We start from the raw sequence: 279,755 nt of genomic DNA, 5'->3' as shown, positions 1-279,755 counted from the left end.
AGCGGCACTGAATCAGGACATGGGAGGAGGGGGTGCGCCCAGGCTCCCAGAAGGCCCCAGGGTGGCAGGAATCCGGCCACTGGTGCCTGGCTGCTCCCTGGGGTGGGAAAGACCCAGGCCCGGTGCTGGGACACCCTCTCCCCAGTTTCTCAGTTGTGGGGGGCTGAGCTTCCCACACTCCCAGCTACGGAGGATCAAAAGCAACCTCGGATTGGAATGTCCTCTGGCAGAACCGCCAGGACTTTCGAAATCAGGGCAGGGTCTGGGTACAGAAGGGCTGGGCTGGAGACGGGGCCTCCCCCAAGTGGCTTCCAAATTCTGAGCTCGGAGTGGGGGGCCTGTCTCAGTGGGTTCCGGTGGGGCCAGGGCGGGAGGGCTCCTGCCAGGCCGGTCACAGAGCCTGTGGCGTCTCAGGCCCCCCGAGCAGCCCAGGGCAAAGGATGCGGGGATGAGACAGGGACCCTCCTCACCTCGGCGTCCAGGGGGCTCAGTGGAGGCGGGTGGCAGCCGCGGGACAGACCCTGCTCCGGGCGAGTAACTCGCTTAACCCTCCCCGTGCACGGGCGCCGGGTGGGCCTTGAGCAGAGCATCACGAGACCTGAGAAGCTGGCAGAGACCCTGCTCTCTTGGGTGCCGTTGTCCTTCCCTGGGCCTGGGGGCAGCTGCCCGCGTGTCCCCTGGTACGTGGGATGGAGAGACTGGGGCCCTCGTGTAAAATCGCTCCAGGACTCCCGTGAGCTGTGTGCTTGGGGGCCTCAGTGTCCTGTCTGAGAAATGGGCCTGAGGCTGGTGGACTCTCAGGAGCCAGACCAGGGCCTTGGGGCCAGTCGGGGGTCAGTCCCCCTCGAGACTGCGCATTCGCAGACCCACACACCCCGGCACGCGCCAGACAGGCCCGTCCCAGCCACCCCACCATCCTCTGATGGCCGCACCCTGCAGGCAGCTCCCCGCTGCCGGGGGCCCTGTGTGCTCCTGCGGGGTGTGGCCCTGGGGCCCGTGCACCCCAGAAGCGGCTTCTCATCCCTTGTGGTCCGCAGGCCCTGAGGACCTAGGGGTCCCCGCAGTCCTTCATTCCAACCACATCCCGCCCACCCCGGGGAGCGAGGCTACCCTCATCCCTGTTTCCCAGCCGTGTAAACCGAGGCACGGGGCACACACGCCCGGTGTGCACGGCTCATAGGAGGTAGAGTTGGGGTTCTCAGGCAGGATGCGGGTTCCAGAGTTGTGCTTAGACCACGGTCATGGTTCTCATGTTTTTGAAACGCCCAGGACAGCGTGAAGCCAGAAGGTGGCCAGGCCGTCCCCACCTGCGGTCCCCAGCAGGGGCCGGGAGCCCTGGTCGGGACCTCTGAGGCCGCCCTCCCCCCGCAGGACAGGGAGCCCCCACGCTGCCGCGGTTTCCGGTGGGCCCGACTGGGATTCCTCGGGGAAGGCGAGGCCGGGGGAGGCGTTCGGCGGTGCTGCACTACAGATGCAAGATCGTAACTTTGTAACTTTATTGTACCAAAGCAACGGGCGCCAGGCGGCCTCAGCAGTCTCTGCACCCTCCCCCCGCACCCTCCCCCCAGTGCCAGACCCGACTCCACTGTGCCTGGTGCTTTCTTCTAGAACGTTCTGTGATAAGCCCGAGTTCCTCCACACGGCCCGCCCCCTTCGCACACGGGCCCTGGCGGGCGTCCCGTGTTGCAGTCTCCCCGCGGCCGGGACAGACAGCGACGTGCACAGAAAGGAGGTTGAATGAGCAAAAGAAAAGTAACACAGGTTCCTTGTGAGACAATTTTTGAAACATTGTTTAACTTGTAAGATCAAGTCCGAGACAGCGGTTGCCGAGCGTAACCCAAGGAAGGCTGAGCCCACCTGTTACTCTGCGCGCTTTTTAACCGTGTTAAAGTCAGTCCTGTCCGAGCGACGCCCGAGACCCGAGACCCGCGGGAGCCGCCAAGCGTGGACTCTCCCGGCACCGCTGGCCGGGCTGGATGTGGCTTCAGGACAGTCCCTCATGTCTAGAACATCTCACGTCCCGCTTAAGGGGAGGAGGGGAGGACGTGTCTTTGCGTTAGACTCTAAGAACGTGCCCTGGACGTCTCTTGACACTATTTCTCCAGCTGTGGCACGATGATCGCTCGGCGAGGGCAGGACGCCCTGGGCTGCAGTGAGAATCAAGACAGCCCTTGTTCTCCGGGAAAACGGGTTGTTGCCGGGGGCTGCTTTGGTTTTCATTCACTCATCCCACAAATCCTTCCCACCCAGTGAGGACACAGCAGGGCGGGACAGGGCCCCTGCTCTCAGCCGGGATGGAAGGCAGTGAGCAGAAAATTCCAGAACAGGGAGTAAGTACCAGGGCCTGAGCCCTCACCTGCCTCCAGGAAATCTTCCCGGGGGAGGTGACAGGTTAGCTGAAGCCCCCGAAGGGCAGGTAGGACAAAGCAGTGTAGACAAGGCTGACAGGCAGAGGTGTGGGTGCGGAGCCAGGGGCGGCGGGGGGGGGGGGGGGGGGCGCTGGCAGGGCTAGATCTCGTCCAGAGGACGATTCAAAGACAGGAGCCTCAGTTTCCCACCTGCGAACGGCGGGTCTGACAACAGCTCTCACACCTGCTGGAATTCATGGGTAACCCAGCCGTCCCCTTCCCCGCACACCCCGCACCTCTGCTTCCAGACCCGACTTGTCTCCCAGCTGCGCACCCCGCCAGGGGCCCCCACCGTGCCCGGCCCGTCCACTCACCCTGGCCCCTGCGACGCAGCCAGTCCCTGGCCGGGAGTGCCCCTCACCCACTCACAGCTGTGCCGGCCCCTCCCCGACACCTGCCTCTCCTCCCAGGCCTCTCCCCAGGAAGGTGAAAATGCTCCGTTTCCGCTACCAGCGCAGGCCTGGGCTGAGTGTGGGGGAGGGGAGGATGGTGGAGGGTGGGGTCGGGTCAGAGAGAAAGGGTGACGGGTGGAAGAGAGGAGGAGGGAGCTTTGTTCCAGAAGTTTCTTCTCTCCTCTCAGCCCAGACTCCAGTCTCCTCCCCAGACTAGAAAGTTCTTTTACTGGCTTCCTCGTCTCCTGTGGGGGCCGGCCATGGCGAGCGGTGTGGACATGCTCCCCCTCCTGGGGTGGGGCCGGGGGCTGCCCCGTGGTCCAGCTCTGCGAGGTCAGGCCTTAGAGACTGCCACACGGCAGCGCACGCCAGCCTTCCTCCGCCTTCGTGTCGTACGCTTTCATTGTGAACTGTAACACGTACGCCAACAGGTACGCACGACACATGCGTGCTGTTCCTCCACACAGCAACTGCACACGCGTGCACAGCAGCGGTGCCTATCACAGCCAGGGCGGACACAGCCGGCCACCCAACAGGCGGACGGGGAATGAGGCTCTGCGTCCACACAGTGGAGTCTCACTCGGCCACGCAAGGGCGGGAAGCGCCGACACACGCTGCACGATGGGCCTTGAAAACATTTTGGGAAACATTTTCCACCTTGTGTCTCTGCTGTTCACACGGAGCATGCCACACGGTGCGGCTCCGCCGTCTCACCCTGCCGTGCAGCCCAGCCACCGCAACAGCATCACATCTGTCCCTGGGTGGGGGGTCAGGCCCACGGTCAGCCACGGGCACTGCGGGACGGCATGGCAGCTCCGGAGCAGCCCCGTCCGAGCGGCCGCGTCAGGGCACTTTTCCTGGGCCCGGCAGTTTCCTTGGTGCCTGCGTAGTCCACTTGGTCACAGCTCTGCCGAGTGCCAGGCTGGCACCTGTTCTGTGAACCGATGGGAGCCTGTGTTTCCCGAAGTGCCACAGGTCTGTCCCCTCCGGTCCCTCAGGCACCGTCCTGCCCCCCCCAACACACACTGCTCAGCGGCTGAGCCAGGCCACCAAACAGAGGCACCAGGACTCACTCTCACGTCCCCCTGAACGGCATTTGGGGTACGTCTGAGCACCTGCTACCCTAACTAAAGCCTGCTCCCCAAGAGAATGCTTGTGTCTGGCACACCTGCGGGGAGGCTCTATCTTTGGCGCTGGCTGGAACAGACAGTAAATTCTTCCGGCAGCCTGGAGATTTCTTAGGCAGGCAGTTTAGTGGGGCCGAGGTTGTCCCGGGGACGTGGCCTTGAGCTGTGAGATTAATGTTTGTTCAAGTCTTGACAGGTGGGGACAGGGTCGGACTGGCCCAGAGAAGCCTCTGGCTAGAGTTTGGTCAAAGAGAGAATGTTCATTAGTCCCTTTCTGAATACCAGGCAATTGTGCATTCTATCACCTTTTGTTTATTTATTTTATTCATTTATTTATTTGTGAGGCAGTGTCTCACTCTACTACCCCGGCTAGAGTGCCCTGGCATCGTCACAGCTCGCTGCAGCCTCCGACTCCTGGGCTCAAGCGATCCTCCTGCCTCAGCCTCCTGAGCAGCTGGGACTAGAGACACGACCACCACACCCAGCTCATTTTTCTGTTTTTTGTAGAGACAGGGTTTTGCCATGTTGCTCAGGCTGGCCTTGAACTCCTGGCCTCAAACGACCCTCCTGCCTCAGCCTCCCAGAGTGCCAGGATTACAGGTGTGAGCCACCGCACCTGGCCCACCTTTTGTTTTATTTTTATTTTACTTTATTTTTTATCCAAAACTCTTGTGTTTTATCCAAAACACCTTTTGTTTATTAAGGATCAGTGGAACCGTCTGTTGAGATGTGGTAGCAGGGAGTTTTTGCAGGATGGTGTGTGTAATCGGGCCTCTCTTTGGAAACAAAAGGAAAAACATGATGGTTGGAGCAGGTTCTAAGCCCAGCTTCTGGGCCGGGCGCGGTGGCTCACGCCTGTCATCCCAGCTCCTGGGAGCATCGCTGGAGCTCGGGGTTTCCACTCCAGCCTGAGCACAGTGAGACCCTGTCTGTACAAAAGAGAAAAACAAAAAATAAAAAAGATGCACAAAACAACAGAACCCAGTCGGGCGTGGTGGCAAAGCCTGTAGTCCCAGCTACCCGGGAGGCTGAGGCAGGAGGATCGCTGGAGCCCAGGAGTGGGAGCTTGCGGTGAGCTACAGTCATGTCGCTGCACTTTACCGGGGGACATCGAGGGACACTCTGTCTCAACAACAACAACAACAACAACAACAACAAAAAAAACCAAGGAAAAAACATAAAAAATGAAAAAGCAAAACCCAGCTTCTGAGTCCAAAGGGCAGCTGGTTGGGATGATTTCTGGACTTTGAGCTCCGAGTATTTCTAGGTGGTAGGCTGAGCCTACGGTGCGCCCTGGTGAACTTGCCCGTGTGTAGCTGAGAGGAAGCTCATCATGAGGAAGCGGCTCCCTTGATTACAGAGGCTGAGAAGTCCCACACTCAGCTGTCTGCACGCTGGAGACCAGAAACAGCCAGTGGAGTAATTCCAGATCAAGTCTAAAGGTCTGGGGACCTGAGGAGCCGCCGGTGTGTCCAAGTTCAAGGGCAGAAGACGGGCGATGTCCCAGCTCCGGCAGGCAGGAAGCAAAACGGGCAAACTTCCCCCGGCTCCACCTGTTTGTTCTGTCCGGGCCCCCATGGCTGGATGAAGTCCACCCTCCGCCCCCCAATTCGGACGCCAGGCTCCTCGGGAAACCCTCGAGGACACACCCAGAAGCCAGGTGTGACCTGGGCACAACCCTGATGGAGGCAAGTGGCTGGTGGCATTAACCCCACAGTGTCCCCAGAATTAACAGGATTTGTGGTGAATTCTTCCGAGTTCTTATCCCCTTGTCTGGCTTCAGTGTGAAGGGTCTTCCAGACGAGGGTGCAGGGGCAGCCAGGAGACAATCGAGTCCCCGAAAGGACCCTCCAGGTAGGCGTCTGTTTCCAGTGATGCCAAGTCAGGACAGGAGAAGAATTCAGAATGTCAGTTTGGAAGTTGGAGCTGGATACTGCAGGAAATTAGACCAACTGAGGAATTTGGTGAGGGCTGACAAAATGGGTAAGATGTCAGGATCCAGTTCAGTTTACAAGTAGATAATAAAACTGCAAAGACAATGAACAGGATTAGAATCTGATAACTCACAAGGCTGTGTTATAATAAAATTTCTCTGCAGTTTACCCCCTTTTTAAACCAAAATAGTCAAAGTAAGAATTTTTAAAAATTTTTTCATTGTGGTAAGAACACAATATAAGATCCACCAGCCTTAGAAAGAGCGAGACCCCATCTCTACTAAAAAAAATAGAAAGAAATTAGCTGGACAACCAAAAAATATATATATAGAAAAAAATTAGCCAGGCGTGGTAGCACATGCCTGTAGTCCCAGCTACTCGGGAGGCTGAGGCAGGAGGATTGCTTGAGCCCAGGAGTCTGAGGTTGCTGTGAGCGAGGCTGACGCCACTGCACTCTAGCCCGGGCCACAGAGCGAGACTCTGTCTCAATAAATACATAAATATTAAAAAAGAAAAAAAGCAAAGAAACTCCCACCCCCTCCCCCAGCCCCTGGCAACCACCATTCCGTTCTTTGATCCTGTGAATTTGACCACATGCATCTTGGATAAGATAACTCATATAAGTGGAATCATTCAATAAATTTGCCTTATTTCTGTCTTGTTTCACTGAGCATAATGTCCTCAAGCTTCTTCCATATTGTGGGATATTGCGGCATTTCCAGCTTGTAAAAGTCTGGATAGCATTCCACTGAGTGTCTGTCTGTTTACATACAGATATTTACACACTATTACTTTTTTGTCACCTATCCGTTGATGCACAGACTTCAGTGAATCTCTACCCTCCTGAAGTCCCCAAAATATTATCAAGTTACCTGGGCCTGGCAGGAGGTGATCTCAAGCCCTGTGGGCCAGGTGCAGAGCCAGTTTTTCTAGAGGGCTTTGTAAGCACTGGGGGGATAAAGTCAACCTTGTTTCCTTAAATCTGTGTGGTCGTGTCTGATTTTATGAATCATTTTAACACCGCATTTTAGTCAAAGCCAAGGAGGACAGATCCTTATTCTATGTAAAGAACGATGTTGCCGTGAAAATAAGAATACTCAATAATAATTTTCAAGTTTTAAAGATACCAGACAGGAAGAAAAAGATAAATGTCTCAAGTTTGTTGACAAAGGTATAATTTCCTAGAGTTTTAGGGATCATAGATAGCTTAAGAAAAAAGGGAAAGAGGTTTTCTTATATCCAGAAAACAGAACATTAAAGGGCCAGCAATATTTTGAAAAAAAGACCTAAAAGCAGAGTCATCCTGTTAGTTCTCTCTGTTCCATGTCATTAATTTTGTTACACTTGATCTTGGGTTAGAGGTTCTGCAAACGTGTCAACACTTTTCCTTAGAGTTTTGGAGACCTTGAGTCAGTCTGCAAGTTATTTAAGCCGGTCCCTGTCACTTCCGGTGGGTTTCTACGGCAACCCTTCTTGCTGAAGACCTTGCTCTGGTCAACAGCGACAAGAACCTTTAGGAAAACATCAGACAGAAACAGCAGCTGTCTATATGCAAAAAACTTAAAGTGGGCATGGTTAAAGATCCGATGAGAGTTCATTATAAAAACAACATAAATGACAAGGAAATTTGGTTGTTTTTGTGGCGAGAACATTTTAAATTAATGGCTGCAGTTGTAACAGCTAACACGTGAGGCTGTGTCTCAGATGGCAAGGGTGTTGACAAATTTTTAGGAACTTCATCTGATTCCTGAAATAACAGCATTTTGTCTGTGCAAATATAACCTAGGAAAGGTTAAGTCTCTCTTCTTTGAGCATGCTTTACATGTCGTTTAATATTTCCAACAAGCCTGATTATTTTCACGCCTCTTTTTTAACAAGGTGATGCAACAAATCCTTTGAGGTTTCCCAGGGCCCCTCTGGAAAACTGCAGCCAGTTTGAGGTCAAGAAGACTTTTTTGGAATTTGATTTTCAGAAGTTGTCAAAAGATGTCAAAAGGTTTGAATATTTAAATAGGATCATAAGTCATTGTGAAACAATGGTTAGTTATCTATTAAACCAAAGTGACCATAAAAGATTTCAAAGGTGAATATAAGAGATAATAGAAAATAGTAAATCAACTAGCACATGTATAACAGCAAAAGAGTGTGGATTACCGGGGCCCATCTTAAGGATAACAGTTAAAAGAAATTAAGATAATTTGCACAGCTTTTTTTTTTTTTTTTTTGAGACAGAGTCTCGCTCTGTTGCCCAGGCTAGAGTGAGTGCCGTGGCGTCGGCCTAGCTCACAGCAACCTCAAACTCCTGGGCTCAAGCGATCCTCCTACCTCAGCCTCCCGAGTAGCTGGGACTACAGGTATTCGCCACCATGCCCGGCTAAGTTTTTATATGTATATTTTTAGTTGTCTATATAATTTCTTTCTATTTTTAGTAGAGGCAGGGTCTCACTCTTGCTCAGGCTGGTCTTGTACTCCTCAGCTCAAGCGATCCTCCCACCTCGGCCTCCCAGAGTGCTAGGATTACAGGTGTGAGCCACGGTGCCCAGCCTGCACAGCTTTTTTTAAGCTCTCTATAGACTGATGTACAAAACTCTCCAGGATATTGGTGGTGGGTTTGTGTGTGTGTGTGTGTTTTTGATTTTTTTTTTGAGACAGGGTCTCACTCCCTTACCCTGGGTAGAGTGCAGTGGCATCATCACAGCTCACTGCAACCTCAAATTCCTAGCCTCAAGCGATCCTCCTGCCTCAGCCTCCTGAGTAGCTGGGATTATGGGCACGTGCCACGACGCTTGGCTGATTTTTTAATTTTTTTGTAGAGACGGGGTCTTGCCACCTTGCCCAGGCTGGTCTCAAACTCCTGGCCTCAAATGATCCTCCCACCTCCACCTCCCAAAGTGCTGGGATTACAGGTGTGAGCCACCACACCCAGCCTCAAACAGCTCTGTAGGAAATAAGATATTAATACCTCTGCGTGTGTCGGCAGCTGCCTAATGAAGCCTGGCTGAGATCACACAAAATGCAGCTACGGTGGTTGTCAGTGGGGAGTAGAAAACACGTCCCAACTATTCCTTGTTGTAACATTTTCATTCCTTTGTACCATGTGAGGGTGTAACTATATTCACTCTTCACAACACATACTTTTTAAACATTATATAAAAATTGTGGTTTTAGGATGGCAAAGACTTGGCTGCCCTCTTCTGTCCTTGGGAACAACAGAGAAGTGCCCCTGTGACCTCCTCCCCCAGAGCAGATGACATTTTTGTAACAGGAAAGCCATGTTATTTTTTAGAAATAAAATAGATTCAATGATCGCTAAGATGACAACTGCACTTTGGCCTTGCTTAGAAGTGGATTCTGGATGTACGCTGCTTAATTGTCCTAAGGAGCGGTTACACTCTGTTAAAAAGTAAACTGAGGCACAGTAAAATTTTAAAGAGTGTATTTGAGCAAACCACAGTTCAGGAATCCGCAGCTCCCAAGGAGAAGGGAGCTGCCCGGAGGGAACCCCGGAGGGAACCCAGGAAGAGGCGTTTACAGGATCCCACAGACACAAAGCAAAGAAGTGCCTGATTGTTTGGGTCACGCAGCTGCCATATGGGGTCTCCTGTTGGAAGTCGGGTCATTACAGCCGGCCCCCTGCATCCACGGGTTCCACACGCATGGATTCAACCGACCACAGACATAAACTGTTTGGGGAAAAAAATTCCATGAAATTCCGAAAACCAAAACTTGAATTTGCCACACGCCAAATACCACGTTAGATCCAGGACAATGAGGTGTTGCCCAGACGTTCGTGGTGTGCGCGGTGGGCAGTCCAGGGACCGTGTGAGAAGGATGCGCAGGTTGTAAGGAGACAGTACTCCATTTTTCACCGGGGACATCGGCATCCAGGAACAAACCCCCGCCGCTGGGAGGGAGGCTGCAGGAGCTTGCTGGCTACGTCTGATTGGTTGAGCTGAAGTTCTGCTTTTCTAGCTCAAGTTAAGTTTTGATAACGTTGCGGATCAAGCAAGGTCGAGGTTATTTACCAGATGCAGCTGGTTTTGTCTGCTCAGGGATTCTGCAGGCCTGGCCCGGTAACAGTTCTTATTTCACCCCAGTGGGTGGTCTCTTTCCTACTCTCCCCAGCAGGGCTAACGCCAGGGGCCAGGGGTCTTCTCACCCAGCCCAATCCCACCCGGCTCCGGCCCCCAAGCCCACTGGCCGCCACCTGCTCGCTGGCTCTGCGGCAGGGACGTGTCCAGGCCAGGGCTTTCGTGGAATGTCCCCCGAGGCCGAGGTTTCCAGGGCAGGGGGAGCGTGCGCAGGAGGCAGCGCGAGGGACCCATTGTGCTGAGCGCGGCCCGGTGGCGGGACGGGGACACTGGGCGTCCTGCCTCCTCCCTGGAGGCAGAGGCGGGTGTGGGGGCGGTGCAGAGGCACCCCGACACCGCCGCCAGCCCAGGCCGGGCAGTTGACGGGTGGAGACGGAAGGGGGTGTCCTGCCTGCTGGGGGCTGCGGGCAAACCTGCCATGGTGACAGCCACCCCCCCCCCCCCGCGTTGGGGTTTCTGGCTCTGAGACAGGCGGTTCCCAAGGCCCCTTCCCCAGGACGTCCACAGCACGTCATAACCTCGCCGGTTCCCTGCGGGGGAGCAGCCCTGCACGGAGCCCCGGGTGGTGACAGCGACGAAGTTCTGCCCGACGGGGGGGCCCGCAGCCGGGGGTGCCAGGCACTGGCCGGCCAGGGTGACCGGCAGGGCCGACCCGGGCGTGGTCCTCTGAGGGCACGTGGGGGCGCACCCAGGCCAGGCTTGAGCGGCGGAGGTGGCTGAGCTCCTGGGCGCCCCGGAGCCGGCCGGGCCGTGGCCTCCCTGCGTCCCTGTCACCTGCAGGGCCCGGGCCGTGCTCCCGCCGCCGGCCCGGCGCGAAGGACGGACGGACGCTGTGGGGATCCTCACGGCGCCCGCTCCCCGGGGGCCCGCACACCCCGGAGTCCCCGTTGCACTTCCCGCTCCGGGACACCGACGTCCTCCTGGCGACGCTCCCAGTGGGCAGGGAGTCCGGGCAGGACAGCGCGGCCACTCCCGCCCTCCACCCGCCTCGGTTCCCGCCTGGACGCCGCGCGGCGACCCCGCCACCCGACCTCCCTGCCGCAGCCCCCGGGCTGCCCCTGCCGGTGACAGAAGGACCGAAGGGCAAAGGAGACACGTCTGCCGGCCGGTACCGGGCAACGGTCCCCTGGGCAACGGTCCCCTGGGCAACGCTTCGCCCTCGACCCGGCAGCCCGAGGGGCCCTCGCTCCCCGCGCCTGCGCAGTGTCCTCACCCTGGAGGCCACGCCCCTGCCCCGCCCCCGCTCGCCTGGTCCCGCCCCGCTCGCCAGGCCCCGCCCCCCGCTCACCCGGGAGTCTCCGACTTGCACGTGAACACGGACACGTGTCTCTGCGTGTTTGCGGGAAGGATGTTACCAGGGTGCCGGGGGTCTGGTCACATCGGGGGTCTTGTGGCGCGGGGACCCTCCTGGACCACGTGGGCGTAGACGGCGTCGTCCTCCCTCAGCCCCCGGGGAGGGGGTGGATCTGAGGCCGGACACGTGTCCTCGAGCGCGGCCTGGCCGTGGGGGGGACCCTGCTCCGCAGAGAGACGGCGCAGCCGGGGCCCGGCAGGGGGGTGGGCCGTGGCCGCCACCAGGAGCCTGGTACCTGCGACAGGCCCCCTGGGCACAGCCCTTAGAGCGGGCCTGGCTCTGTCAGCCGCCAGGGCCGGGCCGGGGACCCGGGGCGGACAGTGACCGTCAGGCCTGGCACCTCACCTTCCCTGGGGGGCCCGGGGAGGGGCAGCGGCGGAGCAGGTGCGACCTGGGACCACGGCTCACTCTACAAGCGTGTCCCTCCCGAGCAGCAGACACCGGCCTCAGTGCTGGCAGGGAACGAGGACCAGCCACAGCAGACCTTGAGGTTCACAAGCTGGTGGCCGGAGCTGGTGACAGAGGGGCTGAGCAGGGAGTAGCGGGTGACTGCTGCCGGGAGCCCCTTCTGACTTGGATTTTCTCAGACGCTGGGAGGGCTAGCTGGGTCACCTGGGTCCGAGTTAGCATGAGATGAGAATCTGCCTGTCTGGTCCCTCCGGAAGCCGGACAAGGGGAGAAAGGGGCCCTGGGGTCTCCTGCAGCCCCCCCTCTGCCCCGGGTGTCAGGGACCGTGGGGGCTTTGACGTCTCCAACGGTGACCCCCAGGGAGGTGCTGGTGCTCCAGAGCTGGGCAGCTTCCAGCAACTCCCTGGGGCATGGCCACTGTTCCTGACACCTGGTTGAAGAGAAATGCTTTCGAGTGTCCCCTCATCACCAGGGCTGGAATGTTCCAGAAGATCGATCGGGAAAATGGTGGCCATTTGCTGGGCACCGTGCCTGGCCCTCAGGGAGAATGTGCCAGGCCTCCGCGCGGGGCCCTGCCCCCCAGCCCCTTCCCAGGACGCTGCCTGGAGCCGGGCAGGTGCCACCCGGCCAGGCCTCTGCCAGGAGGGAGGGACACCCCTCCCACCCGGGTCTCCTCCCCAGGGCTGGGTGCCCAGCAGGTGTGTGGTGTGGCCCTGGCAAGCGTGGCTGGCGTGGACACCAACCCAGCCACAGCCACGTGTGCAGCTGGGGGGGGCCTGCTTGGCCTCAGCCCCCTGCGGTGGCTGGGTGGGCGGCCTCCCTCCCCAGACTCTGAGGAAGCCCCGCAGGCAGCACCCAGACGCCACAGCACCCCCGAGTGGGCACCACAATCCTAGGGCCCCCCCCCCCACCGTCTGCAAGAACCCAGCACAGCAGCCCCCACAGCCCCGGCTGCTCTAAAAGATGTGGGTGGCGAGTGTGAGCCCAGGAAGGGGGCAGGTGGCACAGTGGTCTGCGGAGTCCATGCAGGAGCCCATGACTTCCTTGCTGTGGCCTCTGCAGTCTCAGGCCCCCTCCTGTGGTTGGGGAACGACGGCCCCAGCCCCCGTGGTGATGTCACTTCTGTGCCCAAAGGGGCTTTGCACTGTGATTGAGCCAGAGATGGCCCTGGGGGGGTCCCCAATGTCATCACAAGGGAGGGTCGGGGAAGGGGAGAGACGGAGGAGGACGGAGCAGCCCCAGCCGGAAAAGCCAGCACAGACCCCCTGGAGCCTCCCGAGGAGCCATCCCGCTGACATCGTCATCTGAGGACCTCTGACCTGCAGAACTGCAAGGCAGCGAGTTCTGTGGGTCGAAAGGGGCACACGCCGGCCGCAGGCTGCAGGCGCCAGTCACCCGTGGCCTGAGCAGGGACACGCTCCGCAGGCCTTGCCCCCCAGAGCGCAGAGGGCCTCACACCTGACCCCCGTGGAAACCCGTCTCCCCAACCCCCATGGCGGGTCAGCAGCAACTAGCTGCGCCCCCCGCCCCCGCCCGCCGGCTTCCTCTGCGAGGGGCGGCCTGAGCTCCGGCCCTCGCCGGACCCTGCAGGAAACAGGCGCCCAGGCCCAGAGCTGCCTCGAAAGGGGCCGTTGGAGCCACCTACAGAGGGTTTCCCCTTTCCCATTCCTTCCCTTTCCTTCATTGCAAGGTTCACTCGCAGGTGACCACAGCATGGGGACAAGGCAGGACGCTGTCCCTAGAAGCCACCCGCTAACAGCCGCCGTGCCCGACCTCGGAACATCCGTGAGGTCCCCGTCTCTGTGTCTCCGGCTTCTCTACCCAGTGGGGTCGTCTTGTCCCGTTCCCCTCACTCTCTGAGGTCCACAGAGGATCCACTGTGAACCTCATGCTTCCTTACTGGCGTGTGGCTGTGCCTTGTCATCGAACCACAACCCTACCGGGGCACACGGTTGTTCCTGGTGGCTTTACGGTTTCAAACCTCTTTCTGACATCCCTGGAGATCTTGGGGCAGTTTTTTCTTTTTAAGTTGACGCTCCATTAGTGGGTTAGAAAATCAATAAAACAGGCTGTGACCAGCGTTAGGGAAAAAAGATCAGACGCAACGCAAAGCACCGCGGTGTGTCGCGTGTGGATGTGTGGGGTCCGTGAAGCGCATCGTGTTCTGTGCGGGGGTCTGTGGTCTCCTGGGTCTCAACAGAAACACGATTCTCGCTGGGGGTCACAGCAAACGGCACCTGCCCGGCTCCTCCACCCAGAGGCCCCACGGCGAACCTTGGCGGAGAAAGTGCTCGGTCTGGGGGTGTCTGTTGTACGTGTTGACGCGGGGCTTTCACACACTCACTGGGTGCGGCCGGGCCCCACCTCACACCTGGGGAGCAGAGTCCAGGGGAGACGCGGGCACAGGCGTCCGGCAGAACCTCATAGTGCTGCTGCCAGAACCCGCGTTTCAGCACCACGGGCGTCAGGGCGGAGTCTGCTCCTGGCCGGGGAATGACCAGACCCACCAAGTGCCAGGTCCAGGCTGTGATCCTGGTCCTCCGACTCCGTTCTTGGAAAAATCGCCAGCAAGGCCACGACGACGGAGTCAGCCCAGGCGGGGAGCAGTGTCACACGAGCAGCTCTTCACTGTAGAACAACACGGCTCCGTCTCTGCGCGCGGAGAGAGACCGACCCACTCATGTTCTTACTTCTCGGATTGTTTCCTTCTAGCAGCCCAGTCCCGGGAGGGCTCTTGGCAGGTGTAGGCTGTTATCAAACGACCAACAGGTGTCCTCAAACTCCATCTGCGTACACGAGCTCCCTCTAAGGCAGCCCACCTGGACGGTGAACCACCACGCGATCCAAGCTAACGGCGTATTAATCACCCTTAGGTTACTCCGGGTCACTTTCTAAATCCTACCGTGCCTGGGCTGGGGAATTCGCAGACTGATACAGCGTTCCCTGCTTCCCCAGGTGCAGCGGTTGCTGGGGGTAGGATTAAGGGTGGGGCGTCATCAAAATGGAGTGCCCGCCCACCCTGCCTCCCAGGTGGAGCAACTCCTGGAAATAGCAGGAAAGCAGGGACCCCTTGTCCCGAGAAGAGCCGGGGACCCTAACCATCTCCCTAACGCTGAGGCTGAGCCGAGTGGGCCCAGCCTGCTGCCGGGGGCAAGGCCAAGGCTCCTTCCCTGGCCCTGGCCCTGGCATGCTGGACGGTGGTCGGTTGGCCCAGTTTCCATGGTTACATGTGGCCACCAGCAGCGCTCTCCTGCCCTGGGCCATCCTTTGCCTGTTCCCAGGCCAGGGGACAGACCAGTCACCTGGTGCCCACAGAAGGGTCAGCGAGGAGGTGGCTTCTGGCGAGAGGGTCCATGCCATGCCCCGACCCTACATGCAGGGGCTGCACGACAAGGCCTGGGGTCCCGTCACCCGCTTCTCCCACACTGGCTTGTGCTGGAACAGCCACAGACACTTCGGGGACTGTTTCCTCAGCTGCCCCCACCAGGACACACCAGGACACACTGGCAACCGTGGTCTCGCGGCTGTTACCGTTCAGGGCTGTGAGTCCAAGCATGTCCCCTCGCACGGAGATGCTGGCGTCCAGCCCTGGCCCTGTTCCCAGCTGTGCCTGTCACGTCCCTGCCCAGACGAGCCACGTGGCAGGTCTGGGCTGGGGTCAGCCCCAGGTCCACATTGTCCTGGCCCCTGCCAAGGGGCAGCATTCGGCCTGATGCTCTGGGACCTTGTCCCTCCTCCCATCTTGGCAGCAAGGTCCCACCCTGGGCCCAGAGCAGGGAAGGGAGCCGTCCCTGTGAGCGTCTGCTGTGTCCTTCGAGTGTCCTGGTCAGCGCTGTGGCTCCAGGAAATGTCCCCGCGCCCCGAGGTTCCAATGACGTGCTCCGGGGCTCTCACCGCCACACGTGGTCTGGCCGACCCGTGGCATGGCCAGCCTGCTCGGCCAAAGGAGCCTGGAGCTTACGGTGGCTTCCAGCTCCACTGCGCTGCCCCCGGGTCCCTCTGCGCCAGGGGTCCTCCCGTGGCTCTGAAATGGGGCCTCCGGGGGCCGTGGCTGCCCGACGAAGGCCCTGGTCTTTGCTCGTGGGATGAGGGGAACAGCCTCCTGCAGCACCAGCCCCCAAGCCCAGTGCTCACCCACACACGTGACCTGCCGTCCCTAACGTCCCCTAACCAGACCCTGCCAGTCCACGCTCCACTCGCCAGGAAAAGCCCGGCAGTGTGGGCCCAGGGCTTGCGGGGGCTGGGGCTCCTGAGGCAGCTTTAGCCAAGCTACTGAGGACAAAGACCCCCACCAACCCCTCCTGACACACACACAGAGCAACACAGATGCACACGTGCACCATGCCTGTGAGTACACGTAAGCACACACGTGCAGACACACACGTGCGCACAGCCAAGACCCGTGGGCTCCAGTCTCTGAGTCCTGGGAGCCCAGGTGCAAGGCCCGGCCAGCCCTGCCCCTCCCAGCCACGCGTCCTGGGCCGCACGGCTGATCTCTCCTTCTGTGACACGCACTCATAACCACCGGCCACGTGGGACTGTTGTGAGAATGTGACACGGCGATGTTTGTGCCAGGCTCAGTCGGTGCTGGGACACGGAAACACCGCGTGGGCGAGAGCCGCTCCCATGGGGGAGGGGCCCACGGGGCAGGGGCCTGGGCAGCCTCTGCCAGGGTGGGGGAGGGGAGGGGGAGACAGCCGGGCGGGGGGGCTCGTCTGACAGCCTTGTGCGGCCCCCGCACCAATTACAAGCACTTAGTCACAATTTCCTGCCCGCGCTTCCTCTGGCAGCAGAAGAAAGAACAGCCCGGGTGCCAGGCCTCTCTCCCTCCGCCCAGCCCACAGCCGGCCCGTGGGGAGGCAGGTGGCCGGTGGGCGGGGGCACATTTAACACGGAAGGGGTGGGGCTCGGCTCCGTGGCCCCTGACACGAGAGGGGCGGGCCACACTCCCCGGTGAGGCTGGCACGTGTTCGCCCAACAGGGATTTGGGGCCAGGCCTGGGGCACCCCTCCTCCTTACGAGGAGTCTATGACAGAGGGTGTGTCCTGCATCTCCCGCTGTGCATCAAACAACAAATCACCCCGAAACCAGGGCTGAGAACTACAGCAAAACTGGGTTGACTCGGGGGGGACCCGCGAGGGCTCAGCTGTGCGGTGCTGGCTGAGGTTGCGTCCAGACGTCCGCTCGCACGCGGGGGTCCTGGTGCCGGATGGCGGCTCAGCTGGGGCGGGGGCCTCCGTTCCCCTCTCTGGCTCCTTGGGGGTCCTCGTGGCAGGGCCCCAGCCGGTGTGGGCAGGAGGCCACCATGCACGGCATCTTCCCAGCCGGCCTTGGAGTCACACTGGACCCCACGTCTGCTCAGGGTCACGAAGGAGGAACATGAACCGGCTCTCAATGGAAAACCCGTGTTTTCAGGTTGCCCAACCCCTGAGACAGGCGAAGAACGAGGCTCGGACGTGCGGGACAGCCCCGGAGCAGGGGCTGGGTGTCCACATCCCTGTGGGGCAGCGGCTCTGGGGAGAGACCCTCCCCCATGGCCCCTCCCCCACATGGCCAAGGGCTGCTCCCTGGGGCCCCCCCGCAGCAGCCCCCAACCCTGCGCTGGGTACAGCCCCCACTGTGCCACCTGCTTCCTTCTGGGATCACAGCTGACAGACGTCCCTTGGCCTGGCCCCGAGTGGAGCCCAAGAGCTGTCCCCTGGCACGGACACAGTGGCAGGACCCCCCGCTCCCGCCCACAACCCGCCGCCCAGGGCCCCTCGGTCCCCACACGTGCGTGGAAGGGCTGTTCTCCGGAGCCTCTGTCCCCAAGGACACGAGTGGCGGCCCTTCCGGAATTCACGTGGCAGCGAGGTTGCTATGGCGATGCCTATTATCCCTGCCTAACAGAAGATGAATCAGGAGCTAAAAATAGGCAGAGAGGATGGACGGACGGACGGGTGGGTGGGCCTGGACTCAGGGTCGGGACAATGTGTTTTTCTCAGACAAGATGATTTGGGGGAATCTCAGTTGGAAACCCCGGCAGGGCTGGAGCCTTGGGCAGGCGGCTGCACCGAGTGTGCCCAGGCACCCCGAGGGACACCTGACCCCCCCAGCCCGGTCCCCACGACCCCCCCAGCAGACATGGATTGGGGACCCCCCGGCCCACACCTTCACCAGATTTCAGGGCTGGGGAGTCGTGGACGCCGAGTACAGATTGCTAGTGTGGGGGTCATCACACCCTCTGGCCCCCGGTACCCCTGGAACCCTGGGTAGGTCGTCATCAGCCCAGAAGTGGCCCTGGGGCCCGGGTCTGGGGAGTCCCTGCTCCACCTGGGGGCGGGGGGGCGCCGAGGGCTCTGCCAGGCGGGGCCAGTGAAGGCGCAAGAGGGCAGCAAAGACCAGGAGAAACTTTATTACGGCTGAAGCCCCCGCAGACCCCGAGGACATGGGCACTGGGGTGGCAGCAAGGAGCAGGAGGGTGGGCTGTGGGGGCTGCCAGGCGGAAGGGAATCCGAGTGCAGCGGGGGTCTGGCCCCCCAGGACTGGGGCTGCCGTGCGGCCCTCCCCCACCCCGGTCAGATCCGTCCCCCAGCAGTGCCAGGCCTGGCCGCTCCGCTCCAGCCCCCCCACCCGCCTGATTCGTCCCCCAGCCCTGGGGGCCCAGACGCTGGCCGGAGCCAGCAGGATCACGGGACACTATGGGGGGCCTGGGAGGGGACCAGAGGCCCCCGGGGAGGTTAGGGGACCCGAGGTGCTGGAGACGGGACCCCGCGGATGCTGCCCCCTCTCGGGGCCTTCATGGCGCAGAGCCGGGGCCGGCCTCCGGGGTGTGGGTGCCGAGGCCTCGCGGGGGGCAGCTCCCTGTGGCTGTAGTACTCCACCACCTGCCTGGGCACCTCCGCCAGCACACACTTGGCCAGCGCTGCGGGGGACGCCTGGGCAGGGACGACAGGCAGGGACCGTGGGTGCCACCTGGGACGTTCAGAGCCCCCTTCCGCCAGGCCACAGCCCCAGCCGCCCTCGCCCTGCAGAGCCAGACCCTTGGCACCGTGGTCGCCCCAGTGTGGTGGGGCCAGTCTAGGGGACCCCACTCCGCGTCGGCCTGGGCCAGGCGAGCTCTCCAAGGGATGTGGACACAGAGGGGGACAGCAGCACCCGCCTGGGTGACCTGCCCTCCTGAGGGTGGCCTGTGCTCAGGGACCCCACCTCCCCCCGGGTAGGAGCCTCCTGCTCCCCGGCAGAGACGGAGAGAGGGCAGGAGGCATGTGGGGCTGCCCTGCACAGCCCGGCCACTGCCCACCGATGTGAACCTCTCGCTGTGGGACGTGTGGACGTGTGTCCCTGTGACGTGTGTCTCATCCCAGGACTCCAAGTGTGTCCCTGTGATGTGTGTCTCATTGTAGACCGTGTGTGTCCATGTGACATGTGTGTCTCATTGTAGGACCACGTGTGTCCCTGTGTGACATGTGAGTCTTGCTGTAGGACTCCGTGTGTGTCCGTGTGACATGCATATCTCACTATAGGAGGCCATATGTGTCCCGGTGACATGTGTGTCTCATTGTACAACCACGTGTGTGTCCATGTGACATGCGGGGCTCCCTGTAGGACTGTTTGTGTGTCCGTGTGACGCGGGAATCCCGCTGGACCCGGGTGGGACGTGCCCGTGCTCCCCACGGCCACCGGCCGCACTCACGTGCTTCAGCTCCCGGAAGGGCACGAACTGCACGATGTCCCGGAGCGCGGGCTCCCCCCGCGGGGAGCGCAGGACGCCGTCGTCCCCGTCGAGGATCTGCATGTCGGTGAAGTCGGCGTTGCCCACGCCCACGATGATGATGGACATGGGCAGGTGGGAGGCGCGCACGATGGCCTCCCGCGTGTCTGCCATGTCGGTGACGACCCCGTCCGTCAGGATCAGCAGGATGTAGTATTGCTGGGGGCCAGGGAGGGGCGGGCTCGGCTGGCTTCCGCGGCCCCCGGGCCTCCCCTGCAGCCCACACACCTGACAGGCCCAGGACGGCCTGGAGCTGCGTGTGGAGTGCAGCAAAACGCAACCGCGCTCAGCCGCGAGCCCGCACCGTGCCGGGCGGGCGACCCGTCCTCCCCACGCAGCCCTGCGCCCAGCTGCAGCCCACACTTCACACAGGGTTCCTGAACCAGGATTTGCACCCAGGCCTGGGGCCAGAGGAGGAGAGACGTGCAGGCCTTGGGTGGGGAGGGTCCCTCAAAGGACCCGGAGCCCCCAGGCCGGCTCCCAGGTCTGGGGGTGCCAACCTGTCGCTCCTACGAGCAAAATGGCTGCGACTTGCTTCAAATAAAAGTTAATTTCCGTTGTTTGAAAAAAACACTATGCAATAATTTTGTTAAAAATCTGGACAACAGAAAACCTAAAGGAAAAGGAGGAATTACCCTGGAGCTCCAGCCCCTGAGGGTGGTCCAGGGGACAGACAGGGACAGTCCACCAGGCCTTGACGGGCCCTCAGGACCAGCACAGATGTCACTTTCCCCGAGAGGCTTTGCCACCCTGCGTCTCCCGAGCCCCAGACCTGCCCACCAGGGCAGTGCCCAGCCAGCTCACAGCCGGCGTGACAGCCCCGCTCAGAAGCCTCCACACCCCCCAGCCCAGACTGGCCCGGCGCCTGGGCCCGGCCTCAGCGCCCTGCACTTTGCCAACTGCTCGGAGCCTTGAGGGCTTTGTCACCCACCTGCGCGGGGTCCTTATTTCAACCCAGTTCTCACTATTAAAAACATCATGCCACGAACAAGACCACTGTGTGTGTGGTAATTGCATATCCAAGACCAGGAATTATTGCTGGTGTTTAGGCGGCTGTGTTTTAAAAAGAGCCTTTGGCCGGGCGTGGTGGCTCACGCCTGTAATCCTAGCACTCTGGGAGGCCGAGGCGGGAGGATCGCTCAAGGTCAGGAGTTCGAGACCAGCCTAAGCAAGAGCGAGACCCTGTCTCCACTAAAAATAGAAAGAAATTATATGGACAGCTAAAAATATATATAGAAAAAATTAGCCGGGCCTGGTGGCGCATGCCTGTAGTCCCAGCTACTCGGGAGGCTGAGGCAGGAGGATCACTTGAGCCCAGGAGTCTGAGGTTGCTGTGAGCTAGGCTGACACCACGGCACTCACTCTAGCCGGGGCAACAGAGCGAGACTCTGTCTCAAAAAAAAAAAAAAAAAAGCCCTTATCTTTATTAGTGGTTCATACTAATATCTACAGATGAAATTGTGTCTGAGACTTGCTTCAAAATAATGTAAGAACACGACATCTGAGGGCAGATGCCAGAAATAATATTGCTACAAAAATTATTGTGACAGTGAAACTGGAACATGTTCTATACCTTAGATAAAAGTATCTCAATTAAATTTCCTGAAAGCGACACTTGTGCTGTGGTTACATAAGAGAATATTCATGACTTTAGGACGTGCACACCGAAGTATTAAGGGGCAGAGGGACAAGATGTTGCAACTTGCTATCAGACGGTTCACAAAAAGTTAAATATGTACGTGTGAGCGTGTGGTGTCAAGTTTAAAAAAAGCACCATAAGCTTTGCACAGTACTATTTGTATAAATTAAAAATACACGCACACAAATGTGGGGTTCCATTTGGGGTGCTGATGTCACTAGGCAGGGGCAGTGTTTGCTCCACAGCGTGGATGGGCTTGACGCCTCTGAATTGTACACTTTTCAATGGTTATGACGGTAAATATTAAACTATGTGTACTTTATCACAATAAAAAATAGTTGAACCAAATCTGAAAAATGAGACATACAAACAGCTTCGCAGACACAAAGCAGAAACGGGGAGATGTGAGCAGGGCTGGCCCTGGGTGACGCCACCCCAGGTCTCTTTGCACTATTCTTGCAACTTTTCTGTAAGTTTGAAATTACTTCAAAGTAGAAAGAATAAAACTTTTAAAATTCAGGAAGGTGAGGATTGATGGGCCAGACAGTGACTCTATGCGATTCATTTTGCTATTTCTTAACTTTTGAGGTTTGGAACTCTCCATGATAAAATATTTTAAAAGAAGAAAAAAATAGGCATAGAGTTTTTTTTTTTTTTTTTTTTTTTTAGAGTCAGGGTCTCGCAGTGGCACAAGCACAGCTCCCTGTGGCCGGGAGGGCTCAACTCCCACCCCAGCCTCCCGAGTAGCTGGGACGAAGGTGTGAGCCACCACGCCCCGTGACAGAAATCGCTGGAAGAGAGGAGCACGAAAGAACACCTTTGGTGAGCAGGAGGCAAACGGGCCCAGCCTGCGACGTCCGTCCTTCCCGGCTGCACCGTCAGGCTGTCTTGGTGCCCAGGGGTGAGTCTGGCCCCGGCTCCCTGCCCCGTCCCAGACACAGTCCAGCCTGGCGGCGGGGGGTCTCCAGCCTGCTCTCAGGGCCTGACTTTTGGGGGCTCCGTGCTCAGGAGGCTGGGAGTAAAATGCGGGGGCACCCTCCACACAGGGTTGCTGGGCGCACATGGCCAGAGCCCAGACAGGGCCAGGGTGGCGGGGACAGAGCACCCTGAGGACCAGTCCAAATCCGGACAAGGACGTGGACGGCCAGACCCAGGGTGGGTCAGGGCGGGACGGGGTGACTGAGAAGCGCCCGGGACAACAGCCCTTCCCCGCAGGGCAGCGTGGAGAGTTTGGGCAGCAGCAGGCCGCGGCAGCTGCTCCCGCACGGTTCAGAGACAAAGGCGGCAACAGTGCGCAAACACGCAGAGCAGCGGCCGGAAAAATGTCACTGGCGGTGAGTCCAAGGGAAGGGTGACCAGAGGTCACTGCGCTATTCTTACTACACTTGTAAATTTGCTGCTTTTCAAAATAGAAAGTTAGACGAAATCAACAGGCCTATGGTGGCCCCGGCAGCACGACAGGGCTGCAAAGCGTGGCGGCACCTGACACTGCAAAGCACGGTAGCTGTGCCACGTGGTAACACATGCAAACAAAGTATCAGTATATGGACAACGAAACAATAACCAGCCGTGTGGCCACCTGTGCAGTGGCACAGACGGGACAGGAGAGGGGGAGGCTTGCGGGAGTCGGCCCACGTAATCAAGCCTGTGCCCCCAGATTCCTGCAGCTTTGAGGGGGCTGCTGCTGGCTGCCTGGATCCCCCACTCCAGTGCTCTGTCCTGCCTAGGGCTGGTCCCCCAGATCACTGCTGCCTCCCTGACCTTCGACCCCACGGCACTGACCCTATGCCACAGTGGGCATCCGTGTCCAACACACACGGTCCCCACCATGCACACGACCAGCCCCGGGCCACAGCACGTGTCCCTGTCCAACACACGGTCCCCACCGTGCACACGGCCAGCCCCGGGCCACAGCACGCATCCCTGTCCAACACACACAGTCCCCACAGTGCACACGGCCAGCCCCGGGCCACAGCACGCATCCCTGTCCAACACACGGTCCCCACCGTGCACACGGCCAGCCCCGGGCCACAGCACGTGTCCCTGTCCAACACACGGTCCCCACCGTGCACACGGCCAGCCCCGGGCCACAGCACGTGTCCCTGTCCAACACACAGTCCCCACCGTGCACACGGCCAGCCCCGGGCCACAGCACGTGTCCCTGTCCAACACACGGTCCCCACCGTGCACACGGCCAGCCCCGGGCCACAGCACGTGTCCCTGTCCAACACACGGTCCCCACCGTGCACACGGCAAGCCCCAGGCCACAGCACGCGTCCCTGCCCAACACGCACGGTCCCCACCGCCCTGCCCCGGGCACCTACCGAGGCTTCCCCCGTGCGCTCCTCGGCTGCTGCCATGCGCGCCACCTTGGAGATGATGGGTGCCACGTTGGTGGGGCCGTAGAGCTGGACCCTGGGCAGGCAGTTCTGGTAGGCCTGCACCACACCCTGGATTCCTGCGGGGACACAGGGTGAGCCTGGCCCTGAGCGCCCCACCCCAGGCCCGCCTCCAGCTCCTACCTTCGCACTCATCGTCCTCAGGGTTGAAATTGATAGCGAAGTCGTGGGACACCTGGGTGGGGACAAGAGTGGCCAGTCAGCACGGGGTCCCATCCCCCCAGGACTCCCATGCCCCCCACCACTGGGAGAGGCAGGTTTGGAGGTTCTGAAGGCCCCAGAGGGAAAAGCCCACGCAGGAGGGAAGCCGACGGGGGCGGGGGGGGAGGGTAGAGCCACCGGACAGAGGGGGAAACAGACTAGTGCGGGGCATTGCTTTAGCCCCTGGATCCAGCCAGACCTGAAGCCTCTAAATTACATTAGCCAATAAATCCCACAACATTTTTGCTAAGCCAATTGAATTGTTATCTGCAACCAGAAGATTCCAAACTAATGTTCTTCCTTTCTCCTGACGGAACACGGGGCTTGTCTCCAGCCCCCCAAAACTGACAAGTCCTAAGAGGTCAAAAGTCAGCCTCTCTGGCTGCTGGGCAGGTCTCTGCTTCCCACCCCGGCCCATAGTAGCCGGTTCCCAGCAGGAAATGGCAGTAACCGGGGGTCCCAGGGACCCAGGCTACCCTCTGCCCGGGAGGGGCACGAGAAGGGACACGGCTCCAGGGGTCCCACAGAGGCGGTGGGGGCCCCAGCCCCTGGGCTTTCCTACCTCATACTTGGGAGGGATCCGGGCTCCAAACCCCAAAGCAGAAAATCTCTTGTCGCTGGAAGAGAGGCAGCTCTGGTCACGCGGGGAACCCTGCCTCCCGGGGTGGAGTGGGGGCCGCCTCAGGGGAAACACAGACCAGAGCCCAGGAGACCTGGGCCCTGCTGGCCCAAGACTGGTACCGCTGCCAGGCCACATGGGGGAAACTGAGGCACGGTGCAGGAAAAGAAACCGGCCCAGGCACACAGGACGAGGAGGAGCTGGCTTGGGACGGCTCAAGCCACTCCGTGAGTCTTCCCTGCCCGATGCCCGGCCCCTGCATCTGCACAGGCCGTCTGTCCCCTGCGGCCACCTCCCCCGCCCAGGCCCAGCCATCTCAGGGGGCTCTGTGGCCCTGGGAGGGGCAGGTCTCCTGCTCTCAGGCCTCACCCACCCCGACCGGAGGACGCACGGGAGGGAGCTTGGGGCATCCGCTCCCACGCCCCGGGCCAGGGCTCTGGGTGGCCGGCACGAGCTCAGAGTCCAGCCCCCTGGGTTCGCACCAGGGCACTCCCCAGCCAGCACCCCTGGGTGAGCTCCTGCCGTCTGCACTGTGGCTCCAGCGTCTGCTGGGGCCGCTACGAAGGCGTCTCTGCCCCTCCTCGGGCAGGTTGTGCTGACGGGTGGGCGGTCATGGTGCCCCCTTGTGGGGCCACCTGCCCTGCCCTGCCCTGCGGCCCGGCGGGAGGGGGGCTGGGGCGGGGCCGCACCTGTCGTAGTCCTGGCAGATCTCGCCCACGGACACCAGCGCCTGCAGGTACTCGTTGGGCTGGTAGGGGTTGATGTAGTGCAGGGAGCAGCTGTTGCGGGGGTCCCCGTTGGAGGCTGTGAAGTCGATTGCCACCTGCCGGAGGCCCAGCGGCCGTGAGCCGGGCCGGGCCGGGCACCGGCACCTCCTCCATTTGACAGACGAGAGGAACTTGAGCCCAGCGCGGCTGGGACGGGGGCCTCGTGCGTTGTGGGGCTGCGGCTGCCACCCAAAGCCACTGCTCGCTGGGACCGTCCCACCCGCTGCACAGGGTGAGGAGGGGTCTCCCCAGGCCCCGCCAACCCCTCAGCTCCCTGGACCCCCAAAGGATGCCCCCCCAGACCCCTGAGCTGGGGTCCCCATGGCAGGTGTCGCGGCTCCGACACAGGCGCTGGGGGTGCCCACCTGTTCTGGACTTGCCACCCCCTCCCGGGCCCCCTGCTGCTTCCCGCAGAGCCACTTTGGGGTCACCCAGAGAAGCAACCGCAGCGGGACGTGCAGGTGGCTCTGCCTGGTGCCACCACGGGGTGGCCGCTGCAGCCTGCGGTTGTCTGTCCCTCGCAGCCACGTGCTGACCTCCCCTCCCCTTTGTCATGTGTTTCCTGTCACTGTGCTTTTGCAGAAGGTGGGCCCTGACAGTCCCCAGGTGGCCCTGGCTGGCTCCGACTCCCGCAGGGAAGGAAAGGCCCAGACGTGGGAGGAACCTGCCCGTTTGCCCCACGCCTGCCCGGGTGCCCCTCCCACTCCCGGGGGCCACTCAGAAGCAGGGGGAGCTCTGGGCATGTGACCCGGGCACAGCGGGGGCTGCGGGACTCACGGTGCAGTGGATCTGGCAGCCGCCCATGATGTAGTCCAGGAAGGAGTAGACCCTGTGGAGCTTCCAGGCAGCGGCGTCGGCAGGGCTCACCCAGCCCCCCGGGAAACGGAGGAGCCCACTGGGATCTGAGAGACCGGCCCCCAACCCCCTCCCCAGCACCCCGGGGACCCCCGCCTCTGCCAGCCAGGCACCCCCCCGCCCTCTGGGCCGGCAACAAACCAGGGAGGGGCTCGCCCTGCCCCGCACCCACACCTGGCAGGGCCTCACCTTCAGGTCTGCCAGGACGACCACCCCGGAGTTCTTGTAATTGCGTTTCTTCTGCTTGTACTTGGCGTTCACGCACTCCCACTGGGCCTGGCACAGACGGGAGGGGGCCCCACCCCGGATTGGCAGCACCCGCACCATCCCCGGTGACCTGACCCCACAGGCCAGTCCCTAGCGTGAGCGCAGGGGCCCCACCACGAGGGGGACGGGCATGGGAGCAGCCGTGTCGGGTGTGGTCAGCAGGGGTCCAGGTTAGACCCGCAGGCAGAGTGGCCCTGCCCGGAGACACCAGGCCCGGGGGGGCAGGAAGGAGATCCCAGGGAGCCCCACCGCACCCCCGACCGCCGCTGCCGGCTGGGCGGACCCCGGGAGGGCTCCCTCCTGCCCCCCAAACGCAGACTCGCAAACACCACCCAGCCCCCGCCCTGAGCCGTCCTAAAATCCACCACCCGGTTTCCCCAGCTGTGGCCACTCAGTGGGTGTCGTCACGTCACCGTCACACGGCGGAACCTCGTTCTCCAGCCGCAGCGGAGGGGCTGACAGGTGGGGCCCGCCCGGCCGGGGCCCCCGCTCACCTGGTGCTCGGCGAAGGCCGCCTGCATCTCCAGGAAGGTGGTGGCGAACTCCCCGATGAAGTCGTGCTTCCCGCGGGAGTCGTAATCCCACACCAGGCCCTGGGGAGCCCGAGGCCCTCAGCCGCCTGCCCCCGGGGGCCCCGACCCCCCTCCCAGCCTGGGCGGCTCCACCCCGGCCACCCCAGGCCCTGCGGTCCCCACGCCAACGCCGAGGGCCACACGGGTGTGCAGTGACCGGTGGCCCCGGCTCCCCGTCCGGCCCCCACCTTCAGAGGCCGCGTCTCCTCGCAGCAGCACAGCGAGCTCAGGGACACCTTGAAGGGCTCCCACACTGGGCTGAGGTTGTTCTTCACGACCTGGCGGGGGGGAGGGCCTGGCTCGGGGAGACCCGGGGTGGGGGGCACAGCCGGCCCCTCGCTGCACCCTACCGTGCCGGGGCGGGGACCGGGAGGTCACCCGCGAACCCCTTCCTTCGGGAGCGACCTTCACAACTTCTGCCGCAGCCCCAGGCCCCCCGGATTCCTTTCTCCTTACAGAGACTCTTTTTTTAAAACTCAAATTAATCTATCTCAAAAGGAAACACTCTCCCTGCTGTCACTGAAATCCCATTTCACCTGCAGGAAGTGGAAGGTGTCCCTAAAAATAATCACACTGACAGCAAACAAGCTCGTGGGATGCCAGCTACGGGAGGCATCGGGTGTGGGGAACACAGCCCCCCACGGCCGTGGGCCGGGCTCCTCGGGTGACGCCTCTGTGACCCCTGGGACAGCAGCAGGCTCGGCTGGGCCCCTCACCTCCGTCCGGTACACGAGCTGCTCGCTCAGATCCTCGTTGACTCGGAACAGCTCCAGGAAGGGGTCCGACTTGCTGAAGAGGTCCTGCAGTGGCAGAGGGGTCCACATCGGGCTTCCGGGGGGCACTAGGCATAGCCCGGGCCTCACTTCCCCCCGCAGAGCCTCCCCAGGCATAACGTGAGGCAGAAAGGCCCCCTGGAGCATGTCCCCCACGCCCGCCCCTCCCCAGGCTGCCATCTGGGCTCCGACATCTGCCGGCGGCCAGAGACACCCGGCGGGCCCGTGCGAGGAGCCGGCAGAACCACACTCAGTTCCAATCTGGTGACCTCGGGGCTCCCAGGCCCGTCTCCCCGTCTCTGAACGGGGTCTTGAGTGGCCAGGGGGAGCTTCCAGGGTCACGAGACTCCAGGCAGGACCCTGCTTCCCCGCCCGGTGCCGGCGGGTGGAGACGGCGGCTGTGCCCACGACAGGGCAGGCCGGGGACCCCACAGCGCCCCACACGCCCCATGCACGTGACACCGTGTCCTCGGCACGTCCTCCTGACGCCGCCTCACAGGTGCTGCCGCTGGTGCCAGGTTGACCCAGCCCCGCAGGGGCCGCTGACCTGCCGGGGGTGCCCCACGCCCTCACCTTGTCATCCAGCTTCCTGGCCCGGAAGGAGAGCTCCACGTAGCCGTTGTTCCCGGAGATGTCCTCTGCTGTCACCTGGGAGGGGGCCAGGCCAGGGCTCCCAGCTTGGCCAGGCGGTGGCCTGACCCCGCCGTGGGGGACCCGTGACCCACCCGGCCGCTGTGCAGCTCACAGCCCCTCCCCCCAGCGAGGGCGGGGGCCGCGGGGGCCTCACCGTGATGGTGGACTTGCCAGCCTTCCTGCCAAACTTCAGCAGCAGCGGGCGGGTCATTTTCTTCTGGGCCACGATCTGGAAGTCGGAGGGGAAGGCAGGGAACAGCTCCTGCCTCCGGGGACACCGGCCCCCTCAGCCTGTCCTCTGCGTCCCCAGCCCCACCCCTCAGGGCCCACGGGCGCCCATCACCCCCGGGAGGCAGACGTTACCCCCACTGGCCGGGAGCTCGCAGGTGCAGCCGCCCTGACCGCCCCCACAGCCCACCGAGGACCAGGAGGTGGGGGGAGGCCGGGTCGGTGGTCCCGGGACCCCCCCGGACCCTCAGGCCCAGCACGTCCACGGCACTGACGCGGCCCCTGGTCTCGTCTCCCAGCCCGGGCCTCCCTCCTCACGGCCCCGTGTGCCTCCCTCGTCCGCCACGAGCCCTGATGGGTGGGTGTGTGACCCAGGCTGCTCAGCGGGGAGCAGGGCTGGGCTGGGGGCCCCACATCCTCGTCTGTAAATGGGGGTGACGCTGACGGAGTCCATGGACAGGCTGTCCCCACGCAGGAGTGCCCTCAGCGAGCGCCACGTGGTGGCCATGGTGACAGCCCACCCTGTGGCCAGCCCTCGCCTGCCACTGTCCGGTGGACACAGGGGCGTCCCGGTAAGGGGGCTGAACAGAGACCAGACAGAGGCTGCTCCCACCACCCGCCCGGGGGCCTGCCTGGCTGACAGCTTCTGAGCCTGCTGGAATGTTCCGTGCAGAAGGAAAACAGATCCCAGGCAGGGGAGCGGGAAGGTCAAAATAGGCTGAGGGGGTGGGGAGGCTCTCTTAAAGGTGCAAAGCGGGGAGCCTCAGGCCAGCCCCCCAAGATTACCCCATTCAAAGGCTTCACTCCTGGACTCCTGAGAGAGGGCCTGCCTCGGCCCTGGGCCTCTCCTGATGCCCTGCTGTGTCCCCGGGGCAGGTGCAGACGCCCACGGCTGGTGACAAGACGGGGGCTGAGCCTACCCTGGCTCCCTCCCCACCCACCGGCCCCTCCTGGTGGCAAAGCAGGTCCCTAGTGCAGAATGGCTCTGGGTGCGACGGGGGGCGCTGGTTTGCGGTGACAGTGAGTGTTTAATAAGCACTTCCGTGTGCCCAGCTCTGGGCCGAGTGCGCAGTTTGCTTGAATCAGATGAGGAAACAGGTTTGGGCAGAGGTCAGGGGTCTGTTCAAGGTCACCCCACAAGGATCTGAGGCCGGCAGCACCCCCATCACTGAGTGCGGTGCCTCTGCTGAGGCCACCAGGGGGGGCAGAGCAGGAAGCCACAGCGTCTGCACAGATGTGTGTTCACACGCGTGCACCTGTGGTGTCCGTGCATGTGTCCACATGTGCCCCACGCATGTATTCGTGCAGGTATGCACACATCTGTGTCCGGCCTAGACTATGACACACGTGTACATGGGCAGGGGTCCATGCATGTGTTCATACATGAGCATCCACGTGTGTGCCATCCTCTCGCATCTGTACAATGGGCAGGCGTGCCCGGCGGGAACCCCGCTCTGCGGCTTCCAGGAAGGGCTGTGCCCTCCCTAAACCTCAGTTTCCTTATCTGACAAACGGGGACAGCAGAAGGACCATGAGCCAGCACCAACCCGTGCAGGGAACAGGGTGAGTCAGACACGCTGGGCAGAAGAATCCCGCACCGATGAGAACGTGCTGTGTGATTCATGTACCTGAGATTCTAGAACCGACAAAACTAGCAGGAACTGGCTGGAGAGGGGTGGGGGGCCTGCAGGGGGAGGGAAATGTCCCGTGATCTGGGTGACAGTCAGGTGTGTGCGGCTGTCTGAACTTGCCCTTGAGGTCCGTGCATTGGATGGTACGTAACTCATACCTCAGTGAAGAAGGACCCCCCACAGCGAGCTGTGAGAATTAAATATGCGGCTCGTGGAGTGTCCGGCACAGAGCCTGGCACGTGGATCGGTGGCACAAAAGCTATTGTCCCACTGACACTGGAGGACCTGCCGTTGGGTCGCTGGGGTGGGGGAGCCGCTCTGTGGAGCTGCGGAAGGCTCCCGTCTGTCACCACAGCGAAAACAGCAAGTTGCAGAACAGAATGTAATTGTGGTTTTTTTAAGAGGAAAAACGATGCGCTCTCCTGCTCGTGTGAGAGCGTGTCTCTCCGGAAGGTGCCCAAGGACCAGGCAGAGGGCTGCACGGGGACAGGAGGGGGACGCTCCACGGCTTGGCCATTATGCCTTCTGAGGTTTGAAAGTATTACCCAGCTCAAAATTATATCTTAAAAAACCAATAAGGAATTTTTGCAGGGAAGGACTCTAGCTGGGCAGAGCTGGGTGCCGCCCTGTGGTGCCTGGCACCGTCTGAGCCCGTCGCCGTCCCAGCCCTGGGCGCCCGCCCCGCCCTCCGAGGGCCGGTGCCCACCTGCCCCAGGGTGCACTCTGTGCCTCCCAGGAAGTCGTCGTCCTGACAGCCCAGGCCGCCGGGCCCGTGCGTGTCGTACACCTCGAAGCGCAGCTTCTGCGCCTCCTCGAAGTAGTAGTCCAGCGTGAAGACTTTGGAGAAGACGGGGTGCAGGCTGCTCCGCACCACCTCGGTTCTGTCCACCTGCAAGCAGCACCCGTGAGCCACCAGGGCAGCGACCCCACCCTGGCCCTGCCCGAGGGTGAGCCTGGGGCTCCAGCCCTGGCTCCCTCTCCCCCTCGTCCACTCAGCGACTCAGGACGCATCTCGGGGAAACACCACGGGAGACCCCTCCCAGCCTGTCCCCCGTCCACCCCTGGGGGTCACTCCCACAGACCCTGGACGCCCCCCAGCCAGCCGTGGGCTTCAGCTTCTCTGCATCTTCTCAGCTCACAACCCCCACCTCACAGATGGGGAAACTGAGGCTCAGAGAGGGGAGGGTCCTGCCCAGGGACACTCCAAGTCAGGGATGGAGGCAGATTCCAACCCTGGGCAACCCCAGCGTGGCGCTCTTCCCTGCACCCAGCAGAGCAGGGAGGGGACGTGGCTGCAGATGCTGCCCTGGCTGGGGACACATGGCTGCACCAGCCTCTCCCGCAAACTGAGCGCCCCCTCCGACTGCCCCCCAAAACACAAGTAAGGCCTGTAGGCTTCCACGCCCCCCCCCAGGACCACACAAACTCCTGCAATGCTCAGCTCACCCCAAAGCCGTTGAGGGTTTGGGGCTCAGGGGCTGGGACGGTGGGGCCCCGCAGCCCCAAGGCCCGACAATGGGGCAGGTCGATGACCTGAGGGGTCTCTCAGCCCCGGAGGCTGATGGTCCAGAGATGACAGGAGATGCCACCAGGTCAGAGCAGCGGAGCTGGTCCCGGGAAGCAGGCGCGCCTTGGGCGCAGAGACCCGGCGACGTGCCCCCACTTCCCTCCCCCGGGTTCGAGTCCCGGCTCCTCCGACCCGGCGACGGTTTCAACGCCCCCCTTCCGCCGCCCGCTCGTCGCCACCGCGGCCCGGGGCGCCCCGCGTTTCTGGCTCTTTCGAGGCGAAGCCGCGCGTTGCCAGCGAGATGATGGAGAAGCGCTTTGCGCCGCGCAGAGCCGGCGGCGGGGGCCGGGGGCGTCCAGGGAGAACTCGCGTCCGGGGCCCCGGACGCCTGCGCCGCGGTCACCCCGGGGTCGCTCGGGACCCGCGCCAGAGTCTGGATTCTGGCGGCACCGACGAGCCCTCCAGCCCGGCAATCCCGGATCGCGGAGGTCAAGTTTCGGCCTCCCCCGCCCGCGCTCCCCCGCCTCGTGGGTGAGGACCTGGCCCAGGCGAGGCGCTCCGTGGTCCCCGCGGGCCGATGGAGGGGGCCCCGTGACCCCGGCCGGCCCCTGCGCCTCCACTCGGCTGCACGCCTGAGCCCCCATCCTCTTCTGCGCCCCATGGTCAAGGCCCCCGCAGGCCCCTCCCCCGGGGCGCTCCAGTCTGGCCCCCGGGCCCCACCTGCGGCCGTGGGCCGCACGCCCCTCCGGGCACCCCTCTCCACCCGGACCCCTCTCGGCCGCTGCCCCCTCCCACAGCTCCCCGACACCTCTCTGTCCACCTGGTGGCCCCACCCTGGCCCTGGGCTCTGCCCCGGCCCTCAGACGCCGCTTCCTGGCGCCCCGCCAGGCCCTGCGCGCCCCCCTCGGTCTCCGCATCTGCAGCCCCGGGGGCGCTCGGCACCCGCACCGGCCCCTCGCCCGCTCCTCGCGCCGCGCGCCCGCCGGCCCGGCCCTACCTGCACCCACTGGCTCTGACGCTGCTGCAGCAGCACCACGCTGGGGTCGGACTTGGTGAGCGGGTCGCGGTCCAGCAGGTGCCGGCAGCTGAGCCGCAGCTCCACCTTCGAGGCGCAGGGCGCGGGCACCACCCCCGGGGCCGCCGCCGCCCCGCGCCGCGAGCCCAGGCTCATGCTCCCGGCGCCGCGCTCGCTCGGGACCCGCCGGCGCTCGGAGGGGCCGCTGCCCGCGAGTCGGCGCCGCCGCGGCGCCCGGGAAATGGTGGCCGGGCCAGGCGTGGCCGCGTTCCCCGCTCGCCTGCCCGCCCGGCGCCGCACACGTGGCTCCCGCGGCCGCCACCGCGCGGGGACTGCGGGGGCGGGGCGCGGCCGGGCCTGCGGGGCAGGGAGGGGGCGGGCCGGGGGCGCGGCCGGGCAGGAGGGGCTGGGAGCAGGGCGCCCCTGCCCCGCGACCCCCGGTGCCCGGGCGGGGGTGGGCTCAAATTCCCAGGGAGCCCCGGGCTGCCAGATTTGGGGTCAGGGGTCGCGGCGCCCCCCCCGGATGTGCCTATCCGCGGCCCAGGGCCCACTCCGGGCCGCCCCCAGAGTTGGCGAGGGGGCCACGGACCGCAGCTTCACACCAAATCCCAGCCTCCCGCGATCCCTCGGATTCCGTGGCTCATTCTGTAACTATTCTCTCATTAGTTAATTTATCCACTAAACTAAAAAACACTTGTGCCCCCTAAAATGTTTGAAGTAAAACAAAGAGCCCCCCCGAAAACCTCCAAGCATTTAGTGGGCGCCTGTTGTGTGCCAAGCACCGCGCTGGGCCGGGCCGGGGGCAGGAGGACGGTCCCAGTCCAGGGGCAGGGACAGCCCCTCGCTGTCCCAGGGGTGTGGGCCTGAGTCTGACCCGGAGGGGCTCGGGGCCCGCAGGGGCGCTCGCTGTCCACACCTGTCCCCGAGGCTGATGGGAGCAGGACTCGCTCCGTGGGGGAGGGTCCCAGTCGCCCTCAGCATCATTCCCGGCCTTCCGCTCCGGTCCCGTACCCCCCCCCCCCACCACCACCTGGCGCTGGCACAGGAAGCAGCTCGGAAGAAGAGGTGTTGGCAGAGACACAAACCACTCCCAGCCCATTCTCTTTGCCAATTTCCACCTAAAAATAGGGCACAGACCTGGCCAAAAGCCACCGGGGGTGAGGGTAGGGGAGACACGTAAGAGTGAAGGGGCCCAGGGGAGCTGGTGCTCCGCCTAGGCAACCAGGACTCCAGAAGAAGATCCAGCGGTCAGAGAAGCTGCCGAAGACGGGACGAGGAAGCTCCGCAGCGGCGGACGGGCGGGAGGTAGCGCCCCCTCGCGGTCAGACGGCGGGACCGTCCCGGGCGCGACTGGAGGGCGAGGACCGCGCGCCCGGACCAGCGGCCGGGATGCGGGGAGGGGCGCGAAGCCCACCCAGCTCGCTCGCCCCCGGCCTCCCCTCCCAGGTCGGCTGGGTCGGGGCAGCTTCGGAAGCCGGAGGCCTCTCCTCCCTGTGGAGCCCGCTGAGGGCGGGGAAGTCGCGTCCTGGGGCCACCAGCCGCCTGGGCTGACAAGGGCGAGGGGTCCGGGGAGGCTACACTGGGCCAGCCCCGCGCCCCCGGGGCCCGTTCCCCAGACCGAGCCCAGCGCTGCGCCTCGACAGCGCCTGAAAACCTCCGCTTGGCAGCACCCGCCTTTGGCGCCGTCGGCTGTGCCAAGCGCTGAGCACGCACAACCACTCCAGTGAAATGTTCTGCGACATCCCAAGGCCACCCAGGGGCACAGCTGGCACCATGGCAGCTAACAGATGGCACGTCCAGCAAGGGGCGAGGCGAGGGCAGCCTCGGAGCTTGGGAGTTCGAGTCTGCAAAGCCCAGAGATTGTAACCAACCCACTGGGGTCTGGGCCTCGGCTTGCCCAGCGAGGCTCGTGGGCGGCCGGAGTGCGGCTGCAGGAGTGGACGGAGACCACAGAAGGGAAAGCCACGTGCCGGTCTGCCACCCTGACCCGCCCCAGCTCCCGCCATCCAGCCCACGACAGCCCCCGGCCCAGGCTGGCCTTCCGAGGCCTTGCCCACCCCGTCCTGCCTTTTCCTGCCGGGCTGAGGCCGGAAATGAGATCCCCCAGATACTTCACTATCGCTGTCCTGCAGGAAATAACACATTCCCTGGCGCAATATTCTGCCGTGTAGATAAGTGCTCAGCACCCAGACACCCGGCTGTCACTTCTGTGCCTGCCCGGCTTCCTTTCCACGCAAATGTTTTCATTAGTTACAAAGACGCCTCCACCCTCAGGGCCCCACACGCTTGAGAAGACTCAGCGTCTGCAGGTCAGACGGCCCCGGGGCCGTGTCCCAGGGTGTAGGGTCACACCCTGCATGTCCCTGGGTGTAGGGTCACGCCCTGCGCACAGCCGGTCACCGAGCTCAGTGTTTCTGTTCTTAACCTGTTTTTTTTATTGACAATATCATATGGGATTGTCAACCACCATCACAGCGTTTACCTAAGGGACCAGGGGATTGAATCCACCAATCCCAACCCACGGTTTTCTGTTTAGACGCTTACAAATCATCAGTTTTAGGAGCAATGAAACCTTCTTGCCCAAGTGGCCCTGGAAGCTTCTGTGACATCAGGGACTCTGGGCTCACTGGCCAGCCCAGGGCTACACAGCCCCATTGAGCCAGCCTGGCTGGGTGGGCCTGGCCTCCCCCCCGACTCCTCTGGGCCTCAGTCTCCCCCCCTGTCCTATCTCGTCCCCAGGACCAACTGTTCTCACCCCCTGGCGTTCTCACGCACTCAAGTGCACACCGGAGTCCAGGCTGGGCCGGGCCCGGGGAACCAGGGGGCTTGTGAGGGTCCCGCACTCCTGGTCCCGGCCCGAGTGAAGGCCTTGGGCCAGCGGTGCTGCCGGCTGCCGGGGGCTCCGTGACCAGACCCAAGCCTGTGCTGCTGTCACCGCAAGTCCTGTCTTCTGTAGCGCTCTCTGCACACAGCTCTCCTGCTCCTCTGCATGGGAGCTTGTGCCTCCATGTCCCCTTCATGTGGCATGTCGTCCGCTTGTCCCTCTCCCCAGACGTGCCCCAGGGCTTTGGGGGAGCTCACACGTGGGTGCACCGGCACGTACGCCGCTGCCATTCTAGCGGGGAGGCCGTGGACACACACACGGGCCACGTCAGGTGCGAGGAGCCGGTGTCGGGAGAGCGTGGGCATCGCTAGGCAGAGTGGCAGGGAGGGGGGCTCTCTGGGCTCCCCGAGGAGCAGGGCTCCCGCAGAGGGGGCCGGTGTGGCCAGAGCAGAGCCGGGAGCAGGAGGGACAGGTGGGCCCAGGAGGGACTTGATCTTGCAGAATCACACAGTTGCTGTCTGCAGGAGCAGCACTAATACGCCCTACACACTGTAGGGGGTACTAGTCAGCTGTGGCTTTGTTACAAACGTCCCTAAAACGTAGAAGCTAAGACAATTTACTATCTCACAGTTCCTGTGGGTCAGGAATCGGGACGTGGCCCAGCGGATGCCTGTGGCTTGGGGGATTGGGCCAGGGTGGAGGCTCCGCGGGGCTGGGATGTGCTTCCCGGGTCACCTGCATGGCAGAGACATCGGCCCCACATGGCCCTGACACAGAAGCCGCAGTTCCAGCGACGTCGCTGTGCCGCCTTCGATTAGGAGCAAGTGGCTGAGTGTGTCCACACCTGAGGGAGGGACTCAGGGCGTGGGCCTAGGGGTGGGGACCTCTGGCACCGTGAATGCAGGGAGACCCAGAGGAGCTGTGGCTCCAGAGGGAGGCAAGGGCAGCCTGTCCACGGGGCCTGGCGTCCTCAGGCCGTCCCCGCTGACGGACATCCTGGTTTTATTCCCGTTTGACTCATCTGGTGCTTTTGATGATATTCTTGGCCAGAGCTGGCTTAGGACACATCCGAGTGTCCCTTTCATCAGTAACCTAGTTTTGCCTCTTCCCCCCAGGACGCGGCTCCCCACTGGGGATCCCTCGGAAGGGCAGGGACTGGCCAGGCACTGTGCTGCCTTCCGCCTGTCCCCCCCGCACTGTGGAATCGGGGTCCAGCTGCAGACGGGGAAACTGAGGCTTACAAGTGAAGAGGGCTCTGCCGAGGCCCCGCTGCACACAGGTGCTCCAGCGCTCGTGGGCCTGCGTTCCGCGATGCCCCCTCTTCCCGCTGCCCCCTGGAAAGCCCCCACCGCCGCCCCGAGACCTCGGGGAGATGCACGTGCCAGACAGAAACGCTCTCTCAGGCTCCGCGGGCACCCAGCTCTGGGCGGCTTCTCATCCCCACCGGGTGCCCCGGGTGCCCTCAGGGACAGCCTGGGAGGCACCTGCACCGTCACAGGTGAGGGACAGAGGCGCTCGGCCAGGCCCTGCGTCTAGAACGAAACCTCCACGAAGGCGAGGGATGTGCTCTTCACAGCATGCACACGCGTGGAGAGAGCAAGCTTTCCCTGTCACCGCTGTGTCTCCGGAGCCTGGGACCGGGCCTCGTACACAGTAGGTGCTCCATAATCATGATACACTCTTTAAAACATTCTTTTTAGTTTTTAAAAACTTGGTCAGGTGCAGTGGCTCACGCCTGTAATCCCAGCACTCTGGGAGGCCGAGGCGGGAGGATCGCTTGAGCTCAGGAGTTCGAGACCAGCCTGAGCGAGAGCGAGACCCCATCTCTACTAAAAACAGAAAAATTAGCCAGGCATGGTGGTGGCACCTGTGGTCCCAGCTACTCGGGAGGCTGAGGCAGGAGGATCCTTTGAGCCCAGGAGTTTGAGGAGGTTGCTGTGAGTTAGACTCTAGCCCCTTCAACAGAGTAAGACTCTGTCTAAAAAAAATATATATATATATATTATTTATTTACTTGTTTATTTTTTTGGAGATAACTCACAGCAACCTCCAACTCCTGGGCTCAAGCGATCCTCCTGGCTCAGCCTCCCGAGTAGCCAGGACCACAGGCATCACCACCTCGGGCAGCTCAGGATATACTGGAATGAATGACAGTTCTCTCTTCATCGGCTCATCAGTTAATACGCCCTTTCATCACTCTCCCAGCCCACCCCGTGTGTCCAGCGTCTGCCTGGTTCTTCGTGCCTGGAGCTGCCAGGGAGCCTGGGGCGTGGCTGGCACTCGACCCTCGTAGAGTGAAATCACACAGACGGGCCAGAGCCAGAGCGGGTCAGACCCCGTATCATTGGGGGCTTGTTCTAAGCAACTGAAACCTGCTCTGGCTGACAGAGCCGAAGGTGAGGCTACCAGGAAACTCCGGGAACGGAGGGGAGGAGATGCCCAGAAGTCCGTGGTGAAGACGGGTCACCCTGGCCCTGCCTGGACGCCGCTCCCGCCTGTGACACAAGATGTCCTTTCTGCCCACAGACCTACAGCTTTGCCTCGTGGCACTTGACAACGTGGGGCCGGCGGGGCCTGGGCCACATGGCCACACAGTCACTGCCAGGAGCTGAGAGAGTAGGGGGCGTGTCAGCTTCTGTGGGGGCGGGGAGGGGCTCCGCCTCCCACCAAGGTCTTTATTTGTATTTTTTTATTGTTTTGAGTCAGCGTCTCACTCTGTCACCCAGGCTGGAGCGCAGTGGTGTGATCATAGCTCACTGTAGCCTCCAACTCCTGGGCTTAAGCCATCCTCCTGCTTCAGCCTCCCATGTAGCTGGGACTACAAGGCATGCATTAACACACCTGGCTAATTTTATTTTTTTTAAAATTTTTTGTAGAGACAGGGTCTCACTGTCTTGCCCAGGCCGGTCTCAAACTCCTGGCCTCAAGCCATCCTCCTGTCTTGGCCTCCCAAAGTGCTGGGATTACCGGTGTGAGCCACCACACCCGCCCACAACAGGATCTAAAGAAGAATTCCCCAAAAGCAAGTTTTGTTGCTGGAAAGCCAAAAAGAATGATCAAATCCACTACAGACGCCAACCTTGTGGACTTTCTTTCACACCACACTATTTCCTACAAGAGAATATTCCACTCTGTCTGACTCATACCCCAAAATATAAACAGACTCAAAAGGAAAAGAGCAAAGCGGGGAAAAAAAATTTGTCAATGTGACAGAAGGCAAAATTTCCTTAATATACAAAGAGCTGCTACAATTCAAGAAAATGATGACTAATGTGACAGAAAAGTGGGTGAAGGACATAATAGGTTAGCCACAAAAAGAGACAAGTTGCCAGTAACTACGTGGAGGGCTCGACTTTATGAACAAATAAAGAAATGCAAATTAAAACAACAGCATTCCAGTTTTCCCTCCCCGCAGAGGATTGTGTAAATAAAACATCATCTGCCCTTCACGGGTCCCCACAGGCACAGAGGGACGAGACGCCCATCTCGGGGGATGGCTCCGCACACCACGGGGCACGCGCTGTGGTCCCCGTTACTTTTATAAAAACAAAAGCCCAGGGTTTTGTGCTGGGGTACGTTCACACGCACATCGTTCCTGCACAGACGCAGATGCAGCTGTTTCTGGGGGGTTGGAATGTGGAGTTGTTTTTCATTTTATACTCTTCTCTCTTCTATGTAACTGGACTTTTAGAAAAGTTTTTAAATAAAGAGTATATATATATATTTCTTCTATAACTTACAAAAAAAAGATGACAACATCCAGAAACCATGAAAGAAGAAATAAATGCAACTACTTATAAAGAAAAAACTAATGTATGGAGACACAAAAGAAGAAAAATAGAGATAACTACTTCTCTCTGGCTTAAAGTAAGTGGATAAAGCTCTAAATAACCTAACATGACTATAGTTTCCCTCTAAACTACAACAGTTCTATGGAACTGCTATAATTAGTATTAATTTTAATTCTCCCTTTTTAAGTGATTGCAATTAATATATATTTTTAACAAAGCAACTACAGGATAACCAGATTCAAAATAAAAATCTGTCTGTCTGGGTGGGGATCACGTGTTAAAATTCACAGAGCTGCACATCCCTCCTCCGAAGTCAAGACGACTGCTCTTAGACAAGGGGCATGAGGAAGAAAAATAAATAACCACCAAAATTTTCAACGTCAAAAACTATTGCATAATAATTTTAATAGCAAAAGGAAAAATATCCAACCCACAGAGCAGCAAAAAAGAAAAAAAAAAGAAAAAAGAGTAAAAAAAAAAAGAGAATAAGAAAAATAAAAAAGGAAAAAAGGAAAAATAAAGCCTGGGAAAACTGAAATTCCTAATGTCAGGCAGGCAAAAATAAACAAAATAAGCAATAAATTGAGAAAAATTATTTGCAACTCCTATCCGGCCAGAGCTGATGTCCTGCAGATGGGCAAAGGACAGGTAAGTGTCGGAAAAGGTGCCCGACCCGCTCCTAACCACAGGTGCAAATTAACCCCCCCCAGCACTTCCCGGTTTCCGGGTCTGCAAACGCGGGAGCGCGCCCCCTGGCGGCTGCCTCGGGCATTGCCGGCAACGCGACGGGGACCCGGGGACCCCGCCGGAAAACGCACCTGCGGCCGCAGACCGACGTCCCCCGGGCCAGGAGCGCCGCAGAGCCGCCTGCGTTCCCGCGGAGGCTGGCTAAATACGGAGCGCGCCCGCCGGGGGGATCCTGCCCAGCTGCAAAAGGGAACGAGGAGTCGTTTTCTACGCTGGGTGACAAATCACTACCAACTCGGCAGCTTAAAACAACACGCGTTGATTGTGTTTCTGAGTGTTCATCTCGGGAGTGGGCACAGCGTGGCTGCGCTGTCAGGGGCTCAAGTGCTGGAATAAGGCTGGCACCTCGGGCAGTCTCACTTGAGGCTCGAGGTCCTTGCGTGCTGGGAGGGGCTGCTCTCAGCGCCGGTGGCCCGGTGGCCCTCAGGGCTGGCAGAATGTGTCGCTGCCACACACCCAGGATTCAGCTCACCTGGTCTGACCCGCACATCACAACCAAGTGAGCTCTTCATTATGCCCACACTCACAGGGGACCCAGGTGTGTCCCCCGGGGCAGGAATCCTGGGGCCACCCTAGGATCCTGCCACCATGTGCTGGACAGGTGGGTGCCCAGGGAGTAAGTGTAAACCAGGCCCGTAGCTCTGGGTGGTGGAGTCCCGCTGCTTTGGAGCTGACCGGCCCATACCCCCATCCTGGATTAAGAGTTTGCTCTAAATCTCTTCATTTCTTCCCCAGCCACAAGCCTTGGTTTCACCAGGGAACGCCGAGGCTGCAAGCACCCCTGCCCCCCCGCCAGCTGTCCTGCAGGGGTCTTCTGAGCCCGGGAGGGGTGTGGCCAGGGCACAGCTAACGGCGGGCACAGTGGGCATGCCAGCAGAGTGGCCCAGCCCACTGCCACTCCTTGTGCCAGACTGGCATTGTTTCAGTTAAGTCTGGGCCAATACTTCTGGTTGAAGAAAAATAACCTGCTTTGGCCAGGCCTAGCACTCTGGGAGGCCGAGGCAGGTGGATTGCTTGAGGTCAGGAGTTCGAGACCAGCCTGAGCAAGAGCGAGACCCCATCTCTACTAAAAATAGAAAGAAATTATCTGGCCAACTAAAATATATATATAGAAAAAATTAGCCGGGCATGGTGGCGCATGCCTGTAATCCCAGCTACTCGGGAGGCTGAGGCAGTAGGATCATTTAAGCCCAGGAGTTTGAGGTTGCTGTGAGCTAGGCTGACGCGCCACGGTACTCTAGCTTGGGCAACAAAGCGAGACTCTGTCTCAAAAAAAAAAAAAAAAAAACCAAAAAAAAAACAAACCTAAGAGCATTGCTGGACTGCAGGGGATTTTAGCAAAGTAAGCAAATCTGGGGAGAACATAGGTTAGGAGCACAAGCCTGGGCCCTCAGTACACAGCCCCCGACACCTTGTTCAAGATGGGGAGGATGTACCTGCCTCACAGACTAGCGCCCTGGCCCAGGTCCCAGATCACAGCCTGGCTTCACCTTCTGCTGACGGGGAAGGGGCCCTCTGTGGCTGTCAGATATGAGCACTTCTGTTAAAAACGTTGACAGCACCCTGCATGATGAGAACCAGCATTCACCTCTTCTGAACTCACTTCCCTGTGCAACTATTTCAGATCTCAGTGGGGAGTGGCTGGTGGCGGAACACGGTGCTGGAAGCCTCGCTCCAGAGCCCACTGTCTGCCACTACCCCGCATCCCCCACCCGGAGGGATCTGTGGTCTACAGGAGGGTATTGAGCCCCCAACCCTGACCGCTGCCACTCTGCAGCCCCTCTGTAATGCTGCTCTTTGGAAACACACAAGCCAGGCTCCCAGGCAGAGCATGCTTCTAAGTCTTAGGTGGGAAAATGGTAGGCAACAGCCCCCCAAATTGGGATCTGCCAGGTCCCAAGTGTCACATGCTAGAAGCACAGCTGAGGAGGCGTGTCATTTGCTGCTGCTGTGCTGGAGCTGGTCCAGAGTCCATACACACACACACCTGGCAAGACTCAGAGCGCAAAGCTGCTTCTCTGGGTTCTCATGGCCACAGCTACCAAGGGCCCAGACTACTGTGCAGGCAGGGCCAGGACAGGCTCCAACCCCTGTGTGTGGGCAGTGACAACTCTGACACGCCCTCTCATCCACGAAGCAGGGTCAATGGCTTCGGTGTGCTCCAGGACAGCCAGTGGCTGGTCTCCCACAGCACAGTGGACTCCAACAGCCCAGTGTGAACCAAAGCAAAGCCACAGTGGTCACCAGCTGTGTCGAGGGGAACCCTCGAAGTCCTGCCAAAAAAGTTGTTCATCTCACTCTGGTTAAAAAACAACTCCATGAAGCCAGCCTTCGTAACCTCCCTGCAAGCCATTATGAAATCCGTGATTATCAACTAATGGTGCTGAAACACAGGAAATACACTGCAACTCAGGCTTCGGGCTGCCATTCAAGAACAGCCCCCGCACCCTGCTGGAGAGTCACGGCCCCCAGGCCCTGAGGAACACACACCACAGGAGACCCAGCTTCGCTCCTGATTTATTGACAGTCCAAAAAGGCTTCACTTTTTCTTTTCAACATCCTGTTCTGCGGCTTCCTTAGCTCTTTTTGCACGTATGCCGAACAGCCGGGCGTTGGCGCGGGCCATGCGCAGACTGGCAAAGGCCTTGAAGTTCTTCTCCTCCTCGGTGATGACTCTGGCCTTCTCCTTCTTGTACACCTGGAAGGAGGGACAGGGGTCAAACCCACGTCTGTACCAGTGAACTGCGGCGGCAAAGCCCACAGCGCGTCAGTGAGACCTGGGGGACGTCACGGTGGGGCCAGCAACGCTGCCTGAGCACCACTGAGAACACAGACACAACCACCCTCCCCGGGTTTTCAATTTAAAAAATAGAACTCTCCACTTATCGGTGGATTCTTGGCTGCCAAGAATTAAAAATAAATAATCCCAACCCAGAGCAGAAGCAACCCTGTCCCCATGGAGACGTGTGGGGAGAGGCGGGCTCGGCTGTGCGGGCCAACACAACGAGAGGGACCCAACAAGCTGGGGAGTGACAAGTGAGGGTCCCCAAAGCTTCCTGAAAGGCAGGACAAGGACATCTTTCATAAAGTCCATGTGTTAAGAATTCAGAGTTGGTCTAACCAGAGCTGAAAGAATGATCCTCTCCACAAACCTATAAACCTCTACAGTCACCCCAGCTGCCACTGTGTCGCCCCCTTTAACCCGCCGCCTGCTCCCATCAACACCCACACCCCGTCCAAGGCGCGGCACGGAGAGCCGAGTGCGCACTTACGTTCCGTATGGGCATGACGGGGCCTGTCAGCTGGGTGGCCAGTTTGAGTTCTTCAGCCTGTTTGTTGATAAGAGAACAGTTAAGTGGCTTCAACTTCAATGTCCCAAGGACCCCACACTCACCCGCCTGTGTCCTTGGAAAGGAAACCAGTGCCAGCGCCTTCAGTGCCCCACGTTGTGCCAGCCCGTATGGTGACTTGGCACATTACTAGTTCCTGTTCTGTCCAGTCCACAAAGCAGGTAGAGGCGGAGGCTCATCTTGTCTGCAAGAGCCACCAGCCCGTGACCCAGGGAGGCAGAGCAGACCCATTCCCAAATTCAGCTCCCAGGAAGCTGCACTACAGCATCTATGAGCTTTGTTCTACAAGGTGTTTCTAGAAGTGTTCTGGACAGAATGCTTTCAGTGGAAAAAAGCTGGCTCCAAGCCGGTGCCTCACCACAGAACAGGCCTCCCTGTGGAGAAGCCCAATGGTGGCCCTCAGTCCTGACGAATAATACATCCATTCTTCACACGTATATAGAACCGCCACGCTTGGGGGATGAAGAAAGATGACAGGCACATACTCTTTCTTCTTCCCCCAGGTGGACACAGGGACCGCCGGAGCCTCTCCGCTGCCATCTCCCAACACCCCACAGCACCCACCCCGGAGGAGGCAGCGAGTGCGGTACTCACAGAGCTGTCCCCCTTCTTGGGGGCCGAGGGCTTCCTGGGGAAGAGGATGAGCTTGGAGCGGTACTCCTTCAGCCGCTGCACGTTTGCCTGCAGGGACTCGGTGGACTTGTTCCGCCTCCTCGGATCCACAGAAATTCCAATGGTCCGGGCCACCTTCTTGTGGATGCCAGCCACCTGCCCCGGAACCAGACAAGGATGAGGCCGCGGGGAGTCGCGCGCCTCTATCCAGCCTCAATCGGAAACGCTCAGTCATCAGATGGAAAAGGGTTCAAATGGACTTTCATCAAAGCGGTGCAGCGATTCCGGAGACTGTCATCATTTGACTGAGACCCACAGGGGCAAAACTCCAGTCCGTTTCGGACAACGCGGCGGTCCCGCCAACACTCACCCTCAACTCCTCCAGGCTGAAGCCCCTGCCGGCTCGCACTTTGGTGTGATACCGCACCGTGGGGCACCGCACTATGGGCCGGATGGGCCCCGACGCGGGGCGCGGGGCGATGCGGCGCGCTTTCGCCTGCCGGGCCTTGCGTCTGTTCAAAGACAAGCCCCGCCGTGGTCACCCCCACGCAAGGCGCCCGCCCCGCGTGCCCGCGGTCGCACCATCCCGCCGAAGGCCCGACCAGGAAAGATCCCCGCGGGCCAGGCCCGAGCGTGCCTGGGGACCCCGCGCGGCGCCCGCTCACCTGCGGATCTTCCGGGCCGGCTGGTTGAACCACGTGGCCACGCGCCGCTGCCAGTCCTTGTGGAAGTGGGGCTTCAAAATCATGCCATTCCGGCTGGGCGCCATGGCTGCCTACGGCCCTGGGGCCGCCAGGGAGAGGAGGGGAGCGAGTGAGGGGCCGGGCCGCGGCCGCGCGCGCCCCCCGGGCCACCTCCCCGAGCCCGCCGGCCCCGGCCGTCCGGCCGCGCCCGAGGAGCCGGGGCCCCGGGCCCGACCCGACGGCGTCAAAGAGGCCCTGGCTTGGGCCTGAGGCCCCTCCATGGCTGCTTCAGCCGCAACGCTAGGCCGACGGCGGTAGAAAATGCCAGAAGGAGTTCGATGGTGCCCGATGGGGCCGGATGGTGCCCGATGGGGCCGGATGACGCCCGACGGAGCCGGGACGGGTCGCGCTCACCTCCTGCGCAGGAGAACAGCCGAGCGGAAAGGAGTCAGAGCCGCAAGGTACCCTGGGATGGTAGTGGGCCCGGCCAATGAGAAGCGCCGAGCGTCCTGGCCAATCAGAGCCAGGGAAAAAGGAAGTGACGTCAAAGCGGCCATCCCACCTTCGCGCCGGCCTGGCAGACATGGCGCCGCCCGTGCGCTGCGCTGCGGCCGAGCTGACTTGCCTGCTGTCTTGTTATTGTCCTCTTCGCAGCTGCGGGAGTGTCCCCGGCGCTCCAGGCCCTGCGCGGGCCGGCCTTCGCGGGGTAACACGCAGATTAAGGTGCAGCCGTCCTAAGGCGAAGGGAAGACGCAGGCGGTTCGACCTCAGCCAAGTCCTGGCCCGAGTTCTGGGAATCCCAGTCGGTTTCAGGGACGAGGCACGTCAGCGGTGCAAAGGCACGAAAGGTTTACTGAATGCGAGCTAGCGCCACTCGATTTCTTAATGCTCGTTCTAGCGTCTCTTCCCCTCACGTTTACTTGGGTCATTTGTTTTATTTATTTTTTAGATGAAATTAACACAATAATTGGGTGTCTTTTATAAGCTGGGCATGCAGTACTCCACATGCATTTTCATATTTAATTCCACACAACCACCAAGTGACGTAGGGGCTGCTACTAACCTTTGGCTCTGAGGCCTACTGCCTGTCTGCACAGAGAGGGCATCATAAAACAGTCAAGTAGCAGGCAGACGTCCCTGTCCCCCGCCCGCATCACCTCCTATTCTCCAGGACGAGTCTGGGAGATAGACAACATCTTGCTGCGGTCTGTAACCTTCTACATCACAGTAACCCTGTTTAATCCCAGCCCCCACCCCTACCACCAGCCTTCCCCCTGGTAAACTTAATCCGCAGTTTTAAGAATTTCATGACAAAAGATAAGAAATTTGGAGGCCTGTATCCTGCACTGAATAAACAGGTTGCTGATCTGGCCTTATGACACCCTCGGGTGTTAGAAAATGCGGATTGGGACTCACTGAGGAATTAAAAGTTCATGATCAGGGCCGGGTGCGGTGGCTCACGCCTGTAATCCTAGCACTCTGGGAGGCCGAGGTGGATGGATCGCTCGAGGTCAGGAGTTCTAGACCAGCCTGAGCGAGACCCCGTCTCTACTAAAAATAGAAATAAAAATTATCTGGCCAACTAAAAATATATATAGAAAAAATTAGCCAGGCATGGTGGCACATGCCTGTAGTCCCAGCTACTCGGGAGGCTGAGGCAGGAGGATTGCTTAAGCCCAGGAGTCTGAGGTTGCTGTGAGCTAGGCAGACGCCATGGCACTAACCCTAGCCCAGCGAACAAAGTGAGACTCTGTCTCAAAAAAAAAAACAAAAAGTTCATGATCAGGAAAAACAACACGTAAAAAGAACAGAGAACATGTGTGCTAGATGGGGCGCACAGTTGGTTCAGACAAATGCATAGAACCTACATGGGAAGTTAAAACCCTGGCTCTGCCATTTAATAGATGTTTGCTCAATTATGAAACAAGGGTAACACCAGCTCTTTTTGCTGTACAATTGTTTGCAGATACAAGGCTGTAAATAAAAGAATTTCTCAGTAAATTCAAGTGGTATCCACCTGGAAGCTAACGTTTAAACTCTCCTTTTCGCATTTTTCACAAATACAAGTTATTTGGAAGGTTAGCAGCAGTCAGGAAGAATGGGCTGTGGAGTTGCCCTGGAGTCGACCTTTGTATTAGTTTTGAGACTCTGGGCAAATTATTTGAACTTTTCTGTGAAATGGCAGGAGCCGCAGGGAGGACAAGCCATGTTAAGACCACAGTGATGCTGTCGGTGATGCTGGTTGGTCCTGACGTCACACGGCCCCGCCTCCCATAGGGAGGAGCCAGGCGGGGCCTTCAGTGCAGCAGAGAAAGTAGGAAGGGTGAATAGACGTTGCCCATCTCCCATTAAATCTGCACAAAAACCTTGAGAAAAATCCTTCTGTTCCCTGCAACCAATCGTTTCATCCAGTGGAACTGACATTTGACTCCATACCCACTCCATTCTGGCAGCATAGCTTTGGAGAAAATGTTTGTTGAATAAACACTTGCCTTGGCCCAGGACACATTTCTTTGAATGTAACTAAATGTTAGCCCTCACCCCCCGCCCCATGTCTTTCTAAGATCCTTTCCATGTTCCCACCTTGGACCAAGACACCTTCCTCTTTATAGACATTCTTGTCCCCATCACCAATGTATCTTCCTAGACAGACCTGCACTCATGCAACTACACCTGCTCCAATCTCCACCTAAGTTCCAGCTGCTCTTTTTTTTTTTTTTTTTTGAGACAGAGTCTCGCTTTGTTGCCCTGGCTAGAGTGAGTGCCGTGGTATCAGCCTAGCTCACAGCAACCTCAGACTCCTGGGCTCAAGCGATCCTCCTGCCTCAGCCTCCTGAGTAGCTGGGACTACAGGCATGCACCACCATGCCTGGCTAATTTTTTCTCTATATATGTTTTTAGTTGGCCAGATAATTTCTATTTTGAGTAGAGAAAGGGGTCTCACTCTTACTCGGGCTGGTCTCGAACTCCTGACCTCGAGCAATCCACCCGCCTCGGCCTCCCAGAGTGCTAGGATTACAGGCGTGAGCCACTGCGCCTGGCCCCAGCTGTTCTTAAGGTGTGCTTTGGGAAGCCAGCCACGGTGGTATTCGCCTGTAATCCCAGCTACTCAGGAGGTTGAGGCAGGAGGCCTGCTTGAGCCCAGGAGTTTGGGGTTGTAGTGAGCTGTGATCGCACCTGTAAATGACCATTGTAGTTCAGCCTGGGCAACACAGCAAGACTCACCTGTGGTGTTGCACGTATATTCGTCCACAGTTCCTGACACCAGTCCCATAGTCCTTGTTACAATGTTGGGGTGCTTTAGCCCTCAGGAGACAGAATCTCTCTCTGACCTGCTCCTGTCCTCCTATTACCTGCCCAGGGCAGGACTCTAATCTGATTTTGGGTCTGAGAGGATCCTGCTTCATACCCTGGAGGAAGGAATGATACATGGGGGGCCAGGAAGAATCTGAACACACAGGCCTTGCTGGGCTTAGAGCATACGCTGTTCTGTCCAATCACGTTTCTACACGGTTGTCAACCATGCCCACGTAACAAAATCTCCATGAACCCCATGAGAACTGGGTTCAGAGAGCTGAACACGAGGAGATTCCTGGAGGGTGATGTGCCCAGGGAGGGCGTGGAAACTCCACACCCGTCCCCCGTACCTCACCCCACGCATCGCTTCATCTGTGTCCTTTGTAGTAGCCTTCACAATAAATCAGTAAACGTGTTTCCCTGAGTTCTGTGAGCCACTCCAGCAAACTGATCGAAACCAGAGGGAGGGGGTTGTTGTGGGAATCCTAACTTGAAGCCGGTCAGTCAGAAGCTCTGGAGGCCTGGACTTGCGAGATTACCTAGAGGTGGGTGACGTTGGGGACTGAGCCCTCGCCTTGTGGGACCTGACGTTATCTCCAGGTAGACAGTATAAGAATTAAATTAGAGGACACCCAGCTGGTGTCTGCTGCTTGGTGTGGGGGAAAAAACAGTATTTGGTCACTGATGTCCTCTTCTGTGTTGATTGTTGTGGAGTTTATCTATTTATTTTTTGGAGACAGAATTTCCCTCTGTCACCCTGGCTAGAGTGCAGTGGTATCAGGCTAGCTCACAGCAACCTCAAACTCCTGGGCTCAAGCGATCCTACTGCCTCAGCCTCCCAAGTAGCTGGGACCACAGGCATGCGGCACCATGCCCAGCTAATTTTTTCTGCATATATTTTTAATTGTCCATATAATTTCTTTTTATTTTTAGTCGAGACGGGGTCTCATTCTTGCTCAGGCTGGTCTCGAACCCCTGAGCTCAAACTATCCTCCTGCCTTGGCCTCTCAAAGTGCTAGGATTATAGGCATGAGCCACTATGCCCAGCCAGTCTTGATTTTTTTTTTAACATCATAGCAGCAAAGTGATTTTATAATGTTCTACCAAAAAAAAAAAATTATGTCCTTACAGTACTTTGCAAAAACTAGCATGCTAACAATGTCTGCCGTCTACATAGGGCTGATGGCTGGATCAGGAAAGCAGGAGCCGAATGACTCAGTCAAGGAGAAGGTGGAACAAGTAACCACCCAGCCTCTCAGCTTCCCACACTCACGGCCTACACAGAAACCAGACCGAGGCTAAGTCGAAGTGCCCACTTTATGAGAAATACTAATTGTCAGTGAAAAACTGAAAGGATGCCATTGTCTGAATCAAAAATGTTTATTTATCAGTATAGAGCAGAGTGGAGGAGAACAAGCTGTATTATGATTTTAAAACTATAAGTTAATTCTTTCTTTTAATATTCTTTAATGATATCTGGGGCTTTCTATGGCCGTGTTAAATACAGAGATCAGCTACTTAAAGAGCATGTGTCTGTCCCCTCGAGGAGACCTCACTGGCCTAAGTAGACGAAAGGGTCACAGGAGGTACGAGCAGGCCTCCTGTGCCCTGTCCGGGGGCAGTCTGGGTGCACCAGGGACCACATGCTGTTGTTGGAGCCTCTTCCCCTTACGGCGTCAGAGGCGCAGGGGGAGCAGCGTGGTTTCTGTACCAGGTTAGCAGAGTGGGAATAAATTTAGTATCTTTTCAAGCACAGGTGATGTTCACTGCAGATCACCAGGGACCAATCAGAGGGCCAAAGTCTAAACGATCCACTTCTATAAATTGGAGCAGAACCAAAGTGACATTCTCTCCCTGGGTGGCCACTGGCTCACTCACACCAGCAAGCACTGGGAAACCAGACCGCACCTTACTGGGCTCTAAGGAGGTGCCCGGTCTCGTATGTGCCGCGGCCCTTACTATGCCTCGCATCTTCTGCACTCAGCAAATGCTCCTCCAAAGGATGGACAGAAATGGGCCATTTCAGCAGGTAAGTTGGAGGGAACAGCTGGGCCATGTCCGCTCTGGAATAATTGCAGAGGATGCCACCCCAGAGCAAAGACACCAGCCAAAGACCTCCCAACCAGATGCTGCTCTTTGGTGATAAATTTGGGGAAGCAAAGATCCCAGTGCCTCTCAGAGCAGCCCATGCTCAGGTGTGTGAACCTGCCCCCCCCCCAGAGCACAGCGGGCACTTCCTCTGGGCACCGAGTACTGGAGCCACAGCAGACAGTCCGTTCTGCCAGGAAGTGACCTTAATCCACCTCCAAACGCCACACAGAGGGCAGGCGGACGCGGGAGCAGGAAGTGTGAACTGGAAGCGTGTGTCACACCCCCGGTGCACAGGCGGCCGCGCCTACTGCTGGGCAGCCTGTGTACTTTATCCCAGCAGGGCCCAGGCCACAGATCTTGTCATCTAGGACAACGCCCTTGGCTCCTCTGGGTTAGAGCTGGCCCAACCGCACAGATGTAGTCTCTACCCACAGAATTTATTAGTGAAGTACACGACAACTCTCAGGGCAGTAAGAACTAAGGCGTCCCAACGCTGCACAACTAGACAGGGAGGAGAGGTCTTCAAATCGAGCCTGTCCACACGGTGGTAGGTGGCAGTGTTTGAATCCCCCAGAGCCCAGGGCCTGGTCCTAGTAACTCTGACCTCACTGACGAGTCAGCACAATGACAGCCAGTGGACAGGAGGACAAGTGGCTTGGAGGGTCCTCCCATCTCGATCCTGCCGGCATTCTGGGGGAGCCACGGGAGCTGGGACGGGCTGTCCGGGAGCCTTGGCACGAGCAGGGTCTACTCAGACTCTGAATGCCGTGCTGCCTCTGGGTTGGCTCCACCACACTGGGGACAGAGCACCCTGGGCACACTTGTAGGGAGCACTGACGCCCGTCCCCACAGGGGAAAACTACACACGTGCAAAGTTGTAGCAGCCATTTCTGCAAAGAACTTTACTCATCACGTACAGGGGCCTCAACCCTGGAGCCCTTCAGCACAGACCGCTGAGAGCTAAAAGAGGAGACACACAGCTGAAAATAAGCCCAGGGGCAGCCGAGTGCGTTCGGGTCCTGGCTGGCCCCACGTGCAGTCAGGGAGCCCCCACTACCTGGGCCAGGACGGCTCCTCCCCTTGCAGGGGCTGCTGGGCCTCTGCTTCCTCCCCAGAGTCTTGCTTCTCTCTCTGGGCGTCCACCCACTTCTGTGGGGCGATCAGCTTCTTGGGCCCGTGCGGTGGCGGGCCGATGAGGGCCTCGATGTCCTCGTAGTTGATCACCTCCTTCTCCAGAAGGGCGTTGGCCAGCTGGAAAGACAGACGCGGCCGAGTGAGAATCCCCAGGACACAGACAGCTGCTGAGACAGGACCTTTCCCGGGGAGGCGGCGCTGAGGCGCGAGGGCCTGTCTGGGAGCGGGACACAGCTGCCAGCGTCATGAATTTTTCTACTTCCCTTCAAAATCTCTGCTTAGTTGTGGCAACTGCAATTCCCTTCACCAACAGGGTGTGTGGCCTGCGGGGTAGGGGAGGGTGAAGTGCAGAGCCTTTGACTGGAGTCTGGGAGAGGGGTGAGCTGAGGACCCCACAACCTGGGGCAGGGATTTTGCCACTCCAGACACGATGCCGGCAAACCCTTGGCGGGCACACCCGTTGCCTGTCCGCAGGCTCTGCCACAGCTCAGCCCCCAACGCAGAGAACAGCCACGGTGCACCATGCTTGTTTCCGACAAGGCAAAATGCTTCCCCGTTTTCAAAACATTTAAACGGTGACCCCTGAAACTGGGGCAATGCACCTGCACCTGTGCTGCCAGAGGTGCTTTGGCTCCAGGGCTGCTCTGTGCCTACGCACCGGAGCCCAGCGACTGTGGGCAGCTCACAGCCCAGCAGACAGCGCTCAGGGTCAGTGAGCTGCGCGGCCCGCAGCCTTGTCCCCACCTGTCCTTGCTCCCACTGCAATGAGACCCTGTCCTGCAGAGCAGCTGCTCGGCAACAGGGAGGGCTGGTCGACCCACAGATGCTGCTCAGCGGAGCCGTACTGCTCACCACGCCCAGTGAGGTGGTGCTGCTGGCCTGGGGGCAACACTCTGGAGACCCCAAAACACACAGCTCCCAGCCTGGGAGAGCAGGGCCCAGCTTTAATGAAACAAGAGGAAGCTGAGAAACCACCATCGGCTACTGCTCCACCCGTCTGTCCACACACATAGCCGCCCTCCTCTGCTGAGTTCCGGGCAGCAGCTCTCAGAACCGAGTGACCCTCCTCTGGGGTTGTCCACTCAGCCTCACTGTGAGAAAAACACCCGACCATGCCAACTGAGGGGCAGTCTACAAAACCCCAAGCCAGCCTCTGCACTCTACACTCTGTGCGCGCTGGGAACGCTTCATGCCAGGTGGGCGGGCGAGCTCTGCGTCAGAGCCACGCGGCCCCGGCACCCTGCCCCGCCGGGCTCACCGCCCGCAGCTTGTCCAGGTTGTCCAGCAGCACCCGCTCGGTGTGTCTGTAGGCCCTGGCCACCAGCAGTTTCGCTTCCTGTAGACGAAGGGAGCAGACTGTCACGAGCAAGGCCCAGGGCCACGTCCAGGCGCCTCATCACCAGCCGGGCTCCAGCGGCAAGTTCAGAAGAGAAACACAGGTTGGGATGTGAGAACACAGCTCAGCTGCCGGCAGACAGCCTCCCGCCGCGCTGCCCGGTGCGGGAACGGCGGTTCAAGACGCCTGTCCCACGCTGCTCCCACCCTGCAGGCCCTCCTGGAGGGGCCCTGTCTGCCTCCGCCATACCCACAGCTGCTGCAAGAGCACACGACTGACCCCGTCCTGGTCCCGTGGGCAGGGCCACGTGGGCGCCATCCTTCGGTGCATTTGAGATTCTTCCCTGATCCCCACCTACGATCTCATCAGGAGGATCTAGGTCCTCACCCGGAGAAACCCCTCGGCAGGTCGGAGCTACGACAGAGCCCAGCAGGAAAGACCCGTCAGCCTGCACCGGGCTCCGTTCGGGAGCCACTGGGCCTCTTCTGAGCAGGCGGAGGCCCTCACGTGGCAGACCGGACGCCCTTGCCCGTGGGCAGACTCACGTGGTCCATCATCTGCTGCAGGCCCTGGCTGAAGGGGCGCCGCCCGACGCCCGCAAGGCCCTCCTGTGCCTCTGGGAAGGAGATGGGCCCGACGCCAGGTGCCATCCCGAACTGCTTCACCATGGAGTAGGCGATGTGGGTGACTTTCCTCAGGTCGTCCTGGGCCCCTGGAGTGTGGGGTCAGAGGGCACCCTCAGCCCCGCAGGCGCACGGGAGCCCAGGCCCGAAGTGCCGTCACGGACCTGTGCGTTTTACCCCGAAGCCGCACTGCAGTGCCCGACAACCAGACCCCTGCACCGTGACTGTCCTTCAAGCTTTAGGAAATGCTCTTTTGTTTAAAGCTCAACCACTCAGCACACACATCGGGGCTCACTCCGCGGCCGTCCTGGGAGTGCAGGGGAAGCTCTCACCCCTCTGAATGTCCCAGTGAAGTAGCACCTTGAGAACAGTCTGCTTCAATGTATTCCAGCTTTAGTTACCAATAACTAACCAATTAAATGCATTTATGATCTGCGTATTTGTAAAAATTTTTGCCCAATGAAATTATTTTAAGTTTTGCTTATTTCCAAATCTCCTTTAACCACAGCTCATCTTTCAAAAACCACGTAATAAAATTCAAAACTCCATTTGCATCCCACTACGTAATTCTTTCATCAGATGTCCCCCTCACATGTGGGGACAGAGGGACACTGGGGCCAGCTCCTCACCGGACGTGACCTTGTTGAAGGAGATGGCCTCCGAGGCCCGGCCGCCCAGGGCCATGCACATCCGCTCAAACAGCTGCTCCTTGGTGAAGAGATGCTGGTCCCTGGGGAGCATCTGAGCAAAGCCCAGAGCGGCGTTCGTCCGCGGCGCGATGGAGACCTACGGACACAGAGACGGCAGGTCAGCAAGGCAGGGTGTGGGCGCAGAGGAAGGGGCGCAGTGCCAGGCGGACCTGCCGTCAGAGGGTCTCACAGCAGGGAAGCGAGTCCGCACTATCGCACGTCTGTAACAAGAGGACCCTGACTCGTGGGAACACAGGGGATCCTGGCCAGCGGCACCTGCACCCACACTGTCAGGTGTGTCTTCCTCGTAAAATACAGGTATACAACAAGTCAAAAACAAGGCCTTTTAGGAGGAGACAAGCAAGCGGTGTGAGGACCAAGCTCACCCCAACGGCCAGTGTGCACCAATCTCCTGCACCCTGCCTGCCGCCACGGAAACCCCAGGATGCACGACAGGAAACAGACTCTCCTCGCCTCTGCCTCCTGGGACCACCCAGCACCAGGCGCCCGAGAAGTGGGACGCTGCCCTAACAACAGGGAGCCCCACCACACAAGGACAGAGGAAGACTCTACCAGGGCCAGGCCCTCTCGTGGTCCCACTGCTGTTTGAGAGTCACGGCAGCAAGGTGACCATGTCAAAGTCCCATGAGAATCCCAAGAGGAAGCTTAATTTTAAATCTCGAACTAAATTAAATTACCATTAAAAAACTAGAAGTAACAACTGCTATAGCGATGATGTTACCAAATCAGTAACAGTGACTTCACAATCTTTCTGTAGCAGAACATCAAGCCTTAAGATTTTTTTCATTACTACTAATTTATCTGGTTTTTTTTTTGAGACAGAGTCTCACTCTGTTGCCCAGGCTAGAGTACCGTGGCATCAGCCTAGCTCACAGCAACCTCAAACTCCTGGGCTCAGGTGATCCTCCTGCCTCCGCCTTCCAAAGTAGCTGGGACTACAGGTGTGCACCACGACACCCGGCTAATTTTTTCTATTTTTAGTAGAGACGGGGTCTCGCTCTTGCTCAGGCTGGTCTCGAACTCCTGACCTCGAGCGATCTTCCCACCTTGGGCTCCCAGAGTGCTGGGATTACAGGCGTGAGTGCCTGGCCTTTATCTGACCATCAAGTAAAGTGAAAATTCTGAGAGTGACAGGAAATTTACAATTCTGGTATTTTTTTCATCATGGATTTTTCTGCATTAATTTTTTTGAGATATTGTGTTAAAATATTTATCTTCATTGCTGAGTTTTTGTGTTCTACAAATGTGATGCCCAAATGTCTAACACCTCTAAAAACCAGTAATGGACATTGACATTCCAAGATGGCCAACTGCTACGCCGTGTGCATGTCCGCAGTGAGTGTGCACTGAGGGTGGAAACCACTGCTATGCCGTGTGCACGTCTGTAGTGAGTGTGCAGGGAGGGTGGGAACCACTGCTATGCCGTGTGCATGTCCGCAGTGAGTGTGCACGGAGGGTGGGAACCACTGCTATGCCGTGTGCATGTCAGCAGTGAGTGTGCACTGAGGGTGGGAACCCCTGCTATGCCGTGTGCATGTCGGCAGTGAGTGTGCATTGAGGGTGGGAACCACTGCTATGCCGTGTGCATGTCCGCAGTGAGTGTGCAGGGAGGGTGGGCACCACTGCTATGCCATGTGCATGTCGGCAGTGAGTGTGCACTGAGGGTGGGCACCACTACGCCATGTGCATGTCGGCAGTGAGTGTGCACTGAGAGTGGGAACACAGTGCAGCTGCTTCTTAGGGTGAGCCTCAAACCAGCCACCTGCACGGCTCCAGCATAAAAGCGCTGCCACATCCCAAACAGTGACATCTTCCTCAGCAGTCACTTGGGATCCCCAGGTTGTGGATCCACACGTGTTTTGGAAGCTGTTCGTAGTATTATTTAATTCCATTTGATAAGAACAAATTTTCAGTTGACAACCATCAACAAGAGTGGTCTTTTAAAACTGTGTTCTCAGCTCACTTCTCAGTATCCGGAGTCACATGAGAGCGGACAGCACACACTCAATTCTTCACTCGCAGGTCGGCTGTGGCTTTCCAGATCTCACGCCTGTAACTGAGGCCATGGCTCAGCCGAGAGACACAGTCTCCTCCTGCCTCCTGCTTCTTGGCTTCCACCCACCGTCCTCGGAGCCTTCTCGCTCTCCAAGCGGACTCAAAGGCGTCCCCAGAGCCTGCTCTGCCCAGGACCCACCTTCATCACAGCCTCCGTGTGCTCCAGAAGCCAGCCCACCAGGGCGTGGCCTGACTCGTGGAACGCAACCACCTTCTGCTCTTCCTTGGACAAGATCTTGCTCTTTTTGGCCGTCCCTGAAAGCAAGGCGGGGACAGGCTGAAGCACACAGGCTGCTCCCAGCTGTGCCCCAGCAAGGTCCCCTCTGCACGGCGCCTGCGGATCTCCTCTCCCCCATCCTCTTCACTTCTCCTCGTGGCCTGGGCGGAGAATGCCTCCGACCCACGGCCCCTGCTCAGGGCCTGAGAGTGATAAATCTCTGAACTTGCTTCCTACTGCAGTGTTTTACTGAATTGTCAGCTTCCGTCTGAAGGACCGGGGGCCATCCAGGCTGGGTTTCCCTGGGGACGCTGCGGGGACACAGGTCCACCTCCCAGCGCCAGGGCGGTGGTCGGGCAGGCATCACCTGCCAGACCGTGGACACGGGCCAGACAAGAGCCGCAAGGGTGTCTGCCAGAATGAGCAAGGTTTCCGTGTGAGGCACCCTGGTCATGGGTCAACCAGGCACTGGGCCGCCCTCCAGGTAAAGCAGCAACAGCCTGTGAAAGGTGCTCTGTGAACCCAGGCCCAGCTCCCTCCACCGCCCACTGGGGCAGGAGTTGCCCGACGCTCTGCGCCAGACCCCAGCGTAGCCGCGGCTCTCAGAACACTCAGGCCCACTGGAAGTGAGGAAGGACCCACACACATGGAGAGACAGTGTCCTGTTGGTATTTTCTTTACTGGGCTTGTAGTTTCCACTCAATCTCTCCTGCTCTGATATTATTATAAAAAGATGATACTTTCCATGTAAAAATAAATGGCTTATACAAAAACAAACTTTTAGTAAGAACAAGGCAACTTCAGGACTCTCCACCCATGGGCTGCCATGGGGAACTGTGAGTGTGTTTTGCCCGACAGCCGCCCTCCCTTCTCGGCCCCCTCAGGGACCCTCTGCTTTCCTGAGCTGCAGCTCTGGGCCCTGGGGGAGGTTTGTCCCAGGTGTCAACTCTAACTGACAAGATGGCAGTTCTTGCGGGGACAGTGTGTGAGGGCGGCTCTGTGCTTCTTCACATCTGTGGCGAGGACCAACCAGCTGCCTGTTTAAAATGCTGGTTCAGTCCGCCTCAGCTGAGGCAGCTGGCCTGAACCCCGGCCCTGATCAATGAGAACGTGACATCTGGGTGTCGCTACAGTGTGGCTGCAGAAGTTTCTACGTCTCATTCTCAGCTGGAGTCCTGCTCTCCCCACCTCTAACAGCCCTGGTGAAGCACGGCCAGAGGCAGCCCCAGCCCTCACGCGCAAAGCCCCTCTCCTGTTCCCAGACAGCCAGGGCGAGGGGTCTCAGCTGAAGCAGAGGTCGTGCCGCAGACCCACACCTCCCTGCACGGTCTCTGGATGGCACAGACGTTCCTGCAGGTCTGTGGGTGACGCAGCCTCCACCCACCTACAAGCGCAGCCCTGGGCACCTGTCCAGTTGGTGGTCAGCTCTCAGCCACCACAGGGCCGGCGCTGGCCTGAGCACCCTCGCACCTGGGCTTTCCAAGCACTTTCACATTTCTACTTGGAGAACGTGCGTGCTCTTAGGTAGCTCTGCAGTCTTTCTAACCAAGGAAAAGTAAGTTGTGAAGGTCTGACTTATAAAACACTGAAATACTTCATGTATTTCCCCTCTTGTCTGGTAATTCCTTGCCAGCTGCCTGAGTCGTACCATGTCCAAGCCTAGATCTGGCTCCCTCTGCCTCACCTCTACTGTTACTTTGGGGGCCTGGTCTCTGAGTGGGTATTTCTGGGGTTCAAGCCCTGCTGAGAGCAAGGCCTTACAAACGGGGCACGGTCCTCATACCGGCAATGACACGCTCCACGGCGTACTCGAAGTTGAAGGTGTGGACGGACGTGTGCCCCTCCCTCGCGGCGTGCAGCGCAGCTTCGTTACAGATGTTGGCGATGTCGGCACCTGTCAACACAGACAAGGTGGGCTGGGTGTTAGTGCCATCGGGGTTTGAGAAGAAGGAAAGTGGCCGGCGCGGTGGCTCACGCCTGTAACCCCAGCACTCTGGGAGGCTGAGGCAGGAGGATCCCTTGAGGCCGGGAGTTTGAGACCAACCTGAACGAGAGCCCATCTCTACAAAAAATACAAAACTTAGCCCGGTGTGGTGGGGCGAGCCTGTAATCCCAGCTTCTCAGGAGGCTGAGGCGGGAGGAATTTGGGGCCAGCCTGGGCAGTATAGTGAGACCCCATCTCAAGAAAAAATCACTGGGAAGCGGAGGGCAGGCGGCAGCTCCTTGCATTGTGTCAGACTGAAGCCCTCGCAGACAGGAGCTGCCGAGGTCTGCCCCGGCCCAAGCCTGCTGGCAGGGGATGGTGCCCGCATGCTTCCACGTGCCCCCTCTGGTTTCCTTCTACCTCACATTTCACATGAGCTTTGATGGGTGAGAGATTAAAGGGCCTCTAGCAGCCACGAGATTCTAGTTAAAGACCTTAGAAAACAATCAAAAGAGAAGGTACGATATCATAATGAAAAGGACTTTTATTTACATCAACCTTTAAACTGGGAGCCAAGCAGAAACACTCTTGACTTGTGCTGTCTTGCTACTGACTTGAGGCTGAGACTGGCAGGGCTGGGGGAAGGAAGCTGCACCGGCAGCGCCATGGTCTGCATGGGAGGGACCCGAGTGACATTCCACACGATGTGGGCAGATGGTGAGCAGAACCACTGGGACACGCGGGGGCCACTGCTGGGGATGCAGACATCACCACTGCTGTCCCTGCGGTCAACACAGGCCACAGAACTGCCGTGGTTTCCCAGCACTGAGAGGAAGCAGCAGCGTCTGTGCCCTCCCGCAGCCCCACGTGCAGCCTGGTCCCCCCAGCTCGTACTGACCAGGCCACCTCCAAGGCGAGGGGCAGCGCCACCCGGCAGGAGGGCCCGACACCTGCCTGCAGTCAGACCGCTGCCCCCAGACTGGCACTGCACAGGCTGCAGGTCAAAAACGTACCACTGAATCCAGGCGTCAGCTCCGCCAGACGCTGCGAGTAGAAGGTGCTGGCCTGGGTCAGCTTCAGGCTCTTCAGGTGCTGCTCGAAAATCTCCCGCCTCTCCTGCCGGAAAGAGGGAGGACGCAAGGTTGGGCTGGAACCGGGCTCAGGCGGAAGGCGCGCTGTGCATGTGTCTGCACGGAGAGAGCAGGCGACCCCACGCGTCCACCGTGCAGATGAGACCTGAGTTTTTTTTTGAAATAGTCTCGCTCTGTTGCCTGGGCTAGAGTGCCCTGGTATCAGCCTAGCTCACAGCAACCTCCAACTCCTGGGCTCAAGCGATCCTCCTGCCTCCGCCTCCCAAGTAGCTGGGACTACAGGCGTGCACAACCATGCCCCGCTAATTTTTCTATTTTTAGTTGTTTGGCTAATTTCTTTCTATTTTTAGTACAGACAGGGTCTCGCTTTTGCTCAGGCTGGTCTCGAACTCCTGAGCTCAAGCAATCTTCCCGCTTTGGCCTCCCAGAGTGCTAGGATTACAGGTGTGAGCCACCACACCCGGCTGAGACCTGAGTTCTTAAATGACAGCTCCTCACCATCAGTCACGACCCATGGCTGGGGAAACCAATTCAGAGAGCTGCAAGCAGTATGTTAAAAATGAAAATGAACGAAATAAATAAATGAAAATGAAACGCATGGCACACAACTAGGGTTTACTTTGCAAAATGTTTGATTCTCATGCACACTGCACATTCTAGATTTCAACATCAAACGTTTCCCACATGGTCAAACAAGACAGCCGGCAGGCTCAGAGGTAAGGGCTCCTGCTCCGTGCCCACTCTCCACCCTACAGAAGCCATACCAGCACCAGCCAGCTGCCCTCGGGTCCTCGCTCTCACCCCTCTCTCCACAAGCTGAATTCTGGCTCCCTCGGAGCCACAGTGAAGGCCCTTCGGCCAGGAGGTGGGATGCAGAGCCAGAGGCCTGAGACAGAGGAGGATGAGGGGTGAGAGGCTCCAGGCCACAGGACTTCTACCCACCCCACTTCCAGGGCAGCGGCACGGTCCACAGTCCCACAGCCAAGCAAACACTTGAGAGAGTTAGGATGCGAGTTCTGCGGCCGTCCACCAGCTCCAGATACACAGGACTAGACGCCATGCAAGAAGAAAGGGATTTCTCACTATTTTTCCTCCTGAATTTGGTTTCAAAGAATTTGCTATAAAACTCAACCAAGACCAGCACATTCAACCCCAAATGTTTAGGGATGAAAGAAAAAACAACAGTGGGTCAACAAGTAGCAAAGCCAACACAGAGCAAAGAGTCCAAGAAAGAGGACAGGCAGCACCAGAGGGGCCTGCAGCAGGCGTCACACCACTGCCACGCCCTGCAGGGCCACACACCTCACACCTAGAGCAAGGCTGGCCCTGGCAGGCCACGGGCCCAGGCCACGTTGGCCGGTCCTGACCCCTTCATGGTCTTGGGGGAAACTCCACGCAGCCCCTGCTCTGACCTGCAGGGTGGGGAGGTCAATGAAGACGTGTCTGTCAAGCCGGCCCGGCCTCATCAGAGCGTTGTCCAAAATGTCGGCTCGATTGGTGGATGCCAGGACGATGACGTGGTCTGTGGTGCCCATGCCTGAGGGTACAGAGCAAACACGGTGGCCTTAGGGGGGCATCCCTGACACAGCGGCTCTCCCATACGCGCTACCCTATTAGGACGTGGTGGATGGGAAGGCTCCCGAGGCCCAGGGAGAAGGAGCACGCGCGTCCTTCTGGACCAGGACAGACGCCTGACTTCCTCGGGAGCTTCCAACCAGAACCGCCAGGAAGAACCGTGTTCCCTGTTTCGGCAACTGAGAACAGCGACAGCTCCCCCAGGTGTCTGCTGAGGCAGAACCGTCCACATCTCTGGGGGGGATCAGGTGTCCAGTGGTGCCGCCGGGAGCTGCCCTCACGGGCCCCTCTCCCTGGGCCAGGGTCGTCACTACTTGACACTGCAACACTGTAACACCTGGTCTTGGGCCCAGTTCTCACCTGAGAATTCTACAGTGAGTTCAGAAACTAGCACCGGACACTGATTTGAATAAATCAACTGCGAAAAGGCATTTATGAAGCAACCAGAGAAACCTGAGCCTAACTGGGCATCTGATGCTATTAAAACTTTTTAGGCCGGCCGGTGGCTCACGCCTGTAATCCCAGCACTCTGGGGGCTGATGCAGGGGGATCACTTGAGGTCAGGAGTTCAAGACCAGCCTGAGGAAGAGCGAAACCCTGTCTCTACCAAAAATAGAGAAGTTAGCTGGGCACGCCTGTACTCCCAGCTACTCAGGAGGCTGAGGCAGGAGGATCGCTTGAGCCTAGGAGTTTGAGGCTGCTGTGAGCCATGATGACACCACTGCACTCAACTCTGCGTGACAGAGTGAGACTATTGTCTCAAAAAAAAAAAAAAAAAAAGCCAGACGTCAACCCCCGTCTCATCCCCAGGGCCCGAGACCCACTGGGCATCTGGCAGTGAAAACCTCACACCACCTATGCCGCCTGAGAGGACAGAGGGTGGGAACAGCAGCTTCAGCGTGTGGGCCACGAGAGTGCTCACGGGGCCACTGGGAACAGCAACACTGTGCCAGCGCACTCCCTGCCTCACCCGGGGGCCGCACACTTCCGCTCCCTCCCTCACCCGGGGGCTGGCGCTGTGCCAGTGCTCCCTCTCTCACCCAAGCCCTGAGCCCCAGGCCACAGCCCCGTCTGTCAGCCCAGACTCACTATCTGCCCTGGCCCGGGACTGGCAGAGGCTCCTCCAGTGCTGAGTTGCTCTTACCAAGGTTTTACCAACAGGCCTTCAACACGGCACAGGTGGGAGGGGCCACCTCTGCCCAAAGGGGGCGGGGAGTGTTGGTGCTTCTCACCGTGCCAGGCACCAGGACGGCAGCAAAGCCTACCCAGAGCAGCTGTTCTCGCCAGAGCGCACACTTCAGACTCCAGGCCCAGGTGGGGCCAAACAGCAGCTCCCAGCGGAGGCCAGTGCGGCTGGTCTGGAGAACACGGCAGGAACCGCCAGTGCAGGCCAGCGTGCTCAAGCCTGGCACAACACTGGAGCCACCGGGGCCACCTGGGGAACCAGGGCCTGGGCTCCCAAGGTGTCGCTCTGCACTCCCACGCTGGGCTGCCGGGACACGAGGAAGCCCACGGCAAACACTACTGAGCGAAGGCTGTTTATTACGTAAAGAAAAAAGAATAAGAGCGTATGTTCACAACAGCCTTTCTCACGTTTGCCTTCCACTGTGTAGGGACGACTCTAAGAAAACCTCCGTCCACTGTCAGAACTCACAATTCCCCACAGCTGTTTCCTACACAGGAGCTGGAGCTGAATGTCCATCGCAGAGAGACGTTCCTGAGCAAAGCCCCCCTTCTGCTGACGACCCTGTGGACAGGGAAGCGGGCTGGACCGGGCCCTTCCCACCGGGGTCTGGCGTCCCACGGGGTCGACGGCTTGGGCTGACGCCTGACCTACAATGCCGGGCTGTTTCTCTGCCTTGGTGAGCTTTCCCACGACGGACACGGCATCCGTTCCATCCTCTGCACAATGAACAGAGCGCGCTCCGCCCCGAGGAAGCAACAAAGACACATCTGAGGGGCTAAGAATGCACAACTGTGTCTCTGCACAAAGGGACTTGTTTGGTGCCGGCCCAGCTCAACAAGAGGCCCTCAGTTTGCAGATTCTCAAGCCTGAGCAAACCCAGGGGCGGAAGCAGCTATTTTTAGAGTAATACAGAGAGATTCGGCTCCGAAAAAAATGTCATTGGGTAAATGCTTCCTGGTGGGCTCCAGTCTGCCCAAAAAGGTGGTCTCTGTTTTCAGTGCAAAGAGTCACACAAGAAGAGAGCTCAGGCTCCTCTCCCAGGGCCCTGTGTGCTCAGGGAAGTGAGAGCCGTGGGGGAGGGTCTCCTCCTGCGTCTCCTCTGCAGTCACCTGCGATGGCGTCTGCTCGACACACAGGAGCACAGCACGGCAGGATGGCGGTACGTGGTTCAGCCTCACCCACCCCCACCTCACAAGCCACAGCGAGGCCGGGAGGGCCTGGCGTGAAGTCACACGGCGTTCTCCCGCACGTCCACGGCGTGCCTGTGTGTGCAGCTCTCAGAGCACCCGCGGGAGCCCGAGACACACGTGGACGCCACCCCGCTTTCATCACAGGGAGGCTTAAGGACCAGTCACGGACGGACTAGTCATGTAATGACTTTCAAAAGGCTACGCTCACCTCCTGTCCATGAACATCACGAGAAGCTATTCATTCCTTAAAGAAACAACCGGAAGCTCCAGGTACAACCTGGCCCTTGTGACTGCAGAGCACGTCTGGAGCACGGTGCCGGGCTTTTCTCTGCCGCTGTCACCCACGGCCCAGGCGGCTGCCATGACACACGGTGGGGGGTTCCACCGGAGCTGGTTTCACAGACCCCGGGCTTCCTGACGAGCACTGTCAGTAGGCTTCAGCACACCACACCACGCAGCCACCACCGCACGCGACTTGCCAACAGTCACGAGACCCTTGTGGCCAGAGCCCAAGGTGAAATCTCGTCAGGACTCCAAATCTACCCGCTTGTCCTGGGGTAACTTCCAAAAGCAACAGTCAAAGCCACACACTACCACCTAAGAGACAATTTACAGATGCTCCAAAGAAAAGCAATACCATACGGCTGAAGACGCCACCAGGTATCTTTCCTAAGTGTATTAATAACATTGTTTCAAGAGCAAGTCCAGCTCCTCCATCGCCGGCAGAGGTGAGGCACAGCTGCGCTCCCGGTCCCCGAGAGGGTGCGAGTGCACAGCCGGAACTCCTGACCGCCCTGGAGCCTGGCCTGGACGGTCCTCGCGGAGGGTCCGTGGAAGACCCCTCTCTGAGCGGGTGTCTCCCAACAGCGACACGTCAGCACCTGAACCCCTCACCCACGTCTCTGAGGACACTAAGCGCTCTGAAAACTTCTCTCCCCTCCGTGTGCAAGGTGGCTGTTCAGACCTCAGTAGCTCACGCCATTGTTCCTGAACACGCGTGTTGACGGACAGCTGGACCACCAAGGCAGGAGGTGGGGGCAGGCAGCTCCAGATGCGACCCATTCTTCTCAGGAGGACACCTGAATAATGCAGCTTTTCCCTGATGTCACCAGGAATTTCCCTTTGGCTTTAAACCGGCAGAGCTCCCAGAGCTTACAGAACACCCCCGGCATCAGTCCACCCGGCCTCACGGCACGAGCGGCAGACAGTGGGTCTGAGCACCCAGATGACACGTGAGCCGGGAGGCCCAGGCCCTCGGCAGAGCCCACCCCGCGGACGAGACGCACAGACGTCAGGGCACGTCTGTTCCTGAAGAACGCACAGCCCCCCAGCCGAGGACACACCACAGCCTCACAGAGAGGATGCTCGTCACGGGACAAGCACCGTGGTCACCAAGACAAGGACCGAGAAATGAGCCTGGATGGAGGAGACAACATGCAGGGGTGGAGGAGGCCCAGCCACCGACACCACCGCCGGGTCCTGCCCGGAGCACAGCACTCACCTCACCAAGCCTGTGGGAGCTCGGGGGAAGCAACCAAGGAACACTTGGACCACTTCTGCAATGCTTTTTTAAGTCCAAAATTATCTCAAAACGAAAAGCTGAAACGAAGTTTCACCCTTTGTCACGCACAATCAAAACTCTACTGTATGTACGCTGACAGATACACTCTTCCAAAGAGTAGGCAACGTTTAAAAGAGAAAAATAGACAATAGATGTTCTATTGGAACCAAAACTACTTTGAAATAAAAGTGTCTCCATAATCCACAATACCTACAATGTAACTAGAATTCTTATTGAAGAAAAGCTGAGAATGGATCTTACAAAGCAGAACTGTAAGATATCTCTACGCACGTCCACAGCAGCGTGACTCACAATGGCCTCAGTGTCCGTTGACGGGTGAACGGATTAACAAAACGCCATCCGTACACACAATGGGATGTTATTCAGCCTCAAAAAGGAAGGAAATTCTGACACATGGCACCACATGGATGAACCTTGAGGATGTCACTCTCAACAGTGACAGAGGCAGACACGGAAGAACAAGCACTGTCTAACTCCACTCATATGAGGGCCCTGGAGTCGCCAAATGCCGAGACAGAAAGTAGAACAGAGGCCGGGCGTGGGGGCTCACGCCTGTAATCCCAGCACGTGGGGGCCAAGGAGGGACAATGGCCTGAGGCCAGGAGCTCGAGACCAGCCTGGGCAACAGAGCAAGACCTCATCTCTACTCTACAAGAAATTAAAAAATAGAAAATAAAATTTTTTAAAAGTAGAATGGAGGTTACAGGGGTCTGGGGGAGGGGGATGGGAAGTTATCGTTTAGTGGGAACAGAGTTTCTCTTTGGGTTGAAGAGAAAGTTCCAGAGATGGTTGCACAACAGTGTGAATGTGCTTAATGCCATGGAACTGTACAGAGAAGAGCAGTTAATATGATGAATTTTATGTTATATGTATATTATACCATGATATTCACACAAAGAAAATGGATCTTGCAAAAGTAGCTCAAATGACAAACAATTCCTTGTCACCGTTGCTGGGTCAGCTCCATTAAAACGAAAAAGAAACTGTGGCATCCTGACCGGAGGTCACTGTCGGGCCCTGACCACCGTGGGGCAGGACGCAGGGCACTGACCGTCCATCTCCACCAGAAGCTGGTTGAGCGTCTGCTCCTCCTCGGTGTTGGAGAAGCCGGACACGGCGGTGGCCCGCCGCTTGCCCACGGCGTCGATCTCGTCGATGTACACGATGCAGGGGGCCCGGGCCCGCGCCTCCTTGAAGAGGCTCCGCACACGGGCAGCGCCAAGGCCTGGGAGGACACAGAAAGCATCAGAAAATGGATGGACAAGGGAAAACAAATCCTTTCCTGCACTGGGGCCAGGCCCCGCTGCCCGCAAGGATGACAAGACCTATGCAGGCCTCCTCCCCAGCACACCAACCAGCAAGTCGCTCCTGCCGGGGCCCCTGCAGCAGTGCTGGCCTCCCCTGGCCACCAGTGCGTGTGGCTTCAGAGCACATCAGCCCCCATTCACCAGACCCAGCACTTCCTGTAACTCGGGCTCCTGCTTCCCTCCTGCACACCCCTCGCTCCCATGGACTCAGGCGCCCGAGGACGGGCACTCGGATGGACAGCCGTCCCAGACAAGGTCAGCCGAGCCTGTCCACGGCCCCACCAGCACCCACCTCCGATGACCTCCACGAATTCCGGGCCGGCCATCGCCAAGAAGGGCACCTGGGCCTCTGTGGCCACCGCCTTGGCCAGCAGCGTCTTCCCACAGCCGGGGGGTCCGAGCAGCAGCGCACCCTTGGGAACCTTGGCGCCGAGCTGCAGGAAGCGCTCCGGGCTCTAGACAGCAGGGGACAGTGCAAGGCTGACGGCTCGGGTTTCAGAGATGCTTAAGGAGGAGCGAGAAGGGCAGCTACGGCACGCGCGGTTCTGGGAAAGGCAAAGGGCCGCGCTCGGTGTCCCCATGGGGTGGGGGGGTGGTCACCACTCAACAGTCAATCAACAGAATTCCCGTCCCCAAGGCGGCTTCCTTCTGGGAGAGAAAGGTCGGCACCCGCACACCTCCCTCCTGCTCAACGCGAGGCTCTCACCTTCAGATAATCCACAAACTCTCGGACTTCCAGTTTGGCTTCGTGCATCCCCGCCACGTCTTTGAAGCTGACTCCTTTGCCCGTCTTGCCGTCCACAATCGTGAAACGCGCCATTCTGAGCTGATTCTGTACGGAAAGACGCAGCATGAGCAGCTTCACGCTCCGGGCAGAGCGAGGGGACCTGCCGGCAGCTGGAGGCTCAGCCCCTGGCGTCTGGGCCGACTGGAGCCCCACCGCCCCCAGGGGAGCCCCCCACGCCCACTCTAGTCAGACGGGGCTCACAGGCCACTCTGTAGACACATAGGGAAACGTTTGTTTTACATCATTAATTAGTAAGAAAGTTATCTCGCGATTTGCTTTAAAAAAAATCCTCCCACACCACAGCGAGGACAGTAAACTGCCCTACTCTACACGATTGTCCCCACTACTCGGCAATTTCTTTTTCTTACTACAAAAATAATATGATGATAATCCGCACAGGGGAGTCTTGGTGGAAATGTTAACTGGTAAATTCCTGGAGAGCGGTGGTCAAGGCAGGAAAAGCTCCTAGCACGTGCACCTGCTCCAACCCCACTCTCAGGAAGACACGCTGGGCAGACACACACAAGATGCGCAGGCATGGAATTCATCACAGTGTTATTTAAACACACAAAAACAGGAAAAAATTATGAAACTTGTTGAAGAGACGATGGTACAGCCCACAGAGAAACACCACGGTGCGATTGGAAATGTCAGTGTTGCTGTTCAGCTGGACGAAGAAAGACGCGCCCAGCGTGTGCGGGGCGACAGGTGACACCCTGCGTCTGCGCCCCAGCCCTGCCCAGGGACGGAGCAGGGACCGCCCAGCTGATACCCTGGCCCAAACCCCAGCAGAGGGGAAGCTGCAGAGGGACAAGGCACTTCACAGTAAAGGCCACCGTGACGGAAGACTGCTAAAGCGTATTAAAGTTGTTCCTTTAAAGACAACCTTTCACATTCCTCAGCTTCTTAGCCGGTAGAGAAACCGAGGGGAAAAAGTCACTCCCAGCCGCTTACTGAAAACTGTCGAATAAACTACCCTATAAATCACTTGGCTCAGCCACCCAGCAGTCAGGAGAGAGGGGCCCTTGGTCAACGCTGGTCACTACTGACCCTTCAGCCAGCCAATCAGAAGGAACCGTGAGCTGCCACATTATGGCTGGAGGCTGGTCTTTGCCAGAGGTTAATTGTCACTATATACTTATTCTGTAGTTTATGGGAAACGCTTTCAGCAAACGGAAACACAGAAGAGCCCCGAGACTACACGTTCAGCAAGGTCTGATTTAGCACGACTTACAAAAGCACTGAATCCGCCTTCCCTTCCCGTCATGCCAGCCAGGCGGAAAACGTACCACAGGATGGCCAGGCCCACTGCCGTCATCCCAAGGGCGTAGAGCGCGCTGCGGGAGAAAGAGAGGCCGTCACAGGCTTAGCAGTCCTGGCCTGACACACACACCGTACAAGAACTGTCACTGACAAGGGTTCCAAGATGAGAAGGACAAACCCTAAGTCTGAGACTGACGTGCAGAACAGAATGTTGTGAAAATGGGTTCTCTTGTCCAGTTCTCACCGAGCATCCTCCTCCGTGAGGTTTCCCGAGGGATCAGAGTAAGTGCGCAATGGCTGAGGATGCCTGTTTATCCTACCACCCTCGTGACAGTGACCAACAAGAGCAGGTTTCTGTATGTTCAGTGTATTTTTAAAAGCAGGCTAACAGCTTCAATTAGCAAGGATAACAAGCCTGGCGGCAGCAAAGCCACCCCCAGAACTTCAGCGCTCAGCATGAAGGGGCTGCCCTGGGGCTGCCCCGCAACCCGCTGTCCTGCCCGTCATTTTCCTAAAATAAAAGCGCAAGTGCGCTGAGCTTTCAGGACTCACTGGGCTGCGGAACTGAGAGGCGCATCACTGTCCAAGGAGCACCTGCCAGTCACTGGCATCCTGCATCTCACCAGGTTACGAGTCCACAACAAACCTCTCTGCACGTGACCCGTCACTGTGGTGCCAGCAAAGCTGGGAAAGGATCCTGGCAAATGTGCTCACTCCTGAGGGCCTGCCGGGCCTGTGGCCCTCACCTGACAGCTCTCCCCACACCTGTCTCTCTCGACACTGAAGCGAGAATGTCCGTTTCCACCCTCTCTGCTCTGCTTGTCTGCAGAAGACAGCAAGCCCGCAACGAGCCCGATTCAGAAACGCCAGACGACTAAAGACAGCGACTAACAACTTGCAAGCAGTCGGCCTCCCCATCTGTGGGCTCAACCATAGGCAGATCAAAAATATCTGGGGAAAAAAATTAAGTCTGTCCTGAACATGTACAGATTTTTTTGGTCATCATTCCCTAAACAATGCAATGTAACAACTATTGACATTGTATGAGACACTGTAAGTAATCTAGCAATGATTTAAAGGATACAGGAGGATGTTCTCAGGTTATATGCAATTGCTACGTTTCCCATCAGGGACCTGGGCTTCCTCAGGTATCGGCACCCTGGGGAGGTCCTGGAACCCTCCCCGACACTGAAAGGTGACTTCCTGCCAAATTTCCCAGCAATGCACCCTTCATCCCTGCACTTGTTCAACCCTCCCACAAGGGACTCCAGCTAACCAGGCAAGGACAGTTTGAGACTTTTGTTTGCAACCTGCTTCTCACACCACAGGGCCAAGTCGTGTTTAGTTCAAGAGTCCACAGAACGACCAGCGTACTTCCCAAAGAAGCCCGTGCGCTTGTAGGAAACCGGGATCCTGTCCTTGCCATCGATGTTCAGCTCGTCTTCAGCTGCTCGAAGCTTCTCTTCAAATTTGTCGATGTTTGCAACCTGCATTCGGTACATCAGGGCCAGCCTCTGGGGTGGAAGCAGAGGGGACAGTGAGAGGATCAGCGGGACAGACTGCCCAGGCCACAGTGAACAGAGACCGGGCCCGCGACATGCTGAACAGATGGCTCTAGGGTTCTGAAGAGGATGTCATTCAGAAACTAAAGATGATCAACTTATAATCGTCCACCTTAAGATTTTCCAACTTTACAATGGTGCAAAATCAACACATACTCGGTTTGCTTCTTGACACAATGGGGCTACATCTGGACAAACCTATTGGGAGTTGAAAATAAACTTTTTTTTTTAACATGAAGGGGTGCGGGGCTGTGAGGAGGGGTACTCAGTTACTTAGTTAGTTTTTGTTGAGACAGAGTCTCACTAGTACAGTGGTGTCATTGTAGCTCACTGCAACCTCCAACCCCTGGGCTCAAGCGATGCTCCTGCCTCAACCTCCCGGGTAGCTGGGACTAAAGGCGTGACGCAGTGCTGGCTGGGTTTTCTTTTTCCTCTCTTTTTAGTAGCGACGGGGTCTCACTCTCGCTCAGGCTGGTCTCGAGCTCCTAAGCTCGAGTGATCCTCCCACCTCTGCCTCCCAGAGTGTTGGGATTACAGGCGTGAGCCACCACACCCACCTGAATACAAACTTTTGACCTATGATATTTTTAACTCTCAATGGGTTTGTCATGACATGACCCCATTTACGTCAACGAACACCTCTACTTCAAAGTCTAAAAAATTTTAGTTCTCTCAAACACATCTTGAGAAACAAAATTTCAGTAAATACACTTTCTAGTAGATATATTTTCCACTAATAGGAAAATTTTAAGAAAATGGAGGGGGGTGTGTGCATGTTAAACTCAGCACCTGCCTCTGGCGTGTGCCTCCGGCTGCCCTGCAGAGCACAGCAGGAGCCGCACACGCAATGCCGCCGCCGCGACCGCAACTCTGGACGGGGCATGGCACAGTCCACCCGACTGAGGCCAGAAACACATGTTCTTGCTCACTGCAGCCGGGGACACGGCAACAGAGGTTTGTGTTTGACCACTGACTGGATCTGAAACTCAATTAACTGGGTTTCTTTATCCCAAGTCTTCATCCCTCACACCACTGGAGCATGTTGTCCTCCAAACACTGTGTCCCTTCTTAAGCTTTGCACGTTTGGCTCAGATTTCAGCACGGCCAGGGACGGCCACCAGCCCAAAGAGAGGACAAAGACAGACTTCCTGGGCTCTCTGGGGGCAGCTGGGAACTCCAGCAGGAGACGGCCCCTCCCTCCCTCACGCCCCAAACTGCTGAGACAAGATTCTGAACACTTGATCCTGAAGGCAGTTGTTTCATCAGGTGAGATGTCCATAGTTAAGCACGCGTTTCCAGTTAAATAACCTCGTGGGCCGAAGTGACCTGGCAGCCACTCGGGGTATTCACATGAATCAGTGCCATTCCTTGTGTTTACCAACCATGCTCGTCTGGGCTTCCTGTCTTTTAAAATACCAAGACAAGGGGATGGCAGAGGAAAAAAGAAAAAAAAGGAAAAGGAAGAGGGGAGCGGAGGAGGAAAGAAAGAGAGAGAAGACCAAGACAGCTAGTATTCTTGACTGAGGCCATGGAGAGACAGGAGAACCTGTAGCCTCTACCACAATTCTGACAAGGAGCACAGAAACCAGGCCTGTCAGCTGAGAACTCAACGGAGGAGGCGAGCCAGGCTCCAGGGTCCCCGAGTGCAGCGTCAGGCAGCAGCCAGAGGGAAGACAGGACCTGTCAGTACCTGAGTGTGGCAATGGCTCAGGGGCTCCTGGCTCTCGTCTGTGTGTGGGGAGGCAGCTCTGTGCACAGTGGCCACAGGCCTTGCCTGAGAAAGGGTGAGAGGAGCCAGGCAGAGCGACACCGGAGGCCTGCACGGCCACTCTGACCAGGTGCCCACGCCGACCAGGAACGGGGGCCAAAGGAGAGTCAGCACTTCCCCCGTGGGCCTGCGCGTGAGCCAGGCTGAAACCTCTCGCGTCCAGAGCCCCAAAGGCAGCGGACACCCTAGAAAATGCAGCAGGTTGGAAGTCATGACGCATCGCAAAAAAATAAATGTTAAAATTTTTTTAAAAAAGAAAAAGCATCCTGAATAACCCATCTCAGGGCAGAAACTCCAGTGGGAGGGCCCTAATCACCTCCACAGCTTGCACAGGGCACAGCATCCGAGATCATTTCTCCACCAGCCTGGTCCACACACTTTCCAGGGTTAAACTGTTCCAAGCTCAGAGTCTAAACACACCTTTGGAACCTAAATTAAGCCACAAGATTTCCCCCTGGCTCTGAATGGTCTCGGCTTGTGGGGGCTCCAGGGGGGGAAGGACAGGGCCATCGGCACCCACCAGTCCCTAAGCACTTACCCGTTATTCACAGGAGGCCACCACCCTGCTGGCTGGAACACCCAGTGACCACGGATGCCAGATTAATCCAACGAGCCCCAAATGCCTGGTCTGGACTTTCCCAACGCCTCAGACCACTCAAGCACGTGGCACAGGAGGCACAGGCACAGAAATGACCCTCTCCATGCCGAGATCCAGAAGCCAACTCAAACTGCACATCCTCTGGGACGTCTCCACTTGGGCCGGCTCATCCGCTGGCCTCCGCATGGCACCTGCCGCGCTCGCTGCCCACCTAAGGCACTGAGCTCTAAGGCCAGGCCACAGCCTTGGTCACTACCTCTCGTTTTTGTAGTGCACGGGAACTAACTTTCACCGTGTAACAGTCTGTGTTGACCCTACCACCCCAACTAGATCACAAGTTCTCGTAAACAGACAACTGGCTGCAGACGACAGGCTCAACGGCTGGTCTCCAAGAGCTCACCAGCAGCACCATGCCAGCTCTGGCAGGAGGAACGCGCGCCCGGCCACTCAGCTCTGCCCAGAAACCAGAGCCGGGCCTGGGTGCACACAGGGGCACTCTGGGTCCCAGGTGGGATTCTGCAGTGAGGGAGAGGATGCTCTGCCAAAAGAATGGCCCAGCGGCCCTGTCCATCCCCAGCACTGAGTCTTGAGTGGCTTGTGGGAGATTTCCACTTGGCTAACTTCCTGCCACCTCTGCTCCCGACTCAGTGACACGCCCTCTGCCTCCCCAGACAACACCCCACATGCACCCACACGGGCCCAGCAGCACCTCAGGGCTGCAGGTGGCCTTGTCTCCTTAATGCCTCATGCCAGGGAGTCACCCCCAGGCCAATCTGTCCCTCGCGCCACCTCCATCTCTGTGCAGTTCCCGTGGCGGTGGGGAGTCCTGCCATCACGCTCCCCAGTGCCCTCCTCACTGACCACCGTCCTTGAGCTCCGTCCTGGTGAGCCACTGTCCAAAACCCACCAATGAACCCACTTTCAAACCCTCCATACACACATCTCGTTTTAAGACAACCAGACAGACGAGGGTAGGGCACGAAGGGAAAAGGAGGTCTCTCCGCACAAGGGCCACAGCAGCCGTGCCTGCACCCGCACCCCGACTCACAGGCCGCCCGAACACCACAGCGCCGGGGTGCAGGTAGACTTCCACCACATCGCTCTCGGGCACCACCTGCACCCGCTGCACCTCGCCCTTGGCCAGCATCTCGTTGACAAAGTCGTTCCAGGAGATGTTGCCCCCGCTGGTGTTGAGCGAGTTCAGCAGGCTCATGACCACGGCGATGATGAACAGGGTGCGCAGCCGCTCGCGGTACATCTGGTCCTCGCGCTCCCTGCGTCTCCTCTCCTCTGAGCGGTGGGAGCAAGGGGAGAAGCAGACACAGCGAGTGAGACACGGGCGACATTCCAAGGCCGGGCACTGACCTCAGACGCCCTTTCTTCAGGAAAGCTCCGCTGTGAAGGGGCAGCGTCCCATTTCCTCTAAGATCCAGCACGTTCGCCAATTGTTCCCCAAGTCATTCGAGACAAACACTAGTAAGCACTGTTCAAGGTCGCCAACCCTTCACTCACCGAGGTCACCCCAGAGAGGAGGAGGTGTGGGTCCTGCCTAGATGACAGGAAACCACTTTTAAATCAAAACCTTCCTAGGACTTAGGCTGAGGCAGGAGGATCGGGTGTGTTCAGGAGCTCGAGACCCAGGACCCCACACCACTGCAGCTACACGGGCCGCCCCTCACCGCGCAGTGTGTGCTGACGAAAGCTGCGGATTCAGCCCCGGAAAACTGGATTCAATACTAATTATCATCAACAGCATACCTGCAGCCTACGTATGAGTTATGAATAACAATGAAACAAATACCTTTTACCATAACCTGCCTCAAGAAATAACACCTTCCTAATCCCACTGAAAGCCCCATGTCACTTCTGCCTCCCTACCCGACAGCCACTCTGACCTTTCTATTTATTAGAATAACGTTAAAAGTAAGTCGTATGTTACTTATAACATATGAAAATAGAACATTTAAAAACATCATAACTGGTTAGTATTTTGAAATTTAAAAAATATGAGATGCACTATTTAGCAATACAGATTATATCAGGGACCACATGATTCTAGAATTTTCCCAGAGACCAACTCCTTACGAGAACCATCAGGTAAATTCCCCCAAACCCATCACTCAGTTATAAACACCCCAATTAAGACCCAGACAGCATCACGCTCAGTCTTAGGGGACGGAAGAGAGATACCTAGTCCCCATTCTTGAGAAGCCAGGAAATCAACCAGGCAGCAGGAAACGGTGGTGATGAAGGCTGAGCTGGGATTAGCACAGAAGGAATCGGGGCAGCAGGTGCTCACAGGGGGCCAACAGCTCCTGGAGGGAAGTAAAGGAGCCACCCCTGGGGAGGAAGGTGGGGAGGCGGACAGAGTGCCTGTGGGAGTCACTTCCTGCGCCCAGAGCAGACGGAAACAGTCCTGCAGCCAGGCCGGCCCCCAACGTGACCTGCCCGAGCCCATACCATGGTCTTCCTTCAAACCCACCAATGAGACAAGTCTGTCCCCCTCCTCTGGGGAGGGATGTGGGTCCGTACTGCAGCCTGTGGTGCCTCCTGACAACACGATCTCTCAGACCCTTTACCCCAGGTCTCACCACCTGCACAAGGACAGAGGGGGCACCTGGCCAGGCCCTCCAGGACTTGCACTGTCACCTGCACACGGCCAACATCTCGGCCTCCCACAGTTGGGATTACAGGCGTGAGCCACCGTGCCCAGCTCAGTTATTCCTATTCATCAGGGAGTGGTATCCCAAGCAACTGCTTTCTGGGAAATCTCTACTTGGGCCCACCGTGAGTGGCTGGCAGGGCTGTTTCTCAGCTACCCTCGGCATTGCTCTTTAGGAAAGAGGCGTCTTCACAAGAATGGACAGGATGGAGTTGAGCACCTGGCTGTGAAGAAAGCCTGCTGGAGGCACGTCTGAGGACCGGCAACATACCGTGCTTGTTTTATGCAGTCAACAGTCCTGAAAACTCAGACACGCTAACTCTACTCACAATCACAGCAGAAGGACCAGAGGAATCCAGGGAAGATTCTCACAAAGAAGACTCTGCCGGGCGCAGTGGCGCGCAGCCCTGTAATGCCAGCACCCAGGGAGGTCGAGGCAGGAGGATAGCTTGAGGCCAGGGGGTTGAGACCAGCCTGAGCAACACAGTAAAGTACCATCCCTACAAAAAAATTTTTTAAAAATTAGCCAGGTGTGCTGACATGTATCTGTGGTCCCAGCTACTCAGGAGACTGAGACAGGAGGATCGCATGAGCCCAGGAGTTTGAGGCTGCACGGAGCTGTGATTGTGCCACTGCACTCCAGCCTGGGCAACACAGCCAAGACCCTGTCAAGAAAGGAAGGAAGGAAAGAAAAGAAAAAGAGAGAGGAGGGGAGGGGAGGGGAGGAGAAAAGAAAGGAAGAAAAAAGAGGGAAAAAAAGGAAAGAAAGAAAGATAGACTCTTTGGATAAGTAAATAATTATCCTCCGAGGCAAACTGAACAGACATGAACGTTACCTATTTTCTCCACGCAAGCTACGGTTCAGCCCCAAACAGAACATAAGACAATCACTCGAAAGCAGAAGACCCACACCCCAGCCGTTTGAGAGCTCACCAAGCTTGAGCAGCTGCAGGACGGAGCGCCAGCCAAGGACAATGACAACTTGTTCCCCTGTCATCCTGCACCACAGCACTCACTAGTACAGCTGTGACTAGAATGCAATTCCATGAGTGTGTACTTGAGCATCTACAATATGCCAAGAATTATAACGAGGAAGCTGCCACAGCTATTCCTTCCAGGAACCAGAACTATTAGGAGAACCAAGCATGTGCCTGTGTAACCACAACACAACACGCCAGGCAGAACACGGAAACTGCGCAGGCACATCCGTCTTCTCTGCACCCGACCCTTCCTCCTCCCTGTACCCTCGACTCCTGAACCCAGGTCTGGACTGTGCGGGTCCGTCCACACACTCCAATTTTCTTCCGCCTCTGCCACCCCCGAGAGAGCAAGACCAACCCCTCCTCCTCCTCCTGAAACTACTCGACGTGAGGGAGGCCTTTACGATGATCCGCTTCAAGATGAACAGTAACTACGTTTACTCTTCTTCATGATTTTCTTAATAACATCTTCCGCCTAGCTTACTTTACTGTAAGAAGACAGTAACACGAACCACATATGCGCTAACAGAGTGTCTGTGTCATCAGCTTCCATCCACATGAGGCTATTAGGAAAGTTTCTGGGGAGTCGAAAGCTACACAAAGATTATCCTACTGCACAGGGGTCAGGCCCCAGCCCCACTGTTCAAAGGTCAACTGTACTTTTACTTAAGGCCCTTCCCATTTCAAGATAAGAAATATTCCCATGTACATTCTTCTAACTCTCTTATGATTTTGCTTTTTAATTTAATGACTTAATCCATTTAGAATTTATTTTCGTATACGGAATGAAAATCTAATTTAACCTTTTTCAAAATAACTAAGCAAATGCTCCAAATCATTTATTACATAATTAATCCACTCCTTCTGTGACCACATAAAATGACATGTGGATTATGGACTAATTTCTAGATAAACTGGAGTCTCCATCTGGACTTTCTATTAATATTTTTTGTCCTAGTAATTAATAATTGTCCTATCACTGCACCAGTACATTAACTGGTTGGGAAAGAATAATTTTAATATCTGCCAACATGAGCCTCTCCAACATTTCTGATCATAATTTGCACATTTTCTAATGAGTGAGCTCTCGTCCTGGTCCACTATTCCCCAGAGAACTTTTCTGACTCCAGAGTATTTCTGAAATGAATGACACACTTGAAAACTTATCACATATTTTGGAACATGTTCAAAAACTTGGCTTTAAGAAAACATTATGATATCAGTGGAACAATTACAATGTATTAATATGAAAGTAAGGCACTAGTTGCCAAATGCTGAATTTTGAGTCTTACTTTAACACTTGTTAGCAGACACAAACTAGAACAGAGAATTCTTAACTGGCATCTCCTTCAACAGTCAGAAACTCAACCCTGGCCAGGCACAGTGGCTCATTCCTGTAACAAACCCAGCACTTTGGGAGGCGAAGGAGGATCGCTTGAGGTCAGCAGTTTGAGATCAGCCTGGGTAACATAGCAAGAAAAATAAAATTAGCTGGGCTTGGTAGTATAAGCCTGTGGTCCCAGCTGCTCAGGAGGCTGAGGCAGGAGGATTGCTTGAGCCCAGGAGTTGGAGGCTGCAGTGACTACTCTAGCCCGAACATTGTTTCTACAGAGAAAAGAAAAAAGAAAAAAAAAAGAGAAGGTCAGGGCTCTCTAAAGCTCAGAGTACAGGTGCCATCAGTAAAAACGGGAGCTTCAGGAAGATGTAGCACCTCTCATCAAAAACAGTGGACTCCGTGGCTAAAACTCCACGTTCAGGATGGAGGGATAATTTAATCGTCCAACAGGCAAGCCCTGACTCCCACATCCTGACAACTTTTCTGAAATACAATATGGGAAAAAAGTCCCCCTAACAGTGACCAAAAACTGGTCAGGAGCCATCTCTTCCTCACTCAGCTTCCAAGTTCACCACTCCCTTCTAGAAAGATGAGTTCTGGGCATGGGGAGTTTGTCCCCCAATGCAGATTTCTGCTGAGAAGGCAGGCCCCGAAGGTCCAATAAACCAAGGTTTCTGAGGCTGGCTTCAACCCCTCCCTCCCTGGGGCTCACAGGAGCTGTAATTCTAAGCAGGGCTGGCTTCCAGAGTAACACAACGCTTCCCGGGCTCCCACCTCTTCCCGCCCCACACCAACAGCAGCCAGAAGAGAGAGCTCCTTGGCCGGGGAGACCACTTCCTCACATGTGCATCCTACTAACACCCAGCAGAGAGCAGGCTCTCAGTCACCCTTATTAAATCTCAGTTTCCTCCCATGTAAAAAGGGAGGAACAACAGGGCTATTTTGAGAACAAAATGAAATGAGACCATGTCTATAGGTCACGTAGCACAGTGCTGGGCAGACACGAATCATTCATAAGGATTAGCAATTTCCATTGTATTATTAGCTCCAAGCAGCTAAAAGCAAAAAACCAACTTTTATCTCAGAGATCTCAGAAACTAGGTCAATTCAGTTCAAACTTACCTTCTATTTCTCTCACCACCCTTCACACCATGAAAGTGAGTCCTAATTCTAGAGACTTAAGATCCGTAGGACATTCATAGATCTTGCAGGTAAGGCAGCTGTGAGCTGGGCTGGGGCTGAGGACCAGCTGGCGCAAGGTGGTTCTCAGAGTGGGTGATCACCTGTCCACTCTCTGTACCAGCATCTACTCTGGGGACTGCTTCCTAAGCCTGGAGGAAGTGGTAATGTGGACCAGGTGTGCACGGGGGTGGGTTTAGCCAAGGAGTTCTGGTCCCTTCCTCCTCACCCCCAGAACTCTCTGTCCAGAGTAGATCTGAGACTCACCCTTCCCACGTGCAGGCACAGAAAGACTGCCTGCCTTCAGGCATTCCTGAACATAACACAGGGACCCACAGAAGCATTCCTAAAAGAACAGGCACAAAGAACCCACAGTCGTTTTGAGTGGGAGCAGGTGTGATAGGATTAGCCAAGCCCAGGAGGTTGGGTTCTCCCTACTTTCCACCCCCCCACCTTTTTTTTTTTTTTTTTTGGTGGAGACAGACTGTCAGCTGGGGTCCCTGGGTAGAGTGCAGTGATTGTAGGTCACCACACGCTCCAAGTCCTGGGCTGCGAGCGATCCTTCTGCCTCGGCCTCCCCAGCAGCTGGGACTACAGGTGCACACCACAATGCCCAGCTGAGTTTTCTGGTTTTGTGTATTTTTTTTTGTCTTTTTTTTGTTTCTTGTCTCTAGAGACACGGTCACACTGTGCTCAGGCTGGTGTCGAACCCTTGAACTGCAGCTATCCTCCCGCTTCGGCCTCTCAGAAAGCTAGGATCACAGGCATGAACCACCATACCCAGCCATATTTTATTTTTCTTAAGAGATGGGGTCTTGCTATGTTGCCCAGGCTGGCCTTGAACTCCTGGGCTCCAGCGATCCTCCTGCCTCAGCCTCCTGTGCAGCTGGGACTATAGGCACACGGCAGCACTCCCAGCTTCTCCTTACTGTTAAGACTGGTCTTGCCTTGCTGAGGTGAGAACATGTATGTGAAGACAACCCCAGACAGCTGCTATTTAGGAACATCAGGCACACCTTCCTCATCTTCAGGGGTCCTCCCCTTGGGTCTGTCATTGTCCTTACTCTTCTGCTTCCTCCTGGAGGTGTTAAAATAGTAAGTGCCACCTATGAAAGATAGGGAAAGATTTGACAATCAAGGTTTGTAAGTGCAAGGGAGACATGCAGGAGAACAGTATATTCTTAACTTACCAAAGCAAAACAGAAACCATCTGAAAACCTACCTACATTAACAAGTGCATAAATCTGAGATAAAGCATTTCCTTCTATCGTTCTGTGCATAATATTTACTAACATAGAATAAACTATTTCAACTTATAAAGTTAAAAATTTTGGCTATTTAAATTAGCTAAAGTAAAGGAATAAAAATTAGTTACGAACATTAATTTGAGAAAATATCATGACTTTGTTGGGGAACAATCTTTTCAATATATGAAGTCGCTTTACATAAATTTAAACAAATGGCACATGTGGCAGCAGCCCAGGTGCCACCATCACCAAGCCAGATTGATGTGACTCTCCTCACACAAAAGGCTTTGTCTTAGCCAAAGTCTACACAAATCAGCCGGGCATGGTGGTGCTCGCCTGCACTCCCAGCTACTCGGGAGGCTAAGGAAGGAGGATTATTTGAGCCCAGCAGTTAGAGACCAGTCTGGGCAACACAACAGAACTCCATTTCTAAAAATATAAATAAAATAAAATAATAAAACAACAAAATCTGAACACATCAGCATTTAAAAACGGGGGAAAAGTCTCACAACCACGCGTTGAACTGTAACTTTCTACACAAAGACATTAACAGAATCGCTAATGAAACCCCCTTGGTTGTCACTGGGACACACCGTCGGGCATTCCAGAGGGCCAAGGCGTGTGCTGCTTCAGAGCCACTGGCAAGACAAGTAGTTTCACATGAGACAGCACACGTGCAAGAAGCCAACTCACAGCCGACCGGCAGCCCCAGCACAGTGCTCTCGCTACCCACCGTGTGGGCACCAAGCTGCTTAATGTAAATTAGCAGAACTGTTTCACTTCTTCCCTATTCCAATTGGGTAAATGGGGGAGGAAAATTACAGGTGTAAATCCTGTAAATCCTGAAGACTTTTAACCTAAGGTCAAGAGAGATGGAAGAATTTCAAAATGTTTCATGAAATGGTACAACTCTATTGAAGAGCCAATTATTTGTAGGGTATTTTTATTTAATATTTACTTTCTGGATAGAAAACTTTTTTTTTTTTTGGAGACAGAGTCTCGCTCTCTTGCCCAGGCTGGAGTGCAGTGGCATGATTATAGTTCACACCATCCTCAAACTCCTGGCCTCAAGTGATCCTCCCACCTCAGCCTCCCAAGTAGCTGAGACTACAGTCGCACACCACCTATGCCTGGTTAATTTTTCTACTTTTAATAGAGACAGTCTCCCTCTTGCTCAGGCTAGTCTCAAACTCCTGACCTCAAGCAATCCTCCCGTCTCAGCCTCCCAAAGTGCTAGGATTACAGGCGTGAGGCACTGCACTCAGCCTGGATATGAAACATTTGAAGCCACTTCTTACTAAACGCTCTAGGAGCTGGTTAGATACCATGAATATCCTGTTTCAAGCAGCCCAACTACTGCTATACACTAGAACTGGGGGGGGGGGGCAGGGAGGACAACTCAAGCCAAACTAAGCAAAAATAACCTGTTCAGACCTTGGACAACTTCCTTTCTGTAAACTTGACATCAGATTGCCCAAGGACTGTGGGTCTTACTAGGGCTCCTAATAAACAGAAGCCCAAAATATTATTTCTTAGTGATTTTTCTTAGTTCTTCTGTCAATGTCAACTAACATTACCCTAATATATATACCCATGAATGCCACAGGCCCTGCCTGACAGATAAAGAAAACAACTTCTGCCTTATTACTTCTGTCTCTCAAAAGATACATACCTAAAAGTCGCCAGAGTATGACTGGATTCTGAACCAGATGTTGTTTCAATAACACTCCACTGATCCCTTTAAAGGTAGGGGTTAGCAGTCGCAATTGCAAGCTCTGGAAGAAAACCCAATACCGAGGGTCACACCAACATCACAGCGCAACAAAGCAACGCAGACTAAAAATCCTTATTAAAAGCTCAAATATGTATTTAACTGTAATATATTTACATTTCCCTGAAATGTGAATAATCTGAGCATTATTTCAAAGTTTAAAGATAATATCAAAAGGTCAGAAGCAAGCGGGCATGTCAAACAAAACGCAGCAATGCACAGGCGGGCGGCCGAGGCCCTGCAGGAGGAAGGGAGCAGCTTTCCAAAGGCTGCAGTGACGGCCCAGAGCCTTTGCTCCGGCCACCACCACAGAATGACGCCTTGCAGAACACTTCCAGGTAGAAAGCAGTTTATCAGTCTATATTTCCAGTGTTCTTCTTTTAAGACGCACATTTTCCCATTTGAATGTGTTTTATGTAAGATCAATGGCCCAATTTAGTTTTTTCTATCTCTGTGTTGTCATTTAAATTTCATTTAAGAGACCTTTTCATTATGTTGACCAGGCTGGTCTCAAACGCACAGCCTCAAGTGACCCTCCCACCTCAGCCTCCCGAGGGGCTGGCCTCAAGGGACGCAAGACACCCCACCCTGCCACGTTGTCATTTTCTAAATTTTTGTTTTAATTTTTCCCTAGCTCATCCCTGCTCTGCTGCTGCTATGGAGAAAAGGAATGCCTTGCTCAGTGCTCTTTGCTAAGGACTACATTACATGTAATTTCCTGTTAACTGCAGAAAGAAAATCCCTACTCTGCACAACTTATTGTCCCATTTAACTAATACTACCAGTACTACTCTTGGCTCAGTGATGACCAGAAAGGTCACATAACGGAGGACCACAAAGTATGGACTGGGCCCAATAAATGGGTAACATCAGTGTGTCAGATAAAGCAAAAAATTGTCATTCTTCAAAATTGACCACAAAAACCGTTTAAACCTAGGTTACTTCAGTTTATTTAATGTTACAGCCACTAGTAATATAATCTGCTTAGATTTAACAAGTATGAGTGAATGACCTTCACTTTGACAGAATAAGCACAAAGTCAGACTAAACAAATTCTTTTTCTTCTTAATAAATGTAACTAAAAAACAAAATTTTTTAAAAAGTGTAATAAATCTATAGTTGTCCTCAGGTGCGGGGGTGACCGTTAGTCTAGAATACAGGATTATAATTTAAACCGCCCTCACAAGTTATGGTAAAATATAATAAGAATAAATTACAACATAAAACGTGAAAGCTGGGAGAAGAAAACCCGCAAAAAAGCCTAAGGATTTAGGGTGTTTTTGTTTTCAGGATGGCATGCTGACCTTAGCAGGTGCTCCATGAATTTGGATCAATGACTTCTCAAGCCACGTGACAAAAAGGTGACATGCAGCTACACGGCGTTTTGCGCATACAAAAACTTCCGGCGATAACCAAGTGTTATTGGAAAGCGCCGGAATGTATCGTGAAGGAACTGACGGACAGCAGCCAGTCGTCAATTAATGCTCTGCTAGAAACTGGCTTCAACTCTAAAACGCCGGGGAGACAGGCAGCACCAACACTCGCCACGAGGGCCGGCAAAGCCCACGCCGAGGCCCACGCAGACCCCGGCCGGCCTCTGCCTCGACTCCGCGCCCGCCTTTCCGGCCCGCCTGCGATGACCCAGCTTTCCTCCGCCGGCGGCGTCCCGAAGGACGCGGAGGAAGCCGCCGGAGCCGAGAGCCCGGGCGGCAAGGCGCCGGCTCCCACACCGGGCCGGGCGGCGTCCCGAGAACGGCGGGCGCGGCGGGAAGGCCGCGGGCGCCGCGACCCTCAGCGGCTCCGAAGCCGGGAGGTGGGGCGGGCGCCGAGGGGATTACCTGTAGGGCTCGGCCTCCAGCCCCAGCGAGGCCCACGGGAGGCCTGAGGACCCAGTGCGGCCACCTCCTCCCGGCCCCGGCGGAGAGGCCGGGGATCCAGCCCGAGCCTGGGCCCCACAGCCGCCCTGGGCCCGGCCCCGGGCCCTGGCGCAGGGCGCGCAGCAGCAGCGCGACCGCCATGTTAGCGCCCGAGCCGCGCGTGCGCGAGCCGAGGCCTCCTCGCGGCGCCTGCGCGGCCGGGGTGGGCGGGGCTTCCTGGGGCGCCTGCGCGGCCAGGGCTTTCAGGGCTCCGCCGCCCTCGCCCGGCTTCCGGGGTGCGCAGCCGGCTGCTATCGGGTCCGACTCCACGTCCCTGGCCGTTTCCGCAGCCCCGCGTCCGCGAGGAGGCCGCGGGTCCCCTGGACGCTTTCGACGCCTCCGTCTTATCCGGGCCTGGCGGATGCATAAAAGGCGGAAGTGGCGAGTGGTCTGGGGCCCTCGACTACCCGGCTCCCCCAGTCCCGAGGCCCCCACTGCCGGCCCCCCGACTCCCGAGGCCCCCCACTGCCGACCCCCCGACTCCCGAGGCCCCCCGAATCCCGGGGCCCCCCACTGCCAGGCCTTCTCTCTCTCCCGGGGCTTTCCACTCCCGGGCCCTCCCCCTGCCCGGGGCCCCCCACTGCCGACCCCCCGACTCCCGAGGCCCCCCATTGCCGGCCCCCCGACTCCCGAGGCCCCCCGAATCCCCCCACTGCCAGGCCTTCTCTCTCTCCCGGGGCCTTCCACTCCCGGGCCCTCCCACTGCCCGGGGCCCCACTCTCCTGGCCGGGGTCTCCCCGCCCCCAGACGCAGGGTTCTGCCTGGAAGGAGAGGCCTAGTGACTTAGGCGGGGAGGGGACAGGTGCTTTCCTTCATGTGGATGGACCCAAGAACAAAAAAAATGTTCCAACCACAACAGTAAGGGCAGATTAGGAAGGCCTTTTTGAAACGGAGGTGACTAAACACTTCATGGCTCAGGCGGGAGTCTGTAATATTCTTCTTCAGGTCTTTAATTTCCTATAGATGGATGTCCCCTCAGACTTGTTCAGCTCATTTTCTCATGCGGGTGAGCTTACTCATTTCTGGAAGTTGCTCTCAGCCGGGTGCTGAAGCATGGGTCCTGCGGCATGGGCACCCGGGGGTGCAAGTCTGGGCACTGCCCACGGCAACAGAGCCCCGAGGAGGGATGTCCCGTTCCCGCTGCTCTCACGGCCCGGGCAGGGTCACTCTCAGTGTTTTCTGCAAGGCCAGTCCTCCCAGTGCCAGAGCTGGGTGGGGCTGGGGGGCCTCCTCTGTGCCCTTCTCTGTCCTAACCTTTCCCACCTTCTCTGTCTGCCTGGCGGTTGTTTGCTTGGCTTTGTGACAGCCTGGAGTTGAAAAGTTTGTTGAACAGAAAAAGCAAAGACTAGCCAGATATATTTCAGAGGTAGGGTTAGGGTGATGTGTTTCTTGGTGGCTCCGGCTTGTAATCCCAGCACTTTGGGAGGCTGAGGCCAGGAGTTCGAGATCAGCCTGAGCAACATAGTGAGCCCTCATCTCTATAAAAAGTATATAAAATAAAATAATGCTTATAACAATAAGAAGGTTACCAAGTGCTAACCAGTGCCTGGCTCCATATCAAAGACTTATTTAATACTTACAGCTCTGTGAAGTAGATACTTGTAATATCTCTGTTTTACAGATAAGGAAACATTCAGAAAAATTAAAATAACCTGCCCAAGATCAAGCTAAGAAGGGATGTTTCAGAGCTGGTCTGACTGGTTTGTGGGCCTGCACCCTCCACCATCACGCCATGGGGACCGGGCTGCAAAAGTCATGTGTTGCCTGGTGTACCCTCCCTCTCCCTCAGCCATAAAGGCTTGGGGAAGGGTTTTGTGAGCATTCCTGACCATTGGCCCTCAGCTCTCCGTGGCCTGTGCTTTCGTAGAGGTGTTTATTTGTGGTTGAGGAGCCTGTTCTGTTGGTTTGTGGAAGGAGCAGCCGAGTCCAGGGCTGTCACTGTCACAGCTGAACTGCTTTTCCTCCTGTTTGTCCTGTTGTCTGCCTTCACAATGAATCTGTCCTTCCTGTCTCCTCTGCCACTGTTCCTCCTTTCCCTCCCTAAAGGACACCAGGACTGGTCAGACGGTCCCACCCACTTCTGCCTCCCAGCTCCCTGTGTGCAGCCCACACCCCAGCTGTGTCCCGTGACTGTAACCCAACTTCTGGGAAGGTTTCTTGTGCCCTAGGACACAGACAAGCCCCCACCTTCGTGCCTGTGCCTTCAGAGGATTTGTGACTCAAAGCCTCTAACAGGTTTCAGTTTGTGTAGGAAGAGTATAAGCTGTTATCCTATTAATATTGTCTGCAGTAAAACTGATGTTGCAGTCTGGCCTCTTTTCCCGGTGATTCAGTCAGAAGCAGTTCAGGGTGTTGGCAAGAGGGCAGCCTCTGGGCAAAGAACACTGTGTTCTGTGCTCCTCAGCCCGTGACCTTAAGCAAGTTAGTACCTTCTCAAAACCCCAATTTTCTCGTCAGTAAAGTTGGGGATAATAATTATCTGCAAGGCGAGGCTAATGTAAACCTTGGGTTTCCCACGGGGTTGTTATGAAGATAAACTGCAATAAACACATGTGAAAGCAACTTAGGACCCAGGAAGCCCTTCACATCCAACAGGAACTAGTCATTACTAGGATGTCGTGAGACGTGAGGGTGTGGGAAAACCCCGTTATTTAACAACTGTGCTTTGAAGGCTGGCTGTGTCCCAAGCCCTGCAGATGACAGGCGAACCGTGGGCTTCAGTCCTGAGGTAGTGACGGGGCAGAGGCTCGAGCAGCCTTGGGCAACAGGGATCTGCTGTTGCAGATCTCCTCCGGGATTCAGGGGTTCCGTGTTCTGGACCCGAGAAGGGAAGGGGCGGTAGGAGAGTGGGCTCCCCTGGACCTGCCTTTGCCGCAGACGCCACTTCAGAGCAGCCCGTCAGCTGCCAGACCTCAGCTTCACTTTCCTCTGGGGTGTTTCCTTCACTCTCTCTGTGCTTCTGTTTACTGGTTACACTTCCTCATTAGCCTTCCCCAGCCCTCTGCCGTCTGCGCACACCAGGACGTTTGGACAGTTTGACACGACTTCCCTTACCCGCCTTGTTCTTCAGTGTGTCAGAGAGGCAATCGTGTGGGCAGGGCACGCCTAGGTCTCGGGGGGGGGGGGGGGGCGGGTTCCCTCAGCACGGGGGCCTCTGGGTGTCCGGGGCAGCCCTTCAGCCTGGGCTGTGGGGAGCAGAGAGGAGCAGAGCACGTGGGTCCGTCCTCCTGTCTCCCTTCCCTGAGCTCAGGTGGAAGAGCTCCCCACCCCCCTCGCCCTGTGCCTTCCTCCTCCCTGTGTCCGCCCAGGGGCTTCAGGCAGCTGCTTTGGGAACCCCAGTTGCCTTGTCTATAATGTAGTTATAATACTTTAGCATTCCGGAGACAGAAGTTGATCTTTTGGGTCCTTTTTGGTTTTACGATCTAGGCTTCTTCATTAATATCTGAGTGAATAATTATGCATTTACTTTTTCCCAAACTTGGCAGCAACTAAACTTCTGAACTCTTTTTGTTAGAGCACAGTTGCTCTCACGGCTGCCCTGGTCTTTGAAGCTCTACGACTGCGGCAGGACTGACTACTGCACCCGTGATCGTCCTGCTGGGGCTCCGTCACACGGGCTGACAGCCAGACACTTGTCCAATAGTAGGTAGGATGTCTTCTGTAAAATGTGCTGCCTTGTGCAATGTTTGGATAAACACGTTTGTCTCTGTGAATTTTTGCAAATTTTGTTTCTGAACTAAAGATCTTCCTTAGGAAACAGTTTCTTCTCAAATCACTTGTTAATTGGTTTTTTTTCCATCACATGTAGAAGATTTCGTAATCACAGATTTTTTTCTTGAGAAGAGAAATTCTTAATGCAATTACTGGGAATGAAAAAAAAGAGAAAAGAAGAGAAATTTCATTTCTACTAGCAAAAAACATGTATGGGAATTTAAGCATGATGAAATAACCATGCATTCCTCAATGTTTCTTTAGACTGCTGGGTGTGAGATTGGGGACAAATGTTTAAGAAGGACTCGAAGGAGCAAGTCTGTGTCCTCCCCATGCAATGTTAACTCCCATAGACAACTTGTACCAAATTCATCAATTTGGCAAGTTAAAGCAACAAATATTTGTTATCTCACACAGTTTCTGAGGGTCATGAATCTGGGAGTGGCTGGACTGGGTGGTTTGGTCTCTCATAAGGTTACAGTGGAGTTGATGCCCGGGGTGGGGTCATTTGAAGCTTGATCCTTGTGGGGGGCTCTGCTTCCAGGGTGGCGCACTCACACCACTGCCGCCAGGGGCCTGGGCTCCTCAACACGTGGCTCTCCTCAGGGCCTCACGTGACACAGCAGCTGGCTTGCCCAGAGCCGGTGACCCGAGAGAGGGAGTCTGAGCCTTGTCGCTGGCTGGCTTGTCCTGGGTCCTAGTGTTCTGTGGCCATGGTAGGTTTTCAGCAAATTGGTGGTGGACCTGGGGCTGACGGACTTCCCATGGACCACACTGGAATGGGGACAGCCACAGCTGACGGGTGACCAGTGAGTGTGCCCCACAGCCCAGCAGGCTGCCAGAGGTCCCCACCCCCGTCTCCCACTTGTGTGTGCAGAGCAAAAAGAGAACAGTTCAAAGGACAAAGGGGGAAGACAGCAAGGAAAAGACAAAGGAAGCGGAGTGGGGAGAGGGGAGCAAGGGGAGGCTCTGAGGAGAGTTTCGGGGGATCGGTGAGCAGCCAGGAGCACGGCTGCAGGCAGCGAGGGCTGTAGAGAAAAGGAGATTTTCTGTGGGGTAACGTGGAATTGCCTCCAACAGATACTGAGTGACCACGGTATATGCACAGTGTCCCAGGTGCTTGGGACACAGCAGCAGCAAAACCACAGCACTGTCCTGGCTGAACTCCCGTTCTCTTCATGGAGAGAAGCAAAGACCAAGGCAAGCACACGGCACACGAAGGTCTCCAGTGGGTGTGGAGACAATGCCTGAGGTTTGGGAGGTCAAGGCAGAATTCACGGAAAAGGGACTTTGTGGCCCAGGTGCAGTGGCTCACGTGGCCAGGTATGGTGGCTCACACCTGTAGTCCCAGCTACTCGAGAGGCTGATGTGGGAGGATGGCTTGAGCTCAGGAGTTTAAGACCAGCCTGAGCAAGAGCGAGATCCTGTCTCTGCTAAAAATAGAAGAATTTTCCAGGCATGGTGGCACACACCTGTAGTCCCAGCTACTCCGGAGGCTGAAGCTGGAGAATTGAGCCCAGGAGTTGGAGGTTGCAGTGAGCTGTGATGATGCCACTGCACTCTACCCAGGGCGACGGAGTGAGATCCTGTCTCAAAAAAGCAAACAAAAAAGGGACTTCTTAAAATTGTGGTAAAATACACATAAGGTGAAATTTACCATTGAGAGAGGGACGTTCGAGAGCCTTCATGCAAAGCAGGCCCGGGAGCCACGGGAAGAGCGTCGCTGTGGCTGGCTTGGACGGAGCAGGGTGCTGCAGGGCTGTGGCTGGCTTTGAGCCCAGGACTGAGGAGGTCTGTTTTATCATGAAAGCATCACTTCGGCTGCTTCGTGGAGAACAGACTCCAGAGAGGCCAGAGATGGGAAAGGGAGGCCAGGGACGCGGTGGCTGCAACAGTGCCAGAGGGAAAAGAGGTCCTGCACCTGGGGCAGCTGGTTCTGCAGGAGGCGTGGGGAAAGCCTGGGCTGCTTTTTATGAGCTGCAGCCGCAGGAGGAGGGAGGCAAGGCCTGCAGAGCACAGCGTCAACAGCGGCAGCAGCGGCAGGGCCAGGGGCTGTGTGCAGTGAGGGGCAGCACCCAGACCAGCCTGTGCAGTAGGACAGGGCGAGGGCGCCAGGCTCCGCGTGGACGGGGACGGGAACAAGGTGCAGTGGCCCCAGGCACAGCTTCCTTTTCACTGAAACCCGAAGGGCTGGTTTGACAGAGGAGTAGGTGGTCACTTGTACACAGAATGTGAACTGCGGCCCACTCGGGACCCCCTCGCCCCATGGACCGTGGGGAAGACAGATGCACAGGAGGGATGTGGGCTGGCGGCTGGGATCTTCCCAGGGGCGCCCAGCAGTCTCCCCCAGAGCAGCCTGTGCTCCCAGTTTCTGGAATGCATGGCCACGCCAGGGCGGGCGCGAGAGCTGACCTAGTCAAGTTTGAGATTATTTGCAGATGGAGGCGACTTGGGCTTTATCTATGCCTTGAACTAAAGCAGGCAATTTGGGTTTTACCATCCCTCTGTTTTACGTTTTATTTAGCTTGACAGTTTGGTACTTGGGCCCTAAGGCAATCCTAGATGAGGTTACAGTTTCGTAAACACAGCAGACAAAATATAACAAACCCTGTAGACCGTGCTTCCGGCCTGTCCCTGCTGGCAAAAGGGAAGAACTGAAGTGCTCGTCTGGGACAATCGAGGTGAAGACAACACAGTTGTTCCACTGGGGCCTGGTGGAGGCCCGCCTCACTGCAGGCTGCCCAGGGTTGTTGAGGGACAACGTGCGGTGATTTAAAACTAACACACAGGATCAGCCAGCAGCGTTTCTACATTTAACTCACATGAGATCTGCCCTTTTTTATTTTGAGACGGAGTCTTGCTCTGTCACCTGGGCTAGAGTGTGGTGGTGTCATCGCAGCTCACTGCAATCTCCAATTCCTAGGCTCAAGCCATCCTCCTGCCTCAGCCTCCTGAGTAGCTGGGACTACAGGTACACCCCATCACGCCTGGCTGATTTTTCTATTTTTAGTTGCCCAGCTAATTTCTTTCTATTTTTAGTAGAGACACAGTCTTACTCTTGCTGAGGCTGGTCTCAAACATCTGAGCTCAAGCCGTCCTCCCGCTTCGGCTTCCTAGAGCGCTAGGATTACAGGCATGAGCCCAGCCTACCCTTTTATTTTATGAATTACTTTTTTTTTTTTTCTTGAGACAGAGTCTCGCTCTGTTGCCCGGGCTAGAGTGCAGTGGTGTCATCATAGCTCACTGCAACCTCCACCTCCTGGCCTCAAGCGATCCTCCCACCTCAGCTTCCCAAGTAGCTGGGACTCCAGGTTCATGCCATCACACCTGGTTAATTTTTTGTTTTATTTTTTTTGTAGAGACAGGGTCTCACTGTTTTGCCCAGGCTGGTCTCAAACTCCTGGTTTCAAGTGATCCTCTCACCTCTGCCTCCCAAAGTGCTGGGATTACAAGTGCATGCCACTGCACCCAGTCTTTCTGAACAATTTTTAAAGTTGCAAAGTAAAACTGGGTTTCAGTGGCAAAATGTATTAATTCATATAATACTGAGCGGCTCTGCAGCCTCCTGTATTATATTAACATGTTATGAAAGGCATTTGCATATACGAGGCAGGGACCGCCCGAAGCAGGAAGCCATTGAGCAGTTCTCAGGCTGGAGTGTGACGCCCAGGCCTCAGTGACATTCCAGGTCCCACAGCCTGGCCCTGCATTTCCTCACTCTCCAAAACACCATCAACAAAGGTCTCTACTTCTTACTGCCCCTCGGGTACGTAGGTGACACCCAGGGAGCTCACAGATTAGCCAGGGCCTGGCTGTGGGCTGTCTTTGCACACTGCCTTTTGCAACGTCCCCACAAACTCCCTGTGCTTCTACTAAGTACACCCACTTATCTCCCCCACATTGAGGTGCTCACCTCTGTCTAGTAATACCCAACTCAATCTTCCAGACCTAAGAGCTCTGTAAGCCCCCCCCCTCCCCAGCACCCACCCGGCAGCTGACAGCCAGTGCTGCGTTTGCCCCTCAGACGCCCAGGCTGTCCTGTGCCAGTCCACAGCACAATGCTTCCATCACAAGGGGCTCCCAGTGGGTATTCAGTAATCGACATACTGCAGGATAACTACGGAAAGAGAACATGAAATGACATTCACAGCCTTAAGTATTTTCTTAGCTTTACAATAACAGTTACCACTTGCATGTGCTGCACGGCGTTCTAACCACGTTGGACGTGTTTATATTTGTAAGGGTTCTACCTGGTAGGTGCTGTCATGAGCCTGTGTTGATGGGGACACTGACGCCCTAAGAGGCAAACACCTTGTTAAAGTCACGCGGTTCGTGTGGGGCAGAGGTGGGGTTGGACCCGGCCGTCTGCTCCCGAGGGTGAGTTCCTGACCCCTGCACTCCTTACTCTAGAAGGGAGGAGTCCATGGGGCTTTGTCTGCAGAAGACTGAGTACCAGCCCCATTCACTTCTACACTCACGATCCAATGATTTCAGTATGAAAAGCAGATAATGTATACTTCAAAGGCCGTATTTATATTTGTTGGGGCTCGTCCCCAGCATAACTGGTACTTATTTCCTCAGTTGAGTCTGTGCTGTGGCACGAACGGTGGCACGTGTCCAAGTGTAATGCCGCCTCTCCGAGGGCCACTCCACACCGGAGTGTGAGTCTAATCCAGCAGCTCACAAGCCCTGTGGCCTCAGCACCTCTGTAGGTTCTTAGATATTACTGAGGAGCCCGAAGAACTTTTGCTTATGTGGGTTATATCTATAGATATTGACCATGTAAATATTGAAACTGAGAAATGTTTAAAACACAACAACACCTACCCCTCAGCTGTCAGAGCAATGGCATTGTCATAGGTCATGTGGCCCCTGGAAAACATGGAAAACACTCACAGGAAGAGTGAAAAAGATAATCTCTTAGTGTCATCATGAAGATACTTTGACCTTGACCCTCACAAAGGGTCTTGAGGACCCCCAGGGGTGCCTGGAGCATACTTTGAAAACAGGTGGTCTCCATCAGTCGTGGCGATTCTGATGCAATTCCTTCCCTCTTGCAGTCGTATCTCTCCTTACAGACCCTGGATTCTGCAGTTGCCGGGGGCAGCAGGCTTGGGTGAAGAACCCAGCTCCTCAGGGACGCTGCTGAGCTGCCCACTGAACCAGCCCTGAAGCCCCACCTGGACCTTGTTTCCTAGGTAACAGACACCTTCCCCTGAGCAAGTCTGGGCGGAGATAAGTCTTACGCAGCACCAACATCCTGACGCTGTCACCGATGCTCTAAGTATTTACTCAACTCCTGTTTCTTCATATAAGACATGTCACATTTGAAACATTACTTGTTAAATTTCCTGGAAATGTTATTAAGAGCATCTTTTTTTTCCCCCCAGACAAAGGTGTCTGTGAGTTTTACACATTTAAAAAGGGAGCTTGTCATACTACACTCAGGATTACCCCTGGGAGCCCCTGTCCGGCTGCGACATCCTGACCTACCCAGGGAGGATTTGAGGAATTTGAAATCTTTACTAAATTCAGCATTATTGAGAAGTTCTGCACGGAACATCCTGTAAGGGACGCATTGTCGCTATTCCCAGAACGGCGCCAGCCAGAGAATGGCTGTCCCGGCAACTGTTCAAGGCCTAACTCAACCGTCCTCCCAAGGGGTAACTTGCAGGGGCTGGGGAAGGCAGAGCCTCTGAGGCCACTAAACCTCTGGCTGCTTCACAAAGCCAAGGAGAGGCTGGAGCAGGCACTGTGCCCCGTACTGGACAGGGCCGCCCATGGGGGTGTCTGGCACGTCACACGTCACAGACCAGCTGCGAACTCTCAAGACAGCCCTTCGAGCCCGCACTGTCTGGTCTGTGAAGGCGTTCAAGGTATTCTTGTCTGTTTTGTCACTGCTGTTGCCACAGCACACAGAACACTGTCTAGCACACAGTAGGCACTCAGACGTTTGCTGAATGAATACACAATTCATCTTCCCTCCTGAGTAACACCCTGCTTCCTGCAGGCTGAGTGTCCTCACGTGCAACCCATTAGGCCATACTGTGACAGCCTTACCAGGAAGAGTCTGGGGAAGACTTAGGAAGACTCTGCAGTTGGATTACAGGCATGCACTTTGTGATGTGTTGATTAAAGAAAAGAACACATCATATTTTTAGACTTTAAAATGATACTAAAACTGATAGGGATACAGTTTTGCCTAATTAGGCAAGAGAAGAAATAAACAAATAAATAAATAAAATTTTATTGTGTATATTTGATGTTTATAACATGTTATGGGATACACGGAGATAGTAAATGGTTACTATAGGGCAGCAGATTAATGTATCATCTCACATAAATATGAGACGATACGATCTTATATGTAGAAAGCAGACGATATAAACTTGTACGTACAAAACCCTAAAGATACCACAAAGATACTGTCAGAACTAATAAGTGAATTCAGCAAAGTAGCAGGGTACAAAGTGAACTCATAAAAATGAGCTGCATACCACACACTAGCACGGAAAGGAACCACAAACACAATTCCATTCGGTAAGCTGACATTTATTAAGACATCAATACTACCCAAAGTGATCTACAGATTCGATGCAATCTTTATCAAAATCCCAGTGATGTTTTTTGCAGAAATAGAAAAACCCATCCTAAAATTCATATGGAGTATCAAGGGACCCCAAACAGCCAAAACATTCTTGAAAAGGAAGAATGAAGCTGGAGGGCTCACATTTCCTCATTTCAGAACTTACTACAAAGCGACAGTCACCATAACAGTGTGGCACTGGCACAAGGGCAGACATGTAGACCAACAGAACAGAAGTGAGAGCCCAGAAATAAGCCCTCACATAAATGGTCCAATGACCTCCGACGAGGATGCCAACCCTATTGACCAGGCAAAGGACAGTCTCTTCAGCAAAGGGTGCTGGGAAAACTGGATGTCCACGTGCAAAAGAATGAAGTTAGATTCTTACCTAAAGCCATCGGCAAAAACTAACTCAAAATGAATGAAAGACCTAAATGTAAGACTTTGGCAGGCCTACCAAAAGGCTCCCCCGTCGATACCATCACGCTAGGGATTAAGCCTCAACATACGAATGTTGAGGGAACACATTCAGACCACGGCAGGTGCTTACCCAGTTATTGGATGAGCATGGGTTTCCCCGTCTGATGACAAATCACATGGTGGTAGAGACGAGACTTGCTCCGTTCCTTAGTGAATTTCTAGTCTTTGATATAGTGCCTGGCCCATAACAAACACTCAAACGGTTTTGAATTAATGCATTAAATGGCTTTCTTTATATTACTCCAAATTTCTTTCCTTTACCATAGCATTTTTACTTATAGGTTCTGCTTCTGTGGACATTCAGCTTGTTTTTACCTTAGTATATTTTCAGGTAGTTTCCAAGGCAAACTATCTGTTTATTCATATCTCCCTACATAGGGCTGGGCTTGGTCAGTGGCTCATGCCTGTAAATTTAGTACTTTGGGAGGCCAAGGCAGGAAGATTACTTGAAGCCAGGAGTTCCGGGCTGTAGTGTGGGAAGATCACACTTGTGAATACCACTATGCTCCAGCCTGGGCAACAAAGTGATACCTGTCTCTTACAAAACAAGACAAGAAAAGAAAAAATTTCCTAGAGAGAGTACTTGATTGGTGTAGGTCAATGTTTTTTGAATTTTCCCTAATATAAGTACTGTAAGGTTGCGGTCCCCAACTGCTGGGCCGAGGATCGGAACCAGGCCACACAGCAAGAGGTAGTGGAAAAATTGTCTTCCATGAAACCGGTTCCTGGTGCCAAAAAGGTTGGGCACCGCTGTTGTAACAGACCAAAACAAAAAATACCAATTCCTAGTTCCCTCCCATTTGGACTTATTCAACAGATAAGGATGGGGTGCAGGATTCTGAGTTCTATCAATTTTACCAGATAATTGTTACAGGGAGGCAAATACGGGAGCCCTTGGATTATCTTTTCATGAATGCTTCTTGGCCCACGGGTTGGCTGTTTTTATCAGGTGTTCAACCCTCATCCAATGAAGTTACTGGTCGTGTGTAGGAAGAACGAAATCTGGTGCCTGGAGGAGTCTCAAACTCTAGTTACAGCATAACTAATATTTCCACAAAGCTACCCACACATGCCAAGCACTGTTCTACAGGTTCATACCCTCTTTATTCAATCTTCCTGACGAGCCTACGAAATAGGTGCGACTTCTTGTTCCCATTTTACCCATAAGAAACAGGGTTTGAGAGAGAAAGCGTCCAGGGTGACAGTCATTGGCAAGGCTGGGATTTCAACAGAGCCAGTTTGACAAGACAATGTTCTCCCAACTGGACCGCATGCTGCCTAAAAAGGCCATCGTCCTGACCCGGTCCTCTCTGGAATTTGGAATTCCATGATTTCATAATTTGAGCCCTGTAAGTATTTTGCTTACCAGTTGTCTTACGGCCTAGTAAAATAAAGAACTGAAAACAAAACAAAACAAAACATCAAAGGAGCATCAAGTTTGTTCATTTAGCCTTTTTGGTTTAGTTCTCCCGGACGAGTCCACTGAGGCATTTGAAATAGGACCCAGACTTACTCGGGGCTTGATTACTTTAATTTTAGCTTGAGTTTGTCAACAAAATAATGACTCCACGTATTCTCATCTTACTTTTTCGCGTTTCCTAGAACCAAATGATAAAGTGCAAGACTGCTGTTCCTGCAGCATCAACTACAGCTGTGAGTGGCCGAGGTGCTTTACCTTTGCTCTGTTACCTAAGCTGCAAGATTCCCTCATGGTTCAGCTTTCCAGACTCAAGGGGAGCTTCTGAAGGCCGAGAGGGTCCCAGGACGTGACCAGAGGCGACCTGTCCCGATGGCCGTCACTGCCCACAGCGAGGGAAGGTTCACGCGCCCCGCTTCACCGACGCGGGGAGCGGGCAGCCGCGCGGGCCGAGGTGAGCCGCCCGCCCCTCGAAAGCTGCGGCAGCTGCGGCCCGCGTTCCGAGTCGGAGCGGCCCGAGGCCTGCGGGCGACCCCCCGGGCCCGAGGTCCACCGCGCCTCTCGCTCCCCGCCTCGCCCGCCCTCCGAGCCCGCGGGGCCGCCTCCCCGCTGCCCAGGCGCGCAGGAGGACCGTGGCCGGCCGCGAGGACGATGCCGCCGCCCGGGACGACCGGCGCGGCCCGGAGCTGCGTCTCCCGGAGGCCCCGGCGGACGTGGTTCGAGCAGCCCGGGAACAGGCGAGAGATGACGGGTCCCCCCGGGGCAGGAGCTCGGCCGGCGTAGCTGACAACTTGCCTTCCTGATCCCGCAGTACCCAAGCTGGTTTTTGGAGCACGTTCCTGTTGATTCCGGCACTTGGGAACACCAATCCTTACCTCCAAACGCGAAAATCCCACCCGCTTTGCGATACAGGCAGCCAATCCGGTTGCTCGCTACCCCTCGCATTCCGTCTCCCGTACGCACGACCTTGACCAATCGTTGCCCGGACGTCCTTCTGGTCCCGCCTCAGGTCTGTCACAGAAACCGTCAATCCTCCTCCCGCCCCTTCACCCGCTTAGCGCACTTCCTCCCGACGCCGTGACGTGCGCAGCCCCTGCTGCCCGGCCGGGGCGGGCCAATGGCGGTGGCGGATACGGCGGGCCAATGGGCGGGAGTGTCTCATGCGGCCGGCGCCCGCCGCAGCCGCCGCTGGGTCCTGGAGCCAGAGGCCGCCCCGAGACGGCGCGCGATGGAGCGAGGGCCCCAGCCGGGGAGGCGCCGCCGCCGAGCCCGCGGCCAGACGCCCCCGCAGTAGCGCCCGCACCGGGAGCCGCGTCGCCCGCCGAGCACTGGGCGCGCCCGAGGGGCGGGCTCGCCTCCCGCCCGGCCCCCGCAACTCGGCCGGCCGGAGCCCGCGCCGCCGCCTTCCCGCTCGGGCCGCGCGGCCCGGGAGACGCAGCCCCGGGCTGCATGGGCAGCGCCTGCGCCCCGCCGCCGAGCCGCCTGCCCTCGGAGCCGGGTGAGAGGCGCCGCCGGCCGGGGCGGGGGCGGGCGCGGGCGTTTGCGCGGCCTTGCGGCCTGCAGGCCTCCCCCGCCGGCGGAGTAGCGCCGCGGGCCTCGGGGCGGGCCTGGGGGGGCCGGGGGCCGTGAGGGGCCGACCGTGGGCTCCGGGGCGGGCCGGGGGCCGTGAGGGGCCGGCCGTGGGCTCCGGGGCGGGCCGGGGGCCGTGAGGGGCCGGTCGTGGGCTCCGGGGCGGGCCGGGGGCCGTGAGGGGCCGACCGTGGGCTCCGGGGCGGGCCGGGGGCCGTGAGGGGCCGGTCGTGGGCTCCGGGGCGGGCCGGGGGCCGTGAGGGGCCGACCGTGGGCTCCGGGGCGGGCCGGGGGCCGTGAGGGGCCGGCCGCGCGCGCGGGGGTGCTGGGGAGTGGGGGCGCCGACCTCTGACCCACAGGAGGGGCGCCTTCGCCGTCGTCTTCTTGTCGTTATTCTCAGCGTCACTATTATTATCGCTGTTTTGAAACGGGAGCCGGCGGCTCTCGGGCTCCGAGCCGGAGGGGGCGGGCGAACGGGGACCGGGGGCGTCGGGGCTGCAGGCGGCGCGCGTGGGCTCGAGGAGGGGCGGGAATGCGGGGCAGCGGCGTGGGGGGTGTTTCGGGGGAGGGAGGGTGGGAGGGTGGCGGTGGCGGTGGCGGCTGCAACAGCAGCCCTTGGCCTCAAGGAACAATGTGAGACGTTGCCTGAAATGTTAATTTCCGTTCCTCATTTCATCATCCCCTGGCAGGGCGGTAGCTGTGTGTGTGTGTGTGTGTGTGTGTGTGTGTGAGAGTGTGTGAGTGAGTGTGTGTGTGCGTCTGTGGAGGGTTGGCCCTGCCACATGTATTCAGTCCCCTCTGAAAGAGGGATTGTACTGTTAAATCTTGTATCTGTGTTGTTTTTTAGGGAGAAGTCTTGATTTTTCTCGAGGCCTGCACGCTTCCTGGTATCCCATTAAGATTTTCTGCTTCTGCTGTGTTTTTGGAAAGCTAGTCTTGTATACCAGCTTCCAGGGAGTTTTGGAAGAGGCTTTGGAAGATTAAGCTGGTCTAAGAGGGGGCCTATGCTTTGAAAATTATTTTCCTTCTAACAGTTAAGATGTAGCATGCTTGGTTTCATGGTTTCTGCAGGGTATGAGAAGTTTTATATTCATTTGCAAGAACAGGGTTGTTTTGCACTTTTTTGGGTAGAGAAATCAGATTTCAGGCTTTGTTATGTGGTGAGTTTTTCTGCAGTGATTTGAGCAATGTCCTTAACAGTCCTTTTCAAGTAAGGAGTGGAAGTGTGCACAGTTGTTGAACTGCAAAACTTAGAATCTTTTGGTCCTTTTTGGGGGAAGATGAGACTTATTCAGCAAAACATGTAAGATGATATTGCTTGCGAAAAAAGTGCCATTGAAACAGTTACTATTTTTGGTTTGTGCAAACCCAGTCAATGGCATAACTTGGAGAGTTCAAAATCAGAGACCCTGAGACTTTATTTGGTGCCTCTGGGACCTTGATTTGTCTTACTAAATGTTGGCTGTGCTGGAAGACCTAGAGTTCTGTTTGTGTCTTTTGAGAATGATTGCACAAGTATTTTGCTATTACTTTGGAACTGTAGTTAAACAAACAAAAAAAGGAATATCTTCGACTTTGATGGTGACCCTTGTGTTGGATTTCCATATAGTTGGTGTTTCCTCCCCCACTCTGCATTCAGCTGTTGTTCTCTTTCTGTAGTTTTCACGCCTAAGAGCAGGATCTCCTCTGATAGGCTGGCCCACAGGAATGGAATGGGATGGGAGTGAACAAAGACCAAGTTGCTATGACATTTTCTCCGTTCTGTGTGCGTGCCTCTTGAGTCCCTTGAAAAGCTGTGCAAAAGATACTGCTAAATTTGACCCAAACTTGAAACTTTAAGCTTTTTTTCCCTTCTGTGTTATTTTTTGCCGTGGTAAAATATACATAACACAATTTAGAAGTTAGTTTTTAAAGGTGTCACCTAGTCTTGAATTCCTCATTTGCAGTTCTGACTTGCGTAGCCCTGTAACTGGCATCGCCACTATCGGATGCTTTTCTCTGGACCAGCCGTGTTAATCACACAGCACCAGCAGGGCCTTTGATCTCCCTCAGCCAGATGGGCTGCCGATGGCTAGTGGCTGTCATGTTAGCTGTAATCACAATGTTGATACAGTGACAAGTAGACCTTTCTACAAATAGAGTTAAGGAAACTATGCCGTTTGCATTTAAGAATATTTTTCAAGAAGCTTTGTGTGCCTTGGGTTTTTAAGTAGGTTTGACATAGTAAGGTTATGTTTCATCACATATAAGAGGGGAGTTATTTTGCATATGGGCAGTGAGCCCATCATCAATTAAATAACATAATTAGAGAGTATCAATAAATGCTGGTTCAGAGAATTATCTGCATTTGTTGCCAAAATAAGTGTTTTGATCTGTCCATTACCATGTGTAAGTCCCTTCATCCCTCAAACAGTGAGTGTGGGGGACAAGCTGCTCTTAATAGCGAGATACTTACTAGTTAATAGGTGAAAACGATGCCGCCTGTGCGGTCAGCGTACCACTGCTGGTAGTCAGTGCTCTGTGGGGATTGAGTGTGGCCTGTTTGATAAACTTTTCACAAAAATGGAATGAATTCAAGTAACTAGAAGTTATTGTCTTGAAATGTTTTCAGTATGTGTTCTCTTAATTTGAATTTCAAATGGAATGTCTGTGCAATTCAACTTTTTCAGAGTTTGTCTTAAAGCTGTGGGAAAGAGGGTGTCAATCCTCAGCTCCTGGAACTCAGGCAGGAAGAAAATTGGTATAGAAAGCCTTTTTTGGCTTAGGAAATGATCTACTTTCATGACTACTTCATTAATTCTGGTAGATGTTTCTGTTATTAAGTGGTTTTTGTTTGTTTGATGGACCTGATTCATGGTATGTCTTAAGCTAGAGTCCCACTCAGCTGTGTACTTAACAGTGTTTTATATACTTACGTGGTAGACTACAAATGTTATTTTCGTAACAGCATCCCAAATGATCGTCGTGGCCTAACTCTGATTACTTGACCCCCACCTCCAGTCAGACCCTTGCTCACTCTGGCCACATTGGCCTTTCCTTTCCTAGATTGCGTGTGGCCTTGACATACACTGATCCCTCTCTGCATCCATCCCTGCAAATCCCTCCACCCCAGCTCCCGTGTAACTCCTGCTCAGCCTTTGGATCTTAGTTAAGTATCGCTTGCTTTTTAAAATTACTATTATTTTATTATTTTTATTTTTTTACTATTATTATGGATATATAATAGTTATATATTAGCAAGTCTTAATCATTACTCCCAAGGAAAATGTCCTGCCCTCCCCTCACCTTGTTATGGCCACATAGGACTTAACACAAAGTTTGTCAAATATGTAATGATTGGTTCAATGTCTCCCCTCCCCCAAGGACTGTAATAAAGATAGGGATGGTCGTCTTGGTCACTCTGTGCTCAGCCTAGTAGAGTGTCACACTATAGTCATAGAAGTAGCTCGAGAGTTATTTTTTGAGTTCTTTACAGCCTGTATGTGGAAGTGTTTGAGTAATTTTGAAAGGAGAAACTCAGGATCACGAACTTAAATTTATTTGATAAGGAATTCTGCTTTGTGCATTTCAGTTATTTTCGCATTTGTTTGCTTTCATTACAAGTTTGCTTTTGCAGTTTAGACAAAGGTGTGGGACAGGGCTTTCAGAATTGGGTGGGAACAAGAGATAAAATAATTAAAGGGAAGGTTGTCTTTGTAGGAAGAAAATGCTTCCTGTGAAAGCAGTTTTAGTAGTCTGCCGCTTTTAGGCCAAAGTAGAAGGCTGGGAGCAGTTTTTTCTCTGATTTCCGCATCCTTTCCATAAAGGTTTGAGTTGTAAAGGCTTGTTTGGAATCCAAGTCTATGCTGAGTGTAGTTTGCTGCTGCTGCTTATGGTAATTATGTTCATCTGTAACTTTGAGCACCTCTGGCCGAACGTAACATGAACAAGTGGTTTAGTATCATAGTGGAGTCCCTTAAAGTTTTAGCAGTTCAATGAAAAAATAATCTCTTTGGAGGGAAATACATCAAAATGAAATTGTTTTCCCACTTAGGTTTGTGTTTTCCAAATTTTTTAAAAACTTAAACTATTATGTAATTGGTAAAAGGTTGCTTGTGAAAGACTGATTTTCGGTATATTTGGGAGATCAAGACTTGTTTTATCTTTTTGGGTGGCAGTAAGAGGCAAGGGAATTTGGCGGAGGGGAATTGATTGGTGTGGTTGGAAGCACTGTCTAAAGACAGTGTCCTCCATCTAAGAAATCCCACAGTTGTAAAGCTGGTTCTGTGAGTAAAGAGTTAAGCGGGTTTTCAGTGTGAAAATAAAAGAAATATATCTTCTCAATATGGCTGTGGTTTTTCAAGGGCTGGGAAGAACTGAAAATCCTGTTGCCTGGAAGTCCAGGCTTCTGGGATGCCCACCCCTTTCCTCCTTTCCTCTGGGAGGCCAAGGCTGCAGCGGCTGTGGCTGTCTGCGCTGCTGTCTCAGCCCTTAGCATCGGTGCCGTGAATTATTTATTATCCTGAAAATCTGTAGACACTCCTTTTTCCACTTGTAAAGCAACCACTGTGCACCTGTTCATTACTTGAAAATGTTGGCCTTTTCTCAGTACAGAACATTTTTGATCACTTAAATGAAGAATTTTTCTGTCCAGTTTAAAATTCACAAAACATTTTCTCCCTCCTTCACTCCAAAAAATGTAACGTTGAGGCTGTTACTTTTTAGCCATGGCTGACAGTCTGTCAATAACTAAAGCAGAAACACGTGCAAGCCACCAGGGAGGCTGAGGGCTTCACGCATTGGCAGAGCCCTTTCCTGCAGTGGAGCTCCATTACACAACAAAAGGGTGTGATCATTAATTGTAAAGCGCTTTGTAAAATTTACGTTTACAAAATAATAAAGTCAGTTCAAGCTTTAAAATAATGTGACTTTTAAGAATGGCTGGAATTGAAATTTAATTTGTAAATGCTTAGTAGCTTTGTGATACCAGAGGTTATTTTTCATCTAAAGGGTAGCAAATAGACCTCTTATCTTGGGGCATTAGTAGTACGTATCCCCTCCTCTCCCAGTGGCCGTTTTCAGACTAGAATGCTGATGTCCTGGAATGATGAATACAGTATTTCCAAGTGATGGGAAGGTTGCATGGAATGCTTGGTTCATAAGGTTTTGACCAAAGTTAGGGTTAGCTTGTATTTCCACTGCATTCATGTCCAGCAAAACAAACAAAAAAGACTTGAATTTAATTCTGGATGATAATGTAAACTTGAGATTATTACGGCTATACTGTTTAAATTCATCTAAAATTAAGAGGGTGAGAAGCAGTGAGGGACCTCGTTAGTCTTAAGAAATCAAGCCCTGTTAGTATTCACCATGTTGCTAAATGTGGTTTTACATCTTGCAAAACAGGAAATGAAAATAAAAAACCAAAAAAACCCCAAAGCAGCACTCTTGAAAAGATTAACTTTTTAAAAAGTATTATTGCTAAGATGTCTGGCTAATTAAAGGATGTGAAGAACACTAAAAAAAAACACTTGCCTTTTTAGATGATTATAAAGAAGAAAATCCAACTTTCAGGAGTTTGAAAAATGTGTTGAGAACTTGCACTGTTACGGTAGTATTCCACAACTCCATTATTGGTACTGATTTCAAGGAATTTTTAGACTTTATGAATTTTTTCTTCACTAGAATGGTGTGTTTTGCTCTGAATTTATTTAAATTGCCTACATAGATATTTTTATTACTTTGAGAATAGTCTACCTGAAATTTGAAGTTCTGCAGTTTTGCGATTAACATATTAAATATGCTAACACTCAAAACATTTTCTTATAGAAAATTTTTTCCGCAAAACATGAGAAGGGAATTTTTGAATCGTATCCTTTATCTTTTAGTATACAATTTAGAAAAGTGATGTGTGCTTTCACTTTTAGCTTAGGTAATTTTACGCAGCTGTAACTGTAAGGAGATTGACATGTGAACTTTGTTTTCTTTGACAAAGCGGTTAAATCTGATTCTGCTAAACTTGAGTTCTCATCAGATGACTGGCTTTTTAAAGAAGACTAAGAAACTCCAGTTAAACAAAGAACATGTCAGTAGGAGCTAGAGTGGCACAATGACGTCTTAGAAAGTTGAGTGGAAAGTCTGTTTTGTGACTGAACGTGTACCTTCCCTTTAACAGCGCTCTTGTCAGTCCCCAGGTGTGTTGGTTCAGGGGATGAGGAGTGGGGGGCAGGGGGTGTGTAGGGAGAGGTGGTGGGAGCTGTGAAAGGTGGAAGGAAAACCAGCACCCGGATTCCGGAGAAGCCCTGTGGCTTTTTGTATTTCGGTGCTGTTAGTTTGCTGTCGCTGCTGTAACAAATTGCCGCACATGTAGCTCCTTAACAGAACACAGATTTATGACTTTGCAGTTGTGTAGATTAGAGGCCTGACTCCTTGGGCTAAAATCTAGGTGTGGGCAGGGCTGGTTCCTTCTGGAGCCTCCAGGGTAGGATTTGTTTTCTTATCTTTTCCGTTTTCCTTCTCGAAGCTGCATTCCCGGCTGGCACTCTCTCTTCCATCTTCACAGCCAGCAAGGCCTCATCTCTCCGACTCTCATCTTCTCCCTGTCTGCTGATTAGTAACCTTAATTCCATTTTCCATGTAACCTAAAATAGTCACAGGTTCCAGGGATTAGGACTTGGGCCTAGGGGGACATTCTTGTGCATCCCACGCTGGGGTCCCACCAAAGTAGACAGGGCTGGAGCAGGTGGTTGTGCACCCGGCTCCAGCGCTTTGCGGTGTGCGGGTTCTCCAGGATCCGTGTGGCCAGTGTAGCGTGGCATTGTTGGGGCAATATTGAAGAAGTCAGAATGACGAGTCCCGGACAAGGTTTGGTTTTAAATAAACTTTTATTTTGGAATAATTTACAAAGTACAGAAAAGATGCAGAAGTAGCACAGTTCTACTGTATATCTTCATCCACGTTCTAGTTCTATGACACTGGTGAAGTTGCCAAAGCTGAGAAAGTAACATGGTGTATTACTGTTAACTAAATGCCAGGCTGCTTTTGAATTTCACCTGTCTATCCACTAATGTCCTCTTGCTGCTCCGGGATCCTGAGGGAGACCCTGTGTTGCATTTAGTCATCACGGCTCCTCTGCCTCCTCCTGTCGGTCAGCAGTGTTTTCGTCTTTCCATGTCTTTATGATCTTGACAGTTTGAAGAGCACACTCTTTACGTCTTTGTAACTGTTCACACATTTGGCACAGTTGTACAGCGCTGTACAGCTACTTTCTGGCTTCACCTGACTCCTTTTGCAAATGTGGCTTGCTGTGCGGTGGGAGGACTGCTTTGTGTCTTTTTTTAAAACTGGAGTTACATGTTTTATGGATGGGGCTTCTAAGACTAGACAAACTTGGCTTTCTCCCACGTTGCACTGATGTTGTCGACAGATGTTTATTGGTTGCTCGCTGTGTGCAAGGCTGTGCTGCAGGAAGTATTAATAGAAAGAGGGAGAGGCGGGCCCTGCTCTGTGACGGGGAGAAAGACGCTTTCAGTTGACTATGCTCGCATGAAGGGCGGGTCCCTATGACAAGAGGTGGGTTAGGGGAGAGAGAGAACTGGCTTGTGATCTGGGAGATTCAGTGGAGGAAGTGCTGTGGAACGAGTGGAATGTCACTGTGCACGAATCAGAGGAAGGCCATCTCAGACGGCGAGAAGGCTGTGGACAAAGGCTGGGGAGGTGGGATGTAACCTGAGAGTGTCAGCTGGGCCTGTTAGAACGTGAAAGCCTATTGAAAGGAGATGGTAGCAGATGACACTGGAAAAATGGACCACGGTTTTGGATTCTGTAGGGCTTGGAATCACAAAGTCCGGGTTTGATCTGCCAAGGAGGAGAAATGAACTTTTCTTGAGGCACGAGGTGATGTGTCAGAGGTTGAAGGTGCTGGGTAGGCCGGATGGAAGTCAGGCTAAGTAACAAGTAGACTGGCTTTGCAGTGTGCTCCGGTGCCTCAGCGGGGGACACCCTTGCCTACTGTGAGGGTGCAGAGAAAGGGTTGGCTTCCTCGAATTCAGGCCCTGGGCGTGAAAGGTCTGTGCAGTGTCACAGTTTGTCTTCTGGTTTGCACTGTCACCCCCACCATCCTCTGCTTCTAGTTGAACGTCAGGTTCAAGAAGTTATCTTGCTAGAAACACGATTAATGGGAAGTAGGAATGTCATTTTTAAAGGAAAAATGTAAGCCAGTTAAAGAAGATGAGGGGGTCCAGGCGTGGTGGTGCACACCTGTAGTCCCAGGTACTCAGGAGGCCGAGGGGGGAGGATCACTGGAGTCCAGGCCAGGAGTCTGAGGTTGCAGTGAGCCATGATGACACCACTGCACTGTACCCAGAAAAGTGACCCAAGTAGAGTGCGTATAGGAGAACCCAGATGAAGGCATGTCATTGAGGGGTCCCCATGGGCAAGAGGCCAGGGTGTTTCCCGCTGAGAGGAGCAATGTGGGCTGAGAGGATCCTCATAGGAGGGATTGAGGAGCTTGAAATGGCGAGGGGACTTTTGTCTGTCTGTATTATTTATTTATTTATTTTTGAGACAGGGTCTTGCTCTGTAGCTGGGGCTGGAATGCAGTAGCTTCATCATAGCTCATCAGCGCCTCAGCTCCACCGTGGATCATCGGGCCTCAGATTCTCATAAGGAGCCACAACCTAGATCCCTCCCGTGTGCAGCTTATAGTAGGGTTTCTGCTCCTGTGACAGTCTAACGCCACTGCTGATCTGACGGGAGGCGGAGCTTCTGCTGGGACGCGCGCGATGGGGAGCAGCTGTGAATACAGGTGAAGCCTTGCTCGCTGCCGCCTGCCACTCACCTGCTGCTGTGCGGCCTGGTTCCTAACAGGCCACAGACTCTACTGGCCGCAGGGGTCGGAGACCTGGCAGTCCAAGACAGTCTGGTATTTGCCCTCCAGGAGTTTTTGTCGAGACAGCGTGAAGTGTGTAGGCCATGACAGCAGTTGTGGGTCCAGATAGGAGGGGTCGGAGAGTTCTGAGGTTGAAGCCTGTGGATAGAGGAAGCAGAGAACAGAGGAAGAACAGAGAATCTTTTTGCCCAGATACATTGTTACACTCGTCTTGGACTTGGTTTTGTTCTCTGTCCCCGAACGTATCGATAGATAAATATTTGGTTGAAAAGATCAGTCTTAAAAGTTATGATTTTAAAAAAGGGCTTATAATCTGAGAAAGCAGTTATACCTGGCAGGAAATACTTAATACTTTATGCAAAAAGAATTCAATACATTAAACTGTGCTAAGCTTGTTAACTGGTGTGAGAGTATTTGTGAGTTGCTGCAGGTCAGTAGCATGCAGCCTTTATGCTGGTCTTGCGTGTGTGCTCAGGGCAGTGCAGACACGGCCCCGGCCTGGGGAGCCTTCAGTTGGGTGGCTGCGCTCACGTTTGGCTTACTGGTGGGTGCTGAACTGAATGGAGGGCGGAAGTGAGTGTTTTAGCCTCACATTGCCCTGCAGGGTGCCCAGGCCAGGTGTACTTGAAGGGAACGGCCTCAGGGCAGAAGAGGGGGCTGCAGAGCAAGACACTGTGTGTGTGGGGGGGCACACTAACTCCTTTGTGTTTATTTCTACATAATCTCTTCACAGTTGTGCCAGGTCCCATTCTTCCCAATGGCTCCCGCACACGGAAACACTTCCCTTTTTCAGGGGGTTGTTTAGCTTGATGGAGAGAATTTGCTTTACAGTCTTTGCCAGTCACTGTCCCCGTGATCATTAGACTGCGTGGGGCTTACCCTCTGGATGCACGAGGACTGGGTGCCCTCTCCTCCTGTGGGTCACGGGTGTGTTGACTGCGGCGGGGCTGGGCCTGAAGGCCTCAGAGTAGCTCGGCGTGGTGGCAGGCGGATCTGTTTGGCCTTTCCGTACTTGACCTAAGGCTGGCGTGTTGTTTCTTTGCTGTCCAGGGGTACTTTTGAGGGCTGTGCTTTCGGTGAATCAAGTTAAATAAAAATAATTTAAGATCAGTGGGCTGTTGAAGGCTGTTTGGTTTCCAAGCTGGGGCTGAAGTCAACCCCTCCTGGGCTGTTGGGTTTGAGGTGAAGGGAAAGTCTGCCTTCTCTCTTACGCTCAGACTGCTCTTTCTATTGTGTTTACAGCCTGGAGTGGCATGGGGTTTTAATGCTCGTGTGGTGGAGCATTGAATTATAGATGCAAGGATACCAGGTGTCTCTTATTGTGGTTCCAAGTTTTACCTCGTTTTGAAAATGGCACCTCTTCAGGGGGACGCTAGAAGTTGGTTGTGGGAATGAAAAGGAAGAGGGGAGATCTGTAGCACATGGAGCACTGGCAACATGAGTTGCACTGGGTGCTGACTGCAGTGCACACCTCTGTCTAAAGTGACTTGTTCCAGGGCACTCAGTTGAACAGGGAGTCGGAACTGGAACCTGTGTCTTTTCCAACAGCTTAGGGTACTTTCTAAACTTCCCGTGTAAATATTTGTTGTTGGTAGCTAAATTTTCTAAACTGTAGCTTTTACTCCTGAAAAATGCAATTACGTATATCTGGCATCTAATAAGATTTAGAGCTTGTAGACAATTGTGCAGGTTAGACTAAATTCACCCAATTCTTGTCCTGAATTAAACCCTCAACTTGACATGGGAGCCTGGCATGTAATTCAGGGAAGCAGACCCTCATTGTGCACAGTCGGTGCTGTCTGACCTGAACGTTCGTGAATGGGCCCTTCTGGGGTTGCTGAGTGGGTCCCTTCCCTCTGGCAGGGCCCTGCGTGCTTCTGCTGTGAGTCCCCTTGTCCTGTGTCGCAGTGTGCTGTCTGTAGGCACAGATGGTAGAGTGCGTTATGTCTGTGGGTGAGACAGTAGTTCTAGGTTTCATCTTCATGTGGGCCTGTTTCTCAAATGTTAAGATCTGATTAAGAAATAAAAAATTGCTCTGTAGAATGTAAAACCAAAGTTCATTCCAGATGTGAGTTTGTATTAATGTTTTATTATTAACATTATGTAATCACTTGTGTTTTCTCCCTGCTCCTTGTTTCATAGAGCTTTCTTTAATAAGGAAGCTCACTAACGAGGTGTGACTCATGCTTAGTCAGTACGGGGAGTGCCATTTAGGGCCAGGTCAGTGGGTTTTCTCAACACACTTGGGGTGCTCTGATGTCTCCCACCAAAGTTTGTGTGGCTCACCCCTACTGATAATCACTTGTTTTCGCCTCTGCCTTTGTTTCCTGAAGTATTAGTGTGTCCGTACCTGCCTTTGCTTTTTTTTTTTTTTTTGGTGCTGGTCAAGTGAAGCAGTGAGAGTGGAGAAGAAACAAAGATATCTGTAACTGGTTGTGCCTTTGCTTTAAAAAATAGGCTGGGTGTGGTGGCTCATGGCCCTAATCCCAGCACTTTGGGAGGCTGAGGCTGGAGGACTGCTTGAGGCTGGGAGTTGGAGACCAGTCTGAGCAACATAGCAAGATCCTGCCTATACAAAACAAACAAACAAAAAACACTAACTGAGTGTGGATGCACCTGTAGTCCCAGCTACTTGAGAAGCTGAGGCAGGAGGATCTATCTCTTGGGCCCAGGAGTTTGAGGCTGCAGTGAGCTATGATTGTGCCCCACTGGATTCCAGCCTGGATGACAGAGTGAGACCCTCTCTCTCAAAAAAAAAAAAAAAAAAAAGTTTAAGGTCAAAACTTACATAGAGTTTACAAATTGAATTTATACAAAAGAAAACAAGAGCTGATTAATCTAGGGAAGTAGATTTTTTTCAGGCTGCTTTAAATAGCCCGCAGTTTTATTAAAAGTCATTCCTGAGTAGTGAGATTTTTTTTTTTCATGTCCAGTCACATTTGTTTTATACAGGAAGCAAACCTACCTTGTTATGAATGTTCTTCTAGTGATGCTGTACTTTCCTGAGGTCAGTTATCTGTTACCTTGGACTTCAGGACTGTGATTCTCAAGGGACTGGTTGGGCAGGGGTGGTGACTTGCTACCGATGGGACTGCTGCCCCGGGAGCAGGGCCCCTGCTCACACAGTTGTCAAGGGTGGGGGGCACTTAAGCCCAAACCGAGGAGAGGCTTCAAGGGCCCAGGTAAGGACAGCTCAGTTTAGGCATGCTGAGCCTCCAGATTACCTCATCCTTGAAAAACTTTGGAGTACTCAAAGTTTCATTCTGTTGAGGTGTGGTTCTTTGATGTTAGAGTTCCGGGAATGAGAGGTTTTCATTAAGCCTCACTATGGTTTGTGAGAAGTCCTAAGGATCAGCGTCACGGGAGGAAGCTGCCAGGTGTTGCGATGCAGATGATGTCTGGGCAAGAGAGCTGCACTGCACCAGTCAGCAGCTGGAAGGGGAGGGTGTGGGCCGAGGGGCAGCAGGGACCAGAGGGACACACTCATAGGATGCTCGGTTGCTTACCTGAGTAGGATGTCCAGGTTGCTTTTTGGGAGCAGTCAGTCCCTGAGACCCGTTCTTTTTGGGACATCTTGGGCTAGCTCAGGTTGGCTGAGGGAGAGTGTTCAAGTGTAGTGTGGAGACATCAGGTTGCTTAACATACGGATCTTTCTTTCCTGTTGAGACGTTTGGGATAGGGTGTCTTAGTAGATGTGAGGGATTGTAAAAGAACAGCCAACTCTAGTTTGGCTTTATTGTCTTCCCTTTTCCACGGTTGCAGTCAGAGTGTACGTGAGAGCGATTCGCACGTGCATTCCCGGCTCTCCGACCGTGGCAGTCAAAAGTGGGTCGTTGAAGCCACATCGGTGTTCCCGGGGCTGTGCTGGCTCAGCCTGGGGGCCTGTGCGAACACCGCTGCTTCCCAGGCCAGGCCCAGGCCGTGGAGCCTGTGTCGCTGCGCCCCGGTCCCTCGTGTGGTGACAGAGACGTTCGTTGGGAACCATTCCTGAAAGTGCTAAACACAAAATCAGTTTATTCAGCACTCCCCTAATGAAGCCATTTTTTTCCTTCTTTGGATTTTTTTGGGTTTCTTTTGAAGCCCTAATAAATTGGAATAGAAAAATACATACCAAGAAACAAGTAGTAGGTCTAATTGTTCATATTTAAAATTTATCATATTTAATATTTCTAAAATTATTTTTCTGTGACTGATTTTCCCATGAAGCACAATTAACCACATTCAAAGATGTGTGATCAGCAGTGCTCTGAGAACGTGGCAAGGAAACCCACATGCGGTGTGGGGACAGAGGAAAGATGGCCCTAGTGGCCCAGGATGTCCTCAGGGCTCCAGCATGCAGCTGTGTCAGGTGGTAGGTGTGTTGAGAAAAAAGGTAATGGCCTTGACAAAACCATTGCAGGTTCTCAATTATTAAGAGAATTTTAAATCGTCTAATGAGGAAGCACTTTATATAATGAGCATGTGTCTGTTCAGTGAAAGGCGTCTTCAGATGTAGTGGAAATAAGCTAGTGAAGAAATGGGTGGTCCTCACCTCAGAGACTAGGATACTTAGACATGCCTTCTGGGAATATTTCAGAAAATTCTGGCATCATTGTGTTAATTTTGCCTCTTGTTAATTTTCAGCTAGAGCCCTCTCCAGGCATCTTTGGTGTAGAACTGGGGATTGAGACCTTGACGTGTATATGCATGAACTTTTTTTTCTTCCTTATGGTAATGTACAGTCATCTCTTGGTGGATGGTTCCAGCATGCTGCTCCCTCCCCAGCACAGAAATCCACAGACGCTCTAGTCCCTTGTATAAAGTGGCGTAGTATTTGCATACAGCCTACGCACACCCTCCCATATACTTTAAATCGTCTCTAAACTACCGGTACTACCTAACACAGTGTAAATGCTGTGTAGATAGTTGTTATACTGTATCTAGGGAATAAAGATGAGGAAAAAAAGTCTGTACGTGTCAGTACAAATGCAACCATCCATTTTTTTTCCCAGAATATTTTGATCTGTGGTGGTCTGCATTCACTAACGCAGAGCTCCACAGATACGGAGGGCTGACCGTGTTTCTTAAACTGCGAAATGTGTTTGTTGTGTTATGTCAAGTGCACATGACGTAGCATTTACCATTTTGACTTTAAAGTGCCCAATTCAGTGGCATTAAATACATTCTCAGTGTTATATAACTATCACCACTATTTCCAGAACTTTTTCATCACTTTACATAGAAGCCCTGTACCCGTGAAACAATAATTCCCTGTTCCCCCTTCCCCATGGCTCTGGGTAACCACTGTTCTACTTTCTGTCTCTATGAAATTTACTATTCTAGGTATTTAATTTTTTTTTTCCTTTAAGGGACAGAGTTTTGCTCTGTCACTCATGCTGGAGTGCAGTGGTGGGATCATACCTTGTTCACTCAAACCTCGAGTTCCTGGGCTCGAGCAGTCCTCCCACCATAGCCTCTAGGTGGCTGGGACTGCTGGGACTGCAGGCACGTGCTACCATGCTCTGCTCATTTTTCAGTTTTTTTGTGGAGACGAGGTCATGCTGTGTTGCCCAGGCTGTCTCAAACTCCTGACCTCAAGTAATCCTCCCACCCTGGCCTCCCACAGTGCTGGAATTACAGGTGTGAGCCACCACGCCTATCCTCTCAGCCTCTTATATTATTTAATAAGCTATTTGTTTTCATTTTTCCCCTTTTGCCTCCAAGCTTAACCCAGATCTTTTTTTGTTCGTTTGTTTTTGGGACAGAGTCTCACTTGTTGCTCAGGCGAGTGCCGTGGCATCAGCCTAGCTCACAGCAACCTCAGACTTCTGGGGTCAAGCAATCCTCCTGCCTCAGCCTCCCGAGTAGCTGGGATTACAGGCGTGCACCACCATGCCCGGCTATTTTTTTCTATTTTTAGTAGAGACGGAGTCTTGCTGTTGCTCAGGTTAGTCTCGAACTCCTGAGCTCAAGCCATCCTCCCGCCTCAGCCTCCCAGAGTGCTAGGATTACAGGCGTGAGCCACCGCGCCCAACCCCTAACCCAGATCTTGTGTTCTAGCGTGTGCACATATATAAATGTGTGTTGTGTGTTTGCAGGTACTGTGCGGTGAGTCTGCCCAGAGGGACTCTGAAGTCAGGATGGTGTCTTGTGTGTACCCTTGTTCTTGTCATGCCTCAGAGAGCCAGGTTCAGAGGGTAGCGTGGAGAGCAGTGGTGGTCTGGGGAAGGGAGGCTGTGTACCCCCACGTCTACCTTGCAGGGAGTGCAGTGAACTCTAGGTTCTGGTTCCTAATTAAGAGTTAAAAACGCTTTATAATTATTTATGTTAGATGGCTTAGGTCTGGTTTTCTTTTATTTGTTAGATTTACTTTTATTATAGAGAATATATAAGTAACTTGGGTGTTAAAAAATTTTAGGGTTTGGCACATGGGGATTACCTAGAATTTTCACATCAAATAGGAAACAGGAAAGTTTCTCTCCTTAGGGCTCCTGACTGTATGGTGGGTGGTATATAGTGTATAGCCTCCATGGTAATGAGTAAGATTTTACATTCTCGTCACACAATTTAATTTTGTTTTTATCTTCATGTGAAGTTTTTCTGTTGAAAGTAGTGCTTTTCTTTTTTCCTTTTTAACATTTGCCTTATCTTATGTAACTTCTTGTTTATTTGAGACAAATAAAGATGTGGCTGGCTCTGTTGGCCAGGCCGCGATACAGTGGTGTCAGCACAGGTCGCTGCAACACCCCCAACTCCCGGGTTCAGGTGATCCTCCTGCCGCTGCTTCCCAAGTTGCCAGGAATACGGGCGTGTACCACCATGCCCGGCTAATTTTTAACATTTTTTGTAGAGACAGGGTCTTCCTGTGTTGCCCAGGGTTTTGTAGAGGGGTCTCACTTTGTTGCACAGGGTGGTCTCGAAATCCTGGCCTCAAGCAGTCCTCCTGCTTTGGCCTGTCAGAGTGCTGGGATTACTGGTGTGAGCCACGGTGCTTGGCTGAAAGTAGTGATTTTCTTTATGTAGGCTGGTGTGGGAAGTCTAAACTCCTGGTGCCTCGGCTTCCTGCAACACCCCTGGGTGTCCTGTTGTGATCCTAGCATGTAAAAGCATGTGTGACTAGGACGTTGTTTACATAAACAGTAGATACCTACTATTCTATACCTTTTTTCACTAATTGTTGGGATTTTTTTTTCCTTTTTTTTTTTCTTTCAGCATATTATGGGGGTACCAAAGTTTAGGTTACGTGTATTGCCCTTGCCCCCCTCCCCCGTTGGGATTTATTCTGTATTAACACATGTGGAGCTGCTTCATCATAGTGTGAGTATCATGACTTAGCTTGTGTGTTACTGATGGACATTTACTTGTTTATAGTGTTTTGTGTGACAAAATTATATCCTTGTGCCCACTTCTGTACACATACAAGTTTATCTGTTGGTTGAGTTCTTAGGACTGCTAGGTCAAGGCTTGTGGGTATTTGAAATTTTGATTTTTGTCAGATTGCTTTTGGTTGAGATTGTACTGGCTCACACTCACCCACAATGTGTGAGTGCTTGTGATTGACTTGCAAAGACTATTTGTGTCTATTCTGTGTTCTACATGTTTTGAAGTGTTCTTGGGTCAAAACCAATAAAATTCTGACCTTTTAGAGAAGTGGCAAAAATAGTCAATTTTTCTGTATAGGTTAAAGGTTTCACACTTTGAGGAATTGTTGTTTGGTCGGCATTTGAACTTCATAGGGGATTTTCTATTTCTATCTAGAAAAGGCTAAAAAAAAACCCCGGCTGAACAGTTAATGTTATTAAAATTGGTGATGATTTAGTTTGTGCGTAGTAGCATTTGCATGGACATTTGATTGTGAGGCCTGCTGGGACACAGAGCACAGCACTACGAGGGTTGTAGGAGGGTTTCTGTCTTCGGTCACCTTCAAGGCCAGTGTGTTCTTTCTCGCCTGAAGTCATCAGTGTGGGTTTGTGGAAAGGGGAGGGCATCTCCTGGACAATCTTTTCTCTGAGGTTAAAGGATGTTCCAGAAGCTCAGGTGGATTTGGGAAAGGAATAGGAAGTCATGGGAGACGGTGGTGGGCCTGGTGTTTGGGTGGGGGACAAGGATTGGCTCCGGCCTCTCTGCCTGTGCAGGGACTGGTGGGGGCGCGTGATGGCAGTGGCAGGGGCGTGGTGCTACGGCCTGTTTCTAAAAGAATCAGTGGACACGTGTCAGTTTTTTTGTGTGTGTGTCCGAGTCTCACTCTGTCCGAGTCTCACTCTGTCCCCTTGGCTAGAGTGCCGTGGCGTCAGCCTAGCTCACGGCAACTGTAGACTCCCGGGCTCAAGCATCCTCCTGCCTCAGCCTCCTGAGTAGTTGGGACTACAGGAGCTTGACGCCACACCCAGCTAATTTTTCTATTTTTAGTAGAGCCTAAGATTTCTATTTTTAGTAGAGACAGGGTCTCATTCTTGCTCAGCCTAGTCTAGAACCCTCTGCTTCGGCCTCCCAGAGTGCTGGGATTACAGGTGTGAGCCACTGTGTGGCCCCATAGTCAGTTTTAAGACCAGGGAGAAAAGTCTTTTTGGGCAGACCAGTCCCTGCAGCTTTAGGTCTGAGTGTCTGTGACTGCTGGGCTGGAGAGCCCCGCCTGGCTGAGTCAGGAGTGTGTTGTAACCTGCCTACCTGCCCAGGTTGGTTAGAGGACAGTGTGGGGGTTGGGTCCACCTGTTCCGGTCCAGGCACCTCTCCTGGTTTGGCCAGGTTTTGGTTTGTATTTCTTCCTCCTGTTGACATGTAAATTACATCATTACAAAGCAGTCACTTTACTGTCCTATGAGCAATTTAAGAACTTGATGATAATGTGAAATACTAAGATTCTTCCATTTAAGAGTTCTGATTCTGTCTCTTCAGAGGAAGTGTGACCATCCTGATTGTGGTGGGTTGTTAAGGCTTGTGAGAAGTAAAAATTAGCTTTAGAGATGTCGAAGGGTAGGGTCTTTGAAATTTGATTCCATTTTTGGGAAATGGCTTGATTTACCTGAAATTGGGCTTGTGATTTTTTAAATATTTGAGACAGAGTCTTGTTCTGTTGCCCAGGCTGGAATGCGGGGGCTCATTGACAGCTCACTGCAGCCTCAACTCCTAGGCTCAAGCTATCCTTCTCCTGCTTCAGCCTCCCAAGTAGCTGAGACTACAGGTGTGCACCCCCACGCCTGGCTAATGATTTTTGTTTTATTTTTCATAGAGAGGCGTCTTGGTATGTTACCCAGGCTAGTCTTGAACTCCTGGCCTCCAGTGATCCTCCTGTCTCACCCTCCCAAAGTGCTGGGATTACAGGCGTGAGCTACTGCGCCTGGCCTTGTAATTTGGTATTTTGATGTGAGAAGGTGTTGGCTAAAATTTTTTGTTCTCATAAGTTGTATATTTTCTGCCTTTTCATCAGTTTTGCCCAGTTGTTTTTATGTTCCTAATTCCTCTTCAAACTTCTGAGGGCATTTCATGCTTGATACAGATATTAAAGCAAGGGCTAGAACTTTGATTTGATCGTAATTGTTGACTTGTTCTTGTGATAACTATTGGTGCTGTTTCCTAGTTCAGAAACGGGCTCCAGCATACTCTGTCTCTCTTTTTTTTCTTTTTTTTGAGACAGAGTCTCCCTTTGTTGCCTGGGCTAGAGTGAGTGCCATGGCGTCAGCCTAACTCACAGCAACCTCAAACTCCTGGGCTTCAGTGATCCTACTGCCTCAGCCTCCCAGGTAGCTGGGACTGCAGGCATGAGCCACCATGCCCGGCTAATTTTTGCTATATATATTTTAGTTGGCCAGATAATTTCTTTCTATTTTTTTAGTAGAGACAGGGTCTCGCTCTTGCTCAGGCTGGTCTCGAACTCCTGACCTTGAGCAATCCACCCGCCTCGGCCTCCCAGAGTGCTAGGATTACAGGCGTGAGCCACCACGCCCGGCCTAGCATAGTCTCTTGATAGTAGTGTTTAGTGTTCATAAAATAGCTTTCAGACTTTTGGTGTGAACAGTATAAAATTGTTCCAGAACTTAAGGAAAATTTATTTTTGTATGGGTAGGGAATAAATAATTAGTGTTACTGTTATTGACATCATCTACCTACCTCTTTGTTAAAATTCTTTTCCTGACTGCAATATTTCATTGTAATGGAGAATAATTTTCATGTAAAACAGGTTGCTTTATATTTTCTTTCCCGTTGCTATAGAAACAGTCCAGTGTGGCAGTGACTGCTAATCGAGTGCTAGGTTACGTGGCTTTTGTAAGGGAGCTCTCAGCAGCAGCAGCGTGGCTTTGCGGGGGGGACACGGAATCGCCGTCTTTTCTCGTCCCAGCTTGGTCTCCAGAGAATCGGGGTCTGGGAATCAGAATGGTGCCATGTTCTTCCCCTTGAGTTGCAGTGCTGTGGGCTTTTGTTCTCCTTTTGGGTGGCCGTGGGCTTTCTTTGCACCTGTGAGTGAGCGCCTCTCTCCAGCCCCGGCTGTCTGAGAACTGTGCAGCCTTGCCCTGCGTGTCCTGTCAGGGCTTCTCCCAGAGAGCACCGTCAGGGGGGCCTGCTGGGAGAGTCCTGACGGAGCAGCAGGTGCTGACATTTGTCCTGAATTGTGAAGGTCCCTGCCGAGTGCTCCTTAATCGAGGCCCTCATCTCACTGCACCCGCAGGGTAAGAGGACAGGGCAGGGACGGCCTTGCACACTGCGCAGGGCGAAGGGGGACCTCCTTGCCAGACACATCCCGGTCACTTCTTTGCCTGATCATCAGCGTGAATTCATATTTGGTGATTTAAATTAGATTTGAAGCCAGATTTTTTTTTTTTTTTGAATTATACATCAGTGATTTTTTTTGGCTGTTATGCATCGTTCTCAGAGTTAAAGTTGGTGGCATATTTTAACCTGGAAGGCAGCATTCTGTTAAATTATAAAAAGCCTTGGAATATCGTAATTGAAATGTGAAGCAATTGAAGCCATGAGGTCAGTTGTAAGAACTTGGTCTCAGCTTAGATGGAAAATGTGTGCTAGTAACATGTTGTAAAGAGCTCCCAGTGTTATCATGCTCTTGAGCCGGTGCCTGAGAGGTCTGTGCTCCCGCTTGGGCTGCCCGTGTCCAGTCATTGTTTGTGCGTTCAAGGAGGTGGCATGGACCAGTGCCCTGGCTTTTCTTTCAAATGGAACGTAAGAGGGTGTATTTGTGTTTACTGCTACGTAACAAATTACCACAAATGCAGTAGCTTGAAACAAAACACATCTATTTTTGTGATCTCACAGCTTCTGTGGTCAGGAGTTTGGCACAGCTTAGCTGGTCCCCTGTGCAGCATCTCACCAGGTGTCCGTGTTGGGTCGGACTGTCTCACCAAGGGTAGAATGGGCAATGGGCCAGTTCTTTTTTTTTCCCCCAGGGCTAGTTGAGTTTTTCAGGGCTGGTTGATGCGGCAGGTGAGTTGTTACATACTCCTTAGCGGATTCTGGCTTTCATGGCTGCTGTCCTGGGGAGTGGTCCACTGCTAAGCTGTCTGCAGTCATTGGCAGAATTTTCCTCCTGGTTGCAGGACTGAGGTCCCTGTTTCTTGCTGGCTGTCACCAGGGGTGCTTCCACGTGGCCCACCTGCAGCAAGGCAGCTCACTTCTTCAAAGCCAGCACTGAGAGAGTCTGTTGCTCTAGTCTGCTCAGCCTGAGTCTTACATAACAAGCTGCAGTCATGTGGGCCATGTCACAGCAGCGCTGCCACCTGAAGCACCCAGTCACCTTTGCCATGTTCTCTTGGTTAGAGGTGTGGCACAGGTCCTACCCTTTACTCTTGGTGGTGACAGGGAGGTGTGGACCCTGGCGGGTGGGGGTGGTGGGGTCTGTCTGCCACCGTAGGAGTGCGCTGGCGTGGGGTGCTCTTCAGAACTCTGGTTCCCTGGATTCTGACGGGTTAGTCGTTGGGGAGTGTGCCTCTTCTCTCCCTCCGTCCGCGTGCACCCCTGGGCCTGCCTGCACAGGTGGAGTAGATCACAGGGCACTGATGGTCACAGGTCGAGTGACAGAGCACTTGGGCTTGCCCTGTTGCCACTGAGAAGTGTTGCTGCTGCCCTGCTGCCTCAGATTTGCTGTGGGGGTGGGGTGGGATGCGATGCGATGAGGGATGTGGTCAGCGAGCCAGCTGGTCAGGGCCCCGTGGAGTTCCTGTCTCTGAAGCTCCCTGCTGCTGCCTCCGGCATCCTCCAGGCAGAGAGAGGTTCTTTCCTGGCCTAAGTGCAGGATCGTCAGTCTGCTGCAGCCCCTTTGGCCTTCCTGCTCCTCTGGGCCTGGGTTCTGTGGAGAGCTTTGCACCCCCGGTGGGGAGTGTGCTCTGAGGGCTTGAAGACAGCACTGGCCACTTCTCATTCTCCTTCCTACACACCTTCCAGGTGGCCCACTCTGTCTGTCCCCACGGTCACTCCCTTCCCTGCAGGCCCCTTCCTGCCCTCCTACCGCTGCGGCAGCCCCTGCACTCAGCCCTGGTGCTTCCACACAGTCACCAGAGGGGTTTTTCTTAGATGAAGATCTGGTTCGATCACTCCCCTTTTTTAGAGAAACTGTGGTCTGTAGGTCTTGCCTTCTGCCTGAAATCCCCTCCTGGCTTTTTCTGGCTGAGGGCGACTCATTCCTCGGGCCCCGCCTTCCCAGTGAGCCTGCTGGTCTTGTGGCTCAGCTGGTGTTTTGCTTGTGACTTCTGCCCCCAGTTGGGTAGATTCCCATCCTCGGTCTCCGAGTACCCTCCGCTCCCCTCTCTGGTAATAATTTACTTTTCTTTGTTTTCATTGGCCTTTACATAACTGTCTTTCCCACTAAATGACACTCTTTGTATCCTCAAGCACCAGACGTAGGGCTTGGCACCCTCAAGGTAACACGGTGACCCGCCCTAGTAAATGTTTGAACCGTGTGCAGGGCGCAGCCCTCCGTGTGCAGCAGAGGTGCGCCGTGACCCCAGTTACCACTGCCCCCATCTTGGCTGTCTGACGCACCTGTCTTCTAACTGGCGTCAAGGGTCAGAAAGCCTCCTGATTTCCACTGCTGGGTTCACTGAGAGTCTGAGCTGGTTTTCGCTCTTTCTTTAGTAAATGCCCAGATCTCCTGATGTTGCACCGACTCAGAGGCATTGCTGCTCTCTCCCCATTTTCATGCAAAACCCAGCCGTAGGTGGTGCTTCGATTTGGAACATGAAGCTGCAGCCTCAGCATCCTCGTTTGCCTCCTGCTCATCTGGCTCCTGTCTTCGCTTTTGCTGCTGTGTCCCGGGGTGTTGGCAGCATCTACGGCAGCTGCAGCCTCTGAGAAAGGACGGGAAAGTTGCTCTTGGGCTTGGGACCCTGAGACTGCTGTCCCTGGTCCCGGTGCTCTCTCCTGCTCGGCTGGGAGCAGCTTTTCAAGTGATCACCTGAGGGTCAGAGCTGGAAATCTTAGACAGGTACTCACAGCCTCCCACATTGAGGAAGTGATTTGTCTGTTTTTCAATATGAGTAATGTGGAAACGGCACTAATTATAACAAGTTTACTACTCAAGTACCCTTTGGCAGAGAGTGAACATAACAACAAAATTGAGATAAAATGCGTGTTGTGTTTGGCAAGGCTGCACTCGTGGGTGGTGGCCAGCTGCCACACGCATGGTGTGCAGGGCCCGGTACCGAGGGAAGCATGGCTGAAGGTGCATGGCTAGACGAGTGTTCTGCTTTTTCCTCTTTTTCTGTGAGGTGTTGCGTGTGAATTGAGGGCACCCGCCTGATTTGGATAGTAAGTCAGATTGTACCTTGAACATCTCCACGGGGGCTTTGCTCGTTGCCTGAAGCTTTTTCTCAGAGCATTCTCTGACAGAATCACTTCCTGTTGGGCTCCTCCAGGACCACTGGTAGCTTGGTGAGTTCTTGCTCTCTTGGGAGACTCGATCCACCCGGTTCAGGTTTGAGTTCCCGAGGGCGTGGGATCATTGCGGCCTGTAGGGTGTCAGGGTGGCGGCTGTGAAGTTTGCATCGAGCTGCTCAGCAGCTGTGGGAACGGTTAGCATTTCCAGGTAGTGTTTAGTCTGCAGGTTCAGTAGTGCTTTTCAACCTGAGGATATAGAAGGGGGCATTGGTTCCTAGGTTTCTTAAAGGCTAATATTTGCGTTTTCTCCTTCTTACGTCTGCCACATTAACCAGTGTTCCCTGTGTACCTTCAGTCTGGACACACCTCCGTGGCTCCTGTCTTGGGCCCGTTGACCCACACGCTGTCCTCAGACTACCTTGCTTCCCCCCGGCTGCATCAGCTTGCCTTGCCGTCTCCCGCGGGGGCGCGTCTTCAGTCTGTTCTGTGCATGTCACATAGCACATCGCATCCCAGCCCTTTTTCTACACAGAGGATTCGAATCTTATAAGTTAGAGTTTATAACTATGACCATGGGTAAGCTACTTAATTTTTTTTTCATTTTGGTTTCCTTTGTTTCTTTTTTTTTTTTTTTTTTGAGACAGAGTGTCACTTTGTTGCCCTGGCTAGAGTCAGTGCTGTGGTGTCAGCCTAGCTCACAACAACCTCAAACTCCTGGGCTTAAGCGATCCTCCTGCCTCAGCCTCCCGAGTAGCTGGGACTATAGGCATGCGCCACCGTGCCTGGCTAATTTTTTCTATATATATTTTAGTTGGCCAGCTAATTTGTTTCTATTTTTAGTAGAGACGGGGTCTCGCTCTTGCTCAGGGTGGTCTCGAACTCCTGACCTCGAGCGATCCACCCACCTCGGCCTCCCAGAGTGCTGGGATTACGGGTGTGAGCCACCGCGCTCGGCCTTTTTTGGTTTTGTTTCTTTCCTTTTTTTTTTTTTTTTGATTTGAGACAGGGTCTCACTCTGTTGCCCGGGCTAGAGTGTGGCTCACAGCAGCCTCAAACTCCTCTGGGCTCAAGTGACCCTCCTGCTTCGGCCTCCCACAGTGCTGGGAGTGCAGGCATGCGCCACCATACCCAGGCTCCTTTTGGTGTTCTTATAAGAATTGGGATTATAACTACCTCTTCGAACATTTTTGGGAGATTAAATGAGCTAATGAAGTGTACGATTTGATGAATTTTGGCATCTGTGTGAACCACAGTCAAAGCTGGTGAGTACAGTGTCACCCCCAGAGTTTCCTGCATGTCTCCGTGATCACCTCCCACTGTCCTTCTTGCCCTGGAATCTGGTTCCTGTCCCTGTAGAGTACTTGACGGTTTCTAGAATTTTACACAAATGGACTCTTGTTCTTCTGTATTGCCTTTGTATCTTTGTCAGAAACCCAGTCGTCCACATCTGGGTGGTCTGTGGCCGACACCGGTGTCGTCCTGGTGCCAGGAGCCCAGCGTCAGCCTCGCCGCTCGGTCCTGAGCCTCCAGGTCAGACGGTGTCAGTCCTTCTACTTCCTTTTTCCTTTTTCAGAGTTGTTTGGTTATTTTAGGTTTTTCACATTTCCATATGAATTTTAGAATCAGTTTGTCACTTTCCACAAAAAAGCCTGCTGGGGTTTTGACTGGGACTGCGGTGCCTCCGGGGACCGAGTGGAGGGAATCGGCATCTTGGTGTCGAGTCTCAGGACCTGGGACACGGTGCGTCTTCCCACGTGTGATCCGGCGATTTGCTGTAGTTTCCCTCAGCACTGCTTTGATTTTCAGTGTATGAGTCTCACGTGTATTTTGTCAGATTTATCCCTAAGTATTTCCTATTTTGATACTTTTATAAATGGAGTTGCGTTTTCAAAATTTTTTATTTTTTTTTAAACTGGTATAGAAATCACCTTTTGGGGGGTATATTGATCTTGTGTCCTACAACCATACTAAACTCACTGATTCTAATGTTTTTAAACATAGATTCTGTTGGATTTTCTATATAATCAAGTAAACTCAGTATTGCTTCTTCCTTTCTTATTTGGATGCCTTTTATTTCTTTTCTTGTCATCCGGTTGCTTTGGCTACAACCTCCAGTACGACGTTCAAAAGCAGTGAGTGCAGACGTCTGTACGTGTCCCCGACGGCGGGGGAAGTGTCACTCTCCCACCATTCGCTGTGCAGGGCTCCAGTGCACTTGACGAGGCTGCGGAAGCTTATCAGGAATGGATATTGAATTTCATCAAGTTTTTTGCTTCTATTGAGTTGATCATGTGATTTTGCCTTTCAGGTTGTAAATATTGTGGATTACATTGTTTTCGAATGTCAGGCAAACCTTGTGTTCCTGGTTAAAGCCCACTTGATAACATGTGTCGTCCTTCCTGCGTGATGCTTGCCTGGCTGGTGATGGGCTGTGGACCCAGCCTGGCCTCCCTCCCCGGCCGGCCGGCTGGCCAGGAGCAGGGGCGGCAACATGGGAGCCGCACAGCCGCCCCTCTGCCCCGTCCGTCCGCGGTCAGAGCAAGTCGCGGAGCCGGCTCGGGTTCAGGTTGTGAAGCAGACTCCGTCCCCACATCGCAGGAGTGGGTGAAGGGGCGAGTCTGTGCGTGCGTGTTGCCGCCACTGCAACAACCGAAACCCACATCCTCTAAGTTTTGCTGTAATCATCCTAACAATTAATTGTCTGCTTTGGTTTTCCTTTTCAAGTTCACACTAAACGAGCAGGTCCTCCTTGGTGACTCAGTTGTCTTATCTGACTTCTGTGAACATGTGCGGTGTTGTCCTGTGATGTCTTGACTGAACGTGTGCGTTGTCTGTGCGTGGCGGTACTGGGGATAGGAAATCCAGCGCATCTCACGTGTCTGTTGGAGGCTGATTCAGGTGCTTTAAAAAGGTGGTAATGAGAGGTAACATGGCAGAATATGGTCTTCACTCATTCTTCATTTTTACTTTAAGCCAGTCAAGGTGGGAAAAAGTGCAGAACCAACATTGGTTTAATAAAAATAATGTAAAAATGTTAATTAAACTACATCTTTTCTTTCAGAGAAAAATTCTTTAAAAATCTTTTTATTGAAACTAAATGTGTTACGAATACTTATTTTAATTTTGGTTTATTGCTTTCAGAGTCTTTGATACAATAAAAGTGTATTTGGTCTTTGTCTCCCTCACCACTCCATTCCTGGCACTGAGTTCCTCAAACCCGTGGGATTTCTTGAGTGATAGTGTGTGTTCTTTGTTATTCTTAGTGAGCTCCTTTCTGTCCACACCCCAGCGTAAGCTGATGAGGGGACCGGGTCAGGCTGGTTGCCTGCGACCCAGTGGCTGTCAGCCCCACCCACAGCCTCCAGGGCGGCGGGGGCTGGAGGTCGGGGTTTGGACACAGGGAGGGCTGCTCCCAGGCTGGAGGTCGGGGTTTGGACACGGAGGGCTGCTCCCCCACACTGGCTCTCTGTCTTCCCGGGTCGAGTTTTTTATGGCTCCCATGTTGAGCATGTGGAATACACTTACAACTACTTTTAATGTCTTTGTCTACTACTTTAACACCTGTTTTAGTCCTGAGTGGGTTTCAATCGATTCTTTCTTTCTTCTTCATGTGGGTTTTGTCTTTTTGCTTCTTTGCTTATGCAGTAATTTTTTAGTGGATGACAGGCATTGTGAATTTTACCTCGTTGGGTGATGGATTTCTTTTTGAAATTATTAAATGAGATATAGTTCACATTATATGCAATTCACCACTTAAAGTGCACAATTCAGTGGTTTTTCACGTTCGTTATGTTGTGCCCCCGTCACCACTGTCTGATTCCAGGACATTCCACCCTCACGCAGCAGCCGATATTACCTGCAATCACTCCCATCCCCCACCCCTTCCCAGGCAGCTGATAATCCACTTTCTGTCTCTGTGGATTTGCTTGCTGTGGACATTTCACGTAAATGTGAATTCAGTCTTCCAGGTTTTAGGTAAATAAGAGAATCATTTCCTCTTCAGAGAATTGAACTGTCAGCAAAACTAGGCTGGTTGCGTGAAAGGAGCATACACAGGTTCTTCATACATGTACACGACGTAACTGGTTCACAGCCAGCAGAGCAGGTTCCACCAGCATCTTGTTCTAGGCATCTTGTTGAGTCTACGCCGACGTAACCTCGCCCTCCAAGTCCCTGCTGTGATGGGCACCCTGACGTTGTAGACAGTGTGATTGGTGGATGTGGAGCAGAGTCTCCTTTCTCTAGTCCACGTGACGGGCTGGGAGTAGGAATCACGTGCTGGCAGGGCCCCAGGAGGAGCAGCACCGCCCATCTGCAGCCGCAGCAGCTGTTCCCTGCCGAGAGCAGGCTTTCCACCCAGGTGTGGGGGCGCAGTGTGGCCCAGGCGTCTCAGGTTTGCAGTCTTGCCCTTTGCCTTACGTGAGAGATCTGCTGACCCCTGTGCTGTGTCACGAGGCATCTGGTATTGAGATGACGGAAGTCTGCTGCCAGTCTGATTCATGATTCTTTTGTAGGTAAGCTTTTTAGGATTTTATGGAAACTTGTAGGATTTTCTGCCTATCTGCATGAATCTGAAATTTCACCACTATTTGTTAGTTTTTTGATCTTGACTTTTTTATATTGCTTAGTGTTTAGTAGCGCTTTCAGTGTGCAGACATGTCTTTTTAAATTCTTCTCTCACAAGTTTTCTGTAAAGGGACTGATAGGACACATTTCAGGCTTTGTGGGCCACATGTTCTCTGTTACAACCATTCAACTCGGCTGCTGCAGCACTACAGGAACCGTAGACCATACTTAAGCAAACGAAACTGGCTGTCTTCCAACAAAACTTACTGACACTGAAATTAGAATTTCATGTAATTTTCCCTTGTCACAAAATATTATTTTCTTTTTCAATCAGATATAAATGTAAACTCATTCTTAGATTGTGGACTGTACAAACAAAGGCATCGGGCCAGATTTGGCCCTCAGACCCCAGACTGCTGACTCTGTCGTACTCAGTGAATTTGGAGCTGCTTGAATTCGTCATATTTTTGTCCTTGAAGCTTTCCATCAGCTCTGCCTCACTCCTGACTTTGCTTCTTTCTTCTGCATAGTTTGGTCTGTGGTTTCTCTAGACTTATGTTATTTGTCCATCTGCTCTCATTCATTTTCTGTTATTCAGGTACTTACTTCTGGTCAAGTATTGGCATGTCATTCTAATATTTTCCAGTGCTGTTACAGATTCTGTTCAAAATATGTGTCACTTCAAGAAATTTTAGGTAAAAGGGATACATTGTACCTTTGTGACCTAGTAGTACCATTATTTTTTGTAAACAAAATTGCAGTCTGAATAGGAAGCTCTTTCACTATAGGTGTTTTGTCTTGTACAGAAGAAATTTATTTTTTCCTTAAGTAGAAAGCCATGGGAGCATTAAAATTAATAACCATCATTAAGGCATGTTTGATAAATTAAGTAATTAATTTTGAATCAAATGTGAACTAAATGATTTGTCATGAAATAACACATTGGAGTGAAGTATTTGTGATGATTGAGCCGGTGCTAACAAGGTTACTTGTCACGTGAACCTTGTGCCAAGTGGTTTACCCGCAGTTAACGGTACGCCCGGATGGCTTGGTAGCGTGTGCCGTGCAGCCGTGCCTCACAGGTGGGAGTCAGGGGAGCAAGAGGGTGATGATTGGGTCGGAGTATTCTGAGGGCTGAGTTATTAGCGGGGTAATGTGGCTTAAATGAGAACCCTAGTTTTTAACACTTACTGTTTTAATGAAAATGGCCATAATTATTGATAGAGGACTCATTTATTCTTATTTATTTAGATTAGAAGACAAACTTTAGAGGGTTTAGGCAACTTAAAGGAGATGGTACAGTTAATGATTCTATGAATTTTCCCCTGTAAAACTGTATTAAAACTGAATTATTGCCAACCTGAGGGTTTTTTTTAATGTTTTTATTTTTATTTTTTTTGAGATAGAGTCTTGCTCTGTTGCCTGGCTAGAGTGCCATGGTGTCAGCCTAGCTCACAGCAACCTCAAACTCCTGGGCTCAAGTGATCCTCCTCCCTCAGCCTCCCGAGTAGCTGGGACTACAGGCATGCACCACCATGCCCGGCTAATTTTTTCTACTTTTAGTAGAGATGGGGTCTCCCTCTTGCTCAGGCTGGTCTTGAACTCCTGACTTCAATCGATCCTCCCAGCTTGGCCTCCCAGAGTGCTAGGATTACAGGTGTGAACCACCTTGCCCAATTTTTTAAATCTTATTAAACAAATAATTATGGAAAAGTTGAAGAAAATAAAATTTAAATGGGAAATTTAACCATTAGACTGCTTCTTTTAATTTATCCTAACCTTATGTTTAGTCTAGAAAACAAAATAACCTTTGAGGTGTTACTAAAATGCTAACTAAATCATTTTGCATAAATCTAACATACGCATTTCAAGGTTCCATTGCTAGGAATTTTGTTCAGAGGAGTGGAATCATGAATAGCAGTATATAGTAGAGTGTGAGGAACACAAGCTACTAGATCTGACCCTTTCTCATACACTCAGATTGTCAGAACAAAGCTGACAGTTCTGCCACGTCTGAACCCCCAACCCAAATCTTGGAAGCAAAGAGTGTGCCCTTTCATGTAGCTTTTTACCAGTTGTAGTAAAACAATGCGCGTAAGGTCTTACCTTTCTATAGAAAATGGTCAGTTATTTGACAAATTCTAAAACACTCTAAGAATCCATTTTGTGAGTTTACCAAACACACTGTGTGAGAACTGACTGTACAGAAAGCTCCTCTGAAATTTGGTCCACAAATTAACTTATGGTTGGAAATTTAAAACTTGCAGGAAAAAGAGGAAGGTAGGTATTCCTTATCCTAGCACATAGTAATTACTATAGGGATGTAAGCGCATACTAGAAAGTTTTGCTCACAGAGGACCCAAAATATAAAAGTGATGCTGCTCTTGAACAAAAACAAAGAACACACTGATCCTTTTTTTGTTTTGTGATCACCATAACTAAGATGAAGTTAAACTTGAATTCACTGTTCACTCCTGTGACCAAACAAAAAAAGAACATAAAAAATTTGTCTTACTGTATACTTTCTAGCCATTAGTTGAGATGGAATTATGAAAGATTAAAATCGCCTTAAAAGGGAGTTCTGATAGCAGCTGGTAAAGCAGTATCAAGCATGATTTCAAGGCTGCCTTGAAATTTAGCGTTAGCTTTCTCTGTCAGAAGTCTTCACAACTTCGTCAGAGACTCGCACAGGTTTGGAAGCATCTGTTTTCTTGTCTTTCCCCGTTTCTTCACGTAGGTGGCTGGTGGCCGCTGGGGACGGAAGGTGGGGTCTGGCTTCTCTGCTCCAGGCCCCCACTGCTCGTCCACCACCACTCGGTCCCCCGTCAAGGCACTCTTCGCTACATTCCTCGTTATCAAAGTCAGAAAAACAGTGAAGGACACTTCTGCCTTCCCAGTTATTGTCTTGTTTCAGCCTTGAGGTTGTCTCGGTTTCTTGGAAACCCATCAGTCAAGAGTTTATTCTGGGCGTGGGCAGCCTCTGTCTGAGCCTTTCCCTCTTTGATAAGTTGATGGGTGTCTCAGCTGGCCCTGTCTTCCCTTCTGGAAGGTACTTTTGTGAGAGTTCCCCCGACTGTGAGTCTGGGCTCCTCCTTTCCTCACAGAGGTGTTCTCCTGCAGGAAGGTGTGTGTAGCCGCGTTTCTTGGGGATGTGGGTGCACTGGGACCCGGCCCCAGTAAGACCAGCAGCCACAAGCTGGGGCGGCAGAGGAGAAGTGGCCGGAGGGTCAGCGGCCGGAAGCTTGAGGTCCAGGATGTGCAGCAGCCAGCAGCAGGTGGGGGGAAGGGCTGGGCTGCCTGTTTGGGAATTTAAATCAAGTTTTGCTACTTAGAGTGAGGCAAGTTTGGATTTTGTTTAAGGAAATAGTGGTTTTTTTTGTTTTTTTTTTTTTTTTTTAATATTTTGTTTCTCAGAGCCAAATGCCAGTAAAGGAAATAGTGTTGAATCAAACAGCTTCTTTGTAGCAAGCAGCTTTGGAGATGATGATACCCTGAACACACCTGAGTAATGTGTGGCCTTCTAATAGCACTGCAAAGTTAGTAAAAACACTACAAAGTGTTTTTTAAATGTACACAATGTGCTTTCTAAGAAATGAAATCCACATACCTAAATTGCATAAAATGTGTGCTAAAACACAACAAGAATAGGAGCATACCTTCTGAAGAAGAAAATGGAATTTTATTTTGATTAAACCTTAAAAATCAGAACGTTTCAGAAAATGTTTTCTGGCCGGGCGCGGTGGCTCCCGCCTGTAATCCTAGCACTCTGGGAGGCCGAGGCAGGTGGATCACTCGAGGTCACGAGTTCGAGACCAGCCTGAGCAAGAGCAAGATCCCGTCTCTACTAAAAATAGAAAGAAATTATATGGACAGCTAAAAATATATATAGAAAAAATTAGCCGGGCACAGTGGCACATGCTTGTATTCCCAGCTACTTGGGAGACTGAGGCAGGAGGATTGCTTGAGCCCAGGAGTTTGAGGTTGCTGTGAGCTAGGCTGACACCACGGCACTCTAGCCTGGGCAACAGAGTGAGACTCTGTCTCCAAAAAAAAAAAAAAAAAAAATGTTTTCTTCTTTCAGTCCCACTGTCCTCCCATGGCCACTCAGCAGTGGCATTCCTGAGGTCAGGACAGAGCAGCAGCTGACTGTGTCAGGGGTCTGGTCCCACAGCGGAGCCTGCAGGGCTGTGGCCAGGGCATCTTCCTCTGGGAGCTCTGCGTGCACGTGGAGGTGTGTGCAGCAGAGTTGGCAACCCGCATGTATCTGCCCACTTGCTAGAGAGTACCACTGTGGTGGGTTTGTTGTATGTTCTTACAGAACCCATCAGCGCCTGCCCTGGGGTGTGAAAATAGGGGTGCATATCTGTTAAAGTGTAAGTTTAGACTGTGAGTGGAAACAGAGGATACATATTGTTTGGTCATGTGCTTTTCCCAGTCAGCGTGTCACGTGGACCTGAGTATGCTACGGTTACACTGTTTTCTGATGCTCTTTTCTATCATATTGTCACTTTTTTCCACCACATCTTGAGTTGCCACACATTCAATCAGAGTCTGAGGAAAGAGTATGGAAGTTTCTGAGGATATCATTAATAACAGGATGATTTGTTTAGAGTCAGAGATTGCTGTGTGCACCTGTACCTGCGCCCGTTCTGGCTGCTCTGGGTCACTGTTCCCTGCACCTGCCTCCCACGGTGCACCCGCGCCTGTTCTCTCTGCTCTGCGTTACTGTCACCTCAGGTTCCCCTGCTGCCCTCGCTCTGCCCCAGGTCCCAGTGCTGGAGCCCTTTAGCACGGGCCTGGGAAGCCCCGAGGGGGACAGAGTTAGCTGTAGGGTGCAGGGCTTGGTGACCGGCACTGGGCACTTTCAGGGGCTGCCCTCGCCCTGTGTTCTCCCTCCCTGCCTGGGGTTCCTGAAGAGCGCACACCAGGGACAGTGGCCTTGCTCAGGCCTCCTCAGTGTGTGAGCGCTCTCGGAGCTGTCTCCAGCAGGAGCACCTTCCTGAGATGTGTTTACGGAGAGGTTTTGGGTGACGGTGTACGCTGGGTCACACCTGACCCCTCTGCAGAACCCCCGCCCCGGTCACTCCAGGACAGCACATTTCTAGCCTGTGCACTTTATTTTTCCTTAGTCAGCCTTTGGGATCTTGAGAGTATATTCAGAGTATACGAGGACCTTACTTGTTCTGTGACTAGAACCATGCCTTACTTTCTGTTTTGATTATTTCTGCTACTTAATGCACTTGAGCCCTTCTGCATCAGCGCCGTGTTGGGTAGGTCTCAGGGCAGTCGGTGTGTGCTGTGGAATTGGGGCATGCCGTGGAATTCTCTGGGATCTCTTGGGGGCAGAATTTAATTATATTTTGGGGTAGTTCAAATATTGTAATATTTTCCTACTGATGACTTTCTGTCTCTAGGATGTAAAGGAACCCCAGAAAGATGATTAGCTTGATCAGTTTTATCAATACTGAATTTATGTAAAAACATAAAAGTGGTCATTCTTGGTACTTGGGCTGAATCTACCTGTCCCCCAAATAGAGCTCTTTTAAGATGTATCCACTGCCTTGAGGTCCTTTGGTATTAATCCAGCATCTTTTTTTATGACCCTTGCTGATTTTCCTTGTAAAAAGACACAGCACAACTTCAGGATAGTTTGTGGTTCTGTCAGTGAAGTAAGATGGCATTATCTAACCATTAATCAGGAAATTAGTGACAAATTATATACAAGAAATAGTGCAAGAAAACAAAACATGGTTAATGGACCTGAAAAATAAGCTTGATAAATGCTGAGACCTGTTCCTTGTCCCACAATGTTTATACTAAGTTTAAGTTTGAAAAGGGGTATGTAGCAATGTGGTTTGTGGGTGAATTTCTTAGGTATCTGAATTTTAAGCAACTAAAAGTAATTTATAATTTATAGGGTATCTTTAGGCAGAAGCTGGCTTCCTGGATTTTCCAGTTAGGTGACCGAGGTAACTTGGGCCGGCTCAGGGTACAAGGTTCTCAGTCTGGCTGTGGAGGGAAGGAGGAAGGCAGGGATAAAGTCAGAATTATCCACTCGAGTACCTGCCATTTCCTGTCCCTGTCACTTGTAGGGCAGTGTGACACATTTAACAAGTACACAACTGTCTACACATCCTGAAGTCCAAGTGCTCCACGCTGGCATTTCAGGCCCACTGTCTGGGGTGCAGCCGCCTCCTTGCTTGGGCAGGGCCATGCCGTGAGAGGAGCCAGAGGACTGCACTCTTCAGGTCGGTTCTCCTCTGGCCGTGTGGCTTTGAACACGTCACCTGCTCTGTCTCCATTCACAACTAACCGAGCTCAGAGATCGTTAGGGTCAGGTGTGTGCACGTACCTGCAGCACTTTGAAAGGTACACACTCATGTTCAGAATGTAGAAGAATGTGGAAGGTGAGTGTAATAGGTGTGCAGTATATGTTTGTGCGTATAATTTTAAACAAAACTCATTTTAAGAGATCCTTGTTTACACTGGCCCTGCTATAGGCTGCCTTCTGTCCATCACTGTTTCTATTCTTGGATTTTCGTTTTCATTCATGATTTCAAGTGGCAAAGAATAAAAGAAGCTAGTTTAAGATGGTTGATCTCTTCTAACAAGAACTAAAGAAAATGTTAATATGTGAGAGTAAAACAAGATCAGATGGCATGTTAGGTCTGGGTGTGCAGTTTTGTGGGTACGCACGGAGCGGGCCCAGGGTGGGGGTTAGGAAGAGTCCTGCTCGGTCGGGTGCCTGGGGGCCAGCGGTGCTGCTTCGTGTTCTGAGACTGCGGGGCCAGCACTGCCAGCCTTGCACTTTGAAAACGATTGTAGGGTATTGTAAATCTGCACGAGCAGTTTAGCCTCACCTTCCCCCCGCCCAGAGACAAGGTCTTGCTCTACTTCTGTCATTACAGCTCACTGTACTCTCAAACTCCTGGGCTCGAGCGATCGTCCTGCCTCAACCTCCCGAGTAGCTGGGACTACAGGTTCGACCATGCCCGGCTAATTTTTTGTAGAGACTGAGTCTCGCTATTGCCCAGGCTGGTCTCAAGTGATCTTCCCGCCTGGGCCTTCCAAAGTGCTAGGGTTGCAGGCACGAGCCACTGTGCCCAGCTTTGCCAAGTGTTTTTAAATCAAAGGGAACAGAATAGAAAACACCAGTGTGTGTTGCACGTAGTATATGGTAATCCTGCTTCTGTAAATTTTTGTTTTGTTTGGGTGTGATACGTCCTGGGCCAAGGTGAAAATCAGGCTTGTAAGCATGAACGGTGCTTAGAAAAGTGAGAGAGCCCCTGGTCTGAATGACCTTGAGGGCCCTTTTTACCTCTGGAGATTCTGGTTTGCTTATTTATGTAGTTAATGTTTATTGAATGCATGTGACATGTCAGGTCCCAGGTCAGGGTGCTGGAGCAGGGAGGCCAACAAGATGCTCCAGCCCTTTACTTAAGAATTGCTTTGCCCAGTGTGAGAAAACCATTTTATGAAGCAGTTGTTGCTGTCGTTTTCTGTTGATGCCAGGACGTTCAGTTTTTCTGTAGCTCTGGAATCAGGATGTCCGTGGACAGGCAGCGTTTGTACCGTCGTGACCCCTGTGCTTGGGTGGGCCTGGTCATTGCTGTTGGCATTGTCCTCAGCTCAGCTGCCTTGCGTGTATTGCTGTTACTGAAAGTGTTGAGTGTAATTGATGTTAGAATGTCTACTTCAGAAGGGTTACACTGAGATTCAGCCTTTTTTTGTTTTTTGTTTTTGTTTTTTTTGAGACAGAGTCTCGCTCTGTTGCCCAGGCTAGAGTGAGTGCCGTGGCGTCAGCCTAGCTCACAGCAACCTCAAACTCTTGGGCTTAAGCGATCCTCCTGCCTCAGCCTCCCAGGTAGCTGGGACTACAGGCATGAGCCACCATGCCCGGCTACTTTTTTCTATATATGTTTTTAGAAAGCTACTTTCTTTCTGTTTTTTTAGTAGAGACAGGGTCTCACTTTTGCTCAGGCTGGTCTTGAACTCCTGACCTCGAGCGATCCACCCGCCTCGGGCTCCCAGAGTGCTAGGATTACAGGTGTGAGCCGAGATTCAGCCTTGAAATGGGAAGTTCTTGTGTGCACGGAAAGTTGAGCAGTAGCTGTGCAGCACACGGTTCCTCAGGGAGGCACAAGATTGTCCCTGGCCCGATGGCAACAGTTTCAAATTCTTGCAAAGCAAACAGCTGAGTGTTTTCTGGAACCTGAGGAAGGATGATGCCTGTGAACAAGCGCAGCTCTGCTGTACCTGAGGACTGAGGACTCCCTTGGCAGGTGGGGGAGGCAGAGGCTCCCACGTGACCGGCCACTCTTGAGGGCACTGTAGTGCTTGATTGGCAGCTGTTTTTAGAATGCAATTGATCTGTGGTATGAGGGGAGAAGTGTGGGGGCGTGCATGTGCCCTGTTGGTGGCCCCAGGAGGGTGTGATCACCTCAGCCTCGGGCTGACCAGGTGGGAAGAATGACAGGAGGCCTTGAGCGTGCAGGGTTGGGGTGAGCAGCAGGGGTGAGAGGGCAGTGTGGGTGGGGACTGGGAGAGGTGGGGCTGGGGCAGATCCATGGGGGCTGGAGGAGTGTGGAAAGGAACTGCGGGTTAGTTCCAGAGGAATTTTTGTAGTATGTGCTAGTTGGTATGTATTAGGATATTTTATGTTTAAAAATACAAAACTTGTTTTGTAGCAAAAGCTATAGTAAGTACAACTTAGTGGGGATTGGTGGCAGGGCTCCCACGGTAGACACCAAAAGGTGGGATCATTGGAAGCCTTGGCCTCGGGCAGGAGGGACCCTGGTTCCTCCAGAGGGAAGGTGGGGTGGGTGAGGTGTGGCCGGCTGCGGCTGTGGAGGCTGAGGGCCTGCAAGTCTGTGTGTGTTGAGGAGTGAGAGGAGGTGGAGTTTGGGCAGCCAGACCCGAGACCAGGTGTGGCGCCTGCCGCAGTTTGGGTGCTGGACCCTCCACACCTCATGTTGAAATTTGATCCCGAGTGTTGGAGGTGGGGCCTCGTGGGAGGTGTTGGGGTCATGGGGGCAGACCCCTCATGAGATGGCTTGGTGCCGCTGTTTGGGTTCTAGCTCTGTGTTTTTTCCAGTAAGTTCCCTGAGAGCTGGCTGTTGAACAGAGCCTGGCACCTCTCCCCCTTCTTGCGTCCTCTCTGGCCGTGTCGTCTGCACAGGCTCCTGCCAGCGTCCCGCTGAGTGGAAGCAGCTGGGGCCGTGCAGCCCTGTGAGCAAAGTGGATGCTCTGTGTGGGTCACCAGACTCGGTGTCCTTCCCAGCATGCAGATGCGCCGAGACAGTGCCGGGCAGGCTCCCGGAGAGCCCCGTGGAGCAGTGTGTGCTGAGCCATCGTGAGGCCCCTCTGGTTCTGTGGCCCAGAGCCGCGGTTGCCTGTCTGCATCTGCTGCATGTTTTCAGCAGTCCGGGCCCCTTCACCGAGGCTCAGCAGTGGGAAGGCAGGATGTGCTGCGAAGACCAGCAGTGCCCAGCAGTCGGGTGTTTGGCACCAGGTGCTGGGCTGGGAAAGAGAGGGAGGATCCGCGGATGGCTGGGGTGGGCAGGGACAGGGCAGTGGTCCTGACGCTGCTGTGGCAGGGGACCTGCGGGTGTGGGTTGAGGGGGCTCCGGTGTGGAGCCACATGGCTGGAACACAGGACGCAGGCAGCCGCTGGGTGGGCAGGCAGGGAGGCTCACAGGCACAGTCCCGGGGGCGGTGCGGCACTTGTGGTGGGGGCCGGTTGCATTGCGTCCTTCTCAGGCTTGGCTCCTTTCAAAGCTTTAGGAGCAGCACCCCCAACACAGGCCCCCCACCCCCGTGCACTGCTCTGCCGGGAGCACCCCCTGACACAGGTCCGCACAGTCCTTGACGTGAGTTTGGGTGAAGGAACATCTCGCTCCTCCGCCCTGCTGCCCCATCTCTCCCACTGCCCCACCTTTCTGCTCAGCTAGGGCCTGATCAAGGATTTCTTACCCCTGTGTGAAATACAGTTAGAAAGAGGTCCTTTTAAATTGCTAAAAAATTGTTAAAAGCATTGTTCCTTAAGATAGTCATTGTTCTAAATGTGGATTTCCCAAAAAACAAAGCAAAACCAAACTTCAAATTCTCTCTGCTGTTTACTTATTCAAGAACATATGCTAAGCCAGTCTTTCTTTTTCCTTTCAAATGAAATCTTTCTTATAAAAGAAAATGCGAATTTCCTGATTTTAGTAAAGAGGCTATTGGGATAGACATCCAAGTGGAGATTTCAGGTGTGAGGCAGGGAATCGTCCCTGTGTGTGTTGAGCTGTTCTGTTGTCCCCCACAGTCGGAATAGCCTGGCAGCTTGCAGGAGGTGTGGGTTATCCACAGCCTCTGTGGTCACTGGGGGTCAGAGTCAGGGACATGGGTGATGCCTGTGAGAGGTGGGGTGTTGCTTCCCGGAAGTGGCGTCTTTCACTCCGTGGGGAGGACTCTTAGGTTAGCTGGAACCCAGAGAGGCTGGACTTGCTCAGTCAGAGGCACAGCTTAAACTAGGGGTGGTGCTGTATATATTTTCTAAATAAATAAAGCAGTTTTCCTCCCTCTCACTACTATGTTGGTTAGTGCCACCTCCAAACAGCCTGTTTTACGGACAAGCCACAAGGATAAGTCTTAACTTTCTGGGAAGGAATCGGCCCTGAACAGCTGCCCCCGAGCTGGGCCAGCTGTGGGGAGATGGGAGTTCAGGAAGCAAGTGCCGGGCGCGCCCACGCCCTGACCTGTCACTTGGAGGCCAGGGTGATGGGCCTCTGGGCTGGCTCGTGAGGCGCTGCGTGCGTCTGTGTGCTGCCTGCCCGCCGGGGTGGTGCTGGCTCCCAGCTTCGGTTTGTTTCTGTAGGTGCAGTTTCCTGAGAGCCAGCCCACAGCGTGGGGCTCCTTGGTTGCTGCTTCACACTTGATTTCTGTTTGTTAGAATTTCTGAAAGTTGCCTTGCGTGTGGGTAGACCCTGAGGTGGCCCCTGATGTTGTGCTTTGCCTTGTTTTGGGGAGGAGGCAGTGGAGAAAGAGTGACGACTGGACTGCAGGTGAAGGCCAGGGGTGGGTCAGGTCAGGAAGATTCCGACAGCTCCCCCCACCCTTCTCCCCTCCCCAAACGTAGGCTATTGGCAACTTCTAGAGCCCAAGGAAAATGTTTTAACATTCAGCTGTGCTTCCCAGGAAAAGTCTTTCATTCACAAGGAGTTGGGGTGAGCAGCAGTCTGTTCGGTTATGATTCAGGGAGGAGGCGCAGCCGGAGCGCACTCTGGGCGGGAGCCCTTATCTTCCGGGTACGTTGCTTTGCCCACTGCCTGTTCGTGTGGAGGGTCTGCATCCAGAGTGTTGTTTATTCTGCTTGTGATTTTAAAAGTTGCAGCTCGCTGTTTTTCTGTTTTAACTCTTATTACTATTTTATGTCGAACACAAAAATTACTTATCTTCCTTGGTAAAGCCCCTAAGTGAGCTGCTACTCATTTCAGATTTAAGCTTTTCGTCGGCTTTTGTCACAGCCGTGGTGAGTCTGATGTTCCACTTGGTCCTCAGAGTCTCTGCTGCCATGTCCAGCCTGACGGGACTGTGTCTTGGCACGTTTCTCCTTCTGTGTTGACACTGTCCCCGGGGACAAGCCTCTGTTCTCCAGGTGGGGTCCCTCTGTACCTGTTTGGCTCTTACTCTGCCCTCACATGCGTCGATCTGCTTCTGAATGTGTCTTGGTCATAGGTCATTACTCTTTGCCCCATTTAATTCATCCCGTTTGTGTATCTTTGCATGTAGAAAAGGGTGTTCCTCACTCTTAAGAACAACGTCCCCGGTGCGTTCGTTTCTCTTGCTGGTTAGAAACCGGTTGAAAGGGCTTAACAGGTCTGGCAGCTTCCGCGTGGGGAGAGTGTTGCTGCGCGGATTTCCCATGGGCAGCAGGCACCTGGGGGTGTGGCTGGCGTCCTCCCACGGCTGTGGGCTGACGCCGCGGTGCTAGGTGGGGCTTGCTGTGGGAACTGGAGCACTTTGTGTCTCCTCACTGACTGCGGGGCCCCTGATGCCTCGCAGGGCAGGTGCCGGTGTTGACTGTGAGCAAGTTTAATTCGAAATACTTAACATTTGAAAAATTTCCTGGCTAGAGGAAAAATTCATGTTTGTCTTTTTAATGAAAGCGGCAGAGACTGGATATTATGAAGTGTTCAGGGGCAGGGGAAGAAGTGATGGTGAAGGTCATGCTGAGTTCAAGAGCACTGGAGGCTTGCAAGGGTGCAGAGGCTGTGATGGGGGCTGGAGGTGGGGGGGCACACACCCCTTCCTGCTGGGGGGACCTTTCTGTGGGATTCTGTAATCCACCCATGTTCCTGGTGGATGTGGGGGGAAGGGTTAACCCAGCCAGTCTCTGCCCCTGGTGGGACACTTGGAGACTTCTTCTGGAAATGATTCTTAGAGGTGCAAAATGATTCCCGAGTGACAGTCCGGCAAGGTGAAAAATAAATTTGTTTTGGCCTAAAACCTAGAGGAATTGAGAGACAGACACACAAACAACGTGTCTGGGGAAGCTGTGAGAAGAGAGAAGTTCGTAGAATTGTCTTTACTGCGGATCAGATTTAAGCAAAAATTATGGAAAAGAGAATCTTAGAAGCTTAGTCTTTATTTTAATACAGGTATCCTGAGATACAGGTTCAGAAGGATTTTCTGGAGAAGTTCCACTCCGTCCTTCCCTCCACACCCAAAAGCATAGTTTTTAGAAGTTAGGGTATAGCGTAGGATACTGAAATTAAGTCCTTAGTGAATGAAAAGTAGACGTTACCTGGTATCTTCCCCGAGGCACCTTGCGAGCTGGGGCCTCCCTTTCCCAGGCTGCTCTGCGTTCATGTGGCTTCTGTCCCTGGTGGTTCCTGCCCTGTTAATTTGCTGTACACACTGAGGAAATTTTAGGCCTACCTTACCCTTGTCATATCGGTGAATTAATGTTTATTACTTTTTTAAAAAAGTGTATTTCTTGGATCTTGGTCACAGCTGATCTTGATTTTGCTGTCAGTGCGAAGATCTTTAATTTCCAGACTGAATTTGGGGTTTTTTTAAAAACTAGAATAGATTGTTGTGAAGTCTGCCAGTAAACGCCATCCGCTGAGGTCTCGGATGGCCTCAGGAAGCTCTTTCCTGAGAGTGGCAGTTAGTGGCTGGCACCTTGGGGTCACGGGAGATGTTGCTTGTGGGCCCTGTTTGATTATGCAGGGTAGGTTTAATTTTTTAGAATTAGGTTTGCATGTCTTTGAAATAATTCTTTTTTTGAAGAATTTTTTTATGGCTTTGCATTTGTTATTGAGTGGTGGAATATATTCTGACACTGGATTTGCAAGATCTTGAAGTCTGCGTAATAGAGCCTGTTTTGAGAATTTCTTTAGCCTCTTTAGAATGAAAATTCATTTGAATATTTTAGGACTTTACTCCAAAGTTTTAGCACATGCACAGCACAGGAAACTTATTTTTTATAAGCGATGATCTGCACTCTTTCCTTTTCCCTTCCGACGCGTGTAGGCATGGCAGGATCTGTACACACCACAGCCACATAGGCCAGTGATCGGCACCACGTGGATTCATTTTCTGCTCTGTACCAGGAGGAAGGTTAGTTCCCGCTTTGCAGCCCCTGCTGGAGGCCAGGGTGGCTCTCCAGGGCTCTCAGGGCTCTGCCCACGCGGCTCTCTGAGTGGCACTTGTTTGGCCCTTGGTTTGTGCTTGACCAGTTTTGGTAGTCTGCTTTCCCCAGTCCCACTGTTGTCCACCGTCCTCACCCGGAACATTCACACTTCACAGCAGTGTGTGTGTTGGGTGTTCTCTGTGTCCCATTAGGCAGGGAGGCCGGTGTGGGAGGTGAGCGCCACACGCACGCGAGTTTGTCTTGAGACCTCAGTCCTCAAGTGCTGCTGTTTCCTCATGGATGACAGAGTTAGGAAGGTGAGCTGGGCCTCAGCCCAAGCCAGCGCCAAGCAGAATGCCCGGATGTGGGGGTGTGTGGGGGTGGGGGGTGGGGGGTGGGGCTGGAGCCCTTTCCTGCTGGAGGCCGGCTGTCGGGGCTGGGCCCTGACTCAGCTCTGCTTGTCGGAGTTTACCTTATAACCGGGTCCACACATGATAATTTGGAATGAAAACAGTCTACCGAGTTCTAAGGTTCACAGAGCTTTGTTTAGAATACGTTTGTGTTATGTGTGAACGGTGTAGGTGAGTAGAACATGCTTTCCTTTGCTGTGTGGTCGTATTCACAGTGCCTGACTGAGGCTCTCTAGCGTGTGTTTCAACTTCATCTGAACCTCGGCGTTGCGTTTTACGTGGCTTTCCTCACCCACGTCCCTGGATCACTGTTTTACATCGCAAACGTTGACACTGGTTTTTTTCTTCAGTGCAGTGTTCAGCACTAAAAGGACTTTTAGGACTAAAAGATGGTCCCTGATTTAGGATGATTTGACGTACGATTTTTTGACTTTACTATGAGTTTGTTAGGACATAACCCCATGGTAAGTTGAGAGGAGGATCTGTATTTGATTTTATCTCCTTAGAAGCAAAATCATTAACTTGGTGTTGTGTGCCTTTAAAGTTCTATGTATTCAGAGATCATGCATATTTGTGCTCATGACTCATGCATAGAATTATTTATGCTTAGAAACTGCGTCTCTCAAAGTTTTGAGAACAGTGGTATTTGCTTGAACCTTAAGTGCCGTAAGTGGGAGATACATGAGAGTTTTATTATGATTATGCATGTATTTCCATTTTGAATAATATTTATCACGCATTGAGATAATTTTTCATGGTGATATTTACCTTTGAGGTAAATGGGCAATGCAGTTGCAGTTGATAACTTGAGATTTGAATACTTTGCGTGGAAGGCGCTGTGCTGCGTTCTCAGTTTAGGACGGCCGTGCCCACTGTGCACCAGGGCCCAGTATGTCTGATTTAATAGCCTCCTCCCTATGCCAGGGTCGTGACGGTAGCATTCTGTGCCTTCTGAGAATTCTGTACTTCTGCCCTTTACGTTTAAGCCTTTGATCCAGCCCAGGTTGATTCTGTGTGTGGTTTGCTGTGAGGAGCTGGGTGTGACAGTTTTGTGCGTGGACAGCAGCTGTCCTGACCTCGTGTGCTGAGTGGACTACTCAGTGCTCAGACCCGTTGAGAGCCAGGTCTCCGGGTGTGCTTGCTGTGTGTTTGGGTGCACTGCCCCGGCCACCGTGCCTCGGGACAGTGTCAGCTGGCTTGGTGATGTATCTGGTTGTTGCTGGCATCCAGAAATGCAGCTGACTTGTATATATTTATTTCATATTTTGTATCCAGGAATTTCTCTTTCTACAGATGTGAAAACTGGGGATGCTAGAGGCTATTAGAATATACCCAAGGTTGCTTAGCCGTTACGGGGCAGGTCGAATCTTCACCGTGGCCGCCAGCTACCACGGTGCGCGGTGCAGCTTGCAGGTTGATCTGTAGGATAATTGACCCGGCCTCTGCGTGAAGGTGTGTTGGAGGGGTGAATCACCAGAGGGATGCAAACTGGACTTCCTGGTGGCATTAGGAGCAGTGGAGACTCCCAGCAGAGAGGCACATGTGTCCGAGGTGCAGAGGTGCGACAGAGGTCAGAGTGGCCAGGACTGCGCAGCCTCTCGGATGGACCCTGGGAGCCGGGGGGGGGGGGGGCGCCTGGAGAGCCTGGGTGTGAGGGGCCGCCCCTCGGCCAAGCTTCTTGGCTGCAGTAATCCCCTGGGACATACCCTGGTTGAGTGGGTCTCTGGAGAGATGTCTGGTTTGAGCGAGGGGACGGGACTGTGCTCAGAGCAGGTGGTGGTGTCTGGGGCGGGAGTAAGGGGAGCCGGGGGGGCCTGGAGGGGCGAGGGAGGGTCGGCGGCTGCTTCTGCTGACGTCAGAGTGAAGCAGACAGGCCTCGAGGCAGTCAGTCTTCCAGCTTTGCCTTTAGAATTGAAAGGCTTTTTTGTGGCTTTTCTCTTTTACTCTCTGTCATAGGAGACATAAGTATCGTCTTTGATTCATGGAATGAGAGTCCCATGTCATCCTCCCCCATCCTCCCCAGCCCCGTTTATAAATGGACATTACTTTCTTCTCAGTTTGAAGGTTAGAAGATGTGTCCTGTGTTTTCATTTATGGCTCTGTCCTCAGGGAATCTTGGTTTGTTTCACTGTTTGGAAAAGGGCAGTATGCAGGTTGATGCTTTTGGGGTAAGCGTTACTTGTTTTCTTTATGATGCCTCTGTCCTTGTACGTCACCTTTTGGGAGGTTGGGGACAAGTTGTTCTGAATTTATCAATCGGGACCATATTTTGTTAGATGAAAGTACTTTGCACCTCCCCACTGTTCCCTCTCCTTTTTAAAGTTATGGTTGAAGCCTGGCCTGGTTGGTGGCTCACCCCTGTAATCCCAGCACTCTGGGAGGCCGAGGCAGGAGGATCACTTGAGGTCAGGAGTTCAAGACCAGCCTGAGCAAGAGCAAGATCCCATCTCTACAAAAAAAAAATAGGAAAAATTAGCCAGGTGTTGTGGCGTGCCTGTAGTCCCAGCTACTCAGGAGGCTGAGGCAGGAGACTTGCTTGAGCCCAGGAGTTTGCAGTTGCTGTGAGCTATGATGGTGCCACGGCACTCTAGCCTGGACAACAGAGTGAGACCCTGTCTCAGAAAAAAAAAAAAGATAAATGTATATTAAATTTAGAATTCTATTCACTTAGTTTAAAAAAGTAGATACATCTATTAAGAGCAAAATATGCAAAATTTTAAAAAGGGGTACCATTATTTAACCTCTGTTTAAGGATTTATCAACTGACAATTGCCTAGGTTATTCTTTCATAATTACCACAGATGATTGTAGTAATTTCATTAATACAAAAATGTAGTAAAAGTTTTTTGGTTTGTAAAGATCCTGTACTTAAATGTCAGTGTGAAAAGGTTATTTTTTTTCCTTTATTTTTTGTTTTTTGAGATGATGTCTCATTGTGTCGCAGCGTCGCCTGGGCCCAAGTGATCTTCCCACCGCCTGAGTAGCTGAAGCTACCGCTGGGCACCACCGTGCCCAGTTTGAAAGTTCTTTCTTATTTTATATCCTAAGTGGTAGCTTGAAGGAATACTTGATGGCAACTCCATAAAGAAGGGCTTTGGTTGCCCTGGCACTCGTGTATTTTGGTCTGAGTTGTCTTCTTCGCTCTTAGCCTGCTTCCATTCTGTTACTGCCGAGGGCTGTCCTGTTCTGCCCTCTAACACCAAGACGTACCGATTGAGGTTCCTGTGGAATACTTGCTGTTGGAAACCAGTGTGTCTTTCCTATCTGAGTTTCTCTGGGCATGAGGGTGTCTTCCAGGAGGGAAACTTGGGTTGTCATATGTTAACAGAAGAAAATTTTACTCCACTTTTTCCAATGGGGCATCTTGCGTTTGCCCAGGGAGCCTCTGGTCAGGTTGTTGGGAGGTGCATGTGGACGTGCAGGAGACTCTGCCCACGGCCACACGGTCCCCACAGCACCGCTGCGTGTCCTGTGGAACTTGGGGGCTTTAGAGTGGAGAGACATTGCCAGCTGGTTGAATCACATAGAGAAATTGAAGTATAACAGCAAATTATTCCTCGAATGGAGAACCTGCAAGCGTGTGTGTGTGTGTGTGTGTGTGTGTGTGAGTGTGTGTGCGTGCGCGCGCAGCGCTGTGGGCCATGGGTGCCAGGCTGTTGCTGGGCTCCTGGCAGACGTGTCTCCACGTGCCCCCGCCCTGCTTCCCGCAGCCCCTCAGCGTGGCACCGCGGTCCTCGTGTTCTGGCTCACTGTGCAGTCTTCCCAGTTAGCACAGCCAGCGTGGCCTCTTCAGGGTGGTGCTGCCCTCACACACCCAGGATTCTAGCAGTTTCTCCATCCAGTACTTCATCGCTCTGGTCATTTGGTACTCATCAAACACAAGGTTGCCAGAGCTCCTGACCGAGTCCTGCCGCCCTGCTGTGTGGCGTGCCTGCGTGCACCTGGCTGAGATCCTCCTCCTGCCGCCCTCTAGCAAGTAAGGACTGGGTCTTGACCCGCAGAGCAGCTTCTGGACCCCAGGAGACATCCGTTGTGGCGTTCACGGGAGAGGGCTTCAGGGCCAGCTTCCCGTCTGCCCGCCAGGGGGGTGACCAGCAGCACACGCCTGGTGAGCAGGGCACAGGTGGCTGTGCGGGGTGACGCCGGGGGTTCCGCTGCTCCTGGCTGGGGTGATTTTAGCGGAATATTCTCATTTTTATGGCCTTCCTTCTGTTTTGTTTTTTTTTTTTGAGACAGAGTGTCACTTTGTTGCCCGGGCTAGAGTGAGTGCCGTGGCATCAGCCTAGCTCACAGCAACCTCAAACTCCTGGGGTTAAGCGATCCTCCTGCCTCAGCCTTCCGAGTAGCTGGGACTACAGGCTTGCGCCACCACGCCCGGCTAATTTTTTCTATATATATTTTAGTTGGCCAGATAATTTATTTCTATTTTTAGTAGAGACGGGGTCTCGCTCTTGCTCAGGCTGGTCTCGAATTCCTGACCTTGAGCGATCCGCCTGCCTCGGCCTCCCAGAGTGCTAGGATTAGAGGTGTGAGCCACTGTGCCCGGCCTGGCCTTCGTTCTTAAACTAGGCCTCTCCAGCTTATTTTGTAGAAGAGGGGTAATGAGAATTCTCAAGTTAGAGAAAAATCGCTTTATGGTGATATTTCTACCACTGTGTAATCAGGGAATTGGGTGGGAGAGAACTAGATCAATGATTGTTTATTAGATGTGCTTGGAAAACATTAAAAACAATAATTTTGCAACCTTCAGCCCCAGACACAGAGTCCAAAGTATCTTTACAAAGTGGACGTTTGTGGGAGACGGTCACGGGTGAGTGGTCTGTGAGCCGCGGTGGCCTAGCTGCCGTACGACTGCTGCTTCTGGTCCTGTTCGGAGTTTGGGTCTCTTGACTTCTGGTGGTCGGAAGGACAAGACAGGGCCAAGTGGGGGACCTAAAATTCTCTGCAGTTCTTACACAGAGCTCATCTTCTCAGTGTAACTAACGGGGGTTGAAACTTTCGCATTTAGAGGCCGCTGTCTCGTCTCTACTTCCAACCCCAATACTGTGGTTGAAGAAAAGAATCGAGTGTTACAAGAATCAAACAGAAAGAATGGAATTTCCTGCATTGATGCAGCAGCTCTTTTCCGAGTGCAAGTGACTGTTCTCTTAGGTGTTCGTGGACACCAGGGCAGAGGGCGGCTCCTCTGGTCTCCGTGCCAAGGCTCTGGGGCTGGACACAGCACCCAGGCCTGGTCCCTTCTCTCTCCCGCCTCGCACGCTGCTCCTCTGGGGGGCCTTTTGATCCGAGAGCACCATCGGCTTGCGTGGGGACAGGTGGCAACACTGCTTTTCTGTTCTGTGACGATGTGTTTGAAAGCAGGAGTTTGCTAACTTGGCCTGCCCTTAGCGGTATTCCTGTGCCATCAGGAAGGGAGAAAACGGACACTGTACTGATGGAAGCGTGCTCGTTGGTCTGTGGGTAAGGCAGATGCAAAGAGCTCTGCAGGCCGATGTGCTGAGCCGAAGGTTGGGAACTCGCTGCGGCCGCAGGTGCTGTGCAGTCGTGGCCACTCAGCAGGGGCCTGTCATGGAAGACTCTGGAAGGGGAAGGCTTTTCACTTCCTTGATTTTTAATTTCTAAATACTTTTGTCTGTGAGCTACATTTATTTCAGGTGAATTTTCATCTGTTTCAAGAATGTAAGCTGAGTGGACCAAAAGGGTAAGGGAGAGATTTTTAAAAAAAAATTATGGTAGTGCTTTTACATAAAGTGGCCACATGCCGGTTAATTACGCATTCTTACCTTCTTTGACGTCTAGGATTTCCCCTGTACTGTCTCTTAGATTTTAGGGCACACCCGTGACCAGTCACCGTGAGATCGGTGTCCGCGTCTGCCTTTAGTAATTCATGACCCAGTGGGAGCCTGCGGGGCGGCAGGGGGTGCTGGGTAAGGTTTCCTGGGTGTCGTGGGGATGTAGTGCACAAATGTAAAAGCAATGCACATCTACCCCAGAGATGTGAAAAGTGTGGAAAGATACAAGAAGCAAGTGTGTGTGTGTTTGTGTGTGTTCCACGGCCTGATATAAAATACATGTCTCACTTTGGGTTTGACATTGGCAAGTTTGGGAAATGCTGATCTTTTCCTTGTCAGCCCAGTGTCGTCTCCAGGCCAGAGTGAGGTGCGGACTCCCCCCTCAGCTCTGCGGGGCGTAGCGGGTGGGCGCGTGGTTGGAGGTGGAGACAGTTAAGTTGTTATGATGATGCACGTGAAGAAATACTGAGGTGGCTGAATTAGAAACCAGGGTGGTGGCGGTGGGGAAGAGAGAGGGGTGTCCAGGACAGACAGTGGAGGGTGGGTGGGCCCTGGTGCCCCGAGGAGGCAGCGGCTGAGGAGGACAGGACGTGAGTGCCGCAGGGGACCTGCCTGGGGAGTTGGGGCTGCACAGCGTCGTGGTGACGGTGCAGAGGCGGGTAAGGCTGCCCAGGGAGAGCAGGTGGAACCAAGTGGAGACAGAGGCAAGAGAAACCGGGATGGGATCAGGGAAGCCTGGGAAAGGGAGTAATTTATAGGATAAATGCTGTTTGGAGGCCACATCTGATGAGGGCCAATTATGTTCCTGGCTCAAATGGAAGATGAACTAAACCTGCCTGGGTTGTGCAGCTGCGTTGCCAGCATTGTGTTGGGGTCTCGGGTTAGGGCAGAGCCTGTGGATGGGGGTGGGCTCTGTGTGTGTGTGTGTCCATTAGGGCACAGGCTCTACAGCCTGGGCTCCATCTTGGCTTATGGGCAAATTGTTCATCCTCTGAGAACTTAGTTTCTCATAAGAAAAGTGGAAACGATACTGTCACCTCGTAAGGATGCTGTCAGGCCCAGGGGACCCGCTCTGGAGAGCCCGGGGCTGGGCCATGGGCGTGTGGTCAGTGTGGACGGGTGGGGACTCCCGCTCCCCAGCTTGCTCTCGGCCGTGCCGCGTGCCGGGACGGTGCAGACCGGGGCGTGTCCGTGAACCACACAGAGTCCACTCGGGCCTCGCAGTAAGGACGTCACGTGCCTGCGCTCGCGTGGGCCAGCTTGCTTTGATGTAGCTTCTGTACTTCACAATTCTTAATGAACAAAGAAGCAGGTTTTTTGAGGTGACTCCTGGGGGACTGGAGGGTTTCACTGAGCGGGAGCGGGAGGGAGCAGCAGATGTGCGCCTTGGTTAGGGGCCACGTCGAGGCAGTAAGAGGCTGGGTGGGGCTTAGGGTGGCTTCCGGGCTGGCGCTTCCATTTCTCAGCCTGTGTGTCCCTCCCAGGATTGCAGGGGCTGTTTGTGGTGGGGAGCAAGTGCAGGTGGTGGGGAGCCCGGCAGAGCTCATTAACGGGACTTTCAAATAAGAATGTGAAAGATGACACATGAGGAACAATCTCTCTTTTGTTTGTCTTTAGTGATTTAATTCATTCTGGTGATGTTCCTTTCGTGACAGGGCTGGGTGTCAGGGTGCGGGAGTGAAGCAGGAGTGGTGTTTCGGGACACAGTGAGACCAGCCTGCAGCGGGAGCCCCTGCCAGTGCGTCACTGACAGAGCATCACCCTCACCACGGGGAGGAGCGTCCCTGCCTCTAGGGATGTCTGGGCATGCGGGGGAGCGCTGCCTGCCTCAGCGCCAGCCCAGGCCTGTGACGCAGAGTGTGTGGTCCCACCCCCGTCCCCTTCCTCATGCCCACCCTCGCACCGTGGTCCCCAGCTCTTAGGGGTTCAGCTGTGCGGGCCGTTGCTGGAGCTCACGTTCTACACGGAAAGAACAGTATGCGTTTAGGGACCGTGGAGTATTTTTAAAGGAAAAGGGTGTTATCATGTTGGATATTGAAGATATTAGACTTTTGGAACTAAAAAGGTTTTAGGGATTATCAAATCTATACTCTTGTTTTATAGATTAATAATCTTTTTCCCTTTAGTACTTAAAACAATCCTTTCAGAAAGACCTGGCATCCTGTGAGTACTAGACACTTCAACTGTATCTTCCTACTCTAAAAAAGGTTTAAGAAAACTTCTATAAGTTGTAGCATATAACATGTTTAAAGGAAAACATTTACATTCCACATCCATTTCTGGATCACTTGTCTAGTTTTGGAAAAAAGCTGGATTTTTGATGGGCATTGCATGGAATGATTGAGTCACCTTGGAGACTGCTGCTGTCTTTTTTTTTTTTTTTTTTTCTTTTGTTGAGACAGAGTCTCACTCTGTTGCCTGGGCTAGAGTGCCGTGGCGTCAGCCTAGCTCACAGCAACCTCCAACTCCTGGGCTCAAGTGATCCTCCTGCCTCAGCCTCCCGAGTAGCTGGGACTACGGGCATGTGCCACGATGCCCAGTTAATTTTTCATATATATTTTTAGTTGTCCAGCTAATTTCTTTCTATTTTTAGTAGAGATGGGGTCTCGCTCTTGCTCAGGCTGGTCTCGAACTCCTGAGCTCAAACGATCCTCCTGCCTCGGCCTCCCAGAGTGCTGGGATGACAGGTGTGAGCCACTGCGCCCGGCCAAGTGCTGCTGTCTTAATATTAGATTTTAAGATCCATAAACATCGGTTTTTTCCCCCCATTTATTTATATCTTTAATTTCTTTCAACAGTGTTTTGTAGTTTCCTGTGTATGAGTCCTGCACCTCTTTGGTTAAATTTATTGCTAAATATTTTATTCTTCTTACAAATGGAAATGTTTTCTTAGAGACTTTGTTTTCAGATTGCCTGTTGTTAGTGTGTGGTGATGCAGCTGAGTTGTGGCTTGATCTTGTGTCACGTGACGTTGCTAAACTTATTTATTGTATAGTTTTTTCTTTGGCTAGATTCTTTAAGATTTTACATTACTTTTTTAACGGTGAGTTTTCTAGCTGGGCCCACTTGAGTTGCGGCTGTGGTAGTTTCTGGTGTCCTGTCTGTGCTCCTGATGTGGGTTGGTGCCTGGCTGCTCTGAAGTCCTGTCTCTGTGGGTCTTACCCGGGGGGCAGGGGTGGAGGAGACTGGGGAGCTTTATCTGATTCTGTGGTTCCTACTAAATGACAGACAGGCTGGCAGTTAGTGTCCTGCAGTCTGTCGTTCTTGGGTTGTTCGTTTTGTGGAAATAAAACAGATGAGTGTTGTGAGAGCTTGTGAATAAATGGGTAGTTCAGCAGGAGCTTCCCATGAATGAACATGTTCATTGCCCGTGACGGACCATGGCGTGGTGGGTTTAGCAGTGGACCCCACAGACAGGCAGGTTGACAACACGGTCATGCTTTCTGCTGAGTTTTGCCATTTAGGGTATGATGCTGATGGGGAATTCTGTGGGCTTGCTAAGAGCTGGAAATAACATTGGCTATAAGGCCTTATGGAAAGTTGGTTTTACGACTTTGTTCGTCAGAATTTCAGGTGTGTTTGATTTCTGAGCGGCAGCCAGGTTTTCCTGCTACCGTGGGGAGGCAGGGAATTCGCTGCTCTGGGAGCAGGTTGGCTTCAGGCCTCGACTTCCTGAGGAAAGCCAGCGCCAGGGATGACGTCGCCGCGTCCTGGTCACTCCTGCTGGGCAGAATCAGCTGGTTTTACACGGAGCAGTGTTGGCTCTTCCACTGCCCTTCCTGCCGTGGTGTGGGGTGCTGTCTCCTGGCTTGCGCTCGAGTCTCTCTCTAGGGGCGTTCATCATCCAGACTTTCAGGTGTTTCCCCAGTCTTTGATCTACACGGTTTCCCTTTTGGTTTTCACTATAGCTATGCGTCTGTTTACTTTAGAAAACTCATTTTTTGTCATTTCCCTGGATTTGGCAAGGAAAGGAAGGCTGTGGTATGAGCTAGATGCCTTCTCTGAGGACTGGAGGGCAGCCCCTCGGAGCTGGCGTTAGTTCCTTGGAGAGCGAGTCCGTGGCTGCCAGGCGTGGTCCATGGTCGGCTTCCAGGGAGGCGGCTGTGCTGCGTTACCCTCTCCCGTCATTCTGCAGCCATTCGTTTTGCACTTTCTTCTGTTAAGGGGTATAAACGAAATTGTGGGGAGGATAATTTTGTTTCTTGTTTTGTTTTTCCTGCAGTAAAAAGAAGCATTTGAATCTAAGAAAGAAGCCTGTTTTTCCTTCCACCTCCTTCCCCACCCTCACCTCGTTTCTAGAGTTTGTTTAGTTTAGTTGCCTTTGTTCCCTAGAGCTTCCCTCTCTAATCAAACAGTAACAAATAGCCCCCCACCCTAAAAAGAACCGCAGGAAAACCGAGAAACAAATAACTGAGCACTTTGCTCCTCCCAGCTGAAAACAGGGCCTTGTTTCCCTGGAAGGGAGCCAGGGTCAGAATGACATTGGGGGGGACTCGCTGGGCAGCCCTGCGCAGTCAGAGTGGGGGTCTGTGGGCTCCCCGCACTGTCCCGGGCGGGAGAGTGGTAGATAGAGCTCCTTTGCCCGTGGAATTCAATCTGTTGTACCTTTGTGTGACTGAGAACTTTAAAATAAGCAAGGATAGATTTGTGGTCTTCGAACAGTGTTCTCTTTAAGTCTTCTAAGGTTATATTTTAAGGAGATTTTTAAAGCCATAATAAGAAAAGTACGCGTGTCTGTATTTCACATCTTCAGTTTCCAGAGAGATGGTGGTTGCCAGTGTGCGTTCTCACGGATCCAGGTCAGCCAGCTTGGACCTGCGTCCTGGCCCCAGAGCTGTGCTGCCCTGGCTGAGCGTCTCACACTCCAGGGCCTCAGTTCTGTCATCTGAAAGGGGGGATGATGATGCCTACCTTCTGGGATTATTGTGAGGGTTGAGTGAGTTAATATTAGGTAAAACCATGTGGAATTCCCAATATTGGGCCTTTTTTTTTTTTTTTAGAAAAATTAGTTTATATATTCACATACACTTGGAAGAAGTAATTCAGAGAGCTCCCTTGTACACTTTGGGCTGTTTCTCCCAATGGTAACATCCTGCAAATATAGTATCATGTCACAACCAGGATGTTGATGTTTATAGAATTTACCAGTCTTGCTCAGATTGCCCCAGTGCTGCTTGTGCTCAGGGCTGTGTGAGAGACACAGTTTAGTCCCCGGCACTTTTGTCACGGTGCAGGTCCCTGTGCCCACTGCTGTCAAGCTGCCCAGTAGTTCCACAACCATGAAGATTGCCTGCTGCTTTTTTGGACCCACACCCGGCTCCTTCTGCCCTGTCACCCTTGTTCCTAACCCCTGGAAGTCACTAATTTGTCCTCTATTTCTAAAATTCTGTCATATAAGAATGACATATAAATGGAATCATAGGAATGTGACCTTTTGCCATTGGCTTTTTCTGCCCGGCTTAATTCCCTAGAGACCCCCCAAGTCATTGCCTGTATCCGTAGCTCATTCCTTTTCATTGCTAAGTTGTGTTCCATGGTGTGGTTGGACCACAGTTGGACCCAGTGAAGTACATCTGGGCTGATGCCAGTTTTGGCAATTACTTTGTTTTTTTTTTTTTTTTTTTTTTGAGATAGGGTCTTGCCCTGTCACCCAGGCTGGAGTACAGTGGCGTCATCATAGCTCACTGCAGCCTCCGGCTCCTGGGCTTGAGCGATCCTCCCTCCTCAGCCTCCAAGTAGCTGATTTTGACCTACAAAAATGGCAGTCTCAGACGGTTCGGTCTAGTTAGGTCAGGTGCTGAGCGGTTTATTGCTGTGAGTGTTGGTGCTTCCTCTGGAGGGCAGAAGGGTCGCGTGTTTCATCCCATCTCTGTGCCTGTATTTTAACTTACTGAGAAAGTGTTTATTAGGAGAGCCACAGCTCTGCTCTAGTCCCTTAAAGCCCAGCCTGTGCTCCTGTGCTCTCAGCACTTCATGAAAGGGGCACGATGCTGCTCTTCGGTGGGGGCGAGGAAGAGAGAGAGGCCCAGTCCTGAGGCTGTTTGGGGGTGGCCGATGTCCCTAACCCAGGGCTCAGCTGTGCTAGCTTGGCCAGCGTGTGGGTGCCGGCCCTGGACCCTGTTCATGGAGTCGGCAGATGGTTCCAGTGTGGACTCAACCAGTTAGCCTGACTTACACCAGTGAGAACTGTAGTTCCACGTAAGATTGGGATTGAAAAGGTGGTTCTCTGGCCCACAGTGTTGCGAGTCCTGTGGGCTAAGGCCAGTGCAGTAAGCCCAGGCTTTGCTAATTTGCATTCCTGGGCATGGAGGGCCCTGGGACCGTGGGTAGAGGGAGGGAGCTCTCCCCCGTGTGGGCTTGAGCAGTGTTCAGCGCTTCATGAACCGAGTGTGGGGCCCCTGCAGGTGGCTCCGTCTCTTTGGTGTTGACTGGAGTTAGTTACATCAGTGTGGGTAAAAAGAACTGCTCATCTTACACCAAGTGAAAACTGTGATCAGTTATAAGGTCAAGTGTGAGTGAATTAGATATTCATAAATGTAGATGTATAAGTAAAATTCTTCTAAAATTTGGGGTTCCATTTGAGGAGAAGAGGGAGACTCAGTGTGCTGAAAACATTAGTAATCTTGGACTTTAATTCTTTCCCCAAAATAATAATCACATCTATCCAGACTCCTTCCAAGGCTCTGATTCCACAACAGGGACAGCTGTGGGTGGGGACTTTGCGCAGAGGGGTGGGTGGTGGGTGGGTGGAGTGGCACTTCCTTGTCATGCGGGAATGGAGGGGAAAGCCGGACAGTGTGGTGTTTTGGTACCTGTGCCCGTCGTGTAATGGCTGAATCAGGCTAGCGAGCGTATCTGTCCCCCAACACGTGTCATTTCTGTGTGGTCATAATAGTCAGGCTCTTCTTCTCCAGCTGCCTTGGAGTAGACAAACATTATTATTGTAGTCACCCTGCTGTGTAATAGAACACCAGAACTTATTCTTGCTGCGAAACTGTAAGTTTGTACCCATTGATAAAATATTTTTCTCTGCCCCTAATGTGGTGAATAGCTCATTATAGACAGGGATTGTCCAGATAAGATAGAGTAGAAAGGCAAATTTAGGCTGGGCATGGTGGCTCATGACTATAATCCCAGCACTTTGGGAGGCCGAGGTGGGAGGATCACCTGAGCCCGCGAATTGGAGGCTGCAGTGAGCTATGATGGCGCCATTGCACTCCAGCCTGGGTGACAGAGTGAGACCCTGTCTCCAAAAACTAAAAATATAAAAGAAAGATACATTTAAAATCTTGCCTTACTCTACCATTTAGAGATAACCACCATTAATGTTTAAGATACTTTCTAATTTTTCTTACACAGATTGTATCTGGCAAACTTCGTTGGCACCTGGGATTATCATCTTGTCTGCATTGCCAATCCTGTAGGTGGAAACATCTCTCTTGCTTTACCTAGATTCTTGTTCAGGTTGTGCATAGTGAGGACCCTCCACCCCCGGTCCCCGGCACCTTGTGTTGCCGACGCTGCCTTTTCCCGTTTGCGCAGTCGGTCTGCACAGGTCTGCGTGTCTTGGGCTGTGGACACACGCTTGGCTGCTGCAGCTGTCGGCTGACAGCAGGGCGCAGACCCTGGTGTGTCTGTTTTTAAACACGGCTTGGTGGTGGTGGTCTTAATGTGAGCATGCATGTTAAATACAGCTGCTTTTCATAACTTAGAATATTTCTTCAGTGTTTATTCCAGATATTTTAGAGGTTCTTGATTTGTTTGTGTTGCTTTCCAGGAATACCAAAGTCAGTCACCAAACTTTGTTCCCTTAGAATGAAAATATCTTTAGACCAGGTTTGGGAGACTGGGAGGTTCTGTTCCCAACTTGCTTTTAATACCCTGTGTGACCTTAGGCAACAAAAAATGATCTTACTTTACCTAATTTGGGCTCAGTTTCCTCATGTGTAAAGCAGCGGTTGGATTAAAGCATTAGTTCTCTGCCAGGCTGTTTTGCCCTGTAGGGGACTTGTGACGTTGTCTGGAGACAGTTTTGGCTGTCACAGCTTGGTGGGGCTCCTGCTGGCATCTGGGAGGGGGGTGCTGCTCAGCCCGTCCCACGCACCGGTTCTGCTGCACGTGTCACTGCCGCTGGGCTTGAGAATCGTTGAGTTAAAGATGGTCTGAGTTTCCTTCAGAATTCTGATGGTAGATATTATTGTCATTTGCTGTGTTCCTGTGTAGATAGTCGTCACATACTGTATTTCTGATACTGCCTTTATAGAAAAGGTGAGAAGCCTCATGACAAATTTGCTGCTTTTCATTAAAACGAAGTTGTGTTGCCATTGGAAACTGCTCATTCACAGTTGTTTTTAATAGTCCTTGAGGTTAGTAGCAGCTTTGATAAATCCCGCACAGGAGCATAAGGACAGAAAAACCAAACCTCACTCCATCTTTGCAAAACACATGTGCGTCATAAGTGTCATCAGGAAACCGTGTTGTTCTTTTGGACGCTGAGTGCAGAGTGTGGGAACCTTGCTTCAGACCAGCCCTGGTGTGCTGGCCGTCTGCTGTGCCTGTCCGTGTGTCCCTTACTGAGTTTGTACTCCTGATGTGTCTGGATGGGGTGTGGTAAAATGAAAGCGGGGGAGGGTTTTTTTTTTCCCTTGTATACTGGTTTAATTCTTGAAGGTCTCAAAGCTCTCCAGGGAGATGATACAACTTCATTGAGTTTTCTTTACAGAATGGTACTGCAGTGTAGTCTTTCCCTTTTAAAAGACTTGGTAGAAAAGAAATCACTTCATTATTTTCCTGCACCTTTTTTTTTTTTTTAAGACAGAGTCCTGTCTGTCTTGCCTTAAGCGAGGCTGGCACTACTGCAGTGGTGCCAGCCTCGCTCACTGCAGCCTCCGCCTCCTGGGCTCCAGCCGTCCTCCTGCCTCAGCCTCCCAAGTAGCTGAGACTACAGATGTGAGCCACCCCACCCGGCTAATTTTTCTATCTTTTGTAGAGACACTGGGTCTTGCTCTTGCTCAGTTTAGTCTCGAACTCCTGACCTTAAGTGATCCTCCCACCTCTGCCTCACAGAGTGCTAGGATTACAGGCGTGAGCTCCTGCACCTTTTCCACCCTTTAAAATTTAATATGCTTCTTAAATTTAAAATCAGCTTTTAAAAAAATTTCCTTATTGGGAATATTAATTATGTTTATATGGCAAGACTACTGTATTTTATTTATTTGATTTCTTATGTATAGAACCCTCTAAAATCTGGTATTATAATAATTCTGCAATATTGTGTTATATACAGTCATTTGCTCTTTTTTTGCTGTTAGACTTTGGATTTACCTTCAAATTGTTGAAATTGCTACATTTTCATATAAAAAGATTGATGAATAAAAATAAGTATTTGTCTCAGTATTTAAATTAAATTCCTAGTTGTGAGTTATAGAAATAAAGTATTTCAGTTAATCACAAAATGGAGCGCGACCCCCACGGCATGTCCCTTGCCTTCTCTTTCCCCGCGAGGTCCGCTGGGACGGTGGTGGAGGGGGCAGGTGCTTTGGCTCCCGCTGGCCGTGCTCTGCCGGCACTGTTGGCCGCCCTCAGTGCCCCTCCCCGCTGGCATTCACCTCCCTCAACACCACCACCAAAGGGAACCGTTATTTTGAATTTTATAATTTCTTTAACTTTTTACTGAAGTTTTACTATGTGCATAGGAAGTCAGATGTATTGCGTTTCATGTGCTTTTGGAAGCTACAGGTGTGTTGGATATATTCCCGTAAGACCTGCTTTTTTATTCATTGTGACTTTTGAGATTCAGCTATGTTGATACGTGCAGGTGTAGCTCAGTAATTAATCAGGAAATGGTCGCACTCGGACGGTGGCTGTGGAGTGTGGACCTGCACCTGCCAGGCAGGCGCTAGAGCAACCGGAGCCTCTCTGGGCGGATGTGCCCACGTGGCTCAGCCGCCCTTTGGGGTACCACCGGGTGCCGCCCCGTCAGGGAGGCCCTCTGCACACAGCTACCCCCAGACAGCATTTTACAGTCACATTTGCAAGATGTGTGGGCATTTGTGGGTTTGCTGTGATCCTCCGGTGTGTCCAGAGTTGTGCTGGGAAGTACTCAAACTCACGGGGGAGGACATTGGGATCCATTTCTGAACAGGGCTCATGTGAAGTCTGTGTCTTTGGGAACAGACCCCTACATAGATTAAGGCCGTAAAGAGAGTAGAGTGGGGTGAGGTGGCCTCGCCTGGTGCAGCGTAGGCGGGAATGGGGACCCCGAGCACAGACTCAGGGCTCACGGATGCTGAAGGGCCTCCAGGTAGAGGAGAGTGGGGGGCGGGGGCCAGGTGGGGCTGGTGAGGAAGGTGAACCAAAGGGAGAGTTTAGGTTTTATCCTGAGTGAGGCAGGAGGTCCACAGAGGATGCAGAACACTTTGGCAAAGACTGATGACTGTATTCTGAGATTTCTGTCAAGTGCCACCCACACCCAGGTATGGAAACGCTGTGAGTGGCCCCTGGGCGGGTGAGCCTGGTGCTGAGCCCTGTCCCCAGGGCGAGCCCCACCCAGGTCAGTGGACAACCAAGGCCTGTCCTTCTCTCAGGCCCCTGCGCGGGGCTCTGTTCTCTAGGAAAGACGGGGAGTCGGGGTTAGGATTCTAATGCACGGCCGGCCAGCGCACTTCTGGCAACTTCCGCCGTCACAGGGAGCCGGATCAGGTGGGAGTTACAGAGACGGGAGGAGGCGGCAGAGTAAGGGGTTCGGCCCGAGTGAGGGGAGACGGAGCACGGAAGGACTGAAGCTGAGATTCTGTGTTTACGTGAGCTAATTTGACTCTCTCGTTTCAGAACATACACAGCCCTGCTCTGGGACACGCCTCTGTGGGATTTAATACACAGTCCTCGTCAGCGTTGACTTTGAGCTATGGAATCGGTAAATATTTTCCTATGTTCTTTCTTATCCATTTGTGTCATTTTCATTGGTTTGTAAAAATGAGTATCAGAATAAAGCCTAAGTCTGCAGGTTGGTTTTCCTGGGCTTGATAGAGTTTTAGCTAAATGTCTTGACTTTTGTTCCAGATGTCACCTAGGGTGTTTTCTGAGTGGTTAGCAGTGGGCTCTCGGGTCAATAAATGGCATCGTTGGTGTCACAGTGAGAGGAATTCTGCTAAAAGATTTAAATAGGTTGGTAGCCTAGTCTGTAAAAGAAGTTTATTTCTCCTCAACTTCCTCTGTCTAGTGTTCCCCATGCCCACATGGTCTGGAGACACTGAGGTGCTGTGTGTTGTGTGATCTGTGTGCAGTGCATGAAGAGTTTATACGCGGGGTAGCTTTTATAAACCACGAGGAGCCTGGTCATCACTGTCTCCGGGCGCAGGCCGCACGGGCCCGGTGCACATTCTACTCTGGGTGTCCTGTGTGTTGTTGACTGCTCTTGGCAGCTACTTGTGCTCCGAGAAGCTTGAGGCCGTGTGTGTGGCTGGTGGGTGGGGAGTGGGGACACTGGCATATTTTTGGAGAGGAGGGGCAGCTCCTGCATGAAGACTTTGGCCTTGGTCTGGCCAAGCATGTGTTGCTGGAGGACAAAGCCTCCCCTGGGAGATGCATCGTGACTGGTCATTGATTTTCCCGTGTGTGAGTTGATAGCAAGTGGAAAGAAAACTGGCTCCTTTTAGTTTCTCCTATCTTGGCCAAGTGATAGTCAGTGTTTTACAGCAAAACAGTCTAAACGTACATCATCTGTTTGTGGTGTCGCTCCTAGCAAACACGAAGGAACCTTTCCTGCTGCTTCCGTGGTGAGTTTTCTTAGTCTGTTGTCCGTCCTTTGTCTCAGTCTCCACCGCATCGGGCCACCTGGAAATGCTCTGACTGGTCTCTTCCGCTCGACCGAGCACTTCCTTGGAAGTAGGAAGTGGGGCCTGACAAGGGGATCTGCAGTGGCCCTGCCAGAGGCCTGGAATTGTCCTCTGCTACTCTGCAGGGTGGGTGGCAGTGAGGAGCCAGCCGGGCATTGGGCCTGCTGGTGACCAGGGTTTGCAGCTGGGCTCTGCGTGGTTGTCACAACGGGGGGGGGGGGGGGGGGGGATCATGGCAGGGCGGGTGCGTGAGGGACCAGGTGCCTGGGAGAAGGAAGAGGCAGCCACGGGGAAAGCCGTACCTGCCCACACCTGGAGTCTGAGCTGGGCCTCTTTCTCAAAAGTGTGTTGACCTTAATGTGTAATGAGGAAAAGCAAAATGCCTTCTACCTTAGTGTTGAAAATTGGATTATTGATAAGCATTTGGTGATTTTTCAAAATACATATTATCCTGATCAAATGGAAACAAGGTATCAGTGATTGTTTGCCGACAGAACCTGGGGTTGGCCTGACTGGCCTGGTGCTCTGGTGGGTTGAGAAGAACAGGCATGTTTAGGTTTTATGGCATAGGCAGTGTTGGCTCTGACCATACCAGGGCAATAATCTAAATTGTTCAGTGCCATTTGTCACTTTGGTGACCTGTAAGTGTTTAGGTGGTAGTGATGTTACCAGTCTTTTTTGTCTGTGGTGGTTGGATTGAATGAAGGAAGGCCGTTGGCTCCAGGCTTTTCTGACAGCTGGGGGTAGGGGTGGGGGGTGGGGGGCGGGGTGTGTCGAGGTCAGGTCACCGCGTGTGAGTGAGGGAGCTCGGGACCTGCTGGGGCAGCATCAGTAGCTCCATCCTGCGGGAGTTACTCAGGTTCATCCTTCATGGTCTTTTCTGGCATTAAAATTCAGGGTTTAAAAAAAAAAATTTGCAGTTTCTCTAATATTTTCTGTTGTTATTTATATCGTTCATTATTTTTTATTTCGGTCACTGAAGCTTGAACAGGAGTACTTTAGATCAGATTTAAGATCATTTTTTCTGATAGGTGGACTTGGTCAGGCTTCTTAAGTGTGTTCTGCTGTGTCCTTTTCTCCCATCTGGGCATGACTCAGGCATCCATTGCGGGTGGATTCTGGACTGGTCACGCCATGAGATGCTGCCCGTGTGGCTGTGGTGACCTGGGGCCCAGGCCGTCTGTGCTGGCTGGGTCGATCATTGCTAGTTCTGTGACCTTGGGCCCATTTCTTCAGTTCTTTGAGCCTCAATTTCCAACCCTGTAAAGTGGTAAGGGCAATACCTACCTTAAAGATTTCTTTAGAGATTAACACTTTATGGAAATAGAACTACATGAAAATGTAAGATATAGTATTTTTTTTACCTTTCAGTAGCATAAAACTGCAGTTTCAGCTGACGTCTTTCCTGGCCGGGGTGATGGGAGTGCCGCGGCCCCTGTCCACACCCCCAGGTTCGTGGTGGTGGTCAGCGGCCGTGTGGGCCGCAGCCGGGCTGCTCTCCAGCGCTGACCCGAGCAGCGTGTGGAGTGGGGCTTCCAGTGACGTTTCCAAAAACACTTTGGTTTTTGAAAGTGGTATATTATGATAATAAAGGCAGTGTTGTATCTATTCAAGGAGGCTTAGATTTAATGTTTTATATTTTTAATTGGACACCTTTATTTAAAATAGAAAAGTGATTAGCCTTTGACTTGCTGAAATGCTGAACTCCGATGGCACCCACAGGAATGGTGCGCTGCGCGTTCTCTGTCCCCTGCACGGTCTGCGAGCAGCCTGTGCTTGCCCTGGAGCACGGCGCAGCACTGACACGGCGCTGCACCCCTGAGCACCCGCGGCACTGGGGGTCTCCTGAGCGGCAGACGCCCCTCCCGGGTGCCGGGATGCCCGGGTGCCCGCCTGAGCGCAGGGCTGCTGTGGCGAGGGCAGCAGTGTTGTCCTGGGCCGCCCCACTGAACCCTCTGGCATCGAAAGCAGAGAAGCCCTTCCTGGGGTACTTGGCCACCAGGTCGTGGCCTGGGCGCGTGTGCTGGGCTGTGGCCATGGTGCCTGGGGGGCTGTTGGCTGGGCCGTGGGACCGGGCTGGAGTTTGCAGGCTTAGGTCCTAATGCTAATTCACTTCCCTGTTTCAACGTAGAAAGTTCTCGTTCTGATTTGGAAATAGATGACAAAGCATACTTTGCTTCATTATCAAAGAAATATGCATAGCTAATTATGCAAATATAAATTACCGAATTTTTAGTGTAATCAATTTTATTGTAATTTTAGGGTTTAAGGAATTTTTGTGGTTAGGCTCCCTTAAACCACAAATAACTTACAGAATATGAGATGTTATTTAAATTAGATTTGTTAAGATAAAAATTAGCAGTTGTGTCTGGTTTTCCCCAGGAGCTTGGTGTCTCCCTCTCCACGCACGCTCTTGCTGATGCAGCCCTCGGGGCTCCTAGCCCACTGCCCCTGCACTGCCGGAGAGCCCCAGCGCCCGGGCTGAGAAGGTTTGGGAATGGAAGCGGCTGCCCAGGTGGCGTTAGCTCTGGCTGTCAGCGTCGTGCTTCTGTCTGAGTGTCCTTCGCTGGATGGGCCTCTGGTCTCTGTGACCTCCACACACTGGGGGCAGGTAGAGATGGCGCTGGGGACCCAGGAAAGGTTTGTGGGCTGTGAAGGACTTCATTCCTTCGTTATAGTATCGCTGTTATTTTCTTTCCATTATTAACTACAATGATTCTCATGGGGCCAGTGTTTATTTTATTTCATTTTGTTATTTTTAGAGACAAGGTCTTGCTCTGTTGCCCAGGCTGAAGCGCAGTGGTGTGAGGACAGCTCACTGCAGCCTCGAGTTCCTGGGCCCGAGGCCTCCTCCTCCTCAGCCACACGTGTGCCACTGGGGCCTGCCCTGTGTTTCACTGTTTAGTACCAGCAATTTGCAAAGCTGGCTTTAGGGATATTTTTGCCTCCATGTTTTTATATTTGACGGTAAAAAGGTTTTGCCTGGATCTGGAATAGAGTAGATGCTCGATAAGTTCTGTTAAAGTTAAGACGACTGCTGTAAAGACCCTGAAGTACCTTTTCACTCTCCTGCTTGTTTCTTGGTGAATGTAATTGTGTTCCTGTAACAAATAAGGGCTTTGTTCACCTTAAAAACTGTCCTTTGTTAGAAGAAGTTTCACTTACAAACTTGCTTAGATTTTCATGGGAGGAAGAGGAAGGCAGGAGGAAGGAGACTGAGGTCCAGTGTGGCCTGAGCACCCTTGGGCCAGGCTGATGGGCGGTGTCTGGGGAGTGGCCAGGAGGGTCTGGGAGGCATCTGCATGGCTGGCCGGTGGGTTTCTCAAGTTCTGGTGTGAACTGGTCTTTTCCTCCACTCCAGAGCAGGTGTCTTGAGTACCTGTTGTTTGTGTGTCTGCTGGGAAGAAGGCCGTGTGACGTGCTGGGTGTCGGCAGGGCACCGACACCCTGTGGAGCCACCCGGTGGCTGTGGAGGGTGAGCTGCCCCGAATGTGAAGATGCGGTGTCTGGTCTGGCCAGTTCATTCTGTCCCTTCTTGGCAGCAGCTGCGGTCCCTCCTAGGTTGTCTTGCAGGTGCAGATGCTGAAGGCGGATCCGTGTGGGCACAGGGTGGTGAGGTGGGAGAAGTGGAGCGATGCGTCGGGGGCCCCGGGGCGGCACCAGCACATGCGCAGGGAGGTGGGGAGGGCACCGTCTCCCAGGCGTGGCCCTTAGTGTGTGGACAGTGGCAGCCACACCAGCGTGGACTCCTGATCCCTGGGCCATGCAGGGGCCCCCCAGGGCCTCCTGCCGCTGTCGCCTGACTTTCTGCACGCCAGCCACTCAGGAAGCTGTGTGTGGAGGCTGGGCAGCTGGAGCAAGTTGACTTTGGCAGTGGGAGCGGCTATTGGGGAAAATAAACACTGGGGCTGTGTTAGCACATCAACAAGATAGCAGCGCTTTGGGGACCCTGCGTATTTCTGGAGGGTAGGACCCGAGTGGTGGGCAGAGGGCAGCCTTCATAGCCCAGGGTGGCCCCAGCCCTGCAAGGGTGTCTTGCACCTGGTCTGCAGGCCTGGGCTGTGGCCCACCACCACGGCCCCCGGATCTCCCCCCGCCGCGGCCCCCGGATCTCCTGCTTCTGTCCACTTTCTCCATCTCCTGATAGCAGCCTCTGTTTAAAATTATCTTGGTTTTTGCTGTTGGGAGCTATAGTTCCCAAATATTGCTCCCTGGTGCCTGACTAGATGCTGCCTTTGGGAACAGGCTTTGTAATGACTTCACGAGAATGTTTGGTGGTGCTCAGAGGCCTGTGCCCACTCTGTTGGATTCCATGATATTAAATTTTATGTTATAATTGTGTCCTGTAGCTGCACAGCAAGCAGTGTTACACACATTTAGATTGAAATTGAGAAGTGAGGCTGGGCATGGTGGCTCATGTCTGTAATCCTAGTGCTCGGAGAAGCTGAGGCAGAAGGATGGCTGGAGCCCAGCAGTTTGAGGTTGCTGTGAGCTGTGACGACACCAGTGCACTCCAGCCGGGGCAACAGAGTGAAACTCTGTCTCAAAAACAAAACAAAAAAAACAAAAAACCTGAAAGTTGCCGGTTTATATGCAATCAGATTTTATTAAAGAAATTCTATAAAATGCCAGGGTATTTTGGCAAGGTGCTACCATGTTTTGAACTTCAGTGTCACAGTTGAAACTTCCAGTAGCATAACAGCCAGTTTTCCTGGTCCTTGGGTGAGTTTGCTGCCCTGCTCAGCCCTGCCCTGTGCTTTCATGATGCCGTGAGCAGAGCAAGAGGCTGGTGCTCCGGGAAACACCGGCTGCAGCTTGCGGAGGAGGAGCAGGCATGGGCGAGGGCACCCCACCTGACCCCTGTCCACGGGGGGGGGGGGGTGTCTTTGACGGAGTGGTTTTGTTGGTGGCTCGGGGTGGTGGAGCCTGTGGGATTTGAGCCCTGTCGAAGCCTGGTGATGGATCGGCCTAACGCTGGGCCGGGGCCTGAGTCCTGTGGAGACGGAGGTTGGGGCCAGGTGAGGGTTTACAGCCAAGCGTGGGTGATGCTGCGGCTGGAGAAAAGGTTCATGGAACTTCCTCGAACCAACAACCTCACTTAAAAAAAAAAAAAAAAAAATCCCTTCTTTCTGTATGAGGCTGTGCTCTTCAAGGTGCCTGATGCCGGGCTGTGCTGTTCTGCCCCTGCAGCTGCTCTGGCCCTCGTGCAGGTCGTCTGTGCCCTTTGCCTCGTGACTGTTGTGCTCCTTCCAGCGCGCTGGGGTGGCGTGTCCTCTGCGTCCCCCTGGGCTGGGGCCTCTGCGTCCCCCTGGCCTGGCCTGTGCTCCTCCCACCCCGGGAGAAATGACACTCAGGCACAGCCTGTGTGTTCGTATCTTCCAGGAACTTCTAAGTCTGTGAGAGGGGTAACTCTGCTGGGCCTCTCATAGATCTTGTTATGTTCTCCTTTTTCTTCTACAAAACCCTAGGAAGTAGCACTTTCTACATTTTTTCGTAAGAAGATTCTAGGCTTCAAGGCCGGGCGCGGTGGCTCACGCCTGTAATCCTAGCTCTGGGAGGCCGAGGCGGGTGGATCGCTCGAGGTCAGGAGTTCGAGACCAGCCTGAGCAAGAGTGAGACCCCCGTCTCTACTAAAAATAGAAAGAAATTATCTGGCCAACTAAAATATATATATAGAAAAAAAATTAGCCGGGCATGGTGGCTCATGCCTGTAGTCCCAGCTACTCGGGAGGCTGAGGCAGTAGGATCGCTTAAGCCCAGGAGTCTGAGGTTGCTGTGAGCTAGGCTGATGCCACGGCACTCACTCTAGCCCGGGCAACAAAGTGAGACTCTGTCTCAAAAAAAAAAAGATTCTAGGCTTCAAAAGATGCTGAGTAAGTAAGGTTTTCAAGGTGCCCCAGCTAGCCATGGCAGAGTGAGTGGTGTGCGTGCTGGGGTCTGTCCTTGTCTGTCCACCGTGCTAACCCGCAGGGGTGAGGGTCAGGTTAGCGTTTGGCCCCAGGGACAGTGGCAGGTGCATCCAGCGAGGGGCTGTGCTTTGGGCGCTTGTCCCGCCAGGGCAGGACCTGGGCCTGGGCTCTTTCAAACTCACCACTCGTCTCCAGGGCCTGAGCACACAGGTGCACTCCAGTGTCTTGCTCCCGGCCAGCTGCCGTGTGCCTAAAATGTGCCTGGGCCAGAGCGAGGCCTGGAGATAGAATGAGGGAAGTCTGGGCTGGCTCCTCACACCTGTTGGGGGTCACGGCGAAGCTGTTTCCGGAAAGCCTGTGTGCCTGTCCTTCTCTTCCTCCTCTGTCCAGCAGGTGCGGGCCACTCTGCCCTTCCCCCGCGAGGTGGCCGTGCCAGCCTCACTCTCCTCTGGCCTGAGGCTGAAGGAAGCATGTGCGTGTGTGTGCTGCTGCGTGCCGTTTGCTTTGTGTACACAAATGCAGTCCTCGTCTCGGGGCTGTCACCTGTCCTGGAGCCTGGGGCCCTGGGAGAACCGTGGCGGTGGGAGGGAATTCTGGGGACACTGGCGTGAGGTTTCCCGGGGAGCCTGTTGGCTGAGTGTCTGCATGTACCCAGTTCACGGGCGAGTCCTGGAGGCTGCCTCGCCTCTTCTGGTTCCGTGTCATTGGTCACACTTGTGCAGTGTGACAGCTTTCTGTTGTCTGCGGGGGAGGGGCTATGCCCCTGCCTGGCAGCTGTGGCTGAGACAGACAGCTGTGATTTCCCGCACGTTGCCGTGGGCATGTTCTCTCTCTGCCCAGGAACTTAGCAGGTGGCTTTCTTAGGTTACCGGGCGACTGGTTTGAGCAGAGGTGTTCCTTTCTCGGCTCTGTGTGTGACTGTGGTCCCACAACTGTGATGCCAGCCCTGGGGAGGTGGGTGCAGTTCCCACTGGGAGTGGGCCGAGGGCAGTGGCCTGTGGCCGGCACTGGGGGACGGGCAGTTCAGCTTTGCCGGGTCGTCCTGAGTTTCGTTCTCACGCTTCCTCTGTGAACCTCAGACCGTATCATCTGCTGTTCGCCTTCCTCTGTCAACTCTTTTCGGTCCTTTCCTTAAATGTTGCTGTTTCTTCGGGTTTCCTGTGAGGGTGTTGTTGCCAGTCTGTGTGTTCTTACGTGTTGCGATTTGTTTCCCAGGACCTCGCTGCCTCCTTCCGTGCTCCATGGTGGTCCTTCTGCGGCCCCCGGGAGGGGGTCTCTGTCTCAGGAAGCCCGTGCCCTGGGACTGGTGCTTTTCCTGTGCTGCTGGTTGTGTCAGCTCCAGGGGGACACTGGCTGCCTTCTCTGAAGAAGCCTGTCCCTGTCCTTCCTGCAATCAGAGGTGGATTCTGCGCTGGCTCAGCTGCCCTGTGCTCCCGTCAGTTTTCCGTCCCCTGGTGGTCAGCGTCGGGCGAGAGTGCGTCTGCCTTCCTCACGGCCTGCCGCCTGTGTGCGGGGTAGGGGCGTGTCCCAGGGACGGGCTGCGGAGTCCATGTGGGGCACCTTTGTCCCCTGCCTCCTCCAGGACCACTGCTAGTCCCAGAGCATGTTTGGTGGTCTGCGATCTGCTCCCGCCCCCGGCCGTGGGAGAGGTGGCACTCCATGGTGCCCCAGGCCTGTGTGTGACAGGAGAGTCAGAGCTGTGGGCACGAAATGTGTCTGTCCTGGAAACCGTCGTGTGTGTACCAGCTCAGAACTAAAGGTCTGGGAGGGCTTCTTGCCCACAGCACTGAACTGTTGCCAAGTTTTTATAATTAAGAAACGGGGGACAAAGGGTATAACCAGACTTCGGAGCTTGTGATCTGGCTGAAGTTTGCCGGAGATCAGCTGGGGTTCGCGGTGGTCCATCCTGTGCTCAGAGGGTCGCTGGGAGGGGATGTGAGGAATTTGAGCTGTAAGTGCAGGGTCTGGCTGGGAAGAGGAGCTTTCTGGTCGGCCTTGGCCCCCAGAGCCACGTTTCCTGACAAGTAGCTGTCAGCACATGGCTCGAGCAGCAGTCAGGAAGTGTGATAAGGAAGCCGCGTGCGTGCAGAGGCTCTGAGCACAGGTGACTGCAGAGTGCACCGCAGAGCTGGGTCTGCCGCACAGCGGCCCTGCAGCCAGCGTGGACTGCGTGTTCATCCGTGGCCCCGTGAGAGCATAGTACCGTGTTTGTATCGTGCCGCTTCTGTGTTTAGATGTGTCTAGGTACACAGATGGTTCCGTCGTGTTGCAGCTGCCTGCAGCATTCACCGTGGCACGCCGCGCAGGGTTGCAGACCCGCGGCCAGGCGTGTAGCAGGCAGTGCCATCTGGGCCTGTGTGAGTGCTGAGTGCTCGCTGTGGCGCTCCCGCGCTGCAGAAGTTGCCTCACGGCGCCTGTCTGAGGTGCGTCTCTGTTGCTAGGTGGTGCCTGGCTGCACTGTGTTGCCTCTTCCCTGTGTTGCCTTCGTAGGGCATCAGGTACCAGCTAGAGTTATTTGAGAGCACTGTTTCTGGGGAAAAACTGCTCTGAAACTTAGTTAGAAATAGCAGTACAGACAGGATAGGACCGCGGTCCCCAGCCCCGGCCTTGGCCTGTGAGAGGGTGGGCCCAGAGCCGCACCCCTCCCTGCTCCGTCGTGGGAACGTTGTCTGCCATGAAACTTAGGAGGGGGGCACAGCGGGAGGTGGGTAGCGGGTCGGTAGCTTCACTTCACCCGTGTTTCTAGCCGAGCCCCGACGCTGCCGTGCGGCTTCACATACCTCCGTGGGTGCCCAGGTGAGCCCGAGACAGCGGTGTTAGGCCTGGGGCGGGACGCTGAGAGGAGAAGCTACTAGAGGCTTCTTTTTGGAAGTCTGATTTCAGTTTTATTTAAACCAACACATTGCATTTACGGTGGTCTACGGTGACCACTTTCGCTAGTGTTCGCGTGCCCACTCTGAAGAAAAGAATGCCAACCAGACGTTAGCAATGTGACTTACGTGGCGATTTCCCGCGTGTGCAGTGACTTTGAAAATCAAAGCGACGTTTGGATCCATGATGTCTGTCATCCTCAGAGCAGCTCTGCGAGGTCCACAGAGATGAGCTACGGCCACGTGGACCGCCACGCGGCTGGTAGTTCCTAGCCTGGGTTTAGAACGCTAACAGTGTGTCCGGATCTTTAGCTCTTCCAAATGTCACCAACTTCTCAAACACAGTTTAATTTTGTTTAACTCACTGTGGCCCCTTCTGGCCATTTTTGATCGGTGAGTGCTGCACACTCAGTGGACAGCAGTGGTGGCTGCTTGCGAGTCCCCCCCACCCAGTGTGCTGGCGCGATGGCCTGCAGGTGTCCGCTGAGGCCACCACCTGTGCGCGTCTGCAGTTGCTCACCGCCAGGCAGGAGGTGTCCCTGTTAGATGACTTTGGATGATCTCCGTCTCGACGTTCAGAGGATGGTCCTGGGCCCGGATCTCCAAAAGCGCACTGTAAAATTGGACATCATGTATCTTATTCCTTTTTTTAATTTTTTAAAAGACAGGGTCTCACTCTGTGGCCCCAACTGGAGTGCAGTCACACGGTCACAGCTCACTGCAGCCTCAACCGCCTGGGGTCAAGCCTTGTACCTTGCTGTTCCTGCTGAGTCACAAGGGAAAGTAAAGTCCCAGTTGTGCCTCAGTCTGAAGTGCGTGGGCCCCTTGTCATCGCACTCCTGGTTCTGTGGCCCACGGGGCACACTGCTGAGTGCCACACGGTGGTCTCCTCAGAGGTCCCGTCTTCGTGTGGGAAGGAGCTCAGACAGCAGAAACGTCTGCCGGGTAGGCCAGGCCTGCCTCTCTGTCATTTGGTCTCCCCTGTGCTGCTGACGGGGAATGACACAGCTCTGGGCCTCTGGGGTCACTCTGAGGGGACAGCCAGGAAGCTGCAGCTTCTTTGGGGAAAACATTCAGGTTTTGTACTGCGGGTGGGGGAGGGGAAGACTTCCCTGTGGCCCCTTGGAGCTCACAATAAAGCAGATTAATAAGAGAAAGAGTCACAAGTTACTTATCATGTGCTTGGGGGAGAATCACAGAGTGGGGTGCACAGGTTTATGTGCCCTCATTTTAGAGGGGAGGTGAGGGGTGGGGAATAGAGCGATTCTCTGGAGGGGCAACACGGGGTTACTTGGGAGGATGAGTTGGGGGGGTACATTTACTTACAAACAATCCTCTTTGGAAATTAACCCAAGAGGATTGTTTTAAAAATGGACTGGGCTCTGGTTGCATTCCTGATCTTCCCCCGGTAGCTGCTGAGATGATGGGAGGGGAAGGAGAAAGAGTGGTCTCTGCAGACAGAGGGAAAGCCCCTTCCGAAGGCTGTTGATCTCTAAGGGCCTTTAATTCAAGATACTCTTTATACCAAGGAGTCATGTTTTGGGGTGAAATTCCCTGAGCTCTGTCAGTGTGTGCATGCCCAGTTGGCAGCATTTATGGTGGAACCCGAGCAGTCAGACACACCGGCAGTCTCGTGGGTGAGGTCTCGGAGATTTTCCAGACAGGGCAGCAAAGTCCAGCCAGTTGTTTGTGTCACAATGTCAGCAGCAGTGGGAAGCTGCCCTTCAGGTCCTGGGGTTTCCTCCTCTCTCATGGGGTGCTCGGGTTCTTGGCCTGTGTGTGACGCGGCACCACGCGTCGGGCACGCGGCAGAGGCTGGCGTGCAGAGTGTTGTGCATCTCCAGATGCTGGTGCCCCGTTTGACCACGTCACAAACTCCCTGGTCTGCTCCTCAGAGAAGCCTTGAATTCTCTAGAAGCTGCTTTCTCACAGGCAGGTTTTCCAAGATTCTTGCCTTTGACGGAAAGCTTGAAATTTTTTTTTTTTTTTTTTTAGCATTGACAACAAATTGATCAGGTGTTTTCTCTGAAGTTGCAGCCTCCTTTTGTGTATTCTACAGAATGATCTGCCAGTCCCCTTGTCTGAACAACTGGAGCTTGTGTGTCCACACGTGAGAATGGCGTTTCCTGAAAAAAAGGCTGTTGTGCTTGGTCGGCAGAAGTGTTAACTGCGGACTTGTCATTTTGTTCTGAAGGATGCGCACAGGATGAGCGCTGACAGCTTGGGATTTAATGCATTTAAAAATTGTTGCTTCGTCAGAGGCTCTTGAGTTAATTGGACCATCATGCAGGGTCCCCCAGCCACACAGGCATCGTTACTGTGAGGATAACTTCAGACTCGCAGCTGCCCTGGAAGGGTTGCAGGGACCCCCAAGTCTCCTCGGACCACACCTAGGGAACAGACACCTGTACCAGGCCATTCAGTCTGTGTGAGGTGGAATGAATGTGCTCGGCCCCAGGGCTTATTGACAACTTGAGAAAACCCCACACCCCTAGGAGAATCTGTTTGTGTCAGTCACCTCCACAGGGCACGTGCTCGCAGCTTTGTGTGCAGTTCCAGGGAGCTCCTGATGGGTGGACCCTGGGTAGTGAGTGCTCTTCTGGAATTCTCATGGAAATGTGAAAATCAGCTTCTCTGTGGAGTAGGTCTGAGTGTCTGTACCTGGGTTTGTGACCACAGACTGCACACACATCTTCAGCTGTGGGCTGGCACCACAAAGCTGTTTGTCCTTCTTTTTGATCTCGTCTTTTGGTGCATACCAGTAGCAAACAGACCACGTCCCCACGGTGCGGGACGGGTTTCTTATGTAACAGCCTGCCGCCGGTCCGTTCTGCGCGGACTCTGCTCCCAGGATTACGGAGCTGGGAGAGGTCCAGCCCGTCCCGCAGCGCACAGCCCTTTCCTGGGGCTCATCGCGTTCATTCCGCTTGCATAATTCCTCCTGTTACGAAGCTGCCTCCAGACCGACCTTGCCGCTCCATTTTTAGAACAGGAGGCTCTGGGTCACTTCAGTGGTGGTGTGTGCTCCTGGCTCACCTTAATCTTGTCCTGTAATTCAGCCTGGTCACTTGATTTAACAATTTGTCTTTGTTATTCCAAATTTTCAAGTTCTTTTAGGATGATGTGGATTGCAGTGACTTTTTTTTTTATGTTATGTATTTACTGGTTTGGAGATCTTTTTAAAGTTAGGAGTTCTCTGTATTCAAGTCCAAGTAGAATTGGAACAATTGCTCTCTCTGAATTCGCTGCAAGAGAACCTCAAGACTTTCCGACAGTCTGCTCTAAATTGGAACTGAGGACTCTGAACTTGTAAGAGATAATTCAGCTGCAGCCTGTGTTCAACTCTTCAGGCCATTTATTATGGAAATGATTACGTATAATCTTACACACATCTTTAATGAAACTCATGATTGTAAAATGTGACTCCTGTACCTGAAGGTGGAGTTTTCACGTTTTACTGAGATGAAGAGGAGGAGAGTATAGCTGGTTTTTGTGCAGCAGGTATTTTTATATTAGGAGAAGTTTGATGACCACTGAGAGGGAGAGGACAAGGCCGTTTGTTTCCCAGTGACAGGGAAGGCCAGTGTGGAATTGCGGTCTTAGGATGTGCCTGTGTCCTGGGAGGAGCAGGTTAGAGACCTTTGGTGACATTGGCTTGTAGCCTTGGGGTGGCCTGGGCAGCTGGCCTGCACCTGGGCCCCGTGGGCGGGGAGGCAGAGAGGAGCATCGCTGCGAATGGCGGCCCTGCCGGCCTCAAGTGGTCCCTGCCACACCCGTTTCTGGCAAGCAGTGGCTTGGTCTCTCCTTCCTTGTAGCCCGCAGAATTAAATCAGCCTCTATTATAAAAACTCTGATTTTGGGGGGGGGGGGTCACATATATTTTGTCACACCTACTCATGCAGATTAAAATGGTGATTCTCACTGATGTGTTTCCTTCTATTCATTAAGTATTTGCAGCTGTTACGTGCAAGCTGCTGGCTTTCCAGAATGAAGGGTGACAGGCCTACCTGGAATGTTCCTTCCTGTTGGCATCGGGCAGCTCCTTCCCCATCTAGTCCTCATGGATCCTCCGGGGTGGGCATTATCGTTCCACTTAAAGAAGAGGAAATCAGCGTTTAACGGGCGTGGAGTCCCAGGTGTCGTTGTCTCTGAGGCTGTGGTGTCACCTGTGAGCACAGGTGGCTGAGGCTGGCATCCTGCTTTCAGAATATTTATGATGTAGCAAGAAGCTGCCAGGCCCCGAGTGAGATGCTGACGGTGTCTGGGAGAGGCAGTGAGCAGTGGCCGAAGGGACGGAGACCACGGTTCTCGGGGGCTGGGCCTTCCAGAGGCTCCCTGCAGAGACAGCATTCGGGTGGGCTCTGAATAATAGGCAAAATTTGAACAAGTGGCCATGAAGTTTAGTTTTTGTTTTCTTCAACTGACTTCAGTCTGGAGATGGTCATGTGGTTTAGAAAAGGAATTTTGGGTGAAGGAAACAGAAGAGTCCTGCAGAATACAGACCACGGCTCACTGCAGATGCAGGCGCAGGGCAGTGGTGAGACACGGTCATGCTCAGTGTGTCTTCTCACCGAGATGATGGACTTGGTCACAGTCCTTCCCAGTCCTTTTTTTTTCCTAACCTCGTGTTTAGAGAACAGCAGTCTTGGGGCATTTTTGCGGGAGAACCTAGGAGGGGGCTGTGGGTGAGCTTGGCAGTCTTGATCGGGTGAGCTCTGGGAGTCTTGCCTACAACGGGTGCGGGCGCTGGGCTCCGAGGGACACTGGGGACCGGGCCTGCCCACGCGCAGAGAGCCCTCAGCATGCTGCTCTTTCCCTGTCCCCGGAGAAGGTGGACTGGGAGGCCCACTGTTGAGTTTTCAAAACAGACATAATTTTTCTTGTTTTCATTTTTACCCATTGTATGAAATACAAGAAAACGCAGGAAGGGGGGAAATCTACCTTAAACTCCACTGTCCAGGTAATGAACTTAGCGTATTGTTATCCTTCGGAACCTTCCTGATTTCCTGTGTACGTGTCCTGTCAGTCATGGAGAACCCATCAGTCATGGGGTGTTTGAATCAGTGACAATGTTTGTGGTTTTGTGTATTTCGTGTATTTGTGTTGTTCTGTCAGTTTTTACTTCATGTATTTTGAGCCTCAGTTATTAGGGGCTCTGAGGGGGGAAAACCAAACCTTCCTCTGCCCTCGCCACAGCAGCAGTCAGCACAGGAGACCCTACGGCCCAGGTTGGAGCATTTCTCCCCGGCAGCGGGGAGATGGTGCCCACTTCGCATGGCCCTGAGGTTTTGAACCCCACAAGTGAACATGTCAGAAAGGGTGGACGCATCTTTTGCCCACAATGTTAGGGTTCATATTCTGCGCGAGCTTGGCTATACCAGTTGGAGGGACGGAGGCCGTGGGTTTCTCTGTTTTGTTCCTTCAGGAAGTGGTAGTACGGGCTGGGAGGAAGGCCTCGGATTTCCCTGGGAATCTAAAATCCCATCACTTTTGGTGGATTTCTGTTACCTTGCAACTTTCACCCCGAGATTAATCGTGTTCCCTTTGTGGTCCTTGTGGTTCAAACCCCGGGTGACCTCTGTCCCCACACCTGTCTCACTGTAGTGTCATAGGCATCCTTTTGCCCTGAGATCACGGTGACCTCCTTCCAGCGTGCAAGGCACCTCTGCCAGCTCCATGGGTATCGGCCTGGAAGAGAGGAGACCCTGGAGACCTGGGGTGGCCCTGGGGAAGAGGGATGGGCTGGTGGTACCGCAGTCTCACGCCCCTGGCCTGCTGTCTGCTGGAGAGTCCTCCACTGAGGCCTGATGTCAGAGCATTTTCTAGTAAGTTCTTCGTTGTATGTTAATCGTTCCAGTCGTGTCTGGGGTGGTGCCTGGCCTTGACGTGACGTTTACGTACTCTTCTTGAGGGGACCCGAGGGCCGTCGTCCTGTGGTGCCCTGCTTGGTTCTCTGCTGCTGATCTGAGCCTGAGGGAGAGGTAAGTTGGGAGTGTTGGTCCCACGTTATAAAGTAATGTGGAACCATGTGTAGCAGAGTTGGATGATCCATCACGTGGTTCGTGGTTCACGGTTCACGTAGGGAAAGTTCGCTCTGCAGAGCCTTGTAATCCTACGTGGAGAAGTGGAGAGCGCTGGCGGGAGAAGGCAAAGGGCGCTCGTTACGAAACAATAGATTCAGTGTGACCTCATTTTTGGCTAAAAAATGCACATCCTTGTTTTGCTGGAAGTCTGTGGGTAGTGAGGATTTGTTTTTTAGTTTTCTTTTAGTATGTCAGTATTGTCTTAATTTTTTACAATAAAAACGTTCTGCTTTTGTTTTCACATTAAGTGGTTATTTAAAAAAGAAAGTCCCGCCTCGTGGCTGCTTTCTTTCCCTGCACCCTGAGCCCGGGTCTGGGGCGGCCGGGGAGGGGTGTGTGAACCAGCCGCAGCCGCCTGGACGCTGCTGTTCTCCCTGGTAACTCACAGAGCTGCGAGTGCCGGAAACCCAGACAAGGAGGAGGTATTTGCCATGGCATAATCGAGTGAATAAGTGCTGTTGTTCACCAACGTGCCTGTCTGTTTCTGGGGTGCAGGGTGGGGGGGTGGTGAGGTGTTGTCCCTAGACCCTGGGCTGCCCGGCTGTCTCGGTCGTTTCAGGTGCAGCTGAAGGAATTTCTGGATTTCTTTAACTTTGCGTGGTCATCCTTGCCCCGGTCGGTGGCCTTACGTGTTTCTGGCGGCTCTGAGGCTCCAGGGGGAAGAGGAGGTGTCCGGTGAGAACAGACCCTGCCAGCCGCCTCCCTTTGCCTTCCCTGGGCCTCGGCAGCGGGCGGCTGTGGTGCGGCTGGCTCGGAAACCCTGTGTTGGGGACAGATCCCGTGTGGCCCGTGGTCCCCAGGTGGGCTCTGGCCTCCCCTCTCAGCCCCATCTGTTGAGGGGCTGAAAATGTGCAGTAAACGCTTGTTCATAAAGCGAGTAAATCTGGAATATGCTGACGGACCTTCTCCAGTCTGAGTGTGGGTCGCTGAAGGGCACTCATGTCTCGGTGACAGCTCTGTGCCTCGGTTTCTGTGGACTGTGGGGCCGAGCGAGCGTGCCGGTGGACGGCCCGCGTGGAGGGTCCCATGTGGAGGGTCCCGCGCCTGCAGCCAGAGCTGTGAGTCTGTGGCCGGGGCGCCCGCTGTGCGAGACAGAAGCCTCAGTCCAGGGCTGGGTCAGGTGTGGTCACGGGCTGTAGAGAGTGCTTGTCTGGGCTCAGGTGAGCTTGTCCCACGGCGGGGCCCTTTCCAGACAGGATTTCGCTTCTGTGCTGAAAAGGCTTCTTCCGGAAGAGTCCTGAGACTGCTTCTTGGCCCAGCTGAGGGCACGTGTTCATGTGGAATCAGTTGGTTGCCAAGGCGCAGGCACCGTGGGGATGTGACAGCCTAACGTGGGGCCTGTGGAAGGAGGTGTGGGGGCTCGCCCCAGTCACCTGGCGTCCCCAGGCCCTCTCCCCGCCCCCAGAGCCTCTGCATAGCTTTCTCGTGGGGCGGAAGCGTGGGAGGTGTTCTCCAGTCTCTGGACCCTGAGGGTTCCTGGTCGTCCTGACCACCCCTTTCCTGCTGAGCTTGTCCTCCTTTGGGGTTGCTTCTGCCCACGATTTAGCTCTGAACACACCTTTCCTCTCTGAGTGTTGGAAAACGTATCATCTTCTGTAAGTTACTTGTGTGGATAATTAAAAGATCGTAGAGCATGTTTTATACACTAGAATACTTGTCATAGTTTGGCTTTTTATTGATTTAAGATCGGGGCCATCACAATGGGAAGAGCCGTTGCTCCTTGAACAGTAACTCGACCGATGCGGGCTGGTGTTTTGGGAGTTTCCTGGTGTCTTGGTTACTCTCTTGCCCACCCTCACAGCTCTTCTTGGGTTGATTGTTTACTGTCGGCTCAGGGGCTCGAGCCACCGGGGCCTGGTGGAACCTTGCGCAGTGCGTGGGAGCAGGGGGTGCTGGGAGAGGGGGTGCCTGCTCTGTCCACTGGCTTCAGTCGTCACCGTGTGCCTGACCTCTGGAGTCCGCCGCCGCTGTGGACCTCGTCGTCTCGTCGGTGAGCACTGCATGCGGCCTTCCCTTGAGTCAGCCGCGGTGCCAGCCCAGCAGCCCAGCTCCTGCGGTCTCTGCACCCTGCCCTGCTTCTGCCCTTCTCCCTGGGAGGCTGGTCAGGCTCCTTGGCTTTTTTTTAAATCTGCAAATAAACCTGTCCCCTATTGATTTTTTTTTTTTCTTTCAACTAAGACTTTTCTGGACTTACAGCAAAGACGTTGACTCTCCCCATGCCCAGGGCACCTCCTCGGCCATGCTGTGGCCCCGTGCGTCTCAGCACCAGGCCTGTCCACCTGGGGCTCAGGGGGCTCTAACCAGTGCAGGAGACAAGGAATTACAGTGGCATCATTGTTTTGCAACTGGGTGCCAGAAATAACAGCTTTTCACAGTGAATTTCTCGGTAAAGATGAGGAGCTTTATAAATACCCATTTATATTTGGACTGGAACTGAAGCTTGAGCCGTTTGGAAATGCAGAAAATAAGAGTGTTTGGAGAACAGAGACGGAGGTGTCTGTTTTTGAGAAAGGACGATTGGAAAACTGAAAAGATGAGTTTCTGCAGCAGGTTATTTCTTTCCAAATCTTTAATTTTTCTTTATTTTCAAAATTTTTAGATTAATCGTATTTCTTGAGAAATTATTGAATGCATTCTTCCTGCTAAACAATTAGAACATTGAAAATGGAGCTGACCCTCTCTGCCCTTCATCTTCCACCTGGACTCTTTTATTTTTCTTTTTTTATTGAGACAGTCTCTCTCTGTTGCCCGGCTAGAGTGCAGTGGCGCAGCCACAGCTCACTGCAGCCTCAAACTCCTGGGCTCAAGCCATCCTCCCGCCTCGGCCTCCCAGAGTGCTAGGATTACAGGTGTGCACCACCACACCGGCCAGAAATCCTTACATTTTTAAGAGGAGGTAAAAATGCCTGAGCACAGTCTGTCCTGCTGGTCACTTGGACCCATCGCTGCTGCTGCTGACCTGCCTCACCTGCAGCCTCACGTCACACAGGTCCTCTTATGTGTGGCGGTGGTGACCCGGCGTCAAGGTTACGATTAGAAATTGGTGTCAAGATTGGGAATTCATGTCAGACTGATCAGTGTGGTAGATGTACCTGTTTGTGAAATCAGTGTATACAGTTGACCCTCAGAGTAACCAGGGGTTAAAGTTGCTGGTCCCGGAGCAGCCAGAAATCCACATCTAACTTCTGACTCCCCGACAACTCAGCCGCTGACGGCCGACGGCCGACTGGGATTTTCACCAACAACGTGAGGGCAGGAGGGGCAGGCGCACTCAGAGTGACTTTGTGGAAATACGTTGTAATTTCTGTCAGATTTTTTTGTCTAAAAATGTTTCTGTGTGGTCCCAGTCCCCCTCCTCCTGTTTGCTGTAGCCCCAGGGCCCGTGTCAGAGAAGGGTCCCCCCATGACGGCAGTCAGAGGCAGCCCTGAGTCCTCGGGACCCTCTGCAAGACGGTCTGACGGCACTTTGTTTTCTGGTGCTGCTGCTTCCGTACCTTCCTCCTCCTCGCCTGGCGCGGGCTCACACGCCCTCACCTCCCTCAGGTCGTCTCCTGTGAATTCCTCCGGCGTGGCGTCTACTAGCTCTTGAATTTCTCTAAGATCTGCATGTTGACACTGTTTTTTTTTGCCATATCCACAATCTCTTTCATGATTTCCTTTATCGGCTCTGTTGTAAACCCTGTGAATTCACACACAACATCTGGACACAGTTTTCTCCAGCAGGAATTGATTATTTTGGGCTTGATGGCTTTCAAGGTTTTTTCAGTAACAACAATGGCATCTTTTGTGGTGTAACCTTCCCAGACATTTATGATTTTCTCTGTATCAGATTCTGTTCCCTAACTTGAGAACCCACTCCGTCGTGTGCGGTGTGCTGTGAGCCCTGAAGGTCCTCAGGACACCCCGATGCAGAGGCTGCACTAGAGATGTTGTGCTTGGGGGCGAGTGGGCCACTTTGGCGCCCTCCACACTGGACTCGCGGGGTTCTGGGTGGCCGGGGCATGGTCCAGCTTCAGAGCATCTGAAGCCAGTCCGGTGCCGGTGAGGTGCTCCTGCCGCAGGCACGAAGCCCTGACGGGACTGTTCCAGAGGACGGGCTCTGGCTGTGGTGCCTTCCTGCCATACAGGGACGAGTGGCAGCTGGTGTTTATCTTTTCCCTGCGAAGCTCGGAGGCTGTCAGCTGTGTAGACCGGGGCAGTCCCGACCATAAACCCAGCTGTGTCTGCACAGCGCGGTGGCCGGCCTGTCCCTTCCTGCCTGGAATCCCGTGCTCCCTTCTCTTCCCTGCTAGTGAGTGTTCTTTGTGCCCCCCCAGAGCAGAGCACATTGTCTGCCTGCGTTAATAACCTGTCCAGGCAGATCTTTCTCATCAGTGACTTTCTTAATGGCGTCTGGGAACTCGTCTGCTGCCCCTTGTTGACAGAAGCTGCTTCTCCCGTGATCTAGACATTTTTAAAGCCAACCTTTGTTCTAAAATTGTCAAACCATCCTTTGCTGGTATCAGTTTCCAGCTTTAGAGCCTTCACTTTCCTTTTACTTTAAGTTGTCATGTAACAACTTTACTTTTTCTCTGAATGATATTAAATAAAGATGGGGTCTCAGTTGTGTTGCCCGGGCTGGTCTTGAACTCTGGCCTTAAATGAACCTCCTGCCTTGGCCTCCCATCATGCTGGGGTTCTGGCCACTGCACCAGGCCTGTATGCATCTCAGCGTGAGACAAAAAGGTATTTTGTCAGAAGTTTCCATGTCTGCAGCCAATGGCTTCGCACCTTTTCCTTTACAATGATGGTCCCTATGCTGGATTTACCTGGCAGTGGCGGCTGCAGCCCGACAGCACATGTCAGACAGCTCAGGCTGCGTTTGTGATGCCGTGGTTCCCTCTGCCTCTCGGGAGCACTCCAGGATCACCCGTGGCACTTTGTGTAGGCCCCGTAGTATTAGTCAAGGTTTGTGATGCTGCACTAAACGCGATGCAAAATACTCGAGAACTGCAAGAGTTTTGTTTGTTTTTTTTTTTTTTGTTTTGAAGACAGGGTTTTGCTCTGTCGCCAGTGCAGTGGCATCCTCGTAGCTCACAGCAACCTCAAACTCCAGGGCTCCAGCGATCCTCCTGCCTCCAGAGTAGCTGGGACTACAGGTGTGTGTCGCTGTGCCCTGCTTCAGCAAGATTGTTTTTTACTGCAATGCCCAGTTTGTTGGAGAGACAGACCACTCAGGCAGAGGTGATTTGTGTCACATGGCGTTTGAAGCAGATACTGGTAACGTTTGCGCTCACTGCAGTACCAACAAGAGATGGCTGTGAAATGGGACTGGAGGGACTGTGGTTAATTGTATGCAGTTATGATTTAATACTGCATCTTTACACTTACTTCCATTTCTCTCGACTGCGTATGGCACCGTGCACAGTCTGTTCATGTGCATTAACTTTTGATAACTTTTTGTAATAGACTTGTGTGTATTTTATGGTAGTAAAAGATAAAGTAAATTAATATCTACATATCATTTTATGTATTCAGACATAACTTTTTCTGAGACTTTTCTGTATTTCTAGGTCATGTGGTTTGTTTGTGAGTTTTTTTTCAAGTTGCCACAAATCTCCAAAAGGTTTTCCAGTAATTTTATTGAGAAAAACTCAAATATAGGCCGAGCACGGTGGCTCACGCCTGTAATCCTGGCACTCTGGGAGGCCGAGGTGGGTGGATTGTTTGAGCTCAGGAGTTCAAGACCAGCCTGAGCAAGAGCGAGACCCCGTCTCTACTGGAAAAATAGAAAGAAATTAGCTGGATAACTAAAAACATATATAGAAAAAACTAGCTGGGCATGGTGGCGCATGCCTATAGTCCCAGCTACTCAGGAGGCTGAGGCAGGAGGATCGCTTGAGTCCAGGAGTTTGAGGTTGCTGTGAGCTAGGCTGACGCCACGGCACTCTAGTCTGGGCAACAGAGTGAGACTCTGTCTCAAAAAAAAGAAAAACAACCAAAAACAGCAACTCACATATACGTGGATCCACGCAGTCCAGACCTGTGGTGTTCAGGGGTCAGCTGGGTGTGTATGCACGTGTACATGTTAATCATGTAGTTACTGAACTTGTGTGTGATTCTTATCTTTGTCTGTTCCTTACCTGAGCAAAGATGTCAAAGTGCTTTTATTAATATCAGTCAATATTAAGTGCTTTAATTAGTATTAATGCCCACTAGAGGAGATTTTCTCATCTGATTCATAGAACGCAGGAAATTATAAAAGCGATTATTTTCCCAGTTCTCCTAAGGGTGCTTCATAGATGCTGCACCCTGGCAGCACAGGAGAGAAGTTAATTCATTAAATTCAGTGGCTGTCTGAGGCATTCAAGTATGAATTCTCTCATGGATTCTTTCAAAGTCTTATATTAATATTTTTAGAAAGGACTGTCGTGCATACAAGATGTATTTAAATAAGAGATACCACAGCGATGGGAGAAGGTAAAGGAAATTACCAGTAAAATTAGTTAACATTTTGTCTCTTGCAGCCCACTCGCTCCCTGCCATTTACGGGCACTTCCGTGTTCTCCCCACTCCGGCTCTGTGGAGCGTGGGTGAACCACAGCCTGGCGCCGGCCTTGCTGTGCTCCCCGGCGTGCAGTCGGGGCGCAGGCAGCAGACGGGGAGGCAGTGAGGGCCGCAGCTCGTGGCCCTGCAGAGCCCGGCCGACAGCCAGGACCTTCCTCACTTACCCAGCAGCCATCAGGGCTCTCTTTGGGGGGCCCTTGCTAAATATTAAGGCCTGTGTTAATTACTATCTATGGTCTCAGGTACTCAGAGTCCACAGATTAGTTCATGAAGTGAGATGCACACAGGGTTGCTAGAAGTTGAGAGGAAAGAGATGTCGGGAAAGGAGTGTGGCTTTGGGGAGAGTCAGGAAAGAGGTATGGGGACCTTTTTGTGCATTAAGCGTGGGTGGAGGGGGGGCAGAGAGCAGGGCCCCGAGGGAAGAGCACCTGGAGACCCTGCAGGGCGGGAACACGGCAGTTCGGGGCAGGGGTGAGGGGGATGGTGGAGCTGGAATGGAGGTGGGGTTTTGGGGAAAGCATCACAACCTTCGCATGGGGGCCCAGCAGGCGGCAGGACTGGTGGTCTCAGGTAGATGTGGTGACAGGCGATCGTGGGCACTGTCCTGCTTCCCCTTCTCAGAGACCCTTGTTCTTGGGCACCTGTGTAGACTCCCCGCTCAGCCTTTCTGCCAGAGGTGGAGGAGGGGAGTCTTGGGCTGGTCTGGTGGCTCTGCGTCTGCCCGCAGGACCTGCCAGGACAGAAGCCCAGGGTGGCAGAGGAGGGTGAGACCTCCTGCCTTTCTGTGGGGGAGGAAGAGGAAGATGCTCTTTGTGGTTGTGGTGTCGTGGCCGCCAGGCATTTCTGGAGAGGCCGACTGGTCTGGGGCCCCAGCCCCCTCCGTGTTGCCTGAAGACCCTGTTGCACGTGGACCACCTGCCAGGTCTCAGGCCCCATGTCTGCGTCTTTGGTGTTTGTTTAGTTTTCTGAAACAAATGTAGCGACTGCCAGCCTTGTCACTGTACATACGGCCTGTGCTAGGTGTCCCGGGCACTAGGTTTCCGGGTGGTCCTTGGGAGGTAGCAGAAGTATGTGGGGTGTGCACTCGGCATGCGGGCGGTTCTCACAGTCTTCCCGTGTGTCTTGGTCACGTGTTAGTGAGAGTCACACGGTGCTTCGATTTTGCAAAGTACAGCAGCTCATGGGAATGTGAACTCGAGATGTTGGTCTCAGTCACAGGCCAGTGTTTTCTCTTGAAAAGTTGGTTTCTCTGACGCTGTGCACTGCATTTGGCCTCCCACCCCGCCGCCTGCTCTGCAGAGCGTGGCTTTCCTGTGGCGCAGGCCGTGCACCGTGTGGGCTGGGGAGTGACGGCCCGGCTTCCCTGCAGACCTCGCCCAGACCAGAAACCTGGGTTTTGGAATCGATCTTCATGCGTGGGCAGCAGCCTGTAGCTGTCAGGGTCATTCCAGCCCGGGGCCTCGTGGGGACACGATGGACGTTGCCCCTCACCCCACAGCCTGCCTCTTACTTTGGAGTGATTTTGGAAGTGTGGGTTTTTTTGGCCCAAGTTCAGCCATTGACTTGCTCCATGACCTTGGGAAAGTCCCTTAGCTTTTCAGTTGGACTGGGTGATGTCAGGGCCTTTTTATTGCTTCCATTATTGTCAGGGGCCACTCCCTAGAAGTGTGTGGCTTGCCAGAGAGCTCTCTGTGGCAGTGACAGTGGTGACTTGGAAATTCTTCTCTTGTGACGAAAACACTTGCTGTGCTCCCTGCGCCTTCCTCAGGGACGGTGGGTGGCCGTGCACCCCAGCACCTCACTCTCCGGAGTGGACTGGGTGGCCCAGGGCAGCGTCCAGGGAGAGGTGGGTGTGGCAGCTGGGGGAGTGTGCACCGTGGGCTGTGGGAAATGCCCTGCCACCAGCCCCGGGCAGGGCGACTTTCTGACTCCACAGGGGACGCCGAAGACTTGGTTTCCCCTTCCCTGGGGCATATTTTCATACCGTCCCCAAATCTGAGAGTGGTGCTCCGTGTCCCCAGTTTCAGCTTTTACCACCATTTGCAGCTCAGTTTTATCTTCTCTTCGCCTTGATTGTTTTTTTTTGGTTTTTTTTGTTTTTTTTTTTGAGACAAAGTCTCGCTGTGTTGCCTGGGCTAGAGTGAGTGCTGTGGCGTCAGCCTAGCTCACAGCAACCTCAGACTCCTGGGCTTAAGCGATCCTCCTGCCTCAGCCTCCCGAGTAGCTGGGACTACAGGCATGCGCCACCATGTCCGGCTAATTTTTTCTATATATATTTTTTAGTTGGCCAGATAATTTCTTTCTATTTTTAGTAGAGACGGGGGTCTCGCTCTTGCTGAGGCTGGTCTCGAACTCCTGACCTCGAGCAATCCACCCGCCTCAGCCTCCCAGAGTGCTAGGATTACAGGCGTGAGCCACCGCGCCGGCCGATTGTTTATGTTTTTTAAAAATTTTCTTTCTTTCAAAAATTTTGATTTTAGCATTTTAAAGTACTATGAGACATCCTTTTTTTTTTTTTTTTGACACAGAGTCTCACTCTGTTGCCCAGGCTAGAGTGAGTGCCGTGGCATCACCCTAGCTCACAACAACCTCAGACTCCTGGGCTCAAGCAATCCTCCTGCCTCAGCCTCCCAAAGTGTTAGGATTACAGGCGTGCGCCACCATGCCCGGCCAGCTACTGCAACAGCAAGGCAGATGTGTTCGAGAAGCCCAAAGTGTGTCTTCTGGCCCTTTCTAGAACAGGTCCCTGGTGTCCCTTGAAGCTGGACTTCACATACTCCACAGAGGCCACCTTCGAGGTGGAGTCTTGGACTGTGTCCCATTCCCTGCCCCACCTTGGGCTAGAGCGTGTTTCAGCACCCACGTGGCACATACAGGGCACAGCTTGGGTCAGGGAAGACAGGAGGGCTTCAGTCTTTAGTTAATTACAGTCTGCTGGTTGTGGGCGCGTTGAAACAGATTTGTCCTGAAAGACAGGTTGTTTCCCTGGACCTCAGACGGCAGGCGCTGTGCTGTTGTTCCTCCTCTCTCTAGTGAACACACCTCTGTCTCCATTGTTCAGGCTCGCGTGAGACTGACGGGCTTGGAAGCAAGTTTCAGAAAACCCTGGAGCCACTTCTCTGTTGCAGCGTTTCCGCAGTGTGGTCCGTAGCCAGGGAGGGCTGTGTTCTGTGTTATGCATCCCCCCGAGTATTTCAGCTTTACGCTCTGACGTTTGAAGTCTGCATGGGTCTTTCATGACCTGCCGAGTTGTGATGAGACATCATTAATCAAGTGAACTTTAGGGTCCAAGCACTGAGGTTTTAGAATATGTGACAAGATGCCCTGGGGTTCACGAGTATGTGTTTTATCGAGTATAATCCTGGGGCTTCTCAAATTCCGTTTCCACGTCATTTCTCCAGAATCCTGTTGTCTGCTCTGGAATGTCCTCGTCCTGTCTCCAGCACTTGGAGAATTCCATGGTCCAGCCAGTGCCTTGTGTCGCTCGGTTTGGGCTGTCGCAAGAACTGAGTTAACCACCTGGCAGGAAGGAATGCCAGTGGGGTCTGCCACGAAGGAAGGAGATTCTTGTCACCTTTGAGGGGCATTTTATTAAGTCTTGATTATTTTGACTTCTAGACTTGTCTCATAAAACTTCACAACATCCTCCAAAAAGTTTAGGAAACAGAATGCGATTTCCGTGCCAAAACTTGAGGGTTACCGTAGTGCTATTCATTTTGATTCACAATAAAGGATTCTGCAGGAATTCAGCATTTGATGTTCTTTTCTCTGGGCCGTCTGACTTGCCAGGCGTTTTGCGCGTAAGGTGGGCGTGATGTGATGAAGGTGGCAGGTGCTGACAAAGGCCTGTATTTCTTGGGGCCAAGATAAGACTGTAATTCTGAGTAGTGTTTTCAGTCTTACAGGCAGCGTCAGTGTGCTATAGGCTCTGACCACCACACTCAGTGCCATTTTAAGGGCAAATTGGGAAGAAAAACCCATTTAAAGACTATGCTCAGAGTTCAGTATGTTTAAGGAGCATCTCATCTATGTTGCAGATAGTTCTTATCCTGAGTGGAATGTTGATCGGTCGCCTATTACAGTGTAATAGAACTGTCCCCAAATGTAATATCTTAAGATAACAATGATTTATTATTTCTCATAATTCTTACGTTGCCTGGGTGGCTTTTTCTGCTGGTTGAGCGTGGGGTCACTCATGAGGCTGTAGTAAGCTGGTGGTTTTGGGCGGGGGTCTCTCATGTCCTAGTCGAGCACCATGTGGTACCCAGGTGTTCATGAGGGCACAGGTGGAGGTGGCAGGACCCTCTGGGCTGGAGAAAGGGGCTTCACCTCTGGATGGCACAAGTCCCAGGACCTGCGGCCCATTTCCCAGCCTGCCACAGGGGGTGGTCTTGGGACACACAGATGGAAAGGAGCGTGTGGGGTGTGCGAGGTGTACGTGAATGGTGAGCTAGGCTTTCTTTCTTTTGTGTGTTTTTTATTTTTATTTTTTTGAGACAGAGTCCCCCTCTATTGCCTGGGCTAGAGTGCTGTGGCATCAGCTAGCTCACAGCAACCTCAGACTCCTGGGCTTAGGTGATCCTCCTGCCTCAGCCTCCCAAATAGCTGGGACTGTAGGCACTGCCACTACACCTGGCTAATTTTCTTTTTTTTTTTTCTATTTTTGGTAGAGATGGGGTCTTACTCTTACTCAGGCTGGTCTCGTACTCCTGACCTCAAGTCATTTTCCCGCCTCGGCCTCCCAGAGTGCTAGTATTACAGGCGTGAACCACCGCGCCCAGCCGGTGAGCTAGGCTTGGTATGGAGATCGTATCTGCATTTAATACAGTGCAAAGAAAATTTGGGTTGTTTTTTCCTAAATTCTGGATACAGAATCGTGAACAAGGTTTTTTTTCCTTTAGGGATTTCAAAACTTTGTAAGATGAAATCTTAAATTTATGGCTAGCATTTGAGCATTAACAGCAAATTTGTATGCATTGTCAAATTACAGGGTGAATTTAGAGAATGGTTCAGATTGTAGAAGGGAGGAAAAAACTTTGAATGAAAATCTACATATTTCTGATCAGAATTCTTTCATCTGGAAATACTGTGTTTTTAATAAAACACTTACAGATGTGTTTTCCTGACTTGGGTTTCGGGTGCATTTACCAAGAATTATGTTGCATGCAGGCCTCAGCAGCGTCCACTGTATTTTGTAACTGTGCCTTTCGGGTTTCACTCTGAATGCGCTTCTGCATTTCTTTAGCTCAGTCTTTGGCTTTGCTTCTCCTCAGCCGGGCTGGGCTGGCTGTGCGCAGCACGGGGAGGGTGGCCTCTGGCCGACAGAGGGCGCCCTGCGTCCCGCGAGCCGGACTGCGTGCCCCGGTCCTGAAAAGCACCGTGCGTGCGTTTCAGCTAGTAGGGGAAGAAGGGAGTGGGCATTCCAAGAGATTAAAACAAAGATTCCTTAGTTAACTCATATTTGTTACCACACATGTTAAATTGGGCAAAAAAAATGGATCTCATGTTGAAAGTTGCACCTTGTAACAAAGCTCACGGTGTGTTCGATGAGGCAGATTTGAAGAGTCCTCCCAGACTCCATGCCGTCCTCCCTGCGGCCCAGCCGTCCGTCAGGGTTTGCAGGGGCCTCCTCTCACGCTGCCTGTCACCCCCTTTTCCGGGAGGGCTGGCCGAGCCTCTGTGCGTCTGTAGAGGCGGGTGGGGGTGAGGGTCTTGCGCAGAGCGAGATGGTTTTTCACCGTGTCGTGCTGATCTCCCCAACTCAGGCTTTTACCTTTCCGCTTCCCCTGGCTCCTCAGGCTCTTAGCTGAGTTTGGAGGCCACGTTTGCAGTGGGGACCGTCTGTCGACTGGTGCTTCAGGGGAGACGGAAGGTCCGCCTGAGCCGCTGTCCCTGCCAGCAGGCCCTGCGCCCTCAGAGCCTTGTGCTCCCAGTGGGAAGCCTCGGTGCTGCCAGGCAGAGCCTTGGGGGGGCAGGTGCTTCCCAGCGGATTCTGGACTGTTTCAGATTTTGTCACAGCCAAGAAGGTGACACTTGTTGCTGCTTGGGAGATGGAACTGTGGAACATGAACGAGATGAATCCACACAAACCCTCATTTTTGAAGTTAACTTGCTTGAGAATGGTCATCTGACCTGGACGAGACGGTGTACTGCCCTGTGTTCCTGTTGACGCTGAGACGTGCGGCTGGTCTGGGACGTCTCCCCCCAGGTCCCCGGGGCTCCTCCCTGGAGCAGCTCCGTGTGCGCTGAGGCCCCAGGCACACCCGTGCCCTGCGGCTGTGTGGGGCTTCTGGGGGAGAAGGAGGGCGCATGGTATCGGGGTTTCAGACTGACAGGAGGAAGCAGGTGCTCAGTGAGGATGCTGGAGCCCGGTCAGTGCTGGGTGGGTCAGGGGGTTTTCACACCCAGGGAGCAGGGGCCGGAGCGCTCTGTTCCTGGAGGCCAGGGCTGCGCAGGTTTGCAGGAACCCACGGTGTGCCCCACGGTGTGCCGTGGGACGGCGCAGGCCCAGTTCTGGGTGTGAGTCGTATTTGGTCCTATCTGGTGGGAGACACGAGGAGCCCTTGGTCCCAGAGCCTCCCGCTGCAACTCCAGACACAGGTGTGTGGCTCAGGGGAGACTCCTGGTTTTGCTGAGGTGTGAAGGTCTTACCTTTAGAACCGAGAGGTTTCGTGTGCGGGCAAGCATGCTGTAACTGCCCAGGTATTTTACTACTTGTACCCTTCTCTGGGGGCACAAATAGGAGTGTTTAGTGGGTCTGAATATTTCCTTCTCCGCTCTGTAGCCTCGTAGCAGACAGACCACCCTCACCCCCGCTGTGAAGAGGGTGCCCTGTACGACAGGTAGTGACGCGGCTTCGTGTTGATAAAGAGGTTTGGGCTCCACAGCGCCGATTTCTTCTTGGGTGCAGCTGCTGCGAGGGTGCTGCCGTTCCCGACTCGGTGCTGTGGTGCTGCCGTCTCCGTCAGGGAGGTGAAATTCCTGAAAGCACCGACCTTGGCTAGTGCAAGCAGCAAAGCAGATCTGTGTGGTCCTTTAGTTTAAAATTTTGTAAGGTTTATGGTGTGTACTTGCTCAGAATTTCATGTGTGCAACTTAAGGATTCATTATAGGTATTAATAGATTTATCAAGTATTAAAATATGTGATGCTAAACTAGGTGTGGTTCGCACCTGTAGTCCCAGCTGCTCGGGAGGCTGCGGTGGGAGGGTTGCTGGAGCCCAGGCGCTCCAGGCTGCAGGGAGCTGCAGTCGCACCACTGCCCTCCGGCCTGGCAGCAGTGAGACGTCTCAAACACACATGTGTACGTACAGACACAAAACGCGGAGTTTGGGCTCTAGGACCGTCTTTTTGTTCTCAGGGTTTTGCAGCTTTTGCAGAAGAACGAGATACCTGCTGTCTGTCTCTGCGTCGTGGGGTGCGCTGCGAGCAGACCCCACGCTGCTGGCTCTGCGAGTCCGATGTGCGGGTGGCTGCCTTTGTGGCGGGACGCCGACCTGAGAGGCTCTGCCGTTAGTGACACTTCTGGCCAGTGGCCCAGGGCTCAGAGTGTGGGCTTAGCCTGCACCAGCGGGTCTGCAGGGCCAAAGCAGGGAGGCGGGAGCAGTGAGGTCACAGTGCCGCCATCTGCGTGCGGTAGGGGTGGGGGCCCGGGGGCTGCGACAGCGTGAGAGGCTCCTCGGTGCGGGAGGAGGGGACTTCCTGCTCCCCCCAGGCAGGGTCCCAGCACGTCAGCCCCCGATTCCCTGGGAGTCCGTGTGGTTGGATCGTGTGGGAAATGGCTGCCGTGGACATCTCGCTCAGTCTTTACTACAAATAAGAACGGGTTCTCCAGCAGTCCCGTCCACCGTGTGTTCTGTGGAGGCAGGTAGCATTTCCGTGCTCTTGTTTCAGGTTGCGTGCTTCAGGGTCCGTCGCTTAGCTGAGGACTCTGGCAGGGATGTTTTAAGTACTTTGGAATTTTAAAATTCGAAGCAGAAAAAGCTTTGCTCAGTAAGTGTTATAGCTGGCAGTTGAGACGCATGTGAGAAATAAACTCTCGGCCGGTTCTCTCCCTACTGTGACCTGACTGACAGTCAGTTCGGTGCTGCTTTGGGAAGCAGGAGTGATAATTGTCTTTGCCTGTGAAACGAGGGTTTGCCAAGCCTGGGCAGGAACCCTTTAGTACCAGAGAGGGTCTTTGCACGTGAGACTTGTTGAAGTAAACATCGTTTTCTTGTCTGTTATATTTGATTCTCTGCAGTATTTTGGAAAAGCAGTTTATGAGGTACAGCAAAGCAAATCGTTTCAGTTCATTTTCGGTTGTTACAGCCGAGTACCTGAGGCTGGGTAACTTACAAAGACAAGGAATTTGTTTCTCGTGGCTCGGGAGGCTGGGACGTCCAAGGTTGAGTGCTGCCCTGGGGAGGCCCCTGCAGAGTCCCGAGGCGGCACCGGGCCAGGGGCTGAGTGGCGGCCAGGTCCCTGTCCTCTGGCCAGGTCCCCGTCCTCCGCTTGGAGAGCCAGGAAGGCCCCACCCCCACAGCCTCACCTAATCCTCCTCACCCCGCAAAGGCCCTGTCTGGCACATAATGCGTACTGGTACACTGGGGGTTAAGTGCCAGCAGGGCAGACATTCAAACCGTGGCAACAGCTAATGGCATCTGTATTTCTATTAACTGGGTATCCTTGTCTTTATGCCGGCAGGATTTGAAATGCCTATGAATAGTGTTTCAGAATAAGGCACAAAACTAAACTTACCTGAAACTTCGAGTGAGACACCTGGAGTCCAGTGGCCTGAGGGAGAGGTGTGCACCGCGTGGGCAGCGGGTGCCGGGTGTGGACGGCCGTCTGCAGCGCGAGGGGCTGGCTGGGCGCACCTGAGCTGTCGCTAAAGTTGGCCGCAGGCAGCTCCCGGGGCTAGCGTGGCTGAAATCTATGAATCTTAAAGGAAACATTTCAGGTCAGGCTGTTTAGGGTCCCCACTGGCTAAGGCCTTCCTCCCTTTTTCACCTTCTGCCGTGGAGCACACAGTCCGAGATGCGCTGTTTGCGCACGGCTGCCGGGTGCGGGGGGCGTGGTTCACACCGAGTCACGGCGCTGACCCCCAGCCACAGGCTGCCTGGCCCGGAGCCTGGACTCAGCCAGCTCTTTCTGTGAGGGAATGAAGTTGAAAGAATGTGTGTACAGATTTCCTGGTGTTCAAATAGCAAAATTTACAAAAGTTCCAGTGTTTCGGTTGTATGTTTCTTTTTCTGAACACCTGTTTTAGTTTAAATAGAGTGTCTGAGTAAGGCCCACTCTAAGGGAAAGATTTTACACAGGTGGTTCCCAGACGAGCCATGACTAACCCAGCACCCACACGAGATGCCAGTGATGAAGGCGTCATCCACATTGCCCCTGGCACTGTTGCCGAGCCGTACACACGCACGGACATTGCCCCTGGCACTGTTGCCGAGCCGTGCACACGCACGGACGTTGCCCCTGGCACTGTTGCCGAGCCGTGCACACGCACGGACGTTGCCCCTGGCACTGTTGCCGAGCCGTGCACACGCACGGACGTTGCCCCTGGCACTGTTGCTGAGCTGTGCACACGCACGGACGTTGCCCCTGGCACTGTTGCCGAGCCGTGCACACGCACGGACGTTGCCCCTGGCACTGTTGCTGAGCCGTGCACACGCACGGACGTTGCCCCTGGCACTGTTGCCGAGCCGTGCACACGCACAGATGTGGAAGCTCTTGTGTAGGTGATACAAGGAAGGACCCCGTGCGTGTGCAGTTGTGATGTGGCTGACAGTAGGGAAAGACCTCACCTGGCTGCTCTCAGTCTCTGAACATACCTGTGCTGCCTCCTGAGGGACCAGGACTGATGCCAGAGTGCGAGGTCGTGGCTGCTTCTGTCTGTCCTGTGCGTGGTACGTTCGTCAGAACCACGTGGAGTAGACGCAGCAGCTTCAGCACCGGGGAGTTATTAATCGTCACACCTTTGACCTGTAACCTTGGGTTAGAAGTTGCATTTGATGTCCCAGTTTCTGCCTTGTTAAAAGTAGCAGGGCGTTGGCCTTACTGGGATTGAGTGGAAAAAGAAACATCTGTGGGTCTGATTTTAAAGGTAGGTTTTGGAAATCGGCCGTGGTGACGACACCTGATTTGTGTGTGGGAGGGTTTACTACCTGTCGTTACTTTCACCCCGTGCTCTGTGAACACAGGGGAAAGCGGGTGCCCCCGGGAGGGCTGGCATGCTCTGTCCTGTCCTGCTGGTGCTGGGCCTGCCGGGGGAGGGCAGCGCTTCCCAGGCCTCTGCCCTCGGGGGCCATCCCCCCTTGCGTGTCCTGCTTGTCCCTGTGAGTTTGTCGCCTGCACTCCTCCTGTGTCTTGTCCTTCCGTGTCTGGCTTCTGTCACTGAGCATCATGTCCTCAAGGTTCACCCAGGTTGTAGCAGGTGTCAGGGTTTCCCGTTTGAGGCTGAGTGATGTTCAGTGGTGTGGACAGACCATGTCTTGCTCCCCGGACACGTGGGCCGGTGGCTGCGGGTGCTGCCATGTGAACTGAGAGCGTGGGAGGACGGCTGTCTGCTCGAGGCGCGGCTTTCAGCTCTTGTGGGTATCTACCCAGAAGTGGAATTGCTGGGTCATGTGGTGATTCTATTTTTAGTTTTTTGAGGAACTTTGGCACTGTTTTCCACAGCAGCTGCACCATTCTACGTCCCCACCAGCAGCGCACGAGGTCCCCATATCATGCCCCATGCCACCGCTGGGGACTGCAAGGCCCCCCGAAGGCAGGACACACACATGGGAGCACAGTCCCTGCTGGTCTGTCTTTAAGGTGTGGCCTTTACCCGCAGATCCCGTGCATTCTAGGTGGGCCTGCAGCTGGGTGTGCGTGAAGGCAGCCTGTTCACACCGACCAGCCTGTCCTCGGAGGTGCCCTTTGCCACGGGCGGCTCTGCCTGGCCCCACGCCCCTCCCGAAACTCACCGTCGTCCCCACCGCTGCCCTTTGATTGTTCTGAGGTAAATTGTTAGAATAAAAGATGTCCAGCCTGGATGTTGAAATGTCAGCAGCGGGACCTGTCCTGCCCACAGCAGCTCCCAGCCCTCAGGATGGTCCCAGCTGGCTCAGGAGTTGGCACACCCCAGCCACAGGGCTCCGGGCTCACAGAGGTGGCAGCTGTCTGGCCTGGGAGAGGTAGTTTATTATGTGCGCTGTCCTTTTGGGGAGTCCCCGGAATGGCACCCTTACATTCTTTTTTCTTTTTCTTTTCTTTTTTTTTTGAAAGAGTCTTGCTTTGTTGCCTGGGCTAGAGTGAGTGCCGTGGCATCAGCCTAGCTCACAGCAACCTCAAACTCCTGGGCTTAAGCGATCCTCCTGCCTCAGCCTCCCGAGTAGCTGGGATTATAGGCATGCGCCACCATGCCCGGCTAATTTTTTTCTACATATATATATATTTTAGTTGGCCAGATAATTTCTATTTTTAGTAGAGATGGGGTCTCACTCTTGCTCAGGCTGGTCTCGAACTCCTGACCTCAAGAGATCCACCCACCTCGGCCTCCCAGAGTGCTAGGATTACAGGCGTGAGTCACCGCGCCCGGCCATTTTTTTCTGAGACAGGGTCTCTGTCACCCTGGCTGGAGGACAGTGGGTGTGATCATAGCTCATTGCAGCCTCGAACGCCTGGGTTCAGGTGATCCTCCCTCCTTGGCCTCCAGAGTAGCCGGGACTACAGGTGTGCGCCACTGTGCCTGGATAATTCTTTTGTGTTTTGTAGACATGGGGTCTTGCTATGTTGCCCAGGCGGGTCTCGAACTCCTGGCCTCAAGTGATCCTCCCAGAGTGCTGAGATTACAGGTGTGAGGCACTGTGCCCGGCCCTTGAAGAGTATTATAACGTCTTCCTGTGACTGTGGCTCTATTTTCTCTGTTCTGTTGATTTTTGCATCTTACTTTGGGGTTTTCTTACTATGTGCACGAATGTTGGGAACTGTATTCTTTCTCTCATGAAAGGAAGCCTTTGCCATATTTATGGTGACTCAGTATTTCTTTAACTGGATTTGTTAGTCCTATACTTTCGTCTTAGTCTGTGCTGCTGTAACGAAACACCTGAGCCTGGGTAACTTAGAACAGAAAGTTGCGTGTCCAAACTTTCTAGAGGCCGTGAAGTCCAAGACTCCAGGCGCGGCTGGGGAGAGCCCAGCCTCTTCCTCAAGCGGGCACTCTTGCCCGTGCTCTCGGCAGAGGGGCAGGCGGGCGGGCGCTCCCCAGGCCTTCCGCAGGCACCAGCTCCCACGAGGGCAGAGAGCCCTGCCGAGCGAGACGCTCCCCGCGCTGTGGCCCCGGGCTTGTTTCCAGCACAGGCGCTCTGGGGGTGCCTCCACCCTGTGGTGCTGTGTGTGTTTGATCAACATTGCTGTTAGTTTTGTCGCGGTATCGTACATCCATGTGTCGTGACTTGGGGTTTTCTCTCTCCTTTTTGTTGCCTTTTTAGTTTTTTGTGGGGGGGGGGGCTTACCTTTTTTCCCTCTATACAAGTTTGGAAATTGTGCACGTATTTTTTGTACTCACCTTGGAAGTCAGCTATTTCTGTTTCCTGATAGAAGCTCTCAGGTTTTAATACATTTTTAGGGCTTGAAGCTGTTTTTAAGAGTGGAGTTGTGGGGACGCCCTGCCAGTCCTGCTGTGCGCGCCTGAGTCTCACTCCTGCCGGCACTTCGTTTTCACCCGTGGTTTCCACCAGGAGCCTGGTGAGGAGACCGAAGGAAAATGTACCGTGGGGTTCCCTGGAAGATGAAGATGAAAACTCCCAAAGTTGTTCAGTCTCCTGCGTCTTGTCTTTTATTGACGCGGGCACCGTCCTTGCTGCCCTGGCAGCTCCCCCCGTGTGGTGCTGTCGTGCCCGTGCTGTGCGCTGTGTCCCTGGGGTGAGCCGTCCCCTCTGGCATCCCACTCCCCAGCCCAGAGTGTCCTCGTGGTGCTTTTACCAAGGGTTTGTCCTGAAGACGCCGAGGCAGCTTTTAGCAAGGAAAGGGTGAGGCTCCTCCCTTGGTGGGTCATTTGGCAGAGGGAACTGTTTCGTCCTCAGGAGGACAGAATCCCCCGCAGCCCAGACAGACGTTCAGCAGGAGTGTGCCGACAGCCGCGCCTGTGGGGGCCCTGGAAAGATGCGGTTTCGGGTTGGGGGTCCTGGCCAGGCACTCACACCAAGGGGTGTCTCTGGACCGTCTCAGCGCCAGTGTCCTTGCTTGTAGTGTGGAAATAACACATCTGTTCAGTCGAGGCTAGTCAGAGGCTCTGAATAAAATGACATATGAAAGTAAAGCACCGTGCAAATGTGATTTGAAATGGATCGTTAACCCCCAGTCATTGATTTGAGGGGGCTGAGGCTCTGTCATTAATTACAGTTGCTGGGTGTGCTGCATGCTCACGCGGGGTCGCGTGCTGCTCACAGTGCGCAGAGCACAGACTCTGCGCGGCGTGGAACGTGGCGGTGGTTCCTGGTGTCCAGATGAGGACACGGAGGCACAGCCCATGCCCGCAGCAGTCAGCACGTGTGGCATGTGTGAGCCGTGCCCTGCGGAGCAGCTTGCTGTCTGTGCTCACGGTTACGTCCATAACATGCCCGCAGGTTCGCAGGGCCAGAGCTGGCCACGCGTTGTGGACTTGCAGAATCCCCAGACCTGCAGCAGGCCCCGATCCCTCGTCTCCACTGCACCTTCGTCACCTGCTCTGAGTGGTCTCGCGTGGCCCAGCAGGCACAGACCCCACGGCGGGTGTGGCAGGTGGAGGACGTGGCTGGACGTTTCTCTGCACTGTGATTTCTCTCGCAGTCGTTGGTGACACACCTGTTGTCAGTCTCTGCTGTGAAGGTCGCCCATTCGGTTCTTGGGTGCTGCTGCTTTCTCTTCAGGCTGTAACTGCCCCCCAGGCCCAGACCCGTTGCTGTGGGGTTGTTGAGTGTGGAGTGTCTGGTGTCCTTAAGCACTAAGTCTGACAGTTGTCGCTGACATTTCACTTTGACACTCTTGTGTTTTTTTTTTGTTTTGTTTTTTAAATTGTGAAGGTACATCCTCATTCTTTCAAATACACGTTTTGGCTTGTGATTATCTTTCAGTTTTTTTTTTTTTTTTTTTACAGCAAATTTTGTGAAACCATGGATAAGTCAAAAATTTGTGTTATTTTTGAATATAAGTTCCATCGTGGAACCAGTGCAGTGCAGACAGCTCAAAATACCAAGGCAGTGTTTGGGAAGGAGGTGGCTAATGAACGCACAGTGTGTCCATGGTTTGAGAAGTTCCATTCTGGTGATTTTAATCTTAGAGACGAGCCACGTGGGCACCCTGAGACCAAGGTGGATAATGACGAGCTGAAAGCTGTAGTGGAAGCGAATGCACGTCCACCTACGCGTGGATTAGCAGCAAGGTGTTACTATTGCAACAGTATCGGACTATCTGAAACAAATAGGCGAGGTAGAGAAGCTGGATAGATGGATACTGTTAGGGTGTGAAGTCTGTACTCCGGCAAGAAAGATTTCTCAGACAAAGATTAGGACAGACAGAAGCACGAAGTTTTATCTACTCTCTCCAAAGAGAGAGGGAGGCGCCGGCCCTGCGGCCACACGGCCCTGACTCCTCCTCAGGGCAGCTGAGGAGGGTGGGGCCGTGACTACAGCCCAGCTAGCAAAGACAGCTGAGGAACTGCTGTGTGGCTCTGTTCCTCATGCAGCAGACAGAAATCGGTTTCTTCTTTCTTCTTGATAACAGGAGGCATCTGGTGCTGTCCCTTCTTGCGGAAGCAGGGGGAGCTTGCAGTCCTGCTGCAACTTTCTCAAGGCTGAGAAGGAGCTCAGAGACAACAAAGTAGTCCACACGCGTTTTAATGAAACACAGGGTAGTTGTTTTGTAAGTTTCTCCTACTTTCTGTTTGATAGTTTATTTCTCTGTCTGTGAGGTTTTTACTACGACTGCTTTTCAGGTTCCACATGAATTAAATGAGCGTCAGAAGAGAAATCAGCTGGAAGCTTGCCTTTCTTTGCTGTCACGACATAAAGGCGAGCCATTTGTACACTGTATTGTTACATGTGATCAAAGATAGATTCTTCTGGACAATTGCAGGTGTTTGGTGCAATGGTTGGATAAAGATGAAGTGCCAAAACACAGTCCAAAAGTGAATATTTATCAAAAAAAGGCTAATGGTGTCTGCTTGGTGGTCCAGTGCTGGTGTTACCCACTGCAGCGTCATGAAACCTGGTCGGTTGATGACAGCAGACGTCTCCTGCAACCAGCTGGACAAAATGATGAGGACACTTGCAATTAAGCAGCTGAGATTGGTCAATAGAAACAGACTAGTCCCCTTGCAAGACAACGCTCAACCACATGTCACACAAATGACACTGCTCAAACTACAGAGGCTGTACTTGGACACTCTCTGTCATCCACCGTATTCACCAGACCTTGCACCAACCGACTGCCACTTCTTCCGGGCTCTGGACCACTTCTTGCCCGGAAAAATATTCAATTCTGAACAAGCTATGGAAAACGTTTTTCACTATTTCATCGCCACTTGCTCTCCAGGCTTCTTCACTCCTGGCGTAAACAAGCTCCTGTTAAGATGGCAAAACTGTATCGGTAGTTTAGGCGCAGACTTTGATTCATTATACTGCTTCTTGTTTGAGATATAATAAACTTTCAATTTGAAGTCAGACATTTGATATTGAATGACTTCATACTTTGTGTTTTCTAATGGGAGTGAAATTCTGAACCAGGTCAGTCCTCAAGGTGAGGTGTGGGTTTTGCGTGACCCTCTCCTTCCCCGAGTCAGCCCTGCCCTCTCTGTCTCTCTCGTGCACGTGCTCCTGCATGACACACGGTATATTTAAGAATACCCGTGTGCCCTCACTTCTAAGAAATTACACATAAAACACAAATCTGAGCTGACTTTTCGTTTGGAAGAATTTTCTACAAATGCAATTCAAATAGCTGGATCTTTAAAAACAAAGTGTTGGAGCTTATAATTACATGTTGATTTTATATCTTTTGGGGAACATAGATATTAAGCAAAATGCACTTAGATTTGTGAACAGACATGAGTGCGTGATTTTTATTGGTTTTGCATCCTGAATCAGAATCACGAAGCACATGAGCGAGTCTGTCCTGGGCATGTGATGTGGGTGTGCCCTCCTTTCCCCTCTGCCTTCTCCCACCCTTACGCCCACCGGGGGTAAATCGCTGGAGAAAGGCACTCTGTGTAAAGAGAAGTTTGATTACGGTGTAATAACATTTCTTACGTTTTAACTTACAGTTGTGTGTTTTCTTGGAATATTTAGTATTTAATTTTAGTGATGCCTGGAGTTAGAAGTGTATCTTTGGGGCCCATAAATAGATTTTCGTGCTATGAGATATCACATTTGTTTAAGAATATCAGCTAATAATGGCCGGCTCATGCCAGTAACCCTAGCACTTTGGGAGGGCGAGGTGGGAGGATCACTTGAGGTCAGGAGTTTAGGACCAGCCTGAGCAAGAGCGAGACCCCATCTCTACTAAAAATAGAAAAATTAGCTGGGCATGGTGGCACACGCCTGTAGTTCCAGCTACTCGGGAGGCTGAAGGAGGAGGATTGCTTGAGCCCAGGAGTTTGAGGCTGCAGTGAGCTGTGATGACACCACGGCACTCCAGCCTGGGCTATAGAGCAAGACTCTGTCTCAAAAAAAGAAAAGAAAAAAGAAAAAAAAATGTCAGCTAATACTCGGGGATTAATTTGCCTGTGTAATGCTTCAAAAAATACGAGAGAAGGAAAATGAGGGAAAAGGCGTATTATTCTCAACTACATCACATGCTGGAAGAAGAGAGGCCCTGGGCGGACTCTGGTCTTGCGAAGGTGGTGCTGGAGTCTTTCTCTTCAGCCACGCCCGCGTCCTTCGGTGCATGTGGGTTCGTCTCTTTGCCAGCCTGGTCTAGAGAACTGCTGATTTGTCCTAGACTAAATGCTTTCTTCTCAAAATCTTCAGGGAATTCCGTGTTTTCCCACCCCAGATGAAAAGTGGACTGTGTTCCTCAAAGTCAGGAACAGCTTCTGAGGTCTGAGCCCTGGACTGTGGCCGCTCTGCCAGAAGCCTGTGGTTTTCTGCCCGGAACCTCTGCCCAGGGCGGGCGACCTTGTCTTTTTCTCTTTCCTGGCTGTGACTTCCTGGTTTGCGGAGACCTGCCTGCCAGGGCCTGCTTTGGGCTGTGAGGCCCAGGCACCCAACGGTTGAAGGGCCTTGAGAGAAAGGACCAGGTGCCCACGTTGGGTTGGGAAGAGAGCGGAGGGCAGAGCTGTGGTCAGCGCAGGCCCGGAATTCGCTGCTGCGGGCCCCTGCGTCTGTGCCAGACTCCGCCGTCGCTTGGCCCTTTCTCGTCTGTGCACATGTTGGCACAAAGGCAGTTAATCTGAGGACCTTGTTTTGCTCTGTGTGGATATATAATTGTGCAGATGGTTTGGTATGTGAGGGGTTAAAACCGTTTGTGTACCTGGCATTGCTCTCAGGGTTAACAGTGGGATTTAAAGGTGGGTGGGGTGGGGAGTGGGTGGTCCTTACTTTAATCCAGAATTTTTTTTTGAAGCCATTATCCTCTATTTACAGCTCTCAGAAATCAGCTGGTGTCACTGCACATATGTTTAGAGCCGTTGCTAGGGTGACAGGCGGGCAGCACACACAGCCCTTCTGGAAGGCTGGGATGTTGCTTGGTGGTGTCTGTTCCTAAGGGCATTGTCCCTCAACTCGTGGGACTCTGCAGACCACCCTGCTGCAGCTTCCACTGTCTGCTCCGTTTGGGTTTGATGGCCTGGTCCCCTTAAGCCTTAACCTAATGACTTCAAAAGAAAAATCCTATGATGTGTTTAACACAGAGAGAAATGGCACCAGAGCATTGTGTCCAAAACACGACTCCTTCCTCGCGTCCGTAGCAGCACGGCAGTGTTTTCAGTTGGTCTCACCTGTCTCAGTCTCCTTAGAAACAAAACTGTGGACTTCAGACTTTTCTCGGTGGAAATCTTGATTTTTTTCTTTCATATTGTTGCATATAAAGAGTCCGAGGGGTTATGACTTAGGATGCTACCTGGGTGTGTGTTGAAGGGTCTGAAGTCATTTCTGTTACAAATGTGTCCCCCTGTGTGTGCTGGTTTGCGTCCATGTGGGACCTGGAGCTGTTCTTCCCGTTTTGCCCAGGCGTCGGCTGATACTCACCCCACCCCACCCCCACACACACACAACAGAAAACAACGGCTCAGTGCTTTTTGGGGTCTCACTCCTTAAGAATTGGGTGAAAGCTGTGGCCCCCTCTCCCCCAGGCAAATGCATGTACTTGCACGTTTTCTCTGAAATTTCTGGGGTTTCAGGGTCCTCTGCCAGCCCCTCATCTTAGCTGTTGTCTTGCCAACAGAGAGCCTCATACTATCACTGGAGTTCGCAATTTTCATTTAAATGAAAATTATTAATTATATCATCTCTCTCTCTCTTTTTTTTTTTTTTTTTTTTGAGACAGAGTCTCACTCTGTTGCCCAGGCTAGAGTGAGTGCCGTGGCGTCAGCTTCGCTCACAGCAACCTCAGACTCCTGGGCTTAAGCGATCCTACTGCCTCAGCCTCCCGAGTAGCTGGGACTACAGGCATGTGCCACCATGCCCGGCTAATTTTTTCTATATGTATTTTTAGTTAGCCAGATAATTTGTTTCTATTTTTTAGCAGAGACGGGGTCTCGCTCTTGCTCAGGCTGGTCTCGAACTCCTGACCTCGAGCGATCCACCCGCCTTGGCCTCCCAGAGTGCTAAGGATTACAGGCGTGAGCCACCACGCCGGCCTATCATCTCTTTTTGTAGAACCTAATCTTATTACAAAGTACTGTTTACCCCTTTCCCACCAAGATCTCTGGATAATTTCACGACGTAAGACATTCGCCTTAGTCTGAAGTGAACGAGGGCATGTTTGTGAATGACTGTACGGTGTGAACCTTCGTTGGATTTTTATAGCATTTACTGTTAATTTCTTGCAATTCCATTTTTAGCTGTAGATCTCATGTATGTAAAGAAATCCAGACAAATACTCACTGTAGCATTGTTTGTATTAGCAAAAAGTTGGCAAAAAACGAATGTCAGTCAACAAGAAGATGAGTTTGCAGACAATAAGTACCACACTGCAATTGTAATAAAGTATCGACATAGATAAATCCCAAAGCATGACCTGGGCGAAAGGTACAGGCAGACCCACATGATATGTGACCTGCAGAAATGTTGCAGATCCTGTCTGTAGGCTCGTAGGTAGCACGAGTGTGAAAGCTTTTTGAAAACACCAGTGAGTTTAAGTCTTCAAGCAAACCTGGTCACTTCCTAGTCCTCTGGTTGTGCCAAGGAGGAATTTACACGTCTCTAGATCCTTTTATTACTGAACACACAGTGTGTACCTAAATAGTAAAAATTCATCTTTTTAAAATGGTCATGGACTGGAGAGGCAGCACAGGAGGAAGTTTCTGGGTGGGGCACGGTTCTAGTCCCCCGGCTCTCACCGTGTCCCCTGCAGGTCTGTGCCCTCCTTGCCGAGTCCCTGAGCACTATTCTGGGGTCACCCTGCAGGACCCTCTGCCTGGGCAGGTGCCTGGAAAGCTGCAGGTAGAAGATGACACTGGTGCACAGAAGCCCTTACTTGTCACTGGGAGCTCGCTCTCAGGGCCTGTGGGCTCCAGGGCTGCAGGGTGCAGCAGCTCCCTCTTGCCCTGCGCCTCCCGAGAGGGGTGAGGGTGACACGAGACAGGCTGCTGGGTTGGTGCCCGTCTTCTTGTGAGACGGGAGCTCGGCGTCCAGGGTGTGTGAGCCCTGCAAGGAAGAACAGTCTTTCCTTGAGTGCACGCTGTGCCCACGAAATCATACGAAAATAAGGAAATGTGGGCTTTTGTGACGCCAGGTTATGGACAGTGTGTGCCGGCAGTGCCGCAGCCCCAGAGAGGCTGGGAGCACCCGGAGAGCTGCCCCGGGCCGCTCCTCACCACAGGGGCTGTGGGAAGAGATCAGGCTTCTGAGTGGGGCCTGACACACAGGCATGTGGGCACACGACCACCCACCTGTGCCGCCAGCAGCTTCCTTTCCACGCATTTTGTACGGCCGTCTGCCCGGTCAGGCTCTGCGTATCCTAAGTGTTCAGCTTGAGTTCATGCCAGACCCAGTCTGGGGCGGCACAGGGCACGTCTCAGACACGGCTGAGCACCCCCTCTGAACCGCAGGCAGGCAGGCTTCCACGAAGGCCAGCTCAGGACAGTGGACGGGGCGTTTGCTGTGACAAGACAGGTCTTTAGACTGGAACATTTGCTTTAAGTCGCCCAGCCCTGCTGCTTCTGAGAACCTGCAGTTCACAGTGCTGGCGTGGTGCCAGCTCGTCTCTCCGAGGTTGGCCAGAGCATTGTTCCGGTTGGGATCACAGCGGACGGACACGTTGCCCTTCCCACGCCCTGCGTTGCCGAGGTTCTGAGGGCCCCTCCTGCTGGTGGCACCGGGGGCTTATTTCTGGGGGTTCCGTGGGCCTGGTGAGGCTCTGGGTGCTCACGTGGCAAACCCTGCAGGGAGGAGACGGACGTTACCTTTGTGCCCGGCCACTGCGCTAAACAGCGAGGAAAGCAAACGGAGTTTTTGTTTTTTCTTTCTTTTTTTTTTTTTACCATTTTCTGAAGAAGCTCTTCTGTTTTGGAAAACCCAGAGTGTGTGAGTGCAGGATTTCCACTTCAGATGGGCTTTGTCCAAGTGATGTTTTAGTTTTGCAGTTGGCAGCACTTGTCAGCGTCCTGTGAAGGGCGGCTGTGCCGGCTCTGTAGCGAGGGGTTGACAGGTCGCATCCTGGGGGGCTCACACCCACTGAAGGCAGGTGCTGGGGGCATTGTCCTGGGAGCCAGGCAGGCCAGTGTCCCTGGCTGGCCGCAGTGGCAACCCCGGTTAGCGTGGCAGAGGAGACAGACCGAGTTGTTGGTGATCCCCACAGGACGGTGGGCTGGGAAGGCAGGAAGGACCCTCACGCTCACACGTGCTCACAGCCTGGGGGGGCCGGTCAGCAACCGCGGGGCTCCGCATGCTGCTGGCAGCCAGAGAGCCGCGGGAGAGGGAGAGGACGGAGCCAGGCTGGGTTCAGCTGGTTCCGATTCAGGTCCCACTTGTGTGACTCTGCTAGTGCTATTCTGTGAGAAGACAGGTGCATACCGTCCATATGATTAGAAATGTCCAGAAGGTACATTTATGTCATTGTGTAATAGAGTTAAAAATAGTGAAACTGTACATGCCTAACCCCTGCGACCTGTGCTGCCATGTGCCCAGTCGTGGGGACAGGAACTGGGAGAGAGGCAGCCGCTGTCCGCGTTCCAGGGCAGCACTCGCGTGCCGTCTCCACCCGTCACCTGCCGGTTCCTGCATTTGAATCTGCAGTTGTTTTCTGATGGAAGGACATTGCTTTATATTGAAGTGTCACATTTACGTGAAACCCTTTTATCATCTGTCCTGTGTTTCGTCCTGCCGTACAGTCAGACTGTTAGATCACTGCAGAGAGGGGGACGGTTTGTAGGGACATGTGGCTTCTGGGGCAGGCTAGGGGTCAGCACTGTCACTTCCTGTCATGCCCCTGGGCGGGTGGTGCCCAGCAGTGGCTTCCCCTCCTCCCGAGGAGACTCTGCCTCTGCCGTCCTGGCTCCATCAGGGAAGCGGCCGTGGTTGTGTTCTTCATTTGGAGGGAGCTGAGAGGAAGTGTGGACAGCGTTGGCGCTCATGCACCTAGCCCTGATGACTCCGCCTTGCAGCTGTGAGGTGCTCCCTGCCCTCGAGAGTTTCTCTGGCACCTGCTCTCAGCCAGGTTCAGGCTCTGGTGATGTGCCCACGAGGACAGCAGCTCCGTGTCCCCAGATGCCCTTGACAAGGAGCCTGAGGCCTGGCGTCCGTTGGTCACGGGGTGGAGAGTTGCACGAAAACCGTATCAGCAAGTTCACAGTTAAAGCTTCTCTGGACCCACTAGCAGGAATAGCGCCTAAGCTGGGTTTCCTGCGATGCTGGCCATGATGTTTTAATTCAGAAACTTTCACAAAAGACCTCTCTGAGTGCCCCCACAGGGCGGAGTGTAGCACGCTGCCCAGTCGTGCACGAGGCATCAGCAGCGGCTGCCCGAGTGCCCGCAGTGCAGCTCTCCGTGAGAACTACCGACTCCGAGGCGCTTCCCTGCCAGCGAGACGTGGTCCCTGCTCTGTGCAGCCCCCCGCTGTGTGTGCCCTGCTGCAGGCGACACCAGAGCTTGTGTGTGTGAAGGGGCTGTGCAGATAAAAGACTTCCTGCCAAGGTGACATCACCACTCTTCTGCCGTGGGAGCCCTGAGGCTTGCAGAGGGGCTGTGGCCTGAGGGGTAGTGGGGGCAGAGGACCAGCCCCCACCCAGCGTGCATCAGGCTCAGACCTGCTCACCCGAAGCTCCAGGGAGGCAGAGACCCCTTCATAGGCTCCCCCCAGGGCTGCAGGCTCTCTGCTCACTGCCCTGCTCCCTCGGCAGCTGCGGGCCTTGCTCTTGTCCTGGTGTCCTGGGCCAGGGGTACCTGGAGCCCTGGCTCTAGCAGGGCAGGGACAGTGTGAGGCCACCACTCCGGCCCAGAGGCCTGTGGTGCGAGGTGTGCGCTGAGCTCACGTTGTTCTCCCCGCTGGGCCTCCACAGGCTGCATGTGGAGTGTCAGGGTGTATCTTGGTCATTTATTTGGGGAAGGGGTCGGAGACCAATGTTAGTCTTGGCTTTCCTGCTAACACCCTTGCGGAAAATGGACATGTGGTATCACGTGCACCTGTGGAGCCCCAGGGAAGGTGCAGAACTCCCTGTGAGTGGTCACTGGCCCAGCGCCGTGGGCAGCAGGCACGCCCGTGACCGGCCCTGGAGCCAGCGTGCTGTCCGCGGGCACCTGCACCATCACCTCGTGGGGCACCAGGGGGGGCTGTTCTGCGGGTGAACGCTGGGACTTGGTGCAGTTTGGGGCTGATTGGCGTGAGTTGGTGTGGGCGCGATGTGGCTTTGGTGGCCTGTGCGTGCCTGTCATCAGGGAGTGATGTGGCTTTGGTGGCCCGTGCGTGCCTGTCATCAGGGCACGATGTGGCTTTGGTGGCCTGTGCGTGCCTGTCATCAGGGCGCGACGTGGCTTTGGTGGCCCGTGCGTGCCTGTCATCAGGGAGTGATGTGGCTTTGGTGGCCCGTGCGTGCCTGTCACCAGGGCACGATGTGGCTTTGGTGGCCTGTGCGTGCCTGTCATCAGGGAGTGATGTGGCTTTGGTGGCCTGTGCGTGCTTGTCATCAGGGCGCGACGTGGCTTTGGTGGCCCGTGCGTGCCTGTCACCAGGGCACGATGTGGCTTTGGTGGCCTGTGCGTGCCTGTCATCAGGGCGCGATGTGGCTTTGGTGGCCCGTGCGTGCCTGTCATCAGGGCGCGACGTGGCTTTGGTGGCCCGTGCGTGCCTGTCATCAGGGCGCGACGTGGCTTTGGTGGCCCGTGCGTGCCTGTCATCAGGGCGCGACGTGGCTTTGGTGGCCCGTGCGTGCCTGTCACCAGGGCGCGACGTGGCTTTGGTGGCCCGTGCGTGCCTGTCATCAGGGAGTGATGTGGCTTTGGTGGCCTGTGCGTGCTTGTCATCAGGGCGCGACGTGGCTTTGGTGGCCCGTGCGTGCCTGTCACCAGGGCACGATGTGGCTTTGGTGGCCTGTGTGTGCCTGTCATCAGGGTGTGTCTGGAATGTTGCTCCTGGGCCAAGGTCACCTGCCCTGCAGCATGGGCAGGGCCTTGCCAGACTCTCCTCGATGCCAGGCCAGGCTCTGGCCCTGCCACTTGGCTGCTTCTCCAGGGACCCCATGGCATGCCACGTGCCTGGCCACCTGGGACCTCATCCTTGTGGGGGAGCAAAGCAGTGGAAGGGGATAGTGGCTTATAAAAGAAGGGTGGGGACTGGAACAGTGAAGATGAGGTGTGCTGTCACCCAAAACTTGAGAGAAAGTGAAATGTGAGAACGTCACAGTCAGTCCTGGAGTACCCTCCAGTGAGCTCCAGTGTCAGGCACAGGCTTAGTGGGGCGCAGGCCCCGAGGGCTGGCCAGGTGCCAGACACTGCCCTGAGCTTGCAGTGTGGGCACGGTTCTGTTTCTGTGTTTTATAGATTGAGAAACTTCAGATATATCTGACCACAAATCGGTGGCTCTTAACTCCTTAGGCCAGTGTTTGTGAGCTGTGCTGACTAAACCATTGTGAGAAACGGCTTACATCTCTGTTGACAACACACGCCGTACACGTACACAGCAAGCACACGCTGTAAACATGCTCACAGAAGAACACTTTATGTGGTGGTGTGTGTAACGCCCCCGGATATTTTCTATTTCGTGTTATTCCCCTTTTTGAAACATGGCTTTATTCATAATTGCCAGGGCTTGGAAGCAACCGAGACGTCCTCCAGTCGGTGAGTGGGTGAACCAGCTCCGGTACATCCGGGCAATGAGTGTTAACTCAGTGCTAAAAAGAAACGAACGATCAAGTCACTAACAAAACGGAAGCTACAGAGGACCCTTGGGTGCCGCTGCTCAGTGGAAGGAGCCGTGTGAAAGGCTGCACGTGTGATTCCAGCTCTGTGACAGGACAGGGCAAAACGACGGAGGCAGCACAAAGGCCGGTGGGTGCAGGGGTCGGGAGGGTTTGAGCAGGCAGACGGTCTGCTCTGCTCTAAACCGCTTCTCACCCTGCTGAAACGACTCTAGAAGTCGCCACGGTCACGGCCCCAGAGTTTGGGGAACACTGGTGAAGGCAGCAGTGCGTCTTACCCAGTTCCCGGAGTGGCCCTCGAGCTGTGACACGGACCTTCCTCTCTGGACCAGGCGCGGCTGTGCGCACACTCCAGAGGACCCCGCTCCCTGGGGTTCACTGTCACTCTGCAGGGCCACACACCGTGCCCCCAGGTGTGTTGGTGGGGACGGGTTGAGGTCCACGGGCAGCATTACAGTGTGGTGCAGCTCCTGCATCCTGGACTTTGATGCTTAAGTTCCGCACAGTGGACCCTCTACGTTAGAAAACAAAAGAGTACTCAAGTCCTAAGGAGCAGCAAAAAATAGGAGTATTAAGGGAAGAACTTGGAGTTTCCAAGTGAATTATTTTCTTTTCTTGGGGGTGGAAGGGACTGCTGGTTTCAGTCGTAGCAGGGTCAGGCCTTGGAGGCTGGGGGGCAGAGCAGCGTCCTGGCCGGGGGGCAGCTGTCTCTGGGGCAGCTCAGACCAGGGCTCCAGAGCAAACCCAGCTTGTATTTTAAGGTTTCACTCCTTGTATTTGTCCTTTCTTCTTTTTCCAAAGCCCTTACGGTTACTGTAACTTGGGTTTAGCTAAAAGTTTGCTGTTTGCAGAGCACCTTTTTATTCACTCCCCAGATGCTGAGACAGCTGGTTCTTGTCCCTGCTCTGTAGGGGGAGCTGTGGGGTCAGTGGGCTGGTGAGGCTGGTGCCTTCCCTCCCCGGAGCTGCCCTGTGTCCCCGACCGCAGGCTGGGTGGGTGGCGGCAGGTTGGAGGGGGCTTTGGAGCTCTGAGGCCCTGCAGTCCTCTGGGATGTGGGGGCTCGGCACCCCCTTCTTGAGGTGCACAGCCCAGCAGAGACGGCCAGGCGAGGCCAGGCTTCAGGCAGGGAGGAGAGACCAGGATCCTGACTCAGTTTGCAAAGCCTTCGCGAGACGCAGACACAGGTAGTCAGGGAGGACGGTGCCGTCTTCTTCCCTGTCAGAAAAAAACTAGTGGGTGATACTGAGAAGCCCCCTGAGTTTCATGTTGCTAAAGAAGGAAAAGATGAATTTGTGTTAGTGCCCACTGCTGAGCAGCTCTGACCGTGGGGACAGATGAAAGGTCCATCATGTGATCTGTGGCGGTTGCCCCCCCAGTTTCATTATGTCTGGTTGTACGACGTGAAAATCCAGGTTTCCTCTTAGTTGACTGGTTTCTACCTTTAGAGCAAAGTCAATCCCTAAGCAAGTCATCTTTGTTGGAATTGTTTATTTCTGTGTCAAACGTAGGAAGCCTTTTTGCAGTGCCTTTCGGATTCTCTCTCTTATTCCTGCGTCTTTCTGTTTTTGAAACTATCTGGTGAATTCTGCAGAAGACAGTTGGCTGATTACACTGAGCAGAATCAGGCTTTCCCGTGGAGTCTGTCCCGTTGGATTTTGCATTTTGTCTTTTGAAGAATGTTCCTAGATGTGAACTGATCGTGAAAGGACAGCACAGAAATCATCCACCTGTTGCACGTAGACACGGGAGCTCCGAGGGGGAAGTCACTTGTGCAGGCCACATGGCTCATAAGCAGTAGAACTCAGCAGGACTTCTGTTTTCCGTTTGGTCTGTCGAGAGCTTTCACCTTTCCTATGGGGGCTCTGTTTTCTGAGAGGCCAGCCCGTGTCCCAGAGTCCGGCTGGGCTCTGTCTTCTGAGAGACCAGCCTGTGTCCCAGAGCCTGCTGGGCTCTGTCTTCTGAGAGACCAGCCCGTGTCCCAGAGCCCGCTGGGCTCTGTCTTCTGAGAGACCAGCCCGTGTCCCAGAGTCCCGCTGGGCTCTGTCTTCTGAGAGGCCAGCCCGTGTCCCAGAGTCCCGCTGGGCTCTGTCTTCTGAGAGACCAGCCCGTGTCCCAGAGTCCCGCTGGGCTCTGTCTTCTGAGAGGCCAGCCCGTGTCCCAGAGCCCCGCTGGGCTCTGTCTTCTGAGAGACCAGCCCGTGTCCCAGAGCCCGGCTGGGCTCTGTCTTCTGAGAGGCCAGCCCATGTCCCAGAGCCCGCTGGGCTCTGTCTTCTGAGAGGCCAGCCCGTGTCCCAGAGTCCGCTGGGCTCTGTCTTCTGAGAGGCCAGCCCATGTCCCAGAGCCCGCTGGGCTCTGTCTTCTGAGAGGCCAGCCCGTGTCCCAGAGTCCGGCTGGGCTCTGTCTTCTGAGAGGCCAGCCCGTGTCCCAGAGCCCGCTGGGTGCGGCAGCAGCCAAGTGACACCAGCTGTTGTGCTTCCTGAGGCTTCTAGCAGGCGCTTCTGTGCCGTGAGATGGTTTTGGGTTTTTGGGTTTTGTTTGTTTCAGTGTTTATGGAGGTGCTCGTCCTGCAAGGGTTCTTTAAGACTTACAGAAGTTGTTTGACACATTCTGCAAGTAGTTTCTTGCATTTTGTCTTTTAGTTTTAGAGTTTTTATTCGAACTGTCGTATGCCCTTCTTAGCAGAGAGTGGTGAGCCTGGGGCAGCGAGAGCCCCAGCGTGCCGGGCGTCCCCGCCCCAGGAGCCCGGCCCCCAGCGCCATCCCATGGCCTCCACGCAGAGCGCTCTGCTAAACCACCACTGCCCCAAGAAGCAAAAATAAAAACATCGATCAGTTTCTAGGGGCTTTCAGATTCCCTGCTGTCATCAAACACCCAGTGAGTGACCACCGTGGTCTGTCCTAAATATGCCTCTTTGAGAGTTCTTTGTCAGACTGGCTTCCAGACACAGTCACACTGAGGTTCTCCAGTGTCTTTTAAGTCACATTTAATCGGTAAATTTCCCCTCTGTTCTTTTCTGTAGGATTCCCCCCATGTGTCAGAGATCTGGGTCTTTTGTCCTATAGAGTTCCTCTGTCCAGTGGATACACAATGCAGAGCCACGTACATAATATAAAATTTTCTGTCAGCTTCATTATAGAGTAAAAAGAAACAAATGAAATTATTATTAGTTTTTTTTTTTGAGTCATTTTGAGTCAGGGTGTCACTCTGGTGCCTGAGCGGGAGTGTGGTGGTGTCGTCATAGCTCACAGCAACCTCAAACTCCTGGACTAAAGAGATCCTCCTGCCTCAGCCTCCTGAGTACCCGGGACTACGGGCACCTGCAGGACACTGTGCCCAGCTGTTTTTTTGTAAGCATCAACACAGCACTACACCCAGCTAATTTTTTGTAGACACAGGGTCTTGCTATGCTGCTTGGGCTGGTCTCGAACTACTGGTCTCAAGCAATCCTCCTGCCTTGGCCTCCCAAAGTGCTGGGTTTATAGGCGAGAGCTACTGCACCTGGCTAAAATTAATATTAAGAATATATTTTATGAAACCTGGTATATCCAAAATACTCTCATTTCAACATGTAATCAATATGAAAAGTATTGGCCAGGCACAGTAGCTCATGCCTGTAATCCCAGCACTTTAGGAAGCTGAGGCAGTAGAATTGCTTGAGGCCAGGAGTTCAAGACCACCCTGAACAAGAATGAGACTCCATCTCTATAAAAACAAAAAAGTAGCCTGAGGTAGCACATGCCTGTAGTCCCAGCTACTTGGGAGGCTGAGGCAGGAGACTCACTTGAGCCCAGGAGTTTGAGGTTGCCGTGAGCTGTGATCATGTCACTGCACTCTAGTGTGGACAACAGAGCAAGACCCTGTCTTTAAAAAAAAAATTTAATGGAAAACTTTTTTTGGACTAAGCATCGCTCACTGGGCTGGCTGAGCTTCAAGTCCACAGTCGCTCCACATGGCCCATGGCCTGGTCGTCACCTGCTTAGCTGTGCGGTGTCCCCCAGGACGGGTGTGGCATTCGGTACTGGTGTTCCCGTGCTTTTCTCGTCGTCCCTGTAAGTTGGCAGTTGGCTCTAGAGGTGTGGTCAAATTCAGGTTCGGTTTTATTGGGCTTTTCTTCTTCTTCTGGGCCAGACCACTCCATAGATGGGTCTCAGCATTCACACTGGGCACACACAGCACGGGGCTGCCCCCCTTTCTGTCACGTGACCGAGCGCTGCTGCTGACTCTGCAACTCCATTGATCATGCGCATTGCACATGGTGACACAGCCGCCCGGCTCTGCCCAGGGAGCCCCACAGGCGGTGCCTGAGTCACGGGGGCGGACCTGGTCCTCTCTGGTGGCTCCTTCCTCTCGGGGTCCCGGGTTTCCTGCCCCCGACGAGAGGGAGCTGGGAGCTCGTTGGCTTCAGGGTTGATCCCTGTGTCCTTCTGAAGGCCAAGGTCTAGGAAGTGACAAACAGCCCAGCATGTCCGGAGTGATGACGGGTGACTGGGGCTGAGTGGGAGCCGACGCGCAGCGTCTGGCCAGCTCTGCGTGTCCCTGCTCGTGCCCCCGCGCCCCGCCCTGAGGGCGCTGAGGAAAGCTCTCACTGGTCCATCCCCAGGGTACACGCAGCAGTCGGGACAGTTGTGACACAGCCCACGACAGCGTCATCGCGGAAAACAGGAAGGCTGGCTGTTGATAGTGTATAAAAATTGTTTCTTTTTGTCCTCAGTGCGTACAACACTGGAACTGTAGAGTCAGATTACGATGTTTGGATGAAAAGTCACTTGTGTGGTAGTTTGAGAACTGTCCATAGATTCTTTGATCCGCCTCCCTTCAAAAGGTGGAGACTGATTCCTGCCCTTGAGTGTGGACTGGACATTATAACTCACTTTTTTTTTTTTTTTTTTTTTTGAGACAGAGTCTCACTTTGTTGCCCGGGCTAGAGTGAGTGCCGTGGCATCAGCCTACTCACAGCAACCTCAGACTCCTGGGCTCAAGCGATCCTCCTGCCTCAGCCTCCCGACTAGCTGGGACTACAGGCATGTGCTACCATGGCCGGCTCTCATATATATATATATATTTTTTTTTAGTTGGCCAGATAATTGCTTTCTATGTTTTTAGTAGAGACGGGGTCTCGCTCTTGCTCAGGCTGGTCTTGAACTCCTGAGCTCAAACGATCCTCCTGCCTCGGCCTCTAAGAATCCGCCTCGGCCTCTAAGAATGCTAGGATTACAGGCGTGAGCCACCATGCCCAGCCTCACTTTTTTTTTTTTTTAAAGACATATTTAATGGTTTCACTGTATCCACCCCCAAGCTAATCTTACCACCTTACTACAGCCTCAAACTCCCGGGCTCATAGCGATCCTCCTGCCTCAGCCTCCCAAGTAGCCGGGACTACAGGCGTGTGCCACCACAGCTGGCTAATTTTTCTATTTTTAGTAGAGACAGTCTTGCTCTTGCTTGGGCTGGTCTCGAACTCCTGAGCTCCAGGGATCCTCCCGCCTCGGCCTCCCAGAGTGCTGGGATTACAGGCGTGAGCCACCACGCCTGGCTGACTTCTAAGGAATAGAATGAGGCGAAGTGTTGCCGTGGGACTTCTGATGTGAGTTCACAGAAGGCACTGTACCCCGCCCCCGCTGACCCCTGCAGTCCCTCTAGTGGGGAAGCCAGCTGCCATGTCACGAGGTTCCTCACTCAGCCGCATGGGCACGGTCACATGTGCACGTGACAAGGAATTTGGGCCTTCTGCCAAAACCCAGCACCAACCTGCCAGGTATGTGAGTAGCCGCCTCGACAGCAGACCCTCCTCCATTCCTGGCTGGCCCCCGACTGTGCTCCCCGAGCCGGGGCCACTAGAGCACCACCCCCACGTTTCCGACCCCAGAAGCTGTGTGGTGTCACCTGTCACATGGGCGTAGGTGGCTGGTGCTGTGTCTGCCACTGGCTGGATGCACAGCAAAGTGTCGTCTTGCCTTTTCCTTGTGAATCTGTAGAGGCTGATTTTTTTATATTTAATTTTTTTCAAATGATTTTTTAAAAAATTTCCAAATATTAAGGAGCACAAATGCTTTTGTTACGTGGGTACCTTTTATAATGCTTCAGTCTGGGCTTGTAGTGTGCCCATCGCCCAGATAGTGTTCGTTGTACCTAATGTTTAGTGTTTTAAATCATGTAAAATACATACTTTAAAGCCAACTACACAAAATAGTGTTTATGAAAAGAGGTCTACCTATTTCATTTTTTTCATCTATAGGAAATAAAATTTTTCCATAGGAAATAAAATTTTTCTGTGCCACCAATTCTTAACAGCTTTATTGATTTATAATCGACATGTAATAAAATTCACCCATTTTAAATGTACAGTTCAATTTGGAAAATGTGTGCAGTTGGGAAACTGCCACTGCAGTCAAAGCACAGAACATTTCTGTCAGCCCTGGAAGTCTCCTCTTGACTCTTGTTTTTCTTTTTTTTCTTTTTTTCTTTTTTTTTTACTTTTGATTTTAGAATAATTACAGACTCACAGGAAGTTGCAAAATAGTAGAGTCCCCGGTGCCATTACCCCAGGGCAGTGTCAACGGGACAGACCTCAGGCAGGCCTTGCCAGTGTCACCCTGCGTCACCAGTCCTGTGTCTGTCTCCCCTGTCACATGCAGGAGTGTGCCCTCCTCGCCGGACCCCCACGCTGTCCGCCCACGGCCCCTTCCCACCCTGCCTGGCTCAGCTCTGTCCCGGGCCCTCCCCGTGGGGGGCGGTGCACGGTTCCCATGGTCCACGTGGAGCCGGGGGAGGACGCGTCTGGGCAGCTGCCGGCTGGTGCCCTGTTCTGCCCACGAGGAGTCGGCCTGGTGGACGTGCGTGCACTCATCTGTGTGTGCACGCAGATCCCGTTTCCAGGGAGCAGCGCCCGGCAGTGCAGTTGGGGGTTGTGTGGTGCGTGCGCGTTTGGGTTTGTGAGACCCACGCGTGGCTTTCCAGGGCTGCAGAAACGTGTTGCCACGGCATCCTTCAGCGTGTTCTGCTTCCAGCTGTGCTCGGCTGGTGATGCCAGCGCCTTTCCCCGTGCCGTCTGCCACCCGCACTCGTCTTTCTGCGCTCTGTGCCCCTCGTCCGTGTTCCCACTGGACATTTGCTGTTACTGCTGCTTGTTGTGTCTTCTGCACACAAGTCTGTCTTCTGATCGTGGTGTGCAAATGCTTTTCCCCGTCTGCGCTTTGTCTTTTCACCCGTTAAGCCTGGTCTTGTGCAGAAGAAAGGTTTTTTGATTTCGCTGAGGTAATCTATTGATCTTTTCTTTCACGAATTATGCTTTTGGTGTCACGTCTAACAACTCTTGGCCTAGAGCCTAGGTCATAAAAATTTCCTCCTGTGTTTCCTAAAGTTTTTATAGTTTTTTCTGGTTTTGCTAGCTCTGAACCTGTTTTCATTTGGACCAATTATAAATGATACTGTGTCTTTGTTTCCATATGTTCATCATTAATATGTGGAAATGTGGGTTTTGTGTATTGATCTTGTATTCTTCAGCCTTGCTGAACAATATTATGTCTAGCAGTTTTTGGTAAATTCCTTGTGATTTTTCTAGATAGAGAATCATGTCACCTTCGGGTAGAGACGGTTTTACTTTATGTCTTCCTTTCTGACCTGCACGCCTTTGAGCGCTTTCTCTTTCCCCGGTGCCCTGGCCGAGCCGCCTTGGCAGTGCCAGGCAGCCGAGGTTACAGGGCGGCCTCGCCGGCGCAGGAGAAAGCGCTCGGCCTCCCTCTCCGAGTGCGTCGCCAGGGGCACCTGGCAGACACGCTGCCCTGTGGAGGGTGCTTCCCTGCACTCGCTCCTGTTTTGCTGAGAGTTTTTATCATGAGCGTTGGATGTTATCAAATGCTTTTTCTGCACCAATTGTCAGGATTATGTAATTTCTTTAGCTTGTTAACCTGGTGGATTACGTCAGTTGACATCCTTGCATATTCCGTTGTTGGTTAACATCAGCGTAGGTGTCCTCTGCATTTCAAAGTAGACTCCATGCTGCACCCACTTTCCTTTACTTGCTTCTTGCACTCGGTGACATCGCGGAGACCACGCTATGGTCATGTGTCCGTGGAAACGCTTTTGTTGTGCGCTGGCTGCGCGGGGAGGGGTGGTGGCAGGTGTGGGGGGACCGGGCGGGGCTTCGCACTAAGCGCCTGTCCCAGGCCACCCTGCAGTGGGCTGCTCTGGGCGAGGCACCGTTCCTTGTCCTTGTCACATGTTTGGGAGCAGCGGGAGCCATGGGACGGCTGGTTTGCGGGGCGGTGTGTGGACAGCACTGCAGGTGCCACCTTCCCACCAGGGCCCCTCGCTGCACTCCCAGCAGGGTGTGAGCACCCCCGCTCTCCCACCCCTCTGCTGTGCACTTGCGTGTGTTTGTCACGACGCTCCCCCGCCTCCCTCCTGCTGCCAGCGTTCTGCGGCTGTGACGGTGACGCAGTGGTGCCTTTAAGGCACACGCCTGCATTTCCTTCTCTTCCTTCGTTACTCTGTGTGGTAACGGCTTCTGTGTGAGACGAGTGTTTCTCTCCCTCTCCGCGGAGCTGTGGGCTTCCCGTTACGCCCTGCAGTTGCAGTGTCGTGTGTTGTGCGTTGTGCACAGGTTACTAACCTTCGTGCTAAGTGTTGAGAAGTCCTGAGCTGCCCCCTGGCTGTCGTGTCACCCTGGTCCTCAGCAGGGCCACGCAGGGGCTGGGGCTGCCCTTCCTCTGGCCACCGCTGGAGGGCAGACAGCCCTGCAGCGAGGTCCGTGGCCTCCCGCCTCTGAAGGCTGGCCAGGGGCAGTGTGCGTCTTCACTGTCACACCGTCCTCGCTGCGACATGCAACACAGCGCCCACAAGCCCACAAAGTAACAACGCAGAACTCCGATATCAGAAAGCAAAACCCTCGGTAACCTGCTCTTAGAAACCCTGAGAAACCGGCTGTTTCACCTCCAGCCTGGATTCTGCACCTCACCCCAAGCCACCACGAGCCAGACTCCACGAGCCAGACTCCTGGGACAAGTCTTGTCACCTAAGCATGTGTCCCTGAGCATGTTTAGTGTTGGCAGAAATTTATGTGAATATGTAAAGTATTTTTTTCTCCCTATCATTTGTGAGATCCAGTCATGTTATTGTGTGTTTTCTTTGCCATGTAGTATTCCGTGTTAACTCCGTGCTGGCCTGCCTGCCTGCTGCAGGACATGGTGTGCGTGTCTCCAGCCGGGCACGTGTGGGCCTGTCTCCTGTGTGCCAGGGCCGACTGCTGGGCCGCAGGGCGCGTCTGTGGCCAGTTGGAGTCGGGTGCTGGAGCCGCGGCAGTTGCACTTGCTCGATGGCTGGTGAAGTGGAGAACGTCGATCCACGTACTGACCTTCAGGGTCTCCTCCGTGGCGAAGGCCCTTTGAAAAGGCTCACGCCCACTCTTCTGGGAGACGGTCTGTCTTTCCTCGCTGATTTGTAGGAGCTCTGTCTGCTCTGAACGAGAGCTTTTCACCAGTCGTGTGTGTAGGAAACTCTTCTCCTTCGTAGGAAGGTGACTTCTCGTGAACAAGACTTAGTCTGAGTCAGAATTGTCAAATGTTGTCTTTATGGCCAGTGTTTTATGTATTGGGTAGAAGATTTTTCTTTACCTCGAGGTCGGGAGCGTCTTCTGTGCTGTGGTCGCGTAGCCCGCCGGCTGTGCCCTGACGGCTGGGTCTGGGGGAGGCCGGTGTGCGTTTCCACCTGGGCGCCGTGTGCAGTGGGCGGTGCCCGTGCCCAGAGCTGCCCACGCCGCCCGCCCTCCCGGCCCTCTGCTGTGCACAGGGCGATGCTGCCTCAGCCACCGCGGCTCCAGCTTTTTACTTGGACTTCATTATTGTCGTTTTTATTAATGTTCATTTATGTATTAATAATTTGAGGTTTTGTTCTTTTAAAGTCCATTTGCACGAGTTTTTTTTTTTTCTGTAAGACTACGACCCCTTTGTATCCTCATGCCAGGCTGTGCTTCAGTGCCTGGGTCCCCTGCACCGTCCTGCAGGTCTGCCTGGCGCGGCTTGACCAGTTCCCGGCAGCAGGTCTCCTGCGGGCTCCACTCTCTTCAGCCTGCGCAGAAGGTCTCGGACTTCTGGGGCTGGAATCCCTATGTGCCCACAAGGGTCAGTGAGGACCCCACAGAGCTTTTGTTTCTGTGGAGTAGATCTATCACATTATTGTGTGTGAAAGTATAACAGGCTCCCTAGCACTTTGGGAGGCCAAGGTGGGAGGCTTACTTGCCAGAAGTTTGAGACCAGCCTGGGAAGCACAGCAAGACCCCGTATCTACGAAAAAATGAAATAAATTTTAAAAAATTAAATAATCTGGGAATGGTGGTGCACACCTGTAGTCCCAGCTACCCAGGAGGCTGAGGCAGGAGGATTGCTTGAGCCCGGGAGTTTGAGGCTGCAGTGAGCTGTGATTGTGCCACTGCACTCCAGCCTGGGCAGCAGAGAGAGACCATGTCTCTAAAAAAAAAAAAAATAGATAATAAAGTATAACTGAGAAGATTTCAAAATAATAATTTATTTTAAAATAATTATTGCATATTAATGTAAATTTTTACTGAAAAATGGCTCTTACAAAAGAGATCAATAATAAAAATATAGAGAGAAGAGGCATTTTGTCTTACGTATGTGCAAATGTCTTTTCTATGTGGCAAAAGTAGAAGGCAGCTGCATCCTGGCAGTGGTGTCTGAATCTACGTTCAACCTGTTGCATCCAGCTGTTGTGTTTGAAGCATGTGATACAGATCTGGCCCCACACAGATAGGCGGTAAGAAAAGGGAGCGTGTTTTGGTGGCCGCCTGGGTGGCTGCTGGTTCCCTTTCCCAGCAGCTGTGGGCTGGGGCCTCGCCCCGTCAGGGACCGCCTGCTCCACTGCCGTCAGCCTCCGCGGTCTGTCTGACGGGACTTGGTCTTGCCCCCGTATGAATTTTCAGCATCCACGTTGATCACGTGGAAAATACCAGCTCTCTGAGCTATGCCGTCTTCCAGATGCCAGTGTGTTTCGTTACATATTATTTGAAAATAACCTCTTTGATACCACGCTGCTCTCACGAGCATGTCTGTAAGTTTGGGAAGCCGTCCAGCCTGGTGGTGGTGGATGCAGGCTCCCCAGAGTCCGGGACTCAGTCTGCTGGTGGGTGTTCCGGCTGAGTTTCTGGAGTGTGAGTTGGGCGTCCTGCCACTGGGCCCATCCTGCATCCCCCCAGGACCTGGCTGGGGAGTGCCGGGCTGGCGAAGCCGTGGCCTGCTCTGTGGCTGTCTTTCCAGTGACAGACCAGAGAAGGACAAAGGCTCTTGTGTTCCCTTCCGCCGACCTGTTCCCCGTGGCCCTCCCAGAAGCTGCCCCAGGTCCCCCAGGCCCCTGTGGCCACACCACGTGTGTTTCCCCTCCACCTGGCAACCTGGCGTAGGGCTGGGCAGCTTCTCCCTCTGGCGCCAAGTGGCCAACAAAGGGGTTGACATGCTCAACAGAGACCACCTGCACTTCCCAGGGTGACACTCGCTTCTCCTAAGGGGGGTTGTTCCGTCCTCCAAGTCAGGCTCAGGGGCTCTGGTTCTTCCCATGGATAGTTTAAGGGGGTGAGGGCTGCCATGATGTCCCCAACCTCCCTGCTCAATGCTGAGCACGTGTGGCTGCCTGGGTTTTGTCACCTTGATGTCGATCGAGAACACTTGCAAACCCCGTCTCTCTGGCTGCGTGGCAGGGGTGGTGGTTCCCGAAGGTCCTGGTGTCTGGGGCGTGCCCTGGGGCAGTCGTAGCCTTGGTGGTGCACAGCTTGTGCCCACAAGCCAAGCTCAAACATGGGGGTTTGGTGGGGGGGAGCGTGGTCTTGGTGGGCTAAGAAACGTCTCCTTTTGGAAAGCACAGCGGCACACCGAGCGGACACTCGTCACCCACTGTAGTGTCCGTGTGACGCACACTGCGGGAAATGCTCTGCCTGCTGTGTGCAGCCTCCCTCATCTGCCCGGGGGTGTGGGGGTCCCTCCCCCCTGGTGGGTCCCGTGAAATTCGATGGTTCATTGTCCACACAATGGAAATGCTGGCTGGTGCCCGGAGCGGCTGCTTGTGGTGGGCGAGCAGCGTGCCGGGGCTCTGGGGGGAGAGTGGGCCAGGCGCTGTGAGCACGCGGGGTCCGTGTGGTGACAGGCAGCAGCTGGACCAGCGCTGGCAGGGCTTCGTGGTCTGCAGAGTCTTCAGAAATGGTGGATTTGCCATTGAGGGCCCCCAAGGAGGCCTTCAGGTGACGCTTTCTGGGCACCACGTGTACTTTGAAATGTTGTGTCTGTCAGCAGTCGTGGGTGGTGGTAGGGCTTTCCCAGCACGGAGTCCCCACTGCAGAACTCAGCCCTGGCCGGAAGCTCCGTGGGGCAACGTCCTTCCAGCCTTCCCAGGGTGCTCTGAGAATCAGGGACCCCGACGAGTTAGCTCCAAGCCAGCATCGCTGCTCCCGTTTGTCCCCACGGCGTCTGTTCTTGAAAGCTCATTGGGTTTTGGAGCTTAGGGTGCATTTGTTTTGGAAACAAATCGTGCTCTTCACTCTGCCATTGTGTTCATGTGAAGAGAAAGCCCCTTTCCGGGAAGGAGAGGGTGGGACAGGGAGGAGGAGTCTGGCTGCTCAGTTAAAGGGGCTCGGAATTATGTGTGCCTGGAGACACCTGGCAGCACCAGCTCAGGGACACTGAATGCCGTCGCTTGTTCAAGGCGTGAGGTGACAAGTGGATGTGCTGCTCCGCTCCAGGCGCTAGGTCTGTGTGGCGACCCGCTGGGTTGTCCACACACCCACCCCGGAGTCAGGACGACTGACTGTCCCGGGACGGCTGCTTGCTGTTGCCATGGCGAGAGCAGGCAGTCCGGATTTTAACAAATCTGACTTACTGATAATCCTTAAATTTGTACTTAAATGTTGCCCCTGAGTTTCCAGACAGCCGTGAGTTTCCGCAGCCTTCCCTGAGCTAGTTGCTGTGGTGCCAGCAACCGCTCAGACGGTCCAGTTGTGTGGTAAAAAATGGGAGGAGAATGTAGAATTCCTAGTCTTAAGTAGGAGAAAAAATACCATGTCTGGCGTCAGCCGTTGGAGAAGGTGGGTGGAGACAGCTTCTCACCTGCAGTGTGGGCGGGAGTGTCAGGAAGGGAACGGGCTGGTCAGCCCCGTCACACCCCCAAACTGTAGCTGTGTCCTGTGCCAAGACGGTAGTTTTTGAGATTTTTATCAGTTACTGTGGGAAAACAAGGCAAGATCTCGAGAAAGTGTCGACGTGTCGTGGTCTCAAGCATACCTGCGGGTGAGGGGCAGGTGGACACTTGAGTGACCTTGTGCAGAGGAGCAGGTTGCCTGGGGCACGAGCTGCCTCTCAAAGGTGCATGTGGACGCGTTTCCGAAGCCACACGTCCTGTGTGACAGGTGACTCAGTCCGGACGCGTTAGTTCCGGGAAGTGCTTCGTCCAGAGCCCTGTGCAGGGGTGTGCCTGCGGAGAGGGTGCGGCCTGTGCCCGCAAGCTGGTTTGCATGAGATGCTTCCCTCCTGGCGGGGGGTGACATAGACAGGGAGGCCGTGGCTTTGGGGAAGGTGGGTCTGACACACTGCCCCGCTTCTGTGGGTGCAGCTGGAGAGCCTGCCTGGGACGCGTGGAGCACAGCTGGGAAGACTGGCTGGGGGCGCAGGCAGGTGCTGTCAGCATGTCCCTGTTGGACACGGTGCACTCGAGTCACCGCAGGCCCAGGCGGGTGGTCGGGGGCAGAGGCAGGGGTTCTGGGAGAGGGTGCGCACGGTGGAGACGCCTGAGGGTTGAGCAGTTGTGCTGGGCTTTGCGCTCTAGGGTGTCCTCGGGCTGCCTGTGCCCCGGCCCTGGGCTGACGCGGGGATCGGCTGTCTCTGAGGGTTGGCTGCCCTGGGAGGGGCAGTCTCTCCCTGGCCAGTAAGGTTTTTCAGATGATACAATGTCACGAAATACAGAAAATAAAACACACGATTGATACAGCCTGTGTCCTGGGACTTACTGGGAAACTCAGGGCTGGAGCCTTGGGCCCAGGTGGAGGGTCTGGCTCCACAGGCGTGGACTGGGACCACCAGGCTGCCCAGACCCGTTCCAGGGACTCCCTTGGAGATGTCACTTGCCTACCGTCCGGATACTTTACTTGGGAGGAGGTAGGGAATTGGGTGTGCTTTCAGCTTTCTAGAAAGCGGAGTGACTCTAGTCCTGACCTTTTGTCTGGTGAGGGAATGGAGCTGCCCCCCGGGGTGAGAGTGGGTGACCGAGGCCCAGGACGGGAGGGTGGTGGGTGTGACCTGCTGGACCCCAGGGGTGCTGCCCCTTGCCCGTGGGGGTGGTGCTGCCGACGCAGCCTCCCTCTTCTGCCGCCATGAGGTGCTTGTCCCGCGCCCGCCTGTCACTGTGGCCTCCTGGGAGGCGCATTCCGTGGCGACACACCCTTGCCTGGTTCCAGGGTCTGCCCAGTCCAGGGGACGGGGGCTGGGCTTTGAGCTGCCTGCCTGGGTTCGGGGATTCTCACCCTTTCTCCTCTCTTTGGCAGCAGACGGTTGACGACGAGGCGGCGGGAGTGTGAATGACGACCGGCTGAGCGCGGCAGAACGATGCCCAGAGGTGGGTGTTCTAAGACACCACAGCAGGAAGAATTTCCCCTCGGCAACGACATGGTGGAGAAACAAACTGGGAAAAAGGTAAGGGCCGCAACCTCCTCCCTCAGCACACGCCGCACCTTTCTGTCCCCAGACCCCAGGGTTTCTGTCACGGGGGCAGTGAGGCCATCAGGCGTCACGCTGCAGAGGTTTCACTTCCAAGTCTGGTTGATTCTGTGTGTGAACCTTCCCTGCTGCGACTTGTCAGGGCACCGTGTGGGGGTGATGCCAAGTTCCGGGGTGCTCCCCTCCTGTCCACGGTGTGGGGGTGATGCCAAGTTCCGGGGTGCTCACCTCCTGTCCACAGTGTGGGGGTGATGCCAAGTTCCAGGGTGCTCCCCTCCTGTCCACAGTGTGGGGGTGATGCCAGGTTCCGGGGTGCTCAACTCATGTCCACAGTGTGGAGGTGATGCCAGGTTCTAGGGTGCTCAACTCATGTCCACGGTGTGGGGGTGATGCCAGGTTCTGGGGTGCTCCCCTCTTATCCACAGTGTGGGGGTGATGCCGGGTTCTGGGGTGCTCCCCTCCTGTCCACAGTGTGGGGGTGATGCCGGGTTCTGGGGTGCTCCCCTCCTGTCCACAGTGTGGGGGTGATGCCGGGTTCTGGGGTGCTCCCCTCCTGTCCACAGTGTGGGGGTGATGCCGGGTTCTGGGGTGCTCCCCTCCTGTCCACAGTGTGGGGGTGATGCCGGGTTCTGGGGTGCTCCCCTCCTGTCCACAGTGCACTCACAGTGTCTATGTTCCCAGTGCCCAGTGAACATGAACTTGGGCAGGAGGTTCGTTTCCAGGCGTTGCCAGCTGTCTGTGATGTGTCAGACTCAGGTGTGTGTCACTGCGTCAGGCGCAGGACGGTGGAGGTGACTGAGAGCTGAGGCCCGTCCTCTCCTGCTGCCTGTGTTCCTGTCGTGTAATCCTCACATGCATGGTTCCTCCTCCCTGCTTTGCCACGTGACCCAGCGTGCATCCATCCTGTCACCCGGCGGGCAGGTGGGTCCCGTTGCTGCGGCTCCTGGTTTCCCGCCGTCCTGAGCGGGCGTCCCCTGCTCTGCCCGGCCAGATCACTGCCCGTGTGCTTCCTGCGCTCTCTGCGTCTGCTGCGTCTCTGGCAGAGCTCTGGGTTGGGTGTGGCGTGAGCCTCGCAGGTATTCCACACGGGAAATTAACCAGCTGTCATTTAGTTCATTCAGTTTTGGCTCGGTGTGAAGCATTTAGTGAACACTAAGCACACTTAGCTCAGTGCCATCTACACGGGAAACAAGTGCCCGAGAGCCCGGGTGTCTGGGCAGCAGGTCGTGTTTCCTGTCCCGCCTGCGTGTCCCGAGTGCCTGTGCAGGGGCAGGTGGGCGCTGCAGCGTGGAGCCACCACGCGCTGCCAAGCTCCCACGGGAGGGGCGCACACCTGTGGGGCCCGCGGGGGTCTGGGTGGGGTCGGGGTCGAACTCTCGGGATGGGCGTGTTCTGCTGAGCTCATGAGTGAGCTCCTCGGGGGCCCACGTGCAGCTTCAGGGGGCAGCTTGGGGCTGGCAGAGGGGAGAGGAGGTCACTTCTCCTGGTGCCTCAGATTCCAAAGTGTTGGGACAGTTTCAAGTTGCCTCCCTGGCCTCGTTTTCCCCCCGTTCACCGGGTGGGTCGTGGAACTCACTGGGAACAGCCGAGCTGTGTGGAGACGCTCGGTGCTGTGTGCACAGCCGCTGAGCCCGCAGCCAGCCCGAGTGTCTCCTGTGTCATCGGCAGCCACCATCCCTGCCTGAGGCTGTGGCCCACGGCCGCTTCCTGCGTGAAGCACCCAGCAAGAGCAGGACCTGCCTTCCCGGGGATGGGTGTGCTGTGGTTTCACCTCGAGAGCTTGGACTGCCCGGCTGAAGGGTGAGCCGTGTGCTGCCCGCTTGCCTGTGTGGATCAGAAGCTTCTCACGTCCGTGGGACTGATGCACGTAGAGGTCCCAGCATCCCAGAGCGTCCGCAAGAGCTTTTGGACCATTTCTGCACCCAGGTGGCACTCGGGGAACAAAGGTGTCTGGGTCCTGCCCTTGGCCCAGCGCTGCTGGGTGGGCACACGTGACTGAATGCTGCTGACACTTCCTGGGCCGCAGCTCCGGGCCTGGCAGGTTTTAGGATGTGGCGGGGCCGGTGGTGGCCCCGGGGGATGCCGACAGCATGCGGGAGAGGGAAACGCCAGCCCTCACACTGATGGAGAGTTGTCTGCCGAGCTAGTTCTCTGATTGTCCGGTCTGGGAAAGCTGAGTGCACAGTGGACTAGTTCTCCTAGCACGAGTCCCAGATGTTTTCTGAGGAGGTGCTGTTTCTCAGCTGTCTGACACACATGTGGCCTGGACACGGGTGGAGCTGTGCACACGTGGGCGTGCAGGGAAGGTGGTCCAGGCGGGCGCAAGGTGATGGAGGCTGCAGGAGGGCTGTGTTGGCTGCGGGGCGTCCTGCTCCTGAGGCTGCGCTGGCCGGGCAGCTGCCCCGCTGCGGTGTGTCCAGTCTGAGTTGTTCTCTTTCTCTGGAGGAGAAAAGCGGCCTGAGCAAGCTGGACGGGTCCGGGTCGTGTGAACGCCAGTGTGTTCACACACCAGCTGTGGGACACACGTGGGTCTGACTTTGGGATCTTTTCCCACGATAAAGCCAGACATTTTCTCATGGGGGCATAGACGTTTCAGCAGCGAAAATGTCACGTTGCCTGGAGCCAGGCGTTCTCACCGTGAGAGGAGCTTTCTGAGCTTAAACAGGAGCTTGGGACAGAATGCCCGGGGCACACTCCTGGTCACAGCTGCGGTGTGAAGACGCCCAGCTCCTTAGGGGTAAAAACGCCAGGGAGCCAGAACTGGGGAGTGTGCGTGTGACGGTCCCGTGCTTGCGAGGAGTCTGACGTGGCTTCTGCTCCGTTTCCTCTCAGGTACGGTTCCGTGTTACCAAAAGCAACATATTTTTAGATTTCTCTGCAAGAATTGTGATCTAAGTGATGCGTGTGTGTGGACAGCAGAGACAGGGCACGTGACTCTGCCGTGTGTCCTCACGCTGAGTCGGCCTGGCAGTTCCCTGGTGTCTGGTGACTGCGGACATGCCGGGAGCACAGGGCAGGCCCACTGGAGGACGATGCTCCTCCCAGGGTCTCCCCTCAGGACCCCAGTGCAGGAAGCTTGGTGGGACCAGCAGGCCCCTTTGCCATCGGGGGTGTTCTGATTTGGCAAGGTGGAGGGTGGCGGTGGTGTCCCAGGCGACCCCGTGAGAAGTGCTGTCCCTGAGCCCCAGGACTGCCCTCCGTGGCAGGCGTCACCCGCTCGCTGCGCTGAGCACATACCACCCGGAGAGGAGACTGCGCCGACAGCCTGGCGGCCCCCCGAGCTTCCCCTGGTGGTCCTGAGTGTTTCCACGGGCAGCTGCAGCTGAGTCAGGGACGCACACGCTCAGCCGGCCCAGGCTGTGAGTGGGAAGCCTTCGGGGGCACCTGCCTCTGCGTGTTGCCGAGCCTGGGGGTGGTGGGCGCTCTCGTGGGAGAGTCCCACGTGTGTGCCGTGTGTGTGGTCTCCCCAAACCCCTCTCGGTGGGAAACCCTCCTGCTGATCTGAGGCCAGACCCCTCCTCTCCCTGAGGGACGAGGCCCGTTGCTAAAGGTGGCCGTGTGAGGACACACGGGGAGTGGTGGTGGTGTGTGTGTGTGTGTGTGTGTGTGTATGTGTGTGCATGTGTGTGTGTGAGCTGTGCCCCTTTCTCCAGGAGTGGCAGCTCCAGAGGGGATCTCGGTTTTGGGATCTGGAAGGGGCATGGCTAGCACGGCCCTGGCCTCCTGTGGCTTCGGGGACAGGTTCTGGGTAAGGTCTCCACACAGGCTCCCATCCTCCTCCTCACACGGGAGGGGCAGGAGGGGGCGTCTGATGGTGTCTGACACTGAGACCACAGAGGGCCCGAGACGCACCCAGGCCCAGCTGGGCTTGGTGCCCTCTCAGGCTTCACGTGGGCTTCTTTGGTGGTGGAGAGGCCCAGCCTTTGTCCCAGACGGACCCGTGGAGAGTGGGTGTTAGCCTCTGGGATTTCTGTCCATCTCTTTCGCAAGGGCAGAGAAGGAAACAGAAGCATTCTGGAGGAAGCAAGGTGTGCCAGGCTTGGGTCCCCGTCTGCTCCCAAACCAGTGCTGGGGCTGAGAGGATGGGCTGTGGTCTGCCAGCCGGGCAGGGCCAGCACGCCGCACCCAGCACTGCTCACGGCTTCTGCTTGCTGGTCACACAGGCGTCCCCACCCAGCCGTGCCTGCCACACCCCTTGGGCCCCATCGCTCCCCTGTGGAACGTGGCCTTCTGGCAGGCATTGCGCCTGCTGTCCCCACTCGTCCCCTCCCACCGCAGGGCAGCTCTGGGGGAGTGGGTCTCGGCCCCGTCTCCCACAGTACTGTCTGTACGCGGCCCGCCGAGCACACCGCTTCCCAGTTGCAGTTCAGAAGCACGAGTCAGGCTGGGCACAGTGGCTCATGCCTACAATCCCAGCATTTGGGGAGGCTCAGATGGGAGGATCGCTTAAGGCCAGGAGTTTGGGACCAGCCTGGACAACATAGTGAGACTCCATCTCTTAAAAAAAATTTAAAAATTATCTGAATGTGGTGGTGCGCACCTGTAGTCCCAGCCACTTGGTGCGCTTGAGCCCAGGAGTTTGTGGTAAGCTATGATGATGCCACTGCATTCCAGCCTGGGTGACAAAGCAGGATCTTGTCTCAAAAAAATTAAAAAACTAAACAAACAAACAAACAAACAAAGAAAACCAAACTCTAAGAACAAGAGGTTTCAGAACATTCCCTTGGCTCCAGGCCCTTGGATACAGTGGTGCGGCTCACTTACCTGAGTCATAGCTTTGGCAAATACTAGGTGACTCAGATTTTTCCTGTGTTTTCTGATTTTAATTGTTAGATGTTGGTCTGTGATCCTTTTCCAGTTAATTTGTTTTTTTGGAAACGGGGTCTCCGTCACCCAGGCTGGAGTGCAGTGGGGTGATCACAGCTCACTGAAACCTCGAACTCCTGGGCTCAAGCGATCCTCCTCCCTCAGCCTCCCGAGTAGCTGGGACCACAGGTGCACTACTGTGCTCTAGTTAATTTTTGTATATGGTGTGAGCTCAGGGTAAAGGTTTGTGTTTTGTATGTAGATGCCCAGTTGTTCTCCCATTACTATATTGGTACCAAAACCAGACAGAGACACTACAAGATAACCGCAGACCAATTGCCCTTGTAAACATAAACACATACACATTTTAAAAAGAATTTTAGCAACTTGAGTTCATCCGTGGATAATGGACACTGTACCATGACCAGGTAGGGTTTATACCAAGAATTCAAGGTTGGTTTATCGTCCAAAACTAATGAATCAGTTAGTTCGATTCATTATGTTAACAAACTACAAAAGAAAAACCATGTGACCTTATTTGATGCGGCAAAAACATCAGACAAAATCGGCACCCATTTGTTATTAAAACACCCAGCAAAATAGCAATTAAAGGGAATTTCCTCAACTTGATACAAAGTATCTATGAAAAATCTATAGCTAACATATTTAATGTGAAATACTGAACCCTTCCCACCCAAGACGGAGAACAGTCAAAAAGGTGGCTGCTGTTGGCGTCGTCGGTGTGTATTATTTTGGGATAAATTTGACCAGAGGTGTGCTTCCAGACCTACACGCTGGGAGCGGGGTGAGGGGGTGGGGTTATACACTGAAAGCGACACAACGTTGCTGAGAGAAATGAAAGGAGATCTAAGTAAACGGAGAGTGCTGTGTTCGTTGGTCAGAAAACTCCCCATGTTGTTCAGATGCCATTTCTCCCCAAGTTGTTATGTAGACTCAGTGTAAAAAATCTCTGCAGGCTTTTTTTGTACAAATCGATAAGCTGTTTCCAGAGTTCGTATAGAAATTTAAATGACCTGGAATCACCAAAACCACTTTGAAAAAGCAGAACAAAACTGGAGGACTTAAGTGATGTGATTTCAGTATTTACTGTGTATAAAGTGGCAGTAATAAGACAGCGTGTGTCTCGCTGGCACAAGGACAGGCCTACTGATGAACGGAACAGAGTAGGGTCCACAGACAGACCTCCACACACGCGGCCAGCGGAGTTTCAACAGAGATGCCCGAGGCAGCTCAGCTGGGGAAGGACAGTCTTTTCAACAGGTGGAGCTGGAAGGGCTGGATCCCACCTTCGTGCTGTGCTTAGTGGCTGCTTGGAGTTTCTCTCTCACCGCCTGCTTTTGCTGTTCGCTGTGCGTAGGTGACAGCTGACCACAGTCACGGTGGCTCGAGGGGTCACGTAGAGTGGACATGACCATTTTCACACAGTTAGCACGGCTGTCTCTCCCGTGTGCAGAGCCCCCCTCAGCCGCCTGCCTGGTCCACGTGCCACGTTGCCACCCCTGTGGTGGTTCTGCAAGCACCAAGGTCTGACCGGGTTCCTGATGCAGATCGAATTTAATGTTTCATGTAATGTTTAAGGTGTTAGCATTTAGGAAATAAGAACAATTTTTGATGCGCATGGCAATTCCTCTTTGTCTGGTGAGGAGAGCTCAGAGAACTTGAGTCCCCCTCCCGCCCCCCAAGCTGCACCGTGGGGCTCGGAGCCCAGCCCGCCCGGGGAGCCCACCCCCCACTGCCGTGTGCAGCCAGGCGAGCCCTGCTGTACCCAGGCACGCTGCCGTGTTCGCTTTGCGCTGCTGGGAGTTAGTGAAAAACAAAATCTGTGAACTCTCTTAGTGAATATAAATGCACATTGTAGCTTATATTTTATTTTAAAAAGCAGGGACAGTCACCATCAAGGTGAAAATACGTGGTGTGACCAGTGTCCTGGCAGCCACGTGGTCCTGCCTCGGCAGCAGCTTCCCTCACGCCAGGTGCCCTCTGCCCTCACCCCCTCGCACGGACGTGTGCCAGTGGAGACTGGGGCGTTGGCTGCTCAGCTCTGTGGGATTTACGGGGTTTCCTGCCAGAGCTGCTCTTCCTCCGTCACTGTGCAGCGCGTCATCGTACGGACGCTCGACAGTTGCTCACCCTGCTGCCCGTGAGCCTCTGGGTTCTTTCCAGACAGCAGTACGGTTATGAGTGTGTTATGAGTGTGTGTGTTGGGGCTTTTCCACGTGGCTGGACACGGCCGAATGGTTTGTCTGAGTGAGCGCACAGTCCTGCACCCCCGAGTCAGGCGCTCCATGTCCTTGCTGAGGCTTGATGGTGTCAGTTTAAGTTTAGTCACTTTGGCGGGTGTATGGTCGTGTCTTGTGGTTTTATTTGTGTTTCCCTGTTGTCCTCTGGCTATGACAATATCCTCCTGTGCTGTCTCCGGAAAGCTTTCAGTCTGATTCATCTGGAGTTGATTTCTGACCTCATGCCAGGAGGGCCCCGGTGTGCCTCCCTCCCTGTGGGGCCCCGGGCCACCCTCGCCGCGTGCCGTGCACGGGGCCGTAGTCCCAGGGGACGAGTTCCAGTTTCCGCTCCCTGCCCTGAACAGCCTGCACTGCTGTCCTTTCTCCAGGTTATTTTATGGCCTGAGACCTGGTTGTGTGAACTGCCTGCCTCTGTGGTTTTGCACAATTGCCTTTGCATTTCCATGTGTGTTTTAGGATAGACCAGTTGATTTCCACAAAAAGCCTGCTAGGATGTTGACTGGGTGTCTGTGAAGTGAAGCTCAGTGTGGGGGCAAGTTGCCTTGGAGGGTGGGGGTCTTGCTGGTCCACGAACATGATGTGTCCCCTGCTGCTGTCTCTGTTGTCTCCCAGTGATGTTTTATAATTGTGTGTGCAGGCGGCTTCGGCATCTTGCTAGATTTATTCTTGCATATTTGATGTCTTCTGAAATTATGTGATGTTTTTTATTCCGTTTCTTAATTGTTCATGGTATACAGCCATCAGTCCACTTTCTGTATCTAGCAAGTTGTCTGATCCACTGATTAATTTGGAGAGTCTGTACGTTCCTCTGGACGTTTTTGTGTATGCAGTCGTGTCTCCTTAAGGCCAGAACCACTTTGCCATCCCTCAGTAGGAGGAAGGAAAGGAAGACAGGGACGGAGTCCAGTCCAATTGCGGAGGAGACCTTGTGTTGCTGTGCAGGTGCTTCACGATGCGTTGGTGCTGTTGCGCTCGTAGAAGCCTCGTACGTGCTGTTGCATGTACTGGCATTTTAAAATTTATTGTGGAGTATTCCATTTATATCCCAGAATTCATTTATCCATTTTCTTTCCGTGGTTTTTTCTTTTTTTTTTTTTTAGTCAGATTCTTGCTCTGTTGTCCAGGCTGGAGTGCAGTGGTGTCATCACAGCTCACTGGAACCTCAAACTCCTGGGCTCAAGCGATCCTCCTGCCTTCGCAGCCTGAGTAGCTGGGACTACAGGCGTGTGCCACCATGCGTGGCTAATTTTTCTATTTTTAGTAGAGACGGGTTCTCACTCTTGTTCAGGCTGGTCTTGAACTCCCGAGCTCAAGCGATCTGCCCGCCTCAGCCTCCCAGAGTGCTGGGATTACAGGTGTGAGCCACCACACCTGGCCCCACTTGCCTTTTGATGAGCAATTTAGTAGTTTCATTTTTTTACTGTTATGAACAAAATTGCCATCAACATTCTTGTCCTAGTTTGTGAACATATGCATCATTTCATTAATTTCATCAAAAACTCAGAAGCAGCTGCCCAGGGGCTGTTCGCTTACACCCTCCAGCGGTGCCCGAGTTCTGGTCGCGGCAGGGCCTTGCCAGCACCTGGCCTGTCAGTCTTTCTTGTTTTAGCCACTTTGGTGGTAGTGCTGGCGTCAGTCTGTTTGCGTGTTCCTGGTGACAGACACTCACTCACATGTTACTTGTCTATTTGGATATTTTCTTTGGTAAAGTGCCCATTCAGAGCTTTTGCTCATTTAAAAAATGGTTCTTTGTTTTTCAGTCGATGTGAATATAGGCACCCTTGCCTCAATCCAAATCTTAGGGGAAACATTCAGTCTCCTGCATTTCAGTCTGTGGTCAGCGGCTGGGATTCCCTGCAGGCGTCGTATCAGCTTGGGGACGCTCCCTTTGTCCGGCGTGCTGAGAGCTCAGGAGCAGGGTGGACAGCACCCCCGGCCTTCCCTGTGGCTCCTGAAATGGCCACATAGTTGGCTCCCCTTTGTCTTCTTGATGTAAAATATGTTGATTTTTAATTTCTTGCATTCTTAAATGCTTAGTTTTTATTATTTGTATTTTTTATATATCCATGGATCAGAATTGCTTATATCTGCTCAGCATTTTTCTGTTCATGAGGTTTATTGGTTTATAATTTTGTTTTCATGGAATACCCTCATCACGTCCTGGGATTAGCACTATGGCAGCCTCGTAAAATGAGTTGGGAGTATTCCCTCTTCTCCACCCCCGCCTGTTTCTTTTCTTTTTTCCTTTTTTTTTTCTTTCTTTTTTTTTCTTTTTTGCTGAGACAGGGTCTTGCTATGTTGCCCAAGCTGGTCTCAAACTCCTGGCCTCAAGAAATCCTACTGCCTTGGCCTCCCACAGTGGTGGGATCACAGACGTGAGTCACTGCGCCCAGTGGGTATTTTGTCTTCTTTGAATGTTTGGTAAAATCCACCAAGGGGGCCCCGAGTTTTCTTGGTAGGAAGGTGTTTTGTGATAGATTGGAGTTTTTACCGATGCCTTTCATTCTTCCTTAGCGTTGGGGTGACCCAGGGTAGGTGTGCCTCCGTCACCCCCAGTGGGGGCTGCTCTCCAGGGTGGACGATCGCCAGGGCTTAGGGGAGTTGCCGCCAGATGGCAGGTGTGCCGTGTCCTGGCTCCACCGCCATCAGGGTCAGTGTCGTGCTCTCGGGCCCTGGGTCCCGGGAGGTGTGCCGGGCGGCCCCTCTCCAACACCAGGAGCCCTTAGCGCTGGCCGCATGTTCTGCCCGAGGCCTCAGGCGCTCGGGGGTGTCTCCGATTAACTGCCAGGGCTGGTACGGGCGGTGTTTGACCAGCCACGCCGGAGGCTCGTCCCAGGGGTGGGCGTGCGTCCTGGCCGGGCAGCGCCTGCGGGCAGCACGGGAGACTGCACAGTGTTTGCTGCCCGTTAGCCTGGGAAAGTCCCAGAAGGGAAGCTTGCTGGTGCGGAGGGAGCAGTGGACTCCAGGGACCGCGTCCTCCCCGCCTGAGGTGGCAGCACGGTGGGCCAGTTTGCCCAGCTGCGTGGTGCCCGTGAGGGAAAGTGCGTTCCCAGAGCCGCCGGCCGCGCTGCGCCTGGCAGTGCCGGGTGCCGGGGACTCAGCACTCCTGGCGCTGCAGCCGGGGCCCCTGCCTCTGCCACACCCGGGCTTGGGGGTGGGGCTGCTGCCCCCACCCTCCACCCCCCAGCTCCGTGTTCCGCCGTCCCCACGTCCCTGCTGTGAGCTTCGTGCCTCCCTGCATGCGCGGCAGTTCAGGAGACTGTGGAAGTCCCAGGAAACCCTGTGACCTGTGCCATCTTGCACTGGCTCCCTCCTCCTCCTTGGTCCACTCTGAGGTGGGCGTGTCCTCCATTCTGCAGATGGTGCCACTGAGGCACATGGAAGTCTGCGGCTTGCTCAAGGTCGGACTTGGGGCTGGGGTTGGAGTTGGGGCTTCTCAGTCGGTGCCCAGCCTGGGAGGGCCCCGCCAGCCGCACACCAGCGGGGACCCTCCCCCACGGCTCTCCTGCTGCTGACAGGCCACACAGTGGAGTGGGGGCCCTGGGGACTGTGGGGGCAGCATCTAGAACCGCCAGCAGACGCACAGCTGCAGAGCAGCCAGTGCCAGCGCCCCGAGGAGCCGGGCCCACCAGAGCCAGTGCTCCCAGGCCGATGCTGGCCCTTGTTCCAGGAGAGTCAGTGACGGGAAAACAGGGTTGCACATCACTCCTTTTCATTTTTATTTTTAAAGAAGGCTCAGATCTTGTTTTTCCTCGTTATTTAATCCCTCGTGTCTCTGCCTGCCCTGCGTTCTTTACGTGACCAAGAACACTGGTCAGCAGTGATTTCCCGAGAGTCCCGCAGGTGTGGGGTCGACCTGGACTCAGGGCCACCTGAGCTCCTGGTCGAAGGCCCTGTGGTCCATGGCTTCCTGGGGCCGCACACTCTCCCAGACCAGGAGCCGGGCCCTGAGCCGGGGTGGGGGCCGGTCACTGCCCACACACAAGGTTTGTTTCTGTGGGCACATGGCATGAAATCCCAGTAGATGTGAGGATTTTGAGAATTTAATTTGGGAATGATGTTTGAAAACATCACTTTCTTTTCTAGGATAAAGATAAAGTTTCTCTAACCAAGACCCCGAAGCTGGACCGCAGCGATGGCGGCAAGGAGGTGAGGGAGCGTGCCACCAAGCGGAAGCTGCCCTTCCCCGTGGGGGCCAATGGAGAGCAGAAGGACTCGGACACAGGTACCAGCCACGCCTCCGCGCTCCTCCCGCCCCTCCTGGCTCCGCACTGGGACCCATCCCTGGAGTCCTGCTGTGCACGGGCCTCTCCAGACTAGCCCTGGGCAAGGGGCAGCGAGGGCGGAAACCAGGCCCCCGGGTGCCGCAGCCTCTGCTCCTGAGGTCCAGGCCCACCGGCTGGTGCTCACAGTGGAGGCTCCTGCCGCGTCCAGCCCTGGCGGCCCTGGGTGCTCTGCTCCGTCAGTCCGCTGACAGGTGGACACGGGGGGAGACGTGGCTTTCCTCAGGGCTGCAGAGGCACAGAAATCAAACTCCATTGTCTGTAGTAAAACCAGAGGGAGCCCCGGGAGTGATGGGGAGCCGGGCAGTCTTCCCCAGTGCGGGTGTGGTCTGCAGCTGCAGGGCAGGGGTCAGTGCCCCTCGGGGTGAGAGCTGTCACGTTGGTTCTGTCTTGAGCTGCAGGGTCAGCAAGCCCGGGCTTCCCTGCCTGGCCAGCCCTCCTGCCCGTCCCAGGCCTCGCCGTCCTGCCTGCTCTGCAGCCCTGCGGGGCGGGGCGGGGCAGCAGCTCACCAGGCTGGCCACGAGCCTGCGGTGACTGAGCCGGGCCCTGGGCTCCGTCTCTGGCTGTCTCAGACTCTAGGAGTCGCTGCTGCAGGGCAGCGGCAGTGGCCACGCCCAGGATGGGGAGCCTGCGGCGGCGAGTGGGAGCACTGGGAAGCAGCAGCGCAGGAAGGGGCCTGGAAACAGGCTCCGCTGGCCACGTGTGGGAAAGTTTGGCCTTTGGAGTCCTGTGGTGGCCGCAGGCCCTTTGCTCGCCCTCCTAAGCAGGGCGCTCCCGGGTCATGCTCACAGTCCGCGGGGAGGCTGTGCTGAGTCCAGGCCAGCAGATGGGCCGGTTTTCCCAGACGGGCTGCGAAGGAGGAGGGGCAGCGTGTTTGGGTCCAGAAGGTGGCAGAGACGCTCGGCCGCGGCAGGGGCGAGCAGTTCCTCCCGGCAGCAGACAGTGCCCAGTGGGAGCAGGGGGAGGCCCAGGAGGTGGACGTGGGCTGGCCTCGGCCCCCCGAGTGGATGGGCTGCTGGGGTCCTGTGCACGCCTGGGCTTTAGGGCTGGAGAAGATCAGACCAGGCCTGAAACCCTTTTTCCTGTTGGTGCCGTGCTGATTGTGGTTGTAGAAGTGTCGCATTCGTACTTGGTTGTCAGCTTTCTGTGTAGTGGTCATGTGAGGCTGGGAGCAGACCTCTGAGATGGATGTTTCCGTGGACCCTCTGGAAGTCCGGCTGGAGAACTAATGACACGCTGTTCACGCTCAGCTCCCTGGGAGAGCCGTGCTCAGGGGTGATGTTCCCGTCACCCTGAGTGGCCCATGCGGGCTGGTGAGTGCCCACCCTGGCTGGCGGGCCAGGTTTCCTCATCGTGGTGGGAAGGGGTCCTCTTCCAGGGCCACCAGCCCAGCCAGTGCCCCGCGTGGCTCTCGTCCTCTGTGGGATCTGCAGGGTGTGCTCTGGGGCAGCGCTGAGCACGCACAGGATCGTGTTTTCCCTCCGTTTCCTTTTGCTGTGGGCTGCAGCCCTGGTGAGGGCAGGGCAGAGTCACTGTGAGGTAGGAGAGAAGGAAAGAACATTCTGAAGATAGAACTTTCCAGGCAAGAACTGTGTGTAAAAGTACATAAGAAGTGTAATGTTTGCTCTCTTAACGTTTGTCATCCTTCCGGAGCCAGTCTTGACGCATGGCTTTGTCGCGTGTCTGCTTTGCCAACGTCTCAGAACTGGATGTCGCGGTGCAGTGACCGGGTGCCCCTGAGGCCCAGCGGTGCTGGTGTCAGGGGCTCAGTTCTCCCCGGGAACCTCTTGAACCCGTGAGTGACTCTTGCAGCCACGGCCCAGTGCTGGGAGCCAGGCTGGTTCTCGCTCACCGGGGACCTGTCTGCCTCTGTCTCCGTGTCCTGTCAGCTGCACTCCTGAGCTGAGTGTTCACTGCACACGCCTGCTCTGCAGCGCTGCCGGGACTGGTGACAGACAGGAGACTCCTCTGGTCCCCTGGGGCTGCGGGAGGGTCCCCAGGGGAGAGACCCGGAGAGCTGACCTCCCTGGAGGTGGAGGTGGGGGCTTGGCCGCAGGCAGAGGGAGGCAGTCACTGGCGCTGTGGAGGGGCCCGGGCAGGTGCAGGCTGTCCCCCCAGGTGTCTGCCCCGCCAGGCCCCCTCCTGCACCTCTGCAGCACCCTCTGCGGGGAAGGTGCCGCCAGGTGCCCATCACTGAGGGGGAAGGACCAGGTGTGAGTGGGAGGCTGCGGCTGAGCCTCACTCTCTGGGACCACAGGGCTGCCCTGGGGTGGTCTCCTGCTTCCTAGACGCCGGGGAGTTGGCCCCCGTGTTCTTGCCCCAGGGAGGTGCGGCCTGTGCGGTGCTTAGTCAGGGCTGCAGGTGGCCAAGGGCCTCGCGCCATCTGCTGAGCGTCAGAGGACCCAGTCCAAGCCAGTCCACTCCGCAGTCGCACCACGCGGTGTGTGCACGGTGCGGGAGCTCCGTGACTGTCCAGGTGGACACACCTGCAGCAGGAGCAGCTCTGCACCTGCCGGAGCCCTGGGCAGGAGCAGGTTTCAGAACCCGGTTCCGTCAGGGCTGTGGGTACGGGGGGGGGGGGGCGGTGCGCAGGGGTGGCCGCTCCGTCTGGCTTCCCGCGTGGGCGAGGGCGGCACAGCCTGGAGGGAGGAGAACCCCCCACACCTCCCCTGAGCCCTCGGCCACCGGCCCGCCCGGGCCTCCTGCTTCTGTTTCTGACGTGTGTCGGCCGCCAGCCTGAGGCTGGTCTCAGTTTAGAGAAATTTATCACAGAAAATATTCATGATGAAATTGTCTGTCTGGGGTTTGCTTCAGATTATACCGTCTACTTGGTTGTATGTCTGTTACGAAAAACTTAAAGATCGTTAAGTGAATATTGTTGAGGGGGTTTAAATACTGCCTGACCTCTCCAGAGTTCCCGTGGAAGCCTCTCGCTCCGTTGTGTGTTTTCCTGGCGCTGTTCCATGAGTTTGAGTCTGTCTTCTTCCCACCGGGACCCGCAGGTGGGCTCTGCTTCCCCGGGAGGCCCCTGGGGACCCTCCGCGAGCTGCCCTCGTCAGCGCGGCATCGTGAGCTGCAAGTGGCTTACCCTCAACTCAATGTTTCTTTGGAATAAAGGAAAAAATTAAGATTTTTTTCTTTGCTTTTACCTTGTGAGTAAGACTCTGGCGTCTGTGGTGTTTATCGGGCAGTGTTGACGTGTAAACTCACACGTATTCAGTGTTGTGTGTTTGGGGACACTCACCGGTTTCCTGAAGTCACGTTCACTCCTAGTTCCTGAGCAGGGGTGGGCTATTGTGTCTCCTGCGCTGGGCCGGCCTATTCCTGGAAGGAAGGGGTGGGCTTGGCGCAGGCTGCGGCAGGACTCCCTGGAGCCCAGACACTGTGCCCTGCTTGGCACTAGAGTGGACAAGTGTGTGAAGGTGACGAGGCTTCACTTGTCCCACTCAGGCGACAGCGAGACCCTGAGCTGCTGGACCCTGGCGGGCGGAGAAATCAGAGCCTGCCGTGAGGGAAGCCCAGCCCAGGAAGGAGCCCGTGAGCCTGTGGCTGGAGGGCGCGTGACCCAGGCTGCGGCAGGTCCCCCGGGGCAGCGGCAGCCTGACGAGGGCCCCAGGGCGTGGGGTGCACAGGGCACGTGGCCACACAGCAGTGGAGGGCTGAGCACACAGGTGCTGTCTCGCCTTCTCTGCCCAGCTCCTCCCACGGACACCTGCCGAACTGTCACTTCTGTGCCGTCCCCCTCCCAGAAACCTCGGCAGACTCTTCCTCATGTTTCTTGGCTGGGCCTGGGCCCTGCCAACCCCTTACCCTGGGCCCTGCCAACCCCTGACCCCTGACCCTGGGCCCTGCCAACCCCTGACCCTGCACCACGTCAGGAGAGCCGACAGCCCTGACTGGCCGCCGAGGAGGGCGTGGGTGGGGCTGGGGGCTGGCACTGTCCTGAATGTCTGTGACAGGAGATCAGGCTCTGAAGAGACATGAAGTTCCCTGTGCAGAAGGGCCTGGATGGTGGATGGTGGAGCAGCGTGGACAGCTGTGGTGGCCGAGGCTGAGGGCGGCTGGCTGGGTCCTGGTGCGGCTCTGGGGATGACCTTCCTTAGGCAGAAGCACGTCCAAGCGAAGTAAAGAATTCCACGACTGATCTCTGGTCACACTGTTTCCCAGCAACCACCTTTCCTCCCTGGACTTGGGCACTTTCTTCTTGTGCGAAGGAAGCTTGGACGAGCAAGGGGAGGCTCCTCCTGCTCCGAGCCCTGCGTTTCCCAGGCTGTAGGAAAGGCCTCCCCGAGGGCCCCGCAGAAGCGCGCTGGGGCTGAGGGCCAGGCCCGTGCTGCCGGCGTGACATGGGCGGGCCGGGGCCACGAGACCCCCAGGTTCCGTGGTTTGCTGGGAGGACTCCCAGGACTCAGTGCAGCGTTGGCCTGACAGCGGTGGCTCGTCACAGCAGGAGGACGCAGAGCACAGTCAGCCGGGGGAAGGGGGGCGGGGTGTGGAGGACCAACCCCCAGCTCCCAGGCTGCGCCCCCCCATGGTGCCGCGGGACAAGACTCCCCGGTGCTCTGGTGCGTGCAGGGGCCCAAGGAGCCGGCCCTGCTTCACCCTGGCTTTGGATTTGGTGCGGTTTTTCATCTCTGTGCCTCTCGGCGTTGTCACGTGTGCAGCTCTGCCCTGGGAGGGCTCCGTGGTCCTGGCCTGGGAAGCGCAGTTGTGGCTCCACAGCCCTGTGCAGGTCTGCGCCATGGCTCTGTTCACGGGTTTTAGGATTCCCACGATGCTTCGGTGCGGTCAGAGTGAGGGCGAGAGGGCAGGAAACTGCGGTGCTGAGACTGGCGTCTGGGCCCCGTGGCCGCCTCACCGTCCTGTGGCCGCGACGCCAGGGACCTCGTCCGCCTCATGTGACCCTCCGCATCCTGTGGGATCAGGACCCTCGTTGCCTTGTCACCCTCAGCCTAGAGAGAGGGAGACCTGCAGGGGTCACGTGACCGGGGGCCAGTGCCACTGCCTGGCCTCTGTGACCACTCACCTGTGCCGCAGGGCACGCTAACGCGGAAGGGAGGCTGGAGCCGGCTCCACCTCCCTGCTCGGGGCGGGGACCCCAGGCCCTCCCTGCTCAGGGCGGCCCCTCTTTCTCTAAGCGCAGTGATGGTCGTCGGGAGGAGCGAGCAGAGACACACCAGCCATCGCTGGCCCGGGGACCAGGCCCCACTCGTGCGGGGTGGCGCTCACGGTGCTTTGCTTGTCAGGGGCAGCGTTCTGTATGCGTCTGTGACTCGCGTTTGGAGGGCGTCTTAAGTGGAATGTCATCGTGCTCTCGCCTGGAAACACTGGAGCATCGAGCCTGACGCTGAGGGGGAGGTGGCTGTCCCCTTTGTGACGGATGGCCTGGTCTGGTCGCCCGTCTAGCAGGCCGTCCGCGACTGAGGCGCCTTGGCCAGCAGCACTCACTGTATTTCGTGATTGGACGTCACGATTAGGCCGGGTGTTTAGTGTGGAAAGCGTGTTTTTGAGGCCAAGTGCAGCAAAGAGATGTGCCGGGGAAGCAGCACCCGTCGGGATGGCGGCGGGACCCTCCTCTATTCGGTCAGCTGTGCGGGCCGTCGGGACGCAGGCAGTGGGCCTGTCACTCAGTGTCACCATCCCAGTGCTCCCTTACAGAGTGGAGTCAAGAACAGAGCGAGGTCTTAGGGTTTTGTGGTGGGACATAGGAGTCACAGATTTTCCTATTTTGGCAACGTCGCAGACTGTGTCTTGTAAAAAAAAAAAAAAAACAAAACTGTCTTGCAGGAAAAGCTGAGAACTTAGAGATACTAAATGATTACTGTGAGCAGCATTCTTTCCCATGGGAGGCTGAGGTTCGCACACCCTCACAGGAGTCCCCGGGGCCCAGACGGGGAGCGTCTCTGCCTCGGAGCCAGGCCCGTGGCCTGCAGGGGAGGGAAGTCCTAGGCCCGGGGTGGGGGGGGGTACAGCTCTTGGGGACCCTGGGCTGTTGGGGGACACTATGTCTCAGCCAAGGCCCTTCGTGTCATCTAGCAGGTGCCAAGAAGGGATGAGGGGCTTTGAGAGGTCACCCCAGAGGCTGCTAGCCTACTAGGCCTGTCCTCTGCCAGGGCTGGCATTCGGGTCTCTCCTACTCTGTGCTGTTGGAAATGCCAGGTAGTCCCTGAGGCCCCTGACCGGAGCGAAGCGAGTCGTCTGCAGGACAGGCTGCCTGGTTTCCAGTGTCCAATCGTGGTCACAGACCACAAGGAAGAAGGTTGTCCTGAGAGGTCAGCGGGGTCAGCCCCAGGACCTCAGACGTTGGGATGGTGCCACAGTGTGAATCAGGGCAGGGTAGTAAGGAGAGAATCAAAAAAGAACTGTCAAAGAAGATTATGTAGATGTTTAAAAAGCATGAATGGAACATCTGGAAATGCAAAATATCACTAAAATTAACTCAGTGGACAGATTGTATAGTTTTGTTAGATACACTGTAAGAAAGAATCAGGAATTGAAAGTTCTCACCGAAGTGGCTTTGAAGTGGCTGCTCGGAAAAGCGGGAGGAGAGGCGGGAGGTTGGGAGGAGGTGTGGAGGGGGATGGGCACCACACCTGCCGCTCATGGAGGGCCAGAGGGCCGAGAGCCGACGCCAAAACAGAGTCTCAAGGTCTGTGAAAACCCGAGTGCTCGAGCTCAGGAGGCGAAATGAGTTAGAAACAGAAGGAAACAGTCACACACAGGGTGCTTCATCGGGAAGTCGCCTGCAGAGCACTGTCAGCTGGTCCCACGGCCCTTCCAGCCGCGTGCGGGGGCTGGAGTCGGTGCCCTGCCGGTGCCGCGGCAAGAGCTGCCCGGGCTCACGCCAGTCCAGGGGCCGCCAGAAGACGCCGTGCCTCGGGAAGCCTTTTCTGTGATGGGCGCCAGGACGGAGTGAGCTCCAACTTCCAACCCAGGTCTCTGGACAGCCCCAGCCCAGGAGTTCCGGGAGGCTCAGCCATGGCTTGGCGGGTCCTTGTTCTCTTCCACGTGCCGGCTGGTGACGAAACACTGCACAGGGCCAACCGCGGAGCCTGTGCTCAGAGACGTGCCGTGGGGACACAAGCCTTGTTTCTCAATCAGCAGGTGGGCTGTCGGGGCTCGTGTCAGCCCGACGGAAGTGCCACAGGGACATCTGCGTGTCGTCAGCGTGCCGGGAAAGCCACGTGGCCCGGGATGACAGCGCACAGAGTGGCCCAGTGCGGCTGCAGAGTCAGGGCCGGCTGTTCCCAGCCAGCGCTGTCCTCGGCCACCCCAGCCCTGGGCCCTGGCTGTGCACGGCTGTCACCCTCAGAGCCCCACGAGCAACCGCAGGGCACTTTGGGAAGGGCCTGGGGGCAGAGCCACAGCCACACCTGGTGCTGTGGCGTGGACTCCAGTGGTTCCTGGGCCTGTCAGCTTTTCAGTTTGCACCTTGGCGTGTACCGTGTGGCAAACTCACAAATCCTACTGTGCTTCCACTGGGGTAACAGAAGCAGAAATTAGCAGCATCCTGAAGGCACTTGCTGGTTGTCCCGAGTGGCAGCTCTGAGTCGCTCCCCACTCCCCTCTCCTCCCCCCGCAGGCCTGGGGCTTTCTCACTGGGCACTCAGCTCTGGGTGGGCCCCATAGCCCTCTAGGCTAAGGTACCGGCAGGTGGCAGGTGTCCCTTCTGCAGGGTCCCTTCTGTCCCACGTGGTGGTGCAGATGCCCCGAGCGGCCTGGCTGGGCCAGCGTGGACAGTGGACGTCGTCTCTGCACCTGGGGACGGGGCTGCAGTGGTGCCTTCCCCTCCCCCAGGCCCCCTCGGCAGGCGCCTCCCACCCAACAGACACGCAGCTCCGCTGGTCCCGAGTGTGGGGAGGTGCGTGGTCGGCCCTTGCAGACGCTCATAGCTGCAGGTGCCGGTTTCAGGATGGAGAAATTGGCATCCCGAGAGGTCTTAGTTCACACTGGATTCTTTTTCCGTGTCAGGACAAGTAAGATGTCCCGGTCACAGCCGTGCAGGGCTGCGGGGGCAGATGTCCCAGTCACAGCTGTGGGGGCAGAGTGCCATCCCTGCTGGGGCTCCAGCACCAGGACCCACCACCACAGGCGCGGCAGGGCCCCCGCACCTTCCTCAGCCGTCCTGGCCGCGAGGGGAAGTGAACTCAGTCCTTCTCCACCGAGGCAGTGAGTGGGCAGCAGGAGCCGTGCGTCCCTGCCCCTGAAGCCCAGGCCGTGGCGCCCACCTGGAAAGTCCCGCTCGGTCTTGCACACGCCTGACACAGCCACCCTGCGGGAGTGGGCGAGTCCTGCGTGGGGAGGAAGCGTCTGGGCAGAAGAACCCTGGTGGTTCCAGCTGCCATTCAGGGATTTGCGGGGTGGGGTCCTGTCCAGACTGGTGCACTCCTGCCCGGCCCCCTTGACCTCGAAAGCATGGCAACGTGTGCACTGGGGGGTCCGGGCACACCCAGCCCAGTCCGCCCTGGCTCTGTGTCCAGAGCGTTAGACCCCGCTGCTCTGGGTGGGGGCGGGAGGGGCAGGTCTCTTGACCTGTCTGGGCTCAGCTCGGTCAGGGTGGGCAGGGCCACACACAGGGTCCTGGCTTCCCGGGCGATTCTGGGCCTCCCTGCAGGGAGAGGGGACCTGTGGGTGCCCGTGTGGAAGCCCGTGGGGCAGTCTGAGGCCCCCTGGCACAGGGAGGCTCTGCAGCCTCACGCCCTTCCCTGGAAGGGGAGGCTCAGGCCTGCTGCTGTCCTTGTGCAGACGTTGCCGTGGACAGCGGGTCACCGGGTGCAGGGGCTGGGCTGGGGTGTGAGTAGGAGCACAGGGACGCGCACAGAGACCTGTGGAACACACACGCCACCCAGTGACAGTGGCCCAGAGGCCCTTCCGAAGTGTGGTTCGTTTGTGGAGCTTCCGTGGGCTGCTGGCCCTGAGCGGGGCTGTCTGTGGGCTCCTGGTCACCTGCAGACCTGTGGCCGAGGACAAGGCCGTTTCCCTCAGCACTGCGTTTGACAGTTTACAGGTAGATTGAGCGGCCAGCACCAACGTTCGGGTTGTTTCTGGAATTTTCTTCCTTCCTCAGATCTGTGCATCATGGGTTGCTTACAAACTAGGTGGTGGTGGCCGCTGCGGTCCTTGGGATTTTACCTGTGAGTTGTGGAGCTGGCAGAGTAGCCGGGCATTTTTTTGCCTGCAGGTTTGTCACATGAGCACAGAAATCGGCATTCTCGGCAGGGCGCAAGTGGCTCTGGCACAGGCCGCTGTGGTGGACGCGCCAGCAGGGCCAGGGCGAGCAGCGAGGGGCTGTTGTCCTGGGAGCTGGAGGCCAGTCTCTCTCTGACCAGGCCGGTGTGTGACCCGTTGAGTCCCTGTTTACAGACGTCACCCACTTCTCTAGGGCCACACGCCCGCCCAGGGAGCCGGTTAAGCCCTGAAGAGAGGGCTGCGTGAGGTGCTGGCGGGAGAGGAAGGGAACCTCCTGGGAGAACTTAAGAGACCTGCGTCTCCCGTGGCAACCCTCCTCCCCCAAGTCAGGCTCACACGCCTGCGAGTGGCGCCCCGTGACCCAGAGCACCCCCACGCCATCTTGGCCCTGCGCCCAGGCTCAGAGAGCCTGGTCCCCGGTGGCGTCACCAGGAGGGCACCTGCGAGGGCAGAGGAGGAGGCAGCGTCTGTGTGCCTGGCGAGGGTGCCGGGGTCTCTGGTCCCCCACCCTGCCTCCTCGCAGCAGCACAGCACAGGACCCCGCAGGTCGGCAGGGCACTTGGTAGCGGGTCAGACGAGCTAGGGCTTGCTTGTTACGCGGAGGCTAAGACGGAAGCGCCAGCTGTTGCATCGTATCTTGTTAGTGCTCTGTGTTGATGCCTTTAGATGCCTCCAGCTCAGTCCATGTTGTGGTACTGCAAGGCTGGTACGCTCCTCGAAGCACCATGGCATGAAATGGAGGTTCCTAGAAGCAAGAAGAAAGGTACAGTACTGACAAGTTGGCCTTGATTTATTTATGTATTTTTAAACTCTGTCTGCCATTTTATATCTGCACTGTTTGTTTGGAGGAGGGATGGGGAAGGCGGAACTTAATTAGAGACACGTGTACTTAGAGACCTGTCCTGTGTGAGCCAGGGCACTGGTGCTAAGCCGTCCCACCGCTCGTGTGTGGCACGAGGTCTGGGGAGGCTCAGGAGAGGAGCTGGAGTGAGTGAAGGTGGCCGGGGCCCAGGCTCAGCCGCCTTGCTGGGCTGTGACGCGGTGTGTCCTGACTCGGTTCCTGCCGAGAGGTGAGGGTGGGCGGCTTAACGTTCCCAGCACCGCCTGCTCTCCCGCTGGCCTTCCCTCCGCTCCGTAAGTCTGTCAGTGGATGCAGGGGCTCCGTAACGTTAGGTGAGGACCTGGGTTCCCAGGACTCGATGGCATGAAATCTCCCTCCCTCTCTCCTCCGCCCGCCTCACAGAGAAGCAGGGTCCTGAGCGGAAGAGGATTAAGAAGGAGCCGGTCACCCGCAAGGCCGGGCTGCTGTTTGGCGTGGGGCTGTCTGGGATCCGAGCTGGCTACCCGCTCTCCGAGCGCCAGCAGGTGGCTCTTCTCATGCAGATGACAGCTGAGGAGTCTGCAAACAGCCCAGGTGAGCTGGCGGGGAGGGTGGCCCCTGTGACTGCCAGGTGCTCTGCCTGGTCAGCCCTGCTGCTGTGCCTGCCCCCTGGGGGACGCCGTGGTCCCCAGGGACGCCGTGGTCCCGGGACGAGCGTCCATGCAAAGGTGGCCCCTTCACCTCCTGAAAATGGCCCCGTTCTCGAGGTTGCTACGCAGTGACACCCCCTGTCCCCTCCTTGGCCTGCAGTAGACACAACACCAAAGCACCCCTCCCAGTCTGCAGTGTGCCAGAAGGGGACGCCCAGCTCGGCCTCCAAGACCAAAGACAAGGTGAACAAGAGGAACGAGCGAGGAGAGACCCGCCTGCACCGGGCCGCCATCCGGGGGGACGCGCGGCGCATCAAGGAGCTCATCAGCGAGGGGGCGGACGTCAACGTCAAGGACTTCGCGGGTGAGTGGCCCCTGCGCCGCCAGGGCCCACAGGCCACATGGGGATGCTTGTGCGTGGCTGGGGCTGCTCGTGCCAGTGTAATGATAGATCATGCTTGTTTTTTGTTGTTTTTAAGAGAAGACTTTTATTCTCCTGTCTCAGGAGAACCCCGTTCCTGGCCCTGCAGGGTCGGCTCCTGCTGTGTGGCGGCTGCGGCTGCGTCCCCGGCAGAGGCCCCTTCCCTGACACGGGTCTGTCCAGAGGCTCGTTTGGGAGATGCAGCCAGACGATACCCCACATTTTCAGTTGCAGCCGGGCTTGCTCCCCAGATCTGACAGGGGCTAAGGGCCTGATGCGTTTTAAGGGCCCCGTGAGTTCAGGTGGTTTTTTTTTTTTGCATAAAATAACTCCCATCACACTGATGCGTCACCCACACTCCAGAGCTGTCTGTGCCCTGAACAGAAGACCAGGGAAGTGGTTTCCATATGGAATCCTTCTAGATGTTTCCCACTGCCCTGTTTACAGCTGTCTGACTCACACTAATTTAGCACCGTTTTCTATAAGGCAGTTTTCCTAAAGGAAGCTTTTGCAAAGCACTGACGGCTGCTCCATGGGCCGAGCCCTGTTCTCACGCTGGTGCCGCAGCCACACTGGCCGTGGGCTCAGCAAGAGCTGTCTCGGCCTCAGTTTCCCTGGTTTCAGGGTGGGAGGTTTTTCTTCTCTCTGTGTTGATGGACACCCAGGGATGAGGCTCTTGTTGGTCACACTGTGTGTTCACAGTTCCCTGCACTGCGGGGCTGTCACCACAGAGGCTGCTAATCTGCAGGCCACACGCAGGGACTCAGGTGCTCACAGGGGCCACAGGGAGGGGAACTGAGGCCTGCTCTGGGCCAGCACCCAGACCGTAGCCCTTGCGCCCCGGCCTCCGTCCCTGGCCGTTCGGCACACACAGCACTGCTTCAGGAGACAGCAGTGAGTTGGGCCGGGCGCGGTGGCTCACACCTGTAATCCCAGTGCCCTGGGAGGCCGAGGTGGGAGGATCGCTTGAGCTCAGGAGTTCAAGACCAGCCTGAGCCAGAGCGAGACCCTGTCTCTACTAAAAATAAAAAGAAATTCTCTGAATGACTAAAAATATACATAGAAAAAATTAGCCGGGCATGGTGGCGCATGCCTGTGTCCCAGCTACTTGGGAGGCTGAGGCAGGAGAATCGCTTGAGCCCAGGAGTTTGAGGTTGCTGTGAGCGAGGCTGACGCCACGGCACTCTAGTCTGGGCAATAGGGTGAGACTCTGTCTCAAAAAAAAAGTGGAGTGAGGTTCTGGAGGATTCAATGACGTATGTCCCAAGTGTCTGCTTCCAGGCTGGACGGCGCTGCATGAGGCGTGTAACCGGGGCTACTACGATGTCGCAAAGCAGCTGCTGGCGGCGGGCGCGGAGGTGAACACCAAGGGCCTGGACGACGACACGCCTTTGCACGATGCCGCCAACAACGGGCACTACAAGGTTGGCATCTTCCCTCGGCCCTCCCGTCTGGTCTGTGCTCTGACGTCTGGACTGTTGTGTGGCTTCGTGCTCCTCTGTCCCAGCTGCTGTGGTGTTGGGCACTGGGGGGAGGCTTTGCCTCCCTCTCCCTGAAGGCCCAGGTGTCCCTCTGCCTGCCCCGGCGTTCTCAGCCCAGGTTAGCACCTGGACGGCCTCCTGGTTCTGACAGGTACCACCTAAAGCACGTGTAAAAGGCTCGTGTCCACCGGCCACGTGGGTCTGGTTGGATTTTGGGGGGTGAACGGTGGCGCCCAAATGGAGGCAGAGCTGGGGCGGCTGCTGGGGCAGCGCGTTGCCGTGGCACCGTTAGACCTGCCGGGCAGACCCTGCGGGGTCTGGAAAGAGGTTATACCCAGAGGTGTAGCCGGCACACAGGCCGAGAGAATGGAGCTGAGGAAGGTGACCGTTGTGAGCAGCCCGGGGACAGGGAGCACAGGGAGGACGTGGCCTCCACGGGCACACGGCTGCTGCCTGGTCGGAGGCCAGAGACCTAGGCGATGTGCCCGGCCCACCTCGCCTGCTGGAAAGCGGGGCTGGCGCACAGGTGCTGGGGTCTAACTGGAACTGCTGCCAGCAGCCCCGTGCAGAGCCCTAGCCCCAGCCAGGACAGCCTGAATGTGGGGGGAGACGGCCCTGCCTGTCGAACGTCCTAGTGCTGTGCAGCAGCCCCTGCTTGGCCATTGCAGGAGATGCCAGGAACCCCCAGCATCTGGGTGCAAGGAATGTAGTTTGGGGGACAGGGCGTGGTGAGGGGCTCTGAATTAACAGGTTTGTGAAACAACTGGGGAAAATCTAAACACTGAGTGTGTATTTGATGTTAAAAAATTACCGTTAAATTTTTAGTTAATGATAACAGCACTATGGTTTGTTTTATTTGTTTTTTAAGGGCTCTTTGAGAAAAACACTGACAAAGCTGATGCCATGTCTGGGATTTGCCACACAGTACCTGGGGGGAGTGGGCAGGGAGTGACATGAGGCTGGGGTGGGGGTCCTCCTTTCAATCTTTATTCCTCTGTAATTATCATTTTTAAACTTTTTATTATGGAAAATGTCAAATACCGTGGAAACATGGTGAAGTAGGAAGCTAATGGCCCCCAGGCTGTCCCTGTGTGACCCTGGCACCTGCGGGTGTGTGGCTCCGTGTGGGGACGTGGTCCGGATCACCTGGGCAGGCACAGAGTGACCCCCTGGGTCCTTAGAGCTTGAGAGCCTCTGCTGGCTGGGTCAGAGCCCAGAAGCAGCAGGAGCCAGGTGGACCCCGACCTGCACTGCTGGCCTCAGAGGAAGGGGCCAGCAATTGGTGGCACCAGCAGCTGGGGACGCGGCCCTCAGTCCTGCCCCTGCAAGGAGCTGAATTCTGCCAGCGACTCGCGTGGTGGGAGAGGAAGGAGCCGGCCCTGCTGGCACGTTGGCATTAGCCCGGCCAGGGAGGCTGGCTGTGGACCTCTGACCTCCAGAGCTGTGAGCCTGGGCTGTGGTGACGTGTCACCGCAGCTGTAGGACACTGGTGCACACAAAGCTCTGTGCTGGTCGAGCAGTGTGGAGTACAACATGCTACGTGGAAATAGAGTCTGTGAGTGACAAGAGTTTACACAAAACTTCATTAAAGACTCTTTGAACGCTCTAATCTCAGACTGGACTAAAGTTGAGATTAAATTTAATTACTTGAGCTCACTGAGTCGCTGTCTTGGGCGTGTGGAGCACACACAGTGGAACGGAGTTGTTGGAATGTCACCGTGGGTGTTTTGTCCTTCCTGTGACCATTCTTACCGTGTAAAATCAAGCAAGGAAGAGGTTATTTTATTTCCTAATGTAAATGAAAATAAAAAATAAACTGGCTTGCAGAAACTTGGTATTTGTTTCCTCTGTTTTGTGTCCCCACCCCCACCCCAATAAAAACTCCCCCCTAAGCTGCCAGAATTTTCCACGACCACCTGGGCTCTGCAGTGCTGGCCCGTGGTTGGTGGGAGGGGACAGCCTCTGAGAAGACTCGTGGGCAGTGTCCGGTCGCCACAGAGGAGTGGTAGGAAAACGCCCCGGAGCCAGGCAGAGGCCCGCCGCCCCCTCGGAAGAGGGACGGCCTTGCCGGGCGCACAGAGACCCCCTCAGACAGTGGCTGTGCGCACAGCACCCGCACACTCGGACCTCCAGGGGCTGCTCTCGGGTTGAACACGGGGGTCTTGCCGTGGCGGTGGTTACATACAGAAGTGACAGAGCGGGCGTGTTCCAGATAGCTCGCTGACGCGGCTGCCCGTGTTTTGCAGGTGGTGAAGCTGCTGCTGCGCTACGGAGGGAACCCTCAGCAGAGCAACAGGAAGGGCGAGACGCCATTGAAAGTAGCCAATTCCCCAACCATGGTGAACCTCCTGCTGGGCAAAGGCACCTACACGTCCAGTGAAGAGAGCTCGACGGGTGAGTTGGGTGGGCTGGGGAGCGGGGGCGGGGTGCTTTCTGTTACTGCCGTGATGGCAGGAGCAGCGCTGCAGCGTTGGCTTGTGGTGTTGCGTCTGCAGATCTGCACACACCGTCCCCAGGAACTTGGGACGCGGGAGCCCTTGCCCAGGGGTTTCACTGCCGAGAAGCCCGTGGTGTCACTGCTAAGGTGCCAGGCCCGTCTCTGAGCAGACCTGTCTTTGGTTTTCTTCCACCTGTGGTTGGTCTCAGGTTTCACTGGGTGGAGAGCAGTTGCCAGGCGCAGGGTGTGGGCGGCCAGGTCTCCCTCCCTCCCTGGGGTGACCGGGCTTTGGGGAGGTCTTTCTGCAGGGCTCGTCCGCAGAGCTGCCTTTCCCTGGCTGTTGCCAGGGAGTTGTTTAGAACCCGCTTCTGACCTCTCCCTTCCTGCCCCCACAGAGAGCTCAGAAGAGGAAGACGCCCCCTCCTTCGCACCCTCCAGTTCCGTGGACGGCAACAACACGGACTCTGAGTTTGAAAAGGGCCCCAAGCACAAGGCCAAGAATCCAGAGCCGCAGAAAACGGTGACCCCCGTCAAGGACGAGTACGAGTTTGACGAGGATGACGAGCAGGACAGGGTCCCTCCAGTGGACGACAAGCACTTGCTAAAAAAGGACTACAGGAAAGAGGCCAAGTCAAGTAGTTTCGTTTCTATACCCAAAATGGAAGTTAAAAGTTACACTAAAAACAATACGATTGCACCAAAGAAAGCGTCCCATCGCATCTTGTCAGACACGTCGGACGAGGAGGACGTGAGCGCCGCCGTGGGGACGGGGGAGAAGCTGAGGCTCTCGGCGCACACGATGCTGCCTGGCAACAAGACGCGAGAGCCGGCAAGTGCCAAGCAGCAGAAGGAGAAAAACAAAGTGAAAAAGAAGCGAAAGAAGGAAACAAAAGGCAAAGAGGTTCGGTTTGGAAAGAGGAACGACAGGTTCTGCTCCTCGGAGTCCGAGAGCGAGTGCTCGGAGAGCGAGGAGGACGACAGGGGCTCCGTGGGGAGCTCCAGCTGCCTCAAGGAGTCCCCCCTGGTGCTGAAGGACCCCTCCCTGTTCAGCTCCCTGTCCGCCTCCTCCACCTCGTCCCACGGGAGCTCCGCAGCCCACAAGCCCAACCACACGGACCAGCACGCCAAGCACTGGCGGACAGACAATTGGAAAACCATTTCTTCCCCTGCCTGGTCTGAGGTCAGCTCTTTATCGGACTCCACAAGGACGAGACTGACCAGTGAGTCTGATTACTCCTCTGAGGGCTCCAGCGTGGAGTCGCTGAAGCCGGCGCGGAAGAAGCCGGAGCACAGGAAGAGGGGCGGGCTGCAGAGCGCCCTGTGCGAGAAGAAGAACTCCTTCCACCCCGCCGTGGACGGCGTCATCCCCAAGCTGGACAAGGAGGGCAAAGTCATCAAAAAACACAAAACAAAACATAAACACAAAAACAAGGAGAAAGGACAGTGTTCGGTCAGTCAGGAGCTTAAATTGAAAAGTTTTACTTACGAGTATGAGGACTCCAAACAAAAACCAGAGAAGGCTATACTTTTAGATAACGATATTTCCACTGAAAATAAGTTAAAAGTATTAAAGCACGACAGAGACCATTTTAAGAAAGAGGAGAAACTTAGCAAAATGAAATCAGAAGAAAAAGAATGGCTCTTTAAAGATGAGATGATAAAAGTCTCCAAGGAGGAAAAGTCCCTAAGGAGAATCAAAGACATGAACAAAGACGTTGGCAGGTCTTTCCGAGAAGAGAAAGACCGTTTGAATAAAGCGGAGAAGGAGAAATCTGTGAAGGAGAAGTCTCCGAAAGAAGAAAAGCTGAGACTCTACAAAGAGGAAAGAAAGAAAAAGTCAAAAGACCGGCCCTCAAAATTAGAGAAAAAGAATGATTTAAAAGAGGACAAAATTTCAAAAGAGAAGACTTTTAAAGAAGATAAAGACAAACTCAAAAAAGAAAAAGTTTATAGAGAAGACTCTGCTTTTGATGACTATTGTAACAAAAACCAGTTTCTGGAGAACGAAGACACCAAATTCAGCCTTTCCGACGACCAGCAGGAAAGGTGGTTTTCCGACTTGTCCGATTCATCCTTTGATTTCAAAGGGGAGGACAGTTGGGACTCGCCAGTGACGGACTACAGGGACATCAAAAGTGACTCTGTGGCCAAGCTGATCTTGGAGACGGTGAAGGAGGACAGCCGGGAGCGGAGGCGAGACAGCCGGAACCGGGAGAAGCGAGACCACCGAGACGCCTTCTTCCGAAGGAAGGACAGGGACTACCTGGATAAGAACTCCGAGAAGAGGAAAGACCAGGCGGAAAAGCATAAAGGCCTGTCCAGCTACCTTTCAGAAAAGGACAAGAAGAGGAGAGAGTCTGCAGAGGGCGGGCGGGACCGGAAGGACCTGCTGGAGGGGGCCAAGGAGCGCAAGGACGGCCGAGCGAAGCCGGACGAGGTGCACCGGGAGGACCCCCGGGAGCACGGCTGCGAGGGCATCTTCAAGGACAAGTCCGACTGCGACTGCGGCAAGAGCCTGGAGCCCTGGGAGAGGCACCACCCCGTGAGAGAGAGGGAGAGGAAGGAGATCCCCGAGAAGGAGAGGAAGGAAAAAATGAAACCAGAGAAATACAAAGATAAGTCCGGCGACAAGGACAAAAATGAAAAATCTATCCTTGAAAAATGTCAGAAGGACAAAGAATTTGATAAATGTTTTAAAGAGAAAAAAGATGCCAAGGAAAAGCATAAAGACATACATGGCAAAGAAAGAAAAGCATCTCTTGACCAAGGGAAAGAAAAAAAAGAGAAGACTTTCCCTGGAATTATCTCAGAAGACTTCTCGGAAAAGAAAGACGAGAAGAGGGGTAAAGAGAAAAGCTGGTACATCGCAGACATCTTCACAGACGAGAGCGAGGACGACAAGGACGAGTACGTGGCCAGCGGGTTCAAGCTCGGCGAGGCCGGCGAGGCGCAGCGGGACGGGCCGCAGGAGCGGGAGGACGCCAGGGAGCCCTGCGCCGCCGACAGGCACAGGAAGTCCTCGGACAAGCAGCACTCGGACAGGCAGAGGGACAGGGAGCCCAGAGACAAGCGCAAGGACAGGGGGGCTGCCGAGGGTGGCAAGGACAGAAAGGAAAAGCTCTTCGACAAGCACAAGGAGAAGAAGGATAAAGAGTCCGCAGAAAAACACAAGGACAGGAAAGACAGGGTGTCGGTGGACTCCACCCAAGAAAAGAAAAACAAACAGAAGCTCCCTGAGAAGGTCGAAAAGAAACACTCTACTGAAGACAAGGCTAAAAGCAAGCATAAGGAGAAGTCGGACAAAGAACATTCCAAAGAAAGGAAGTCTTCGAGAGCCACCGACACGGAGAAGAGCTTGCTGGAGAAGCTGGAGGAGGAGGCGCTCCACGAGTTCCGGGAAGACTCCAACGACAAGACCAGCGAGGTCTCGTCCGACAGCTTCACGGACCGCGGGCAGGACGCGGGGCTGAGCACCCTGCTGGAGGTGTCCTTCGCGGAGCCGGCCCTGGAGGACAAGGTCCGGGAGGGCGGCTGCCTCCCCGAGAGGCTGAAGGAGAAGGAGAGACACCGGCACTCCTCGTCATCGTCCAAGAAGAGCCACGACCGGGAGCGAGCCAGGAGGGAGAAGGCCGAGAAGAGAGAGAAGAGCGAGGACTTCAAGGACCTCGGCAGCAGGAAGGACTCCGGCCAGTGCGAGAAGGACTTCCTGGACGGCGACGCGTTTGCCGTTTCCTACGCTGTGAAAACCGAAATAGAAGATGACTTGGATAAAACCATTGAATTGTTTTCTACCGAAAAGAAAGACAAAAACGATTCTGAAAGAGAACCTTCCAAGAAAATAGAGAAGGAGCTGAAGCCTTACGGATCTAGTGCCGTCAACACCCTGCGGGAGAAGAAGAAGAGGGACAGGCACCGGGAGAGGTGGCGCGACGAGCGGGAGAGGCCCCGTGACAAGCATGCGGACGGGTTCCTGCGGCACCACAAGGAGGAGCCGAAGCCCGCGGCCAGGGACAAGGACAACCCGCCCGGCGCCTGCAAGGACAAGTGCAGGGACGAGGGCCTGAAGCCGGGCGAAGCCAGACTGAAGGAGAGACTCAAGGAGGGCACGGAGAAGGACAAGGGCGACGCAGGGAGGGTCAGCAACGGCAGCGAGAGGCTGGTGCCGCCCAAGGACCCGGGCAAGAGGGACGCGAGGCCCAGGGAGAAGCTGCTGGGCGACGGGGACTTGATGATGACCAGCTTCGAGAGGATGCTGTCCCAGAAGGACCTGGAGATCGAGGAGAGGCACAAGAGGCACAAGGAGAGGATGAAGCAGATGGAGAAGATGCGGCACCGGTCTGGGGACCCCAAGCTCAAGGAGAGGCTGAAGCTGGCGGAGGACGGGCGCAAGAAGGGGCTGGACGCCCCCTCCAAGAAACCGCCGGGGCAGGACCCTCCGTTTAAAGACAGGAAGCTCAAGGAGTCGGCTCCAGCGCCCACCGCTGCCGAAAATAAGCTACACCCGGGACCAGCCGCGGACTCCAAAGACTGGTTCGCGGGGCCCCACGTGAAAGAGGTCCTGCCCGCCTCTCCCAGGCCCGAGCAGAGCCGGCCCACCGGGGTGCCCACCCCCACGTCGGTGGTGTCCTGCCCCAGCTACGAGGAGGTGATGCACACGCCCCGGACCCCGTCCTGCAGCGCCGACGACTACCCCGACCTGGTGTTCGACTGCGCCGACTCCCAGCACTCGCTGCCCGTCTCCGCCACCCCCGCCAGCGCCTGCTCCCCCTCCTTTCTCGACAGGTTCTCTGTGGCTTCCGGCGGGCTCTCGGAGAACCCCGGCCAGACCCCCACGAGGCCCCTCTCCACAAACCTTTACCGCTCCGCGTCCGTGGACATCAGGAGGACCCCCGAGGACGAGTTCAGCGCTGGGGACAAGCTCTTCAGGCAGCAGAGTGTCCCTGCCTCGGCCGGGTACGGCTCCCCCGGGCAGCACCTGCTGGAGGACAAAGCCACCCTGCCCCCGGTGCCCGCAGACAAGTTTGCGTGCCTGTCCCCAGGCTGTTACTCCCCGGACTACGGCGTCCCGTCCCCGCGAGTCGAGGCTCTGCACTGCCCACCCACGGCTGTCGTCACCGTCACCCCAACCCCAGATGGGGTCTTCTCGAGTTTACAAGCAAAATCCTCCCCTCCTCCCAGAGGGGAGCTGTTGGCCCCCTCCCTCGAAGGGGCCCTTCCCCCGGACCTGGGCCTCCCTCTGGACGCCACGGAGGACCAGCAGGCCACAGCTGCCATCATCCCCCCGGAGCCCAGCTACCTGGAGCCCCTGGACGAGGGCCCGTTCAGCACCGTCATCACCGAGGAGCCCGTGGAGTGGGTCCACCCCGCCGAGCAGGCTCTCGCTTCCGGCTTGGTCGCGAGCGCCTCCGAAAACCCCGTCAGCTGGCCCGTGGGGCCGGACATTTTGCTCAAGTCTCCACAGAGATTCCCAGAGTCCCTGCACCCTGCCACCCCAGGGCCTTTCGGCACCTCCGAGCCCCCGTACCCAGTCTCGCCCGTCTCATACCCTTTGCCCGTCACCGAGCCGGGACTGGAGGAGGTCAAGCACGGCTGCGTGGACGTGGTCCCCGCCGCTGTCCCCACCGCGGAAGAAGCAGCTCCTTATGCCCCCCCTTCCCGGCTGGAGTCCTTCTTCAGCAACTGTAAGTCCCTTCCGGAAGCCCCCCTTGACGTGGCCCCCGAGCCCGCCTGTGTAACCACGGCGACCCAGGTGGGAGCCCTGGGGCCCCTGGAAAGCAGCTTCCTGGACAGCGGCCACAACCTGTCTGTGTCTGCCCTTGGCCAGGTGGAGCCCGTGCCCTGGGCCGACGCCTTCGCCACCTCCGAGGACGACCTGGACCTGGGGCCCTTCTCCCTGCCGGAGCTTCCTCTTCAGGCTAAGGATGTTTCCGATGTTGAAACGGAGCCTGTGGAAGAGAGTCTTGCTCCTCCGGAAAAGACTCCTCCAGGGGCCCCCGTGGTCGTGAAAGGTGGGGACGTCCCTGCACTGGTGGCCGAGGAACAGCCAGCACCGCCTCCCGCGCCGGCGTCCGCCCCGCTGCCCGTGGAGCCCGAGCCCGTGGCAGAGGCAGAGCTGGGCGTGGCCCCGGAGGCCACGGCAGAGGCAGAGACTGTGCCGGAAGAGAAGGCCTCGGAGGACGTGGCCGCCAGCTCAGGGCCCGCGCCCATCCCCCCCGAACAGCACCCGCTAGGGGGTGGGGAGGACGGGGCTGAGGCTGAAGAGCCCCCCGCCGCCTCCCCCCGTGCCCCAGACAGCCCTGCCGTGGACAGCACGGTGCGGGTGCACACTGCGGACGGTGCCGGTGCCCAGGACAGCGTGGCCCCCGGCCCGGCCGAAGGCCCCCCGGGCAGTGCCCAGCCGGAAGCTGCAGAACCAGAACCAAAACCTACAGCCGAAGCCCCGAAGGCCCCCAGAGTGGAGGAGACCCCCCAGCGCATGACCAGGACGCGGGCGCAGATGCTGGCCAACCAGAGCAAGCAGAGCACGCCGCCCCCCGAGAAGGAGCTGGGCCCGGCTGCCCCGGCCGCCAGGGCGCGGGGCCGCGTGTGCGAGGACGAGGACGCCCAGGCCCAGCACCCGCGCAAGCGGCGCCTGCAGCGCTCGGGCCAGCAGCTGCAGCCACTGAGCACGTCCACGCGGCAGACGCGGGAGGTGATCCAGCAGACGCTGGCCGCCATCGTGGACGCCATCAAGCTCGACGACATCGAGCCCTACCACAGCGACCGGTCGAACCCGTACTTTGAGTACCTGCAGATCCGGAAGAAGATCGAGGAGAAGCGCAAGATCCTGTGCTACATCACGCCACAGGCGCCTCAGTGCTACGCCGAGTACGTCACCTACACGGGCTCCTACCTCCTGGACGGCAAGCCGCTGAGCAAGCTCCACATCCCCGTGGTGAGTGCCGCCGGCCAGGCCCGCGTGAGCGTGGGGAGGGTGGGAGCCGCGTGGCTGCCGGGCCAGGGTCCCGACCTCCGGGGGCCCCGCACGGCCCCCGCACACCACAGGTCTGGCTGCCCCGTGGGGCGCCCCTTCTTGCCGCTGCCTGAGGTCCCTTTCCAGAGGTGTCCCCAGACCCCCGGACGGCTCTGCCCCTTCACGGGCCTGACCGTCTTGGCCCCTGGAGGAGCCACCAGGATGCGTGTGTCCTGCTGTGCCCGGACAGGCTCCTGCCTGGAGCAGACACACATCAGGGAGGGTCTGGGGCCGCCAGCCGCACGCATGCTGGGCACGGTCGTCCTGAGAGGGGACGTCCAGCCCTGAAGGAAGGTCCCGGCTCAGTCAGTCTGCGAGCGGTGCCTGCTGCCTCTCACCAGAGCCCAGCACCTGCCTTGCCGGGCGGGGCCTGCGGCTTTGCTCCGAGAGCAGTCGGCTGTGGGGAGAGGCCTGTGGTGGTGTTGGAGCCACCTGCCCGGCAGGGACCCTCGCAGGCCCCGCCCTCTCCCCAGCTCTGAGCTCTGAGCGCTGTTCCCGGGAGCAGGGTCCCCCACGGCTGGGGCAGGGGACAGATGGTGGTTTAGGTTACTAGTTTCAGAAAAATCTGCTCTCGGACTTCCATTCAGTAGGACTTTTTGTGCTTTTAGTTTTTTGCTGTTTAAATTTTGGTTATCAAAACAGAATAACGGGACCGCTGTAGAAAGTCTGGAAAGCACAATCAAAAGGTCACTGTGAGCCTCCCAGGCCGCGTCACCCGTGGGTGTTCTGTGCAGCCCCCACCCGCATGCCCTGGTGCTGAGGGCCGACAGCTGTTTCTTGCCAGGCCAGCCGTGTGCGGCAGCAAAGCCGCGGGTCCCGGCGCGTCCTGCCTGGGGTAGCCGAGGAGGGCGGGTGCTCGCAGGGCACCAGGCTGTGCCTTCGTCTGTGCGCCCACCTTGACACCTGGGGTGGCCCAGAGCGTGTCCCTGCCCTGCCGAGGAGCAGGCTGCAGCCCAGGGGACCTTGCCCCGGCCCCCCGCAGGGGCTGGGCCCGTCGAGGCAGAGTGGGTGTGGGGAGCAGATGGGGGTGCGACGAGGGAGGCCTGGGAGACCTAGCCGAGTTTTCAGATTTTTATTTTGAATTAATCTCAGATTGACAGAAAAGTTCAAAGTTCGAAGACCTCAGAGTGTGAACACACCCACGCCCAGCTCCCCTGCGGCTGCGACTCACCAGCCGCCGGGCTGTGAGATTCCGCCACGTGTGCTGGTCTGTGGGTCCACTCCGCGCCGTCCCTCGGGACCTGACGCTTGGCAGGAGCCCTGGGCCCTTGAGTGGGCGGCTGTCCCACGACAGTACCGAGCTGACACGTCTTTGGCGAGAATCCCACAGGCCTGACGTGGAGGCTTTGGTGCCTGGCGTGGGGCTCTTGGTGTGTGAGGATGTGTCGGGACGCTGAGCTGGCACAGCCGGCTTGTGTCTGGGGAGACGCGGGCTGTGCGTGAGTTCTGTTCTCCGACCATCGCCCACGGCCTCAGTGCCCACGGGGGGTCCTGTCCGCACCCCTGCGGGGTCTGCCAGGAAGCCTGGCCCTGCGCTGGGGCTGTCCACCTCACGGCGTCTGTCTCGTAGCGTGTCCTCCCGCCGGGGCTCCCAGGAGCTCTGCAGGGTGCCTCGTCCTCCTTCCCCCCCACACCCCAGGACGAGCCGTCTGGTCTTGCTTTCTGCCCCGCGACCCATCCCTGCCCACACCGCGGGCCTCAGCCTGCCCCGTTCCTTCTCGGTTCCTCCTTTCTCCGAGCGCGAGAGGCCTTGTTCCTATGTCCACGCCGTCTCCTTGCTCACTCTCTGTGAGACCACGTCAGTCTCAGAGGCTCCGCTGGAGACAGTGTGGATGGTGAGGGCTCTGCCCCTCCCTGCATCCAGCTGGGCTCCGCTGTCAGCCTCCGTGTTCCGTTGGGGTCGCTGTCCTGGCGGTGCCCTGGCAGGTCTGGGCGTGTGCGTCCCGCTGTGACTGCTGGATCCGCTGCGCTTTCTCCCCCTGCGCCTCTGCTCCCTGCGCCGCCCTGCTGCTGTCCCTCCCCTCCCGCATCAAGTGCGGCCAGCCATAGACACTGGCACCTCTCACTGTCTTCCCTGCTGGTCTTGCAGCTGCGTGCTGCGCTCCGGGGCAGCCTCAGTAGGGGCACACACACCCCCACCCCCTCATGTCTTGCATCGGCCTGGTTTCCAGGAAATCGCCGGGTGCGTCCCGTGGTGCTGGGGGCCTGGGGCTGGTCTCCAGGGCAGGGTCCCAGGAGGGAGGCAGGCGCGGGGTGGGGACCTGTCTGGATGAGAGTCTGTCCTTGCTGCAGTCTCCAACCCGCTGACTGTCTCTCGCCCTTGGCCTGCAGATTGCGCCCCCTCCCTCCCTGGCGGAGCCCCTGAAGGAGCTCTTCAAGCAGCAGGAGGCAGTCCGGGGGAAGCTGCGTCTGCAGCACAGCATCGAGCGGGTAAGAGGGTCGGCGCGGGGCCTGGGTGCCGGCTGGGCTGCAGGCCGCCCTGGCTCACCCCGCTCCCCCCGCAGGAGAAGCTGATCGTGTCCTGTGAGCAGGAGATCCTCCGCGTCCACTGCCGGGCCGCCAGGACCATCGCCAACCAGGCCGTGCCGTTCAGCGCCTGCACCATGCTGCTGGACTCGGAGGTCTACAACATGCCGCTGGAGAGCCAGGTGGGGCCCTCCCCATGCCTGGGGAGGAGCTGGGGCCACGCAGGGCCTGGCTGCAGGCCGGGCACCCAGGTGGCACGAAGCCCAGTCCCCACCCTCCCCACACGTCACAGATTGTGCACGTTGACTGGAAGCTTCCCAGGCCTCCCTGTGCCCGGCACCTCTCTGGGGCTGGAGAGTCACTGGCCTGCCCGAGCCTCCCTGCACCTGGGCAGGGACAGCCCCTCCTGGGCAAGCCTCGGGCCACTGGGTGGGACCCAGCACGGTGCAGTCACTTAGAGTCTTTTGAATCTCCTGAGACACTTGTCCTCGCAGCTGGGAGGCCCACGGGGGCTGTCGCTGGGACGGAGGGGTCCCCGGCTGATGGTGGTGGCCAGGGGCCAAGAGGACACATGTCCCTTGGTGCCCAAGGGTGCCCAGCAGAGCTTCTCACCGCTGTGAACACACATCCCTCTCGTGTGGGCGGGTGGCACTCACTGTCTTGGGAGCTGCCTCGTCTTGCGATGCTCCCTGCACCCCAACCCCAGCTGCCCCCAGGTCCGGTTTGTCCCCTGTTGCCATGACCTGTGCTGAAGCCTGTGACACAGGCACGGCCCCTACCTCTTCTGTCCCCCGGGTAGGACTTGGCTGGCCGGGGCTGGCTCCTCCTGTCTACCTGGGAGGGGCCCCGCGGACTGGGGACCCCCAGCAACCTCTGCCCCATCCGTGTTTGTGTCTCAGGCCCCACGTGCCCTGGGGACTCTGGTTCTCGCTGCCATCTGCCCAGCTGAGGCCACACAGCCCCTCGTCACAGCTGCCCCCCAGCCCGTGACCCCCCAGCGGCGTGGGCTCCTGCTCAGCGCGGCTCACGGGGACCATGGGGCCCCCAGGGATTCTGTGTCCGTCCAGAGTTGGCCCCATGGCAACACACGGCGGTTTAGTGGTTTTTAGTGTAAAGCTTTCTTAATGCATTAAAGGTCTTCCTCGCCTTGAGGATAGGTACACCTTACAGACTTTCCCCATTTAGCATATCATGTACAGTGACAAGTGTTTTTTAAAGTAAAACATTTGTATAAAGTAAGCTATGAAACCAAAGGTTTAGTTGAGGACTTGATGATTACTTCAGGGATTGAATATTTAGAAGTTTTGCCTTTTGCACCCAAAGTAAAAAAGAAACTACTGATTTTTAATGAATTTTTTGGGTCACTTCTGAATGTCAAGGAAGAGAGAAGGTCTTGGGCTGTGGCCTCTTCCCTTCCGGGTTGGTGCCCAGCTGGGGTCCCAGGAGGGCGCGGGCGAGGCTGTGCAGGGGAAACACGTTCTTCTCGGGACACGTCGGCTGCCTGACGCTCCAGGGACCCCAGAGCTGTGTCGGCCGCGCGGCGCAGCGGCTCCTCCTCAGCAGGGGTTCCCGGGGCTCCCTGTTTGCAAACCACAGTCCAGGCGGGTGACGATGAGCTGGAGGAGAAGTCAGGGTAGCAGTTCGTAAAGACACTGACCCCACGCTGCTCCACCTCAGGCCTCAGATTTACTTTTCAAGGAAGAAAAATTTCCTTTTTAAAAAGGGAAGAAATTGAAACAGATGCCACCACCGGCTTCCCCGTGAACCCTCCGCCACTCCTCAAACCTGGGGGAAAGGAGGTGGAGGCCAGGGCACCTTCTCCATCCCCTCCCAGGGCAGGGGGACACAGCACACACTAGGAACGCCCTCGCCTGGGGACGGGCGCTTCTCTGAGCTCTGACTGCCCTCGGGCGGCCTGGCCCAGACAGGCCCCAGCAGGCCGGGTGGCCCCGGGGCTGAGCCTGAGGCCTGCGGCGCCTGGGAGGCCTGGCCCCCTGCATGGTGTCACTGCCGGGGAGGAGGGTCAGGCCGCAAGTGGGGTCTTCCTGTGGCCATCTCCACGCCCTCACTCACCACGCACACTTGCTTGACCCCGCAGGGTGACGAGAACAAGTCCGTGCGGGACCGGTTCAACGCGCGTCAGTTCATCTCCTGGCTCCAGGACGTGGACGACAAGTACGACCGCATGAAGGTACGTGTCGTGTGTCCCTCCCAGAGCCACGGCTGGGTCCACAGCTGGAGGTGCCCAGGCCCTCGGGGAGCCCAGGTTCCGCCCGTCCATCTAGTGGGTGGTGAGTGGCTCTGGCACCAGCTGTGGGACCTGACCCTGAGCCCTCCTCAGAGGTGACAGTGCTCGCCCCCCTGCTGCTCTGGAGAGCGCTGGCCAGAGCAGCCGCCCAGAGCATGGGCAGGAGGTGGGCAGGTGAGCGGTGCCAGGCAGGTGCCCCTCAGATCCACTGAGAAACTAGGAAAAACAGTAACTTACCAGTTACAAAATTGAAGTATAGAGGTCAGCTTCCCCCCCCCCCCCCCCCCCGCCCAATATACTGTTGCCCCCTCAGAGCGAGGGGGAGGACGCAGAGCTCCTGCCCCCACCACAGTGTCTGGGAGTGAGGTGGCCTTGCCAGGGGCAGCCTGCCCTGGCCCTCCTAGCTGAGTGCCGGCAGGTGCCGTGCCGCGCTGCGTGCCGGCGGGGACAGAGAGCAGCAGGAGAGGGAGCGACCGGCCCCACTCGGCGTGTGAGCCAGGGGCGTCCCAGGGCCTCAGCCCCTGCGACACAGGTGCTGTGAGCTGGGGGGAGACCAGGCTCCACAGACACGTGAGATTTCACTGCTTTTACCAGACACCTGTAAACAAAGCTGTGACAACTGTTAGTTTTATAAATATACAGGGAATACTTTATTTTCAAAAGGTTTGATTACATTAAAGATAGACTTTGTACATTAAAAATACCAGGTAAGTAAGGTTACTTTATTAATGTAAGAAGAACTCTTACAGTTGAATAGAAAAGGTGGTAGTGTCTTTACACAATGTTTCTTTCTATCCACCAAGGAGATAAAATGGCCAAATCTTAATGAAAAGATATTCAGTGTAACAGTTAATTTCAGAGCCACAGATTAAATGAGATGCCACTTACCAGGGGAGGTGTGGGGTTGGGGACAGTCTCCTTGCCCTGCTGGCAGAGGTGCCGCTTGGTAGGATTTTGTTAAGTAGACAGTATCTGTCAAATTTCAAAGTTAGGGATGTATGTAAAAATATTCTCTGGCAGTAACCTGGAAACCCAGGGGTCCAGCCATAATTCTGCTACTCAGTGGATTCCGGGAGAGTTCAGAGGGCCGTGCAGGCCTGGCCTGAGGCTGCACAGTCGTGTCGGCTGGGCCCGGCCTGAGGCGCTGTCTGGGCTGTGAGCTCTGGTCCGTGCAGCTGCGCAGATGCACGGGGAGAGAATGTGGAGACACAGACCCCACGTGACAGCAGACGGGCTGTTTCTGGAGGATCGTGAGGAGTATTTCCCCATCCTCAGCGATCACAGGCTGAGCATGGCCCCCTCCTGGGCCGGGCCTGAGCTCCCCAGTGTGTCTGCCCCAACCCAGGGCTCCTACGTGCACCTCCACGTGGCACAGTTTCTACCGCAGATGCAAATGAAACAGTATCACTGGCCACAAACCATTGTAAAACGAAACTCTTAGGAGATTCTTGCAAAGGGTGGACCCAGGTCAGCAGGTGGGGGCCTCACACAGCAGGGGTGGGGCCAGACCCCCTCCACAATCGGCATCTGCCAAGCAAAGAGGTGGATGCCGTGGTCCCCGGTGTGCCAGGGGGCCGTCCTGCAGGGAGTGGGGGCTCAGGTCCAGACCCCCGTGTGGTAGCCAGGTTGGGCTGGGCAGGGGCCCTGCGCTCCGCTCACCCTGCTGTGTGTCCGCAGACCTGCCTCCTGATGCGGCAGCAGCACGAGGCCGCGGCCCTCAACGCCGTGCAGAGGATGGAGTGGCAGCTGAAGGTGCAGGAGCTGGACCCCGCCGGGCACAAGTCCCTGTGCGTGAACGAGGTGCCCTCCTTCTACGTGCCCATGGTCGACGTCAACGACGACTTCGTGCTGCTGCCAGCGTGACACCCAGTGAGGGCCGCGCGATCCGCTGCGTGCTGCTGCTGAGCCCTGGAGGAGCACAGTGTCCACCCGACAGGGACACCCCAGACACCACCTTGGCCATGGCGTCTCCGTCCCTCCAGACTGGCCCGGGCGTCAGCGAGGTGGGACACGTCTTTGCTCTGACACCAGCTGCTGCGGGGCCAGGCCCCGGCGCACAGTCTGCCAGCCAGGCCGGGGAGGAGGCCACGCAGACTCGGCGGCTTCCGTCCCCGAGAACGGTGGCCCTCGGCCCTGCGTTCAGCCGACTGCAGAGGCGTTTCAGGAGCTGCAGGACAGAGCGCATTTTTAGAATTTCCTGTTCCATTCTGATCCGCTAAAGGAAATAAAAAGTTAAGGCGTCCACCTCACAGTGACCTCCAGGTCAGAGGGCAGGAGAGCGTCCCGGCCGTGCTCTTGTTGCCGTGGAGCTGCCGCTGGCCTCAGACCGGGACGGGGACGCTGAGCAGGAGCCGGCCGCGCCCCGCCTGGCCCAGAGGGAGTGAGCCGGACTCTCGATAGTGTTTTTAATGGAGTCAAATCCACGTGGTTTGTATATTTTTCCTTTAATCTTGGGCATTTTGTTTCTCTTTCTGAGAACATAACTTGAAACACTACAGAGCCAATAATCATATAAAAAGTGTATCCGTAAACGCTGTACAGTTTTATATACATTCACAATGTACTTTTGCTGCCTTCTAGATAATTTATTTTGCAACACATTACTGCACAGTTGTAAATAACTTATGTACTGTAACATCACTCTCAGTTATGTGTAAAGAAATAAATTAATTAAAATGCTCTTGTACATGTACAGTCCCTGGGCAGCCCTGTCCACTTGCAAACTCGAGTGTCTTCCGTGTGTTTTCCTCACAGAAACAAATTATAATTTCCCTCCCTTCCTGTCCTTACCTGGGACCCCTGCGAAACCGCCTCCTCCTCCCATAAGCCAGCGAGGCTGCATGTCCCCTGTGAGACCGTCCCTCACGGTGGCCTGTGCTCAGGTGCAGACGGGCAGAGCTGCAAGGGGCCTGCAAGAGACAGGAGGGTCACGCCCTGCGGGTCTGAGCACCGCAGCCCTGGAGAGACAGGGACTGTGGCCAGGCTGGGCTCCCTGCCACCAACAGAGCCGCCTGAGCTGCCCCCAGCGGGCAGTGAGGCCGAGACTCTGCCGCTGGCACTGGGTCCCCCTGCAAGGGCCCCTGTGCTGGCAGGAAAGCTGGGGCGAGCGTGGGGGACAGGGAGCGGCCCAGGTGCAGCCTGGGGTTGCTGGGGTGGGCGTGAAAAAGCTGTGTGCTTTTACCTTGGGGGGTGGGCGAGGCCATCTCTGCTCCCTGTGTGTCCCGTGCCTGGGGTGGGGGCGGGGCACTCGCAGCTTCAGAAGGGACCCTCAGAGCGGCGGGCACACCTGTGCACCAGAGGGGACTTGGCTGCTGGTCACTGTGTCCCCTGCAGAGCAGCCGGACCTGGGAGGGGCCCCAAGTCCTTTGAGTTTCCCTGCAGGGCCTGGTGAGGCCCCGAGGGCTGGGGGACAGCCCTCCCCCCAACACTCGCCCTCCCACCCACACAGGAGCTTCCGGAATCCCTGCCTGTCCCCTCAGGGCCCGTCCTTGTGCTGGGAGCGGGTGGGAGGTGCCGTGGAAAAGCCAGAAAGTCCCAGTATATTTTTTCTAGACTTAAACTAGCTGTTGTTTTCTGTCCTGAGTCACAGAACTCTGATCCCAGTGACACTTGCTGTAAGCTCCGCTTTTCCTAAAAACACCCGGACTCACCCTGTGCACGGGAGGCTCCTGGCGACCGCGTTTGCAGGTCGCTGCTGTGGCTGCCCGTCCAGCGCCCGCGGCCGCTCGCCCAGGTGTGAGCAGCTCCGCTCCACACGCCTGCCAGGGTGCCCTGCGAGACAAATGACAAAGGCTAGTGTCCCGGGGACAACATGCCGAGGGGACTCTGCCAGCAGGCGCTCGGCCACTAGTCCGCCCTGTCGCAGGGCACCGCCCTCAGGCATGTCCCCGCACACGCTGGCACCGCGCAGACCACACCGTCTGCCGTGGTCAGACGTCCCGGCCAAGATGCGCTGGAGCCGTCCCTGAGGGGCAGCTGAGGGGTGACGTGGCCCGGAGGGCTCCCGCGTGGGCGGAGGGGCAGGCATGGGGGTGGGGCTGGGGCTTCCCAGGGGGAGGGGGAGGGGAGAGCGGGGGAGGGGTCAGTACCTCAGCCCCGGCCACAGGACACCACAGTCCCCACCGCAAGGGGCCCTCACCAGACCTCGTCACTGAGAAACAAACGCCCTGTCAGTCACCCGGTCCCAGCAACAGAAGACAGACTTTGCCACCTACGGGGCTGAGGCCCTGTCACCAACTCACCGGGACAAGGGGCCGGTGGCACCCCTGACACGAGTGCTGTGGGATTTGGGGAACCAACTGGCCTCCCCTCACGGAAACCACGTCTGTGCCTTCCTGTCCCAGGTCACTGCCCCGTCAGGACCCCACACGCAGACCCTCCCCAGTCTGAAGGGACCCCGAGGTGGCCCAGGATGGCAGGAAGGCCTGTCCAGGGACAGCCATGAGTCCCCCGGCACCTGGGTCCCAGTGGCGCAGGCTTTGGGCCCAGCAGCCCTCCGTACACCCCCTGAGCACCGGCTGTCGGGTGGGCGGCTGACACCAGCCCGTGCGCGCTGCGCCCCCGAGTCCCACGCACAGTCCCTGGCACGGTCACGTCCTCGCTGAGATGGAGACGGCACCTTCACGCAGGCGGCCGGGACTTCGGCCGGGGACGTGGCTGCTCGGCCCCTGCCCACAGCCGGGGGGGACGGGCCCTGCTGGGGGGGCAGCAACAGCACCAAACGCTTCCTCTCCCGGTTTGGGCCCCTGAGGTGGGGGACTCGGGTCGGGGTCGCACCGCACAGCCCCGGCCACCAACACCGGGCGGAGGACACGTGTGCGGGGTCTTCCCTCCACCTTGGCGAGAGCCACGGGGACGAAAGCTCCAGCAGGGCAAAGGGCACGCCCTTTACCCCGGGCGCTGACCTCCAGGCCGGGGGGTTCCCACCTCCCTGCTGGTGATTCGGGGAAATCAGAGGCCACGACCTCTCCAACAACACTGCCTGTGTAGACCTAAAACACCAATGGCTTCTCCTTCCAGTGTCCATCGGGGACCGGGTCGGGGACAGGTGGTGAGCCGGGACCCCTGGTGACAGCGAGTCCAGGACGGCTCTGAAGGCGCAGACGCCCCCCCCCCCCGCCTCCCACCCCCACCGGGGGCCCTGGAAGCCCCGAGCCCGGGCCGCGCCGGAGACTGACTCAACCGCAGGTCCCCGCGGCCCACGGAGGCCGTGGGCTTCCAGGATGGGAACGGCCACCTGGGCGTGGCCCCGCAGATCTCTCGGTGGCCTGTGACGCCGGTGAAACCTCGGCCCGGCACAGGCGACGTGGACGTGCCCGGGGACCCCGTCGCACGGGCGTGGCTGCGGTGGGCGTGGCCGCGGTGGGCGTGGCCTGAGTGGGCGTGGCTATGGCAGGCGTGGCTGCGATGGGAGTGGCTGTGGTGGGCATGGCTATGGCGGGAGTGGCTGTGATGGGAGTGGCTGCGGTGGGCGTGGCTCTGATGGGCGTGGTTGAGATGGGAGTGGCTGGGGTGGGCGTGGCTGTGATGGGAGTGGCTGCGGTGGGCGTGGCTCTGATGGGCGTGGTTGAGATGGGAGTGGCTGGGGTGGGCGTGGCTGTGATGGGAGTGGCTGCGGTGGGCGTGGCTCTGATGGGCGTGGTTGAGATGGGAGTGGCTGGGGTGGGCGTGGCTATGGCGGGCGTGGCTGTGATGGGAGTGGCTGGGGTGGGCGTGGCTGTGATGGGCGTGGCTGCAGGGCTGAGGCCGCCTTTCCCGGTAGCATTTGGCAGAGGAAACAGTCTTTGCGCTGGACGGTCCCTCACTAAAAGCCTCCCACACGGAGAAGCAGGACAGAGACAGAGACAGAACGTCCTGGCACCGGGACCGCAGGGACACAGCACAGTCCCAGCAGCACCCCCAGGAGGACAGGGAGGGAGCAGAAGAGACACCTGCAGACAAGCTCAGACACCAAGTCACAGGCCTGGGAAGCTCAAGGGACACCGAGCAGGAAACGGCAGAAGAGCCACAGCTCGGCCCGTCGGGTTCAAGCTTCCGAAAATCAAAACTAATGAAAAACTCCTAAAGGATCTGCAGGAAAAAGACACCAGACCCGCAGGGTAGGATTCCCCCTGACGTCTCCTCAGAAGCCACGCGAGCGGTAAGACAGTGGGGTAGAACATTCACCGTGTTGAGACAAAAAAACCCGGCCTAGAAATCTGCACCCTGCAAGATTATCCTTCAGAAGTGAAGGCCAGGCCGGGCGCGGTGGCTCACGCCTGTCATCCCAGCTCTCTGGGAGGCCGAGGCCCGAGGATCACCTGAGCTCAGGAGTTTGAGACCAGCCTGAGCAAGAGCGAGACCTCGTCTCTACTAAAAATAGATGGAAATGATCTGGACAGCTAAAAATATATATAGAAAAAAATTAGCCGGGCATGGTGGCACATGCCTGTAGTCCCAGCTACTCGGGAGGCTGAGGCAGGAGGATCGCTTGAGCCCAGGAGTCTGAGGTTGCTGTGAGCGAGGCTGACGCCACGGCACTCTAGCCCGGGCAGAGCGAGACTCTGTCTCAAAAAAAAAAATTAAAAAAAAAAAGAAAAGAAAAGTGAAGGCGAAACCACGACTCAGACGAAAACCCAGGAGACCGTCACGAGCAGACCTGCCTCGCAGGAAAGGCTGGAAAAGGTTCTTCTGAGAGAAGAGGGCGGATGTAGGTCAGTGCTCAGATCTACATAACGCAAGATAAATAACTTACATGCTTTTATTCTTAATTGACCTAAGAGATAACAGTTTATTCAAAACAGCAGCAACAATGTGTTTGCGTGTGTGGGTGACATGAGGACGGCAGGGCCACGAGGACACAGGGACTGGAGAGGAGCTAGAGTCGCTTTGTTGCTATGAGGCATTTGTGCTGCCTGTGAAGCTGTGAAGTGTCACCCACGTGGGCGTGGATTAGTTGTGAACATGTGCTACAAACTCTAGGGCAACCGCTACATAAAGTAAAAAAAAAAAAAAAATTGTTCAATTAAAACCACAAATAGCTGAGTGGAAGACAAAAATAGGGCCAAAGAACCAGGCATCAGTTAGAAAACAGGACAAATACGGTAGATGTTAATCCAACCGTATCAGTAATCACTTTATTTTATTTAATTTTTAGAGACAGGGTCTCACTCTGTCAGGCAGGCAGGAGTGCAGTGGCATCACCACAGCTGACTGCAGCCTCGAACTCCAGGTTCAAGCGATCCTCCTGCCTCAGCCTCCCACAGAGCCGGGGCTACAGGCGTGTGCCACCGCGCCGGCCCAACTAACCTTTCAAAGAGGAGCAAAGGCCGTGAGACGGAGCGACAGGGGCTTTCTGCACACATGCTGGAACCGCTGGACACAGAGCGCAGAACGATGCGTCTAGACTCAGACCTAAACGTAAAACACGAAGTGAAACTCACAGAAGACAACGTCGGAAGATTTCCCGATGACCGTGGGCTCTTGACTTTTTAGATCTATGACAGAAAGAGCTGATTGAAATTTCTGCTTTGTGAAACACACTGTCAAGAGAATACAAACACAAGCCACAGACCAGGAGAAAATATTCACAAAGGACGTATCTGATAAAGGACCATTACACAATGCAGAGAGAGCTCCTATATTCAGCAATAAAGACAAACAACCCAATTAACAATGAGCCAAAGACTCGGACAGACACCTCTGCAAAGAAGGTAAACTGATGGCAGATAAGCAAACGGAATGGTCACCAGGGAAACACAAATTGCAACAACGAGACACCACTGTATACCCATCAGCATGGACACAATGAGACGCCACCGTATACCCATCAGTGTGGACACAATGGGCTCCTCCACATTTTTTCATGGCTTGAGAGCTCATTTATTCTTAGTGCTAAATGATGTTCCATTATCTGGATGTACCACAGTTTGTTTACCTCAAAAAAAAAAAAAAGTCTACCAAAAAAATCTGTTGTATTTCTATATACCAAAAATGAACAATCTGAAAAGGAAATTTAGGAATAATTTCATATACAATCAAAAAGAATAAAATACTTAGGAATAAAATTAATGAAGGAAATAGAAAACTTGTACACTCAAAACCATGAAACATGTCTGAAAAACTAAAGACCAAATTAAATAAAAAGACATCTTGTGTTCAAGGATTAGAAAACTTAATGTTGTTAAAATGGCAATACTCCTCAAAGCTTTCTATACATTCGATGCAATCCCTACCAAAATCCCAATGGCTTTCTTTTTTGGGGACAGAAATAGAAAGGTGATCCTCAAATTCATATGGAATTACAAGGGACCCCAAATATTCTAAACAATCTTGAAAAAGCATATCAAAGCTGGAGGACTCCCACTTCCCAATTTTAAAACCTAACACGTAGCTACAGTAATAACAATGCTGTAGTGATAGCATAAGGACAGACACACAGATGAATGGAATGAAACTTACAGTCTATGTATAACCACACAATTGATATCATCAGGGAGCCAACATGTTTCAATGGGATGAAGATCGTTTTTTCAACAAATGGTGCTCAGAACAATGGATACGCACGTATAAAACAATGAGGTTGGATGCTTATCTCACACCACGTACAAAAGTTAAATCAAACTGGATCAAAGACCTAAATGTAAAAGGTAAAACTATAAAAATCTTGGAAGAAAATGTAAATCTTCATGACCTTGGATTTGGCAATAATTTCTTACATATGACACCAAAAGCACAACCAAAAAGGAAAAAATAAATTGGACTTCATCAAAATTAGACAGTTTTGTGCATCAAAGGACACTATTAAGAAAGTGAAAAGACAACCCACAGGATGGGAGAAAATATTTGCAAGTCATATATATAAGGATCTAGTATCCAGGCTACAGAAACTCTTACAACTCAACAACAAAAACGCCAACAACCCAATTTTAAAAATGGGCAAAGGACTGGAACAGATTTGGCTCCAAAGAAGATATGCAAATGGCCAATGAGCATGGGAAATAATGCCCAGCATCCTTAGTCATTGGGGAAACGCTAATCAAAACCACAGTGAGATATTTTACATTCACAAGGATGAATTTTTAAAAGGAAGGGAAGAGAGAGTTCCAGGAAGAGGGGTGTGGGGGGCACAGGAACCCGTCCCCCACCTGGACAGCGGTGGCGCTGGCAGAATCTCTGGTGTGACTGACTATCTGGAACTCGAGGCTACGGACGGCTGCAGCGTCCATGGGAGGGACTGTGCTGTTCGTTTTCCACGTGGTTTAAGAGACTAATACAGTTCAGAAAAAGCCAGTAGTAGTCCAAAAGCTAGTATTAATGTCACTTTGGTTTCTAACTCCACATTTCTTCTCCTACATACTTTAAGAGACTAATGCACTTGAAATAACTAGTGTATATTTTTGGGCAGCAACGTATAACGACGCGGGCTGGAGCCGTACAGGCGCGGGTGTGTTTATGTCATGGAAACCAGGCTGGTATACATGCAAATTAGAATGTTACGACTTTGGGAAGTTAAAGGTAATCCCCATGGTAACCACAAAGAAAACAGCTACAGAATATACACAAAAAGAAATAAGAAAGGAATTTGAACATTGCACTACAAAAAAATCAACTAAATATAAAAATAATGCAGGAAACGCAGGATGGCAAAGCTGTGAGGCAGATAGAAAACAAAACGCACAATGACAGAACTGCCTCCTCAGCAGTGTTTACTTTAAGTGGATTAAACTCTCCGGTCACAACACAGAGATGGGCAGAATGCACAAAAACATGTGATCCAACTACATGCTGTCTAGAAGAGGCTGACCAGAGATACAAAGACACAAACAGACTGAAAGTGACAGGACGGAAAAAGATATTCCACTCAATTAGTAACAAAAAGAATGCAGGAGGGAAGGCTACACTATCAGACAAAACAGGTTCTAAATCAAGAAAGGTTACAAGAGACAAAGAAGGACATTATAATATATACTAACAAAAGGTGCAATGCAGCAAGAAGATAACAATTATAAACAGTTATATACCTAATAACAGGCCTTCAAAATATGTAAAGCAAAAAGAGCATTGCAGGGAGAAATAGTTCTGCAATAACCACTGAAGACCTCAACAGCCCACTCAAAACGGACGGGACAACCAAGGGAAGGAAAGTGGGCAGAGAGAGGGCGCGACCAACACAACAAACCAACTCGATCTGACAGACGCGTACAGAACGCTCTGCCCAACACGAAGGGCACATTCCTCTCACGAGCATGTGGGACATTTTCCAAGATAGAACATATGTTAGGTTACAAGTTAAGTCTCAACAGATTTTTTTCCCCTAAACTTTCTGTATTCATCAATGGATTTTTAAAAAATAAAGGATTTTCTCTGACTCCAATGGGATGAAGTTAGAAATCAGTAACAGAAGTAAAACTGGAAAACTGACAAAATTGTGAAAACTAAACAACACAATTTTTAAACAACCTAAGTATCAAAGAGGCGCGCGCGGGGGGCGGGGCTGGGCGCTCAGGTGCGCGGTGGGCGGGGCCTGGGCGCTCAGGTGCGCGGGGGCGGGGCCTGGGCTCTCAGGTGCGCACGTTGCACCTGGTGCACCCGGGCCGCCCGCGCCCTCGGTGACGGCCTCCGCTGCGAGCTCTGGGGGCCTGGCGACCCCGCGCATTAGCTTCTTTTAAAATGTCATTGATGTGAAATTCACATGACATAACACAAACCGTTTCAAAGTGCACAAGTCAGTGTCACTGAATATATTCACAGTGTATGGTACGACCACAGCATTGCATAGTCCTGTGAACTAAAGGCTCCCAGCTGGCTGAATGGAGCCCTCTTGGCCAAGGGGGCCCCAGAAATACCCTAACGCTGGGTTGCTGCCATGAGCGGGGAGGTCAGCCCCGTCACGCCCCTCCCTTCTTGGAGAGCCCTTGGTACCGATAACTCTCCAACAGGCCAAGCCTGGGGCGCAGGCAGTGCCCGGCCCACACGTGCAGGTCGTGGGTTACTCTGCAGACCGCTTGAGTCTGGGTCTGTGCCCAGTATGGGTCCCGTGGCTCCTCTGTGATGAACACACGTCCTTACTTTTAAGTTAAAACATTCCAAGCCTTTACACAAAGCTTCATTTCTGTAACCAATTACAAATCAAAGAAACTTAACCACCTATAACCTGTAATGCCCCCTTCGAGATGTCCTGCCTTTTGGGGCCAAACCACTGTATGCCTCCCCGCATCGATTAATGACTACGCGCAATTCCTGTGTCCCCCGAAACGTATAAAACCAAACCGTTTGCCACTTGAAGTACTATCTGGGGGAAAAATGGAAAAACCAAACTAATCCTGCCTTGGCGAGGCCAGGTGCTCCGGGCTTCAGGGCGTGGCTCTCCTGGCCATGTCGTACATATTTGGCTCAGAATAAATTTCTTTAAATTATTTTACAGAGTCTGGGTTCTTTTATGTTGACAGGAATTTTAATACAAATACGGAGACCATTCGCAAAGCAAAAGAAATCCACCTGGCAGGCCGGGCATGGTGGCTCACGCCTGTAATCCTAGCTCTCGGGGAGGGAGGCCGAGGTGGGCAGATAGTTTAAGCTCAGGAGTTCGAGACCAGCCTGAGCAAGAGCGAGACCCCCCCGTCTCTACTAAAAAAATAGAAAGAAATTATCTGGACAACTAAAACAATGTATATATAAAAAATTAGCCAGGCGTGGTGGCGCATGCCTGTAGTCCCAGCTACTCGGGAGGCTGAGGCAGGAGGATTGCTCGAGCCCAGGAGTTTGAGGTTGCTGTGAGCTAGGCTGACGCCACGGCACTCACTCTAGCCCGGGCAACAGAGTGAGACTCTGTCTCAAAAAAAAAAAAACAACAAAAAAAGTAAAACAAAAGAAATCCACCTGGGCAGCTGCAAAACCTTACGCGTTGTGCAGCGTCCAGTGCGATTTTCCTGTCTCACAACGCTGTTGAAAAAGAACTAGAGTTGAAAATAAACGCGACCTTACTTGTTCTTGGAACCGGAGATTCCGCCGGCGTCGGAGGCTCCGCTCTCCCTACCGAAAGCAGGAATGCGATACCGTTGCCAGCAAATTCACAGAGGCGGATTCAGACTGTGATAAAGTGACCTGGAAGAGGACCTCGCAGACGAATCCTCTGGAAAGTGCTGAAGAAGCAGAGGAAGGCGCAGCGTCCCCGACCCCTGCAGCCCTCCCGGCCTCCCGGCGCTGCCCCGGCCTCAGGGCGGCTCGGGCTCGCGGGGTCGCCAGGCCGGGCGCCCGGGTCCTGGAGCTCCAGCGGAGGCTGCCACGGAGGACGCAGGCGGCCCCGCGCGCACCCGGCGCAACGTGCGCACCTGAGCGCCCAGGCCCCGCCCCTACGCACCTGAGCACCCAGGCCCCGCCCCCGCGCACCTGAGCACCCAGGCCCCGCCCCCGCGCACCTGAGCGCCCATCCCCGCCCCCAGCCCTCCCCGCCCCCGCACACCTGAACGCCCCGCCCCGCCCCCAGTCCCCCCCGCCCCCGCTCACCTGAGCGCCCAGCCCTGCCCCCAGTCCTCCCCGCCCCCGCACACCTGAGCGCTCAGGCCCCGCCCCCGCGCGGGCGCTCCCGCCCCCAGCCCTCCCCGCCCCCCGCGCACCTGAGCGCCCAGCCCCGCCCCCAGCCCTCCCCGCCCCCCCGCGCACCTGAGCACCCAGCTCCGCCCCAGCCCTCCCAGCCCCCCGCGCACCTGAGCACCCAGGCCCCGCCCCCAGCCCGCCCAGCCCTCCCCGCCCCCCGCGCACCTGAGCCCCCAGCCCTCCCAGCCCCCCGCGCACCTGAGCGCCCAGGCCCCGCCCCCAGCCCTCCCCGCCCTCCGCGCACCTGAGCGCCCAGGCCCCGCCCCCAGCCCGCCCCGCCCCCCGCGCACCTGAGCGCCAGGCCCCGTCCCCAGCCCTCCCCGCTCCCAGCCTTCCCCCGCTCCCGCGCACCTGAGCGCCAGGCCCCGCCCCCAGCCCTCCCCGCTCCCAGCCCTCCCCGCCCCCCGCGCACCTGAGCGCCCAGGCCCCGCCCCCAGCCCTCCCCGCCCCCCGCGCACCTGAGCACCCAGCCCCGCCCCCAGCCTTCCCCGCCCCCCGCGCACCTGAGCGCCCAGGCCCCGCCCCCAGCCCGCCCCGCCCCCCGCGCACCTGAGCGCCCAGCCCCGCCCCCAGCCTTCCCCGCCCCGCGCGCAGCGGGCCGCGGATGGAGCGCGAGGTGCGGCGCCGGCCACCGCCTCGTGCTGCCCTGCGTGGCGCTGGGGCTGGCGCTGAGCTCCGAGGCGCCGCTCACCGCGCGGCCCGCGCACCACTGCCGGCCGGACCCGGTGCTGCCGCCCGCGCTGCGCGATGCCAGCCTGCCGCGCCCCGAACCCCTGCCCGCTCCTGCGCTACCCTCAGCCCGCGCCCCGCACCCGCCCAGGCCCCGGGGCGCGGGGTCGGGGCCGGGAACTGGGCGCTCGCGCGGCCGGCCCGGGTCTTCTGCCCGCGGCCTGCTGCGTGTCGCGCTGCGCTTCCCATTCATGGGCCCCTGGGCTTTCCAGATGTGTAAGCAGCGCCCGGCCCGCCGCTCCCGGTGTCGGGCGGCGTCCTGGGGGCTGCCAAGGTGGCTGGGCAGCCCGGGAGCTGGAGGACACAGGCCGGAGGTGCGGGCAGGGAGGCGCCGGTGGTGAGCACGGCCTGGAATTCAATCCAGAGCAGCCGTGGCCTGGCCGGGTAGGTGTGTGGCCTGGGTCCCGACGCAGGAGGCTTTTCCTCCAGGGAGTGATGGGGTCAGTTCAGGCTGAGAACGGTGGACCTCCCACCTGTGAGGCCAGGGAGGCTGGGCCAGCGAATCCCGGGGGAAGGGACAGCCAAGTCCTCCCAGGGGCCCCTTCCTCCGTCCCTTCCCGCCAGTGGCAGCCTCACCGCACCGCCCCTCACCCCCGACCCTGGGAGGCCAGGCCCCGATATGGAAACTGGGCCTGCCTGGGGCCCTGAACCGGCGGGGCTTCCCTCCTTCCCCTGCACCCGACACCTGCCCTCCGGTTTGGGGCCCCATCAGCTGTCACGAGCAATCGGATCTGAACATGAAATCTCTGGCTGGCACAACCGCAGGAGACAGGAAGCTGGAAAGGAGGGGGCGGCGTGGGGAGGGCAGAGGTCAAGGGCCCGCGGGGAAAGCAGCGGAGAGCTCTCCGCGGTTCCGGAGTCGCTCCTGAGCAGAGCAGGGCCGGGGCCGGGCTAGGGGCTCGCTGCCCTCGCCTGACTCAGAGCTGAGCCCTGGGCCGGGCCCGGGCTGTGTCCGCACCACCCCCCAGGCCCTGGGGTCCCTTGGCACAGCAGGCAGCAACCGAGGTCAGACAAGGGCCAGCGTGGTGGGAGGGGCCCAGGTACAGACAAGCAGGGACCTGGGGGTGGGCAGATCCTGCCCAGGTCCCCCCCAACCAGACTTGGGGCTGCATGTGGATGTCTCAGGGACCCCAAGTCATTACCACCGAGGGGCTTGTTCCAATTCCGTGCAAAGACCACCAGAGTCAGGAGAGGCTGCCATGTGACCTCGACCATGTCCCTTGCCCTCTCGTGCCTCAGTTTCCTCTTCTCTCCAGGGAGGGGCTGGAGCAGGAGGTCTAGGGCCCCTTCCAGGCAGCCATTCTAGGACTCCTAGCCTCTCTCTATGCCCAGCAAGGGAGGGACTCGGGCCCGGGCTGGCCACAGGTGGCTGGTGTCCCCACAGTGGAACCTCGTGTGTGAAGACGGCTGGAGGGTCCCACCGGGGCAGCCGAGCCACCTGCTGGCCTGTGTCATCCTGGGCACAGGCTGGGACCAGTGAGGCGCGTCCCATCCCTGGCCCGGCCTCCCAGCCCTGCGGTGGCCGCAGCTGGTGGCTATCAGGGTTCAGCTAGACCCTGTGCCACCGGGAGGAAGGTCAGGCCCCTGGGCTGTCCTGACCCCCGACCATGCGTGTCCCCGCTGCCCCCAGGTTTGGCCACCAGGCTGTTTCTGTGGCCTCCCTGGTGCTGGGCGCTGGCCTGGGGCCCTGCGACTGCTGCCCGGGGGACCTCGGCAGGGAGCCCCCAGCCCTGGCAGCGCTCCCTCCTGGGGTGCTGCACACCCGCGTCACCTGCAGAAGGGGCTCATCCCGGGCTTCAGCTCATGAGGAAGGGAAGGGCAAGGGTACCCGGGGGTCCCCATGCTCTGGAAGGTGTGTCTAGACCCCAGAGTCCCCCCCGGCTCTGCCTGGGCCCACAGAGCTGCCCCCCCCCAGGCTGGGTGTCGGGACCACCCGAGCCAGCTCCCCCCACAGCCTGGCCCCTCAGGAGCTGGCCTTCTACCTGCCCTGCTTCCTGGAGGCCAGCCTGGAGGCGGCAGCTGCGGACTTCCTGTCCTGACGGCGGATCTCTGTGGATGCGGCAGGTCCTGCTGAGGGCCATGGGCCCGGGCCTGGCGCCCCCGATGGAGTCTAAATATAACACAAATCATGAACATGTGACCAAAATGTAGTGTGCAGTGAATTTTGAGGACAGCATGAAGAACGAAAAAATTTCCACTTTTCCAATTGTTTCTATTGATTACATTCTGGAATAATATTTTAGATGTGTGGGATTAAATGACATGTACTTGTTTTTGTGTTGTTTCTTGTGGGGACTGAACAACGTTAAGTCACGTCATGATTCCAGCAGACGGTGCAGGTCTAGACACTAAGACGTGGGGAAAACTCCGGTGTCCTGCGGTCGACTCCCCCGAGCTTCCGTGACGCAGCTCCGGGCAGCCTGGCTTAGTGCTTCATTCTCTCCGCAAATAATGAAACGTTCGGACCTTGTGCCAGGCGCTGAGGAGAGTGCAGTGAAACACACAGAACGTGTCCGGGCGCCAGAGACCCCACATTCCCACGGGAGAAGATGAGGAACCAGCGGCAGTTGGTGCCAGTCCCACGTGTGTGGGGAAGGAGGACGCAGGTGAGAACCAGGCCTGCCCCGCACACGGACACGCGTGCTCTGAAACCACACGCTCTCCGAGTCGCTTCTGGGGCAAGATGATGGCAGGAAAGGAGGAAAAAAACATTGGCTTTGACCCGAACAGATTGGAGAAAGAATGACGGTTCGTACAGAACTCAAGGATGCGTGTAGGCACCGTGCAGCCTCAGGGGGGCCCTGCTGGAAACACCCGGACCTCCGGGGTCTGCCCTCACTCCGCACGGCAGCCAGGCCACGGCTGCCACGCACGGTCACACGGTGCCCGGGGCTTGTCAGTTCTACTTTCTCAGCCTGCCTTCCTTTTATTTATTTCTTCCTCAGATACCTTCATATTTACTTCATTGTTATTTTAAACTGTATGTAGTTTACAGATTAACTCTTCTTTTTAGAATTTTAGTAACAATCTTTTTTTTGAGACAGGGTCTCACCCTGTGGCTCAGGCTGGAGTGCGGTGGTGTGACCCCGGCTTCCTGCGGCCTCGAACTCAGTCCTCCCACCTCAGCCTCCGAGTCGCTGGGACCACAGGTGCACACACCCGGGTCAATTTCTTTATTTTTTGTGTAGAGATAGGGTCTTGCTATATCACCCAGGGTGGTCCCAAACTCTTGGTCTCAAGCAATCGTCCCCACCTGGCCTCCCAAAGTGCTGGGATTACAGATGTGAGCCACTGTGCCCGGCCCAATAACAATCTTTAATAAATGAAAAACAGTCTAAATGCTGATCTACAGAATACTATTCAAATGATGACAAAAACTGAAGATTCCACTAGGGACGGAAGGGACGAGCCACCCCGCTGTACAGGGACACACGGCCAACGCCAGGTGCTGTGGCCGGACGAGCTCTGTGGCCAGTGCTCAGCTCCACCCTGGCAGCGTGAAGGAGACCACGGACAACGTGGAAAGTGACGGACATGTTTATGTTCCAGTAAACATTATTTACAAAAGCAGGTTTAGGGCCAGACGTGTCCCATGGGCCGTGGTCTGCCAGTAACAACTAGATCACTGCTTCGTCCACGTAACGAGAAGCGCCAAGTCTGGCGTCCCCGCAGTGGAGAACCAGCCTCTCATCCGCTTTTCAGCCCTGGTTAACTCACCGCCTGGGCCAGGAGGGACGAGGAATGTGCAGTTGTTAACACTGTGGACGGTCGTGCACGTCCGGTGTTAATTCTCCTTCTCTCCTACTGTCTGCCAGTCTTCGAGGTCTCTGCATCGTACACAGCATCGTACTGGCCACCAAATTGACAATGATCCGTGGACAGGACCCCATGGGCGGGAACAAGCACCAGATACTTCAGCGTCTTTGTGAGACACTCACACAGCGGTGGGCGGAGACTCGGGGGCAGCCGACCCAGCAGAGTTTCTGGGGGCTCAGTGCCCCCAGATGACATCACCCCTAGTTACTGTACCTCATACCACTTGCTCCCCAAAATGTGGCACAAATATTTCACCTCACAGGCCTTTTAGATTTTCATTTTCTGTTCTGTTTTGAGACAGGGTCTCACTCTGTTTCCCCGGCTAGAGTGCAGTGGTGTCATCATAGCTCACTGCAGGTTGGAACTCCTGAGCTCAAGTGACTAGCTGGGACTGCAGGCACATGCCACAACACCCGGATGATTTTTAAATTTTTTGTTGAGACAGTAAGTTGCTCAGGCTGGTCTCGAACTCCCGGCCTCAAGAGATCCTCCTGCCTCCACCTCCCAGAGTGCTGGGATTACAGGCGTGAGCCACCGCACCGGGCCCATGGATTTTCTATTCCACAACACTAAGTCCACGTTACTACAATCATGTTTTAAAATTTACCCATTGTAGTTTCTATCTTGAAACTCATGCCTTCATGCTCACAATTCCTGAACTCCGTTCTCAAACTAGAAGTCCGTGGATTCAATGTACTAATAAGTTAGAAATAGATTCAAATCACTCCTCCACTTAAAACATTTCAGAAGGTTCCCATGGCCTTCAACACAGCCCACAGCACATCATTCCTCTGTCACCCCCACACCCCCACACTGCCTCTCCTCTGCTGTAGCCAATACCCTTTCCTCAGTGCAAGAAATGCACCAGGTTCACAACTGCTCTGGAATTTTGCTCAAGTTTTCTTCTCTTGAAATGTTGTCACCTACTCCACACCTTCTCACCCTGGCTCAGACACCTGCCCAGCTAAATCTTACTGGTGTTTCGTTCTCGACCTAAATAGCAACCCCTCCCATTCCGCCCCCGCACTGTCACACTCTTAGGTCAACATAACAAATTTCCAGTGTTCATTTAAGTCTGTCTTTCCTGACAGTCTGTATGTCTGTCTGCTGTAAGCGGCAGTACTGTCTGATACTGTTTCCCTGTGGCTGGCAGAGAGCCCAGTCACTAAAGGAATCATTTGTAGATTGGTAACCGTTGCCATTTCCCCACAGCAACGTCACAGCGCAGCTAAGCACAAACGGAAGGCACATGGAAATTGAACTGCAATGCGAAAATCACATAAGATCACATAAGATGTCTGTTCATAACACAAAATAAACCAAAACACTGCACTTCTGAAAATATATTTGAGTATTCTTACTCAGGATAAAAGTGGACAGGATATTTATTGACTTTCTCTTTGAAAAGCACCTTGCAGTTAAAACTAAAATCTATCCCTTATTTTTCTGCAGAATAATCTTTAAATAAGTTTTTAAAAAGTTGATTCAAAAACTGCCAAATGGTACAAGATGGGAAAAAATTTAGTGTATACCAAAATTAAATGCATGTTTGGTGGCTCATACGTGTAATCCCAGCACTCTGGGAGGCCGAGGCAGGAGGATCACTTGAGCTCAGGAGTTTGAGACCAGCCTGAGCAAAAGTGAGACCCCATCTCTACTAAAAATAGAAAAATTGGCTGGGTGTGGTGGCAGTGCCTGTAGTCCCAGCTACTAGGGATTCTGAGGCAGGAGGATCACTTGAGCCCAGGAGTTTGAGGCTCCAGCGAGCTATGATGAAGCCACTGCACTCCAACTGGTGCAACAGAGTGAGACCCAGTCTCCAAAAAGGAAAAAAAAAAGAAAGAAAAAAATGCACATTTGCCCTTTGACCTAGAGATCCAACTTTCAAAGCTTACCTTGAAAATACACCTGCACCAATGGGAAAATGTACATAGTTCAGTTCACTGCAAGTCACTTACAGATGCTAAAAACTGGAAAGAAAGGCTGCTGGGGAACAAGATATTCCAAGTGTCAAAACATCAGCCCACAAACGACTTTCTTATTCAAAAGAAAAGTCTATCTTTGAAACAGAGTGCTGTGATGGTCCTTACCTTACGCAAATATCAAACGTAGTGTCACCAACAGAGGGGTAATGTAAATGTATGACTTCTTGATAAAATGCAATCAGAAACACACAACATCACCTACAAAATATCTTCAAATGATCCCCTGAATTCTCTAAACTGGAAGTTGGCAAATTATGGTTCACGGGCCTGTTGCTGGAAATTTGGTTTTACTGGGGCAGAGTCCTGCCCATCTGCCTGTGACACTCAATGGCTGCCTGACCACTACAAAGACAGAGCTCAGCAACTGGAGACATTATGACCCATGGAGCATCAGGCACTTACTTCCCGACCCTTTTCAGACAAAATGTTGCCAAGCACTGCTATGGGTCTAATTATCCGTTACAGGCAATATAACAAACGGAGGACTCATTTGAACACGCCGTGAGAAGACAATCATAAAAGTCAGAATGTTTGCCTTTCTAAAAGAATGTGTGGATCTTCAAAAAGTCAATATAATGGAGAAACAGAGACTATACTAATGTAGGTTCAGAGACTAAAAGACATAAACAAATGCAATACACAAAACTTGAATGGATCTTAGATCCAAGAACACTCAAAAGAGTCTATATTGTTCCAATGTGGAGAATTTTAGCTTTTCACACAGAGCTAAGTAGACAACATTCTTATTTTTCATTTTCATGGTTGAAATAATAGTATTGTGGTTTTAGTAGGGCAACGGGAGTATTGAAAGGTCACGTATCATATAATTTATTTTCGACTTTCAAATAGTTCGCCATAAAATCTGTATGAGGAGAGAGCGAACATGCAAAATGCTAAAAGTGGGTGAATCTACCACAATGGGTATACGATGCAGTGGACGTTCAAATGCCCAGTAAGCAAGACCGTTAAGATTCTCCGAGAGAAAAATGTGGGAAAAAACAGGCTTAGTCAAACAACCCTGTTAACGGTACACTGGATTATTCTAGCACTAATGTCACGAAGGTCCCACCCCGTCTCCCTGCAGGCCCCGGGTCTGAAGCGCTGTGAGGATGTCCAGGCCCGGGAAGCTGGGGCCAGGATGAAACCGCTTTGCCAGACTCAGCCGAAACGGGGCCCGGAAGGCGAAGAAGGCTCGCGCTTGCGCCTCTGGGATACAAGCGTTTGCTAGGACTTTTTAAAAACCCCACGAGAAACGCTTTCCCGTCCCTCGCGCACCCCCGCTTTGAAAAGCTTTATCGCCGACACCCCGTGGGGCCGAACCCCGGCGCCCGCCACCCGGACTCGGGGCGGCCGGCACGAGCCTCCCTCTCTGCTAATGCAGCGTCCCTGTCGCCTCCCTCGCGAGCGCCCCGGAGTCAACTCAAGCTGCTCAGGAATCACCGCCCCCGGTGTCTTTTCTGGGGTTGACAGTGTTCTTGTTTTTCGTTAGAAAAAAGCCTCGCGGTCCACAACGTTTACGCTGACACGCAGCAGTGAGCGCCCCGTCGCCAAGAAATCGCCTTCACCCTGCGCGGGACCGCAAGGAACCGCCGCGTCCTCGCACGCACCGCACCGCCGCGGCCCCCAACGCTCACCGGTCGGGAGGCGGCGGACGCCGGGAAAGGCTCTTCCTCCCCGGGGGAGCCCAACCACAGGCCGCGGCCCCGCGAACCGCCCGCCAGATGGCGGAAGAGGCCGGCAGATAGAAGGCTCCGCCCGCCAACGTCAGTTCCGTCGACGCCACTTCCGCGCCCAACCCCCGCTGGGGTCGGGGTCTCAGCTGCGACCGACCCTTCCTTGAGGCAGCGAAGCCTTAGTTTGCCGGCGAGGCTGCGAGTGGGCCCCGGCTCAGCGCGGGGTCGGCCCAGGCCCGGGGGGCGGAGCTGTGGGGGAGGCGGGGCCGGGGCGGAGCTACAGCAGAGGCGGGACCGGGGCGGAGCTACAGCAGAGGCGGGACCGGGGCGGAGCTACGGCAGAGGCGGGGCTGGGGCGGAGCTAAGGCAGAGGCGGGACGGGACGGATCTACGGCAGAGGCGGGGTCTGGGCGGATCTACGACACAGGCGGGGCCGGGACGGATCTACGGCAGAGGCGGGGTCTGGGCGGATCTACGACAGAGGCGGGGCCGGGACGGATCTGCGGCAGAGGCGGAGCCTGGGCGGATCGATTGCAGAGGCGGGGCCAGGGTGGAGCGACGGCAGAGGCGGGGCCGGGGTGGAGCGACGGCAGAGGCGGGGTCTGGGCTGAGCAATGGCAGAGGCGGGGCTGGGGCGGAGTTATGGCAGAGGCGGGGCCGGGGTGGAGCGACGGCAGAGGCGGGACCGAGGCGGAGTTACGACAGAGGCGGGGCTGGGGCAGATCTACGTCAGAGGCCGAGTCTGGGCGGAGCTACGGCAGAGGCGGGACCGGGCGAATTTATGGTAATGATAGGGTCTGGGCGGAGCTACGGCGGGGTGGGGGGCTGAGGCGGAGTTACGACAGAGGCGGGGTCTGGGCGGAGCTACGGCGGGGGGGGTGGGGCTGAGGCGGAGTTACGACAGAGGCGGGGTCTGGGCGGAGCTACGGCGGGGGGGCTGAGGCGGAGTTACGACAGAGGCGGGGTCTGGGCGGAGCTACGGCAGAGGCGGGGCTGAGGCGGAGCTACAGCAGAGGCGCGGTCTGGGCGGAGCTACGGCAGAGGCGGGGCCGGGGCGGAGTTACGACAGAGGTGGGGTCTGGGCGGAGCTACGGCAGAGGCGGGGCTGAGGCGGAGCTACAGCAGAGGCGGGGTCTGGGCGGAGTTACGGCAGAGGAGGGGCTTGGGTGGAATTACGGCAGAGGCAGGGCTGGGGCGGAGTTACGGCAGAGGCAGGGCTGGGGCGGAATTACGGCAGAGGAGGGGCTGGGGCGAAGTTACGGCAGAGGTGGGGCCAGAGTTGTGGCAGAGTTGTGGCGGGGGTGGAGCTATGACAGGGCCAGAGTTGTGGCAGAAGCGGGGTATGGGCGGAGTTACAGCAGAGGCGGGGCTGGGGCGAGTTACGACAAAGGCGGGGCCGGGGCAGACTTACGACAGAGGCGGGGCTGGGGCGGAGTAACGGCAGAGGTGGGGCCAGAGTTGTGGCGGGGGTGGAGCTATGACAGGCAGGGCCAGGGTTTTGGCAGAGGCGGGGCTGGGGCGTAGCGTCGGCAGAGGCGGGGCTGGGGCGGAGTTACGGCAGGGGCGGGGCTGGGGCGAGTTACGACAGAGGCGGGGCTGGGGCGGAGTTATGGCAGAGGCCGGGCCTGGGCAGAGTTACGGCAGAGGCGGGGCCGGGGCGGAGTTACGGCAGAGGCGGGGCTGGAGCGAGTTACGGCAGAGGCGGGGCCGGGGCGGAGTTACGGCAGAGGCGGGGCTGGGGTGGAGTTACGGCAGAGGCGGGGCCGGGAGAGAGTTACGGCAGAGGCGGGGCTGGGGCGAGTTACAGTAGAGGCGGGGCTGGGGCGCAGTTACGGCAGAGGCGGGGCTGGGGCGGAGTAACGGCAGAGGTGGGGCCAGAGTTGTGGCGGGGGTGGAGCTATGACGGGCAGGGCCAGGGTTGTGGCAGAGGCGGGGCTGGGGCGTAGTGTCGGCAGAGGCGGGGCTGGGGCGGAGTTACGGCAGGGGCGGGGCTGGGGCGAGTTACGACAGAGGCGGGGCTGGGGCGGAGTTATGGCAGAGGCGGGGTCTAGGCAGAGCGACGGCAGAGGCCGGGCCTGGGCAGAGTTACGGCAGAGGCGGGGCCGGGGCGGAGTTACGGCAGAGGCGGGGCTGGAGCGAGTTACGGCAGAGGCGGGGCCAGGGCGGAGTTACGGCAGAGGCGGGGCTGGGGCGAATTACGGTAGAGGCGGGGCTGGGGCGGAGTTACGGCAGAGGCGGGGCCGGGAGAGAGTTACGGCAGAGGCGGGGCTGGGGCGGAGTTACAGCAGAGGTGGGGCCAGAGTTGTGGCGGGGGCGGAGCTATGACAGGCAAGGCCAGGGTTGTGGCAGAGGCGGGGCGGGGGCGGAGCTACGGAAGAGGGCGGGGCCTCAAAAGCCGCCCCACCTGCCCCACCTGGGCGCTGAGCCCTGGCAGCGATTCTCGGTATCGACAGCAGGTGTTGATGAAGGTGCCCATTCGTGAGCCGGTCTGCCGTCTCCACTGGGTCAGCCCAATCTTGTTATTTGATTGGACACCGTGCTCAACTCTACAGGTTGATTCCTTAGCGGTTTGTATGTAGTTTTCAGAAATCTTGAAATTTTTTTTTAAGGTATGAATGTGTTTTTATTTTTCAGGTCTTTCCAAGTGACCCAGGGCCTCTCACACTACGTTGTGCAATTGCGCGGATACCAGGCACTCCTGATTTATTTGGCAGCATCTAACGTGCCTCAGCAGTCACGTTTGCTGTGGTTTTCAGTTCATCATCTTTGTGGAGTTAATAGTTATTTTCAAATCCTGATTTCCTAACGTCAAGAATTCTTCACGTACATTATCAAATCTGTTTACGCATCCAGAACTGATAACTATATTGCTATCATATTTCAACTTTTAATGTACAAAATATTTTTTATGTAGCCAAAGGAGTTTGTTTTTAAAATACTCCGAGTTTCCTACCTTGCTTTATAAAGTACTTTCAAACTCTCCATTACAGAGATTTCATATAGTCTTTAAATGTATTACTTTAAAAAATTTGTATCTTTTATTGGAATGTATTCTGGCATGTGCGGACCTACTATTTGAAAGTCCCCCTTTATTAAATAATTCCTATGTATGCCTAGAACTGTATCAGTTTCTAGCCCCTTCTGTGCCAGTAATAGATTTACTCACACCGATATTGACATACTCTCTTGATTCCCATGGTTATGAAAAGTCTTAATATTTAGTAGTTAAAATATAATGTAATAGTAGCTAATGTTTATTGCCTACTACTACTCTACCTGCTTTGTAGACATTAAATTTTCATGGTCACAATGATGTTATCACAATTTTTGGAATATGTGCTCTTTGGAACAGCTTTATTTAGTTATAATTTGCATACCATACGGTTAAAGCAGTTGAAACTAATTGAATTTGAATCTTTTTTTAAGCATATTTAGAGTTGTGCAATCATTACAATTTTAGAAACTTTTCATTCCGAAAGAACCCCCTGGCAGTGGGCACAGCCCCAGTCTCCCTTCTCCTTTAACCTCCAGGCGACCACGACTCTCCTTTGCCTTAGAAATTTGCCTTTTGTTGACATTTTACATAAATCAAGTCATACAATCTTTGGTGGATAGGTTTTCACTTAGCATGATTTTCAAGGTTCATGTGTTGTAGCCTGTATCATTCTGCTTTATTACAATGATATTCTGTTGTACGGATATAATAGATTTATCTGTTAGTTCATGGACATAGAGACTGTTTGCACTTTTGCGGTACCAAGTATGACTGCTATGAAAATTCATTTGTAACTTTTTGTGGACATAACTTTTTCTCTTGGGTATACACCCAGGACCAGATTTACTGCGTCAATTATTAACTATATGTTTAACATTTTGAAGAACTACCACATTGCTTCCTGACGGGGCTGCACCATGTCACATTCCCACCAGAATGAGAATTTCAGGTTTTCCATGTCTCTGCTAACATTCACTTTCTTTTTCATTTTAGCCATCCTAGTGGTATGAAGTGATATTGTGACTTCAGAAAGGTGACCGAGGTGCCTATATGGAGCAGTTTGTGCCACTGGGAAAAAAGCGTATTACGCAGTAGTCCCCAGAGAAGGGGCAGGCCAAGCACACGGGGCTCCATGTGTCGGGCAGAAGCCACAGCGAGGGACAGGCACAGGCCACGGCCTGCTCAAGGCTGGGCAGAATGGGAAGTGTAGGCCAGGCAGGCTCAGGGACACGGGATGCTCCTAGCAGTTTAGTGCCTAGCCCTGGGCACACTGAGGGGAGGGGCATGTTGGCTTCGAGTGTGAGAGGTAAAGGGGCTGGGGACATGGGGCTGGATTGGCAGGTGTGCATATGAAATGCGTGCTCCCAAGCTAGTGGGCCACTACCCCAGCAATTACCTGGCCCTGGGTGGGGCAGTCTCTCCCCAGCCGGGAAGACCCAGGACGTCAGCGTTGCCCAATACACAGAAGCATGACTGACTAGTCCTCTACTGGTTTGACCTCACACTAAGGAACACTGGGATGGTGACAGTGCTGTCAGACAGGAGGGCTTCAGTTGCCCCAGACTGCACAGAACACACCTTGGGAGTAGGAAGGAGAAATACAGGAAGCAGCGCAAACAGTACCTACAGTCCCGCTCATCGCCAACTTT

At 54.7% G+C, this 279,755-nt stretch overlaps 4 protein-coding genes, 2 long non-coding RNA genes and 1 other non-coding gene across 14 annotated transcripts; 2 read left to right on the top strand and 5 right to left on the bottom strand.

Annotated features, from left to right (window-relative positions):
- Nucleotides 1-18,412: 18,412 nt before the first annotated feature.
- Nucleotides 18,413-32,729, bottom strand: CPNE7 (copine 7). The gene is given in 16 exon segments (XM_045533850.1): nucleotides 18,413-18,549; nucleotides 18,551-18,631; nucleotides 19,390-19,626; nucleotides 23,431-23,564; nucleotides 23,629-23,680; nucleotides 24,269-24,323; nucleotides 25,015-25,148; nucleotides 25,870-25,929; nucleotides 26,137-26,223; nucleotides 26,709-26,807; nucleotides 26,975-27,064; nucleotides 27,503-27,586; nucleotides 28,133-28,207; nucleotides 28,347-28,421; nucleotides 30,758-30,940; nucleotides 32,556-32,729. Coding segments are annotated over 16 exon segments (1,677 nt in total). The 3' UTR covers nucleotides 18,413-18,492.
- Nucleotides 32,730-42,440: 9,711 nt separating this feature from the next.
- Nucleotides 42,441-45,058, bottom strand: RPL13 (ribosomal protein L13). The gene is made up of 6 exons (XM_045533849.1): nucleotides 44,995-45,058; nucleotides 44,563-44,680; nucleotides 44,268-44,409; nucleotides 43,880-44,053; nucleotides 43,208-43,264; nucleotides 42,441-42,633 (listed from the first exon to the last, which is right to left on the bottom strand). Exons 2-6 carry the CDS (start codon nucleotides 44,664-44,666, stop codon nucleotides 42,475-42,477), a joined length of 636 nt encoding a protein of 211 aa, XP_045389805.1. The 5' UTR covers nucleotides 44,667-44,680; nucleotides 44,995-45,058; the 3' UTR covers nucleotides 42,441-42,474.
- Nucleotides 44,114-44,197, bottom strand: LOC123625588. The gene has a single exon (XR_006730589.1). It is a non-coding gene; the product is annotated as a small nucleolar RNA MBII-202 (small nucleolar RNA).
- A 5,788-nt stretch (nucleotides 45,059-50,846) lies between the features above and the next one.
- On the bottom strand, nucleotides 50,847-83,077 carry SPG7 (SPG7 matrix AAA peptidase subunit, paraplegin). Its single transcript, XM_045533848.1, has 17 exons — nucleotides 82,890-83,077; nucleotides 80,953-81,055; nucleotides 79,050-79,139; nucleotides 72,925-73,166; nucleotides 69,323-69,462; nucleotides 67,920-68,022; nucleotides 66,605-66,730; nucleotides 66,191-66,353; nucleotides 65,643-65,816; nucleotides 60,471-60,595; nucleotides 58,981-59,083; nucleotides 57,827-57,937; nucleotides 55,966-56,081; nucleotides 53,691-53,847; nucleotides 52,984-53,150; nucleotides 52,361-52,438; nucleotides 50,847-51,219 (listed from the first exon to the last, which is right to left on the bottom strand). Exons 1-17 carry the CDS (start codon nucleotides 83,067-83,069, stop codon nucleotides 51,022-51,024), a joined length of 2,376 nt encoding a protein of 791 aa, XP_045389804.1. The 5' UTR covers nucleotides 83,070-83,077; the 3' UTR covers nucleotides 50,847-51,021.
- A 1,335-nt stretch (nucleotides 83,078-84,412) lies between these two features.
- Nucleotides 84,413-93,825, top strand: LOC123625395. 2 transcript variants are annotated; one of them, XR_006730489.1, is made up of 3 exons: nucleotides 84,413-86,613; nucleotides 91,757-91,962; nucleotides 92,069-93,825. It is a non-coding gene; the product is annotated as an uncharacterized LOC123625395 (long non-coding RNA). The 2 variants fall into 2 exon arrangements; XR_006730488.1 differs by having other exon boundaries at nucleotides 91,739-91,962.
- A 2,736-nt stretch (nucleotides 93,826-96,561) lies between these two features.
- On the top strand, nucleotides 96,562-257,029 carry ANKRD11 (ankyrin repeat domain containing 11). 6 transcript variants are annotated; one of them, XM_045533842.1, is made up of 13 exons: nucleotides 96,562-96,659; nucleotides 154,616-154,700; nucleotides 216,090-216,234; nucleotides 227,412-227,550; nucleotides 238,041-238,211; nucleotides 238,428-238,631; nucleotides 239,970-240,112; nucleotides 242,416-242,563; nucleotides 243,002-249,540; nucleotides 251,950-252,048; nucleotides 252,123-252,266; nucleotides 254,183-254,275; nucleotides 256,010-257,029. In XM_045533842.1, the coding sequence occupies exons 3-13, from the start codon at nucleotides 216,148-216,150 to the stop codon at nucleotides 256,193-256,195; spliced, it is 7,953 nt and encodes a 2,650-aa protein (XP_045389798.1). In that variant the 5' UTR covers nucleotides 96,562-96,659; nucleotides 154,616-154,700; nucleotides 216,090-216,147; the 3' UTR covers nucleotides 256,196-257,029. The 6 variants fall into 6 exon arrangements, with proteins under 6 accessions (XP_045389798.1, XP_045389797.1, XP_045389799.1 ...); XM_045533841.1 differs by having other exon boundaries at nucleotides 216,087-216,234; XM_045533843.1 differs by lacking the exon at nucleotides 96,562-96,659 and adding an exon at nucleotides 154,071-154,260 and having other exon boundaries at nucleotides 216,087-216,234.
- Nucleotides 254,620-266,586, bottom strand: LOC123625394. 2 transcript variants are annotated; one of them, XR_006730487.1, is made up of 5 exons: nucleotides 266,297-266,586; nucleotides 257,983-258,103; nucleotides 257,514-257,676; nucleotides 255,992-257,241; nucleotides 254,620-255,859 (listed from the first exon to the last, which is right to left on the bottom strand). It is a non-coding gene; the product is annotated as an uncharacterized LOC123625394 (long non-coding RNA). The 2 variants fall into 2 exon arrangements; XR_006730486.1 differs by having other exon boundaries at nucleotides 254,620-255,304.
- Nucleotides 266,587-279,755: the final 13,169 nt, after the last annotated feature.

This window comes from Lemur catta, chromosome 20 (assembly GCF_020740605.2).
Source record: "Lemur catta isolate mLemCat1 chromosome 20, mLemCat1.pri, whole genome shotgun sequence".
Lineage (NCBI taxonomy): Eukaryota > Metazoa > Chordata > Mammalia > Primates > Lemuridae > Lemur > Lemur catta.
Note: the sequence above shows the minus strand (reverse complement) of the source record. Positions and strands in the feature narration are given on the sequence as shown.

Bases quoted from the DNA above. Each gene is read 5' to 3' on its own strand.
- RPL13 (XM_045533849.1), bottom strand. From the start codon at position 44,666: ATGGCGCCCAGCCGGAATGGCATGATTTTGAAGCCCCACTTCCACAAG. The intron at 44,410-44,562 runs GTGAGCGGGCGC...GTCTTTGAACAG, and splicing joins CCGGCCCGGAAGATCCGCAG to ACGCAAGGCCCGGCAGGCGA. The intron at 44,054-44,267 runs GTGAGTGTTGGC...GTTCCGGGGCAG, and splicing joins TCAGCCTGGAGGAGTTGAGG to GTGGCTGGCATCCACAAGAA.
- SPG7 (XM_045533848.1), bottom strand. From the start codon at position 83,069: ATGGCGGTCGCGCTGCTGCTGCGCGCCCTGCGCCAGGGCCCGGGGCCG. The intron at 68,023-69,322 runs GTACGCTGGTCG...TTTCTCCCGCAG, and splicing joins CGCACGGGCTTCTTTGGGAA to CGCGCTCTACGCCCTTGGGA. The intron at 56,082-57,826 runs GTATGAGGACCG...CCTTGCTTTCAG, and splicing joins CGTGGAGCGTGTCATTGCCG to GGACGGCCAAAAAGAGCAAG.
- ANKRD11 (XM_045533842.1), top strand. From the start codon at position 216,148: ATGCCCAGAGGTGGGTGTTCTAAGACACCACAGCAGGAAGAATTTCCC. The intron at 227,551-238,040 runs GTACCAGCCACG...CCCGCCTCACAG, and splicing joins GCAGAAGGACTCGGACACAG to AGAAGCAGGGTCCTGAGCGG. The intron at 242,564-243,001 runs GTGAGTTGGGTG...CTGCCCCCACAG, and splicing joins CAGTGAAGAGAGCTCGACGG to AGAGCTCAGAAGAGGAAGAC.